Below are 247079 nucleotides of genomic sequence, written 5' to 3'. Positions count from 1 at the left end.
TGGTTAGATGGCCTCACCGACTCAATGGACATGAGTTTGAGTATACTCTGGGAGTTGGTGATGGACAGGGAGGCCTGGTGTGCTGCAGTCCATGGGGTCAAAAAGAGTTCGACACGAATGAGCGACTGAATTGAGGATTAACAGATACACACAACTACATATAAAACAGGTAAACAAGGATCTACAGTATAGCACAGGGAACTACACTATCTTGTAATAACCTAGAAAGGAAAACAACCTGAAAAAGAATATGTATGTATGTATAACTGAATCACTTTTCTATTCACTTGAAACACAACACTGTAAATTAACTATATTCAAATTTTATTTAAAAAAAAAAGCTAGAAAATTTTCCTCCCAGACTGACAAGTGCATTTTCCCTCTGAGACTTGTCTAGATGCACTGACAAAGGGCATCACCATTGTGATGCAGCACTCAGACGTCTGCATCTGAAACAGAACAGGGCCCTGTGGTCCTTGCCCCGGCATCCTCAGCCTGCCAAGTTTTCTGTGGAAAAACTTCAGCCAAAGAATAATTTAATCAGAGAAGTAAGGAAAAGCAGAAGCAAAGAAAAGCAAACAGGACAAAACAGTAACAGCTTAAGTCATTAAGCAAAATCAAAGGCCCTGTAGTTCCTTGTCATGGGTCAGTGACAATATTGCGAGCCATTCGGATAAGCTGTCTTGGAGAGACTAAAACTCCCACCAGGTGGAAGAAGTTAACTCCATGATGACCAACCAGACACTAGCCATGACACAGCTGTTACAATTCTGAGACCTGGCCTTGAGAAAATGTGAACAAACCGACTCTGAACCTGAAGATTAACTGTACTTAAAACAATCAAGATGACCCCAGTCAGAGGACCGTCATGATGGATTTCAAGATGACTGTCAGAGCTGACTGTGCTGTTTCTCCATGTAGGTGCCTCCATCCACCTAATGGAGGGGGTGGTGGGGAAGGTCCTGTCGTCTTTCCACAAAACTTGCGTCTTTATCGGCTTTGAGCAGTGAGCAGGTGGACCCCGCTTTGGGTAATACATCTTTCCTCCACCTATAAAGGAAACCTCCACGGCTTCATTTCAATTTCATTACTATGATCCTGAAAGTATATTTACTGTCAGCATGATGCATAGAAATCCTGTTTTTCCACCATAACCTGTTATTTATTATTGATACTAAGGCCTTGGTAAAGGGAGCATACTCAGCAAAATGCCTAGGACTATCAGCATGTGAACTCGGATTTTCTATTATCAAAATGTTTGAAACAAACAGACAGCCTTAAGACCTCCAAAAACTGCCACACAAGCATTCTTTAAAGCACCGGGGAAGGAGTTAAATTCTCTGCAACGCGAAGCAGAAAACGTAGATGCAAACAAGTCAAACCCACCCTCGGGTCTTGAAAACCAATTGGTTGCTTAGGGAGGTGAATTTCTGGTCTCCCAAAGAACACGTCATTGAAACCCACCGACCCACAGCAAATCTTTCAAACCCACAGCTTCGAATAACCGCGGAACAGCGCACCCCGCACGGCCCCTCCACGACGAACGGCGCGCCTCCACGACGAACGGCGCGCCTCCACGACGAACGGCGCGCCTCCACGACGAACGGCGCGCCTCCACGACGAACGGCGCGCCTCCACGACGAACGGCGCGCCCCCACCGGCCGAGCAGGTCCCTCCGCGCACCGCCGGCCAGCTTGGATTCAGGACGGCAAACTAACCAACTCCTTAAGTCCCTCCCCACAAGAAGCCCCGCTCGGAGGCCGGGGCCCCTCAGGCCTCTCAAGCCAGAGCCGGAGCGGGGGCAGCTGCACTTACAAACCACCCGCCACTGCCGCCGCCGCTCCGCCCGCAGACCCAAAGGCTCCTGGAAAGTGTAGTTCCTTCGGCCCCTCTGCGCTTGCGCGAGCGCGCCGTCGGACACACGCAAACTACAACTCCCAGAGAAGGCCGGAAGACACCCGTTAGTGGGCGCTCGCGGCCAGGCACCTTCCGCCCAGGCCTGGGCTCGGGGCCGGAGTTCAGTTCAGTTCAATTCAGTCGCTCAGTCATCTCCGACTCTTTGCGACCCCATGAATCACAGCATGATGATTCCTGTGGGGGCCGGAGTAGTGGGCGGCTAAGCAGCGGGGAGATGGTTGCCGCAGAACACTTCCGGGCCCGATCGACCTTCTCCCTTGGCCTTTGAAAGCTTCGCTGGCGCTCTCACGAGAAGTGAGTCTCCTCGTCCCCGGAAACATGAGGCTGCGGCTGTTCTGATTGGTGGAGGAAGACTTTTTGCCAGTATTTCTTTGGTTTTTGTTGTCTTTGCCAGGCGGGACCGAGTAAAGGAAGTAAGGGCGGTCGGCCACACTATTTCATGGCAAAGACAACCTTGTGATGAATTCACTGCTTGTCTTTATGGCTTGTCTTTGCTGCCTAATGCGTAATTGGCCGTGTGCGCAGTGTTGAAACTATGTATTTTGAACACTGGCGTGCAAAGCTCGAAAACTGTTTTCTTAATTGCCATCGCAGAGTGCTGCGTAGAAGCGGACTCAACAATGCAAGGTACCATTGCGTACACAACTTTGGTTTTGTGCCTGTTTATAAATATTTTTAAAAATCAAACGAAGTGTCATTTGTAACAACCGGTATAAGAAAACAAACTAGCGCCTACTGCTGGCCCTGCACGACAGGATAGGGCAGTAATGGAGAGACAGTAACAACTGCATGGGGCAAGGAATGATAACTTTATTCCAAAAGCCAGAAAACAGAGAAAATGGTATACTTGGGCCCCTAAAGAACCATGTTGGCAGAGTTAGACTTCCGACTTCTTTTGCAGTAAAAGCCTCCAGAGGCAGGGCAAGGCGGTAAAGTCACCTACTCCTGGTTCTTCTCAGCGTCTGTCCTTCCAATGAATTAACGTATCTCCTTTCCTGCAGTGATTCAGGGGTGGGCCTAGTCAGGATGTTTCTAGTCAAGGAGCTTGACATCGGGGGAAATATATATTTGGTACGAGTTCTACAAAAACAAAGGTACTTTAGCTAAACAAAGGTATTTTAGCTTAATACCAATTACCTGGAAGACAGTGTTCCCAGAGATGAGTCATTATGTATAATTTAAGCTGGTAGGCAGAGGAACCAGCGATCAAATTGCCAAAATCTGTTGGATCATAGAAAAATCAAGAGAGTTCCAGAAAAACATCTACTTCTGCTTTATTGACTACACCAAAGCCTTTGACTGTATGGATCACAGCAAACTGGAAAAATCTTCAAGAGATGGTAATACCAGACTGACCACCTTACCTGCCTGCTGAGAAACTGCTATGCAGGTCAAGAAGCAATAGTTAGAACAGGACATGGAACAATGGACTGGTTCCAAGTTGGGAAGGGAGTACATCAAGGCTGTATGCAGAGTACATCATGCAGAATACTGGGCTGGATGAAGCACAAGCTGGAATCAAGATTGCCGGTAGAAATATCAATAACCTCAGATGTGCAGATGCAAAGATCTGCAGATAATAACCTTACGGCAGAAAGCAAAGAGGAACTGAAGAACCTCTTGATGAAAGTGAAAGAGTGAAGAAACTCGTTTGAAACTCAGCATTCAAAAAACTAAGATCAGAGCATCCAGCCCCATCACTTCATGGCAAATAGATGAGGAAACAATGGAAACTGACAGACTTTATTTTCTTGGGCTCCAAAATCACTGCAGATGGTGACTGCAGCCATGAAATTAAAAGACGCTTGCTCCTTGGAAGACAAACGGACCAACGTAGACAGCAAATTAAAAAGCAGAGATATTTCTTTACCAACAAAGGACCATCTAGTCAGAACTATGGTTTTTGCCAGTAGTCATGTATGGATGTGAGAATTGGGCCATAAAGAAGGCTGAGCACCAAAGAATTGATGCTTTTGAACTGTGGTGGGAGAAGACTCTTGAGAGTCCCTTGGATTGCAAGGAGAGTCAACCAGTCCATCCTAAAGGAAGTCAGTCCTGAATATTCACTGGAAGGACTGATGCTGAAGCTGAAACTCCAGTACTTTGGCCAACTGATGTGAATAACTGACTCATTGGAAAAGACCCTGATGCTGAGAATGATAAAAGGTAGGAGGAGAAGGGTATGACAGAGGATGAGATGGTTGGATGGCTTCACTGACTTGATGGACATGAATTTGAGCAAGAGTTGGTTAGCAAGGAGTTGGTGATGGACAGGGAAGCCTGGCATGCTGCAGTCCTTGGGGTTGCTCAGAGTCAGACACAACTGAGCGACTGAACTTTCTGAAGCTGGTAGGCAACATCTTCTTAGTGATTAATTTGTATAGACTATGAAAAGGTTCTTTCCTATTACACTACCACTGAGTTAAAGATAATTTTAAAAAAACAGGGACTTCCCTGGTGATCCAATGGCTAAGACTCCATGCCATCTGTAGGGAGCCCAGATTGATCCCTGGTCAGGGAACTAGATCTCACATGCCACAACTAAAAGAATCCACATACTGCAACCAAGACCTGGTGCAGCTAAATAAATAAATACATATATTTGTTAAAAGATTACTTTAAAGACACTTCATAAAAATTGGACTTCCCAAAAGTGTTTTGCTAGCTACTTCAAAAATAGTCCTTCTTCCTGAAATCATGGTTTTCATTTTTTTTTCTTTTTTTAATTATGGATGAAGAAGTCAAAGCCCAAGACTTCCAAAGTCACACAGCTAGATACCACATAAGGAACCAAATGCTCATCCTCATTTATTATAGTCCTTTGGCTTGAAAGCTTGCCCAAAAGTCTTATTTTTTTTAAGTGTGTATCTTTTTAAAATAGTCACAATATTTCCTACTCTTTTTGCCTATATTTTATTCCTCTATTTTTATTCTAATTCAGTCTAAGTATCACATTGGTTATTGGTTGAATAAATTAGTCTTTCACTACATTCAAGTCTTAACTGACTTTCCAGTCAGTCCAGTTCAGTCGCTCCGTTGTGTCCAACTGCTTGTGACCTCATGAACTGCAGCACGCCAGGCCTCCCTGTCAATCACCATCTCCCGGAGTTCACTCAGACTCAAGTCCATGGAGTCGGTGATGCCATCCAGCCATCTCATCCTCTGTCGTCCCCTTTTCATCCTGCCCCCAATCCCTCCCAGCATCAGAGTCTTTTCCAGTGAGTCAACTCTTCGCATGAGGTGGCCAAAGTAGTAGAGTTTCAGCTTTAGCATCATTCCTTCCAAAGAACACCCAGGACTGATCTCCTTTAGAATGGACTGGTTGGATCTCCTTGCAGTCCAAGGGACTCTCAAGAGTCTTCTCCAACACCACAGTTCAAAAGCATCAATTCTTTGGCGCTCAGCTTTCTTCACAGTCCAACTCTCACATCCATACATGACTACTGGAAAAACCATAGCCTTGACTAGACGGACCTTTGTTGGCAAAGTAAATCAATGTTATGTAAATGCTCACCTGTAGCCCAGGTGCCCACTAAGCTTAAAGGTTCTTAAAATCCATTACAAGGTGGAAGAGGGAGAGGGGAGGAACTGCCAGATACAATGAAAAATATTGCATCAAGTCTTGCTGTAGAGAAAAGTCAGACTAAGTGCTAACCCACAAGGGATTTTAGCCACAAATTATCCATTCTGATACAATCTTTTATGTCATCACTGGAGGCAGGAGGGCACTGTAATATAATGGCTAATGGCCCATGCTTTGGAGTCAGGCAGCCTGGGATTAGAGGAGTTCTGTTCTCAGAAACTGTTCTCATCTGCAAAATGGGGATGATAATAACACACTTGGCCCTCCCAACTGTGGTTCCACGTCTGTGGATTCAACTCAACAGAGATTGGAAAAACAGCAGGGAAAAAAAAAATTATATGAATTTTAAAGAGCAAAACTTGAATTTGTTGTGCACCCACAATTATTTACTACATGGACAGAAGAGCCTGGTGGGCTACAGTCCATGAGGTCACAGAGTCAGACAACTGAGCAACTAACAGTAGGCCTGAACACTATAATTATTTACATAGCATTTACATGTACTAGGTATTATAAGTAATATAGAGGTGATTTCAAGTATAGGGAGGATCTAAGTAGGTTACATGCAAACACTATATATTTTATATGAGGGACTTGAGCATTCAGGGATTCTGGTATCCATGGGGGTCTTGGAACCAGTCCCTCATGCAAACCAGGACACAACTATGTCTGCTTCATAAAATTATCAACAATGTTAGATCAAAAGAATATGTCTAGGGAGTTCCCTAGTGGTCCAATGGTTGGTTAAGAATTCGCCTTCTAATGTAGGGGATGTGGGCTCAATCCCTGTCAGGAAACTAAGATCTCACATAAGCCCTTAGGGCCTTAACTAGAGAGAAGCCTGTGTGCCAAGGAAGAGCCCTGCATGCCACAGCTATGACTTGACACAGCTGTACATAAGTAGTAAAAAAATACATATATTTTTATATATGTAAAAGTATGACACTTACCATGTGGTAAAAATTTAGGAAATTTTTTCACTTTTTAAAAACCACCATACTGAAGTATGACTGGCATACAAAAAGCTATATATAATACATATAACTTGATGAGTCTAGAGAAGTCCTCACCCAAGAAGCCATCATCACATCTATACCATAAACAAATCCATCAAGGCACTTTCAATTTTATGACTTCCAACTGTTGACGAACTCAGTTTGTCTGCCAAAGTCCAGCTCGATAGGTCATGTCAGATGGTTCTGCAAGATATAAAAATAATATGTAATTCTCAAGTCATTTGGTAAGAATACTATTTTAAGAATACTATTTTAATTGGGCATGAAAAATCTTTGGAGAGTTGAGGAATTTTCTTTGCTAGCTATGATAGGAGTGACCGCTCTGTCCAGAAAGGACAGAATTTCAGGTCTGGCTACGGGAGGCTCCCCATGCTGATGCTGTCCAGGCTAGAACAGGTGACCCCAGCAAGGGATAGAGGGACCTGAGAGATGCGAGTACCCAGCCTCTAAGCAAAGGCAAGAAAAGCCACAGCCCACTTTACCCATGGGAAGTAGAGTTCTTCTCTAAGGTCCTAAGGCTCAGATTTCCAGAATGTTACCTCAGCAAGAAAATTTCTAACTACGTTGGATGCAGAAAGATATCTTTAAAAAAAAAAAAATCTTGTCATTTTAATATGGATAGAACTAGTGCTGGTGGGTTGGGCTTGCAGCAAAAGGTCATGGAAACCTGTGAGTCTAAACAATGAAGGGATTATCACATGCACTATATTCTAGAATGTCCGAGCAATAATGTGGAGTAGATAATAAAGAGAATTCTAGCCTGAATCTGCTGGGATCACAGCAGAGCAATACAATGATAGTTAATTAAGACTTTACTGTAATTATTGTCTGATGGTTCTTGACTCATTCTATGGGTTTTTATGCTTCAGATCAACTTGCAGCATTCTATGCATTTTAAATGTTTTATTACACATTTTTAAAGCAGCACATTTACCCTTCAGAAATAAGATTACTGATTCCAGGGAGGGGAGATCAAGATGGCAGAGTAGGAGGACACAAAGTTTGCCTACACTTACAAACATGTCAAAAATACATCTACATGTGGAGCAATCCTCACTGAAGACAAATTGGAGACAGACAGCCTTGTAAAACCAAGCCTGTAAGAAAGATCCACACAGAATCAAGTAGGAAGGGAAGAGAAGTAATTGACTCAGGACCTGCACCCTGGAAGGGGACACAGAAGAGGAGAGAGATGACACAGGCCTGAAGACCCTTCCTGGGGAGGGGTCGGTTTTAGCCACTATTGGGCATCCTAGTCCTGGTGTCTGACACTGGGAAGACATACCCCCTTAGGTGGTGTGAAAACCAGTGGAACTAATAGGAAGGCTGTAAGAACCCTAGACTCCACTCGTGAGGGACATGCACAAGCCTGCTTACCCCAGAAACAAGGGGAAGCAGACCGACGCTGCCTGGGTTCTGGCTGGTTTCCTGGGACCGCCCCAGCACACAGCCCAGCACACACCCACAGCTCCATGTTAGGTAAAAGTGCAGCACCTGAGGCGACTGCAAGACTGTGAGGCACAGAACAGGCTGAGACCCCTAAACGGGGTAGGGGAGGCATCGGTGCACTTGCTGAGGAGCGCATCAGAGGCAGCACAGCTCTGACTGGTGCTGCAGCCCATGCCAGCCACCTGCTCTAATCCCACCTGCTCCAGCCCTGCGCTCTTGAGAGCAAAAGAAGGGTCGGTCCTCTGCAGGATCCTTGCAAGGGTGGGCAGACCACCCAAGTTAAGCCTCCTCGGATCAGTTCCTACCCTCACCCTATTTAAAGAACCAGGTCGCCCCAGCTCCTGGAGCAGGGGCACCTGATGTTTGTTTTCATGTCCTCTTACTGCAGCACAAGTCTGACCTCATCAATTTCTATCGATAAGGAGTCCAAGGGGATTTCCCTGGTCATACAGTGGATAGAAATCCACTTGCCAATGCAGGGGACACCGGTTCCCTCCCTGGTCTAGGAAGATCCCACATGCCTTGTAGCAACTAAGCTACAACCAGAGAAACCACCACAATGAGGAGCCTGTGCACCACAACAAAGAGTAGCCCCCCTCACTGCAACTACAGAAAAACCCACGCAGTAGCGAAGACCCAGTGCGGCCAAAGATAAAAATAATATAAACAAACATTTTAAAGAGAGTCCAAGGACCCCGGTCTATAACATTTATACATCTACTTTTTTGTTGTAAACCTTTGACTATCTTCTAGGATCTGGTAAGGTAGTTTCTGACAGGTTTTGTCAAGTTTTAAAAGATGTTTCAAAAATAAATTTAAGAAACTGTTTTGGGACTTCTCTGGTAGTCCAGTGATTAAGACTCCGAGGTTCCACTACAAGGGTATAAGTGTTTGATCCCTGGTCAGGGAACTAAGCCCCCAAATGTTGCCCTACACAGTCCCCCAAAATTGTTTTGGGATAGGGATGGACCATGTACCATTTTTGCTGATGTCAGCTAAATTGATTCTCACACAATCTTGTAAGGTAGGGGCCCCCAACCTCTGGGATCTAATGCCTGATGATCTGAGGTGGAGATGATGTAATGATAATAGAAATAAAGTGAACAATAAATGTAATGCACTTGAATCATCCCACCCCTTCTGCAGAAAAACTATCTCCCATGAAACTGGTCCCTGGTGCCAAAAATGTTGGGGATCACTGCTGTAAGGTAGCTTGTCCATAATCCCCTGGGAATTAAGTAGTAAAGTCAGGATTCAAATCCATATTCTTTCTACATCTTTTTTATTGCCATTTTATTTACTATTTTCAGAATTTTATTATTTCCCATTAGGTCTGTCTAGTCAAAGCTATGGTTTTTCCAGTAGTCACGTATGGATGTGAGAGTTGGACTATAAAGAAAGCTGAGTGCCAAAGAATTGATGCTTTTGAACTGCGGTGTTAGAGAAGACTCTTGAGAATCCCCTGGACTGCAAGGACATCCAACCAGTCCATCCTAAAGGAAATCAGTTCTGAATATTCACTGGAAGAACTGATACTGAAAATGAAACTTCAATACTTTGGCCACCTGATGTGGAGATCTGACTCATTGGAAAAGACCCTGATTCTGGGAAAGATTGAAGGCAGAAGTGGACGACAGAGGATAGGATGGTTGGATGGTATCACCGACGCCAAGGACATGAGTTTGGGTAAACTCCGAGAGTTGGTGATGGACAGGGAAGCCTGGCGTGCTACAGTCCATGGGGTCGCAGAGTCGGACAAAACTGTGTGACTGAACTGATCGCCCCTCTATCAGTGAGTGGCCAGCCCCTCCTCTCTGGAATGGCAGATTGTTGTTGTCCTTGTTGAGTCCTTAAGTCCTGTCTGACTCTGCGCGACACCCCCGCCCCACCCCTTCCCCTTGGATTGCAGCCCTTCAGGCTCCTCTGTCCATGGGATTCTCCAGGCAAGAATAACCGGAGTGGGCTGCCATGCCCTCCTCCTCCAGGGGTTCTTCCCGACCCAGGGATCGAACCCGTGTCTCCACAATTGGTAGTCCGATTCTTTACCGGCTGAGCTACCAAGGAAAACACATATTTCTAATTACTCAGTAACACTACCAAGAACTACAAACTCTCAGAATCCTGCACTAAAATTAGCGTCATGTTTCCCCAATCTCAAATCCTCTCGAAATTGTTCTTTTCCCGCTCCGGAAAACTGCCCTCCTTCCTCAAGCAGTACCACCACCGCTTTCCCCAAACTACGAAGTTTGGAGGTCTCCTCACAGCCCAAATCCCGCCTGAAACATGAATCCGAGTCCTGACGCTGGAAGAGCGCACGCAGTCCTGTCGCCGTCCGCGGCGCTATCCAGGTCCGCCGTGCGCGCCGCGGCCAGTCCAGGGCGGCGCCGGAACCCGTCCAGGGCGGCGCCGGAACCCCAGAACCCGCGGCGGGGGCGCGCCCGGAACCCGGAAGGGCCTGGACCCGGGAGTCCCAAGTCCTGAAGGCCTGGGAGTCAGAAGCCGAGAACTCGGGGGCGCCAGCGCCCGAGTGGGCCGGAGCCTCAGGCAGGTGCGTGGGCGCGGCTGCGGGCAGTCAGCTGAAGGTCCGGGGGTGAGGCCGGCAGGGGACCGCGCCGACCGTCCGGGGAGGGCCGGTCCCCTCGCCGCGGCGGCTGCCGCCGCCGGCCAAGAAACACCCCCGCTGCCGGGTGCCTCGGCGTGTCCCCAGCTCGCAAAAGTGAGCCGATGGAGATAGAACTTAGTTTTTCCTTGGGTGGTTTTTTTTTTTTGGATAGTTTTTTCTTGTTTCCAATGTGCTAAACAGGCTTTCTCCTGAAAGTTAGGTTCCAGAGAAAGAAACTTGCCTAATACTGCATTTTGGTGACTAATCAGGGAATGTAGCCCGACCTGGCGAGTGAAGGGAGCCCCGGACGGAAACACGGAAGGTACCTGTGAGTCCAAAGTGGAAAGCCCGGAAATGAGTAGCTGACGCCTCGGGAAAGCGCACGGACGTGGGTGCAAAGTCTCAGCTCCTTAGAACAGGCGGCTGCGTGTCCTTTGCCATTGCAGGGGTTTTAACAGTCCCTTTAGAGATGGGCGGAATTAATGACATTTGAGCCCAGAAATGCAGGTAGTGTCAGAAGGGTTTTGGGTTTTGTTTTGTTTTTTTTAATACTCCTAGGCTTAAATTCCGGCTTCCCCGGTGGCTCAGATTGGAAAGAATCCGCCTGCAATGCAGGAGACCCAGATTCAATCCCTGGGTCAGGAAGATTCCTCTGGAGGAGGGCATGGCAACCCACTCCAGTATTCTTGCCTGGAGAATCCCCATGGACAGAGGAGCCTGGCGGGCTACAGTCCATGAGGCCACAAAACGTATGACAGGACTGAGCAACTAAGCACAGCACACAGCAGGCTTTCATTCAGGCTTGGAAGAGTTTATAGTTAGCAATTGTTTGCTGAATGCCTGCTGCTGCTAAGTCGCTTCAGTCGTGTCCTACTCTGTGAGACCCCATAGACGGCAGCCCATCAGGCTCCCCCGTCCCTGGGATTCTCCAGGCAAGAACACTGGAGTGGGCTGCCGTTTCCTTCTCCAATGCCTGAAAGTGAAAAGTGAAAGTGAAGTCGTTTAGTCTTGTCGGACTCTTAGCAACCCCATGGACTGCAGCCTACCAGGCTCTTCCATCCATGGGATTTTCCAGGCAAGAATACCGGAGTGGGTTGCCATTGCCTTCTCCTGTTGAATGCCTACTGTGTGCCAAAAGATGTCTAGATTCCAAGGATATAAAGATGACCAAGGACCAGCTGTTCACATAGGCTTGCCATCCTGGAGACACTGATAGAGTGCAGGCCTTCCCATAATTACAGAGAGATGTGTGATTAAAGCCCATGTTGTGGGCTCTTGAAGTGAAGGGAAAGTATTAGTCCCTCAGTCCTGTCCAACTCTGTGATACCATGGGCTGTAGCCTGCCATGCTCCTCTGTCCATGAAATTCTCCAGGCAAGAATACTGGAGACTGTTACTGTTTCCTTCTTCAGGGGATCTTCCCTACCCAGGGTTTGAACCCAGGTCTCCTGCATTGCAGGCAGGTTGTTTACTATCAGAGCCATCAGGGAAGCCAGGGGAGGAAATGCCAGCTGTAAAGATGCCAGATTGGGTGGCAGTGAGCCTCTTGCTCCCAGATGCATCCATAGTTTCTAGATAGAGACAGGATTTGTGAGGGGAGTGCTGGAGTTTCTTCAGACCTGAAGCTGAACTGGGCCTGATGGGTAGAAGACACCCAGAGCTCACATACAACAGAGCAGTCTCCAATGAAGATGTGAGATTGAGTTCATGTAGAGAAAGTTTGAGAAGAAGAAGATCTTGATGGGTGGTGTATGTCTGTCAGGAAACTGCTTACAGGAGAAGAGGCAGGTGTTTGAGGGAGACTCCAGACAGAACCTGCAGGAAGACAGGAGTCAAGGCCAGACTTGAAGTTTCACAAAACTTAGTGTTAGTCTCTCTCCTGCCCATGCAGCCTCTGCTGTACCAGAGGAGGCTCACTGCCACCCAATCTGGCATCTTTACAGCTGGCATTTCCTCCCCTGGCTTCCCTGCTGGCTCTGACAGTAAACAATCTGCCTGCATTGCAGGAAACCCGAGTTCAAACCCTGGGTAGGGAAGATCCCCTGAAGAAGGAAATGGCAACAGTCTCCAGTATTCTTGCCTGGAGAATTCCATGGACAGAGATTTATTAATATGTTTAAAATCTGTATATTCTGGTTTCACAGTGTGAATGTACTTAATGCTACTGAGCTGTATGCTTAAAAATGGTTATTGTTGTTCAGTCATTCAGTCGGACACAACTCTTTCCAGCCCCATGAACTGCTTCCCCGTCCTTCTCCGTCTCCCAGAGTTTGCTCAAACTCACATTCATTGAGTTGGTGATGGCATCCAACGATCTCATCCTCTGTCGTTCCTTTCTCCTCCTGTCTTCAGTCTTCCCCAGCATTAAGGGTCTTTTCCAATGAGTCTGCTCTTTGCATCGGGTGGTCAAAGTATTGGAGCGTCAGCTTCAGCACCAGTCCTTCCAATGAATATTCAGGGTTGATTTCCTTTAAAAATGATTAAAATGGTAAATTTTAGGTTAGGTATACGTTGTGCTAGTTATGTCCAACTCTTTTGCAACCCCATGGACTGTAGCCCGCCAGGCTCCTCTGTCTGTGGAATTTTCCAGGCAAGAATACTGGAATGGATTGCCATTTCCTTCTCCAGGGGATCTTCCTGACCCAGGAATCAAACCTGCGTCTCCTGCATTGCAGGTGGATTCTTTACTGCTGAGCCACCAGGAAAGCCCATGTATACTTTACCACACAGGAAAAAAAATGTATAATGAACAATTTTAGATAACCAAATACCTGATGACAGGGTAGGAGTTAAATAACAGAAAGCTTATGCACCACTACAAATTCTTTCAAAGAACATTTAGTGCCATAGGAAAATTCTCATGAAAAGTTAGAGAAACTGTCCATAAACTTAAATAAACAATATGAATAAATAACTTTATGTAAGAATACTGTACAAAATAGTAATGATATGGGGAAAATAATACCAAAAAGAAATATCGCAGTATCAACAGTTGGGGTTGTTTCTGGATGGAGGGATCACAGGTGCTTTTTCTTTAATACATGTGTACTATATACACTTGTGCAGAGTTGGTGGTATAGTGGTGAGTGTAGCTGCCTTCCAAGCAGTTAACCCAGGTTCGATTCCCGGCCAACACAGTGTTCTCAGTGTTGGAGACTGAGAGCAAGGTGGATGAACCTGAATAGCATAGTCTCATATCTTTCACAGTGTCTATCAGCATTCTTGTTTGTACGTAGTGCTAATTATGAATCCATCTGCATGTGAAAGACAGTCAACACCTGTGAAGTTATGGACTTAGTAAACATTAATGCCGCTGAAAGGCAGAGTTAAATCCAGGCACTTCTGTTTAACCAGATCTTAGACCATGTAAGAAACAAGAAATGTGAAGCCTTAGTTTGTTGATTGTTGGGCAGACACCACTAGGTCCTGGGTGTGATACACCAGTGTGAGTGGCGGCAGTGGGAGGGTCCCGGGGAGAGGAACAGTTGTGTGGAGGCCCTTAGGGTTTGCCAACCTGAAGAAAAGCCACCTTGGCCAGGATGAGGCTGCGAGGAGGCCATGCTTTGAACTCTGACAGGAAAATTGAATTTCATTTGAAGCATAATTTTCAAAATAAGAAAATGGTTGTTCATGCTTCAGTGTGGCGAAGGAATGAGAGGCACACGGGAGCAGAGGTTGGCAGGAAAAGGAAACAGGTTCCACTGCTGGGGGTGGGGGGAGGTTGTGGGGGGTGAGGGTTGCTATAGGGGTGGGAGGGAGCCTGGCTCCAGGGATGGGGGGAACAGGAACAGTTGCCTATGGCAGGTGCCCATGGCAAGTGGGGCCTTGACCTAGGACTGCACCCCAGTGGGGGCTGGCCAGGAGGAGATTGGACATGTCAGGGGCCCACGCTGAGACCCAGTAGACCTGTGCTAAACTGGGGGTCGTTGGCACACAGGTGCATTCTGGGTCTCCCATGGACACTACGGCCCAGCAGAGGGCCTAGGGTGGGACTCCAGCCAGGGAAACCCAGCGATCAAGGACAGGTGCAGCGGGGGAGGCCATCCTGAGAGGTCACTTGCTCACTGACCATCTTCAACCCAGTGGGACCCGCAGACTTCTGGAAAGTACCAGCTCACTGTGGACAAGCTCTCAGAGAGACTCCAGTTTCAAAGCCTGACAAATAGCTACTGTCTATTAAACCCAGTATCTCACCATTCATTAGTTTATTATTAAATACACATAAAAGTTCTTTCAGTTAAAAATATGTTTATTTTTCTTAGAAGTAATTCTTTTTTTCTATGTCATATCTAAAAATAACTATTTTTATTACTAATGGTTCAAATTTTTTTCCCCACAATGGTTTTACAGAAACTTGTGTAACTAATGAGTCTCTTTAAGTTTAGAGAAGAATTATATGTAAAAATTCATGGCTTCACTGTCACATAATCAGTTTTTAATTTAGAAATAAATGCTTCTATGGTCTTAAAATGGGCTTCCCTCATAGCTCAGTTGGTAAAGAATCAGCCTGCAATGCAAGAGACCCCGGTTCAATTCCTGGGTCGGGAATATCCACTGGAGAAGGGATAGGCTACCCACTCAAGTATTTTGAGGTTTCCCTTGTGACTCAGCTGGTAAAGAATCCGCCTGCAATGCAGGAGACCTGGGTTCGATCCCTGGGTTGGGAAGATCCCCTGGAGAAGGGAAAGGCTACCCACTCCAGTATTCTGGCCTGGAGAATTCCATGGATTATACAGTCCATGGGGTCACAAAAAGTTGGACACAACTGGGCGACTTTCACTTTCATTGTCTTAAAACACACCCATTTATAACTGAAATATGCTACATTTTCATTAAGATGAGTATCATGAGTCTATGCAAAAGGATCTTGGGGTGTTACAGTATTAGCCACAAAAATTAGAAACCAACATACAATTTACAAATTTGGATAATGTTCAGATTTTGTGATTATAACATGATTGCAATATCTTTTCTAAAAAAATAACGTCCAACTGCCCCACGGTTTTCCTGTAGAACAATTCTAAATTCACTGTCGACTGTATTCACTGGAAAGAGAATCCTTAAGGACTCTGACTTGAAACTTTTTTTCCTACAGGATGACTGTGGGAATCTTCGCAAACTGTACCTTCTGTTTGAAAGTCAAGCACTTAACTCGTCAACAGAAAAGAAAACTACAAACTGATATTAAGGAAAATGGTGGAAATTTTTCCTTTTTATTAAATGCTCAGGTATTTTTAAATTTTATGACAACTTTATGATAAACATTGTGCGTTACCTGAGGGTAAGTCATGGTTAGAAGGGCAAGCAGAGGAAATCGGCAGCAGGAGAAAGCCAGAAAAGGCAAGAGAAAGTGCGCAGTTGTTTCCAGTTTTCACTGTTGTGGACAGTGGTGTGCTGGATGTTTTCCTGTCCCATCCTCATACGTTTCTTTAGTTATTTCCTTAAGAGTAAAATGAGCAGCTCAAAGGCGTTCATTATTTATTTTAATTTGTTTATAATTTTATCAATTTATTTTTGAATAAATATGAAGTATCTACACACTGTAGAATATCTAAAAAGTAAAATAATAATAAGTTAACTTATTTCCCACCATGGTTCCCGATTCTGGAGCTGCTCTCTGCATAGACAGCACACACGAGGACACATGAGTGCACATGAGCACACAGCTCTGTTTCAGCCCAGACACAGAAAACACACATTCTACACTTACTTTTCCACTTCACAATTTTGAGAGATCATTCCTCACTGTCATGTATCAAACTACTTCCTTTGTTATAGTACCTGGTGTGCACATTTCAGATGTTTATATATATTGAAAAATAATGTCCAAAAAGATTGCAAAGATTCTAAAATTAGAGACCATGTTGGCATTCTCTACCCAGAAAATGGACTGAGAATAGGCAAGAATTATTCATCCATCCACAGAGATGGTGAGATAGGTAAAGTCATGTGATTCTGCCTAACTGGTGGCAAATTGGGACATTTCATTTCTGACATTCACAGGCAAAATATTAAATGCCAGAGAAGCACCCAGTACCTCCTGGCTGGAACAGAACGTGCATCGTAGAACAAGCAGGTTCCCTGTGGGCTGTGGTCCAGGAACTGGCAGGTGGAGTCGGCTCCCCCAGTGACCCAGAGGGAAGCGCAGCCTAGGGGCAGGCCCTGCATTTCAGGCCTGGGGTCTAACAACTGGACTTCAAGTTTTACTTTTTATGATGAGGTAGTTAGTTGGTTAATCAATTATGGTACACCCATATCCATACTCTGTTGATTTTTTAAAACTTTTATGTAACTAGAGATTGTCATTCATAAGAGTTTTATAAATCTAAGAAATATTAGTACCAGTGGGGTGAAAAACAGGTACAAATAATTTATTTAATTTTTGTTTTTACTAATGCATAATTACTTGTTTTTTCTCAGTGCACACATGTAATCTTAGACAATGCTGATGTTCTGAGCCAGTATCAGCTGAAGTCTATTCAGAAGAACCATATTCTTATTGCAAACCCAGATTTTGTATGGGAATCTATCAAAGAAAGGAGACTGCTGGATACAAAGATTTATGGTCCCAGTGAGTCACTGGACATCACACCAACTTCCAAAGAAGAATGGAGCAGCTCTAGTAAGTATTTCATGTCAACTGCCTAATATATTGGGCTTCCTTGGGGCTTCCCAGCTGTCGATAGTGGTAAAGAACCCACCTGGCAATGCAAGAGATGTGGGTTTGATCCCTGGGTCAGGAAGAGCCCGTGGAGAAGGAAATGGCAACCCATTCCAGTATTCTTGCCTGGAAAATCCTATGGTCAGAGAAGCCTGGTGGGCTGTAGTCCACGGGGTCGCAAAGAGTCATACACAACTTAGCGATTGAGCATACACACTTACTGTATTAGAGTTTCTACAGTAAACATTTTGGTTTATCAAAGATATTATTGACAAAAGATTATCCAAATACTATGAAACTAAGCAGGCTTCTTGTAATCCCAGAAAAGGGTCAGCAAACTAGTGAAGGGCAAAAGACTACTTTAGCAATAGAAATAGATTTCTCAATATTCTGTCTGGTACACTCAGATTCAAAATGACTACAAAAACACTGGTAATCTCAGAAAGCTTGATGTGTAATTTTTTAATCTGTTCAAAATTTTATTGTCATACAAAGGCTACATTAGTAAATACAACAAATACTATGAGGCAATTTTACATTTATTAAACTATTGTTCAAAGCATAAATTTACACATTGTATATACACTGAACATATCTGCTGAAGTCAGCACTGGTCTTCCACTGACATTTGATACGTCTTAGTGAAAGATGTTGACTTTACAAGATTTTTTAATGTGATTCCTTAATATGAAAACTTGTACTATTTGTATGTAAATTGTTTAATGGGGAATCCAGTGAGTAGGCTTCCATCACCACGACATCCTCCATTTTGTTGCATATTTAATTTTAAATGCATATAAGGTAGGGCAAAGTGTCAAGTTTAAATCTGAACACATTACCTAAATCTCCCAATTACCCACAGAGAATTATAGATGAAAGCTGGTTTGATCTGGTCCCAAACATCTAATACTAATGGTTTTTGTTTGCAAGAGAATTAACAGAATAAAATTGTTCACATTGTTCCACACTGGAATGTAGACTAGACAAACTTCACCTGCTACTTCAGATCTTTCTAAAGAAAGTGCTGACGCCTGTTGAAGTGGAGAAGTTGTCTTGGAGGCTTGGCTGAGTGGGTGAAGGCACAGAGAAGAGCTTTAATCATTGTGTCCAAAGTGATTGCAGCATCCTCCCCTCTTGCCAGTCACTGAATGACATCCTGTGATAAACGGCTGGCTCTGAAAAAGTGTTCAAAGCAGATAATTTGTGGAAAGAGTCTGCTTCCATGCTATCAGAGAAAAGCCAGCCTCCTATATTCAAGAAGAGAGTTTTCCACAGTTTGATCAAGCTCATCACAGGATGGACCTCATGGGCTGCTTGTAAATTTCATCCTTGTATTTCTTGTGAATCTTTGGGATGGTATTGAAGTCCTTAGACAGTTTACTTGCAAAAGAACCATAAACCCCATCATTCAGATAATACACAAAGTCTGGCTCATCACTTCTGGTATTTTATATTCCAAAGAAAAATGTATCACTTTCAATAGCTTTCTTTTCAATGATGTTAATAGCAAATGTAAAGGCAGAAGACACCTAGTATCTTCTAGGTCCTGAAGTTGTCTTAACGCTAGATCCTTCTGGAAATTGGAACATCCAGCACCGGGCTGGCAACATACAAACCTCTTTCAGCTGAAGTTTAGTTCCTGTGACCGTCCCCCCTTCCCCTGTCCACAACGTATAGCGTGTTCATTGTGAGGCTGAGTTCTGCAGCCACGACACACACTGGGCATCTGATAGAGCGTGGGTGTTTACTTGAGAGTCTTTGCAGGCCCTTGAAATATGAAATTTGACCTCAGTAATTTAGACACCAAGTTCCTTAGCACATTCAAAAAAAACACCTATTGTTCTTCAGGGTAGTGCCACCCTCAGTGTTACCTTCTGCTGCAGTAGGTAGTGAGACCTCAGAGAAGGGGAGATGCGGCAGGGCTGATCCACGCCCACAGCAGCATACATCAGGCCTGCAGACTGGAGCTGCGTGGACGGTGCCAGCGCCCCCAGACCCAGGACAGGAGAACCAAGTGAGCCTCACAAAGTAGTCTAAATTACAAGTCTTTTAGGTCTCCTGCATTGGCAGGCAGGTTCTTCACCACTAGTGCCACCTGGGAAGCCCATAGCTAATTTAAAGTGAAAGTGAAAGTCACTCAGTCCTATCTGACTCTTTGCAACCCCATGGACTGTATAGTCCATGGAATTCTCTAGGCCAGAATACTGGAGTGGGTAGCTGTTCCCTTCTCCAGGGGATCTTCCCAAGCTAGGGATCAAACCCAGGTCTCCCACATTGCAGTCGGATTCTTTACCAACTGAGCCATAAGGGAAGCCCGTAGCTAATTTAAGGACACCTAAGAAAACATAACAGCATGGCAAGATTTATTGTTAACTAACTGTAATATATATTTGAGTATTAAACATGCTTTGTTTGTTTTAATTCTAGGAATGGAAATGAATGATTCTTCACTCCTGGACAGTTCCACAGAAAGGGAGAACACTGTTGAACTCACTAAGTAATCTACTTCTGATCTTTAAGACTTGACATAGTTTGTGAAATGTTTTGTAAACCTCAATATTAAAATGCTATTAGTACATCAGTATTTTTATAGTATTTTAATTTATCTTGCTTATCTATTAAGTTTTTAGTTATTCACTTACCATAGTGATAATTATTTTTATCTTATCAGTATTATATGAGACTAGATGTAATTGTTAGATTGATTTTAAAAAAGAAAAACCACTGGAGATGAGATTTGGGCAGTCTGCTCTTTCTTTTACCTTGCTGAACAGCATTCAGAGTAAAGACCATTCATTAGTCTCTACCTGATACTTTAAAAGACCCTGATACTGGGAAAGATTGAAGGCAGGAGGAGAAGGGGACAACAGAGGATGAGATGTTTGGATGGCATCACCAACTCAATGGACATGAGTTTGAGCAGGCTCTAGGATTTGGTGATGGAAAGGGAAGCCTGCTGTGCTGCAGTCTATGGGGTCACAAAGAGTCAAACATGACTGAGCAGCTGAACTGAACTGATATTTTAAATAAATAAATAGAGATAGAAATAACACAACCTTACCCAAATGACGTATATGAGTATAAAGTTCTATATGGCCTCTTAAAGTGTACATACCCTCAGCTGCAGTGTCATTTAAACATCACAGTTGATCCCACTTTATTGTTAATCTTCATGTTACAAGAGAGAACAAATATCAAAAATAAAAATACAGATTATGAGAAATCTGATACCCTTAATTACTTTGTCAATTAGCTAATTTATTTTAAAGAGGACTTGAGTGTAGTCTGGAGAGGTATGGGTCCCTCTGGAGTGACCGGCTTCCAAGGGCCAGAGCCAAGGGTGAACACAGGTTCCCCCACCCCCATCTCTGTGACACATGTCACCCCGCCCTCTGCTGCAGACTCACAGCACTCAGAGCTCTAGAATTGTGTACAGAAGGGATCAATCCATTCTCTCCACAGGACCTTGTTGCCATCTTTAGAATATCTAAGGAGGTGTTAAGAACTTATAATATATTTTGTATGGCATTAGGAGAGCTATAAGAAAAATTTTATGAAAAGTCTATTTAAAGCTTCATTTTAATGTTAAAATTGTATTATATAAATTTCAGGTTTTATGCAGAGGATGTTGAAATTCCTCATTTTCCTCAAGATTTTGAAGTTGCAAAATATAACATCTTGGAAAAAGTAAGAGTCTAATTTCTAGTTGAGGGAACAAAGCTGTTTGAAGTCTTCTGATTATTTTTCCTGTTTGATAATTTTCCCATTTTTGAAAAATTATGCATTTCCTGAATAAATACTCCTTAATATATGAGTTGATTTTTAATAGTAAAAAACTTCACATTTAAAATGTTTGACTTTAGTGTTTTTATTATAAAAGAAATGCATGCTTATAATAAAATATAATAAAAATATAAATAGCACAAAAACTTACATTAAAAAATGTACATTAAAAAATGAAGATACTCCTCTCTGTTAACAGTTTCTTGTATTTTAAAAGAGTAGATTTCACACCAAGTATTTACACTATGTTGAATTTCCATTATTTTTCATTAAAAAGAAAAACAAAAATCTTTTCCTCTCACATCGTATAAATGCAAAGTAACAGTAGCATTTAAAATGATGCTCCATTTGTATTTTTAAGATATTTTAATAAAATGTAACTTGAAAATAACATTTCCTCTGTGATTAAGAAAATGTGAAAAGTGGGATGGTTTAAACATATACATGTATATTTATAACAAAAATCCCAGAAGGAAATATAGAAAAATAATAATGATTACATATCTGTAGTAGGACTCCAGATGATTTTTATTTTCTATTTACTTTCTAAATTATATCTGCAAATGATATAATTTATATCAGGTTTATAATCAACATTTTTAAATGGCATGTGTAGCTTGTTATTTAGTGAATGCAGCTTATGAAAGAGCAACGTGTTTTCCAGGTTGTGACAGAGGGAGGTAAGGAGACCGCTGTGGTGGAGCTGCATTGCCTCCAGGGCCCTGGGGAACGTGGCTTTCTGATATGCACACACTTCCTCCTGGCCACCGGCACCCAGGTAAGGGCTTTGTGGTGACACCTACGTTTTTATTGTCCACCTTGTTGATAGCGAATTTTGTAAAAACTGATCAGTTGAACCAGCCAATCCGTTAGCGTCTCTCTTTTTAGCTAGTAGCATTTTGAAAAGTGGAGAGGTGCTCTTTGGGGATATGGAGGTGAGGAGCCAGGAGAACATTCCCTGGGGTGCGGGTTCCTGCTCCTGCTCCGAGTTACTTACAGAAACGTTCCTAATGTGTGTACCTTGGCACTGGATCCCTTCACTCACTTCATTAAACACCTACTCTGTACCAGGGAGGTGCCTAGAGGCCACTCCTAGTGTGAGGTGAAAAGACAACACACCCACTCTTGGAAATTGGGAGGGACAGCAAATCATGGTCCCACCCCCGCCGTGACTCAGCTGCTACTGAAATGTGTGTGAAGTGCCTGGGCTCAGGGACAGCAAGCGGGGCTGCCCGTGCCCATGACCTTCTCGAGGTCAATGTCAGATCAAGGGCAGGGTTCTGACCTAAGACAGGTAGGGAAAAAAACAACCCAGAGCCTACACCTGAAGTTCCAAGTAAAGCCTGCAGCCCTGTCAGAGTCTTCTGTGAGACACTGACCAGGGACTCACAGGCTCCCCTTGGAGTGACCACACAGTGGTTCTCTCGGGCTCAGGATGCTCCCGCTTCACCCATTCCCCACAGTGGGGGTCAGCTGTCGTCTAGGAAGGAGACATCTCAGGTCCCAGACTGCTGGTGATGCCCCCAGGTTCCTGATGCCCGGCAGGGAGACAGTTACACAGTCTTGGGCCCAGGGCTCAGGCTGGCCATCTGTCGGTGTACACTGATGACCTCCAGTCCTGGTATGGGACTCCATTACCCAAGTAGTTCTGCCAAATATTACAGCTGGTATCCCACACCTGTCACGATTCCATGAGGACATAAAAGATTAACCCAAGGTCAAGTGTGTCCAAGAAGGAGAAAGACTTTGTTAACCTACCCAAAAATGTAGACTGTGTTTTGTGGAGAATTTAGGTATGTGGGTGAAAAGTAAGTAAAAATCAAGTTGAAAACCAGGTAGAATGTGTCAGAGCTGCTTCTGCTTTCCCAGCCTCCCTCCCCCAGCCTGGCCCTTCTGCTCCTGGGTGAGTCTGTTCCCTCAGCAGGCATAACCTTCCCTGATGAGACAGACAGCTTCTCTGGCCCTTGTCCTTTGTTAATCCATTGTGGCAGAAATCTTCCAAAATTAGGTTAAATTTTACCTTTTTTTATTTTTTATTTTTGTAAAAATTTATTTTATTGGATCTTGGCCCTTGTTCATTTTTGTTTTTAATTTGCCCTGCTTGAATGGAGTGACATGGACATGGTATGTGTCCTGCGGCCAGTGGGGCAGGGTTATTGGCCGCATGTGATCCAGCCCTCATGCACAGCTTGCAGGGTCTCCACAGCCCCACTGGGCAAGCCCTCCATGTTCACTGAGGTTGGGATGGGGCAGGATTTGGGGAGGACAGACACCCCATCAGGACAGCGGGAGTGACCACGGTGTTTGCCTCTGCCTTTGTCTGTGTGACCTGCCAGCACCTCTCCCTTTCTCCTTGGCTAGGCCAGTCCTTTCATTTAGGCTGTGCCTGTCTGTAACAATGCCTCATCTCTGAGGTATTTTTCTTTCCTTGCCTCGCCCGGTTTTTCTCATTTCTGGAAGGCTAGAAGAAGCCAGACTTCAAAGCAGGGTAGGATGGTGTGTAAGGTCAGATTCTGGGCTCTGAATACATGTCCTGAGGCTCTTTCGTGAGTCCAGTGGGAAAGCCTTCTTTCCCACTTGACTTGCCTCTCAGACTTTCCCCCCAACTTGCAGGTTTTAGTCTGTTTTGTCAAGAATTGAAAATGTTAAGTAATTCCTTGAAATACTAGTTTCTCAGCTCCGTTACAGCAGGAAACTGGCAGCAGCGCCATATCTGTGACCCTATTCCCCCACCCCCACCGCGGCACCCGGCTGGTGTTCAGCAAAGGTCGATGTGCTAATAGGCTTCCGTGAGCTCATGTCCTGACACTGCTACATGCTGTAACTTACAGACCAGGAAGCAGTCCTCTGTGAAGAAAACTTCTGCAGACGCAAGTGAATACTATGAGAATTATATTGAGGAACTGAAGAAACAAGGCTTTCTACTGAGAGAACATTTTACACCCGAAGCAACCCAGTTAGCATCTGAAAAACTGCAAGCAGTAAGCTTGATTTCTACATATTCTTCTGTATTACTGATTAAATAGATTAAACAGAAATGTTTTCTTCATGACAAATGAAAAGCTGGCAAGAGACGAGAATAGGAGTTAAAGGAAGAGGGGCCCACAGAGAGGCTCAAAGTCGAGTGGGGAGTGAGTCCCAGGACGAGTCACAGACCTTCCAGCTTCCCAGAGATTTCACTGGGAGCCAGGCCGGGAGCCAGGCCAGGTCCTCAAACCCTTAATGCCACTTGATCTTTAATGCCACAGCAGGCCTAAAGAATTGCAGGGTGCAGAAAAAGGCAGGAGGGACAACAGCATGAGGGTAAAAGAGAAGAGGGTCAAGAGAGGAGGACAAGGAGCAGGGACAAGTTGGGAGAGGCCCAGCGTTAACAGTCACCCTCTCCTGGGATGACATGGGCTGTTTCCTCTCACACCTCTGTTCATCTCAGGTTTAAAAGGGCACACTCATGAACTCTTTGTGGGTGTTTCTCTGTGGTTGCAGTTGCTCTTGGAGGAGGTAATAAACTCAAATGCCCTGAGCCCCGAGGTGAGCGGCTTGGTGGAGATGCTCTGGACAGAAGCCCTCGGCCGCCTGGAGGACACGCTGCTGAGACCTGTGGGCATGATAAGCCTGAATGACGTGAGTGCCGTGTCCTGGAAGCAGGTTCTGCCAGGCAAGCCTGCCTTCTGCTTGTGGCGTAGAGGCCTGTGCCTCGTCTGAACCAGACTCCCGCTGTGCTGCTGCTCTTCTTCTCGCACTGGAGAGAGGGGCGCAAGGGGCGCTGCTGGGAAATGGGCTTCCGAGGAAGAGTCCCATCTGCAGCGTCAGCCTTGGGAGCAGCGCAGGGCAGGCCTGGGACATGGGCACTGTGGGTCCTCAGGGAGAGGTACAGACCACTCACTTCAGAGTGACCGTCTTGAGCCTTCGACCATGTGGGGAAGGGCAGGTGCACCTGCAGCCATCAGGAGGCTCTTCTTGATTGTGTACAATTGAGGAGCAGGTGAAAAAGGTGTTCCCAGGGGTAGAGCGTGTGTGGCTGCACTAGCACATTGAAATAACTCATGGAGAAAGTAATGGGATCAAGTCCAAAGGCGCTTGTGTGATGAAAAAGGTGTTCTGGTGGGCTTCATGCCTGAGTGTGATCCAGACGTCTTCTTAAATGTCTTGTGTGGAAGGAAGTCCCCTAGTGAGAGCTCCTCTCTGTGGACGCGGACATGGATGCAGACACGCTGACACTGAAGACTCTGGTTCCCTCCTCTAGTTAAGCCCGTCCCACTTTGGAAATGAGATGCATTTTCAAGAGCATCAAGCTTGCTTTGTACGTGTCCGGTCGAAAGCTAATAGTCATGATGTATCTAAGAACCATTTTAGGTATTTTTATACAAGTTACTTTACTTTTTCTAGATTATCAAGTTAAATTTTAATAATCATGTGTCATCTTCTATTTAAAGGTGAGCAAGGCAGAGGGAATTCTCCTCCTGGTAAAGGAAGCAATGAGAAATGGAGAAACACAGGAGCAACTGCAAACGTTGCTGACCGAGTTCTACAGATTAATCCCTCACAGAGCTGCTGTGGCCGAGAAGGTCAGCCTGAGCCTGCTGGCTAAGAAGGAGGACCTGTGCCAGGTAAGCCTCTGCACCTTGGAGTTTAGTTTACACTTTGTGGGGACAGGGGAGAGGGATCTTTCACATCTGACTGAGATAACACTGGATCACAAAATTTGGCTCTCGAGACTCCTCAAAAACAAACAGTTGAGCCATTTGGGGGTAATTGAGGTCCTTACGGAAGTTACCTGAATCACACTCCCAAAAGAGCCTGTGTTGGAAGAGTGGTGCAGAAGCAAGTGTTTAGAATTGTTAAGCTGGGGACTTTCCTGACGGTCCAGTGGTTAAGCATCCACCTTCCAGTGCAGGGGATGTGGGTTCAGTGCTTGGCCTTGGAACTAAGATCCTACCTGGTCCTAGGCAATTAAGCCTGCACGCCATATCTAGAGAAGCCTGCAAGGAAGACCCAGCACAGTACCCCCCGACACACACACACATACACTCAAACACACACAAAAAGAATTTTCAAAATTGCTATGTTGTGAAATGACTTTCCAGATCAGGAGATAAGTAGGATTATTTCCTAGAAGAAACAGAAAGCTGCTCCTGACTTGAACAGTGAGGAAGCTTGTCACCCTGTAGGACGAGAAGTGCAGCTGTGGGGTGGCCACAGGTCCAGTTCACTCAAGGCTGCGACCTCACTGGAGCCTGGCCTCTTCCCACCTCTGTGCTTCCTGCAGGAATGGCTCCCCCGCCCCTGCCAACTCCCCTTCCCATCAGCTCACAGCATCCCTCCTAGATGGTTTCTTCTTATGTCTCTTGGAGGATGCCCCCAGTACCCTCTTATTTTTCTTTTTTTTATTATTTTTAAATTAAGTATAGTTCATTTATAATATAGTGTTTCAGGTGTACAGCAAAGTGGCTAGGTTTTATATATACACATAGCTATATATATATATATATATTTTTTACACATATATATACACACATGTACTTTTTCAGATTCTTTTCCATGATAGGTACTGTAAGATGTTGAATATAGCTCCATATGCTACAGTAAATCCTTGATTTTTTATTTCTTTTATATGTAAGGGTATGTATCTGTTAATCCCAGACTCCTAACTTATCCCTTCACTTTTGTAACTATAAGTTTATTTTCTATGTTTGTGAGTCTGTTTATGTTCCATAAATAAGTTCATTTGGCTTCCCTGGTGGCTCAGACAGTAAAGAATCTACCTGAATGCAGAAGACGTGGATTTGATCCCTGGGTTGGGAAGATCGCCTGGAAAAGGGAATGGCTACTCACTCCACTGTTCTTGCCTGGAGAGATTTCATGGACAGAGGAGCCTGGCATGTCACAGGCATGGACAGAGGAGTCTATGGAGTCACAAAGCGTTGGACATGACTTAGCAACTGAACAACAACAATATTGATTCCACATACAAGTGACATCATAGATATTTGTCTTTGTCTGACTTACTTCACTTAGTGTGATAATCTCTAGTTGCATCCGTGTTGCTGCAAATGGCATTATTTTAGGCATTATTTTATTCTTCTTTATGACTGAGTACCCCACTCCAGTACTCTTGCCTGGAAAATCCCATGGATGGAGAAGCCTGGTAGGCTGAAGTCCATGTGGTCGCTGAGGGTCGGATACGACTGAGCGACTTCACTTTGACTTTTCACTTTCCTGCATTGGAGAAGGAAATGGCAACCCACTCCAGTGTTCTTGCCTGGAGAATCCCAGGGACGGGGGAGCCTGGTGGGCTGCCGTCTATGGGGTTGCACAGAGTCGGACACGACTGAAGCGACTTAGCAGCAGCAGCAGTATTCCATTGTATATATGTACTACATCTTTATCCATTCATCTGTCAATGGGCATGGGTTGCTGCCAGGTCTTGGCTATTTCTTTAGCCAGAAGCAAGTCATGTGTGCATGGCTAAGCCAGCTTTTGCTGAGGAGAACAGAATTACTGAGACTGCTCAGAAGTGGGGGAAGGAACTGTCCTTTCACAGAGAACAGCAGGAAGGCAGACAGGGCTCACCCTGTCCCGGGTGAGGCAGCACCCTGTGACTCTGGATTGCCGCATCTGAGCATGAAGGATTCGGGACAAAATCAAAGATCCATGACCTCTAGACTTCAGAGGAGTTTGTAGATGTTAAATTTTGCATGTTTGGGGGAAATTACAGCTTCCCACAGATTCCCAGGTGGTGCTAGTGGTAAAGGACATGATTGACGCGACTTAGCATGCATGCACGCACAGATTCCCAGAGGAGTCTATAATCCAAAATATATGAGGAACCAACAAATGAGATGAGCTAGTGAATGAGATGACGAAGGACCTCTATGTTTAAAGTTCCATGATTTCCTCAACACTGAGTGTAACTTCAGTTCCTGGTTTGCTACTGAGAGGGTGTGTGTGCTGCCCACCCAAATACTGTTAACCTGGATTCTGTATTTTCAGTAGGTCACACATCCTCATGATTCAGAAGTCAAAATTATATTTAAAAGGTGTACTCTGTTGCACCCTGTCCTCACCACCCCTATTCCAGCTCCTCTTCCCCAACACATAACCATGCTTGTTAGTTTCCTGTTTGTCTGCACCATTTCTTTATGCAAATAAATGTGAAAATGAACAAACATACTTAGTCCTTCCCCCTTTTTCTATGTAAAAAGTCATATACCCTCTTCACTGTCCTACACCTGTTTTCTTTACCCAACATAATGTACTCTGAGTGTGGAGACCATCCTCATTCTGGTCCACAGTGGGACATGCCCCTGGGTGGGCATCCTCCACCCATCCCTGCCACGGGAAGCAAACGCTCTGTGTGTCTGGTGTCTTGTTCTTGTGCAGGGGCATCTCTGAGAGGCAGTCCCCAAGGGAGAAGTGCAGCTCTAAAGAATAAACACGTCAGTAACTGGGCTGATTTTGTCCGGTTCCCTGAGGGTTTCTCTGTGCTGGCCTCTCACGGCTGGTGAATGACAGTTTCCGTTTCCTGTCATCTTATGAGCTGTGTCTTTGTCAAACTTCACCATGTATATGGACTAGAAACGGCTTCGGTGTAGTGAGTCTGAGCACCTTTCCAGATGTTTTAGGGATGTTTGTGTTTCTTCTTCTGTGGACTGTCTGTTCGTGTCCTTTGCCTCTCTCTCTTGGGTCTTGATGTTTTTATTCATGGTTTTTAGGACCTTTGTTAAGTTAAGAAGCTTAATCTGTGTTGTGAATTGCGAATATTTGGCGGTTTTTGCAGTTTATTTGGGTTTCTTTCTTTGCTCATACTGAGTTTGTTGGTGGTGAAAAAAGCTGATTCAACCTTTTTGAGAAATGCAGTAGAAATGACTGTAATCATTTCTACTTACAGCTAATAAGAGACATGGTTAATGTCTGTGAAACTAATTTGGCCAAACCCAACCCACCGTCTCTTGCCAAATACCGAGCTTTGAGATGCAAAATTGAGCATGTTGAACCGAAGACTGAAGAATTTTTGAGAGTAAGAGAAGAGGTGCTGCAGAATAATCACAGGTAGGATTACAGGAGATAGGTGAGGGTCTGCTCTTTAGCCTGCTTCAGATTCTGGTAGAGCAGATCTTCACACACCTAGATAATTAATCCTCACTGCAGGGTCATCACGGTGTGATGACAGATGCTTACTTCTGTGTCTATAATAGGGCTCAGAGCTGTGTTCTGTGCTTAAATACTCCCCACTGTTGCAGTCCATTCCAAGTTCACCTACTGTTGCACAGAATTAAATTCTAAAAATTGAGATGAGAGAGTACTGGAGTTCGTTCACAAATGCAGTGTTTGAGTGCTAAAGGGTATTGCACGGGAAAATCCACTCAAATTAAGATTTTAAGGTGAAGAAACGTGTTTTGGATCTCTCTCTGAACCTGGCTGGACTGCTAAGCAGCACAGAAGGTCAGCTGTTTATTACCTTCTTGACCTTGTCTCGTCAGGGTGTCAGCTTGGCAAGGCTGAGACGGGTTTTCTTATTTCTGTTGCTGGTAGAGTACTTAGCACATAGTATGTTTGTTGAATGATTGCAGAGTATGTTGGTTGAATGAATGCATGAATGAAGGAACATATTCAATTCGTATATTCTGTATATTATATGTTTGATAAAATATGGGGTATTTTGCATGATGTTTTATAACCTACTTATAACACATCTTACTGTAAGTTTTGTTTCACATCCTTACTTATTTTTAAGAGAGTATTTTTTAATGGCTGCGTAGTATTTCCAAGAAATGTTGCATTGTGATTCATTGAATCAGTTCTCTAATAATGGACATTTGGGCAGTTTGGGGTTTTCTGCTGCTAACAATTTTTTATTGTGCTTTCAATTATGTAATCTCAAGGTTTTCTTCTAATTCTACAGTAAGAGTCCAGTGGACATCTTGCAGATATTTAGAGTTGGCAGAGTGAGTGAAACCGCAGAGTTCCAGGGCCACCTTGGCAATGTCAGGCACTTGCTGCATGGGTCTCCTGTGCAGAGCTTCATGGGAATCCTGTCCCGGTAAGAGCACACCATCTCTATTTTCCAGACTTTTCAGCTCACAGTTAGACTTTTTTTCTGTAGTACGTGGATCTATTCCATTAAAGTCAGCCAGCTTATTGAATTGCAGAGAAAATGGAACACTTTATAGTTAAGTATGTAATTTAAGTCATATGTTATTTACTATATATTTTAAAGTGCAGTGCATGGAAACAAATTGCTTTTTGAAGAAAGGGGATTCTCTATGTCCTGACTCTTCTCTGTGTATCTAACTCAAAGACAGTCTAGAAATTAGAACTCCCAGATGCCATGAATTATGTATTCAAAACGTAGCTCTAATTTCTGTTAGCTTTGAATAACACTTAATATTGGAGTTGAAACTGAAGTCACAAGGAGCAAGGGAAAGCATGGTTAAATCTAGATCTTTGTTAAATCCCCTACCAAAGACTTATAAACATGCAGGCTCCCCCTGGAAAAAGCTTTAACTGCTTCAGAAGAACCCAAAGACAAGCTGATGAGAAAGATACAAGTTTTCCTTGAATTGACCTATGCATTTTGTGCTATCACAATAAGAATACTAACACTTGACTTCCCTGGTGTCTCAGTGGTAAAGAACCTGCCTGCTAGTGCAGGAGATACGGGTTCAGTCCCTGATCTGAGAGGATTCCAGATGGTGCGGAGCCACTAAGCCCATGCACCACAGCTATTGAGCCTGTGCTCTAGAGCCCAGAAGCTGCAGCTACTGAAACCTGTCCGCGCCAAAGCCCATGCTCCGCAACAAGAGAAGCCACTGCAGTAAGAAAGCTGTGCACCACAACTAGAGAGTAGCCCATGCTCGCTGCAACTAGAGAAAGCCCATAAGCAGCAACGAAGACCCAGCACAGCCATAAATAAATAATAAACCTACTAACAAGATTTTAAGAAAAGAAAAGCTGATTCTATAGCCTATATATTTTTTTAATTTTAATTTACCAGGGTAATTCTGAAAAAGAAGGATAACCAGAGAGGATTAACCAGTCAGATGTTAAAAACATAAAGCTTTAGTGGGTAAAACTGTGAGGTGAGAAATGGATGAGGCAGCAAAATAAAAATCCACAAATAAATGCAAAAACATAGGGGCTTTAATATATGATAAAATTAGCTTTTATCTCTATGGGAAACATTTATTTTCTTCAGTACCATATATGGATATAAATGGTTAACTGTCTGGAAAAAAAATATAAAGTTGGATCTTTACTTCATTCCTCACACAAACTCCAAGTGGAGTGAAGATTTGAAAATTTAAAATAAAATGAAGCAGTAAAAACAATCTTTGAGTAAGAAAGATTATTTTAAGTACATCCCCAAAGCCATTTTACAAAATTAATTCTATTTCATAACACAGAACATTAACTTCAGATGTAATAAAAGACAGGAGGCTCTGTTCTCCCACCTTCCCGAAATAATCTGGTTTGTTTGATTGCAGAGAGTTCTAGAAAGCAGGAATGGGAGTACAGTCAGCCTTGGCCTCATGGCTGTTCTGCTGAGCCCTTCATGGGCCCAGCCTGAGGGTGGGCAATGGCTAGCTGGCCAGCCAGTCCAGATGGTGATGAAAAACAGTGTTGGCTGTCCATTTCAATGGCACCTGGAATTCCTACTCTGAGGTTACTTTGAAATACATTTTCCTTTTCACTTCATGCTAATTATTTATTTATTGACTTTCAGTTGGTATATTTTTTCCAGGTTTGTTGAGTTATGATTGACAAATAAAAATTGTATATCTTTAGGTTGTACAACATGATTTCTTAAAGTTGTACAATGTGATGGTTTAATATACGTATTTATTATGAAAAGATCTCCGCAATCAGGTTAATTAGTATATCTGTCATCTCACAGCCTTACCTTTTCTTTTTCTTGTGGTGAGTACAGAAGATCTAATACTATGTTAGCAGACTTCCGGTGTACAGTATCATCACAAACAGTTACCACTATGGGCATTGCATCCCCAGAGTGTTTTTGTCTTGTAACTGGAAGTTCGTGATTTTTTACTAGCACCACCCCCTGTAGCTTCCCCCACCCGTAGCCCCTGGAAACCACAACTCTACTCTCTAGGTTTATGAGTTCGACTTTTTCAGATTCCACATACTAGTGAAGTCTTGTAGTGTTTGTCTGTGTCTGGTTTGTTTCACAGAAGTCGTTAAATAGCTCCTTTCTTGGCCAGAATTGTGAGGCTATAATGAAAGATTCCTTTTTTCTAGTAAATCACTATAATGTTCTTTTCCAGTGGGTTGCTTTTACCCAAAGTAGTTGAAGATCGTGGCATGAAGAGAACAGACATTGGAAATCTTGGGAGTGGGATATATTTCAGCGATTCACTCAGGTCAGTACCATATCTTTTTAATCACATCATACACACCCGTCACCAAGGAGACGTGACCAATACTTGCTACAAGTTTCTACCAAGTTTTCACCTGTCTTTGCTTGGTGAGGATTTCTCACCAAGAACAGATAATTAAAGCAGTCAGTTTTCTCAGTATATTATAGAAGCCTGTCTTGTGCTGGATATTTGGGAAAATTATATTTGAAATCATCTTAGTGATTGTACTATCCTAAGAGCTTTTACCTGTATTTACTCACTCAGTCTCACAGCAAACCTCTGCGGTCAGGCCTGGTGACTCCCACCCCGATCACAGATGAGAACACTGTGGGACAGAGGGGGTGACTTGCCGAAAGCCACACAGAACATTGTCTTCTCCAGAGCCGGTGGTCCTGATTTCTCTAGCACATGACCTCGCTCACAGACAGGGCCTGGAATAATATCTGATAATATCTAATAATATCTTCATTTCAGCTACAGCGTATTGAACTTACTAAGCACCAGGTTTAGTGCTTCAAGTACGTTGTTTGATAACCTCACAGTGGTACTGGGAATCATTTTATGAAGATGAAACACATTCATGGAGTTTAAGTAACTTGCATTCAGGTCACAAAACTAAGAAAATGACAGGTTCAGGCCCAGGACAGAGGATGACTATCCAGGAATTTAAGGAGTCCCCCCAAATCAATGAGAGGAGGAATACCCAGTAAGCAAAGGGCAAAAGATATGAAAAGGAAACATGTATGGACACACTTGAAGAAATTAGTGATCAAGAACATGCAAATCAAAAAAGAATGAGACCATTTCACACTGTTATATCGAAAGACATGTCAACACCTTTAGGTGTTGGTGAGTCTCCCCTCCTGGAAAAGGGTCCCGTCATCTCATGGAGCTGAAGAGCAGCTGTGATGATGTGACTCGGTGGTTAGGGGGCAGTGCACCCCATCCTGGCTGCATGTGGAATCACCCGCAAGCTTTCAGACAGTGCTGGTGCAGAGTTCACTCAGATCAGCTCAGTCAGGGACTCAGGGGCCGAGATTGGGCTCCCAGTAGTTTCTCTGCTCCGTGTATGACTTTAACACACAATCTGGGCTGAGAATCACCACCCTAATAAATACTGATATACGTAGACAAGTGGGGATTGGACAGTGGGGTGGGTGTTGTGCTGGTGTGGTCCGACGTTTCCATGTGTGTATGTGCGCGGGTGGGTTAACCAGGTGCCCTCCAGCTGCGTGTGTCAAATGGATGAGCCTTAGGACCAGACCACAGAGTGACTCTGTCCACATAACATTATTACCGAGGGGCATGTGCCTGTGTGCTGACACCGAGAAAGAAAGACAAGATAATAATGCTCTTTTTCCTGAGCTGGCGGCAGCTACGATAGCTGTCTTATTATTCTTGAGACTTAACATTTATAGAATAAATGCTTTCCTATGTACAAAGTATTTCCAAGTAAGCACTTTTATATGTTAAAATATTTTTCAAAAGGCAAACTCCAGTCAGTTGAATTTAACCAAATTGAAGTCCTCAGTGGATATGCACAGTAGGGTTTTAGTGAGGAAGTGCAAACAGACCAGACTGCGGTAGGTTGAGAGCTGGTTCGCAGACAAGCCAGAGAGACAGTTGCTGATGGTGAGGGGCGAGAAGGGAGGTGGGGGCCGAGGGGAAGGGGAATAGATAAGCAGGAGGAAGGTGGGGTAGTCGGGGTCCTGTGTTTATAAATATAGGGCACCCATTAGCACAAACAGAAGTGCAAGTTTTAGAGGTGTGTCCTCAACAGTGCCCCCCAAGGCACCCAGCCTGAACTCTTGACACAAAAGTTATTTTATTAAAGCTGTTGGTTGGTTCCTAAGAAAGTTAAATGAAATTGCTTGTTTGGGCATCACTTGACATTTTGTTTTTCCACTTGGATCCAGAAGGCTTCATGAGGGTGCAGCATTGTTTGTCCCTTGACCAGTTCTTACATGGCATTTCATGTTCTTTCTGAACTTCAGTGCTAGGAATTAATCCACTTTTTCTTCTTATCAGGTGGGCTTCTTCCTTCTCTTTCCTCAGTCTGTACATTTTAGTAGCTGATAAAGAGCTGCCTAGCACAGCAGAGGAGCAATAAATGTGTGTTTTACGTAAAAATTTTAAATAAATAAGTAAATAGAGTTCTAAATGGAATCTTCAGAGATACTTCAATAACAGTAAAATTTGGAATAATCTACTAGCAAAGTCGTTTGGATTCTGGTTTTCCTGCATGTATAAAATAGTGTTGCCATGTAACTGTAAAGTAAAACACATAATGTGCTTACTTCCTGTGACGTGCAGTACAAGCATCAAGTACTCGCACCCTGGACAGACAGATGGCACCCGACTCCTGGTCGTCTGTGATGTCGCCCTCGGCAGGTGCATGGACCTGCACAAGCGAGACTTCTCCCTGACAGAGGCACCGCCTGAGTACAACAGCGTCCACGGGGTGCGGGGAACGGATATGGTCAGCTCGGACTTTGAGGTATTTCTATCGAGGCAGACAGACAGGCTCCTGTTTTTATCAAATATGTTTAAGTTCAAATAATTACTGTATAGCTACTGTCTGAATTCAACAGTTTCTAAATTAACAAACATGAAATTCTGCTTTTATGAAAACATTTGCCAATAAAGTTTTTTTCCCTTTATTATTAAACTTCTGTTTTCTCTAGGATGACGAATTTGTTGTATACAATACCAATCAGGTTAAAATGAAATATATTGTTAAATTTTCTGTACCTGGAGATGAAATAAAGGACTTTAACCCTGGTGATAATATGGAACTAGAGGAAGACAGGCCTGAGTTTTCAAATTTTTCAGCAGTTGAAGGTAAGATGGCTTTTTTGACTGCTTTTCTCTGTGATGTTTATAGAACTTAAACATTGTATTTTCAGTGAAATTTGTATTCATGTTTGGTAACTATATCTCTGATTTCTTACATAAATACTTAATTTCCTTGTTTATTTTATAAAAACAAAACCCGGGGTGATTGAGAGATTGGGTGATATCAGAGCCCCCTGTTACTTCATTAACGCACTGAGGCTGAGCTACCGCCCCGCTGAACCAAGTCTAGGTGTCGTAGTGCAGAAGACACAGCCTTAGAGTTCAGAAGCTTGCCAGTTACCAGGCTATGCAATCTCAGACAAACCTGATAATTCTGGGCTCAGCTTCTCCCCTGTGGGAATGACATCAACACCTGCATTACGGTGAAGGGGCTGCAAAGTCGCCATGTGCAGCTTGTGTGTCAGCAGAAGATGACTGCTTCTCGGAAAATTGTAAATTCAAACTAGTATAATATTAATTGATAGCATTTAAAAACACATCAGCATTTTAAACTGTGATCAAATTATTTTTTATCAGAAATATATGGCTTCATGTCGTCCTGTTTTCCTCTGGGAGTCATTAAGTGTGTATCTCATGAGAGTGTATCTGCCTCTCTAGCCCAGTCCGGCACCGTCCCCACGTGACTCGTGAGGACAGGGGCTTCCTGGGACTGAAGTCTGAGAGACCTCCTGTCACTGCAGCTCTATGGCACAGTGACAACGCTGACTGAGCAGGGGGTGCAGAAACCCAGATTCATACTTGAGATACACTTAATAGGTGTTCTGAAGACCTGTGTGTACTTGTATATGTTTAAACTCTGAATTTGCAAGATGACGCCGCATAGTTGGTAGACTTTGAAAAGACAGCATGCCCGTTGGGAATGCTTCCCTCACCCCATCTCATGTGGGTTAACTTTTCAGAAATGGTGACTGAAAATCATAAAATGCTATTTGTCCACTTACCCTAAAATGTAAGGTTTGAAGGGAAGGGGAAGGAATAAAGGTCAAAGTGACAGAAACACACAGTGGAGGGAAGGCTTTCAAAGCTGATATGAATGTTTCTGACTTGCAGATCACCAGCTTCCAGGCAGCATGCCTTTCCCCGACATCAAGGCCGGCCTCCAGGATGGCTCTGGGAATTCAGTTCCTTTGGAGGATGTTCATATCAAAGGGAAAATAATAGACTTTGTAGCCCAGGTATGTTCTTCGTGGTTTTGTGATGCTTAAACTAAATGAATGTAAATCATACACAAGAATGGATTACAGTTGCGTGAACTAAACATGTACATTTCTAAAATTTGTTTGTTCATTGAGCACCCAGTGTGTGCCCCGGGGCCATCCTAAACTCTAGGTGAACTGCAAGGAGCAGCCTAAGGAAAGCTTGCCTGGTAGAGCAGAACCAGGCAGTGAACTCGGGAAATAAATCAAATATGTAACATGGGCCTGCTGGAGAGAAAACCAGGACAGATAGGAGGGGATGGATTGGTGAACACGGTGGCCAATAAGTCCTCCTGAGAAGGGACATCTGAGGTGCCTATTCCAGGTGGTAGAAGGGCATGTGCAAAGGCCCTGAGGCAGGAGTGCACCTAACATGGGGTGCAGCGAGGATCAGGGTGAAGAGGGGGTGGGGGGAGCACTGAGGAGCAGTGGGGGCACCAAGGAGCAGGGTGGAAGGGATACTGAGGATCAGCATGGAGGGTGGAGGCCCCTGAGGAACAGTGTGAGGGGGCCGTGGTTGGAAGTGCGTGAGGAGGTGGCAGGCACTCCTGTCAGGCACAGACAGACACGCGGTGTGAGCGGGAAGCCTTTGGAAGACATTTGCAGTGACCTGTCAGAGCTGTGTTCTCACGGGATTACTCCAGCCCCCACCCTCCTCCCCAAGTTGAGGACAGTCAGGATGACCAGCTAGGAGACACAGGTCTGTCCAGGAGCACACCGTGCAGGGATGTAGGCTGGAGCAAGACCTGCAGGGGGAGGAAGACGGGCTGGTGGGAGAGACTGGCTGTGGTCCTTCAGAGGGAAGTGGGGCTGGTCTTTAGTGAGCACCTGCCTGGGAAAGGCGGGGGTGGGGCGGGGAAGAGCCTACCTGCCACCCCTGAGGCTGACACCACGTGGGTGTGTCTGACCTCCACCCCCGCCCGTGCTGACCCACCCCCACAGCCCTGAAGCCGCTGGGGGCACCGTGTCCAGCTATGGGAAGGACCCAGGTGTGGACTCCTGGCAGGGCACTACAGGCGCTCCTCTCTTTGGGGCTGTGTAGTAGCTGTGAGCCCATGACTGCCGCTTCCTGTGACTCAGGCTTCACCTGCATGTCAGTTCTTCCCAGACTCCACAGGGTGAGTGCTTGTACTGTTGTTTGAATGAGGAGGCACTGAACAATATGATAAAGACCAGTCTGAACTCATCATTCCGACTGGGATGGATTGAGTTGTGGGGGAACTGGTGTTGACTGCAGCAGAGCCCTGGGGTTTGAGAGTCCAGTTTGGAGTTCATGCTTATCCTTCTCCAGCCTGGTCAATGTGGTGGTTTCCTCAGGTGTAGATGAGATGGTAACGCTGGGCTGCCCGTCGGTAGTGGCTATTCTCCGATGGTTTCCTTGGATGTAGATGAGACGGTAACACTGGGCTGCCCATCGGTGGTGGCCATTCCATGGTGGTTTCCTTGGGTGCAGATGAGACAGTAATGCTGGGCTGCCTGTCAGTGGTGGCTGTTCTGCATAGTGAACGTGAGGGTCCCGGTGCACACAAGTGTTGCAGGAGCGGCCTGTGTCCTCCATGTGTCACTGTGGATTAGACACTGTTTGATAAGGCTTTTCCGTGGAGAAGTTTGCCCCACACATAACTCGTGGTGCAGCCGTGAACCTTCCTCTCATTTCTGGATAGCTGGCCTGTAGTTTGACTTGAGTGTCCACACAGGCCGGCAGCAGGGAACTTGGCTGTACATAGTCCACTCTGGACTTCTCGGAGTAAGCTTAATGTTTTCAGTTTAACAACTAAACTGAACTCAAACACTAGTTGCATTTGAAGGAGGAAGATTAAGATGTCAAAAATGTGTACAGTATATTAGTTTCTGTTGTAAGTCCTAGTAAAAATCCTCCATCATCTTTACCTAAAGTTTCTTTCCTTTTGGTGCCTGTGCATCATCAAAGGCAGTGACTTGGATAGGGTCCTGACCTCTGGGGCCTCACATGCCCAGCAGTTTCCATTAATAGCTGTTCCTGCAAATATCATTCATGCAGTTTCATCAAATATACGGGTTTTTCTTCTTCAGGTCGTTGTTTTTCAAACATACACAAACCAAAGTAATGTGCCCATTGAGGCAAAATACGTTTTTCCCTTGGACGACAAGGCAGCTGTGTGTGGTTTCGAGGCATTCATCAATGGGAAGCACGTGGTGGGAGAGGTAAGGGAGAACCCCAACTGTTCTGTGGGATGGGCCATCCTGAGTCCCTAAGTTTTGGGCTGAGTAGCAGCCTGGTCGTAAAACAGGATGTTCCTGGAAGAGTCAGGCCCTTGTATAGCCAGCCTCCACTTAGCCATCTGGCGTCCCTCCCTGGTTAGCTAGCCCCTATTCCTGCCTGTCCAGATTCCTTGTCCAGACACTTCAACAAACAGTGGTTTCAGTATCAAAAGTTTGAGAGACACATTGGAAAATTGGTGAAGCCCTTTATGTATTTTTGCAAAAATACTGATCCTTTGTACCCTGCTATAAAAGCCAGCTGAATGAAGAAAAATATGTCCAGAAGAAGTATAAGTTGATTAATTGTTTGTTCTAAGAGTCCACAGTTGCAATAGTAACTCACATTTTATCAAATTTAAGACAAACTTAATTTTTTATTAATTCAGAGTAAAGCTCCAAACTTTCTTTTCACTATCAACTCTCAAATATTTTGGTGCCAGCTTTTAAAGAGCATCCTCTTCAATTGGCCTTTTCTGATTCAAATTCTTGTTAGATAAGTACATTTTTATGATCGCTGTATGTAAGTTTTCATTCATCTTGGATGCTTAGCTTTCTGTTTTTACCTGGGTTTTAATAAATGTTGATGAAGTTTTCCTTATTAAAGTCTGAAGTCACTGTTCATATCATGACTGGTACAACATTGTCTTTTTCAGGTTAAAGAGAAGGAAGCAGCCCAGCGAGAGTACCAAGTGGCGATCAGTCAAGGCCACGGCGCCTACTTGATGGATCAGGACACACCCGTAAGACTTGATGTTCATCCAAGTCAGTGGAAATTGATTTAGAATATGAAATTCTAATTTTCACTAGAAATTTAGCATATGAAATTCTAAATTTCACTAGAAAGTGGAATCATTTTTACTGGTTTAGGCCCTGGAGTTTCATGTAGTTGGGAAGAGAGGTTGGGCTAGTGAGACCCATGTGCTTGTTTAGATAAAAGAGGAAATGGCCAGGGTTGCCAGTGGATCCTAAGAGCCATTTCTGTCCTTGGTAACTGCGTTCCCCAGACATGACAACAGAAAGAAACCATGTGGGCACATAATTTCCATCTTCCCATAGAAGGGTAAGATACTTACATTTCCCCCAGAACTAAGCTCACTTAGCAGTTTATCCAGTTTTCACCAGTCGTGTCTCAGGGAGGCGCATCTGCAGGGCCTGGACTGGGTCCATGGTTAGGGTTAGGTCTTCACAGGGTCAGAAGTGGAGATCTGGGAGGAGGAGCCACAGGGCCACATGCACGCGCTTCTTACCTTAACTGTAAGATGTTTTAAGTACACCTTAGGCAGGTGCTGGGCCGCGTGCAGCCTCTCCAGTGTAGACATGTCAGTCATTTGTAAAAACAGGCCATGTGCTTCAGACACACCTCTGAGGAGGACTCATCGCCAGAATACTGTCAAAATGTGATGTTTGGAGCAGGCAGTTATTAAAATTACAATAGATTTAAGGGATAAATCTGCAGAATGGGGATTAACAAGAAGAGGTGATTGTTCCACAAGGAGCTCGCTGCCCCTGTGCTCAAGTGCTGGGTCCCCTGGGGTCCCTAGAGGGGCGTGGTGGCATTACACAGGCCCCTAGTGCTGTTTATCCAGAGAAGGCAATGGCACCCCACTCCAGCACTCTTGCCTGGAAAATCCGATAGACGGAGGAGCCTGGTAGGCTGCAATCCATGGGGTCGCTAAGAGTCGGGCACAACTGAGCGACTTCACTTTCGCTTTTCACTTTCATGCATTGGAGAAGGAAATGGCAACCCACTCTGGTGTTCTTGCCTGGAGAATCCCAGAGACAGGAGCCTGGTGGGCTGCCATCTGTGGGGTCGCACGGAGTCAGGCACGACTGAAGCGACTTAGCAGCAGCAGCAGCAGTGCTATTTATCCAAGTGGAGGCCCAGCTTGGAATCCCAGTGTTTAAGCAGTAAAGTAACAAGAGAGGTTAGATTAAAAGTTAATGGAAAAACAAAGAGAAAATTTGAGTGCCAAAAGCAAGGCTGGAGACAGTGCCTCTGTGAAGAAGGCCTGCAGGAGTTAGACCTCTGTGTCAGGAGTCCCAGGTGCCCTAACCATGGGTCCCCTCTTCCTCTGAGGGATTCAGCTGAAATTCAGTTCACTTGGCTGCCTAGCAGCTCGGCATTCCTTCGGGTTTGGGACAAGTTACGAATTTGTAGGGGACCCGGATGACACCACATGGGTGACAGCTGGCACCCATCCAGACCCTGTATCAGCAGTGCCACCATACACCTCCGGTGGTGCCTCTCCAGGAAGCCCTGGCCTCCATACCCTTCCCTTGAGGCTGAGCGCTGCTGCCATGTGATAATCCTGTCTTCGTTGTTTATTCCCACTTTGATGTCAAAGGTAACAACAATTGACTCCTCAAATCCACATTAATCATGATATCATACACCCCTAACCTAAGCACACTGAGTTTTCACAGCAGCACTGTTGAGTGAAACAGAGCACGGGCTTGGCCATGTCAGGAGGCACCCAACGTGGGTTCAGTGGAAATGATCCAGCCTCTTTCTGACCTCATTAAGCATGCAGTTTTTCCTTACACAGTGATTGGCAATACTCACTAAAAGAAAGCAAAGCAATTATTCTGAAAAGTAAGATGATGTATTTTCTAGAAAAGAGTTAAATGAGGGCCAAGCTTGGCATGACAGGCTCCAGCTCTATAGCCAGCAGGAGCCTGCTGGTATACTGTGTCCACAGAGAGGCCTTGGGGTTGGGGAGGTAGTCTCCAGGGAGGGGCGGGCAGGCGTCCTGGGCAGAGCCGTGTGGCCACAGAGAGGCCATAGGGTTGCGGGTGGGGTGGTCTCCACTGGAGCAGAGGCCACTGGGTGCAGCCCCTCTGATCCCAGACCACTGGGGAAGGGCTCTGGGTTCTTCTGCACAACCAGTGCTGATCTGGAGGCCACGTCCCCTTCTCACAGGCAAGTTGTGACCAGACCATTCATGTAACAGGAGGGGCTCACCCACAGGATGGAGATGCTTCTGTGACACAGGCTAAGTCATATACTTCCATTTCAGGACATCTTCACCGTCAGCGTCGGGAACTTACCCCCGAAGGCCAAAGTCCTGATCAAAATCACCTACATCACGGAGCTGAGCATCCAGGGTGCCTGTGCGGTCTTCTTCCTGCCAGCCACCGTGGCACCCTGGCAGCAGGACAGGGCTCTGAAGGAGAACCTTCAGGTCCGTTTGGCGACAGCAGCTTTCTTGTGATTTATGCAGAGGGAAGAAACAGCATCTAAATAACCTAACCTTTGAGCCATAGAGTCAATTGTAGTGACATTTAGGGATTTAGACACAATTGTAGTGACCTTTAGGGATTTAGACACATGTAACTTCTGCTTTACTGACTATGCTAAAGCCTTTGACTTTGTGGATCACAATAAACTGGAAAATTCTGAAAGAGATGGGAATAACAGACCACTTGACCTGCCTCTTGAGGAACCTATATGCAGGTCAGGAAGCAACAGTTAGAACTGGACATGGAACAACAGACTGGTTCCAGATAGGAAAAGGAGTCCGTCAAGGCTATATATTGTCACCCTGCTTATTTAAGTTACATGCAGAGTACATCATGAGAAACGCTGGGCTGGCAGAAGCACAGGCTGGAATCAAGATTGCCGGGAGGAATATCAATAACCTCAGATATGCAGGTGACACCACCCTTATGGCAGAAAGTGAAGAGGAAAAAGCCTCTTGATGAAAGTGGAAGAGGAGAGTGGAAAAGTTGGCTTAAAGCTTAACATTCAGAAAACGAAGATCATGGCATCTGGTCCCATCACTTCATGGCAGATAGCTGGGGAAACAATGGAAACAGTGTCAGACTTTTTTGGGGGGTGCTCCAAAATCACTGCAGATGGTGATTGCAGCCATGAAATTAAAAGACATTTACTCCTTGGAAGGAAAGTTGTGACCAACCTAGACAGCATATTGAAAAGTAGAGATATTACTTTGCCAACAAAGGTCCGTATAGTCAAGGCTATGATTTTTCCTGTGGCCATGTATGGATGTGAGAGTTGGACTGTGAAGAAAGCTGAGCACCGAAGAATTGATGCGTTTGAACTGTGGTGTTGGAGAAGACTCTTCAGAGTCCCTTGGACTACAAGGAGATCCAACCAGTCCATCCTAAAGGAGATCAGTCCTGGGTATTCGTTGGAAGGACTGATGCTGAGGCTGAAACTCCAATACTTTGGCCACCTCATGCAAAGAGTTGACTCATTGGAAAAGACCCTGCTGTTGGGAGGGATTGAGGGCAGGAGGAGAAGGGGACGACAGAGGATGAGATGGCTGGATGGCATCACCGACTCGATGCACATGAGTTCGGGTGAACTCTGGGAGATGGTGATAGACAGGGAGGCCTGGCATGCTGCGAATCATGAGGTCACAAAGAGTCGGACACAACTGAGCAACTGAACTGAACTGAACGTCTGTGAGATGAAGAGAATAAACACAGATATGCTCAATGACATCCTGTTTTTATTCTGTTCAGTCTCTTTAAATTTTATGTTGGTACTGGGTACTCATTATGAAGAATTTTGATAAGCATAAAGAACGCCAATAAGCCAAAGAGGAAACTTTAAACCATCCTTAATTCCATCGCCAGAGACGCCACCAAAGCTGCTGTTGCTGCTTTCCATACAGTGTGCAGACCCCCTGCTTTCTGTGCATCTGTATAAATTGTGTACTTCTGTGTGTGTGTGTGGATTCTTGCGGTGAAACTGAGCAGATACTTAGTTGTGCGTATGTATTTTTCTTTTCACAGGATACAGTGGAGAAGATTTGTATAAAGGAAATAGGAACAAAGCAAAGGTTAGTACCCAAAATACAAAACCTGTTAGTTATACAGTGAACATTCATTTTATAGCTGAAGTTATCAATTAAAATTACACAGAAGAGCTGCATATAATTGGTCAGTAATTGGGATGTTGGACTGAGCCACCTCTCTGTTCACTTCGGTAGCTTTTCTCTGAGCATGTCTATCGAGATGCCGCACATGATTGAATTCATCTTCAGTGATACACACGACCTGAGAAAAAAGGTTAGTAGATCTTTGCTTTTACTTCTTAAGAACTCGTATTTTAACATGAGTTTTCCAAAGCAATACATGCATGTGGTTTTAAGTTAAATTACACCAAATTACATCAGCTTATAATCAGGAGCAGCAGCTGGTCCTGCCCCACCCATCCCCATACCACCGTCCAGGGACAGAGACCAACTTTACATGGTTTAGCTCTTTTCTGGTGGCTTCCAAAGATTTAATTAAATTTTTTACTGCTTGTTCTTGTTTCAGAAGAACAAACATCTGTTCCAGAAGTTATCTTTTTTTTTTCCCACGTGTGCTTCTGTTTATTTATGTTATGGCTATTACGTGTGTGCACATGTTAAGTCTCTTCAGTCGTGTCCAACTCTTGACCACCCTATAGACTGTAGCCCACCAGACTTTGTCTGTCCATGAGATTCTCCAGGCAAGAGTACTGGAGTGGGTTACCGTGCCCTCTTCCAGGGGATCTTTCTGACCCAGGGATCGTGACCCTGCATCTCTTATGTCTCCAGTATTGACAGGTGGGTTCTTTACCACTAGTACCACCTGGGAAGCTCTTCTGGCCATTATATTGAATATAAATTTTTACATATTTTTCACTCGACTTTGTATTGTAAATATTTTTGCAAGTATTCAAATTACTCTGAGATACAGCTTTTTATAAGCGACTATCCATTGTGACTATATAAGAATCTATTTATCATTCACGTCTCGTTAAGTTTTTAGGTTCTTATTTTGTGATTGTTGATTTTAAAAAAGCTCTCCAATGTCTATCTGCTTGTCTTCTCTGGTCTCCATTCCTTCTTGCTGGAGGATCTTTCTCTGTCTAGTCTTTTCTTAAGGCTGCCAGAGGTATCTTTTCTCTTTCTGTTATGGCAGATGAAGATGTAACCCACTTGCCCTCCTCTGACCTCAGTGCGCATGTTTCTAACCCACTTATTCCAAGAGTTATAGTATGGTTTTGGTTAAATCAATTTGCTGCTATTATTTAGTCACTAAGTCCTGTCCAACTCTTTGCAACCTTGTAGACTGTAGCGCTCCAGGCTCCTCTGTCCATGGGATTCTCCCGGCAAGAATCTGGAGTGGGTTGTCCTTTTCTCCTCCAGGGGATCTTCCTGACCCAGGGATCAAACCCATGTCTCCTGCTTGGCAGGCAGATTCTTTACAGCTGTGCCATCTGGGAAACCTGGTTACATCAATAGTAAATGTTTAAGTTATTTTGAGGACATAAATGATAATTACACTGAGCCAAGAAATGTATTATGATGGCTTTTTTTCTTTTTACTTCTTCATATAATATTTCTTGGGTGAAAAGAAAATTGCCGTTTTCTTCATCTTCTAGTACTGTTTCTTCTCATTTGTTCTAACCTGTCATGTAAAGCCCCTCTGGGGCTGTTTTCGCTGTCTCAGTGAGTCAGCGACTCCTCTTCCCTGACCCTGCCCACTCCCCTGGGGCTGCTGTCCACGAGGCTTTTCCTCTTTAGTTCCCAACACCTGACAGAGCACAGTCTCCCTTATAACCCAAACATCTGAAAACATTCTCTTCTGTGTGCTCCCTTCCCACTGGGTAGGTGATCCCACTCAGACCCTTGAAAAAATTGTCATCCTGCCAATGAGAGATTAAACCCTTCTGAGAGATTAAACCTTTTTATCCTCTGTTCTTGATAGGCAGTTGTTTTGTTTTTGACCCTTGAAAGAATTTCGTGTCTTCTGTTTATCCCTGATGTTCTGAAAGTTCATCAGAACCTGACATTCATTCAGCATATGTGTAATTCCTGGCCTTTAGTTCTGGGGAATCTTCTTATATTTTAATGCACAAGTGTCCGTCACCCTTTCACCTCTCAGTGACTCTTAGTCAGACATCCCTGAATTGAGCCCCTTGTTTTCTTACGTTTTCTCTCCTGTTGTCCGTTTCCTTGTCCTTTCATCCTGCTTTCTGGGTGATGTTCTCAATTGTAAGTTCCAACCATTTTATTGAAATTTTAATTCTCTCTCTCTTTTTTTTTTTTTTTTTTTGCTAGAGCTCTTTTCTGTTCTGTAAGTATTCTCTTTTTTTATGGCTTTTTGCTCAGTTGGCCTCCATTGCCGGGGTCCAGCCCTGGTGGATCCAAGGAATTCGAAGCGGGGATAGAGTCGGAGTCTGGGAAAGGACTATTTAATTAGGAATATAAAGAGAGATTAGGAAAGAATAGTGTAGTGGGAAATTTAGTGGAGAAAAGATGCTGAATAACTTGGTTTACGGGGAAAACTAATAAAACCTCAGGACAAGAGGTTTGCACCATCTACGTTAGGCCACCGGCACCTGTTTGAATAGCAGAGGGTGGCCCGCCTTAGGCTCCCTCTCTCATGGGTCTTAGAAGCCAGGGCAAGTAAGTAGACGTGGTAAGCCTCCCCACTCCAGATGGGAATTCATCCTGAAAAGGAGAGGGAGAGAGAGAGAGAGATTTGACATGGGGGGAGCCAGATTTCCAAAAAACCAGTTCGAGAAGCTGGTCTGAGAAACTGGTCCATCCTTTATTGTCTGGAAAAAAGCCTTTTATACTTTTGATTGTACATAGAGATCAATGGATAATACAAAATTATGCAGCATTAGCAGCCTTGACTCTTATCGAGACCAGGCTTTTCTCTCTGCATACCTAGCTGTATACACAAGTCTTAGGTGATTGACATCATCTTCTAGCCAGAAGGCCAATTAGCATTTTACGGCCCTTTTCTGATAAGGGTCTGTCAACCAGAAAGCTTAATAGTGTTGTTCTTCCCAAAGTCTGCTGCCACTCTCAGAAAGCACTAAATAAAGTTACATTCTTACATAGCAAGGACACAACAATTTATAACAAGAAAGTGGAGTACAGTGATTTATAACAAAGAGAAAGTTAATTAACTCAAAAGTCTAGTGTTGCTAACATCAAAACTACTATATTCCTATTTCTGCATCCCGATTACATTGATTAATATCCTCCCAGGTGCCTAAAAGATAAAGGATATGGAGGCCTGGCGGCAAACATTAACTCAACCAATGAATCCCTTCACCAAACTAATTCTTAGCTCTAAAAAGGCTCTATATCTTTAAGATATTTTAAGCTTCGTGTGTCTCATGGTTGGGGGGCTGTAAACAAATACAAGCTGTAAAAGTCTCCAGCTATCAGGCAAGTTAGGGAGCCAACAGAGGGATTTAAGCTGAGACATTCCTTTCATAGGCAGGAGACCAGTTGGAGCTCTAAGTTAACTTTTTCCAGAGAAAGGTGGTGGTGTGTGGAAAGCATAGTACAATAAGGCAGGCAGACTCTGGTTTTTGGCGGGTAGATGCTCAGGCAGAGGACCCCTTGAGACCTGACTCGCCTTGCCTGTCAGGTCTCTCTGCATGACCTTGTCATGGGATCTCCCGTGCTGGCTCCCAGCACTCCATTTTCATGTTAAAGGCTTTTCCTCCAGCATATGGGTGGCCTCTCTCTATGTTTGTCCTCAGAAGTCAGTTAGATACTGTGTGATAAGTGGGGTGAGTGGGCCCCAGGGCTCGAGGCTGGTGGCAGCTGGTCCACTGGTATGGGGGTGAGTCTCTTGTGTGTTTTTACCCTTGGGCAGTTGTGCCCAAGGTTGTTCACAGTATAACTGGGGACGCCAGCCTTCACTTCACTGCCCTCTGTGTCTGTGCTTCATTATACTTAGGACTCCTGAGTCTGGACTCTACTTGGTTAAATTTCTCAAAGTAATAAATCTTCAGTTTCCATTAATGAGAACAGGTGCCAGCTGCTTGCTACCAAGGGCAGAGAGGGGACCTGGGCTATCAGCTCAGGGCATGATCCGCTCTCCGGTGCCTCCGAGGGGTCCTTCCCAGGGAGCTGCAGGCCCTGAGCCCACAGCTCAAGGCCACACTGCCATGGGGCTCGGGCAGTGGCTTCCTCTCCTCTGGCTGAATCACTTCACACAGCTCTGTCAGTTCTCCATCTTCTTATTGAAATTTGCTGGCATCTTCTCTGCTTTTTCCTTTGTTCCCATTCTCAATATCTTTATGCCCTTTTTATTGTAGAGAGTTTGGTGATCTTGCTAGGGAATAGAGTTGTCTGTGTGCTCAGTCATGTCTGACTCTTTGTGACCCCATGGACTGTAGCTTGTTAGGCTCTTCTGTCCATGGGATTCTCCAGGCAAGAATACTGAAGTGGGCTGCCATTCCCTTCTCCAGGGGATCTTCCTGACCCAGAGATTGAAGCTGTGTCACTTGCATCTCCTGCATTAGCAGGAAACTTCTTTACCACTTCACCTGGGAAGCAAGGGAATAAAGTTAAACACATGTAAATAATACATCCTTAACAAGAACCCCTCGGCATCAGAGAGCTTTTGCTGTGTAACAAACAATCCCAACATTTTGTGGATTAAAACAATAAGTATTTGTTGTTTCTCAAGCTTTCCTCCTGTTGCTGGGGACAGGATGGGCTGGGACAGGTGGCTGGTGGCCTGATGTCAGCTAGGGTGCTGGCCCTCATCTCTCACCTGGCATAGGTTAGCTCAGAGCTCAGCACAACAGAGAAGGGCAGCCTGTTCCCCAAACACAGCACAAGCCCCTGCCTGTATTCCATCTGCCAGTGTCCCCTTGGCCACAGCACATTCAAGGGCAGAAAAATAGGCACGACCTCCTGAGAGGAGGAGCTGGAGAGTTTTACTATAGAGGGCAGGCCCAGAAATCTACCATACCACCTTTGTCACTTAAAGCCTCCCCTCTGTATTTTCAGAAGGTATTTTATACTTACAAAAATACTATTTTACAATAAAGGCATAATTCTAAAATTCCCATTGGGTTTTCTGTTTTACTATTCTGTGTGCTATCTTCTGCATCCAGATAATGGGATACACAGACCAGTCATCTTTGGGTCCAGGGTCTGAGACTGTCTCCAGGGGGCTGAGTTTGCTTGTGTGTATCCACAGTAGATGGAGAAGGAAATGGCAATCCACTCCAGTATTCTTGCCTGGAAAATTCCACGGATAGAGAAGCCTGGCAGGCTACAGTCCATGGGGTTGCCAAGAGTCGACCATAACTGAGCGACTGAGCACATGTATCTTAGAACCAAGAAGATAAAAACATGATCTGGCAAATGGATAGGAAAGCTGTGGTACATTAAGCTCAGCCATTAAGAAGAATACATTTGAATCAGTTCTAATGAGGTGGATGAAACTGGAGCCTATTATACAGAATGAAGTAAGCCAGAAAGAAAAACACCAATACAGTATACTAACGCATATATATGAAATTTAGAAAGATGGTAACGATAACCCTGTATGCAAGACAGCAAAAAAGACACAGATGTATAGAACAGTCTTTTGGACTCTATGGGAGAGGGTGAGGGTGGGATGATTTGGGAGAATGGCATTGAAACATGTATAATATCATGTGAAATGAATCACCAGTCCAGGTTCGATGCAGGATACAGGACGCTCTGGGCTGGTCCACTGCGATGACCCAGAGGGATGATATGGGAAGGGAGGTGGGACTGGGGTTCAGGTTGGGGAACACATGTACACTTGTGGCGGATTCATGTTGATGTATGACAAAACCAGTACAATATTGTAAAGTAATTAGCCTCCAATTAAAATAAATTTATATTAAAAAATAATAGATAAATTTTATTCTTGTTAAAAAAAAACGTGATATTGGTCACACTTGTAAAACCTACAGTTCACAATTTGGGGAGCTGTTGACACATGTTGATTTTTAATAGAGTTATGTAAATCATGCATGGATTTGCTACTTGATAGTATGATGTAATTCACTTATTTACGTAGTTCTCACGCTTGTTTATTTTGCAGAGAACAGACTGCAAAGCTGTGATTAGTACTGTGGAAGGCAGCTCCTTAGACAGCAATGGATTTTCTCTCCTCATCGGTTTGGTTGATGTGTATCTCCCAAGAATGTGGGTTGAAAAGCATCCAGAAAAAGAAAGCGAGGTATACTCCTTCTTACTTAGAAGTAGGAGATACTGTTGAAAAATTATTTTAGGATAGATCATTTAAATTTGGAAATGACTGATAGTCTTGAAAAGCTAGCATTACAAAAAAGAGCTCTCACCACCCCAAGATTTTACAATTAAAAATATTCGTGATAGAGGAGATTCCCTGGCAGTCTAGTGTTTCCACAGCAGAGGTCTCAGGTTCAATCCTTGGTTGGGATCCCCGCATGTGAGAGGCACAACCAAAAAATACTTATGATATCAAGAATGAAAAATTTTTGTGGTTTCAAGCAAAGCCCCCATGTGGCATATTTCCCATAAAAATGGTCATTTTTCTTTTGTTGTTGTTTAGTAGCTAAGTTGGGTCTGACTCTTTTGTGACCCTATGGACAGTAGCCCATCAGGTTCCTCCATCCATGGGATTTTCCAGGCAAGAGTACTAGAGCTGGCTGCCATTTTCTTCCTCAGGGGATCTTCCCAAACTAGGGATCGAACCTGAGTCTCTTGTGTCTCCTGCTTTAGCAGGCAGATTCCTTACCACTGCACCACCTGGGAAGCAATTTTTACCTTAATAGTGTTCATTGCTCAGTTGTGTCTGACTCTTTACGACCCCTTGGACTGTAGCCAGCCAGGGTCCTCTGTCCATGAGATTCTCCAGGCAAGAATACTGGAGTGGGTTGCCATTCCCTTCTCTAGGGAATCTTCCTGACCCAGGGATCAAACTCAGGTCTCTGGATAAAGGCAGATTCTTCACTGTCTGAGTCACCGGGGAAGCCCTAATTTTTTTTCTTTTACCTTCAGTTCAGTTCAGTTCAGTTCAGTCACTCAGTCGTGTCTGACTCTTTGCGACCCATCACCAACTCCTGGAGTTCATTCAGACTCACATCCATCGAGTCAGTGATGCCATCCAGCCATCTCATCTTCTGTCGTCCCCTTCTCCTCCTGCCCCCAATCCCTCCCAGCATCAGAGTCTTTTCAGTGAGTCAAATCTTCGCATGAGGTGGACAAAGTACTGGAATTTCAGCTTTTTTACCTTAATCCCTACCAAAAAGAAAATGTGCCTTCATATATTACATTGGTTAGTCTGTATACTTTTTACAGCTTTTAAAACATTGATACTGTAAAAAGATAGAAAAGTTTTTATGGCTGTTAGACCGTATTATGTGGCTGTTATAAATAATCTCTTCTAATTAAAAATTGAGAGCAACATCAGCAAGATGGTCAAATAAGACATCCTTTGCACATACCCCAAACAAATGGGCAATAGGTTCATGAAAAAATGTTTAGCATCACTAATCATCGAGGAAATGCAAATGAAGACCACAAAGAGGTATCACTTCACTCCTATTAGAATGACTGTTTTCAAAAAGACAAATATTGACAAGGAAGTGGAAGAAAGGCAACACTCGGACATTATTTATGGGGATGTAATCCAGTGTAGCTGCTATGGGGAACAGTGTGAAGGATCCTCAAAAAATAGAACTACTAGGACTTCCCTGATGGTCCAGTGGTTAAGAATCTACCTGCCAGTGCAGGAGACACAGGTTTGATTCCTGGTCTGGGAAGTTCCCACATGCTGCAGAGCAGCTAAACTCATGCTCCACAAATACTGAACCTGTGCTCTAGAGCTCGGGAGCCGCAACTCCTGATGCCCAAATGCCCTGGAGCCCATGCTCCCATCTCTGCAATGAGAAGCCCGAGCACCACAACTAGAGGGTAGAGCCTGCTCACCGCAGCTAGAGAAAGATCCAGCACAGCCAAAAATAAATAGTAAATAAAATAAACATTAAAAAATAGAACTACTATATAACCCTGCAATCCCACATCGTGGTATATTTCAAAGGAAATGAAATTACTGTCTCAAATACTAACACCCCAGTGTTCATTGCTGCATTATTTATAATAAGACATAGAAACAACCTAAGTGTCCTTTGATGGATGAATGAATAAAGAAAATTAAATATATACACATATGTGTAACATATGCAACAGATATGTAATATATGTTACCTACAAATACAGAAGAATATTACTCAACCATAAAAATAAGGAAATCTTGCCATTTGCAACAACACAGATAGACCTTGAGAGTATCATGCTAAGTGAAACAAGTCAGAAAAATACAAATACTGTATAATCTCATTTACATGTGGTGTCTAGAAAAAGCTGGGCTCACAGAAACAGGGGGTAGAATGGTAGTTGTTACCAGGACTTAAGGGTTGGGGAGTAGAAATAAGGTGGTGTTGGTATGAGGATACTAATGTCTAGGTATAAAACAAATAATTTCTGGGGATCAAATATGTAGGATGATGACTGTAGTTAAGCATACTGTGTTGTGTATTTGAAGGTTGCTAAGAGGCTAAATCTTAGATGTTCTTGCTGCTAAGTCATTTCAGTCGTGTCCAGCTCTGTGCGACCCCATAGACGGCAGCCCACCAGGCTCCCCCGTCCCTGGGATTCTCCAGGCAAGAACACTGGAGTGGGTTGCCATTTCCTTCTCCAATGCATGAAAGTGAAAAGTGAAAGTGAAGTCGCTCAGTCGTGTCCGACTCTTAGCAACCCCATGGACTGCAGCCCACCAGGCTCCTCCGTCCATGGGATTTTCCAGGCAAGAGTACTGGAGTGGGTTGCCATTGCCTTCTCCGAGATGTTCTTGCTAGCTAACCTTGTTGTGGTAGTCATTCCACAGTACTGTGTGCTAGATGATTGCACTGTAAATCTTGACCTTACACAATGCTTTATGTAAATCGTGTCCAGTAAATCTGGAGGAAAGTTTTAATGGAAACTAATAGTAGTTCTATTTTGAGTGTTGGTTGGTTATAAGATAAAAGGTCAGTGTGTGCATTTCAGTCATCACACACCACGGTGGCAGAGAGTGGGACATATTCATTATTCATTCATCCTGAAGGCACTTTTGATATCACAGCAATGTTCATATATTAATTCTGTATTAGTTCTGAACCTCTCGGGTTTATGAGGTTCACGTTGGGAACCCCAGCTCTGACATTCTGCTTTTTATTTGATCTCCTATAGGCCATCTCATTTTTGAATAAATCTTATTCTTTTTGTTTTTATAGTATTATTTTGCCTGATGAGAAAGTTTTCAGATTTTACATGTAAATCTTTTCCAAGAGAAATTACACATTTATGCCAAATGTTGCAAATCCTAGGTACATGTGTATCTTGTTTGTACCTTAGAGGGCTATTATGTGAGATACTGCTGCTGCTAAGTCACTTCAGTCGTGTCTGACTCTGTGCGAGTCCATAGACGTCAGCCCACCAGGCTCCCCCACCCCTGGGATTCTCCAGGCAAGAACACTGGAGTGGGTTGCCATTTCCTTCTCCAATGCATGCAAGTGAAAAGGGAAAGTGAAGTCGCTCAGTCGTGTCCGACTCATAGTGACCCCATGGGCTGCAGCCTACCAGAGCCCTCCGTCCATGGGATTTTCCAGGCAAGAGTACTGGAGTAGGGTGCCATTGCCCCCACTAGGTGTGTACAAACTCAAGGGTCTTTGAAGTGCCACAGCTGAGTGTGGTTCAGGTTTGCTGAACCCTGTAAGTAGCGAGAATTAGTACCTTCTCATTCATCTTGCCTGTGATGTGGGTTGTTGTACACTGGCTGTGCTCCTGATGAAGAGCACACTCCCATGTACATTAGTGTGGGGTGTATCTCCCTTCTGGAGGATTAGAGGATTTCTTTTCTTTTTTTTTTTTTTTTTTGCCAGCCTTTCCCACTGACAAGTGGCACATTGCCATGAGGGTCTGAGAAGTAGTGAGAAGCCATGGGCCTGAGCCCACAGAGCCTCATAGTTTAGGTTGGTGACTCTCAGTGCTTTGTAACTGTCCCAACTATGAGTCCATCGTTTAGAAAAGCTGTGGCGTGGGTTTTAGAGTGAAGTTCTGGGTCTCTCGGTGCATGTAAATAACCAGATGAACTCAAGTGATAAGAAGCACCAGCCTAGCTCCTGTTTTTCTCCCTTTAGGCCTGCATGCTTGTGTTTCAACCAAATCTTGGTATTACCGTCCCTGACAAAGCTGAGAGGAGTGAAGTGATTATTTGTCTTGATTGCTCCAATTCCATGGAGGGCGAGACATTCCTGCAAGCAAAGCAGATTGCCTTGCACGCACTGTCCTGTGTGGGAAAGGAGCAGAAGGTGAACATCATCAAGTTTGGCACAGGTGAGTGCTCCACCCTGCGCCTCCTCCAAAGCGTCAGGATGTCGGTGGAAAGGGGTGACTGTGACCTCTGTGTGGAGTGAGAGGCAGCACAGCGAGGTTCAAGAGCAAGAACTCTAGAGCCAGGTCCCCAGCTTGAATCCCAGCTCTGCACCTGAGCCCTGGATGTGGCCTTGGGCAGCTTACTGGAACTTGGTTCTCTCATCTGTGCTGCTGCTGCTGCTAAGTCACTTCAGTCGTGTCCGACTCTGTGCGACCCCATAGACGGCGGCCCACCAGGCTCCCCCGTCCCTGGGATTCTCCAGGCAAGAACACTGGAGTGGGTTGCCATTTCCTTCTCCAAAGCAGGAAAGTGAAAAGTGAAAGTGAAGTCGCTCAGTCGTATCCGACTCTTAGCGACCCCATGGACTGCAGCCTACCAGGCTCCTCCATCCATAGGATTTTCCAGGCAAGAGTACTGGAGTGGGGTGCCATTGCCTTCTCCTTCTCTCATCTGTAATAGGAGAGAAATAGTCCCTCCTCATAGTGCTGTTGTGAGGGTTGAGCTCATGTATTTAAAGGACTTTAAACAATGCCTATCATATAGAAAACACCAGATGAGTGTTACTATTGTTATTGTTACCAGTTGAACTGAGTGTGAGACCCTTGGTCTGATGAGTTCAGGGGTCCAAGTATCAGGACAGAACCTCTGAAATCAGCACGGTGGTAGAGGAGCTATTAGGAACAGTCTCAGGAGGCACCAGATGAGCCCCACTGAAGAAAGGACTGTCCCCTTCAGGTGGAGTCCAGGGGCCTCTCAGCCCCTCAGAAGGAGCAGCATGGGGTGTGGGGACAGCCACACCCTGCTGATTCTTATTTACTGTGCTGTTTGGCAGAAGAGGCAGCCCCTTCACGAAGGAGGAAGGAGCCGGGGTCTGCTGCTGCTGGTGGGGAGAGGTCAGATGAACAGGGACATGCCGAGGGCCAGAGGGTGGCGTGGCCTGCTGCCTGGGCTGTCCCCATGTCCTGTGTCTTCCTCTGCACGTAGTTGGCTAAGGAGCAGACTCCTCATGCACAGCCTGACCCAGGTCGTTTTTGCTCAGTAAAGTGCGTCATTTGAATGCAGTGGAATTTTTTAAAGGAATGCTGTGGTGAATTTTTTTTATGTATTAAAATTACCAACCATTATTATTGTTTGTTAGTGGTCAAAAAGTGAATATTTAATGGCAACATCTTACACCAGTCTTATCACACAGGTTACAAGGAATTATTTTCATATCCTAAGTGCATCACGAACAATAATACGCCTACAGAGTTCATCATGGTGAGTACCAGTAACTGCCTTTGTCCTCTGTCTTCTCTCCATCAGGCTTCAGTGGTTCTGCCGGGTCTTTCTCCCCAAGAAGCCCTAGTCCTTCCATTTCTGTACGTGGATGGGCTCTTTTAGTTCATTTAAAAAGTGATATGAACTCATTAAGAAAATGGAAAATTAAAAAAGAAAGAAAAAATCGTTCACAGTCCCACCATCTGAATACAATCAGCATTAACAGCTTTGAATGTTTTGCTCTGTCCCCTTTCTTTCTTTCTTTTTTTAAATTGAGCAAACTAGGAATGACCAATTGTGTCCTCAGTCCAGACTAGCTGGCAATCCCAGGGGTGTTTTGATGAAATAGTTCTTTGAAAACCATAAAGAAACAAACGCCAACTAATAATATTATAGGTACTGTGTGACATGAAATAAACTAAAAGGATAGTTGTTCCACAAATGAATCATTAGGAAAGAACTTCCTTTCGGTGACAATAACCCTCACTAAGGGGTGTGCTTCAGTAAGTGATTACAGTTGGTGGTGAAGACACCCCAAAAGAAGTAAATGATTTTGCTTAATTTCCTTCAGTCTGCCACACCTACCATGGGAAACACAGATTTCTGGAAGACACTTCGATACTTAAGTTTGCTGTACCCTTCCCACGTGTTACGGAACATCCTCCTCATATCCGACGGGCACCTCCAGAATGAGAGCCTGACCTTGCAGCTCGTAAGAAGAAGCGTGCCACACACCAGGCTGTTCTCCTGTGGGGTCAGGTGAGCACAGGCGGGCTGGTCCCACAGGGAAAGTCAGCAGGTGGGAGCTGCTTGGTGCAGAGGGGCCGGCTCTGGGCTCTTGGCCCTGGCCACTGCCTGGGTCTCAGAGCCTGAGCAGCCGCAGGTTAGCCGTGACTCTGGGGGGAGGGGGACCTTCACCCTCTGCTGTGAGGTGGAGATGACAGTGGGTCTAATAGGCTTACTCTGAAAATCTTGTGAACTTGTATACATGGAAACAGCCAGCAAGCTCCACTTCAGTGTTGGAGACTGTTACTTGAATAATTGAGCCTAACCTGACAGGCCGGGCACACCCAGGCCTGATTGTGACCCCACCCCACCCCACCCGTGGCTGCTTTGTCCCTCCCCTGAACCTCTCTGACTGCTGCCATTTTCTCACTGGCATTTGCTCACCCTGCTGTGTACAGGAATCTTTCTCTACAGAAGCTAAAACCCATAACTGTTGGGGTTCACTCTCTCCCCATTTATAGTTAATGTTTTTGCATTATATTGAGGATTATGGTGCAAAAATAAGACAGCGGAGAGCGGGAGCCATGCTGGCATTTGCACACAGCATGCCTGACCCTGCCCCCCTGCCCTCCCCCGCTGTGAGGTCACTGTCCTGGCCAGTGGGCATCGGCCACCCTGGGCAGGACGTCCCGCTGCATAGGCAGGGGTGAGGAGAGATGTCCAGGGCTCTCCTACCCATAGTCATAGAGCAAAGGGAGCAGATCGTGAGTAGGGAGGGAGGTGACCCTGAGCTTGGACACAGTTTGTCCAGTTTTTAATGTTTTTCTATGGGTTTCTTCTTCATTTTATATATACGCATTCGTGTTCACATGCTAACCACATTTCGTGAGTCTTCAGGAGCAGAGACTGTTTATCCCGCCTGTTTAACAAGTGGTCCTCTCAGGCCCACACGGCAACCTCATTCACCCATAAAAGCGTAAATACACATAGACTCTGGCTTAAGGATTTTCTAATCAGTGTTGTAATCAAATCAGTTAGTTTTGATCACTGAAGACATACCCACGTTATCAATAGGCTGATGTATATTTCCAAAATATTTCTCAAACTCTTTTTCGATATTTTCTAAATATTTTCGATATTTTCGATAATTTCGAAAATTATCGATCACTTGTCTAATATTTCAGGAGGAACTTCTCTAACAAAGTACTCTTGATTAGTTGTAGAATAATTGAGAGAAATGTAACAAAACATTGTCAATTAAGTACCAAAGATTTCATTTGCCGGAATGAGAGTTACTTCCTAGTTCTTTGTCATCTAAATGTGGACCAGACCGTAAGACGCAGGCTTGGTTAACTCTTCTGTCAGCCTTGACTTTAGAATCAGCTGAGGGCAGCTTTGACATTCATTGAGAGTGGGTCCCAGTCACCATCCCTGTCACAAACACTCCGCAGGTTTCTCAGAACCATCTCCTCCCTCCTCCAGTGAATCAGAAGCCAGAAATTTATGCTTTTTTCTCTTGTGAAAGAGACATGAGTCTTCTGATATGTGGGAACTTGGGTTACCCAGACCTGCAGATGTTTCCTACTTTCTGGCCTAAGTTTTATATCTGCCTTCAGCTGCAAAACATAATGTGTCTTCCACTGAGTCCTAAGCTGTGTCAGTATTCACTACGTGTACTTCAACTTGTTTCTAAAATTCCGTTAAAACGTGAAATGTTATCAGTTCTACAGCAAATCGTCATGTCTTACGGACTCTGTCCCACTATGGTGCTGGAGTATTTGAATATTTTAACTCAAAATCCAAACATAGCTGGAAAAAACAGGTATGTGTCTCAAACATCTTATTTCAGTCTTATGTCTAAATGTGGAAATCTTATCTTCTTAGAAATCAAGTGACAGTAACTTCTGTGTTTTCATCAATGGAAAAGGGAGCTAGAAAAAGGCAAAAAGGTACCCAAAGCGTATGCAACCCACCCTTAGTTACCCCTAGCCTTCCCCCCGACCCTTAGTTACTGCTAGCTTGCACAGGAAACACTCCACTGGGGCGTTCTTCTAGCTAACTTTTTTTTTTTTTTCCAATATATGTATTATTGCATGGACGCAAGCCTTAACCCTGGTTCTGACAACATGAATTCCTCTTCCCATCTCTAACCACTGATTACTATAAACCTCGGCATACTGTTTATTTTAGCCACAAGGAGCCTGTCCATTTATTCCATCTTGTCATCTGGATGAGCTTCAGATTCAAAACACACACTAACCAGAGCTCTGTGGTTTGATTTCTGCTTTATATAATGTCATGGATTGGTTTTTTAAAGTGAAATATTACACATTTTTTTTGCTCGGATTAATTTTTTATTGTGGCAAAATATACATAAACTTTACCATTTTCAGGTGTACAATTCAGGGTTATTAAGTGAACTCACAGTATTGTGTAGCCATCACCATGATCTAGGTCCAGAACATTCCCATCATCCCAAACAGGAAGTCTGTCCCTAATTCTTTTCTTTTTTTGGCTGTGGCATGTAGCAATCTTAGTTCCCTGACCAGGGATCAAATCTGCGCCTCTGCAGTGGCAGCACAGAGCTCAACCACTGGGGACCCAGGGAAACTCCTCTACCCCCAGTTAAACAATGACTCCTCGCCCCTGCTCCCCCAACGCCTCGCACCCACCCTCTTCTGTCTCTGTGAATTTAGCTCCTCTAGGAACCTCATATCAGTGGAATCCAGCAACGTTTGTCTTTTTGTTCCTGGCTTATTTCATTTGGCATAGTGTTTTTGAGGTCCATTCATGTTGTAGTATATGTCAGAATTTTCTACCTTTTTAAGGCTGAGAAATATTCCATTATATATATACACCACATTTTGTGTATCCATTTATTGTCACTAGACTCTGGGGTTGTTTCTGCCTTTTGACTGTGAATCATACTGACGTGATGATTGGTGTACAGGCCTGTGTTGGAGGCCCTAATTTCAATACCGAGAAGTGGGATTGCTGAGTCATGTCGTAACTGCACTTAGTGTTTTAAGAGCTGCCATACTGTTGTTCACTGGCATTTTACATTCCCACTAGCAGTGTGCCAAGGTTCCAGTTTCTTCCACATCTGCATCAACACTTATTTTCACACTTTTTTATTTTATATAGCCCTCCCAATGGATGTGAATTTGTATCTAATTAAGGTTTCAATTTGCATTTCCCTTAGTAACAACATCTTTTCATGTGCTGATTGGCCATTAGCATATCTTCTTTGGAGAAATGTCTATTCAAGTCCTTTGTAGGGTTAATTTTTATAACTGGAATCTACTACACGACAAAGTTGTTTATTGGTAATTAATTAATAGAATAATTTTAAGATGGTTTGTGAATTTAAATTGTGTGCTAGTGCTATTATTAAAAATTCGACTTAGAATCCTTTTGGAAATGTACTCTGTAGCAGGAAGGAGGTAAAAAAAAACAAAGAGCTACAATTCCCAAAGGACAGAATGTAAAGTCATTTTTAAGTGTTAGGTAACTATTTCTGAATGTAACACTGAAAGAGAAATAACTCCTCTTGATAAATAGATAGAAGCCCAGATGGATAGGCTGAGTTCTCCCAGTTGCCACTCGGTCTCCGTCAAATGGCAGCAGCTGAGCACAGACGCGCCGGCACCCCTGCAGGCCCCCGCCCAAGTGCAGTCCCTGTTTCACAGTGAGCGACTCCTTGTCTACGGGCTCACTCCTCACTGTACACAGGTGAGGAGCACGCAGGCGTTTTATTGTGGGAACAGCAATGTGTTTTGCTGATAATTTTCTTTTTCTTTTTTCTTCCCTTTGCTTTACCCCCAAGTCATAATATGCTGCACAGTTTTTCCTGGGATCACAGCGGTTGGTTAACCAAGGGCACTGGAGAGCCTCTTAATTCCCATTAAAATCACTGAAAGAATCACTGTTGAACTAATCAGGACCTTATGAAGTAGAAAAACTACAAGGAATTTTTTTTCCCATTTCAGGCAACTCTACATGCGCTAATTCAAGAGAGAGAGTATTCTACAGTGGTGTCAACTACTGAACTTCAGAAGACAACTGGAACGGTGAGATTGTAAAGTTAAAATACTTCTGTTATTTTCATATTTAATGCACCACATCCTTCCTGCATTGTTTTCTGTGTTGACATCTTAGAACCTGATGTGATGTGGCGGGTTGTCATCTCCACAAGCAAGGACACTGACCATCAGTTTCTAAGGCAGCAGCTCTTCATCCGGGGTCTTGAGTCCAGGAGTATCCACAGGGCCATCAGTGGGCGTAAATAAATGCAGTTAAACCTGGTGTTTTGTGAATGAAACCTTTAAAGGTGGTTCTCAAAGATGTGCATGTCTCCCTACAAGTTGTGTACCTGCAGTGCCTGGTCCTTGCCACTTATTTTAGAATACTGAGTATAACTGTACTGGATGACGAGTAAAACATTGTATATTGAGGATGTGTTTTTTGTTTTTTCTATTTTTGGACTAAAAGCAAATGAATTTGTAGTATTTGCATAAGTACCAAATCTGCTATAGTTAGATCTGGAAAATTCCTAACCTGTCTATGCTATATGCCTGGAGAATTCCATGGACAGAGGAGGCAAGTAAGCTACAGTCCATGGGGTTGAAAAGAGTCAGACACAACTGAGGCAGTAACTACTACTACTATTCATAGGAGTATTTATATAACCAGACAACCATTCCTTATTTATATCTATATAACCACATTGCTGTGGCTCAGTGTTAAAGAATCCACCTGCCAATGCAGGGGTGCAGGTTTGATCCCTGGGTCAGGAAGATCCCCTGGAGAAGGAAATGGCAACCCACTCCAGTATTCTTGCCTGGGAAATCCCATGGACAGAGGAGCCCAGCAGGCTACAATCCACGAGGTCACAAAAGAGTTGGACATGACTTAGTGACTAAACAACAACAACAAAAATAAAGCAAAGCTTTCATTTTGGCATTGAATGAAAACACTTAAAAACTTATTACTTGCCAATGACTTATGTATAGAATTTCAGGGCATCTTTGTATTGTTTGAAAAACTGAATCTCAGTGGGATTTTACCTGGGAGCAGGTCATTTTCCATAAAGTCACAATTTTTATAGTTGTCCTTCCACTGTGAATCGTGGCCTTACCAGTAAAAAAATGGCAGGAGTTGGAATTGTCACTGATGGGAGATGTTGCCTTCTGAGTCCTGTTGTTTCAGCCATTTGAAGAAAGGGCAGTGCCCTGGCCCTGACTTCCTGGTGCTCTGTCTGTGGCCCCTTCAGAGTGGAGATCACAGTCAGGCCTCACAGCCCTGGGCTGGCTCTTCCAGTAGAGCAGTTCACATGTGTATAGAAAATGCCAACTATAGGGACAGAATGGAGACAAATGGGTGCCAGGATTGGAAGTGACTGCACAGGGACACGACACAAGGTTTTAATGGGAAGAAATCCCTTCCTCTGTGTTTCAGTGGTGCTCACACACCGTCTGTATGCATGTATACTCAGTCACTTTAGTCATGTCTGAATCTTTGTGACCCCATGGACTGTAACCCACCAGGCTCCTCTGTCCATGGGATTCTCCAGGTAAAAATACTGGAGTGGGTTGCCATGCCCTCCTCCCAGGGATCTTCCCGACCCAGGGATCAAACCCTGGTCTTCTGCATTGCAGGCAGATTCTTTACAGCTGAGCCACCAGGGAAGCCCCCACATACAGTCTGTGGAAGTGAAAGTCGCTCAGTCATGTCCGACTCTTTGCAGCCCCATGGACTATACATACAGTCCGTGGAATTCTCCAGGCCAGAATGCTGGAGTGGTAGCCTTTCCCTTCTCCAGGGGATCTTCCCAACCCAGGGGTCAAACCCAGGTCTCCCGCATGGCAGGCGGATTCTTTACGAGCTGAACCACTAGGCAAGCCCACATACCATCTATGTTAGTTAAAACTCATCAACCTGCACACCTAAAGGGGGTGAATTTCATTGTATGTAAACACATCTCAATTATTTAAATGATTTCCTATGTATGACATGGATTAGAATCTTTTTTCCTTTGGTGCCTGAACAGATGATTCACAAGCTGGCAGCGCGAGCTCTGATCAGAGATTACGAAGATGGCATTCTCCACGAAAATGAAGTGAATCACGAGGTTTGCTTTTTCACGTGAAAGCCATCGTCTGTTTTTCTTGGCCTTTCTTGAGTTGCTTTATCCGTGGAAATGTGAGTGAGGATCAGCAGGTGGAAAGGGACCCCTGTAATCATTGCCGTGTTTTCCATGCCGGGGTGCAGGGTGCCCCATAGTTACTTGGTTTAGTTTTTAGTTAGCTCATTGAATGAATTATTGACAGAACAAAGGAGACTCAGATGCCTCCCTCAGTGCCTGTAAAGACACCACCTAGGTGCTTGTGTGTTGTAGGGTGAGTGTCTCCATTTGTGATGAAGAGGCCAGGTCTGGGGGGCTGAGCCGCCTGTGTAGCTCAGCAGAGCCAAGCCCACCTTGCCCCCCAATCACTGAGCCACTGAGCCCCTGGCAGGGGACTCCCTCTGCTACCCCATACCCAGATGACTGCTGTCAAATGATGGCTGGAGCATTAGCGCTCAGCACACTCCTCCCAGGCAGTTGGTTCCCTCAGAAGTCAGCACCCTCCTTCCCACCCTCAGGTCAGCAGCCTTGGTCCTGCTTTGCTCAGGGTCCTTTTCCATCTGAGGGCAGCTGACCAGCCGCATCGGCAGACCAGCCTGGACCAGTCCCTCCACCTCCCGACACCCCTGGGCTCCTCATCTTTACAGTGAGAGACAGGCTCAGTGTGACAGGTCTTGGCAGCTCAGCAGCCTTGACCTTGAGGGCTCCTTATAAACACACCACAAACCACAAGAAGCTCATGAATATGAATTGCTGTTTCTGTACTTTAGCCTCTCGTTGAGCCCATTTTTTGCAGGAAATGGCAGGTTAGCCACTTGAGATACTTAGGCAGAGCCATCGACTCAATGTTGCAATTATAAAATTATCTACTTATTGAAAGACACCTTTTGTATTATGTAGTACTCATTTAATTGGTCGTATATAGCTGAATAGTGAAAAATAGGACATGATTTCATTTGTTATTCATTATTATTCTGTCTTATTATTCATTTTTCTTAGATGAAGAAGCAAACCTTAAAATCTCTGATTATTAAACTCAGTAAAGAAAACTCTCTCATAACACAATTTACAAGCTTTGTGGCTGTGGAGAAAAGGGTATGTATTGTTAATTCATGGTCATTTTATCTATATTTGCATGCTAAGAAGATGACTCTTGCTCTGTGAAGGGGACCCTCACCCCAACCTGACCATCTTCTCCCCCAGGACACAGGATCCAGTCCGACCCCCAAACATATTCCAAACTAAACATTCATGAGGCTTTAGAATTTGTAATAATAATTTAATGTGATAATGTCTGTTTTCTCTTTACCTGATTGTGATTCAATATAGGATGGTAATGAGTCACCTTCTCCTGATATTCCAAATACTTTGGAACTTATTGCCAAAGAAGACATAGATTTTCTGCCATACATGAGTTGGGAGGGGGAACAACCAGATGCCAGCAGAATGCAAGTGAGTGTTGATTACAAATCAATTGATACAATTGTGTGTGATTACAAATCAACTGATACAATTGATCAATTGTGTGTTCATGCTTTTATGATGGTAAGGGGAACCCTTCGCTAAAATAGCACCCTTTTGATCTGTATACACAGATGCCGATATCTCCCTGATGATGGGAATTTTTGCACATTTTTAAAAATGCTGTTACGTGACTGAGAAAGGTTCCATTTACAAATGTAGCTATAAAATGCAGGAGAGGAACAATTGTGGTTACAGACAAACTGTGGTTCAGGAAGCCAAAGACCTTCCCTCTAAGAGTGACAGGCAGTTCATCCTGAAAGTAGTGATAAAAGCCTATCTAATTATCTAACTTCACCACTAGTATTTATTAAAGTTTGTAGTGCTTTATGCTGTGGCCTTTGTGACCACATAGAAGAAGCTGAGAAGCACAACTTAAATAAAAACTGGAAGATGTTCGTCACTAGTTGTGTCCAACTCTTTGCAACCCCATGGACTCCCACCAAGCTCCTCTATCCTTGGAATTCTCCAGGCAGGAATACTGTAGGTTGCCATTCCCTTCTCCAGAGAAATAAAACCTGGAAGACATATACAAAAGCAAAGGAACAAAACAGTGGTAGTAAGACTCTGGAGTATCCAAGTTAGAGAAGTAAAACTGCCAAAATTTAAGAATTTAAAATCCAAGGGAAAAAATTTATGTGCTTCCAAGGTGGCCCTAGTGCTAAAGAACCTGCCTGCCAACACAGGAGACATAAGAGACACCAGTTTGATCCCTGGGTCAGGAAGATCCCCTGGAGGAGGGCATGGCAACTCACTCCAGTATTCTTGCCTGAAGAATCCCATGGACAGAGGTGCCTACAATTGGCGGGCTACAATCCATGGGGTTGCAAAGAGTCTGACACAACTTGGCAACTAAAGAACAAAGTGTAAAGGATCTTGGCTAGCTAAAACAACTTTGAAAAGAAAGAAGAGGTTGGAGGCCTTACACCATCTGATATCGAGGCTTACTGTAAAGCCACAGTAAGTAGGAAAGTGTGGTATTAACATAAAATGGACATCTAGACCATTGGAACAGCGTGGAGAATCTAGAAATACATCCAGATATATAGGGCCAATTGTCTACAGAGGCCCAAGGCTATTATTCAATGGGGGAAAACGATCTTTTAAAAAAATGATTTTGAAAAGATTGTATAGTCATGTACCAAAAAACAAAGCAAAACCCCTCTACCCTAAGCTCACTTCATATAAAAAGATTGACTGGATTATTGGCTTGAATGTAATAGCTGAAACCTGAATATCTGGGAAGAAAACAAGAGAAGACCTTAATGAACTAGGGTTGTACAAAGCTTTCCTAAATTTAAAGGACAAACTACAAAATAAATTGGTGAACTGGACTTTATTAATATCAAAAACTTTTATTCTTCAGAAGACACTGTTAAGAAAATGAAAGGGCAGACCACAGACTGGGAGAAAATGTTTGCAAAACATATCTGACAAATATGTTTATCTAAAATATATAAAAAAATCTTACAATCCAATAATAAGAAAACAATCCAGTAAAAAAAAAAATAAGCTGATCATTTTAGAAAACTCTCAGTTTCTTAAAGAGTTAACTATATACCTATCATTTGACCCACCCAAATGAAATGAAAGTACGTGTTTACACAGAGACTTGTGCATGAGTATTCATTGCGGCTTTACTTGTAGCAGCCAGAAGTTGGACACAACCATCAGGAGATAAATGAATAAACAAATTGTGGTACAAGAGTAACTACTCAGCAGTAAAGAGGAGAAATAGTGTTAGTCTCTCAGCTGTGTCTGACTCTTTGCATCCCAATAGACTGTAGCCTGCCAGGCTCCTTTGTCCATGGGGTTCTCCAGGCAAGAATACTGGAATGGATTGCCATTCCCTTCTCCAAAGGATCTTCCCGACCCAGGGATTGAACCCAGATCTTCTGCATTGCAGGCAGATTCTTTACCATCTGAGCTACAGGGAAGTCCTGTAGTTCAAAAAAAAGGTTAAAAAGGAGAATTAACTATTGATATATATAACAACATGGATAAATGTCAGGGCAGTTATACTGAGTAAAAGTCAAACAAAGAATATAAGCTGTAAGCTTCCATTGACACAAAATATGTGCAACCCAATCTGAAGTTACAGAAAGCAAGGAGGAGGAGTGAGATGGGTCACAAAAGGGCACGCTAAAGGAGTGTGTGCTGAATATGTCATTCCCCTCGTGACAGTGGTCTCAGGGATATATATTTACGCCAGAACTCATGACTCTAAGATGCAGTTGTTTATATCAATTATACCCAAATAAATCTATTTTGAATATCTAATTAGCTCTAACCAAATTGCCTCTTTGCGTGTCCAACTCTGTGGCCCCATAGACTGTAGCCCATCAGGTTCCTCTGTCCATGGAATTTCCCAGGCAAGAATACTGGAGTTGGTTGCCATTTCCTACTCCAGGGGATCTACCCAACCCAGAGATCAAACCTGCCTGTCTTGCATCTCCTGCATTGGTAGGCAGATTCTTTATCTCTAGAGCCACCTGAAAGCCCAGATTGCCACTACATAGGTTATATCACTTCACTCTCCCATCAGAAGCACTTGAGAGGCTGTTACTCTGTTCTCTCTTTAACCAGGTATAGTATTCAAATTTTTTATCTTTACAGATCTGATAGGTTAAAAGCATATTAGTGATATTTTAATTTTCATTTCTTTATGAGTGAAAAGGAACATGTTTTCATATTCCTAAGAGCCCACGTATTCATCTTTTCTAGGTATCATCCATTAATGTCTTTTACCTTTTTAAATCGTGAGATTAGTCATTTTCTTATTTATCTTAGGAAAATCATATTTTTTAGGGAAATTAGGCCTTTATGATACAGGTTGCAAAAATTTGTTTCTCAGTTTGCCATTTGTATTTTGATGTTGCTTATCATCATTTTGTCATGCAGGTATTTCAATGAAGTCAAGCATTTTCATCTTTGGGTTTCTTTGTTTTGTATTGCTTTGTCTTTTGTCATGCTTAGAAATCTTTCCTTCAGATATTATGCTTTATAAAAGTTTCCCATGATTTCTTTCTTTAAATAGTTGTATGGCTTCATGTTTACATTGAAATTTGCGTCCAATCAGAATCTTTCCTGGTATAAGATGGGACATATGGGAACAAATTTATTCCTTTCCAGATGACTTCCAACTTTCCCCAGCACCATTTATTAAATAAGTCTTCTTTTCCTCGAATTGATTTGAGGAATCTTTGTTGTCTTTATCATCTCCTAACTCCCCACATGTGTTAGGATCTGTTGTTGGACCCTGTATTCTGTTTCCTAGATCAGTCTATTATAATTGTAATTTTATAAAAGTCTTTAATGTCTGATGGGTCTGGTCCATCACTTGCTCTTTTTTCACTTTACTCATCTAATTAAGAAAAATTTAACCAGATATGCATTTGTAAGTATTATTTTGAAATGTATGTCTTGTCCTGTGTCCTGCAGTATTTATTATATGTGCTGAGCTGTGCTTAGTCGCTCAGTCATGTCTGACTCTGTGGGGCCCCATGGACTGTAGCTTACAAGGCTCCTCTCTCCATGGGGATTCTCCAGGCAAGAATACTGGAGTGGGTTGTCATGCCCTCCTCCAGGGCATCTTCCCAACCCAGGGATTTAACCCAGGTCTCCCACATTACAGGCAGATTGTTTACCCTCTGAGTCACAAGGGAAGCCCAAGAAGACTGGAGTGGGTAGCCTATCCCTTCTCCAGGGAAGCTTCCCAACCCAGGAATCTAACTTGGGTCTCCTGCATCACAGGAAGATTCTTTACAAGCAGAGCTACCAGGGAAGCCCCATTAATTATTTAAATATACACATTTGTCTGAACTGGAAAGGGACTACTCCTTTAAAAAAAAAAATGCATTTACATTGGTAAAACTAAAAGCTGATTATTTCCAAGATATCTCAAGAACTAATAATTTGTATAAAATTTGATTTTATTTACATGCATGTTTTTAAGGAATACTCTTTAAAATTTATTCAGATAATAGTAGTGACAGAGCATCCCTTATTCTCTTTTTTTTATACGTTTTCATATTCTAGTGTGAAAGACATTAATTTACTTAAAGCTTTGGAGATTTTTTTTTCAGTTTTCTCATTTTCTTAATATTGCTATAAAGCAATATAAAAGACTGGAATAATTTCATTCTATCAATTTATTTTAGGGCTGCTAAGTTGCTTTAGTTGTGACCAACTCTCTGTGACCCCATGGACTATAGCCCACCAGGCTCCTCTGTCCATGGGATTCTCCAGGCAAGAATACTAGAGTGGGTTGCCATGCCCTCCTCCAGTGGATCTTCCCAACCCAGGGATTGAACCCGCATCTTTTATGTCTCTTGCATTGTCTGGTGGGTTCTTTACTACCAGTGCCACCTGGAAAGCCCATTTTAGGACTAATTTGACACTATAATATTGCTTATTGTCAAGTCTTTGGCAAGTCGCTTTTATGGTCCTCAGTTTCCTCTTGTGGAAAATAAGGGGTGTTTAAAATTCTGTGATTCTAAGAACAGAGAGAGATTAAGATATTTGGTGTATTTATCGCTGATATTGTCTCCAGCTCTCCAACTTCGTGTCTATAAATGAGGGCGCTATACGTAAGTGACCCTGAGTGTCTGGTCTTCTCAGTGCCCTGGGACAGACAGTTTCATCAGTGCTGAGAGGTCAGCTCTAGGAAGCCTGGCTTCTTGATCATCATCCACTTGACCTGTGCTTTCCTTATATTGTCACTTCTCTTTCTGGCAGACACTTTCAGCATCCTCTGAATGGAACCAAGAACCCAAACGTAAATGTAAACGTAAACGGACTAAAAAGAAGCATTCATCACTTAACATGAAACTTTCTGAAGATTTTGAAGCCTTTAGCTTAGATGCCCCAGAAGAATCTGAAGCAGTCAGTTTTGTCTTCATGGATGCAGAGGAGCTCTGGGATTTGGGTCCGATGAAGTCATCTAAACAAACAGAAGTTAAACCACAATTCACAGAAGCCATCTCACAGAAAATGGCCGTTTCCAACATTCCTACTGCCCCTAGTTTCTTAACTGCACCCCTCTATGTTGGCTCTGCTTTCCACCATCATCCCAGCTCAGCACTGTTTGGTTCTCCAGCTGGTCCCAAACACTTCGGTTCCCCTAAGAAGTACCTGGAGATGGGCAGTGGTGCCGACATTTCCCTGGACATGGCGTCTTTTCCCAGGCTGCATCTCCAGGACTCATCTTTGCAACTTGCTGCTGCTCCCAGGGCCTCCTTTAGCTCCAGGTCACAGCTGCCCAAAACTGATCAAGGGGGTGCCACAGGCTTCAGTGCCCTCACTGCCCTTCAGCTGGACCCTCTCCCGCGGCCGCATCTTTTTTCCTGTCCTTCTGCAGGTCTTCTCCCTTGTCCACTTGTGAAGTCTGTCCTTTCTTCCCATGCCTCTCCTCCCTCCCTACCCAGGGGTGTTGTTCCCCCTCCTCCCCCTCTGCCTCGGGGGGTTGGTGTTCCCCCTCCTTCCCCACTTCCCCCTCTAACTGGGGGAATTGTTCCCCCTCCTCCCCTTCTACCTGGGGGGGATGGTGTTCCTCCTCCTCCCCCTCTTCCCCCTCTAACTGGGGGAATTGTTCCCCCTCCTCCCCTTCTATTTCAGGGGGTTGGCATTCCTCCTCCCCCTCCTCCCCCTCTACCTGGGTTGAGTGGTGTTCCTCCTCCTCCCCCTCTTCCCCCTCTAACTGGGGGAATTGTTCCCCCCCCTCCCCTTCTATTTCAGGGGGTTGGCATTCCTCCTCCCCCTCCTCCCCCTCTACCTGGGTGGAGTGGTGTTCCTCCTTCTCCCCCTCTTCCCCCTCTATCTGGGGGAGTTGTTCCCCCTCCTCCCCCTCTATCTCAGGGGGTTGGTATTCCTCCTCCCTCTCCTCCCCCTCTTTCCTCTCCTCTTCCTTCTCACCATATCCCATCTCCTAGGAGTGCCAATTATAAGGTGCCAGTGGCTCCATCTGGCCCTGCTGAGGATGCCCAGCTGGACATTCCTCTGTTAGCTGGGTATGATGAACCTTTGTCATTAGACTCCTTCCAATATGGTTGTTCATTTTTTGAATGTTCTTCTGAAATGGAAAGTGATAAAACAGGAGGACTTCTGGCAAGTAGGATTTTTAAAAAGCTGGCAGAATATGACCTGAGAAGTGGCTTTACTGCAAGCACTCAGGCACAAAATGATGAGGATGGCCTAGCTGGCAAAGCAAGCTGGAGGAATTATGTGCCTTCGACTGAACTCTTCAGGCTTCAGACCAAGGTACTAGTCTTATCTCTCCATATATCTGTGCTTCATTAGCTTCAAAGTTCAGGATGGTGCTACACAAAGTAGCTCCTCACCAGACTGCTGCTGGTCCACACTGACATGAGGAGCTAGTGCCAGAACGCAGCTTCCTTCACTGAGAAGCCAGCTGAACAAACAGTGTGCTTGAGAAAAGCTGGTGCTTACCTACCTATTTTTAACTGTTAGGTCAGAATATCATGGAAGGGAGTGTTAACATTCCTCAGTTGAAGGTTAGCATCCCTCAGTGGGTCCTGGGGTAAGACATTAATCTCCTAGGTTCTAAAACTGCTGAACTGCAGTTCACACCAATTTCACATTGCAAAGTAAAGCACAAGTGTTGTAAGTACACTCTAAGTATTAAAAGTTCTCAGGAATATGACTCAACATGTGAGCTTATATTAGAGGTTAGCATTCCATTTGTGAAGCTAAATCACACTCTGTAAATTTAGTTCCTGCAGTGGTACTAAGACCCAATCTTATGTCTGTAATTAACTTGTTTTGATGAAATATGCTCAGTCGCTCTGCCATGTCTAATTCTTTGCAACCCCATCCACGGTAGCCTACCAGGCCCCTCCATCTGTGGAATTTTCCAGGCAAGAGTATAGTAAAGTAGAAAAGTAACTTGGTTTAGTGTCAGTTCAAGTCCCAACGCTTCCACTCTGTGATCCAGGGCAAGTCAGTCTTTCAGTCATCCATGAAATGGGAGTAATAAAAGTATCCAGCTCGCAGAGAGGTAGACCAGCTGCCAGCAGCCCCCACCTGGAGAAATGCATGTGAAAGCAGCATAGCACACAACGCTCTCTGAGCCAGAGTGTTGGGGTTTAGGTCGTGCTGCGACTGCTTGTCAGCTGTGTCACTTTGGACAACTTGCTTAAGTTTTCGTACCTCAGTGTCCTCATCTGCACAGTGGGTTCAGTGACAGTACTTCACAGGAAGCAGCTCACAAGAAAACAGCACTCCGTACTAGGTGAGGGCCAGCTGGCACATTCTGTCACTCCTGTTAGTTTTCAAATTGTTGCCATAGATCCTATCACCCATGTGCTTGCCTGCACCCCACCTTCCCCTCCACGCCCTGTGTTAGTTCGCCTTGGACCTGGAGGCTGTCTGCTTCTCAGTTAGGATCCCAGGATCAGGCTTGCAACACTTCTGTAAGCATGTGATGAAGATCCATCTTAGCTGGAGTGGACAGGGTATGTGAGCACAAGGAAGGTAGCTTCAAAGAGTATGTTCAACATAATTTTATCTTTAGTGGAAAAGAGTCATTTTCATATTTCATCATAAGGACACATTTTAATGTTGAACAAAAGGAACCATGTTATTTAAAAGTTTGAGAAACATTGTTTCAAAGAATTACTAGAAGAAAAAAATGTATAATACTATTTTTAAAAACCTCCATACTTGAACCCCTCTACTGCTTTATTACAAATGCCACCAAATATAATACTTGCTGTTCATAGTATTTATGAGATTCCCAATAATACTGTGTTTGCACATGAAAAAACTTTGATTTTACAGTAAAGATGTCTTAATTCCCTGAATTGAAAACATATTATTGATCACATCACTCATGTAATGAAATTGTAATAATGTGGCTGAAATTTTGTTTTCTTAATTTCATAGGATGGATGCTGGAAACTTACACAAGAACTGGGATTTATATTAAAACTTAATACAAATATTTTAAACAGCTTTCTTGAACAAAAAGGCATTCGATCTCTAGGTATGTCACTATTTTTCCATTTATAAATGTCATGCTCTTAAATGTTACACATTTTTGTAAACCAGTGTTCTAATATATTTGTTACATGTGAAAGGGATTACATTTGTCAATCATCAAAGGATGGGACTAGTTTCTAGTCATCTTTACCATTAAGTAGGGTACTACCTGTGCAGATCTATTAGCATGAGTAGCAGTGACTGCTGTAAAAAGATCCAAGTAGCCTAAACACAAAGATCACTTTCACGCACACCTCATAGTCAGGTGTTGGTCCACAGGAAGGTCCCACTCCACACAGCAGTTTGGACACGTAGACTCCTTCTATACTGCAACTCGACCGTCACCAACATGTGTCTTTACAGTTACTCCTGGTGAAAAGAAAAGAAGAAGAAAAGATTACTCTGGCATCATCCACCTGGTAGACCAGAGGGAGAGAGAGGAAATGTGGCAAGGATGAGCCTCTGAGCCCCACCCAGATATTAACACAGGGAGTTGGGAAATGTACTGTTTGAATTGCACTAGACCAAAAATAACGATGAAAACTTGCACCAGCAGAGTGTTCTAGTTTCTGGAGTGAAAGAAGAGCTGACTAACTCCTGCCAATAACATTTATTAACCCTAGATAAAATATTTTAAAACCACTCTCTGAAGGCCTGGAATATAATCAGAAGCAGGCAGAAACTAGCAGGGACACAAACCTTGAAAGAAGAGAAATTAGGTGAGCTCCACTTTTATCCAGCTTTTCACCTGAAGGCGCTTCTCAGTTGACGAGGCACATGGAGGTTAGAACTGAAACAGAAAGTGTTCATGCGATGATGGCACAGGGGTCAGCATTTGAGGCTGAAAGCACCTCGAAATTAAAGGTGAGAATACTTAATGGAGGGGACCGCAGAGCAGGGAGCTCTGAAAGCTGCATTGAAAGCTCCCTCAACTTTGGTTTGGGGATTGTGTGTGTGGTTTTTGTTGTGTTGATTTATTTGCTTGTTTTTAGAGAAACAAACTGCTATATCTGCTAGTGGAAGAAAATACTTTGTTTTGCTCTGAAGATTCTGCAATTGTTCAGGCGTATCATAATTCATAGATTGCCTAGAATAATGCTAATTAAATGCCAGTAAACTTTGTTTATTCTTTTTGTATGGCATGTACAAATTTCGGAGGGTGATAGTGTCAGTGGTCCCTCTTCTTACCTTATGTAAAACATTCTCATCAATATTGGCATCATCTGTGTAATACTCCCAGTAGATTTTCTCAAAGTCTGTTCACTTAAAATTGCATGGAATGACATAATAAACAAAAAAATTTGACGTATCCACACACATCTCCCTCAGATCCTTGGCTGTCCCCTAACCTATACATACACCACTGTGCCTTCAAGGAATCCAGATAAAAGCAACAATCCAGAAGCTAGAGGGCTGAGCAGAGATTTCACCTGTCACCAAGTGTTAGGAAGACAGAATTTGGTGTTCAGATTACAACAAATTAGACTTGATAAATGTCTCAGGCTTTCCATTGAAACCCTAGAAGAGCCATAAAGACTGTATCTCATGATCAAGGACTGTCCGACAGGATAAGGGGGAAAAAACTGAACAGTCCCACCCTAACAAGGCCTAAAGCAAAGCCTTCAGAGGATCCACCAGAACAAATGTAAAACCATGAAAGTCCTAGAAGGACACAAGGAAAACTGAAAAATTCAAAGATATGTGGAGATTATGCAACATGTTACAGAAGAAAATGTGAGTCAAAAGAGAAATCAAAAAATACCTTAAAAAATAAAAAAACACCTTAAGACAAATGAAAATAGAAATTGTGGTGGTGGTTATAGTTGTTTAGTTGCTAAGTCATGTCCCACTCTTGCAACGCCACGGACTGTAACCTGCCAGGCTCCTCTGTCACCTGGTGGCTCAGAGGTAAAGAATCCGCCTGCAATGCAGGATGTGCAGGTTTGGTCCCTAGGTAAGGAAGATACCCTGGAGAAGAGAATGGCACCCACTCCAGTATCTTTGCCTGGGAAATCCCATGGAAAAGAAAAGAGAAAATGGAAATACAACATAGCAAGATTTATGGGATACAGGAAAAGCAGTTCTAAGAAAGAAGTTCATAGAGATAAATGCCTAAATTAAAAAATAAGATGCTTAATAAGCAATCCAGCTTTTCTACAGCCATTGAGAAGCTAATGTGATCTTTATTCCTCGATTTGTTGAACACATTGATCAGTGTGTGGATACTGAACTGTGATGTTAACTCTTCTCCACATGTTTTACTAGAATTCACCTGTGAAGCTGTCTGGTCCTGGACTTTTGTTTGTTGGGAGGATTTTCGTGTGTTCCCCCCACCCCCCCCCCCACCCAGTTCAGTCTCATTGCTGATAACTGATCTGTTGATATTTTCTACTTTTCTTCCTGATTCAGTCTTGTTGTTCAGTGGCTCAGTTGTGTCTGACTCTTTGTGACCCCATGGACTGCAGCACACCAGGCTAACCTGTCCTTCACCACCTCGTGGAGCTTGCTGAAACTCATGTCCTTTAAGTTGGTAATGCCATACAACCACCTCATCCTCTATCATCCCCTTCTCCCCCTGCCTTCAATCTTTCCCAGCATAAGGGTCTTTTCTAATGAGTTGCCTCTTCCCACCAGATGGCCGAAGTATTGTAGCTTCAGCTTCAGCATCAGTCCTTCCAGTGAATATTCAGGATTGATTTCCTTTAGGATTGACTGGTTTGATCTCCTTGAAGTCCCAGGGATTCATGAGTCTTCTCCAACACCACAATTCAAAAGCATCAGTTCTTCGGCACTCAGCCTTCTTCATGGTCCAACTCTCACATCCATACATGACAACTGGAAAAACCATAGCTTTGACTAGACAGACCTTTGTTGGCAAAGTAATGTCTCTGCTTTTTAATACACTGTATAGGTTTGTCATAGCTTTTCTTCCAATGAGCATGCATCTTTTAATTTCATGGCTGCAATTAACATCTGCAATGATTTTGGATCCCAAGTAAATAAACTGTTTCCACTGTTTCCCCATATATTTGCCATGAAGTGATGGGACCGGATGCCATGATCTTAGTTTTTTGAATGTTGAGTTTTAAGCCAGCTTTTTAACTCTTCTTTCACCTTCATAAAGAGGCTCTGTAGTTCTTCTTTGCTTTCTGCCATAAGGGTGGTGTCATCTGCATATCTGAGGTTATTGATATTTCTCCCAGCAATCTTGATTCCAGCTTGTGCTTCATCCAGCCTGGCATTTCACATGATGTACTCTGCATAGAAGTTAAATAAGCAGGGTGACAATATATGGCCTTAACATGCTCCCTTCCGAATTTTGAACTGGTCCATTGTTCCATGTCTGGTTCTAACTGTTGTTTCTTGACCTGCATACAGATTTCTCAGGAGGCAGGTAAGGTGGTCTGATATTCCCATCTCTTTAAGAATTTTCCACACTTTATTGTGATTCACACCATCAAGGGCTTTAGCATATTCAGCAAAGCAGAAGTAAATGTTTTTCTGGAATTCTCTTGCTTTTTGTATGATCCAGTAGATGTTGGCAATTTGATCTCTGGTTCCTCTGCTTTTTCTAAATCCAACTTGGACACCTGGAAGTTCTCAGTTCATGTGCTGTTGGAGCCTCACTTAGAGAATTTTGAGCATTACTTTGCTAGTGTGTGAAATGAGTGCAATTGTGCAATAGTTTGAACATTCTTTTGCATTGCCTTTCTTTGGGATTGGAATGAAAACTGACCTTTTTGAGTCCTGTGGCCACTGCTGAGTTTTCCATATTTGCTGGCATATTGAATATAGCACTTGGGAGATCCAGTCTTGGGAGATCATATATTGCTAGGAATTTTTGCATTTCCTCTGTGCTGTGCTTTTAGAAAATAAAAATGGGTCAATCTCTGGGCTCAGTAGATATAAGCATTCATTTTCAATGTGGGTATTTTTCATAATAGAGTAAAATATCTTGATTTGGATAAGGACACTGGTTACCTGTATGTACTGTTAAAATCATCAATCAGTCAGTTGTCAATCAGTCGTGTCCAACTTGTTGCTACCCCATGGTTTGCAACCTTCCAGGCTTCTCTGTCCATGGGGATTCTCTAGGCAAGAATACTGGAGTGTGTTGCTGTGCTTCCTCCAGGGAATCTTCACAACCTAGGGATAGAACCCAGGTCCTCCCGCATTTCAGGCATTTCCTCTAGGTTGTCCATTTTCTTGGCATATAGTTGTTCGTAGTCATTGACGATCACTTTCAAAAGCAGTGTTCGTCACAGGAATGTCAGTCCCCAGGTCAGAGTGTTTACTTTTGAAAAGCTGAGGGAAGGTTGGAGTGTAAGTGGATGGATTGGAGGATGTATACAAGGGGGGCTTCAACTTAAAATATTTCTTTCTTTTAAAGAAAAGAGAAAAATTCAAAATGTGGAAAACTGTTAAGAGTAGATAAGCTCTGAGGTAATGGGGATATTCATCATATTGTTCTTTCTACTTTTCTGTAGGCTTCAAATATTTTTTTAAAAAACCATTAAGTGACTATGTTGTGGCGATGCAAACAGTGCTACGTATCGGACATTTTGGAAACAGTTAACTGACCTGGGAAACTACACATGTACATAGACATGTATGTAATTCAAGTTGTTTCTTTCTCTTGTTACTCTAATGATGATGAAGATTGTAGGAGGGGAAAAATAACTCTCTCTCTACCCTTCTGGTTCTTGGCTGAGACTCCCCTGTAATTAAAGGTTAACAAGAGAGAAACAACTTGAATTATGTACATGCATATGTATGTGCATGTATGAGAGCCAGAGAAACATGAGACTCAAAAGGCAGCCAAGTAGCTGACCAAGGGAGAGGGACAGGGGCTGCAGGGCTCCCTGGAGGGTGGGGAATGGGCAGTTTACGGGCAGGTGAGGGGACAGAATATGTGGTAGACAGATATTTGCACTGCCTGGCGGTCAGTCTCTCGATGGAAGACTGGCAACAGCTCTCTTCCTGTTACAGACCCTCTCCTAATTTATTTTAGACTGTTGTGGGTGGGGAATGTAGTAAAAAGCTTTTCCTGAGTCTCCTAAGTGTTGATTGCCTTTAGCAGATTCTGGGGTGGCTTATTTTGAACCCAAAAAGATGTGGAAAGTTTGGTTTCACAAAGTTTGGGATTGGAAAAGTAACAATATTTAAAATCAAAATATTTGTATAAAGTCATCTCAAATACATAGGTTGCATTTAGGAAATAAAAATGGGTCAATCTCTGGGCTCAGTAGATATAAGCATTCATCTTCAATGTTGGTATTTTTCATAATAGAGTAAAATATCTTGATTTGGATAAGGACACTGGTTACCTGTATGTAATGTTAAAATCATCAAAGAGAGCAATTTATTGATCTTGAAAAGCAAAAAAGGTTTTAATCTCTCACTTCAGGAAGCAGGCAGACTCCAGTCTCGAGCCCAGAGAAGGCACAGTAAGGGAGGGGGCTGCTAGCTTTTATAGGAGGGGGCAGCAGGAGACAGGAAGTGCCTCTGATTGACTGGTGCATATCCGACTTCTCAGAAAGACCCAGGAACAAAAAAAATAAGCAGAGAGCCTGGGAGCTGATTTAAGAGTTGCAGGTTTGGCTGCCTGAGTGTGTAGTGCTTCTGGTCAAACAGAGCATTTACAGGTACATGAAAATTATCTAAATTTTGTTTTACTGACAGGGCCCCCAAGGCACGAGCAGTGCTAGAAAGTCTATTCCAAGACTACTGATCACTAGGAATAATTTGATATTAATACAGTGGTCTAATCAGTGTATCAGTTGTTCATCTGTTGTATGCTTAGGTTTATTCCTCTGAGGTATTTGCAGCAGGAGCCTAGAAACTAAATTTCTTTCAGTGAACTTCGCACATCTCTGGATATTTGGAAAGTTAGTGTGCAGGGGGGACTCTGGATGGAATTAAGTTTCCTAGCAACCATCAGGATATTATGATAGACACTTGTTCCAGTTGCCCTCCTTTTTTATTTAAATAGCTGGCTAGTTAAGGACCTTGGTAAGTATTACAGAGTTTTATGATGTGCTCATGTGTTCTGGTTTAATAGTAATAATGTAATTCTTCAACGGAACTGTTATAAACAAGTACCGTTTGGGATGCAGTGTCTCTTAACAGACATAAACAAATGCTTCACTTCCAGGTGTAAGAGGAAGAGAGCGCCTTCTAGACCTGATCGCTACATTTCTAGTGCTGCAGTTCCTTCGCACCAAGTTGGAACAGGAGGGAATAATCGTCAAATCACTGATGAGACTGGACGATGCTTCCATTCCCAGGTGACTTTAACTCATTTATATTTTCAGTCATTTCTTTTTATTATATTTGTTTATCTATTTGCCCTCAGCCTGTTTGTTTCATCTTGTTTGTTTTCATCATGAGCAAAAGAAGCTGTAGCAAGTGTATGTGTGTCGGCCAGGTTTTTATTGTACTGTTTTGTGGATCCAGTGTAATAATTACGGAGAGTAATTCCTAAATTAACAATGATGCCCCTTCTCCCCACAGAATTATCTTAATCATGAAAAGAAATTGTTTAGGCTATGGGGAAATACATTCCTATTAGGTACCCTAGTCAGCAACCAAACTCTTTCAGTGGATTTCTTGTAATAAGCAAGACATGGGTAGAGAGCAGGCCAGGAAGCAACTTTAGGTGCTCATAAATAGCACCCCAAGTCCTAAAACATTATGAATATGGCTAAAGGAAAATTTGTCTTTATATATATTTTTATTCCAGAAAATAGTGGAATATTTTTTACTGATTTTTTTTTATTTTGTAAGTTTTTGTGTATAATAAACCTCTGCATTTTGAAATCATCTTTGAATTTATCTTTAAAAATTAACAAATTTTTTCACATCCGCGAGTCTTTTATTGGTCATTTATATGCCAGGTAGCAGCATCAGCAAAAACAAACAAAACAAGTGTTTCCACCTAAAAGAACATCCTGTCTCCTCATTTGCCTTTTCATGTAGTGCTTCTCTCCCAACTCTAGATCCACTTAGATAAAAACAGCTTTACTGGTAACAGATCTTAAGGGGAAAAATATTCATCAGGAGGCAAGAAAGCTATTGATAAACACCTCCCAAATACAAAAATACTAGTCAGCAGTTACTACACCAACTACCAGTTTCACATACAGTCTCCCTTTAAGGCTAAGATGATCCTATTTTACAAGGGGTAGAGGCAACAAGTTCCAAGAGAATTCAGCCTTCTTTGAAACTAGCCCACATGCTCTACAGCAGACTCTATAAGCACAGCTTTTATGGCCACTGAGACCAGGGTTCAGATCCAGTGGGAAGGGGAACTGGAGAGTAACAATTTTTTTAACCACTTTTACATTGAATAAAAGTGGATCATAATTTATGCTGAGCAATTACAAATCAGCTATGTTTTTATGAAGTAATTGGAAATAACTATTTTACAACTATTTCCTATTTGAAAACATTTTTTCAAGGCTGTAGTTCACAAGTGTATGTATGGAGGGCAGGAATGTGGAAGATGAAGATGGATTATTTAGTTAAAAAAAAGGCTCAACCATTTCTTAACTACCTTGTAAAAAGCTGCAGCGAAGTATAAGCACAGAGATAACTGTTCAAGGGAGCCTCTCACCGGAGCTCTTCCACTGTGTGCAGGTCGGACAGTGTTTGCACAGAAAATGGCTCAGAGAGTTACTGTGCTGCTGGCTCCTGGTTCAGTGGTCCTCTCACTACAGCACATGGCTTGTATGTGCTTTTGGAAAATCTAACATTTCCTGGGCCTGGGACAAGAATACAAATAGAGACTTACATGCTATATGTCTTAAGTATTTTAAAATTGCAGATTTAACTTGCAGTTAAATACATTTAAAGCTCTACCCCAACAAATACAACTTTGTAACCACCTAGAAGACCAGGTTCAGATCTAGAATTCTGGGACCTCCCTAAGTTTTATGCTTAAATGTGGCAGCGTGTGACAAGGATGCGACAAGTTCTGGGGCCCCAGCCCTTGGCTGATGCCTGGTACCACAGAGGCCTTGGCGGCAGGTATGAACACTCTGCTTGCTCATCAAAGCTGCATCTGTACCCATGCATATGATACAGTGTTGTGTATATACACACATGCACACACACACACACACACACACACACACACACACTTTTTTCAAAAAAGGCAAGATAAGGGGAAAACTAACAAAACTAATAAAATATTTTCTTTGACGGAGAAGGAGGAGACAGAATGGAAGTTAGGTTTCTCATGTACTTTGTTTTATGAGACTTTGAAACTGTGTAAATCTTTTACCTAATAAAGTCCAGGTATCAGAGAACAGAGGTTGAACATGTTAAATTATACCATGGGAATGTAGTCAGCAGTGTCTGGAATATGAGGAAATAAATGGCAAGAGAAAAAAGAGAGGAGACGTGAAACCTATAAATTAAAGGACATTTAAAAAAAAAAATAGAAGGATGTTTGAAAGGAGGCAAACATAGCCCTCATTTGGATCCTGATTTGAACGAGACCCATTGTACTTTTTTCTTTTAAAAAAAGACAGGGAAATTTAAACATTACCTGAATATTTTGTGATATTAAAGAATATTCATAACTATTTTTAAGTTTCACATTTAAGACAAAGTTCTCATCTCTTAGAGATAATATGCTGCTGCTGCTGCTAAGTCATTTCAGTCATGTCCAACTCTGTGTGACCCCATAGACAGCAGCCCACCAGGCTCCCCCATCCCTGGGATTCTCCAGGCAAGAACACTGGAGTGGGTTGCCATTTCCTTCTCCAGTGCATGAAAGTGAAAAGTGAAAGTGAAGTCGCTAAGTCACGTCCGACTCTTAGCGACCCATGGACTGCAGCCCACCAGGCTCCTCCATCCATGGGATTTTCCAGGCAAGAGTACTGGAGTGGGGTGCCATTGCCTTCTCCGAGAGATAATTTAGATGAAACTAAAATAAATGAGTAAATCTATTTGTACCTTCTCACAGTTCAGTTCAGTTCAGTTCAGTCGCTCAGTCGTGTCCCACTCTTTGCGACCCCATGAATCACAGTAGCCAGGCCTCCCTGTCTATCACCATCTCCCGGAGTTCACTCAAACTCACGTCCATCGAGTCAGTGATGCCATCCAGCCATCTCATCCTCTGTCGTCCCCTTCTCCTCCTGCCCCCAATCCCTCCCAGCATCAAAGTCTTTTCCAGTGAGTCAACTCTTCTCATGAGGTGGCCAAAGTACTGGAGTTTCAGCTTTAGCATCATTCCTTCCAAAGAACACCCAGGGCTGATCTCCTTCAGAATGGACTGGTTGGATCTCCTTGCAGTCCAAGGGACTCTCAAGAGTTTTCTCCAACACCACAGTTCAAAAGCATCAATTCTTCGGTGCTCAGCTTTCTTCACAGTCCAACTCTCACATCCATACATGACCACTGGAAAAACCATAGCCTTGACTAGACCCACCTTTGTTGGCAAAGTAATGTCTCTGCTTTTCAATATGCTATCTAGGTTGGTCATAACTTTTCTTCCAAGGAGTAAGTGTCTTTTAATATCATGGCTGCAGTCACCATCTGCAGTGATTTTGGAGCCCAAAAAATAAAGTCAGACACTGTTTCCACTGTTTCCCCATCTGTTTCCCATGAAGTGATGGGACCAGATGCCATGATCTTCGTTTTCTGAATGTTCAGCTGTAAGCCGACTTTTTCACTCTCCTCTTCCACTTTCATCAAGAGGCTTTCTAGTTCTTCACTTTCTGCCATAAGGGTGGTGTCATCTGGATATCTGAGGTTATTGATATTCCTCCTGGCAATCTTGATTCCAGTTTGTGCTTCTTCCAGTCCAGCGTTTCTCATGATGTACTCTGCATAGAAGTTAAATAATCGGTGACAATAGACAGCCTTGACGTACTCCTTTTCCTATTTGGAACCAGTCTGTTGTTCCATGTCCAGTTCAAGGACCGATTAAATTCTCCACTTCTGGAAAATTCCCTGCTGGTCCAGTGGCTAGGACTCCACACTGTCACTGCCAACACCCCAGGTTCAATCCCTGTTCTTAGAACTAAGATCCCGCAAGCCATGCAGCTCAGCCATAAATAAATTAATAAATTCTTTACTCCCAACAGCATCAGACACGAAAGAGGTACTCAGAAAATAATTAACTGAGCATTTAACTATATGAAATATATAACTTAATTTTAAAAAGCAACATGTTTTAAATGAATATCTGGACAAATACTTTGAAGAACTAGTGGAAGGGACTGTTTGATTTATAGGCACAACCAGTGAGCCACCTCCTCTTTTTAAATGTTTTCCAATTATGATATCCGCTGGAATAAGTATTAATAACTTTGAGTCTCCTTTTGAATTGTAGTGGCACAAACTATTAAGTCAAGATTTTGAAAAACGGTGAAGTATATTCCATCACATATCATAACACCCATGCCGTTACCCTATCACTGTTATTGTGTGGGCAAAATGATTTGTTGGCACTTTATAACAATATTTTAAGTAATTTTTGTTTCCTATTTATGCATATTTAAAGCTTTTATATATTTTCGGCTTCATGATGTACATAACATTAATGCAGTAGCATGTTGCTTGGAGATATATGAACAAAATTTTCATGTTAGTAGAACCATCAAAATTTACAGGCCATCTGGATTCATGAGAATATTTAAAATCATCTTGCTGCTTTCAGTAGTTAGTAACTGTCGGTAAACTAATAATTATTGGGTCTTTTTAGCCATGTTGGGTATGCCAGCTATTTAGTATGTTCATGTCATCATATTCAGCTAACATTTATTGATTGCCAACTTTGTGCCAGAGACTGTTAAATTTTAAATTCATGCTTTTTGTTAATCCCCACAGCAAACCCATAGGATCTTGTATCACTGTCATAACTGAAGAAACAGACTTCCAGTGATAAATGAAAGCTGTAACAATATCACACAACTAGGGAATTCCCTGGTGGTCCAGTGGTTAGGACTCTGCAGGTTCACCACTGAGGGCCAGGATTCAATCCCTAGTCAGGCAACTAAAATCCCACAAGACAGGTGGCCAACAACAACAAAAAACCAATATCACAACCAGTGCTGTGTGATCAGAGGCAGGATTTGAACCCAGCTCTTAACTACCACACTTCTCTGATGGCCTTTTCCCAGTTCATGGTGGGGGGGCAGGGGCGGGGAAGATGGAGAAAATTCTCCAGGTTTTCAGTTTCCCCCATATTCTTTGGTATATGTCACCACTTGTTTGCTAGCAAGTTCTAGCAGACAACAAAACAATGAGGAAGTAGCTAACTAATACTAATGAGCGATCCCATGGTTTTTCTGAGTCTTTAGTTTGAATAATTGACACCATTTTCTGGACACAAACTTGAAGTTTTTATGTTATGCACATTTTACAAGTAAGTTGTTCCTCATTTGTGTGCTAAAATTAAATATATACCAGTATCTTGGGTGACTCTCAGGTACTTTACAAGTAAATAATGGAGTTGAGAATTCCTGGGACAATAAAAAGGAGAGAGAAATGAAAGCCTTTGTAAAATAGCATCAAGCTTGTCCTTGAAGGATAGAAAGGAGATGACAACAAGCAAACATGTAAAGGGCCGGAGAAGCTGTAGTTGTCCTGGAGCGAGAAGAACATGTGTCACAATGCGGGGAAGCTGGGCAGTGAGGGGGCTACTCTGTTTCCAAGTAATTGAATAAGTTAAATGCACCATGTCAGATAGGTGGAAGAACTTTCACAAAATGTCAAAGAAAAAAAAAAGAGAGAACTGCTTTTATTATCTTAATTTTTGACAGATTTTGTCTGATATAATGTGCTAGATTTGGTACCACATGACATTTCATATGTAATTATATTCTGAAATTGATGGAAAGATGTGTTTAATCTAGGAATATTCCCTGGGATTGTGAGAAAATAAAGAAAGCCAGTGAGTGGCTCAGAAGAACTGAAGGGCAGTACCCATCCATCTGCCAGCGGCTGGAGCTGGGTAAAGACTGGGACTCCGCCACCAAGCAGCTGCTGGGGATCCTGCCCAGAGATGCCCGCTCCCCTCCTCACAGGCTCCTTAAGCACAGCCAAGGCTGACGCTCATGCACTTGTCTTTTAACATGCACTCATGCCTCATGTATATGATAATCAGATATAATAGATGCCTATAATGAAGTCTAATTATGATTTTATTCAGTATAGCAATCACTTTAAAATAAATGGAAAAAGGCTATTGTTTCAGTGAACTAACAAGCAACTATACAATAAAAATTTCAAGGAATTCCCTGGTGATCCAGTGGTTAGGACTCTGAGCTTTTAACACTGTGATTCTGGGTTTGATCCCTGGTCAGGGAACAAAGATCCCACAAGCCAAGCAGTACAACCAAAAAAAACTTTTAGATAAAAATTCTAATATTACAGACTTTTTTTTAAACCAGAGGTTGGGGGAGGGTGGAGATTGGATAAAGGTGATCAGAAGGTACAAACTTCCAGTTACACGATAAATAAGTACTAGGATGTAATATGCAGCATGAAAATATAAAACACTGCTATATAGTACATGTGAAAGTTGTTCAGAGACTAAATCCTGAGTTCTCATCACAAGGAAACATGATTTTCTTCTTCTTTTACTCTATATCTGTGTGAGGTGGTGGATATTCACTATACTTACTGTGATCATCATTTCATGATGTTTGAGGATCAGATCATGGTGCTGCCATCTTAATCTTATAGTGTGCTAGATGTCAATTATATCTCAATAAAACTGGGAGAAAAAATTAAATCACTACCCTCTTTGACCTGTAAACTCCACTGGTAGGAATTGTACTTCTAGAAATTCATCTTACAGAAACATGGACACATTGACACACGCAGGTATCATATGTGCATATATACATAGTGCCATCATCCAGCATATGCAATAGAGCTCATCTTAAAAGCTATACAAATAGGTGTTTACGAGATAGAAATCTATGATGTCATATTCCAAACCTCTGAGGAATAGAAACTTTATTTCTATCTTACACACTTTGAATTTTAAAAGTTGAAATTAAAAAAATTAAAAAATTTTACAAGGAACGTATATACTTAGTTTTTATTTCAAAAATACATAAAAGCAGAGTAGTGTAATGACCCCCATCAAGACTTAAAGTATTTTGTCAATTGTTTTACATGTAGAACAGTCTTCTCTCCCCTCTTGCTGTCTTACCGAATGTCCCACATTCCGGATATGTCTGACTGTGTCCATTTCTCTTTCCCCATATTTCCTGTAAACTGGGAATTAAATCTGTAGTCCCGAGGAGATTAAGGATCAATGTTTTTGTCAACGTGAACCATGAAGTCTGGTTTATCTGCTTTAATAATGTTAACATTGATTAGCAGTTTTCCAATATGAAGTTGTTTCCCTACAACCAGCATATATCTGTGGAGAGATACTTCAACATCCAGTTCCTTATCAGTCTTTCAGCTAATGATGCTGTTGTCTGAATCATTTTAAGAAATATTGTGATTCTCTATTTTATTTTCTTCTTCTCATTAGCTAAATTATGAAATAAGCTGTCCCCCATCAACTAATGTTGCTTTATAATATTTTTAATTATAATTTAAATATTTTATTTTATTTAAAATATTTAATATTGTAAATATCTCAAATTATTAGAATTGCTGTCCTTCTTTAGAGGCTGAGAGTCCCTGGAGGGCAGGCTGTGATGTATTTATCTTTATGTTCCTAACACCTAGGATGCTCTTAGCGAGCCAGCACAAAGATCTGCTGCATCAGAGTCGTACTCTGTTAATTTAAAAGTTAATTTTGTAAATTAAGTTGTCAACTAAAAACTGTCACTTGCCATCTGCCTCTACAAGGATGAGGTCATTAGCCACTGCAGTCTGACCTACAACACCCCCTGAAAGGAACTTGGGGTCAGGATCAGGAATGAGACTCTGTGCTTTGGGAAAAACTTGCAGGACTGGCTTTCAGATAGATATTTTCTGGAGATTTTATGAGCCCAATTCTCACACCTCCTCATACCTAGAAAAGCACTAAAGTCATTAACAAGGACACCTGCTCCTAGCGACTAGCAGCGGCCCTCTGCCAAAGCAGGTGCTTGAGTGTGAGTACCCCCTTCACTGAAGTCACACCTGTGCTGAGCCCCCACCTCTTAGGAGCACTTCCTCCAGTGCTGGGGAGAGCCTATCTTCTGCACAGAGTTCTCATTTTACCCCAAATAAGACTTTGCTCACAATTCTCACCTTGTGCATTTATATCAATCAACAAAATTCAAAGTTAAAGAAAAAGCTCCTCTGCGACAAAGTCTCTATTTGCTAATTTGCAATTCAAAGAGAAAAATATTTCACCTAACTACTGTGGGAGCAAAGAAGAACTAAAGAGCCTCTTAATGGAAGTGAAAGAGGAGAGTGAAAAAGTTGGCTTAAAGCTCAACATTCATAAAACGAAGATGGCATCTGGTCCCATCAGTTCAGTTCAGTTCAGTCGCTCAGTCGTGTCCCACTCTTTGCGACCCCATGAATCGCAGCACACCAAGCCTCCCTGTCCATCACCAATCCCCGGAGTTCACTCAGACTCATGTCCATCGAGTCCATGATGCCATCCAGCCATCTCATCCTCTCTCATCCCCTTTTCCTTCTGCCCCCAATCCCTCCCAGCATCAGAGTCTTTTCCAGTGAGTCAACTCTTCTCATGAGGTGGCCAAAGTACTGGAGTTTCAGCTTTAGCATCATTCCTTCCAAAGAACACCCAGGGCTGATCTCCTTCAGAATGGACTGGTTGGATCTCCTTGCAGTCCAAGGGACTCTCAAGAGTTTTCTCCAACACCACAGTTCAAAAGCATCAATTCTTCGGTGCTCAGCTTTCTTCACAGTCCAACTCTCACATCCATACATGACCACTGGAAAAACCATAGCCTTGACTAGACCCACCTTTGTTGGCAAAGTAATGTCTCTGCTTTTCAATATGCTTTCTAGGTTGGTCATAGCTTTTCTTCCAAGGAGTAAGTGTCTTTTAATTTCATGGCTGCAGTCACCATCTGCAGTGATTTTGGAGCCCCAAAAATAAAGTCTGACATTGTTTCCATTGTTTCCCCATCTATTACCCATGAAGTGATGGGACCAGATGCCATGATCTTTGTTTTCTGAATGTTGAGCTTTAAGCCGACTTTTTCACTCTCCTCTTTCACTTTCATCAAGAAGCTTTTTAGTTCCTCTTCACTTTCTGCCATAAGGGTGGTGTCATCTGCATATCTGAGGTTATTGATTTCTCCCAGCGATCTTGATTCCAGCTTGTGCTTCTTCCAGCCCAGTGTTTCTCATGATGTACTCTGCATAGAAGTTAAATAAGCAGGGTGACATCACTACATGGCAAATAGATGGGGAAACAGTAGAAACAGTGACAGACTATTTTTCTGGGCTCCAAAATCACTGCAGATGGTGACTGCAGCCATGAAATAAAAAGATGCTTACTCCTTGGAAGAAGTTATGACCAACCTAGACAGCATATTAAAAAAGCAGAGTTACTACTTTGCCAACAAAGGTCTGTCTAGTCACAGCTATGGTTTTTCCAGTCGTCTGAGAGTTGGACTATGAAGAAAGCTGAGCACCGAAGAATTGATGCTTTTGAACTGTGGTGTTGGAGAAGACTCTTGAGAGTCCCTTGGACTGCAAGGAGATCCAACCAGTCAATCCTAAAGGGAAATGAGTCCTGAATATTCATTGGAAGGACTGATGTTGAAGCTGAAACTCCAATACTTCGGCCACCTGATGCGAAGAACTGACTCATTGGAAAAGACCCTTATGCTGGAAAAGATTAAAGGCAGGAGAAGGGGACGACAGAGGATGAGATGGTAGGATGGCATCAACGACTCGATGGACATGAGTTTGCTTAAGCTCCGGGAGCTGGTGATGAACAGGGAGGCCTGGTGTGCTGCAGTACATGGGGTCAGGAAGAGTCGGACACCACTGAGCGATTGAACTGAACTGTGGGCGAGAATTCATTTGGGGGGGCACTTTTTGTCAATCACTTATAACCTGGGCAAATTACTTTTTATCACGCTGATTTTCCGGGGGGGGGGGGGGGGGGCGGGCCGTGCGGAGAATCCCAACTAGAACTTGGAAAATAAACGTTTTCCTTATCTTTAAACAGCACTCCCCTAAACCGTAACAGCACTATGAGTTGCGTTTGATTGGATCCTAGGCGTTTATCCTAGCTACATCACCCAGATAAGAATCCCGGTATCTGGACAGCATTCGGCCAGGGAAGAGGTTTCGCCGGGTATCTCTCTGGCCCGCCTGCTCCACTCCCTTCCTGCTTCCCGCAAGCCCCGCCTGCCCGCTCCCCGCCCCGCTCCCCACCTCACTGCCCAAAGCCCCGCCCCGCCGACGCTACCCCGAGACTCTCGCCGCGGCCTTATGTCGCGGCTCTTCCTTCCGCCCAAGGCACTTCTCCCCCCTCGGCCCGCCCACCTGCTTCCTGTGGGCGGTGCGGGGCTGAGGCGCGCCCGCGTTGACGTGTTTGTTGTGCGCGAGCGTCGCACCTCTGTCCCGAGCACGCCATTGGCGCTTTCCAGTTAACTGCGTCCGACTGTCCGGGGTTCGGGGCCGAGAGAGGGGCGCGCTTAGCGGCCCCTCTCCTGGCAGCTTGGAGAGCTCCGTTATGGCGGAGGCGAAGGGGGAGGCGGAAGGAGCGAGCGTGGCTACAGTTCCTGGTTCGGGTGCCGACGGCAATGGTCAGTCGCCTGCAGTCGAAGGAGAGGGAGTTGGGGCGAGGGGCAAAGAGAAGGACGTGGCCGCGAAAGGAAAGGAGGCCGGCGGGGACAGCGAGGAGGACGGCGAGAATGTGTTCGAGGTGGAGAAGATCCTGGACATGAAGACTGAAGGGGTAGGTGCGGGCCCGGGGTGATGCTGCCCGCGCAAAGGGGGCTCCGGAGGCAGTGTGGCGGAGATCCAGCCGCGGGGGCGCTGAGACCGGGGCTCCCTCCTAGGCCGCCGTCCTCGGCGCGAGGGCGGCGTCTCGGCTCCGAGAACCGAGTGTCCTCGCCGCGCTCTGCCCCGCGCTTCCCCATCCCTCGTGGGGAAGCCTGCTCAGTGTTTTGTTTGACCCTGGTACCCCCAGAGTGAGGTGCTTCCTCCGTTTGTGCCCTTACGAAACTGTGTAGACCGCTGTTTTACATTTCAAGACTTCGTTCTTTACATGTTGGTCTCTTGCTAGATTGTGAACTCCCTTAGTACAGAGACTGTTCTCTTTATTAACTTGTTAACGCTGGCACTTGAGTCCGGTGCCTAGCATGCAGTAATTGCTTAATGTGTATCAGGTTGTTAAGTGAGTGAACCAGTTGTGGCCTGGCGGAAGGTGAGTGGGTGTAAGGATGGGCAATGGGAAGATAATATATTTTAGTAAATAGGTGTAGGGTGACCAAAGGCCCTACACGATGGTCCTCTGTGTGTTGTGTTTTCAGTTCAGTTTCTCAGTCGTATCCGACTTTGCAACCCCATGGACTGCAGCACGCTAGGCTTCCCTGTCCTTTTTGTTCCCTATGTTTTTTTAATTGTCTCTCATTTCCCATTGGTCGTATGCTACTTTTTTTTTTTTTGCGCATTCATTCCGTAGAGTTTTGTTTTCAGTTACTGCCTGGTAGGTGCCGTGTTAGGTCCTGAGGATATAGAGATGAATTGTAGCATACACAGTTGCTGACATAAAAGATTCTCTTGTCCAGTGGGGGATAAATAACTAAAAATCCAATGTCGACAATATTATTGTTAGTTGAAGTTAGGGACATTCTTACGCATTTAATTTTCCCAATTACGTTTTAAGTACCTTGAGGTGAGAGGTGCAGCAATCTTACACTTTTGTATCCCCTGCATTTAACATAGTGCCAGGCAGGTGGGAGATATTCAGAAAATAGTTAAGACGGTAATGTCTTCACAATTAAGGTGATTCACTTCTTGATACAATATTTTATTTTGTTAGCTTCGAAGGATTGTAGGAACTGCACCTAAAGCCCCATCTTTAAAATCTTTTTCCTTTAAGTGGAATCTCACTATATTTGTTTGGTGTGCATCTGCTTTTTTTGCTCAGTAACATCTTTGTGAGATTTAATCCCTGCTGTTGGAGCTATAGTTTTGTGTTTTTTTTTGGTTGCTGCTTAGTACAGTTGACCTCAAACAACTTGGGCCCTAGGGATGCTTGGCCCTGCACAGTTGAAAAGCCAGTGTAACTTTTGACTCCCTCAAAACCTAACTACTAAAGGCTTTTTTTTACCAGAAAGGGAAGCCTTACCATAGTGTAAACAGTTTAACAAATATTTTGTATGTTATGCGTATTATATACTGTGTTCTAATGAAGGACTTCTTCATGGCTCAGCTGGTAAAGAATCCGCCTGCAACGTGGGAGACCTGGGTTGGATCCCTGGGTTGGGAGGATTCTTAATAAAAAAGTAAACTAAAGAAAAGAAAATATTAATAAAATTGTAAGGAGAAGAAAATATATTAATGGTATTGCCTACCCTATTTACAGTGTTTGTTTACAAGATGAATTACCTGTCAGAGCCTACATCAATATTGTCTTAAATAAAACATTTTGGTGTTGTATGTATTACTAGTAATACTGACATCAACAATGAAAAGATAATGTGAAAAAGTTGAATGATTCAGTGTATTATGGTAGCCTAGTGTAATCAATCAGAGAAGGCAGTGGCACTCCACTGGAGTACTCTTGCCTAGAGAATACCATGGTGGGAGGAGCCTGGTGGGCTGCAGTCCAGGGGGTTGCAAAGAGTCGGACAGGACTGAGCGACTTCACTTTCACTTTTCACTTTCATGCATTGGAGAGGAAAATGGCAACCCACTCCAGTATTCTTGCCTGGAGAATCCCAGGGAAGGCGGAGCCTGGCGGGCTGCTGTCTGTGGGGTCGCACAGAGTCGGCCACAACTGAAGCAACTTAGCAGCAGCAGTGTAATCGATACAATTGCTTCACAGTAGCCTAGATTGGGCTTCCCTGGTGGCTTAGTGATAAAAAATCTGCCTGCAGTGCAGGAGGCGCAGGAGCTGCAGGTTAGATTCTTGGGTTGGGAAGATCCGCTGGCGGAAGGCATGGCAACCCATTCCAGTATTCTTGCCTGGAGAATGCCGTGGACAATCCATGGGGGTCACAAAGAGTCAAACATGACTGAAGTGACTTAGCACAGCACAGCAGTCTAACCTAGACACTAAAGAACAAATCATTAGAAAATTTTTATGGCATACAGTATTACAGTCATATTTATAATATAGTATCAGAAACACTGTTACATTTTTAAAGACACCGCTTACCTTGAATAATAACCTAATATTCAATTTCTCCAATTAGAAAAGAATGATAATATAATTCTTTGAAAGCAAAGTTATAACACATTAAGAAAACTTAACACATTAATTTTCCATTAACTGTCACTCATCTTATGCTTTTGTAGTAATAGACCAACATCTGCATATTCTTCATGCATTCTTTGCATACTTTTTCTTAATTATTTCAATATTTCTAGACTATATGGTTCATCTGCAGCTTTTTTCAAATTGTTGAAAATCTCTAAAATTTTTTCCAATATATTTATTGAAAAAAATCTGCATATAAGTGGATCCCACAGTTCAAACCCATGTTGTTAAAGGGTCAACTGTATTCAGTTGTATGAATATATTACAGTTTTATCTTTTCTACTACTTCTGTTGGGCACCTGGGTTGTTTTCAGTTTTGAATAATGCTTCTGTGAACTTAACTGATGGAGAAGGAAATGGCAACCCACTCCAGTATTCTTGCCTGGATAATTCCATGGACAAAGGAGCTTGGTGGGCTACAGTCCATGGGGTCACAAAGAGTCAGACACGAGTGAGTGACTAACAGGCAGGAACTTTACTGAACGTGTCTCCTGGTGTATTGTGCACAAATGTTTCTCTTGGTTGTCTTGCTATATACCTAGGAGTGGGAGGTATACACTAGGAGGACAAGATGCATGTCTTCAGCTTTAAGAAACTGTTTTCAAAAGTAGTTGTACCAATTTACACTACTGCTGCTGGCTTAGGAGAATTCCTTTCGTTTCTCATCCTGTCAACACTTGATAATCCGTCTATATTTTCAGCCAGTAGTGGTGATGTATTTGTTGGTATTTCCTACTTGTAATTTATATTTTTCTGGATTTTACATTAGAAATCAGCGTTGAAATCATTGAGCGTCTTTTCATATATTTAGTCATCATCTGGTTATCGTTTATGAACTGCCCTTTCAGATCTCTACTGAGTTGTCTTTATTGATTTCTTGTATTCTGGATTCAAACCCTTTGTGACTGGTGTCATGTAAATCTCTTTTCCTGCTATGTCTTTTTGGTAAATAGAATATGATTAATGTAGTATAAGTTATTTTGTCTTGATGTTGAGTGCTTTTAATGTCTGGTTTGAGAAATCTTTCCTTACTCTAAATATTCTTTTTTTTTCTTTTCTGAAAGCTGTGTTGTTTTGTCTTTCTGACTTATGTTTGCACTTTACTTGTAATTGATTTTGTGTATAGTGTAATGTAGGAGTCAGGTTTCATTGAGCAAATCTTTCTTTTCATTCTTTAACATTGTAAATTTTAGAATCAACTTGTCAATTTCCTTGCACACAAAAACTTTGAGTTTTTATTGAGACTTGCATTGAATTTGTGGATAAATTTAGGATTAATTTAATTTTTTCAATAATATTTAATAACTCTCTTTAAAAAATAACTTATTTGGCTGCACCTGGTCTTAGTTGTGATGTGTGGGATGTTTGTTGTTGTTAGTTTCTGCAGATGTGATCTCTTTAGTTGCAGCCTGTGAATTCTTAGTTGCAGCATGCAAATTATTATCTGACCAGGGATGGAACCCAGGCCCCCTGCATTGGGAGCAAGGAGTCTTAGCCACTGGACCACCAGAGAAATCCTGTTTTATAACTTTTTTATAACTTTATGTTGAAGTTTTAGTAAATTGACTTTTAGGTGTTATTGATTTTCCAGTGCAGTGGTAAATGATTCTTTGAAAAGTTTCCTTGTCTTACTGTTTGTTGCTTATGCAATTAATTTTTGTATATTTACTTTTTGTTGAAGAGATTCCCTTTATTTCTGGTTGCTAAATACTTTTATTGTGAATGAATGTTGAATTTTATTAAATCGTTTTTGCTGCATCTATTCCTTATTTGTTGGTCTTTTTCTAACATCTTGAGATGGATGCACAGTTTTTAAAAAAATATTTATTTTTAATTGATTGGTGATTGCTTTACAGTATTGGTTTGATTTGTCATACATCAACATGAATTAACCATAGGTGTACAAATGTCTCCTCCCTCCCATTCCACCTCTCTAGGTTATTACCGAGCCCCAGTGTGAGTTCCGAGTCATATAGCAAACTCCCATTGGCTGTCTGTTTACATACGTTGGTGCATATGCATTCATGCTACTCTCTCCATTCATCTCACCCACCCTTGTCCATAAGTCTGTTCTCTATGTCTGTGTCTGCACTGCTGCTCTGCAAACAGATTTGTCAGTATCTTCCTTCTAGATTCCATATATATGCATTAATATAAGGTACTTGTTTTTCTCTTTCTGACTTACTCCACTCTGTATATTAGGCTCTAGGTTCGTCCACCTCGTTAGAACTGACTCAAAAGAGTTCCTTTTCATGGCTGATGTGATTGTATATACGTACCACAGCTTCTTTATCAGTTCATCTGTTGATGGACATCTAGGTTACTTCCACGTCTTGGCTATTGTAAATAGTGCTGCGGTGAACATTGGGGTACTTGTGTCCTTTTCAGTTTTGGTTTCTTCAGGGTCTATGCCCAGCAGCAGGACTGTTGTGTTGTATGATAGTGTTATTCCTAGTTTTTAAAGGACTTTCCATCCTGTCTTCCACAGTGGCTGTATCAGTTTACGTTCCCTCTAGCAGCGTGGTGGTTCCCTGTTCTTCATGCCCTCTCCAGCACTTGTTACTTGTGGATTTTTTGATTATGGCCATTCTGTCTGGCATGAGGTGATTGTAGTTTTGCTTTGCATTTCTCTAATAATGAGCGATTTTGAGCATCTCTTCTTGTGTTTATTAGCCATGTATATCTCTTCTTTGGAGAAATGTCTGTTTAGGTCTTTTGTGCTTTTTGATTGGGTTGTTTGTTTTTCTGGTATTGAGTTGTATGAGCTGCCTGTATATTTTGGAAATTAACTCTGTCAGTTGTTTCATTTGCTATTATTTTCTCCCATTCTGAGGGTTGTCTTTTCACCTTATTTACAGTTTCCTTTGCATAGCTCACTGTTTTTAGCCTTTCTTTTTTCAAATAACATACCTTTATGTTATGTTAAATTACGTTCTCATCTTACTTTAGTTGCAGTTCATAAATTATGTTTGTTTTCATTCAGATAACATTATTTTCCAGTTTCCATAAATTGTGTATAAATATATTGCTTACTTTCCAAACATTTGATTATTATTAAATGTTTCACGTGCTTTAAAAGAATTTTTTACTTTCACTGACGTAAGTTCTTATGTTGTTTACATTGAATATTTGCCTGATTAAGTGTGTTGAAAGTGTTCAACTCAGTCACTCAGTGGTGTCCAACTCTGTGACCCCATGGACTGCAACCTGCCAGACTCCTCTGTCCATGGGATTCTCCAGGCAAAAATACTGGAATGGGTCGCCATTCCCTTCTCCAGGCGATCTTCCCTACCCGGGGATTGAACTCAGGTCTCCTGCATTGCAGGCTAATTGTTTATCATTTGATCCACCAGGGCCCAGTTGGGTTACTTGAAACCTATAATACATCTGCCAGCAAGCAAATCAACCATTAGTTAAGAACTTGAAACTAGAAGAATGGGGAAGTAATTTGAGAATAATTTGAATGCAGGAGGCCATTCTCTGTTTCATTCAGTTTCAGTTCAGTCGCTTGGTTGTGTCCAACTCTCCAACCCCATGGACTGCAGCACACCAGGGTACTCTGTCCATCACCAGCTCCCCGAGTCTACTCAAACTCATGTCCATTGAGTTGGTGATGCCATCCAACCATCTCATCCTCTCTCATCCCTTTCTCCTCCTGCCTTCAATCTTTCCTAGCATCAGGGTCTTTTCAGATGAGTCAGTTCATACTTCATATTCCTGATATTATTGATTAGTTTAACTGTCATTTTTTGTGATGTGTTTAAAGCAGTACTAAAAGATACCAGATATTTTTACTTCTTTTATTACTTATTTTTTGCCTCACCATTTTAGAATATATTAGCTATTTTTGCTTCTTTTATTTATTTATTGCCTTGAAACAAGGCATCCTGAGCAGGGATTGATCCCACAACCCCACATGAGAAGTGCAGTCTTAACCATTGAACCTCCAGGGAAGTTCCTGCTTTTATTATTAATACACTTGAAGTCCACTAAAGTGCCTAATTACAGTTGTGCTTTTTTAAAAAAATTTCATGTTCATAATACACTCAGACTCACTGGACTTGAGATTATTTTTTAAAACTAATTATCTAGTATCTAGAATCTTAAGAAGATAGGAGGACCATCTGCTTCCTTATAGTTTGGCTAATGGGTTAAGCTCAGCTACCAAGAAAATAGAGATTATGGAAGTTTTGAAGATGTTTATAGATCCCAGGGCTGTTATGAAAGTTTTTAGTATACAGCAAAGTTTTGGGCAATATTTGGGTTGACATTACTCCTATTAAAAAAAAAAAGTATAATTCAGTGATTTCATTTCTTTTGTATACTGCTGTACACATAAGTGACCCTCAGTAAACATTTATTGAATGAATGAATGAAGCAAAACTGCTGAAATAAAGGCTGTTATTTGTCAGTCAAGTCTGGAGCTAAAGTTGAGTACTCCTTATACTCAGAAATGATTATTAATATTCCTCATTGTCATTGACTAGATCAAACTTAATTGATAACTAATATTAAATTTATATCTATGTTCATTATTGAAATAAAACTTTACTAGTTTCTTTTCCCCCCATAAATCAGAAAAGCTGCAAGAATTGTTTAGTATCTCCCACATGCCTTCACTCAGATCCCCCAGTTGTTAATGTTGGCTTTATTTTTTTCCTCTATATACATTTTTTTCCTGCTTTTGAAAGTAAATGGTGTGTTGGTTTTTTTTTAAGCCCCCTTGAGTAATAAATTTAGCATTATTTTTATGCACACAAAAATCAGGTGGCCCCAAAGCAAGGATCATTTGTTTCCATGCCCTATTGTTGGTACATTAAGGTGTTTTTCCACTCTGCTGTAACAGTGTAACTTCTCATGTGATACTCCTACCAAGACCAAGCATACTGCTCCTTGAAGGCAGTACAGCACACTGTTTTTTTCCTTTGCCTCCATTGGTACAGAGGAGTTCAGCATTGTGCAACCATGCTGTCTCACCTCGGTGTATCTCCTTTTAACTACACCTTCATAGAACTGTCACAATGTTGTATACTAATAGTTTTCTTTTTCCACACTTTTGCTAAAAAGAATGTGCATACATTTTCACTTGGTATAATCACTCCCACCCACCCCCCATAGCTGCATAACTGAACCATTAAACTGACTTGTTTTTTTTGGCCACCTTGCAGGATCTTAGTTTCCTGACCAGGGATTGAGCCTGCTCACCCTGTAGTGGAACCATAGAGTCTTAACCACTGGACTACCAGGAAGTTCCTACATAGGCTTTTAATTATTATTTTAAAATTACAAAGATTTTCAGGATTATTGTTGGAAGTTAAGAGGCTATACACTTTTCCCATCATCTCTCACTTTCTCACCCTGTTAAAGGCTGATACTGAGTCTTCTACAGGTAGCAGAGTGTCTGGAAAGCAGTGTGGGCATGGCTGGGGACTGACCTGGGAGGGCACTCAGCTTGGAAAGTTTGTGGCCTTGGTGGTTGTGTGAATAAACCCAGACAGTGTTAAAAGCAGAGCTAGAATGGTGCTCTGCAGATCGTGCGGGAACTATTGAATTGAGGGCGTTCTTGCTTCTCAGTGAAGTTGGGCATTAAGGAGAAAAAAAAAATCAGAAATCTAGAGAAGCAAGAATTTGGAATATATATGACAAAGACTTAATAGGGACTTCTCTGGTAGTCTGGTGGTTAGGATTCGGTGCCTACTGTGGCCCAGGTTTGATCCTTGGTTGGGGAGCTAAGATCCTGCAAGATGCATGCCATGACCAAAAACAAAGGTTTTAAAAAGAGAAATTCTTATAAATGAGCAAGAAAAATGGACAAAAGACGCAACAAGGAACTTGAAAATGTTTTTGTTGTAGTTTATGTATATGGGCTTCCCTGGTGGCTCAGATGATAAAGAATCTGCCTGCAATGAAGGAGACTTGAGTTTGATCCCTGAGTCAGGAAGATCCCCTGGAGAAGGGAATGGCAGCCCACTCCGGTATTCTTGTATGGGAAATCTCATGAATAAAGGAGCCTGGTGGACTACAGTCCATGGGGTCACAAAAAGTTGGACATAACTGAGTGATTAACACATACATACGCATTCTATATGTGTATCTTGAATTTTCCACTATAACCACTTTTCAGTGTACAGTTCAGGGGTAATTAAGTACATCCACATTGATGTGCAGCAGCACCTCTGTACAGCTCCGGAACTTTTCCATCTTCCCAAAGTGAAACTCTGTCCCCAGTAAACACTGATTCCCTGTTCTCTCTCTCTCAGCCCGTCTCCTTTCTGTCCCAGTCAGTTTCCATGTTGTAGGTGCTTCATATGAATGGAATCATAAATATTTTCCTCCTGTGCCTGGCTTATTTCACCTAGCATGTTTGTAAGGTTCATCCATGTCAGCATGTGTCAGAATTTCCTCCCCTTTTAAGGCTGAATACCACATTTTGATTATACATTCATCTATTGATTGACTGATTGGGTTGTTATAATGCTGCCCTGAAATGTGTTTTCAAATATGTCTCTGTTTTCAGTTCTTTGGGATATATACCTCATAGTGGAATTGCTGGATTATGAGGTAATTTTGTTTAACATGTTGAGGAATTGCTGAACTGTTTTCCATAGCAATTGTATCATTTTACATACCCACCATCAGTGTGAGAAGGTTCTCATTTCTCTATGTCGTCACCAACCCTTGTTATGTTCTGTGGTTTTGTTTGTTTGACCTAGTAGGTGTGAGGTAATATCTCGGGTTTTTTACATTTATTTTGGTCATGCTAGGTCTTCACTGCTGCACAAGCTTTTCTCTAGTGGTGGTGAGGGGGGCTGCTTCAGGTGTATTGCGGTAGCTTATCTTGTGTAGCTCCCCAGCTCTAGAGCACAGGCTCATAGTGGTGGTGCATGGGGTTAGTTTCTCCTTGGTATGTGGGATCTTCCTGGATCAGGGATCAAACCTGTGTCTCCTGCATTGGCAGACGGATTCTTCACCACTGAAGGGAAGCACAGTTGCCTATTTTTTAATCTAGTTGGTTTTTTTTGCTGTGTAGTTGTATCAGTTCTCTTTTTTTTTTTTTTTTTTGGCCATATGGCATGCAGGATCTTACTTCCCTGATCAGGGATCGAACCCACAGCCCTTCATTGGAAGCCTAGCATGTTAACCACTGGAAGTTCTCAGTTCTTTATATGTTTTGACTATTGACTCTTTATCAGATATCCGACTTGCAAGTATCTTCCCATTCAGGCGGTTGCCTTTTCATTTTGTTGATGACTTGCTTTGCTGTGTAGAAGCTTTCTCGTTTGATGTAGTGTGACTTTTTTGCTTCTGTTATTTTTGCCTTTGGTGTGATACTTTTTTTAAAATATTTATTTATTTACTTATTAGGCCGTGCCAGGTCTTCATTGCAGCACCTGGGGTCTTTAGTTGGAACAAGTGGTATATAGTTCCCTGACCAGAGATTGAACCCGGGCCCCCTGCATTGGAAGTGCTGAGACTTCACCACTGGACCACCAGGGATACTTTTTTTTTTTTAAAGGCCACTTGCGTCAGGAGAAGAACTCCCCCCACACACACACATTTTATTCTAGTTGTTATTTAAATTTTTATTTTTTTAATTTAAAAATTACTTATTAAGTGAAAAGTACCATATATAAAATAGATTGAAGATGAACTCTCCTTCCACTCTCCTCCCTAGAAATTTACAATCACTGGCTTCTGTCTTAGAACATTTTAAGAGATGCTTTTAGGCCAGTTCATGTTAGGAGGGGACGAAAGTTAAAATGTGACTGATGTCTTACTATTCCACTGTGGTAAGCAGTTGCCCTCAGAGGAGAAACTGTAGCTGGACTTGGATTGGGTGGAATTTCATTATGTGTTTTAAGGAATTCACAAGTGATCTCAGGAGATGATTTTTTTTTTAGATGAACATTCTTTATCATGATTTTAATCTCCATTGTAAGTTGGTTCATTTATTCTCAGCAACTGTATGGCTTTGGAACTATAATCAAATCTAATATCCTTTATTTGCCTGTTTTTAATTTATGTTACAGGGTAAGGTCCTTTATAAGGTTCGATGGAAAGGATACACAGCAGATGATGATACCTGGGAGCCTGAGATTCACCTTGAGGACTGTAAGGAAGTTCTTCTTGAATTTAGGAAGAAAATTGCAGATAACAAAGCTAAATCAGTGAAGAAAGATATCCAGGTATTCTATTTTATCTCATAGTGGTTTTTTTTAATATAATAAATTTACTATAAATATAATGGAATACAAAATGTACAGTATGGAATTTACAAGGAAAAATGAAATATACAGCATTTCTATTGGAAGCTCTGTATAGCCAGTTGATTCTCATAGAATGCTTTCATTGATTTTTGCCAAACTGTTCTTTTTGCAGCCAGCCTGTGATTGCAGGGGACAAACAGCTATAGTTTGGACATGTTGATTAAGTTACAAGTAAGAAGAAAGTGGGGAGAAAAGAGACATGTTGAAATTTTACTTGTTTGTCCGTGATGTGAACATTGTGTTTTCGTATACCTGAGGAATTCCTTGTGTGCTATTCACATTACTACTGCAGATACAACACATACTTTTATATTTAATCAGCTTTCAGTTCAGTTCAGTTGCTCACTCACATCCGACTCTTTGCAACCTCATGAACTGCAGCACGCCAGGCCTCCCTGTCCATCACTAACTCCCAGAGTTTACTCAGACTCATGTCCATTGAGTCAGTGATGCCATCCAACCATCTCATCCTCTGTCGTCCCCTTCTCTCACCATCGATCTTTCCCAGCATCAAGGTCTTTTCAAATGAGTCAGCTCTTTGCATCAGGTGGCCAAAGTATTGGAATTTCAGCTTCAACATCAGTCCTTCCAATGAACATTCAGGACTAATTTCCTTTAGGATGAACTGGTTGGATCTCCTTGCAGTCCAAGGGACTCTCAAGAGTCTTCTGCAACACCATAGTTCAAAAGCATCAATTCTTCGGCACTCAGCTTTCTTTATAGTCCCAACTTTCACATACATACATGACTACTGGAAAAGCCGTATCTTTGACTAGATGAACCTTTGTTGGCAAAGTAATGTCTCTGCTTTTTAATACGTTGTCTAGGTTGGTCATAACTTTTCTTCCAAGGAGTAAGTGTCTTTTTATTTCATGGCTGCAGGCACCATCTGCAGTGATTTTGGAACCCCCAAAAATAAAGTCTGCCACTGTTTCCCCATCTATTTGCCATGAAGTGATGGGACCGGATGCCATGATCTTCGTTTTCTGAACGTCAAGCTTTAAGCCAACTTTTTCGCTCTCCTCTTTCACTTTCATCAAGAGGCTCTTTAGTTCTTCACTTTCTGCCATAAGGGTGGTGTCATCTGCATATCTGAGGTTATTGATATTTCTCCTGGCAATCTTGATTCCAGCTTGTGCTTCATCCAGCCCAGCGTTTCTCATGATGTACTCTGCATAGAAGTTAAATAAGCAGGGTGACAATATACAGCCTTGATGTACTCCTTTCCCAATTTGGAACCAGTCTGTTCTTCCATGTCCAGCTCTAACTGTTGCTTCCTGACCTGCCTACAGATTTCTCAAGAGGCAGGTCAGGTGGTCTGGTATTCCCATCTCTTTAAGAATTTGCACAGTTTACTGTGATCCACACAGTCAAAGGCTTTGGCATAGTCAATAAAGCAGAAATAGATGTTTTTCTGGAACTCTCTTGCTTTCTCGATTATCCAGCAGACGTTGGCAATTTGATCTCTGGTTCCTCTGCCTTTTCTAAAACCAGCTTGAACATCTGGAAGTTCACAGTTCACGTATTGCTGAAGCCTGGCTTGGAGAATTTTGAGCATTACTTTGTTAGCATGTGAGATGAGTGCAATTGTGTGGTAGTTTGAGCATTCTTTGGCATTGTCTTTCTTAGGAATTGGAATGAAAACTGACCTTTTCCAGTCCTGTGGTCACTGCTGAGTTTTCCAAATTTGCTGGCATATTGAGTGAAGTACTTTCACAGCATTGTCTTTTAGGATTCGAAAGAGCTCACCTGGAATTCCATCACCTCCACTAGTCTTGTTCATAATGATGCTTTCTAAGGCCCACTTGACTTCACATTCCAGGATGTCTGGCTCTAGATGAGTGATCACACACCATTGTGATTATCTGGGTCATGAAGATCTTTTTTGTACAGTTCTTCTGTGTATTCTTGCTACCTCCTCTTACTACCTTCTGCTTTTGTTAGATCCATACCATTTCTGTCCTTTATCGAGCCCATCTTTGCATGAAATATTCCCTTGGTATCTCTAATTTTCGTGAAGAGATCGCTAGTCTTTCCCATTCTATTGTTTTCCTTTGCACTGAACACTGAAGAGGCATTCCTATCTCTACTTGCTATTCTTTGGAACTCTGAATTCAAATGGGTATATCTTTCCTTTTCTCCTTTGCTTTTTGCTTCTCTTCTTTTCACAGCTATTTGGTGTGAAATAGTGATTAGTAAAACTAATCAGCTTTAGTAACATTTCTAAGTCTGACTTTTCTGCTAATTAAAACAATTCTTAGATCACTTTATAAAACTATAGTTTTTAATCTGTAACTTAAAAGCTATACCTTTAATCTATTTCAGATTATTCACAAGTCTGATTACATCCACTTCAGTTTTTAGCCACTTTATTGTTTTTTAGGAGCTCTTGTTGATGCTAAGGAAGGATAATGGATTCAAAGGAACTCAGATGAGTTATTAAACTTCCTTCAGAAGCAGTTTGGAAAAAGACTTGATGGTGGTTGAAAGTGGGATAATGTTAAAATTAATGCACAAATTTGGCTCAAGGGTTTCCTTCTAGGGGTTTATCTGTTGTTTTATCTTTGATTCTTGTATTCCACACGTTATTGAATTGGCTTTATTTATGAATCTTCTGAGAATTTCCTGTTTTACTCTAAGTTTCATTTATAGCTTTTATTTATAAATCAACCCCACTCTTGTGCAATTTTTCTTTTTGCTTTTAGTTTTCTTTTTTATTAAAAATAATTTTCATTTTTTATACTGAAAGATGTTCTTGAATTTAGAACTATTAATATACAGTGAAAATCACTCGCAACAAAATTTCTTATTGAAGTTTTTATTTTAAGGACTGAATATTGATCCCTTCTTTCCCTACAGTTTGAATTTTATTACATTTTTACTTAGTATCTTTTAAATGACAAAAGCCATATTAGGACTTGACTGTGTGTAATGGTTTTTGATAATAATTATAGTGATAGAGGCACCTCTGCCTGGCTAGTGCTTGTACTCTGTATATACCAGATACCCGGCCAGCACTTTTATGGATTAGACTGAGAAAACTGAGGCAGGCTCAATGAGCTAAGTAACTAGGCTCAGTTCACCAGTTAGTACTGATAGAGTCAGGCACTATGGTAGGCTTTCTTTTGGTTTAGGCTGTAGTTTGAAATTGATTTAGAAGAGTGGAATTAACAGTTTTTAAAATGTATGCTGTAGTGGCAGGGTCTTTAATAAATAGTTTTTAAGTTACTAAGGAAATTCTTCAGTACTTTTAAAATTTTTATAAAGGAAATCCTTTATGAGTTCAGATTAGAGCCTTTTTTCCTTCAGTGTTTTGCTATAGTCATATTCACTTTTCTAGAATGGGTGCCTACTCCCTCCTCCCCTATTTCTTTCACTAAAAATGCTTATAGACACAAATGCACCCATTGTACTAGGTGACTGGTTCATATTGCTTTCAAAATTTAGACATTTTGATTGAGTTTTCTTAAATTTATCTTTAACTTTACTCCCTGATTAGTGAGATAAGTTTGCTAAAACTTTTCTCAGAAAGTCTTGACTCATAGAACACTGGCTTTGTTGTCCCATCACATCACCAGGGCTCTGCTTCAGTCCAGCTTGCACAGGAGTCTGGATGAGAACGACTCCTGATAGACTGCTGGGTTTGAGGCTTCTTAAGCTTAAAAATCCTTGTCCTAATTTTAGGGAGATACTTTTCCACTAGAAAGTGTCTTTTTCTAAGTTGTCCTTACTATTTTATAAATAACTTAAAATTCCAGGCACTAATAACATTTTGAATCTTTTAAGACTGAAACCTCTGGTCTTTTTTTTTTTTTTTATATTGGGGTATAGCCGATTAACAACATTGTGATTGTTTCAGGTGCATAGCAGAGCAACTCAGCCATGCATATACATGTATCCATTCTCCCCCAAACTCCCCTCCTATCCAGGCTGCCATATTAACATTGAGCAGAGGTCCGTCCCCTGGGGTATACAGTAGGACCTTGTTGGTTACCCATTTTAAATATAACAGTATGTGAAAATGAACGTGTTAGTCACTCAGTTGTGTCTGACTCTTTGCAACCTCATGGACTTGTAGCCCCTCCAGGCTCCTCTGTCCATGGGATTCTCCAAGCAACAGTACTGGAGTGGGTAGCCATTCCCATCTCCAGGGGATCTTCTGGACCCAGGGATCAAACACAGGTCCCAGATTATGGGCAGATTCTTTACCGTCTGAGCCACTAGGGAAGCCCATATTTATACAGTATTCCAGTATTTATATTGCTGTGACTTTTAACCTAATTATTGAATGGTGTTGGTAGACAAGCCTATGGCAAAAATGAGTAGTTACTCAGTAACCTTTTCCCACTTTAGCAAAATAGTTTTGCTGTTCATAAGTTCTTGTGATTCTTTCACTCTAAGTGTAGAAGTAGGGAGTAGGAGAAAAAGGCTTCATTCACCTCGTCATCACTGTTCATGCAAGAGAGACATGTGCCGCTTGTAAAATACAATATTTGCCTGTCACCAAAATCTTTGTCTTATGGAAAAGTGCTACCAATTCTGGGAGCCCTGCTTGTTCAGGACTTAGTCAGCATCACAGAAATAGAAATGGTTTCTACCAAAAAGTGATTGTAGATTCTATTCACCAGAAAATATACATCATGTAGAAATGGTATTTGTTCATTAGAAAATTTTTTTTTAGCATTTGGATACCTTTACCTTTTTGCTGACCATCGGGTAGTTCGAAATTTTTTTAAAAAGCGATGAAGTGCTATTTAACATTGATTTGTGTGATACAGTCTAGACCTTCATTTTTAGTCAACTAAAAATCCACAGCTAGGCACTGGCTGGTTTCCTTGAGAGCTCTGATGATGGATGTTACATGGCAAAGAATGACCTCTGCTGGACCATCACAGCAACATTTTACTGCCTTTACCTTCCTGGTTTTCTTTTTTAGGGATAGCATGTTTTGTTTTGTTTTGTTTTTTAGTAAATATCAAGTGTCTTATATGGGCCAGACTCTTAAATGGTCGTAGTTTTATGAGAATAGATCATATCTATCTTTTGTTCTTGAGGAGCCTTACAAGTTGTCCATGTGTGATCTTACTTTTAAGAATAGTTCCATATCCTTGTCTTCTGCCTTTCTTTTAAAATAATTTTTATTAGTACATATTCTAGCAAGCAAACAGCTGTGTTTTTTAATAATTAACCTGTGTCCCTACTCCTCAGCTAAGAGATAGTTTTGCCTTTATTTTAAAATTTTTGAGGATAGTTGTTTTTTTTAGCTTCTTGAAATACTGGCTATAAAGTAATATATGTACTCTTTTAAGATAAAATGAATGAGAATTTGCACACTCAAATAAGCTTTATTTTTAAAAGTGTAGATTTTGTGAAGTAAACATTTATTCCAGTAGTGCCATGAACCAAAATGTTTTTAAACTTACTGTTTTGGAGTTGTCTTCATAAGAATGTGAATGTCGTGCAAGAAAATAATTTCTAATGATGCCTCCTTTTTGTGTGCAAAAAAAAATGCATGATGATGGTTCTTACAGTGCAAAAGTGCACTTCCAAAAGTTATTTGAGCAGTGGTTGCACAGCTGAAGAGTTCATGCTTCCCAGAGGTGATTAGGTAGAGGGAGTGACCCTGAGGGGGGTGTATACTGTGCGGTGATTTTGTCATCACACCTTGTCCACCGGGTGTTGACCTAGTGGAGGAGGGTGACTGACCCTAACCTGCTTGAGTCAGCCCCAGCTTATGCCTGTTGACTTACTGTAATCATGACCAGGGCCCCCCTTCATTTTCAGATTTGCCCTAGTTTGTATAATAAATAATATGCTTGCTGTGTGTATGAAACTATTCAAGTAAGTAAAAAGACAGATTACTAGTGTACTGAAAGTGCTCAGGTTTGTGATACGTGTGGTTTTAATTTTATTCACATTTTAATTATTTTAAAAGTTAACACTAGTTCCTTTCTAGCATCTAATACCTGTGTATCAGTTGGTAACTAATTTTTATATCCTGACTTCACTGAATCTGGCCAGTTATTCCAGGGCTGGATCACCCCAGTGCAGCTAACCCTGCAATTCATTTGAAATCAGTGGAGAAGGCAATGGCACCCCACTCCAGTACTCTTGCCTGGAAAATCCCATGGACAGAGGAGCCTGGTGGGCTGCAGTCCATGGGGTCATTGAGGGTCGGACACGACTGAGCGACTTCACTTTCACTTTTCACTTTCATGCATTGGAGAAGGAAATGGCAGCCCACTCCAGTGTTCTTGCCTGGAGAATCCCAGGGACGGGGGAGCCTGGTGGGCTGCCGTCTATGGGGTCACATAGAGTCGGACACAACTGAAGTGACCTAGCAGTAGCAGTAGCAGATAATTTCACACTGTGAAGTTACACTTTTTTCTTAATACTTTCTAATATCTAATAATCTATTCAGTTTCTCCCAGTTGTCCCAAACAAAGCATGTCTTTGTTGACTTGATTGAATTGGGATTTGAAAAAGGTCTGGATGTTACATATCCTTGATAATCTCTGCATCTGTCTTAATCTATAACAGCTTCTTCCTGTAACCTTCCCCCGTTTTTCCCCATCATGTCTATTTGATGAAGAGACCAGATTATTTTTGTGTAGAGTTTCCTGTATTCTAGGTTTTGAGCACATGGTGTCTTTTAACATGTTCCTCTGTCTCTCCATGTTTTTCTAATGGAGAAGCAGGATTGCACGGGAATTAATTGGCTTTTTTACTGATATTTTGCACAGATGGTCGTGAGCCTTGCTGTAACATGTCAGAATGCCCATCTTGTGTAGTTGACTCCTCTCCCGTGAGGTTAACAGAATCTCTGAGATGAGGAGTTTCAGTCTGATCCACATGACAAGTCCTCACATTTCATGTGTAGGTTTTAGGAGCCACAAGTGGTCATTGCCTGGAATCATTATTTCATTACAGCTTGTGATTTTGTAATTCTGACATTCCTTTGCCTTTACTGCTTACATTACTGGGAAGATGATTCTGAGACGCTATGGTCCTGACTGACTCTGGAAGGGGAGGTGGGAGGAGCTGGGTTGAGGTGGTGAGGCTGCAGAATTGATGCACGTAGGTCAGTGGCTGAGGGAAGAGCGGACTCAAGAGACAACATGAATTACTGGATTGGGAACCTAGATACATCATGGTATTATTTAGGGAACAGCTCCAGTTTTGAACACATGAGATTTTAGTTACTTGCTTGTCCAAGTGAAGATGGCCCGTCTCCCATTGGAAACATGGGTCTGGTCTGTGTTGAAGAGGAAGATTTTGGCTAGAAATGTAGATTGGGGAGTTGGTGGTGTGTGGGGGATACTTTTTCTTATCAACTCTGTCTCAACTGATAATCTGACTATAAGATTGACTGTATTTTGGAAAAAAAAATTCAGTTTTAGAATTCATTTAAAATCTTTTTGAAGCAGTTAGTCAGCTTTGTCTAGCAAGCTTTGTCTGTTCTTTCTCTTCACCCCCCCACCACCACCCTGCTTTCTCCCTTTTTTTTTGCTTTTTTTCAAAGAAAACTTCATTAAATGCTTTGGAAAGACTGACTAAAAATGAGTCACTTAAAAAAATCACAGTTGATTAAGAGACATTACATAATGAGGAAGGTTTCAATTCTCCGAGAAGACATAACAGTTCTTAATGTGCCCCCTTTATCAATGCAGAAAGTTTAAGTAAAAACAGTGTATTCTGTTTGGAAATGAGGCGTCACCACTGTTTCAAGAAGATGGAAGTCAGTTGTCAGCTCTTCAGGATTGAGGGAAATTTGAGATGGTCTCCCACAGGCAAGTAGTTCTGTAGACAAGTGTCCTACAGAACTTGCTTAAAGCAGAGGGGTAGCTTTCCAGTGAGCCTTGATTGAGTTGCAGGCTTTGCCTTTGGTTTCTGAGTGTGTGTGTGTTCGACGCAGCAGAGACCCTCTTCTGTGTCAGGACACGTGACACAGCAGCAGCATCGCGGCAGCAGTGCTCCTGTCATAGGTGCGGCCGGTGTCTGGCCACACTGTGGGTTTCCTGGGGGGTCTGTCACCAAGCTTTGTCCTGCCTCGGTTTCCTCTTGTCTAACACCCCCCAGAGCCCCCCTCCTTTTCAGAATCCAGGCCAGTAGTTTTATAGAAGTTTCTTCATATTGGAATTAGATGGATGCTAATTAATGTTAAATCACAAATAGTATTTTTAAAATTGAAATTAGATGATTTGTAGATTAAGCATAGACATTTGGGCACGTGTATTCTGTTGGTAAGGTACACGACATTGATAGATGAGTCCTGTGTCAGTTATCTCATTGCTGGTGTTAAATTATAATTATATGATAAAGTGAGGTCTATCATTTTTTCTTCCCTTTTAAAGGTACCTTTTCCCCTGTAAAATAGTAAGTAACCTAATAAGTAACCTTTCAGACTGTGAGAATCACTTCTTCAACAACCTCTCACTCATGATTTTAAGATAATTTTGAATAATTTTGCTTTAATTGGTTATTACTGTGGTGGTTCCAAATAACAACTTTTCTGTTTTTCTCAGCTATTTAGTTTGTGTCCTGTAAAGAGCAGCTCCTCCCTCCCCCTTAAATTTTTTAAGTAGCGGTACACACTCTTGGAGTCTTGTTACCTGATTGCTGCTGTTAAAGCAGGCCCACCCCTGGGCTGCGGGAGGCCCTCTGAGTCAGTGAGCTGCGTCCTCCTGTGGTTTCCCTGTCTGTCTGGGTGCGTCTTGGCTCCCTGGACAAAGTGTCCCCATGTACCCTCCTGCTCCAGCCCTGGCACCAACCTTTATTCAGGGAATCTTGATTCTTTTTAGGGCAGAATAGAATTTAGAAAGCAAGATGCCATTATTGCTACTGGGATATCATTATTTCTAGGCCCTTTAGACAGAGATAAAGGGGAAAATACATGTTAGTTTTAAGTCAAGTTCATACTGATGTCTAATTTCAGTCCATCGCCACTGTGTCTTCCTGTCGTTCTTAGTGTCTGTAGTTCTGTCTCCCTTTTCTTCCATGAGAACTCTGGTGTTCATCAATATTATATGTAGTCATTTACTGAGCCCTGCAATAATTAGAAATTAGTTTCAGATTTACTATGCCCATTCTACTGTGAAATTCCAAGTTTATTTACAGTTGTTTTTGTTCCTACAGTGTATTCAGTTCTGGTGTTGATTGTTCAGAAGTTACTTGGATTAATCTTTCTTTTCTTTTTTGTGGTTATCAATTTGATAATAGGTTATTTGATGTTGATTAGTACCTATTTTCTCGCATCCTTCCCTTTCCCTCCACACCCACTTTGAAATACGGATCTCTAATGACAAATCTGAGTTTCTTTCTCATATGAATCACTTGGTCTTTTTACCTGATGCCTCAAATTTTTTTATTTTCACTGTTTTATATAAACCAAAATTCAACTGAGTAAATTTGAAGCTCTAATTGGCTTTATCCAGTTCATAAGTCAGACAGCATCTAACAAACAGAAGGATGCTCCCAGGAGCTCATGAAAGGAAAGGTTGTAATTGGCAGATGGAGACGATTCAGTTCAGTCGCTCAGTCCTCTCTGACTCTTTGCAACCCCATGGACTGCAGCACACCAGGCTTCCCTGTCCATCACCAACTCCCGGAGCTTGCGGAAACTCCTGTCCATTGAGTCAATGATGCCATCCAACCATCTCATCCTCTTTCGTTCCCTTCCCTTGCCTTCAGTCTTTCCCAACACCAGGGTCTTTTCCAGTGAGTGAGTTCTTCGCATCAGGTGACCGAGGTATTGAAGCTTCAGTTTCAGCCTCAGTCCTTCCAATGAATATAAAGTTTGATTTCCTTTAAGATTGACGGTTTGATTTTGCAGTCCAAGGGACTCTCAAGAATCTTCTCCAGCACCACAGTTCAAATGCATCAGTTCTTTGGCACTCAGCTTTCTTTATGGTCCAACTCTCAAATCCATACATGACTACTGGGAAAACCATAGCTTTGACTAGATGGACCTTTGTTGGCAAAGTAATGTCTCTGCTTTTTCATATCCTGTCTAGGTTTGTCACAGCTTTTCTTCCAAAGAACAAGCGTCTTTTAATTTCATGACTTCAGTCACCATCTGCAGTGATTTTGGAGCCCAAGAAAATAAAGACTGTGAGACTGTTACAGACCAGATCACCTTCCCTCACGGAGAGGCTGGGGGTCCTATTAGGGCAAGTAGTACCCTTCAGTAGTGCTGATCAGGAAACTCTAGACTGCTGGTTTATAATTCTGAGTGTGGTTAGATATTTGTCTTGGTGGGCTTAGGATCATCGACTGCATTTGGGGCCTGTTGTTTCTTTCTAACAGTAGGTGTGTCTCTCTTCCATCCTGTTGTTCTTTTTAGGTTAATTACTCTGTTCCTTTGTCTGCTTTCTCTTATAACAATTTAATAAAATGCTCTAATCAATTTATATTGCTTATATTTATATGAATTACTTTTTTGAAATTTTAGGAGGCAAAGGAGAACAAGATAGTATTTTTTAGCTTCATGACTGCTGAGCAAACTTTATTTATTTTATGAAGAATTAGACAGTATAGCCTCAGACTTTATGAGGGGACTTTTGGGGCTCTAGTTTCACCCTTTCACCACCACCATTGTTGTTGATTAGTCACTAAGTCATGTTTGACTCTTTTGCGACCCTATAGGCTGTAGCCTGCCACCACCATCACTTATATCTGAATCTTGTTTTCTTTCACCTTCTTTGTTTGGAATCTGATCTCAGCAGTTTCTCACGGTGGGGCCTTTTCCAGTACACCTGGCAGGGAGCGTCGGCTGGTTACTCTAGAGAACGGTCAACCTGGGCCATCCCTTCACGGTCTAGTGCCCAGAGCTCCTGCCCTTTCAGCAGCTCCCCTCCCGGTGACCCTGCTAGACTTTTGAGTGATTTCTTCCATTCTACTCGCTACCTTTGCTTGCTCTTGTGTGGATATTTGTACCACAGGGGTCTTACTGCTATTACTAGTTTGTTCCTAAAGTGAAAATTAAAGTGAAAGTCACTCAGTCATGGACTGTACAGTTCATGGAATTCTCCAGGCCAGAATACTGGAGTGGGTAGCCTTTCCCTTCTCCAGGGGATCTTCCCAACCCAGGGATCGAACCCAGGTCTCCCACGTTGCAGGAGGATTCTTTACCACCTGCAGTGTTTGTTCCTACCAGCTTATATTCTGGGATTCATTGAAACACTTGGACACTTAATTTTGTTGTAGATGTTGTCTGTGGCGGGGGGCGGGGGTTGTTTTGCTGTCCTGGTGAAACTGTGTACCTCAGGTTGGGACTTAAACCCACTGTCTTTTAAATCCCTGATCATACCTGGGACTTAATGAAGCTCAAGTACTTGTCACAGAAAGAATTCAGTGAGAGACAAAGTGATAGGTAAGAAGTGAGTTCACTTAGAAACAGTCTGCAGAGTGAGGGCCATCTCAGAAGGCAAGCGATGATATTGTCAGTTTTTATAGGCGAGTAAGTTTTTATAGACTGATAAGTGGGAGGAGTATTCCAGCTGTTTTAGGGAAGGGGTGGGGATTTCCAGAAATTGGGCTACTTGTTGACCTTTTATGCTCGACCTTGGAATTGTCAACACTTCCCGGGTGGCTCAGGTTCAATCTCTGGGTGAGGAAGATCTCCTGGAGAAGGAAATGGCTACCCACTCCAGTATTCTTCCCTGGAAAATTCCATGGACGGAGGAGGAGCCTGGCGGACTACAGTCCATGGGATCGTAAAGAGTCAGACATGACAGACCCACTAACACTTTCATTTTCTTGGAACTGTCATGGTGCCTCTGGGTGTGTCACTTAGTGTGCTGATGTGTTACAGTGAGAGTACACTGAGGCTCAAGGTCTAGTGGAAGTCTTCTTCATCATCTTGGACCTGGTTGTTCATTGCTCAGTCACTTAACTCATGTCCAACTCTTTCAGCCCCATGAACTGTAGCACACCAGGCTTCCCTGTCCTTCACTATCTCCCAGAGTTTGCTCAAACTCATGTCATTGAGTCAGTGATGCCATCTAACCGTTATCTCACCCTCTGCTGCTCCCTTCTCTTGCCCTCAGTCTTTCCCAGCATTTGTGTCTTTTCCAATTAGTCAGCTCTTTGCATCAGATGGCCAAAGTATTGAAGCTTCAGCATCAGTCCTTCCAATGGATATTCAGGGTTGATTTCCTTTAGGATTGACTGGTTTGATCTCCTTGCTGTGCAAGGGACTCTCAAGAGTCTTCTCCAGCACCAAAATTCAAAAGTATCAATTTTTGAGCTCTCAGCCTTCTTTATGATCCAACTCTCACATTTGTACATGACTGCTGGAAAAACCATAGGTTTGAGTATATAGAACTTTGTCAGCAAAGTGATGTGTCTGCTTTTTAATACACTGTCTAGGTTTGTCAGACCTGGTTAGTTCTAACCATTTATTTCCTGTCCTTGGGCCATGTCATTCTTTTAAAGACTGTGCTTTACCCCTCTCCCTCCTATTTCACTAGTTGTTTTCTTATGAAGTGCTCTTCAGTTCAGTTCCGTCGCTCAGTCGTGTGCGACTCTTTGCAACCCCATGAATCGCAGCACGCCAGGCCTCCCTGTCCATCATCAACTCCCGGAGTTCACTCAGACTCACGTCCATGGAGTCCGTGATGCCATCCAGCCATCTCATCCTCTGTCGTCCCCTTCTCCTCCTGCCCCCAATCCCTCCCAGCATCAGAGTCTTTTCCAATGAGTCAACTCTTCACATGAGGTGGCCAAAGTACTGGAGCTTCAGCTTCAGCATCATTCCTTCCAAAGAAATCCCAGGGTTGATCTCCTTCAGAAAGGACTGGTTGGATCTCGTTGCAGTCCAAGGGACTCTCAAGAGTCTTCTCCAACACCACAGTTCAAAAGCATCAATTCTTCGGCGCTCAGCCTTCTTCACAGTCCAACTCTCACATCCATACATGACCACAGGAAAAACCATAGCCTTGACTAGAGGGACCTTAGTCGGCAAAGTAATGTCTCTGCTTTTGAATATACTATCTAGGTTGGTCATAACTTTCCTTCCAAGGAGTAAGCGTCTTTTAATTTCATGGCTGCAGTCACCACCTGCAGTGATTTTGGAGCCCCAAAAAATAAAGTCTGACACTGTTTCTACTGTTTCCCCATCTATTTGCCATGAAGTGATGGGACCGGATGCCATGATCTTCGTTTTCTGAATGTTGAGCTTTAAGCCAACTTTTTCACTCTCCTCTTTCACTTTCATCAAGAGGCTTTTTAGCTCCTCTTCACTTTCTGCCATAAGGGTGGTGTCATCTGTATATCTGAGGTTATTGATATTTCTCCTGGCAATCTTGATTCCAGCTTGTATTTCTTCCAGTCCAGCGTTTCTCATGATGTACTCTGCATAGAAGTTAAATAAGCAGGGTGACAATATACAGCCTTGACATACTCCTTTTCCTATTTGGAACCAGTCTGTTGTTCCATGTCCAGTTCTAACTGTTGCTTCCTGACCTGCATACAGGTTTCTCAAGAGGCAGGTTAGGTGGTCTGGTAGTCCCATCTCTTTCAGAATTTTCCACAGTTTCTTGTGATCCACACAGTCAAAGGCTTTGGCATAGTCAATAAAGCAGAAATAGATATTTTTCTGGAACTCTCTTGCTTTCTCCATGATCCAGCGGATGTTGGCAATTTGATCTCTGGTTCCTCTGCCTTTTCTAAAACCAGCTTGAACATCAGGGAGTTCACGGTTCACGTATTGCTGAAGCCTGGCTTGGAGAATTTTGAGCATTACTTTACTAGCATGTGAGACGAGTGCAATTGTGCGGTAGTTTGAGCATTCTTTGGCATTGCCTTTCTTTGGAATTGGAATGAAAACTGACCTTTTCCAGTCCTGTGGCCACTGCTGAGTTTTCCAAACTTGCTGGCATATTGAGTGCAGCACTTTCACAGCATCATCTTTCAGGATTTGAAACAGCTCAACTGGAATTCCATCACCTCCACTAGCTTTGTTCGTAGTGATGCTTTCTAAGGCCCACGTGACTTCACATTCCAAGATGTCTGGCTCTAGATTAGTGATCACACCATCATGATTATCTTTAGGAAGAGTCAAAAAGTTTTGCCAGTGCCACCACATTTCCACTGCCTTATTAAACTTGGTGGTGGTCTTTGCTGAAGCACCACGGGGAAAACTTAAAAACACACCTATCTTTATTCTCCCTCTTTTCCTTCCCCAAGTCATTTAGAAGAGAATGTGGGGAAATAGGACCTGAAAATGCTTTGCATAGGGGTTTTATATCTAGACAGATACTTAATTCTTAAAGGGTTATTTTGACACCAAATAAATAAATCTTTACAAATTACTTATTGGTGTTTTGGAAATTTTGAAGTCGAAATTATACATAAACCCCCATACGTATGACTGTTAGGACCTACAGCAACACTGATAATTTCTGTCCCTCTGTGTTGATCTGTTTCCTTAAGTTGATGCTTATTGTCACCTCCAAGATCTCTTTCTTAAGTTAGCAATGTAAGTAAGTTATACAACCTCAGTTACATCAACAATTTTAAGAAGTTGAGAAACTGGAGGAAAAAAAATTCCTACCAGATTTCATTAGTACAGGTATTCAAAACCTTTTAAATTACTGTGTTCTTAATGAGTTTTAAAATCTTTTTTATGCTTTATAGAGACTGTCCTTAAATAATGACATATTTGAGGCAAACTCTGATAGTGATCAACAGAGTGAGACTAAAGAAGACACTTCTCCAAAGAAGAAAAAGAAAAAAGTAAGGCATAAGGAAGAGAAAAGCCCCGACGACCTGAAAAAGAAGAAAGCAAAGACTGGGAAACTGAAAGACAAGCCCAAACCAGACCTGGAGAGCTCCTCTGAAAGTTTGGGTTTTGATTTAAGGACAAAGAAAAGAATTTTGGAAGCCAAAGAAGAATTAAAGGAATCCAAAAAGCCCAAAAAAGACGATATAAAAGAAACTAAGGAGTTAAAGAAAGTTAAAAAGGGTGAAATAAGAGATTTAAAGACTAAAATAAGAGACGATTCAAAAGAAATTAGAAAAACAAAAAAAGAGAAATGTGTTGAATCTCAGGTGGACTCTGACCTGGGTGTACTTAGTGATTCTCCCCTTCAGGAAGAGGACTGTGAAGATTTCCAGGTTAACAACAGAGAGGAGAAGCAGAAGTTTAGAGGTGCTAAAGATAAAGCTGAGCAAGAAGCCAGTCTAGATCCTGCTTCTGATATACAGCAGGATGGCAGTGTAAGTGCTGATGAGGACGAGGTCAAAGCAAGGAGGAAAAAAAAGAAACCGAGAAGGACAGAGGAGCTTAAAGAGAGCAAAAAGCTAGAAAATAAGAACGTCTCCTTAGAGAAGAAAACTACACAGAAAAAGCAAAGGAATCAAGACAAAGGCCAAAGCAGCGCAGAGTTGGATAAGTCAGTGCCTGCCTCTGCCCTGACACCGCCGAGGATGTCCAGGCCCACAGACTCCCCGGGGGAGGTGAGTACACAGGTCCTGGTGGAGGGTGGTTGGATCCCATGAAGGTTTGCATCTGACAGAATACAGGGACATTCCACTCAGGCCGGTGCTCTAAGTAAAGACTTGGAGACAGTGGAGCACAGCCCATCCTCGTTTCCTTTCACTTAGCAGATAGTGCGCTTTTTATGAGACTGAAGGTTTGTGGCAACCCTGTATCTGAGCCGTTCTTCGTGCGGCATCTGCTCACTTCCTGTCTCCGTGCCACATTTTGGTAATTCTTGCAATATTTTAAACTTTTGTTTTGCTTTTTGGCCACCCTGTGTGGAACTTTCCTGACCAGGGATGGAACCCATGCCCCTGGAGTCTCAACCACTGGGAAGTCCTAAACTTTTTCATTATTACTGTACTTCCTACAGTGTTTGTGATCAGTGATCTTTGATTTTGTTTTTGCAAAAAGCTGAAGGGTCAGGCAACAGCCAGCATTTTTTAGCAATACGGTTTTTTTTTAAATTAAGTTAGGTATGGCTATTTTAGACATAATGCTATTGCACACTTAATTCGGTAGTGTAAATATAACTTTTATATGCACTGGGAGACAGAAAAATTATAACTCGTTTTATTGCAATGTTTGCTTTATTTCATAGATTTGAAGCCGACCCTGTAGTATCTCTGATGTGTGCCTATAAGAGAAGTTCTTCTACCATTAGGGAGTTAATACTTTATCGGGAGATTTTCTTCTCCCTCCTAGATTCTAGGTTGCCTGGCTGCTCTAGAATTGAACTGACATTAAACAGATTAACATGGGGGAAATGAAAAGTTTACTAACACATACACATGAAAGAGACCTAGGAAAACTGAGTAACTCTCCAAAATGGATGAAACCCTCCCCTCAAACACCACCCTCAGCCAAAGACAAAAGAGGATGCTGAGGATGGGGAACCAGTCCTGGGAGGAGAAGCACTGTAAACAAGGGCGAGGTTACCGCACTGACTGGTGAGTCCTCGCCTGCCACTTGACAACTCCTAGACGCCCTAGCCAGAGATTTCCCTCAGAGTTGCAAATGTCTCTCAAAAGGGTGGCTCAGACTTAACTTTCAGAGTTTTTTCCTTCCCTGCTGTTACTTATCAGTAACCAGCTTAAAATAGTTAAAATGCCAAAGAGACTGTTCCCCTACTAGTCTGTCTGTGCTGTGCTTAGTCGCTCAGTCATGTCCTATTCTATGTGACCCCATGGGTTGTATATAGCCTGGTAATTCTCCTCTGTCCATGGAGATTCTCCAGGTAAGAATACTGGAGTGGGTTGCCATACCCTCTTCCAGGGGATCTTCCCAACCCAGGGATCAAACCCAGGTCTCCTGCATTGCAGGCAGGCAGGTTCTGCCCTGGTCTTCCCGCTAGTCTGACTGGTGGGAAGCAATTACAAATGCTGACGATCCCGCTTTGGAAAGCACCTCAACTTTTGTCTTAGTCTAATCTAGACTTTCTTTTGGACTGACTGCAGCTGGAAAATTGGGGGCTAATTTGTGAAGAAGTCAGGGTTTTTAGAGGAATTCAGATACAATGTAGCATTGTGAAGTAAAGCTTAGAGCTTTGTCAGTTTATTAGCTTTTCACATCCTACTTGTATTTTCCCCATGTTGTTTTGAGAATATACCACTTCTGGAACTTCCCTGGTGTGTGTGTTCATTGCTCAGTTGTGTCTGACTCTTTGAGACCCATGGACTATAGCCTGCCAGGCTCCACTGTCCATGGACTTCTCCAGGCAAGATTACTGGAGTGGGTTGCCATTTCCTTCTCCAGGGAGTCTTCCCGAACCCTGGTCTCCTGCATTGCAAGCTGATTCTTTACCGTCTGAACCACAGTGGACTCTCCTGGTGGTCCAGTGGCTAAGATGTCCGTCTTCCACTGCAGGGGGTGCGGGTTGGAAACTAAGATCCCACATGAGTGCAGTGAGGCCACTGTACCGACCCCAGCTTGTAACGAAGGAAAGGTCAGCCTTAATGGGAGAGGCCCCAGTGCAATGAGAATGGGTGTGGCTCCTGCTTGAAAACCCCACCTCTCCAGAGGGTTTCAGCATAGCATTTTTAAAGGCCCCGGGCGGAGGGAGGGAGGCGGGGAGGGAGGGAGGGGGTAGCAGGACCTGTGATCAGTTGTGCACAACTCTGGTTCATTGATGGTGAGATTAAGCAGTGGTGTCACAGGGTTAATATTGATCCTTAGACTCCATTAGGCCTGGGAGGGCCATGTCTTAATGGTCATCAAGCAGTTAACACCTTCCCTTTGGTGGGGGATTTCACATCTGTAAAACTATACAGGAAGTGTGCACCAGACACTGTTACCCAGGTTCTCCAGAGTGGTTAGCTGCAGCAGAGGATATGGGGTGTGCGGTAGGGGGGTCTGCCCTGGGAAGGCCCCATGGGGGTCCTGTTCTATTACTAAACTAATGCTATACTAGCCTGTCTAGTCATGAGGGAAAAAGTTAAGAAAATATAATAGTTGGGGACTGTTAAATATCCACTGAAATATTATGAGGTCAGCATAGCAAAAATAGAAACATTTACAAAATGTTACGGTGAAGAAAACCATACATACATAGGAACACAGTCAAGTAAAAATATCTTATGCAGTGTAAATAAAGAAAAATAAATTTTAAACATAAAGTTATCTGTAAAATTACAGAGATCCAAGGGACAATGTGGAGAATTAAAAACAGTTATGTTTGGTTAGTAGGATTGTAGATGAAGTTTTTTGGAATTTTATTATTAGTAATAAAAAATTCTTCAAGGAAACTTGGTGTTGGGTTTTGAATGTGATATTTTGTGAATTGTCGAGGTTGGGGGTAAACTTGACCAAGGACGCAGTTGACATGAGCAAAGACGTCGTCGTCAGGGGTCCTGTGCACAGTTCACAGAAGGGAGTCCTAATGCCAGAAACCTGTTTCCCAGTTTTCAGAATCAGTATCAGCTCTGTCTGTGTTTGGGGTCTTACATGCATCTTTTTCAGGAGAGAGAGACCAAAAAATACGAACCCAAAGAAAAATACCAGAAAAGGCAAGACTTGGACAAGGAAGAAAAAGGCCGAAAAGAGCCCAAGGCATTAAAGAGTGAGTGAATAGTGACATTTGTCGTTTATGTTGGTCTTTCAGACAAAGAGTCTAGTTTATTGTGAAGACAGACTCTTTTCTAACCTGCAATGTCATTGAGTAGAAAATTTGTTTACTGGGGACTTGAGAACATTATGCTACTGTTGTTTACCAGTAATCTTCATTTATTACATAATGTCTGTTGTTAGTATAACTAACTCCTCCCCCATCTAACCACATTGTTCTTTTTCCTGTTGGATATGAGATGAAATATGTTATCTTCATTTTTTTTTAACTTTAATTTTTTGATTGAAATATAGTCAATTTACAGTTTTAGATTCTGGTGGGAATCTTTAAAGAGACAGGAAATTAGTTTTGACAGAAAAGTAAATAAGTATCTCTTATAGTAGATGCTGAGATAAACTTCTGTTTAATCAATTTATTGTGCTTAGCACTGTGTCATTTGTATAAATACAATTAATATACATTTTGACCACATCAAGATATAACTCAATTAAGAATTTATAGTACGTTAGTATTAGAACAAGTACTTTATAAAACATTCACCATTACAATAGTACTTGGAAAACAAGTTCTTTGAACAAGAAAAGGTTCAATTTGTGTTGGTTAGCACTGCATTCATATAATGCTTGCTTTTCCTCTGGTCACACCATGTTGTGCATTAACCAGGATATCTCTACTCGAAGCAACTCGAAGCAGTGATTTCTAAGAGATGGATGATTTCTTGAGAGTGTTCTCTCACAAACTATGTACCTGAGGTAATACTAAAAGTGAGTTTTGGCTCTAAGCCTCAGTTCAGACTTGGCAGGAAGTGGCAGGGTTGATGGAATCTGGGAAGGAACAGCTTTGATGGCTTGTGTGCAGGTGAGTGATGTAGAGACTGTGCCTCTTCATAGTGATACTGCAACTCTAAGCCTCTCTTCAGAGAGTGACTGGAGATTCAAAATGTTGTGAGATTAGAAGTAGTTAGGAACTTTTTCTTCCTCTGAGTATCTGTCAGTTTCAGGTACATTTTTACTGTGAATGTTCAGTCTGTTCCTTAAGTTCAGAAGGCCACACCTGGAGTCCGATTTTCAGTATCCCTGCTGCTAAAACCCACCTGCTTCCACCCCAAGTCCAAAAGGTGCTATGGCTGGGACTCTGCCGGCCTCATTGTGTCTGCAGTTTTCCAGTTTTCAGAGTCTGTTGACCATAACCTTGCAGCTTATATGTACCTGTGTTTCTGTCTGATCCTTGGCACCCAGCCTCCAGGACAGAAATAAAATTGCATTTGGGGGTATACTTTGGGAGTGTGTCAGAATTGGCAAACATGAGTCTTTACATTGCACTATGCTATATTACAATGGATTCAGCATCCTCTTCATACAGTAGTTTGGGAAAATACCAGAATTCAGTTGCCTTCAGATTTAAATGTGGAAAAAAGGACTTACCTGTGGAAAAAGGAAAGAATGGTTAATGCTTTTATTTCTGAACATTCAATGAGATGTTCCACTTGCCATTCTCTATTTTTGTTACTAGATTGGTGTTCTATGCAAATAATCAGGATATTCAGAGTTTAAATATGTCTGGGACAAGCAGCCTCAGTGCTGCCACTGTGGTATTACGTTCTGCATATGTCGTTTTGTTGTGTCATACACTTGGTGAGGTTTCTTCAAGGGACGTAGAAAACAAAATTGGTAAATTGCTCAGGTTCCTTTCACTGTGGTTTGGAAATGATACATCTTTATAGAATGAGAGCTTTATTTGGACTAGCTTTCTTACTGAAAAAAGAAAAGGTTCCATTTGTGTTGGTTAGCACTGCATTCATATAATCCTTGCTTTTCCTCTGGTCACACCATGTTGTGCATTAACCAGGATACCTCTACTCGAAGCAAACTATAGTTTATTACAGGTGTTTAAAACTGTTTAAGCCTATGCAGTTCTTACAGAGGAAGATAAATGAGAGATGTCACCTAAAAGTACTATTGAAAAGGTATTCCTATTTAACATAAAAGAATTCAGAATTTAAACAAAACACCTATCTGCTATATACCTAAAATTTATAGTTGTTCACTCTGTTCTGTTCTACCCCTTTTGGGGGTTATTATTACAGATCTGCTGCTTTGCCAGTCTTCTCTCTGCTTTGTCTTTAAAGCGAGTGGATTGTCACAGGCATCAGGTGCAGCGTTGCTGGGCCACAGTCAGTGTGCTGACACCCTTTCATCTCCCAGTCTCCGCCAAAAGTCATTTTTGTACTAGGTCACTTCCGGGCCTGGTGGAGGCGGTGTCTCGGCAGAAGGGTGGTTGGTGACATGACTAGGATTATTCTGAGGCACATGGGCTGTGGTGGCCTTTGTCAAAACTGCGAGTAGTTCAGACTGCCAGAAGAAGAGCCATTCACTTTGGCTGTCCTTTCTAAGTACGGAGCAGCCAACACAAAGATGAATGGAAAGGCTTCATGGTTATGATAGTCAACCTGATCAGGCTTTCTAACCAAGGCAGATATTAGTAAGAATTAAGAAACTATCTGGGTGTTTTTTTTAAAAACACTCAGATTTTCTTTTGATTACAAAGAAATTAGTGACTCATAATCAATTTTATTTTTTTCCAGTAGCATTTAAGGAAATCAGAAATGCATTTGATTTGTTTAAATTAACTCCAGAAGAAAAAAATGATTTTCCTGAGAATAATCGGAAAAGAGATGAAATACCGCCAGACTGTAAAGTCACAGAAGACCACAAAGCCAAGGAAAACAAGCCGTTACTTAAAGAAAGAAGAAATACAAGAGATGAGACTGACACGTGGGCATATATAGCTGCAGAAGGTGACCAAGAAGTTCTGGACAGTGCAAGCCGAGCAGAGGAGAGTCCTGGTAAGGGTGTGTGACTGTGCAGTTTTCTCAGGGCTGTGTGCAGAGCTCTCTCCTCACCTTCCTCTCCTCTCCGCAGTTGTTAAGGTCTCAGGATGGAGTAGAAAACTGTTCGAATCTATTTTCTGATTCCCTCTAGAATAGCTCAGCACATTTACAATTACAGAGATTTCTGGTTTGCTACCTTATCTCCTCTTGGCAAGTTGTCTGTGTATCTTACTAGATTTCTTTCAGAAAACTGTCAGAATACAGACTTATTTGTATTCTTCCCTTTCAACTTTGTAGTAAAAACACTAAATGAGGTTATATTGTGAGTCTGTTCTGAAATACTGAAATTAGCTGAGGAGGCGAGGGCTGTGTATAGAATACGTAGTGGTGGAGAAGAGGAATAAAAGTATATTTATTTATTTATAACTAGGGCAGGGGTTTAGAGATTTATCTGATAAAACTTTGTATAATTTATAAATCTTGTAAAACAGTTGAAGTTTTGAAATATTTGGGGATATATAACAAGCTAGATGTTAGGTGACCTCTTATTGCAAACACCTAGGTTCTGGGATCCTTGATAACACGATTGTCCAGCTGGTTGGAAACTGGGTTAGTTTCTTCAGCCAGCATCCGGAGGGGACTGGGCTGCCCAGGTGTCAGACAGCAGCACTGCTGTTGAGACACTGGGCAACAAAGGATAGTCCAGGAGGTATTGGTCCAGCCAGCTGGGGAGCTCTGGATAGAACCTGAGACCGACCTAGTTCACAGAGGGCAGGGAGACCCGGGAAAGAGGCAGCCACCCTGGATGGGGAGGCAGGTTTTACAAGCAGGGAGCTTCTGATTGGCCTGGCCTGTGTGCCACAGGATAAGTATCCCTCACCACCCCCAGCACCTTAATAGTGTGGGGAGCCCCGAGTCCAGCCCACATGCGCCTCAGTGCTGCTCCTCCTGTGGAAACGGTGAGCAGAACATACAGCCCGGGGACAGGGAGGATGTGGTGGCCGCTGGGACCTTCTCCCGCAGTAGAGCACTGGTGATGCCAGAAGCTGGTTCATTGGAAGACTGATAGAGTAGACCAGCCTCCGGTAGTGCTAAGGAAAAAAAAGAATGAAAACTTAAAAAGTACTTCCGGGGGAAAAGAGAGTCCATTATAGGTGGCATCCAGATTAAAGCAATTAAAATTCTATTGGCATTTTCTTGCAATAAACTAGAAAATTGAATGAAATGGGAAATTCCTAGAAAGATAATAGTTTAACAAAACTGACCCAAATACAAAAATTGGATATTATTACTATTAAAAAATGTGAAATAGTCATTTAAAGTAGTCTTTCAAATTTAATACTAGGCACAGATGGTTTCATATGCAAGAGTTTATCAAACTTACAAAGAAGTCTTCCTGAAAGCAGTTGGGCTCTGGGCCCCACCATCACTTCAGTCCCCAGACCAGACAGAACTATCCCAAGAAGGGGAAGGACGGCCAGGGTTCAGCACTCAAAAGCTCAGGTGTGGAAACCCAGCAAAGCAGGAGCAGGTGGAATCCAGCCACTTGTAAGGCTTCAGTTCAGTTCAGTCGCTCAGTCGTGTCTGACTCCATGGGACCCCATGAACCGCAGCACGCCAGGCCTCCCTGTGCATCACCAGCTCCCAGAGTTTATTCAAACTCATGTCCATCAAGTCAGTGATGCCATCCAACCATCTCATCCACTGTCATCCCCTTCTCCTCCCACCCTCAATCTTTCCCAGCATCAGGGTCTTTTCAGATGAGTTAGCTCTTCGCATCAGGTGGCCAAAGTATTGGAGTTTCAGCATCAGTCCTTCCAGTGAACGCCCAGGACTGATCTCCTTCAGGATGGACTGGTTGGATCTCCTTGAAGTCCAAAGTTCAAAACTCGCAGCACCATAGTTCAAAAGCATCAATTCTTTGGCGCTCAGCTCTCTATAGTCCAACTCTCACGTCCATACATGACTAATGGAAAAACCATAGCTTTGATTAGACAGACCTTTGGGAAAGTAATGTCTCTGCTTTTTAGTGTGCTATCTAAGGGTTAGCGTCAGGGTTCTGTGGTCAGTAAGGGCTGTATTCACAGAGGCTCATTCACATCGTAACATTCTTTTAGTATATGTCTAATTTTTTATTTTAAAATAGAGAAAAAGTTAAAACTGCTAGATGTTGGGTTCAGTGCTTGGTAGGAATGAACACAATGAACTTAGGATTTTAGGCCAGTTGGCTTCATCGTGATCCCACTGAGTATCATGGCTCTGTGTAACTGGAGGCACTGTCTCAGTATCTGTGAACCCTCAGCTGTCCTGAGTCCCAGTCTCCCTGGGGGAGTTGTGGGGAGAAGCAGCTGAGGACTCAACACATGTCAGTGCACACATGGCTTTCCTTATTTGTAGCATGGCTCCCTCACAGATTTTTGTGTGTGGATTGAATGTATTGATTCATGAATTTAACACTCCTTTCTGAATGTCCACTACTGTTGTTACTCAGAAAGTGAGGTACAGCAAGTATATGCGACTTACGCAGTCATACATGGACAAGGCTGTGCTCTTTCTGTGTTGTTGCTGCTGCTAAGTCGCTTCAGTCGTGTCCGACTCTGTGCGACCCCATAGATGGCAGCCCACCAGGCTTCCCCATCCCTGGGATTCTCCAGGCAAGAACACTGGAGTGGGTTGCCATTTCCTTCTCCGATGTATGAAAGTGAAGCCGCTCAGTTGTGTCCAACTCTTAGTGACCCCATGGACTGCAGCCTACCAGGCTCCTCCATCCATGGGATTGGTTCTGTGTTGGGATGTCCTTAAATCCTTTTTAACTTTTTTTTTTCTCGAAGTATAGTTGATACACAGTGTTGTTAAAGTGTACAGCAAAGTGATTCAGTTACATATATAAACATATATTCTTCTTCAAATTGTTTTCCATTATAAGTTATTACATGATACTGAATATAGCTCCTTGTGCTATACATTAGGTCTTTGTTTATCTACGTTATATATAGGAGTTTGTATCTTTTAATCCCAAACTGCTAATTTAGTTCCCTCCCCTTTCCCCTTTGGTAACCATTAGTTTGTTTTCTGTGAGTCTGTTTCTGTTTTGTCAGTAAATTCATTTGCATCTTTTTTTTTTTTTTAAGATTCCATATAATATTTGTCTTTTTGTGTCTGACTTACTTCACTTAGTATGGTCATCTCCAGGTCCATCCATGTTGCTGCAGACGGCATGATTTCACTCTTTTATGGCTGACTAGTATTCTATTTGGAGAAGGCAGTGGCACCCCACTCCAGTACTCTTCCCTGGAAAATCCCATGGACAGGGGAGCCTGGTGGGCTGCAGTCCATGGGGTCGCTAAGAGTCGGACACAACTGAGCAACTTCACTTCCACGCATTGGAGAAGGAAATGGCAACCCACTCCAGTGTTCTTGCCTGGAGAATCCCAGGGACCGGGGGAGCCTGGTGGGCTGCCGTCTATGGGGTCACAGAGAGTCAGACATGACTGAAGCGACTTAGCAGCAGCAGCAGTATTCCATTGGGTATCTATATGTATATACACACACATGTGTACACACATGCCACATTTTCTTTATACATTCATCTATCGATGGACATTTTGGATATTTAAGTTGCTTCCATGTCTTGACTGTCGCCAACAGTGCTGCTATGAACATAGAGGTCCATGCATCTTTTTAAATTAGTTTTCATCTTTTCTAGATATATGCCCAGGAGTAGGATTGCTAGGTCATATAGTAGTAGTTTTTAGATTTTTGAGGAACCTCCATATTGTTCTGCATAGTGGCTCTGTCAGCTTACATTCCCACAGTTTGTAGAAGGGTTTCCTTTTCTCCATGCCTTCTCCAGCATTTATTGTTTGTAGATTTTTTTTTAATGATGGCCATTCTAACCAATGGGAGGTACTGGCTATAGCTTTGATTTGCTTTTCTCTAATAATTAGCAATGTTGAGCATCTTTTCCTCTTCCTGTTAGTCATCTGTTTAAATCCTTTAACTCTTAGCATCAAACATTTGTGACTTTCACTGTTTAAAATAGTACAGCCATTTTGAGTTCTTCCCAGATGTGTTCTATTCCACTGCCAGTAGGGAATAAAGATTTTCATCCCTAGTGTTGATGAGTCCATGGGTCGGACTTAGGGTGGAAACTAGCACTTGCATCACTTGTAGTGGGGGTATCTCAGGGCCCTGAGTGCTGTGGGCTTTGGTGCGAGTACTTGCAGGGGGTGAAGCTTGAGCCAAGTCTGACAGGATCACAGGCAATGACTTATTTATATTTAGAGTGACTTTACTTACATGAAGACTGGAAGCAGTGTACATTCATCCCTTGTGTAAGGTTGACCCTCTGTCTCTGGCCCTTCTGGCTGGGGAGGGCCGACCAGCTGTCCAAGAAGAATGGCCAAAGGAACAAATCACAGGGCTTCCTCTTACTGAAGCCCTGTGATTTCTCGCTTTCTTTCAGCTACTAAAATTCATGTTACTATTTTACAGTTAATAAGATACCTATTAGTCTTTATGCCTCTTCATGTATGATATCTAAAAGTGGACAATTCATATTACTACCCAAAGAAAGTCAGAAATTTAATGAGAGACTCAGATAATGACATAAAGTGTAACATTTGGGTTAGGACACCATATGCTTAAATAAAATGGCATTGTATTTTTTATAGTCTGTAAAAGTATATCTAAATAAGGCTCTTCTGTGTCCCAGATGGCAGACAGCAGGTTCTGAGTCTGGGCATGGATCTGCAGCTGGAGTGGATGAGACTGGAGGACTTCCAGAAGCATCTTGATGGAGAAGATGAGAATGTTACTACAGCGGATGTGATTCCAAGCAGTGAGTAGTTTGGGAATTATAGGGATCTTCTTAATGAATCTAGTTATTGAAAACCTAATTTATCTTTTCTTTCATTTTAGATTTATTGAGGGATGCTGTGAAAAATGGGGATTATGTTACTGTGAAGGTTGCACTTAACTCAAGTGAAGAATATAACCTGGACCAAGAGGTGAAGTATCTTTGAAAAATCTGATGAAAGGAAGATGGAAAATAGCTCTTTTAAAATAACTCAGGTTTATTCTTCAACTATAAAAGTAATACATGTTCACTTTATAAGAGTCAAACATTGTAGAAATGTATAATAGAATTACAGTTCTTGTAATTCCAGCCCTGTATAATGACCTTTAGTTACCATGATATGCCTGGTTTTGTCTATGGTTTAACCTCTGCATTTTGAGGGGAAAGTGACTTCTTATTTTGTCACCATTTGTTTTTTATTGATAGTTGCCTATTTACAGCAACTGCCCCTCTTTCTATTGTTTTGGGGTTTTTTTTTTCCTGACCATGCCCTTGGCTTGCCAGATCTTAGTTCCTGGACCAGGGATTGAACTTGTGCCCTCTGCAGCAGAAACAGTGTTAACCACTGGAACTCCAGGGAAGTTCCCAATCTTTTATTATTGTTGCTGAGTTTTTTCACACTGATTTATAAGGATACTTTAATAGAAGCATATTAACCCTTTCCGTTTTACATTTTTGAGTCTTACTGCTTGGGGAGATTTTTATTTTTAGGTAGTTAACATCATTTGATCTTTTCTTTTACGGCTTTTGGTTGTCTAATCTTGCTTAGAAAATATTTTTATATATTCTTTTTTACTTTTCTTGCTTTAATTGTGGACTTTTTAGGTTTAATCCCTTAGGATTACATTAAAATAGATTAATTTGGCTTAGAATTGACATTTTAACATTTTGAATCTTTTTTGAGGAATATATCTACTGTACATTCATTCAGCTCATCGTTTCTTCTCTTAAACCAAATTCTTTGGGTTTTTTCTTCATGTAGTTATTGTGCATTTATTTTAAATGCACTCATACAAATCATCTTATTATGTTCATTGGGCTCTTTCTCTCCCACACTTTTGCTACCACATGGGTAACAAAACCAACGCAGGATTCAAGCGGGATGACACTGGTGATGCTCGCGGCTGCAGGAGGGCAGGACGACCTGCTGAGGCTGCTTCTCAGGAAGGGGGCGAAGGTGAATGGTCGGCAGAAGAACGGGACTACGGCGCTCATCCACGCCGCTGAGAAGGTAGGCCACGCAGCATGCTGTGCTTTCTTAGTCTTGGAGACAGAATCTGTGTCTGCGGAGCAGTGTGCCGGTCACACAGTCACGTAACTTAGTTCAGTTCATCTATGACTTGTCATAAATCAGTGTTTTTATTGACAGTCATACTTTGAAATTTCTAAATATCGTCTGTCTAGTTGAAGGTGATTTGTATTGAAAAAGAACTTCTGATTAATGTATTAATATTGATTTAATTCTTAGATTTTTAAAAAATCTTTTCCAATCTAAAGTATTCCTTTGGTTAATAATTTAATTAAAATGTTCCCATGTTATCTTATTAAAGGACTGAGATGAAGAGGTTCTTTATGTTGAAACCAGTAGTTAAACTTGAGGTTGAAGTTGCTGGGAGACGGTGTGCAGCTATGCAGGGTGCCAGCGGGAGGGGCCACTCCGTGCAGCTCCCGACCCTCCTGGGACCTTGGAGGGCAGGGGCAGGAGGGAGGAGCAGAAGCAGTGGTCTGTGGTATTCACCAACCTGCATGAGATAGAATCTGAGTACTTTTGCTAATGGCTAGAAATCTGAAAACATCTTTAAATATCTTACTTGTAAAGAATTTGAGGGGATTAAAACCTTTTTTTTTTTTTTTTTTTAACAGAACTTTTTAACTACTGTGGCTATTCTCTTGGAAGCAGGAGCTTTTGTAAACGTCCAGCAGAACAATGGTGAGACGGCACTAATGAAGGTAAATGCCTCCCTGGGAGCACGTTCTCCACAGGACCTCCCACTGCCACTGAACTGGGTCTGGTGATCAACGGGGACAAGACAGTCTGTGGACTTGAAGGGGTTGCAGCTGAGTGACAGAACAGACCCAGAAAGACGAAGTTACTGGGTGTGACGAGAGGAAGCACAGGGAGCTGTGGGCTCTGTACGCTGGTGGCCAAGGTTTGTGGATTCAAGCTGAGCCCTGGAGGGAAGCTGGCAGCTGGCTCCGCTGCATGCTAAAGATCTAGGTCGGCTGGGCTAAACCGTGTCAGTGGAAGGGGACAGGGTGTGCCCTGCAGAGACCTGGGCATGGAGCAGATGGACGGGGATTCCTTACTTCACATTGGTGACTTCATCTCCTTGGCCTCAGGTTTCCTCACCTGTGTGTGGATTGTGGAAGCTTGGAGAAGCTCCCCACCCCCCACCCACAGCTCCAGGTTTTTGGGCCTGAGGTGCTGTCCACCCAGCAGGTCGTGACCCTGTTGTGGAGGCTGTGGCTCCTGCCTCCTCCGTGAAGGGAGAGCTCACCAGGGGGTGGTGGCTGCAGTTCCTCTTCTAACCTTCTTTCCTGAGTCAGGCAGATGGTCAGACCCCTCATTCACCATGGTCCGGACCCTGAGGCTGTGCTGGACTCTGCCATTCTTCCACACTTGGGGGTTAAAACTTGTTCGCTGCTGGTGTTTCTGGTTCATTTTTGGTTCATAGAAAAGTTTATTTTGTTCAGGTACCCTCTTGAATTTTAGTTATCCTTTATGTGTTCCTATTGAAGTATGTTTAGCGCATAGGTGGCAGCTGAAAGCATGAATTTAAAACTTATTGAGAAATCACCAGGCACATTCTAAACAACAGATATTTAAACAGGAGCATAAAGGGTGTGTGTGGAGTGGGGGGGATGCACAAAACCGTCTACTTCTGTGCCAAGGAAGTAGGAGTTCATTCAGATAGCAGCTGGGAGCCTTCAAAAAGTTTAACCTTGAGAAAGACTTCATCAGAATAGAGGCTGGGCTTTGATGCTGCTGTGAAATATCCCCCATTACAGTGGGTGGCATGGATTGGTTTGCAGACTTGTGGTAGGATTTTTATACATACTGTAAATGCTCAGGTGTTTAACATGTGAATCTTAAGCTCAGGAGAGAGGCAGGCTAAACTCAAATCGGGAGGGAAATGGCAGAGAAGCAGAAGGGAGGGACAGTCACAGGAGGACCACAGGACTTCTATTTCCAAGCCAGTTTCCAACCCCGGGGATCCTTCTCCATGGAGAACTCTCAGCTCAGAGAGGAACTGACACTGATCACAGCTGAGTAATTTTTACTCCTTTACTCCTGACACAGGCTTGTAAAAGAGGAAACTCGGACATCGTCCGGCTGGTCATTGAATGTGGAGCTGACTGCAATATTCTGTCAAAGCACCAGAACAGTGCGCTGCATTTTGCAAAGCAGTGCAACAACGTGCTGGTGTACGACCTGCTGAAGAGCCACTTAGAGACGTAAGTGTGGGAGGAGTGTGCCCTGGATGTAATGGACAGTGTGTTATGTAAGCTCAGAAAAAGAAGTACAAGTCACGATGGGTTTCTGGTCTAAGAAGATGAATTTTAAAAGTGGTGTACAAAGTCTGCAAGTTATTGAGGACTTAGAAACCTTAAAACTTAACGCCGTTCTATCTAGGAGTATCATCATAAAATCTTAATTACACTCTTCACTTGGCTTCCAGAGATTTTCTTAAAACTATTTAAACTTCATTGTTTCTAAGAGAGAAAATTTTTGAGAGCAGTTTTTAGGTTCTGAGCAAAGTTGAACAGAAAGTAGCGATTTCCCACATGCATTGTCCTACTCTGGCAGTGAGGCTGTTACAGTCAATGGACCCCCCAGTGATGGGGACCCACCATCATGGCTAACCCACACATCCTCCTGACTTAGAGCCCCCCGAGGTTCCCCTTGGTGTCACAAATCCTGTTTTTGGGTGAATGTGATGACATGTACCCACCATCGCCCTGTCACACACTTAACTCACCACCCTAAACATCCTCTGTGCTCCTCCACCTGTTAACTTGCCCAAACCCTGGAGACCATTGATGTTTTTACTGCTAGTTGGGACTCATACAGTATTTGCCCTTTTCCAGGTTTGCATCTTTGTGACAAGCATTCATGTTGTCTTCCCGTCTCTACGCAGCCTGATAAACTTGTTTTTTAGTGCTGAATGGTTATTACATTGTCTGGAAATTATCACAGTTTAGTTATTCAAGTTCCTGCCTTTTCAAATGAATTAAAAATCATTAGATGTTATTGGAAGTCCATATAAGTAATTCAGTAGCTTTTTATTACTTTGCTTGCTTACATGTAACAGGAGCTTCAGGAGCAGTACTATTGTAGGTGAGGTGCTTTCTGTCAGGTAGCAGAGCCCCTCTCCTCCTCGCCCACCAAGGATAAGATAGGACTTGGATCTTCACGCCTGAAAGATGGTTATTCTCGTTCCAGATACAGGCAAATTTCAGACAAGAGACCAAAAAAAAGGCCTAAGGGGGTGTTTTGGCAACCTGGGCTGCCATCCCTGAGAGCTTCAGCAGCCAGGTATTGGTTATAGGTGGCCACCAAGTAGAGAGACTAGCCTGCCTGCTTTGCCCACGGCTGAGGGTCCAGGCATGCTGGGCTTTGTTTCACATCTGTGAGTAAATGGTTTTGGGGATTTTATGCTCCTTAAAGCAGAGCATCTTTTGGAAGGTGGCAGGGGCGGTTTGGGTCAGGTTAGTTATACTTTACCTGCAGGACAGTCTCAAAATACTTTCTGAATTAGCACCAATCATTTTATTTGACTGCTTTCTACACCAAGTACTATAACAAGACTTTGTGTGACAATTCTTGGCTTTATTTTCTAGCAGAATTCTTATTTCTGATTCTCCTTGATCATTCATGCACTCATTTGACGAGTTTGTGTTCAGCTCCAACTGTGTGCCTGGCACCGCAGAAGACTCGGGGGTTGGGGGAATAAGAGGACATCTAAGACAGACAGATGTGTACTGTGTCCCGTAGGAGTGCTCAGAACAAACAGCAAGGGACAGGAGTTTTTCAAGATGGTGCTGGGGAGGCTTCACTAGTCCGATTGTTTTGCACCTCAGGATTCTTTCTTACATGAACAGCTTTTCCTCTGCCTTTTTATTAGACTTTCAAGAGTAGCTGAAGAAACTATCAAGGATTACTTTGAAGCACGTCTTGCACTACTGGAACCAGTCTTCCCAATAGCATGCCATCGCCTCTGTGAGGGGCCAGATTTCTCGATGGATTTCAATTACAGACCCCCACAGACTATACCAGAAGGTAAGCCTTCTTTTTCTCCCACTTTGAAATGTGACATTATAAACATTAATAACCTTTTCTTTGAAGAAAACCTTAACAAACTCCATCATGTATACTAATTACATAAAATAGGTATGAACAAGATGCAGCCGATACCATTGTAGATGACCCTGAGGAGTCCACACAGCAGTCTTTACATTTGTTTTAGAAGTTTAATAATACTTTTTATTAAAATTTACTGAAATCTAGCTTTCAACACGGTAAGCCCAGAACCAATATTTTCTTGAATTTTATTATCACTGAGTCTTGCCCTTTTAAAGAGATCAAGAATAAAGAAAATGTGTTGCCCCATTGTAAAGCTGAGTAGTAAGAGATGAGAATTTCAGTCCTGCCTCCTATGAGTTTATGCTTAACAGCTACTTGGCAGGTGAGACCATGGCCGCCTCTAGGACACGGGTGCCGAATATATGGAATGGAGACAGCACTCTCTTGGCCTGAAAGGTGGGAATTGGGTTGGGTTCTGGCTTTTGTTTTGTTTGTTCTTGTTCAGTTGCTCAGTCGTGTCCCAACTCTGCAACCCCATGGACTGCAGCATGCCACACTCTGTCCTCCTCTATCTCCCAGAGTTTGCTCAAACTCAAGTCCATGGAGTCAGTGATGCCATCTCATCCTCTGCTGCCCCCTTCTCCTCCTGCCCTCAGTCTTTCCCAGCATCGGGGTTCTTTTCCAGTAAGTCTGCTCTTCACATCTGGTGGCCAAACAATTTGAGCTTCAGCATCAGTCCTTCCAATACATACTCAGGGTTGATTTCCTTTAAGATCAACTGGTTTGAAATGTTTTGTTTAAATATTTGTTAATGGAAACTTAAGCTACAGCTCTACCAATCAAAGCCAGTCATTCCTAACATCTTAGTTATTAGTCAGCTGTGGATTTGACTGTCCAAGTGGACCATGTGCATTGCTGGGCATCCACCCCAGTGCTCTGGTGCAGCTGGACAGCCCTGGGTTACACATGGCTTTTTCTGTACATGCACAATGTCTACAACCACTAACAACGTTTTTTAACTCATCTGAAATCTTACCAAGATACCCAGCTATTCTGACTCTTGAGACTTGGCATATGGTCTCCTCAGTCTGTTCTCAAAGCCCCACCCAGACCAGGACTTTCAGCCAACACCTTTAAAAGTACTCAAGTTTGACAGACATTGACCTTGGTATCTTGAGGGGTGTGTAGCTCTTAAAACTGAAGGAAAACAATTTATATTGATAACCATGAAACAAATGCCAGCAAATTGATTAGAGCCCCTTGGTCATACCCTTTGTTTGGATCAAGTATGTGTCTGTCAGACTAGAGTTAAGGACCACTCTGCCCTGGATCCCAGTCACTCAGGTTGGCAGGAACATAAACATGACCTTCATGAACACGTTTTCTAATAGGATTCCCCTGTGGATGGCCTGTGCACTTAGGCTCTCATGATTCCCTCAAGCTCTGCAAGGTGCTGTCTTCGGATGGAAATCAAAATCTGTATTTACATCTCCTCGATTCAGGCTCTGGCGTCCTGCTGTTTATCTTCCATGCAAACTTTCTGGGTAAAGAGGTCATTGCTCGCCTCTGTGGACCATGTAGTGTACAAGCTGTTGTTTTAAATGATAAATTTCAACTTCCTGTTTTTCTGGTAAGTCTCTCATTACTGATTAATACATTCTTCTAATCAAAACCAGAGATGACCTATAAATTCTTCTATTAATTGCAGTTTTTGGAAATGGCAGTAACCCAGTAATCATTGTTTTAAAATTCTCGTGGTCTAGAAACTAATTTTAAATATGCCTTTAAATGCATTATAATTACAAATGTTCACTTAAAATTCAAAAAGTAAGAAAAGCATGCTGTCAAAAGTTTCAAAAAACTTGTATTTTCGTTATCTTAGTATAATTGCTTGTATTTTAGTTATCTTAGTATAATTTTTGATTTTTATATAGTGACCATTTTACTATAATTTTTTTAAATTAAAAATGCCCTTGAAGATGTTCCTGGTGGCTCAGACAGTAAAGCTGCCCACAATGCAGGAGACCTGGGTTCAAACCCTGGGTCAGGAAGATCCCCTAGAGAAGGAAATGGCAACCCACTCCAGTACTCTTGCCTCGAAAATTCCATGGATGGAGGAGCCTGGTGGGCTACAGTCCATGGGGTCGCAAAGAGTCGGACACGACTGAGCGACTTCATTTTCACTTGCCATATACAAATGTCTGTCCTTAGGCTGAATTAAAATTAACTGGTTATGAAGATTTTTAATACTCATGCTGTATATATATGACTGGATACATATTAATGAAGGATTTATCTCTATATTGCTTTTCCAGATGAAGGTATCTAAGTCAAGGGAAAAGTAATCACAGCATGTTGCCTTATGAGGAAATGCCAACAAAATGTGTATTTTCTTCTGTGTCATTAGAGTCTAAAGATGTCTGGAGTCTGGCTATTTCTAGATAGAGATGGCTGTCTACAAAAATGCTCATCTTCGTTTGCTCTCTTCCCCAGGACAGTCATTTTGTTTACTCGTTCAGCCCTGTGGCAGGCCTCAATAAAATGTTCATAAGACTGACGGAAGCACCTTCTGCTAAGGTGAGAATCCTTTCTTGCATCTAGTGTCACTGCTCAAGTGTTTCTTCAAGTTTTCAGGATTGTTGTGTTCCTGCCTGGATCTGAGATGGGCTTTAACCCTCTGATGTCCATGGTATACATCTGTATGTTGTGTACTTTGATATTTAATTTCCACGTGTATGATCACTAGCTAGACTGAATAAGGGAGTAACCTAAAAAGTCAAGTACTTGGATCTTTCATTAAAATAATGATAATTTAGCCACTACACTGATAACCAACCAATTTGAGAATCCTGCCAAAGAGACAAGGTTTTTTTTCCTCTCTTCTAACTAAGGGAAACTAGAAATATATGCTGTTTTCGTTTTTTTTTTCCTTTCAACAGGTTAAATTGCTAATAGGTGCATACAGAGTACAGCTACAGTGACCAGCAAGAACTGGAAGAGTTACTCTTAAGACCTGTTTCTAAATACTCTTCGCAGCAATTTGGAATTCTGGCACAGCTAACATTTCCAAACTTAAAGTTTCTTCTGTAAGCCTCTTGCATTGAAGGCCAGTCATCTGTTACAGTCTGTTGAGATGGGACACAGTGGGTCTAACATAAAACACAGATGTAAGTATTTGTGCAAGTGTTCTGAATCTCAGTGTTGTGTCCAGACTATGTTTTTCCACAATGTGGAATGGTACATATGAGGATTATTTAAAAAAATTTTTTTAAAAATTTTAAGTTGAAAATTTTTTTACTAGCCCTAGTGAATTTTTATGTTAAAAAGCCCCAGCAGGAATGTTACATTAAGTTACCCAGGCACTAAGATAAGGTGTGACTTTGCAGCCCTCAAAGTAGGACAAATCTAAAGAAAACTCGAGGAAGGTTTGACCTTTCCAAAAAGCTGCTGACATCGATCCTGAGTAAGTGACAGCTTTATATATGTGCAGTTATCCTTTATTGTTTGCAAAGAAAATAAACCATAATCTGAGGTATAGCAGAAAAAAACAAACTGGGACATTACATGAGGCATAAAAGGTGATACTACATGTGAACTGTAACCTTGTTCTTGGACCCAAGTCATCAGATGGTCTGTGCTCTGAATGCTGGGAAGACCAGCCACACTGAGCCTCCTGTCAAGTGATTTCCCACAGGTCTAAGGCTTCCATTCTTTCAAGAAATATTTGGCAAACTAATAAAGCAAGATGTCTGGATTATAGGAATGTATAAAATCTTTTAAGTTTGATTGGTTATATACTGAGTTAAATTTTAATGAAAAATTTTCAGAAATGTCTGGGTTCCAGAACCCCGTCAGATACCAAGGATGCTCAAGTCCTTTATATGAAATCATATGTTGTATCTGCATTTAACCCCTTTGAGTCCCACCTTTTACTTTTAATCCTCTCTGGACTAACAGTTTCTAAAACAAAGTAAATGCTAGGTGTTAATGTTAATTCTATGTAGAGTGTTCCTGGTGTGCTTTGGGGGAACTTTTTTCTGCCCTAGACGCAGGCAGAACCTGTGGATACTTAGAGCAAACCACATACACTGTCTAGATATTTCAGGGTTAAACTGACTTTTCCTACAGTGTCCTCAATAAAACACAACGTCTGTCTATTTTCTATCTCAAGTCTCAGGACTTCAACAAAAAGGTGATGTGAAATGTCTGGTTTAGCAATAGCAATACCTGCGTTAGACTTTTCAACTGTATTGTATCCTGTACTCCTCTGCATCTAACTTCACAGCTGCGAGATCTGTCAGCAGCAGTGCACTTGGTCCAGGATTGTAAGAGAAGTGAGTTTTTAAAGAACATTCCCGTTATCATAAGAGCACACCTTTATAAGAGCACTGGGAATATAACCACTTGTAGAGCCATGCAGGTTAATATAGTTTTCATCTAAACTCACTTCTGTCTATAGCAGGTGAACCTAAGCAGATGTGCCCTTGGGTGGGGAAATTCTGACCCTTGTGGCTTCAGGATGATGAGGTCTTGAACCTCTCAACTGCCAACTGACAAGGCAGCTAATCAGATCAGATCCTTCAGGTAATACTTCCATATGTGTGTATAATGATTGCTCTGAAAAACCCAATTCTCAAGCAGTACCCTATCAAAGGTTTGCAGATTTGCTGCTACTGCTGTGAGTAGAAACCAAAGCCATCTCAAGCCCCATAACTACAACTGGGCTTAGGGCTACAGGAGATCTCAACTACAAATGGGATTGCATTGCTCATTATCCAGACTCACTGAAGAGCCATTAGTACACATTTTTCTACTTCAGTTTTCTCTTAACTCTAAAAACCGTGACTCCTCAGCAATTACTACTTTCCAGTGTATATACTGAGGTAAGGACATAATGCAAACTTGCGTCCATTTTAACCTACCAGAGACCTGGTCAACTCTCATGAATGTGGCTGCAACAGAAAGCACATTATATATCCTTGTTTACGGTACCAGCACCAAAGAGAAGCATCTAATATACCTACCAATAAATGCTGAAGTATGGCTGGATGGGGAGTTACTACCTTTGCTAGACATTCTCATCTTAAATTTGTAGAATTTCTTCAGTGGAATGTCAGGAAGTTTTAATTTGAAGCTCAAGGTGTTACTTTTAAAATTCTACTTGGAACTGTTACACTTCCAGAGTTAAGTCATATGAGAATTTGCTAGTTTATTTAGTAGTAAGACTTTAGCATACAGAAAGTTGACAGACTTTAGAGTGTTTTATGATTAATGCCTTATAGTATCTTTGCAACCATAGGATATAGATATGAGAATAACAAAAAGTGATCTATAAAATAAGAATTCAGAAAAATTTGAGACTTGCCCGGCAGTCCAGTGGTTAAGACTCCATGCTTCCAATGCAGGGGGTGAAGGTTCAATCCCCGATCAGGGAATTAAGATCCCACATGGCCAAATATATAAAGTCTTAAGAGAATTTAGAAAATTTTCATGAATGTAGTAAAATCTGTTTCACAGCATAAAACAGTACAAACCCTTTTAAGTCATTCTGAAAAACATTGCTAGGTAAGCTCAGGACAATGAGGGCGTCTACACCACTTCCCTCTGCCGATCTGCAAGCAATGAAGCTCTTTTCCAGGCTTGACTTCTCCCAACTGGTACAAAAGAGCTTTACTTGTGGGCTGGATAATGGTAATAACAACGTATAAGTAGTTCCTTTATCTTGGGGACTAACCCAAAATTGTAGGTTACTTGGGGTGTTTTTTTTTTTTTCCTTAACCTACAACACTTTCTAGTTCCAGGGGCTGGGTCTGTGGTAGTCAGTCAGTGTGCCAGGGAAAGGTATACAATTGAGGAAAACAAACCTGGATAAAGTATCATGACTGCTCATCTATCCACAGGTTGTTTATAACGGAGTGGTAATAAATTGAAAAATAAAACAAGATTCTTCTGGCTCATTTCTCCTTTGTCATTAATTTCTCCCATAGAATGATTTCACCTGGGGGGGGAAGTAAATTCATTGTTAGAAAATAGGAAGTAATAGCATTTATTTTTCTAAACAACAAACAAGGTTTCTGTTACAAATAATTTGCTAGGATAGAATTCAACACCTGAAGTCATATATTTGATTTATAAAACTTTCTATAACTAGTATTTCATTGTGAACTCGTATACAGAGATTAAGAGTACCTTAAGAGTTTGGAAAACCCGGTCCCTAGCACCACCTTGTTAAGAAATGAAAATTCTTGGGCCTTTAAGTCACACAGTGGGGCCCAGCAGTCTGTTGTAAGATTTCTGACAGGGAAAAATAAGACACCACTTCTTCCTTCTTCTAGAATTAAATACACATCTTCCATTTTATTTAACTGTCAAAGTTACTGTTTTCCTTGAATGAATTTCTTTTCACTGACCAGAAAATAAAGTCTGGAATGAAAAGCAGTAGATTGGCCATATAAAACCATATCTTCAGCATCACAGCATGGTTGGCCTGTGTAAATAGGGGTTTTTTTCTTCTGCATATTTTTTCACTTAAGGAAGGAACCTATGTACCAAAACACTTTGGGGGTTTTGTTGGCATTAAATTTTCAGAGTATAAAGTAATTCTCTGTAAACCTATTTTCAAAGAGCAATTATAAATTATAATTGATTAATCAGTAAAAAGAGTTTTTTAAAGTAAAACAATGAATTTTTAAAGGGTAGGGCAGGCAGGGTAGAGCTCGTAGGTCTAGAGTTAAGAATCAGTGCCTTCACTACCATGCCCTGGTCAGGGACCTGAAATCCCAATAAGCCATGTGGTGTGTCCAAAGTTTAAAAAATAAATTGTTGGATCCCACCGCACACCACCACCACCCCCTCTACCCCCAGCAAGGTCCTGTTCAGTAGACAATGTGTAGAGCTGGGAATTGGCATTTTCAGGAAGTTTCCAGGTGATAGTGATTTTGACTTGGAGCTTTGAGAACAACAACCCAATGTAATTCCAGGGCTAGATAGCAGCCTGATAAACAGCTGTCGTATTGTGTGTCCATGAGACCTCAGATGCTTTGAAAAGGTGACACTTCCCAAAAGTCAGTGCTTTTCACTCACTGTGTATGCAGATCCCCTGGGACCCTATTAAGCCAGTGGTCTGATGTCATCGGTCTCCTCTCACAAGCGGTACTCAGGAAAGGCTGAGGTTCCTGTTCCCCAAGACCACTGTAACAAGAACAGATTAAAATCACCAGATTGGGGTGCGGGTGAGGGAAGAAATATCCTTAATACTTTTGGGATCTATTAGGATGACAATATACCATTCATGACGGATGTCAATAATGATCATATACTGTGAATGACTCTAAAGAACTTTATAATTTTTTAAAATATTAGAAAATCTGTTTCTAAAATACTCTTAAAAAGGTGGAAAGCACCAAGGGAAAAAATGGGAGTTCATGTCCCAGGTTGAATCTGATTTTACGATGTTGAGTCATTTTTAAGATTATACGCTTTCCTAAGGGACACAAGACTAAAATTTTAGGCTGAGAATCACTAGGAAACAGGAGGGACTTTTTTCCTGCGTAAATAGGACCTGTTCATTGCATTTCTATTCCCTGTCCAGTCTTGCCTAAAGACAAATCAGTATATTACCACCAGTGGGGGAAATTGGAGCTAAAAATAACCTCAAATCTTCCACAAAAGGGCAGCAACCCTCCGAGTCGCATAGAAAGACAGAGAAGCGCGGGTTTCAACTTGCCCATAACCTGTTCTAATGCTAACACGTGGATCAGGTCATTCAGCAAGTCCTAGCATGGGGAATGATGAAAGGAGTGGCGACTGCAGGTGAGGGCTGACCTGAAAGGAAACTGGCAAGTTTTCCTCAGCTCTCAACTTTGGGCTCACACAGGAAGCCAAATTTCAAGTAGCTTCATCCATGTTTCCTTTTCTCCTAGGATTACAATAAAATCAGATTTAGCCGTTTAAAAACAAGTTTAAATGATAAATTAAAAATCGTGTATGTTATCTCATTTGACAGTAAGTTCCACCAAGACGCCGTTTAAATCTCTACCTCATCTGATTATGTCCATTCAGTCAAGATTGTACTTTCTTTCCTGACAGAAAATCAACTGACTTAAAATTCTGCTCAATTTTGTGTTTCGGCAGCAGAGAAAACACTTAAATCCTAGATGGTAGTGTCCTGTTTTCATTTTCCATAGATAGGTCCTCTTGTCTGGACTGCTGGTTCCTCATCACAGCCCCGTGACACTTATAATACAAAATCCTACATAGGATCCCGATTCCTATTCTATCTACAAAATGTTATTCGGCTTGATCCAAGGCAGGGCACATAAAACCTGCTGTGCTCCATCAGATGACTTCTTACCTACCAAGACAGCATGCACTCCAGGTTTTCTGGTGGGGTACAGGTTTATGTTTATTGTTACCTCATCCGTATGAAATGTCTTAATAGCATCCCTGAAATACTAGTGCCATAGTACACAATTATAATTGAGAAGTAAATAACTAGTTTTAGGCTCACTACTAGTAGTGACCCAAATATACCAGAAGTAACTATCCTCAACTGGTACTTTTCAAACCCGTTTAGGTCTCAGATTACCTGAAAATTAAATGAAGTATCACCCTCCCTGCCAAAAGCATGCAAAAATTATGTGAAACTGCTGCATGTGAAACAGACTCACAGCCAACAGGCTCCATAGTCCCAGTTTAAAAACCTTAAATACTTTTTCAAGCAAAGCATGCCATAAATCAACAAAAATTATGTTTTACATTATTTCCATCTGCAACTAGCATTCTACATTAGTTTTACATTATCTTTGGTAAAACCAAGGATGAGAAGAAAAATGGAAATAAAATGGACACCCGGATTACTTCTTACAGACACAATGACACCCGGACTACTAAAGATTTTAATTATCTTCAGTGAACCCACAAATTTTGCAAAGCACTAACTACACTGAAAACTAAAAGGTACTCTCCAGAATTTAGAAACTGCTAGTTGCCAGTCTTAAAAAGGGTGGTTTACCTCAATCCTTTAATTCAATATTTAAAAACAATCACTAGAGTTTTGTGTAAAGAAGTAGTCTCTGAGATTCCTTGGTGGTACAGTGGTTAAGAATCCACTGCCAATGCAAAGGACACAGGTTCGATTCCTGGTCTCGAAGTCCCACATGCCGTGAGGCAACTAAGCCTGCATGCCACAACTACTGAAGCCCACCCACCTTAGAGCTGGTACTCTGCAACTAGAGAAGCCACGGCAACCAGAGAATAGCCCCCACTCCACAACTAGAGAAAGCCTACACACCATCGAAGAGCCAGCACAGACAAAAAACTAAAATAATGATGTAGTCTCATACCAAATGTGGCCAGATTTACTCTGCACTGGATTGTAACCAGTAAGACACTTACAGATATCCTGCTACCCACATCCATTCAGTGATGCTCATAATTTGGAGTTAAGAATCTGAGGAGATACAGAAGTTTGATATACTTTTAATATTTTCTGGTCCTGAGGAATATTCAAAATGTGAAAACCAAAAATTGCATTTAAATAATTTTTTTGGCAGTGCCACAAGGCTTGTGGGAAATTAGTTTCCCAACCAAACAACAAACCCAGGACCGTCAGTGAAAGTGCCAATTCCTAATCACTGGACTGTGAAAAAATTCCCTAAAAAAAGGTCTTTAACTAAAATCTGAAGCTGTAACTATACCAAAACTAGGTGACAAATGTGGTCTGTTTTTAATTTTAGGATGAAAAGCTCAATCAGAACTTTGTAAGGTCTTCACAGTGGATAGGAATCTGCCTGCAAATGCAAGGCACACAGGTTTGATCCCTGGTATGGGAATATTCCATATGCCACAGAGCACCTAAGCTCTCGTACCACAAATCCTGAGCCCACGTGCTTCAAGAGAGAAGCCACCATGATAAGTCTGAGTACTGCAACGAAGACTAGCCCCCACTCACCAGCACAAAGCACTCATAAATATTTTTAAAGTCACTGGCAGAGTAACTTAAAAACAAACAAAAAAAAAGCTGTGTGAGAATTAATGTTTGATTTTACATTCCATGCCAGTACATCTGAAATGGCTGGTAACAGTGAAAACAAAAAAGACTCCAACCACACCGTAAGATTTTTTCACACAGTCAGAAATGTGAATAGCCAATACCACATGCACTTTTCTGATAACTTTTCTCAAAGAAACAAACATTAAAAATACAGAAGGCATATTCTTAACAGTCAACTATGTACCAATGAGACGGAGTACTCACATTCTCATTTTCCGCTAAGTATACAAGTCAATTATTATTACATAGTCTATTATATAAATTATATAAATAATAGTACATTGCAAGAAGTAACTATGGAAGATAAATACTACATAATTCAACAAGTAAGGAGGTTGAGGAATACTCTACAAAGCTCTTCCAATTACAACACATGAATTGTAAAAACTGAAGAAATAGGATTTAAATCATGGCTCATGGTGAAAAATAATACCTTGCCAGAAATCACCCCCAAAGGTAATGTTCTCCTCTGGAGCAGACTCCTGTGGTATTGAACCATAAAGGAATCACATTCTTTATTAGCAAGCTCACAAATGCCTTCTGAGAAATTCTGAAGTTTGTAGTTATGGAGAAGGGGACATCCTCCTGACTGTCACCCTCTGTGATCTTATGCAGAACCAAACATGATCCTCTGCCTTGATGGCAAAGACACCACAATAATGGCTGCTAAAACAATAAACCAAAGGCCACTACCACCGGCAATTTACAACAGGCAAAATATGTACTGTACTCTTTACTGAAATAATCTCATTCTGTTACCTAATACATTCTCTATAAGCAACAAAGAATATGTCTTCAAAGATTATAGAGAAATAGTTCGTGATTAAGAGAACAGTATACCGAAAATTCAGATGTCATTATTTTCCAAGAAAACATAAAAGCAGTAAATCTGTAAAAACACAACAATACATATTTACAAGTTCTTCCTGCTTTTTGATGTAATACAATTTCAACTGATGAACACATGATACAAGAAAATACACCTTCAATTGACTGAATTTATTAGAAGGTAGACATTTTCTCAACATGACTCTATTTTTCATGACTTCTGGATTGAAAATTTGCAATAAAATTTAAAAAATCTAAGGCTTTGACTTTCTATCAGGCTCGTGGATCTTCCACCCATGTTATCATGCCAAAAGATATCACAAGTTCAACTAATAAGTTTCATCCTTCAGCTGGTATTATACAAAAATATGTAATAAAAACATTCAATTTGGATTCCCAACATCATCTGGCTTTTCAGAATTCTAAAAGCTATCTGTACTTAAAAAAAATATATATATATATATATATATATAATCTCATAGGTTATATACACAGATCAGTGAGTTTTATACCAGCTAGTAATGAAACTTACACAACCTAGTTATAAACAGCAATTAAGAGTATGGTAAAAGAAAGGCAAATGTGCTTCACTAAAAAGGTACCTTAATGGCCAAAACTATCTGAAAAGATAATCACCATGAGAAGTTACTAGGGAAACATAATGCACCTGCTTCTCAACAGTGAAAACCGACAGGACTGATGCTGGCATGGATACAGAGCTGCAGGCATCATCACTGCTCTCAGGCTACAAGGCCAAGCAACTCTGGAAAACTGCTTGGCTGTTTCAAATGCAACACTCAGCAACTTCACCCTTAGGTGTCTTCCCCATGAAAAATGAGTGTGTAACTAATTTGCAGAAGAACATTCTGAATGTATCTGCCATATGTGCAAAAGCAATTGTCATAAGAGAAAAAAAGATCTTGGAATTGAAAAACACCACTGAAAATTGTCAAACTTAATTATGTTCCCAAATTCCTACAAAGGCATTTCAAGTTAAAAAACAAACAAACAAAAAAAACCCGAAACAGAGAAAGCAAAACTCTTCAAAACAAAAAGAAAAAAAGAAAAAAATCCAGGGACTTCACTGATGGTCCTGTGGTTAAGAATCTGCCAGCCAATGCAGAGCACACCGGTTCAACCCCTGGTGTGGGAAAACCCACATGCCTCAAGGCAGCTAAGCCCCTGTACCACACGCCTGAGCTCACAAGCTAAAACTACTGTAGCCTACGCACGCCGAGCCTGTGCTCCACAAGAGAAGCCCATGCACTCCAACTGGAGGACAGCCCCTGCTCTTTGGAACTAAGACAAACACATGCATAGCATGTGAAGACTCAGCACAGCATAAAAATAATTTTTTAAAGGGAAAAAGCCCAGCAGCATTATCGGGTTGTGATAGTATTTCTCAAGTGCCCTCCCCAAAAAAGCCAAAGAAAACCAGCCTCTGTGGTTGTATACTCAGGTTAAGTTTTAAAAGCAAGTTCAGCTACAGCAACGATAAACTGTGTTTTACTCAAGATGACATTACTTGTTCAGCCTCCACTGTTTACTTTAAAAATTCAATATTCCAAATACATTACTGTCACACAGAATCCCACAGTAGTTACTTCACAAATTAACCATGTTCACAGATAATGAAAAGGAAATAGAATGAACAGTCAAGTTTTTTCAACATATACTTCAAACCACTTAAACACAGCATCTAACTTACACTGAAGATACCATGTAAATGAACAAACTAGGAAAAGCATTTCTTGCAGAACCCACTACGCATTCATATGCAATGAATAATATCACAATGCTGTACTTAGGAGACATCGTTCTTTAGTTGCTCAGTTGTGTCCGACTCTCTTGCAACCCCAAAATATCAAACAAGTTTAATGTGCACTGTTGAGAGTTGATCATCTATTTAAATCTACTTAAATCCAAGGTGGAAATAGGTGCTGAGCAACCTCAGCGAGGTGGCCAGAGGGTCACCATCTCAGAGACGCTCTTTCACTCTGGGTGCCAGCTACCAGGCCTCTCTCACAGAAACTGTTTCTGAGTTAGTGTGTCCCAAACAGTATTTCCCTGAAAATTCAGCAGGCGAAAAAAACGTCTGTTGGGGTTCTCCATAATAGCTTACAGAAAAAAATCTAAATGAACTTTTTGGCCAACTCAATACACTGAGGTGGTTAAATGTCTTAATGCTCTGTTCATAAGCACTGCACAAGATTCCAACCATTTCTTCTGAAGAAAAAAAAAGGGGGGGGGGACTGAAAAGTCAAAAAATGGGAAGAGTTTTTTTAAAAAATCCTGTCACATTTTTTAAAAGTGCAAAATTGTATTGATTATTGGGGAGTTTGAGAAATTCACACTCTGCAAACTAGATGACTAGAAAACATAAAAACATGGCATAAAAAAACCATAAAATCATCCATCATAGATCTCACTTCTCAAACTTTTTATGTCTCCACAACATCTGAACCTGCAACATGCTCACCTCAGCAAATGCTAGGAGGGCTGCTTGATGTCCCACCACTTGGCCAAGGACCCCACAACCCTTCACAAAGCACCACAGGAACTACAGAAATGTGTGGGCACCTCGGCACTCCCTTGAGTACCTTATTAAATTATATATGCTATCGTATTTCCCATTTTTGGTCACCATGAGGGCTTACAAAGACATATTTTAAAAATCTCACTGTGACTTCCAGGAACTCCAGTGAGAGCCTGGAAAGCTGCCTGCTAACTGATTTCACAAAGCGAGGTGGGCAGGGCAGCAAGAACCCCTTTAGAGCCTCAACTCAAACAGTGTCCCTCAATAAACTGCTCCAGAACCACTTTACTCCAAACAGCACTCAACTGAAACTGTTCACATACTAATGCATGAACACTGCTACTGCGGTTAAACAAAAAAAAAGGCGGCAGGCTTTTAAACAGATCCCCCCTTTCCCACCCCAGAAAAAAGTATGGAACGAAAGGCACAAGATATAGGGTTACGTTCCTGCTAGGACAAAAAAAAAAGTTGAAACAAGTCTGGAGTTTTGAACATTCTAAATTTGTGTGTGTGGGATCATCTAGCTACATCCAAGTGATTGAAAAATAGGAAATTTAAATGGCTTCAAGGATGAAAATCGGACTCCACTGTCTCTGTCATTTCCTGGCTAAACTTCATTGAGGCCCACAGATGAGCTCCCCTCAAGAGTAGACAAGACACCTTTCATGACCATCAAAGCTGAGCCCACTGCATCCGAGTCATTGAAAGCCTGTGTGAACCAAGCCCAGCTCCCCTTCCCTTCTCTTTACTGGTCACTGGTCTGCCTGCTGCTTGCATCCTGGGCTCTCCTTCAGTCAAGTCCTTCATGAGCTGCTACAAGCCTTTCAGGTCAGTTCATTTCAGTTGCTTAGATATGTCCAACTCTTTGCGACCCCATGGACTGCAGCATGCCAGGCTTATCTGTCCATCACCAACTCCTGGAGCTTACTCAAACTCATGTCCATCGAGTCAGTGATGCCATCCAACCATCTCATCCCCTGTTGTCCCCTTCTCCTCGCCTTCAATCTTTCCCAGCATCAAAGTCTATTCCAGTGAGTCAGTTCTTTGCATCAGGTGGCCAAAGTATTGGAGTTTCAGTTTCAGCATCAGTCCTTCCAATGAATATTCAGGACTGATCTCCTTTAGGATGGACTGGTTAGATTCCCTTGCAGTCCGAGAGACTCTCAAGAGTATTCTTCATTCAACACCACAGTTCAAAAGCATCAACTCTTCAGCACTCAGCTTTCTTTATAGTTCAACTCTCACATCCATACATGAGTACTGGAAAAACCATAGTTTTGACTAGATGGACCTTTGTTAGCAAAGTAATGTCTTTTCTGAACCACAAACCAGGTCACATCACTGCCCGGCCCAGCCCAAGCCTTTTCTCTGCCTTCTCATTTCATCAAGTAAGAGTCTCATGGCCTCCATACACGTGGCTCTAGACTTGTGTTCTCAATAGGCCAGAACTGCTCCCAAGAGGGAGAAAATTAGTTGGTCAGCAAAAATTGTAAATTTTATGTATAAAGCACAAATACAATATACAAACAGCTATCTGTGGTGCTAAAATTTCACTGAATGGGACGGTTGAGGGCTTCAGTCAGATAAAAATGGGAGGAAAGAGAGGTTAAGAACCCTCGGTTCACTCAGTTCCAGCCACAGTCCCTTCCCTGCTGTAAATGGTACCCCTCAGCTTGAACAGGATTCACCTTCAACCTCTAACCTCCCAAGCCTTCTTCTCCTCCTGTCATTCATATCAGCTCAAGAGCTGCCACCCCTCCTCAGGAAAACCTCCAGGCTGTCCTGGCTAAGTGGACAACCCGCCCCCTTCCACCGCCCCCAGTGATGTGGATCCCAGCTGCAGCCCCAGCACCAGCAAGGCCATACCACATGTTCAAGAACACTGCTCACCTGCAATAATAACCACCACACATGAGGGAACAGAACACCATGGAGAGAACACTCACCATGACAGTGGATACTGGGAAAGTGACCTGTGACCAAGGACATTCCAATGTTTCAGAGAGCAAACTACTCAGTCCTTGGGTACATGTAATTAATACTACCTTAAGAGACAGAAAATTCTTAATTAACAAAGTCATTTCACTTTGCTATACAGTGTTCAACATGTTATAATTCATTGGATAACAAACTATAATCCTTTGGGAATTAACACAAGTGTTTCTAAACATTTTATTAATTTTATGTAAAACTTAAAATATAGCTTAGGGACTCCACCCTTTTTGATTTATAAATGAAGTGTATCTCCCCCTCCAGTATTTCCAAGTAATATCAGATTTTAAATTGAAAGTGAAATTTTAATATCAACAGCAAAGAGGGGGAGGATTCTTCTAGAATAAAGAATTCCCAGTTCTTCCTACTCTTGCTATTTAAGAGGTGAACTTCAAGTCAAGCATACCACTGTTAATACACTGACCCATTAGCTCTCCCTAGTTCAATCATATAATTTCTCTTCCTAGACTTTTACCATCACCTGCAAAGATGCCATTATTTCCTATCAACATTTGACATTTACTGAGTTTATGCCCTCAGCTAACGACTGCTGGGGGTAATGTTAAGTTGCCACTGTCCACAATAAGGAAGGCAGTATCTGAAAAACAATCTTAAAAACACACATACCTGGGCTTTCCTGATGGCTCAGTGGTAAACAATCTGCCTGCCAATGCAGGAAACATGGGTTCATTCCCTGATCTCGGAAGATACCACATGCCACGAAGCAACTAAGTCCCTGTGCCACAACTACTGAGCCTATGTTCTCTACTGAAGCCCACGCCGTAGAGCCCACTCTTCAACAAGAAAAGCCACCACAATGAGGAGCCCAAGCACCACAACTAGAGAAAAAAGTCCATGTAGCAACAAAGACCCAGCACAATCAAAAGAAAAAAAAAAGACGACCCCAAAACCACACATGCCCAATGGCCTAGCAGAAATTTTATCCTACAGACATACTCACAGTCTCTATTCTGTGTACCCAACAACATGCTACAGAGCATATAATGGGGGGAAAAAAAAATCAATGAAACACTGTCCCCAAAAGATCTGGTACACACACCTATGACCTACCAATAAGTATAAGAGTGAGGGATCATTTAGAACACTGAAAATAGAATATTGTGAGATTAATAGAAGTGTGTAGTGTGCTTGCATATGTATTGTGTTTAGAATGTAAACAAACATGTATGTGAATGCACAAAACCTTCCAGATGGATGCACAAGAAATTGTAACCAAGGCTGCTCCTGGACAGAGAAGCTGGGTGATGTGTAGACAGTAGCAAGAAAGTTTCACTGTGCACCAATCTGTATCTCCATGTTTGTGTATTAGATGCATATTATTCAAAAACCTCAAAATACACTGAATTAGTTTATGCATCAATAGTATTTGAAGGCCTCTTGATTTTTATGAGATGTTAATGCTTTCTAATACACAATGGTGTGACAAAGAAGAATTTCCAGGTCTCCAAGGACTTGAATGCTGCTACAGTACACAGCCTGCACTAAACAGGGCTTATTCCACCTTTGGTTTCCACACTGTCTAATGCTGGCCATTAACCAAGTATGAATTAAGTAAGTTATTTAAGTGTGCATTTCTAATGAATACAACGGCAGTACCCTATGGAGCCTTAAAGGTTTAGCTGTATTCCAGTATAAGACTCAGTTCACCGAAGCCTTCAAGTTCAACCTAAACATCCACAGAGATGTGTGAAGGGTGTATCAGCCCCTAAACTATATACATGTGCACTGGTCAACTATCTGCTTCACACTTTATCAATTGGTGCTCACTGTTGATGACTGTCAGAATTCTCAAGCCAAGATAATTTCCTAAGCTGAATGATTTTCCATACTCAGCACCCTTTCTAGATGTCACAAGAACTTGAAGAGCTCCATCCTGACCTCACTGCTCTGTTCCTGTAAGTTGGTGGCACCAAAATGGTATACCAGATTTGGGGTTCAAAACCAGTCAATCTTGCCTTTCTTCCACATAACCTCCCCAACATTCAATTATCCACCACGTTCTGATCATTCTGTAATTCACTGATATATCTTGATTTGATTCCTACTTTTACTCTCCAATCCTTTTCCTGATCCCAACAGGCTGTCTGGCCTGCAAGTCTGAGTTTAACCAAATTTGTCCTTCCACAATCCAGGTAACTGTTATGAGATACAAATCTCAGGAGTTACTCTCTTGCCACTATGCTCCTTGTGGATATCATGGAGTAAGAGCTGACTAGTTTTCCAGTCTCACTTTGGCTAACTTCTCACTTCATACACTTTTGTTCAAATCGAGTCCTCTTTGATACCACCTGCTCCCAAAACAAGATGCAGCTCACCTTGGAGACAATACTGGGACATCTCTACCTCCCCAAACTTTGGACACACTCATGAAGTAACTCTCCCCTTATGTTCTGAAGGGTCCTCTAACCCTCCTGCCCTGAACAAAAACATTCCCTTCTCATTCATAGTATGTATATCCTTCCCAACTAGTTTATCTTATTTCCATTTATCTTCTCCAAACTCCCTGTAACAATTCTGAACAGGTTTCACATGTACTGTACCAAATCACCAAGTGTCCCCAGCACTGCCACTGAACTGTGCGCATAGCAGGTGATTATTTCACATGAGCAAACACTCTAATAAGCCCAGCACAAGGTACACTCTTCTGATAACAAGACTCCAAGTCCTATTGTGTATTCACACATGCTCTCTTGAATTCTCCCTTCTTCTGCTTCCCAATTCATGCAGATATGACCAACCTCAACCCTGCTGGTATGCACCAGCCATCCCTGCACTGCACTTTACTTCCTGTGCTGTACTCGAACCACAACAGTTGAAGTTTCTCAAAAATATGAACACCTTGTGTCCACCCAACACCGGCTCCTTGGCCTTAAATAAAGCAAACCCTTTTCGTATGGAGCTAGTAGACTTTCTTCAGAACCAATGATTCAGAATCACCAGCCACTTCTAGTGAATACCTAGGCTTTATCCACATATAACAATAACGTGATCCTTTACAATTCATTTGTGGACCCTATACGGTTTTTTAAAAATCATTTATTAAAAAATGTAGCAGCAGCATATATCCAAGTATGACAGCAATAAAATGTCTACATTAAATTAGCATTTTTAATACCTACATCATGATGTGATAAAATTCGTTTAAAGAAAAAAAAGCAAAATGCACTGTGGCACTAGCACCCATGCTGTGTACGTGCACTCACACACTGTCCAAAAGAAAAGAACTAGTAAAGGACAAACTGGAAGAGAACTGTAGTTAACGGTCACGATGAACTGTCCAGGGTTCACTTAATGCTTAATCTTGCTGAGCACATGCCAAGAGGAACACATGGATCCAGCAGAGCCCTGGAGCACCAAGGGGCTGCTGCGGCTGTTCCGACAGCTCGGGTGGGAGCAGAGGGAGTCCCGTAAAGACGGTGATGAGGAGCAAGGGAAACTGAGGAAATGTTCAAGATAAAGGGCACTGGGAAAATTTTATGAAAAACTGAAATAGTTCAAACACCTAATTAACTGGTCTTAAAAAACAATTGTCTTTCTACACTAATAAGTATAAAGGCAAGAAATTGAACCATAATTCAACAAAATGTATTAAAACATATTTGTATTTCAAATACTACATATTCACTATATATATTAAAAAAAAGTTAAACATCTAACTCAACTTGATAATATTTATTTGACCTTCATTAGAAGTTAGGACAATATACACACAACTGTAACATGCTGATTTTTCAGTGCCACCTGAAATGGCACTATACTGTAAACTAAAAAAAATTTTTGATCCTCTCCAACTGCATTTATCTCCCAACTTTTCAGCAGCTCTGACGTTAGGAGCAAAGAAATCTCAAAACAGAAAACTGCTGTTTGCAGGTTCCCAGATGGTGGCACCACACCCACTCTTCATACTCTGCCCACGTTAATCTGTCTTCACCATAAAGCACCTAGTCAGAAGACTTACAGAAGCCAAAATGCAGGAATGAAGTATTATCACTATACAGTTAAGTTTACTATATAATCTATAAACATTTCAAAACACCATCTCAAAGGCGACCCAGAAAAGCAAACAATGACTATTAAGTAATTTTAAAAATCCCCAGAATCCATCCAATTGAACAGTAATAAATGTTAACCAAAAGACCACAATTAACGGAAGCAAACAAGTGAAAACAGGGTGCAGTGAAAGGGAGCCAGCAGCCTTAATCAGGGCATAACCCTTGAATAGGAATTAACAACACAAAAGACCGAAGAGAAAAGTTTCTTCAAATTACATATTACATGCTTTTTCTCCTCCCAATATTTGTACAAACTAATATCTCAATCTCTTTTTTGATACAATACCCAATTTACCAAACAAAACCTGAGAGGAACAACTATTGCCTTCAAAACAGAGCATTACTGAACTATTTCTCCTGGAAACCATAACCACGGAGCCACCTGACAGTTCAGTCACTAGAGGAATTACCACCATCACCATCCGTGTCCGCTGGAACACACATGACGATCATGCTCCCTGACAAGCTGTTCTGGCCCACTTGTTCCCTTCTCTCCAGGCCATACCAATGCCAGGAAAACAAGAACAGAACCTTCAAAAACCAGCAGCCTTTGGTTTACACTCAATTAGAGAACACCAGACTCTCCTGGAGAGGACTCTGGCAACCTGCTGCCCTTTCTCATGAATGCCTGGTGCTCCTCTGGTACCAATCTCCACTGTGCGGAACTCAGCCACTCACAAAACTGCAGTGAGAGCCTTTTTAAGTTAGAACTGGTACCAGCAACCTCGCCTCCCCAGGCTCCCCTGTCCATCCCAAACTACTCCCTTTACATTCTCCCTTCTTTCCTAGCTCCTCACTCTCTTTTTAGACATGTTTCTATAGACGTATGTAAGGGCACATAGTCTCCCAAATTCTATTACACATGCGGCTTTGCCCAATGTTCTGCCTGCTCTTCTCGCTCTAACTGCCCACTGTGATGACAGCTAAGAACTTGCCAGTTCTCACGTTTCCCTCACCATTCACCAGACTCCAAGCTCACAGCCGGCAGAGACCAAGTCTGTTTTCTTCATTATTTACACACAGGCTAAGACAAAAGCTGCTTAAAAACTGTCTACTGAATGAATAAGCAACCTGGGAGTCTCATCCGCACAGATAAGCTGCAAACTCTCAAGTCTATGCCATTTCCTCTTGGATATCTCCTCAGACCAGTTCAAGAAATAGAAGTACCAACTGTGCCATGATACTGGGAACACTGATAAAAGGTAAGTAAAAGGCAGGGACAACAAGCACCACACACTGACGAGCTGACAGGAATGAGAAGTGGTCTAGTTCTGTGGGGAAAGGGTCCTCCTCAGAGACCCATGGAAACAGGAGCCATCTCAGGGCTCAGTGAGCAAGGGCAGAAAGATGGCGGGACAGAAACACAAGAGCAGGTCAAATAATGCCCATGGCCGACAAGACAGCAGGGGCTCTGTTCAGACAGAACTATTGCAGCTGGCAGAGGGTAGAAGCCTTTTAGAAGGAAGCACAGGACATTATATGGAGAATAACTGCAAGAGGGACAGTAAAAGCAGGACCAGCTTGAAGTGTACTAAGTCACCTTCAGTGATAAATGACAAGGCCTTTCTAGGTCATTGTTCACCAGATAGAGAAGCTTTATACAGTCTTTAAAACCCCAACGAACCACTGTAGGAAGTCAAATCCAAAATATTACAAAACCCAGTGGACAGCCATTCTCTCCCTCAATCAGCTACACCCCATGCCCAGTCCTGAGCACTTACCTTCCGTGTCTCAGCGAACGGTATCACCACTGGCCCAGCACTCAGACCAGATACCACAAGGTCACCAGCACCCTAACCTCCTGCTCCCACCAGATCACTGCAGTCTGCCCTGGGCATGCGCAGGGGGCTGGTTCCAGAACCCCCTCAAAACACCAAAATTCTCTATAATATGGCAAAGCATCTGAATATAAACCATGTTCATCCTCCTATATGGTAAGTATCTTTACATCACTTACAATACCAAATATAATGTAAACAGTCTGTAAATAGTTGCCTATGACAAATTCAAGTTTCAATTTTTGGGACTTTCTGGAATTCCCTACCCCTCCCACCCCCACACTTTTCAGTCAGCTGTTAGTTTAACATGTGGATACAGAATCCAGGGATACAAGGGCCAACTGTGGTCTCAAACCGTACTCTATGTGTAAAATATTTGGCTGGAATCTGAACAACCTTCATAATACTAAAGATCCTGTCAAGGAGCATGTGTAGCTGGGGAGGGGGGGTTAGGGAATCAATAGTCTATGTGGTCACCTGGCTTTCCATTTATGACCTAGCCACTCCTGTCCTGACCCCCGCCTCATCTCAAACTCAAAATTTAACAATCTTCACTTCTCCACCCTGACTCCTGGCCCTGGACAGCTCGTTGTTAACTGCTCACTGCCCCAGAGTCCTCTCTCCAACTCCCACCTAAAAATCTACCCTGGGCAAATACTTACTCACCTTTAAGTCCTGCTCAAAAATGATCATCTTAATGAAGTCTTCCCAACATGACTGGATATTCGCTTCTGGGTTTCCAGAGCACTTCCTAATCATTTCATTACTACCAACTGGCCTAACAGTTTGCTTAATCCCAAGAGGCAGGTGCCATATTTTGTTCATTTTTGTATTCTCATTACTGAATACGGAGTCTGTCTTACAGTTGGTGTCATTCATCCACTAAACATTTAGTAAGGACTTGCTAGGAACTGAAAATATATCACTAATTGACAGATAAGGTCCTTAACTTTCTCAGAATTGACATCCTAGATTAAATGGAGTAAATAAATGAAGAAAATTTCACAAAGTTTTAGGAGAAATCTTACATGACAAAGCGTCTTCAGGAGTTAACAGTAAATATTTTATAAAGAAAGTGTCAGGTAGATAATATACAAAAGTAAACGGTGTAAAACGTGTGTCACTACCTCCTGAGAACTGGGAGTTCAGCAGCGCTGGCCACTCCTGCACAAACACCAACTCATCATACAGGAACACTGTCCCACCCTGACACCTCACGGTGAGCATACACTCAGCAAACCCTCAACCTGAAGTTATTCTTTTTACAAGATAAAAATAAACAGATTCATAACTACAGGCCATGTAACAGGATGCGAGGATTACAATCATGTAAGGAAAATAACAGAATTTGACAGTTACTATCCTAGACCAGCATTTCCCAGAAGAAAAATAATGCAAACAACAAAAGAAATTCTCAATTTCGTAAAAGTCAACATTGAAGGGGGGGGGGGGAAGCAGCAAATGAAATTAACTTCACAGTATACTTTATTTAACCGAATATATCCAAAATATTACCAACAAGTAGTCATATGAAAAGTTGAGATAGTTTATTCTTTCTTCATACCAAGTCTCTGCAATTTTGTGTCTATTTTACACATCTACTTCAAATGGCAAATTTTCTTCAATACTTATATATTAGGTTTCATTAAACTTAAGATGCAAAAGTAAATTCACATACCCAAATTATCCCAAATATGCTTACACTGCATTGATAACCGAATTTAAGTTAATTATAATGCAATTAAAACCCAGTCCCAGCCTCACCAGTCCTGTTCCAAAGACTCAACAGCAACCTGTGGCCGCCACATGGGACAGTGCAGCTACCACAGCGGACTGACTATACCACTTACTCGACCTCAACTCTGTTTTATCGGAACAGACTACACTTAAGAGGGTTCTGTCCCTTTATCTCCGGAGATGGTCATTTTCCAGTCTCCTTGTCTAATAAAGCAGCTATCATTTTCTCTAGTCATCTCAACTATCTGTCACTGAGTGTCTTCAGATCTAGAATGCAAATGCCAGAGCGCTGAGGGCAGGACTGCCTTTGGCACAGCTGTCTCTGCAGTACCCAGGCTGCAGAACACTACTGCCAATATCCAACTGCTGAAACCAGTCTTGTTTACATGTTGCTAAATTATTTAGTATGTGTATTATATGGATATGACCTAAGGAAAAAAGAAAAAGAATGACTAGATATGTTGTGTCAGGCAGTGTTCTTCTATATTGTTCAACTAATTACAAGATAATTCAAATTATCAGATCTGTATTTTTAACCCAGAGAAATCATCCAGTCATTGTCTAAAAGATCATAATGTGAATAACTTGGCTTACCTATCTCTAACACTTGAAGCACAAACACTAGGGTATATATTAAATTTAGTCTTCCTGAAATATAAACACATTACATTGCAAAGCAGAAATTAAGAATCTGAATAGGTATTTCTATATTGTACTTCACAGCCCCCAAATTTGGAACATGTCATTTTCCAAGAACTTCTGATCTTCCTCCTACATATAATTTACAAGATTTAATGGCTCAAGATAAAGGCCCATTAAGCATAATATACAGCTAACAAGCAAAAAAACAAGGTATCTTAAATTTTCCTAATAAATCATTATACATAAATCTAAATAGCAGCAACACATCATAAAACTTTGATGGCTTCCTGGAAAGATAATGGTGGGGGGCTGTAAGAAGCAAAGGCAAAGTCTGAATCCAAAAACTACAGCAACATAAAAATTATATACAAACCCAAGACAGTTTCCTTCTTCAAAATTTATCGTTTTTCTGCATTCATATGCCTAAAAATAGTTAAGCATTGACTTTTGTGGATGTCCAAGGACTTCCCTGGTGGCTCAGATGGTAAAGCTTCTGCCTACAGTGTGGGAGACCTGGGTTCAATTCCTGGGTCAGGAAGATTTCCTGTAGAAGGAAATGGCAACCCACTCCAGTATTCTTGCCTGGTGAGCTACAGTCCATGGGGTCATAAAGACTCAAGACAGGACTGAGTGACTTCACTTTCACTTTCAAGGACTGCCAGCCACAGGACTTCAAATCAATTCTTGGCTGAGGAAAACTAGCAATAAACATTTAAACAGGAAAAACAAATGTATCTAGAAATCTATCCATATGAATTTGCTTTAAAGGATGGATGAAACAAAGCCTTCCTCTCATTGACCTGCATGAGAATTTCTGTTTGAAAAACAGTTAACAAGCCACCCTAGGATAGAAGTTGACCCTCTTAAGTCCTGGACTCTGAAGGAGCAAGGAATCTGACTCCTTAATGGGGTCTGTGGATATGAGGACTTCTTAGACCACAGTTAACACTCCTTCCTGGAGCCACACCTATTTCTGGTTCATTAAAAAAAAAAAGCTTGGTCAAGGTGGATTTCTGGTGTCAGGGTTACTAGTCTGGTGGGAAGCAGGACAGAGAGGCACCCAGGAGACAGCTGGATTACAAGGAGAAACAAGTCTCCACACTTTTGGCTTTGCACAGATATTCTTAACTAACATATACCACAATGTTCTAGAAACTATATTCCAAGATATTTAGAAGGCTGCAAACCAGGCAATTATTTCTTTGCACTAACATAGACACAATTGTTTGGAAGAAACTATTGTCAATACATTAACTATGTGCTCTCATTATGAACCAGTCTGATTATTTCAACATACTATATAATTTTAAATAGACTTTTAAATCACATATGTATGTAGATACATATATATAAGGTCTCACAAAACAGGTTATAACTCTACCTAAAATTACTTAACAATTCTCATTTACTAAACTGCCAGATGGGTATTACTAAAGTGCATAATAAAAACTGAAACTGCAAAGCAAAAGAAATTTCATTTAGTAAATATATACATGGTCTTAGAAAAAATAATTTATCAAAACTTTATCCTCAATCTGGAAAAGCAAAAGATGAGCTCACTTACAAAAGCCATTATTTCATCAAAATAGTATCATTCTATTCATATTCACCAGGATGGGAAGTAAAGATCAGCAGTTTTCCAGCACCTTCACGGGTCATCTGGCACAAGCACATTCAAATACACTGACACAAAAACAAATTATTACACTGTTTCAACCTCATACTGGTAAGAATAGCTGAGAATCAGTTAAGTGAAAAAACTTTACATTTCAAAGTGTGTATTTCTCTATATGCCCTCTTCACTTGAACTAACTAAATTTATGAACTCACACACAAGAAAATCCTACTGCAAAAAGAGCATTATGTTTAGGACTCAGTCCAAGTCATCGCCTGATAACAATAACAGACTTTTTGCAGTTCTTGCCAGCTGGCAGAACCTGGGAAAGCTTGAGAGTGTTTTGGTTTCTCTTAACAACTGGAAAAGGGTTCTACTCAACATACAATGTACCAGGACAATCCTCTCTGCCACCACCACCAAAAACAACCAACCAAAAGAGTTACTGTGCCTGTTCAGAGGAACACTTTAGAACAGAGGTTTTAAAGTGGGGTCCCCAGACCCAACATGTGGGTATCACCTGGGAACTTGTTACAAATGCCTGCTGTTTAGCCCCACCTGAGACCTGCTGAATCAGAAACTGGAGTAGAGCCCAGAAGTCTGTTTTACTGAACCTCCAGGTGATTCCGGTGCACACTTAGCCTGAAAGCCATCAATTCAGAGAGACATCCAGGACTACTGTAATTTATAGCAGGGGTTTTTTTCCCCCCACTGTTGTATCTCAGCTCTGGAGAAGGGTCCAAAATACAAGAGGACCTCTCAATACATAACTGGTACAACAAATAAACAAATATAGTGAATTCTCAATAACAGAGCTCCCATAAACATTTTTTCTTGTCATAAAATGATATATTCATATTAGATAGCACAACATTTATTTCTCAAAATCCAGTCTGCTCAGTTTGCTAAACTGTTGGCTCCATAGTTATTCTGTTTAAAATATTCTACCCACAGGCATAAAAAAAGAATGAACATTATAGATTAAATAACCACTGAAGAAGTTATTATTGTTTGTAACACTAAAAAGGTCAGAAATTATTAAAAGAGAATCACTATGTGAAGTTAACATCTTTTTAGTACATAAAGAGAAAAAAAGGTCACACTTGTAAATCTAAGCAATGTATCCTATTTGATACAAATTTACATTATCTAAATTAAAATATACCTTGACGAGAAATTAACTAAAATCATCCTGGCAAAATGTACAATGAAATAAGATGGTTTCTCTATTCTTACGTATTAGATAATATGAATAATTTGCAGAAAATAATTTTTTAAACAAGCATACAAAAATAAAAATGTACATAACTTGCACAGAACATGGCAAGGATAAACATACACAAAGCTTCATTCACAGAAGCCTGGTTCACTGACACTTCGCATAAAAGACATCAGAACTCAAAGACTGTTTCTTAAAGAACCACTCACAAATATGACATGAAACGTTATAGCTTTTTATATTATTTCATATATATATATTCTACCTTAAACTGAGATGTATAACACATAATACAAATGAACTTGATCCTGAAGTGACAATTTCAGAGCTAGAAACAAATTCCAGGTATAAATATCAATTCCAAAACCTTCAACAACATGCCATGTAAGACATATATGGTGCACTTACATTATTACGGAATCAATCAACACAGGGCCCTTGTATTTAATGAGTAAATTAAAACCATTTTTTTTATACTTTTAAAAATAAAGAATATAGAAAGAAAAATTCATATATTCAAACTATATACACTTCATTCTACCTAATCCGAACAATTCAAGTCAATTTTTACACAGAAGTGAACTGCCTGAAACTTGACATTTTACTTAGAAGCAATACCATCTCTCTTGAAATTCACTGCTTTAATTCGGGATGACAAACTGTAATTTTAATGAAGATTTTTTAATGAACAGTCAAAATCTGAACAAAGGAGTCAATAGTTACAAGAATGGTTTAAGCTATAATAGAATATACTTGAAAAAGAATTTTTAAAAATATGAATTACAAACTCCAGCTACATTACTCTAAGAAATGTGATATTCTTCATCTAGAAAATGAAAGTTTATCATATTGAAAGTATCACAAAACAAAAAAGTACACACTGCTAATTCCACCAGGTGAATAAAATATACCCTAATAATAGGTTTCAACCAAAAGGAATCCTTAAAGATATTTATAATCTAAACACAATTTTATAGAAAAAGACAAAAGGTCAAACAATATTCCCAAGGTAACACAGCACTTGGACCTTTAAATACTCAGTCATGTAAGATTCAAACTTCAATCAGTAATAATGTTATTCAGTAATCAAGACCCTTTGAAACAAAGACCCTTTCAAGATATTTCTTCCTATACTCAGAAGATACTGCTATTGATTTAAAAAAAGAATATACAATATATAATCCTGATTTAAAGATCAGAAAACTTTTTTAAAAATCAGATTCTATAAAAATAGTGAAATTCTTCACCATTTCCCACAGTGACATTCTATAAACTACTTAACCACATTCAAGCAGGAAACTGTATCTGTATACTTCATTACACACAATGGAGAAAACCAGTATCTTATACTACTACAGTTTCCCGTTTTTAAAAATTTAGTAATGAAGGGTAGTGGAAAGGAAACAATGCTCTTGAAAAATATAAAACTACTGTCAATTTATTTAACCATTATTTGTTTACAATGAAATAACCCACGTTGGGCTATATATACCACTTAAGAGATGGCCTGGCTACTTACTCTGAAGTAGCCCCTCACCTGACCCCAGGAGTTCCTGTGGAGGAGCATCTAACCAACTAGGAAGTAAAAGACAGGCAATATTTACAATGGTGAAATCTAGGAGTCAGGAATGTGCCTTATTCTTGAAAGCAAGTCTGACTTTAAAATCAGTTATGCTCTCAATTTTCAGGAATATAGTTAAACATATTACTACATATTATAACAAAACTCTTGACATACCAAAAACCCCACATTTAAGTATCATACTACTCCCTAGTAAAGTATCTTTTTCATTTCTGACTAGCACCATCTGACACTAAATATCAAAAATTTTTAGGGTTTAAACATTTATCATTCTTCCACAAACCATCTCAGTTCAATCACACATTTAATGTTCTTCCTCTCATTCATAATCTAATTTGTAATTATAAACCCACCCCCAAATCATTGTGACTATTAACCATTCATTGTGACATTTAGCAATTATTATAGAGTTTACACGTAACACCAACTTTCTGAAACTTGTATGTTCGACAAGTACATTTCTGAATAAAATGTGATAGCATAATTTCAGTGTACTCGAGAAACAAAATTCAATTCAGATATTGTCATTGTTGATCATCTCTGATTCTATTAAATGGCGATTCTAGGTAAAACAAATATTTTTCCATGTTACTGATATTGTAGGATTCAAAACAAATATTTAATATCTTCCAATGAATGCTCAGCACTGATTTTAAGCATAAAAATCCAAAACCTCAAAATAATAAATTGAGCTTTATGAAATACAAGTGAACCACTAGCTTTTTAAAAACAGAATCTGTCAAGAAGAAAATGAATACATTCATTCTCAAAATAAAAACAGAGAAATTAACAAAATACATCGCTAAAATAAAGCAATTAGAAAATGGATATTCATTTTATTTTGTGCATGTTAATAACAGCATACGAAACCTAAATCATGCAGACTTTAAATGCAGTGTTTCAAATCATTACACAAAAGGAAACATAATATTGTGATGTTATACTACTAATATTGTTTCATATTATCTTTTTAAGAAAAGAATTATGGGAGTATGGATGACAAAATCACACTTATTTAGAAAAGCTAATACTATTCTTTATTTTTACATCTACAAGCTTTAAGCAAATGGCATTCAAATGTCTTCCTTGGCATTCTTTTCCACAAGAAAAAATAATGACTGAGCCACAAAGTTGTTTAACTGGACAAAAACACTAAAAACTTGAGTAATTAGGAGTTCACAGATGCTCCACTTGACTCACTCAGAAGCTGACTGTTCCCAGGGTAAACTTGGTAAGAACTGGAACAAGGACTTTCTCGATGAAGGGAAAAAGCTGTGTAGAGCTCTGTTCTTGGAGCCAGAATGAGCCGGACATTAGAATGTTCAGATTAGGGCATCTCTTTGTGCAATGCTTTCAAATGTTCTTGAATGAATCGTACGGAATTTCACAGCCTTGGCCAAAGCTAGCTTGGTATTAACATAAAGGACAAAGTTTCTCCCAATCTTAATTCAGTTTTGAAGCAAAATACAATACTAAAAATTACCTAAAGATTTTACGAATAAAAATACAGATGACGGGAAATGTATATTCAGGTGCAGCAGATATCACTTAAAAATTATAGCTGATGTTAAAACTCCCCACACTGCAATTAATGTCACAAACATAACAAATTACACCCCTTGCCAACTCACATTCACAGAAAATGTGATGAGAATAGTCTATTATTTTACCATCTCCTTATCGTGTTTTCAAAGGCTGCCAAAAACAATAGAATGCTGCCAATTTTGGAAAATAATTCCATCCATATTGTTTCTAAAAAAATAGAACATAAAATAGCACATAAGAAAAATGTGATACAAAAGCATGCATCTCAAGCCTGCCTTAAGGACACCTTCCAGCAAAAACAGAAACCATGCCTGGGTAATATTTACATACTGCTCACTTTTTTAAAGCATTCTTCAGAAAAATGCTAAAAGCATGGTACAGTAACACACTGAAATGTTATGTGAGAAGTAACTGTGCTACAACCAATGCCTGACGCCTTAGATTTGTGGCTTAAATACATGATTCCTCAAATGTAATTTTAAATTAAACATGGCTAACATACAAAATTTTAAATATAATGAGAACTCTGTTTTGGAATAAAAATCCTAATGTGATGTTTCTCCATTCTATTGAAAATCAATCTTTAAAACATAATTGATAAGAAAGAGATCTAATCTGATTGCCGTAACACTCACTACATGAACCATATTTCTAGGAGACAAAGCACACCTCGCCTGTCTGAATGCAGAGAGACCCCTGAACATTCATAGCCCTGCAGAGTCAGGCTACCTTGAACATTTCTGGAAACAAACATGCTCAAGAAATGCCCAATTTCTTTTAAATACCACAGCAAATTCCCAACTAACATCCTAGCTAACGCTATTTATTGTCTGATTTTAAAAATGTGAAGAGTAAGATCTAGATATTGACACCAAATAAATAACAGCCAATAAGATTAAAAATAGATATTTTATAAGCAAAAGATTTGCCTTCAAACATTTTTTTTTCAAGATTCAAAAGATTTATTTGGAAAACTCAGCACAAGACAAAGATATCCTTAATATTCCTCCTCAGAATATTTGAATATTCAGAATCTGTATGAAATGTAGACAGCAACTCTGATTTCACAGGACATCAATGGTGCATACAGGTGTAATCCCCACACCCGCCCTCCCCCGCTTTCTACTCTGTCTGCCCCTTACTGACATCAGATTTCACTAAGCTCCTATCTTCAGGGCAACTTGCACAAACGAAAATCATTGTCATTTGTAAATGGCTGGGGTTAGTTAAAGCAATCCAAGTATTACCGTTACAGCAAAGTTTAATAAAACTGTTAAGAGAATACCACTAATAACAGTTTAAAATTATCCAAGATGATTTCTTTATTGAGATTAACTACACAGAATTCACAGTACTGTGGCATACTTATATTTAGCTAAAGTCACAAACACATTTGAACATTCACAATGATGAGTATCATCATTACCATTCTAATCTACAAAGCTTATGAATAAAGAAAAATACAAAAACTTCAAGTATTTAAAAAAAAATTTTAAGTCTAAATACAATAACAATAAAACTTTTCTTCTAGGTAACAGGTAAAAGTTATTTTTCTCCTCTAAACAGTCATGAACGAAAGACTGTTTAGTATCTACGACGCTTGTTAGGGCCTTCAAAGTTGGCCCCTTGGCTCCCTCTACCAAAACCACCAGGACCACCACTAACAGGACCTACGCCACTCATCGGTGCTTGAGGGGTTTCAGAACCTGTTCTACTACCCATAGGTGATCCCATCTGAGACGGTGGTCCTTGCGGAAATCTATCATTGTGCTAGAATACCACATAACAAATGTGAAGTCCATTTGGAACACGCCAAATATAAGTGACAAGAAAAATTGGCACAATCCCAAGTGGTGGTGTCATGAAGTTCAGCAGAAAGTCCAGCAGAATCAGGATCACACATAGAAGGAAGAAAGGAGCAATTTAATTAGTTACTATGTTTTAAAAATAAAAAATAAAAGAAGCATCTGAATGAAGAGTTACATTTTGCTAATGCTATGCCCCAATTTCATGAAAAAAGAACTGATTTTATGAAGTGAATGCCATCTTAAACTTAGTTATTATTTTACTGTTCTGATCTCTCTTTTTATTTTTATTTATTTTTGCTTGGCCATGCCATATGTGGCTTGTGGGACCTTAGTTCCCTGACCAGGGAAAGAACCCAGGATCACAGCAGTGAAACCACACAGTCCTAAACACAGACTGCCAGGGAACGCCCTCTCTTTCATTAAAGTTTATACTGCACGTAACAGTTCAGTTAGTAAACGTACTGTGTTTCAAAAATCAGAGACAAAACTGGGGAGCAGCATCACATTGTTTGAAAAAGTACTGGGTTGGCCAAAAAAGTTCATTCAGGTTTTTCTGTGCCATCTTATGGAAAAACTCCAACCAACTTTTTGGCCAACACAGTAAATATTATAAAAATTTAAACAGTAATGCATGTAACATAGAAAGTATATATAAACACAGTTATAATTTCAGTATGAAAACTTTGAAGGAAGGTGCTTTTCTGTAAAGACTATTATTACTGGGAAAACAGTTTTTAGAAGTCAAAAGGCAGAATTAAACACAAATTATGTATTCTGAAAAACTTCACAGTAATAACTACATATCATAATCACAAGGGTTGACCAGAACTCCCTATAAGCAGTAGTAAAATACCACTGTGAAAAAGACTAAGGGGTATATTTAAATAAATGTTACCATTTCTGTGTGAGGTAGGGAAAAGCAGACCAGTTCCTTTTACTAAGTCTCTGTTGATTACATGCTACACAAAACTTTAACCAAAGTATTTTTACAAGTTTTTACTAGCTCTCAGACACTTTACTATGAAATAACCCTCCACTGAAGGACACAGGTACACTGATCAGTATATAACACCTGATCTGATCACAATCAGTATTATGTTACTGCCTTGTTATCTGTGTAGATACTCATTTAAAAAACCTGTTAGCATATCCAGTTTGTCCAAATTCTTAAAGGACTATATTTAAAGTAAATAAAATTTAAAATAGAATACTGCATCCACTGGTTCTAAGACCCACATTCACTGCTTGCATCTCTGAGATCAGGAGGGTAAACTTTAGAGCTGATGGCAGGTCTGAGTCTTAACAGCAACACCTTCTCTTTCTCAGCAGTAATGGTATCTTCTACTCCAGAACTGAGCTTCCTTTTCCAAATACACAGTCAACTAATTTCCCCTTTCTTAATGTTACTCAGGACAACCATTAACAAAAACCAAATAAGAAAATGTTTTACCAATATAAAGTCTCATTTAAATAGTGACAGACTTTAAGGGAAAAGAAAAATGGTATGAGTTTTGTCACTGATACTTAAAATATGAAGTACAACTGAAAAACATTTTTATAATATGTAACCCAGACAAAGATATCTTCACACTCTCAAACCAAGATATGAAATTGCCTAAATTTAGAAATAAATGTAACTGAAATTACTAAATCTATTTAGTGAGAATGCAATATTAACATGTTTAAAATATACTTTAAAACTTTAATGTAAATTTTACAGTTAAATTATCTGAAATTACTCATTTTTTTTTTAAAAAAGACAGAAAACTGTGTTTTCATACATATTGGGGCTTCATACCTCACCAAAGGTAAGGAATTCAGTGGAAAAGAACACAATCACAAAATACTAGAATGTACACTGAATGCTGGTAAGAGGTGTATACAAATGAAAATCACTGCAAAATGACTGTAATTAACATACACATCTGCTATACACTCATATACAAAAGCATGCCGTGGATCATAATCCTAACTCTTGAGATAATAAAAAACTGCCTCTCATAAATCAACATCTAAGTTCATAATATTACCTTTTCTTCATCGGACATTGATCTTTACTGACAAAACAAATGATGCCAAATTATATTAAGTGTGAAGTTACCTTTGGGGCAGAAGTAAATACTACTGATATAATCACAATAATGTGCATGATACATTACCACTGCTCCATTATCTGGCATCATTGGAGTTCCCATATTTGCAGCTCCTTCTGGCCCCATGGCAGGACCAGGACCCATTGGCGGGCCAGGAATAGTTCCTCTGTTGTTCATATTCATACCCATCATTGCAGGAGGACCTTGGTTACCAGCAGGTGCTGGGCTAAACGCATCTACGCAAAACAATCTATACTTAGAGCTGTCCTATCTTAGTTGAGTAAACATATAAAATTTAACAATACTTAGGCAATCTATATAACAAGATTATCAAAATCATTTTACTTCCTTAAGAATGGGACACTCAATTATTGACTCTGATAAAGCACTACATTTGCTAAACAAAAGTACATATAACAAATGAGAAAACTATCAATTATTTTATGTCTGAGACTATCCAAGCTTGAAAAGTTTTCTTTAAAACATCAGTATTATTTGCTGCAGTCTGCTTTTTAACCTAATTATTACTCCCTTATGAGTGAAGAAATTATGACAACTCTCTACCAGTTTAAATCAACTGCAAAGGATTAGCACTTACAAAACCACTTAATTTTCTTAGTCATGACTAAAAATACTAGCATGTAAACTATATTAAATTGTGATGGGAGAAACCACAACCTCATATATAGATATGTGTGTATATATGTATATATAGTGTAGGTATGTGTGTGTGTACATTGTATGTATATATATGTGTGTGTGTATATATATATATATAAAAAGTTGACTGTAAAAAAATTGACTTTTACATAGTTACTGAACATCTCCCAAAATTACAGGAGGTACTATATTAACTAGAAATATGCAATAGAAACAAACTAAAAAATTGAAATGATTCATCATGACAAAACTTTTTTCTAAAAGCAAATGCAGATAAAATACAGAACCAAATGCAGATAAAATACAGAACCAAATACAGATAAAATACTGATGCAGCTATTTAAATTTTTTTTGAAATACTGAATAAAGAAATTCTGGAAATGAGAACAATCAGATACCGCAAATCTTTTTTTCATCAAGACATCCATCCACCTGCCTCATGTTAACTACATGTAATACATTTATAATGGATACATTTTTAGGTATCCTCTTGTAACTTTTTAAACTTTTAAACTAGTTATACTTGTTTATCATTAAAAATTCATGACAAAGACTGAATTTTCTTCTAGTATTAGCTAATTTCATGACATTCAGAACTCCATTTCTCAAAAACACATTATAATAGGAGTGGGAAGTTATCATTCAAATTCTCAGTTCAGTATCCAATGAAGCTCAACTTTGCACAAGGCCGAGTACAGGAGCAGCTGAGGGAGGAAGTCTGACTTCCTGTCATTCCTGGCAACATACTCTGTGGCTCCTTCGGAACCCAATCCCCAGACCACAGCCACTTCCTGGAAAGGAAGTAGTTCCTTAATCCCCCAAAATTCTCAGGAGTAAATCTACACTTAACTATCCAACAATGTTTCTATTCCCTTAGGATAGCAACAAATAAAATTTTTACTTGACTTCTACAAACTTCTCCCACAAGCAAAATGATTAAGGGCAGAAGCATGATCCAGGAGGAATCCTACCTCAACTTTCCCCAAAAAGAACAGATCAAGGATTAGGGTTGTTTTTGTTTTTTTCCTTCTTCTTTTAATTAAACATAATTATCACACCTAACTTCTAAGATACAATTTAACTATACAAGTATGGGTATAATAAAAGAAAAATATTTTCAAGTATCAACAAGTGAACTACTCCTATTTTTAGTAATTATGTTCTTCTACCAGATGGCTGTAATTAAAACTAAATGTAAAGATCTAATAAGGAATTTTAGAATTATCTGGTCCCCTGAAAAGCAATTTTATAAATTGTGTTCCACGTGAAGTATACCAAAAAAACCTTTGTCACATTTCATCTGTGTAACTTGAGAGAATATGACAATTTACCAACTGAACAGTGACATTCAACTGCATGATAAGGACTTAAAAGTCATAACTCTCACTTTGAGGATAAACTCTCACTTTGAATAAAATATAAAGAGGAGAAAATTAAATGCAGTGGATGTTAGGGGAGCTAACTAAGTGTTCAAACATGGTTCTTTAGGGAATAAAATCCCATCAAAACTTTTAAATCTCTTAAATTCCTAACTAAATAAGAAATCTAAAGGTATATTCTCCCATTTCTTCTAATAAAGTTGCTCATCAAGTCAGACTGTTTTCATGGTCCCTAAAACATCAGAAATATTTCAAGTTTGGTTCTGATGTTAATGGACAATCTAACAATTATAATGGCATTTCAAACTACCTGTAAAAATGCCATTTCAAACAACCTCACACTGAAAATCCTTAAATCTACCTGGATTATATACCAGCCCACAATTCGCACTCTGAAAATGATATAAACACTCAACTACCTGTACATCTCTATACCCTCAACTGTACTACCTGATTTAAAACTTCTCATGTACTCTTGGTTCTGATTTTTTTCATGTACCACTGTACTACAATTGTACTACACAATTAAGTTCTTTGAGTTAAGGGCCATGTTTTGTGCTTCCTTTGCATCTCAGAGACGGTCAATAACCACTTTTTTGCAGATAAGAAAAGTGACACAAGTAAACAGCAGTGGTCTTAAATGATTTAGATTAGCTAACTGGCAAATGGCAATAAACTGGCACGGTGGGAAGTGGTCAGTCATGGAAAATGCTCGACCTACATAGATGCTTTCAGGTTTCTTATTCCACACATCGTGCATACGTTCTAAGCGCAATGTGGATCTCCTCACTGGGAGTGCACTTGATGCACTGGAGTGTTAAGGTGATGTAATCCTTGCAACAATATGTACATTTGACTTATGTAGATTTAACCTCAGCTTCTGTGAAACTCTTATATAAAACTTATTTATCTCAACCTCAAAGGTATGACAGTTAAAATTTAATAAAACTTATGAAAACATCCCACTTATGTTTCTCTTAGCTTATTCACTTGGTATTGCTCCCCTGACCACCTGCGTAAACAAGCAATCAATATTAAAGTGCTACTATGAACATTTTCTTAAAAACTTCACATCAATTCTAAAGATATACATGAGCTTAAATATGTAAGACATATCTCATTTACTTGACAAGTCACACATGTCTCCAAACAGTGCATTTCTGTGTACGATACTGAGGGCTAGGGCAAAATAAGTTAAACATTCAGTAAAATGAATAAAAATAGCTTCAAAGTTATGCAAAATGTTATGTTAAAATAGAAATATATAAAGTACTCTCAAAAAGTTTAAAGACACTATAACTCAGAAGCTAGCAAAATTCCAACACCAAAAAGCCAACTGCAGGGCATGAAGTTTGATTTTTAAAAGTACAACAACATAGCTATATTATACCATGTGATGACTACAAGTTTCAGGTTGTTAATCAAAACCTGTTTACAGGTTTCTTTCGTTGCATCTATTAAAACATAATACATCTTTTAGCCTTTGAATAAAAAAATAAAACTGTTCTTCCTAGCATGTATTTTAAATACACTGATTTTTTTCTCAGTTTAATAAATGTAGGAAATTTCACCACTTACAAATGCTGGTTCCAAATTTTTGTTACTGACATACCAAAAACAGCATGTATAGTTCCCTGAAAAATGACAAGTAAGTGACAGAAGCCTGTGCTTCAAATCCCTACCTCCCATGTTTATTGCTCCACGGGGACCCATATCACCCATTCTCATTTCCTGTTCTCTCTGTAAGTAAACATAGTTGTCACAGTCAACCTATCGATCTTAGGACTTAACATTTCCCATCTAAAATTAAAAAGAAAAAGATAAATTGGGACATAATGTTCCATTAAAATTTTAAATTTCCAACATCATATACTTAATAAGAACACTGAAAAGAAACTTCACTCTCACAGCCTTAATTAAACATATTACAAATGCTTAGGGCATCCAATTTATACTTCTATATATTACCAGGGAGTAATACATAAAATCTATTACATGACATTTTTAGTATTATTCTTCCAAGAGATTATAGACACACACCTAGATTCTAGAAGAAGAAAAATCTAGTAATAATAACGAAGACCACCAATTATTTCTCCCATGTAGGTCTCAAAGTCTTAAAACAGAAATGACCATTACCGCTTTCACATTCAAATATATTCAAACACACAACACAGCTGTGGGGCACTAAGCCAAAAATAAGGTTATAGACAATTTTCATTTTTGCAATATAATTCACCTTTGCATTTTTCTTCAAGTCCTCTGGTATTATTTCACCAGGTCTTTCAGATATATCATAAAGCCTCCACTACATACAAGCAACTATTGAAAGCTCAACATAATATTGCTTCCTTTATCTGAATAAGAATTTTTTTAGAAACTGAAATAAAGTGTTATCACACAGTCATCAAGTTCCGAAACAAAATGCTCTTGAGGTTACCTATGACATAAAAGGCCACACAAATGTACAAAACATTTTTAGTTTCAGTACAAAAACTATTTCTTAAAAGCTCATTTACCAACAGTTACACAGAACTAACTTCAGTGAAATCTCTAGGTGAAATTACCCAACACATTATAATTGAAGTTTATACTATTATTTAATGATTTTTTCCAATACCAGACAAGTGTTACAAGTAGCAATCATAAAAAAATTCCAAGTGATGTCTAAATCTAAAGAAAGCATAATTTTTCTACTTTCAAAAGCAGTTTTATTACAATGGGTTGGTTTTAAAATACTAGTGAAAAGTACCTATAAAGCTAGAAATGAAGGAAATAAAAAGCCTATAAATGGAGAAAAACCACTAAGCAGCAAGTCAACTGCCCATCTAACCTAATGGAGGTGCCTCTAAAGCTAACCCATTAGGAAGCTACAACACAAGAAAAGCACCACTTACATAACAGTTCCATGAAGAAATGTTTCTCATTGCCCAGAAAATCTGAATACCAAAGCTTTCTCAAAGTTAACGTTTAACTTTCCAAAAAATAAATGTTTCATCATAAAACATTTGACTATTAACAGGTAGTAATTATAGGGAAAATATTATTCTATAATCATACTTCACACTATTATCAATAAATTAAGCCAAGCTCTCATTTCCTCAGCAGTAGAGCTTACTGATAACGTGTGGACTCTTTCAGCAAACCCAAAATCTTTAATGTTACTATTTACAGTAGATACTTCTCACAAAGAGCTGGCTGAGCTCCAGTACCAGAGTAAAATACATGGATTTTATGGTCCCAACATGTTGGAGGGAACAAAGGTTTACCTTGTTTTTACTTTTGATTTGCCTTAACTATGAAAGTTAAGTTAGGCAATAGCTAATCACTGACAGACAGTAATTATTAGTCTCACTGTTTGAGACTTCAATTTTCAAATCACCCTATATATATTCCAACACCCATACTCAATGCCTGCAGTTCATGGTGGGGCAACAGAGAATCTTTTTTATTGTTTAAACCTCTTTACGATTTCAGCATTACCTGTCACCTTCTGAAATAATACTGTTTAGCTTTATCATTCATAAAGTAGTTTTTAAAGAAACATATTGTATTAGTCTATTTCCTTCATTAACAGAGTTTTGAGGAAAGCGTATTAACATACTGAAGAGATCTATGGTTTTAAGTCAACTATTCAACAGTGGCCGAAACAGTCCCTTTTTGATGCTCTGTTATAAACTATTTCCAGTTTTAAAATATCTTTAAATGAGACAATCAGAATGTCATAACACTCTAAGGTAGCAGATCACTGGATTACAGTAACAACTCATGCTATGTCTTACACCATTTTTCACACAGCTATAATCACAAGATTAAGAAGAGATAATATAGATGACAGATGAATTTTTAACTAATTTAGAAAAAGCAAAATTTTTAGCTCCCTAGTCGTATTTTAAGGTTATTAACTTTCTATAAATCCACTACTACATACTTCCAGCAAAATGCAAGAGGCAGAGCTAATATTTAAGGGTAGTGTTATCAGAAGAAATTAAGACAGTCCTTCTCATAACTTGATATACTGAATATCAATAAGGAAAAATCACTTGAAGTTCACTGTAACTATGTACCTACCCAAACAATACATAAGGCCCCCACTGCTCCTGCAAATCCTTCTAATATATTTTAAATTGGAACTGATACAATATGTGATATTTTCATAATACAAATTTTAATGACACTATTACTTAACCAAAATTTTTGTGGTTTAACAGGCAACAATTTATATGTAAACAAAATCTCAAAAGACTGCAGCGCTACATAAAAGGAGAAAGCTAAGATGTCAGTTTTAATTAATTCAACAAATCCTCACAGCAACCCTATGAAGTAAGGTCGAATGTTATCCTATTTTAAAGATGATAAACCTAAGGCTCAGCATTGTTCAATAACTTATGCAGGTTCATACGTGTAGCAAAGTGATTGAGCTGACCTATAACAATCTGCCCAAATAGAGTTCATGGAATTATCTTCTTCACAAGGCACCTTCATTCTTCAAGAATCTCACTAAAGACTAACAAAAGGCAATGGTTTTTAATATGTTTTTACCATATTAAGAAGGTGTTCCTTTCAATTATAAGAATTATGCATATGTATTTTTGAAAACTGGTTAGTGAAACATGCTTAAATACACAGTTGACCAAAAACAAAAGAAAAGTACAACTGATCCCAGAGCCACACTGTATCAGAGCAACAATTCATCAACACAAAGTTCTCAAGATGTGGTTCATGGAGTGAAAAGATCTCCCAAGATGCACCCAAGATGTGCACTACCTCAAAGCTACTTCATCAGAACACAGTTCTAACATTGTTCTATCTGGGCTTTCCACTGAGACACTCTAGGGCATGGTGCAAGAGCAATGGTGGGCAAAAATCCTTGTTTTAAGAGCACAAAGCAAGGCATCTGCACTCAATTTTTACTAGCAATCACTGTACTCTTCACATTACAATTGCAGTTAAATAACTTCAGTCACAGCTGTCTGGGCCAGAGCACCTGGAAAAGACTAAAGATTAGACTGCAAGAAAAGAAAATATAGAAGCCACATTTCAAACACCTGTATTTTATTTTCATTCATTGTGGCTGAGTCAAGGCATATGGGATGTTAGTTCCCCAATGCAAGCGTGGAGTCTTAATCCCTGGACCACGAGGAATGTCCTTGAAGACCTGCTGTACAACATGGGTCTGAAACAGCTATCAGTTTGTTTCACAAAACATCTCTGAATTGTGTGCAGTTACTTGGTTGAGTAGGTCAAGAACCCTTTCACGAGACAGGTGAAAGGGAAAAAACCCAGTCACAGATTTTCTCTAGCAACAAATGAGATGTGGTGATCAGGGCAAAAGAAGCCTATCAAATGGATGACATCAGTCAAAAGACAATTCTGACCGGGCTTCAGAGATGCAGCACATCAGTTTTTGAAAAAAGAGGTGTCGAATTTATGTGGAAGGAAAAGCAGACTATGGCGAATATATGGATGAAAGAAATGTGAGATGACAAGCAACAACAATTACAGCTGATGTTAAATTTCTAGGTGACCAGACAAAAGACAAGGCATAGAATGCATGATTCTTCTCTGGCCATAGTGTGGTACAGTCTTATTTCCAAATCATGACAAACAGTATTTACATTTGTATAAGGACAAGAATTAAGATACTTTTTTACATTAAAAAATAGTAATTTCAACTATGAACACCTGGATGAAATAGTAAAAAGGATTACTTTTATGAACTTTCAATCTTTAGGTACATGTCTTTAATTATTTTATGCAACAAAATAGATGTCTACATTAAGCACTTCTACTGCATTCTGAAATAGGGTGGGTATTTCAAGAAAACCACTGCTGTGACTGGGCTGCAGCTGAGTAAGACACATTTTCTTGGAGCAAGATTATTACTTGAGACAGCATTTCACAGACAACCAGATTACTGACCTGTGTAATTTCTTATGAGTGGATGGTATTAAGAAATGTGACTTGCTTTAATTTTGTATAACAAAACACATTAACATTTAGATAGTTGGTAAAACTCGAGGGATCACTATTTTTCTGTTTGGTACATTACAAATTCATGCATAGGAAAACAATCCACTCAAAGATAAGGTAGACCAATGGATTCTAATGCAAAAGAGTACTTTTAAGAAACTACTGCTTGTGAAGTTTCACTGCAGTATCAAACAACAATATTTCAATTATCTGAAAAGGTTAAAATATATATACTTGTCTCCATTTACTTATCCATGTGAAACCAGGTTTTCTTCACGCTCTTTGATCAAAAGAGCAGTCTGCAATAGGTGGAATGCAAAAGCAAATATGGGAAGCCAGCCATTTTCTTATAAAGCCCAAAATTAAAGAAATTTCACAAAGGAGTAAAACAATACCACTCTTCCACTACACAAAGTCAAGTACTAGAGAAATTTGCAAAAACTGTAAAATAAGGCCCCTCTTTCCACTACATTTTTTTTTAATGTCTCTTTAAATTGTTAATATGGCATTGATATAATGTAATTAAAACCTTTTTGGGGTCCTCAATAATTTTTAATAGCTTTTAAAAAAGGTTTGAAACCAGAAAGCTTAAGGACCACTGCTTTTAAGTTCCTGTCAACATTTAATCACGAAAACGTAAAGTAGCAGAAAATTTGACCTAATGTAAATTAACTAAACCAATATACCTTCATGTAGAACTTGACATTATTTTATGGAGAATATTGACTTTTTTCCTTAATACTTAACGTGCTAAAATGTGTATATGAATGTCTAGGGTTTAGCAAACAGTAAACTAAACAAAAACTGACTTTACATAATTATCAGCTGGAACAACATTCTGCAAGCAATGATATGGTGTGTTCACCGAACACAACGATCAATCTATGTCCTCGTCTGAGTGAATACAGTTCCAACAGCTACAATCCTCCTCCTTTAATCCATGAAGTCCTTTCTTGGGTATGTCTCTAAAAAAACATCTAAGGATCACGATGTGCCGTCTCAGTTCCGTGTCTTAACAAAGAAAATGCTAAAAATCCTGAAATAAAACTTTCAATCTAAAAGAAATATAATTCTAGAGAAATGTATAAGTTCTGGCAAGTAACAATATTCAACCTATTATTATATATTCCTAGAGTTTCTCCTAAAAATAAATTCTTGTAGCACATGGAAATGTATCTTTTCACTAGAGAAGTTTACATAACAAGAATAACTAGACTGTTAGAGTCAAACTTTCGTTAGAGAAGACAAACTGTTAGCATCTAGAAATATTAGGGAATAAACATTTTTATAAACAAGAAAGTAACAAAAATCAATTACATAAAATATTTTTTTAAATAGGTATAAAGAAAAATAAAATCAGAAAAAAAGGTAGGCCACTTTGCCAAAAAATTCTCCACTCATTTAAAATGTGTTATTAAAAGGTGTGTATTAAGAAAGTAATCTAATAAACTAAAATGGGAAATAAGAAATGTACCTATTAATAGAACTCAAATAACAGCATGCAAACCTTCCAACATAACCAACAGAGAAAGGCAAGGAAGACTTAACACTCTATATTCAAGTAATAAAAAACAGTATTTTCCAAGACATTTATATCATTCACTGCTATATGGGGAGGGGGGAAAATATTTTAATTAACATAAGACAACTATTAAAATATAAACTATATAGTATGTTTTCCATTCAATTTGAATGCATGCATTCCAAAGTATCTACACCCATGAGTAAGGAGGAAACGTTCCTCAGTTTATGATTGCCAGAGTGAACCATTAATTCACACTTCATTAGGGAACCACAAAGTAAGAAACAGTTATCAGAACACATCTATTAGAATGCCCAAAATCCTAAACAGTGACAACAGGAAATGCAGGTGAGATTGTGGAGAAACAAGAATTCTCATTCTTTGCTGGTGGAAATGCAAAACAGTATGTCCACTTTAGAAGACAATTTTAACAGGTTTTTGTTTTTTTTATACAAAACTAAGCCTCCTCTTACCATACGATCCAGCAATCACACTCCTTATTATTTATCCAAAAGTATCAAAAACTTATGCCCACACAAAAACCTGCATACAAATACTTTTAACAGTATTATTCATAATTGCCAAACAAGATGTCCTTCATTTGGTGACTGGATAAACTGTGGTACATCTGGGTAACGGATTATTATTCAGTGTTAAAAAGAAATGAGCTATCAAGCCATGAAAAAACAGAGGAGGAACCTACTTAAATGTGTATTCCTAAAAAGCCAAAATGAAAAAATTCTTGATTCCAACTATGTGACATTCTGAAAAAGGCAAAAATATGGACACAGGAAGGGAATCAGTGGTTGCCAGGAATTATGGGGAGGGAAAAATACTAGGTGGAGCACAGAGGATGTTTAAGGGAATGAAATTAATTACTCTGTGTAGGTATGTGTCATCATACATTTGTCAAAACCCGAGAATGTGCAGCAACAAATATCAACTATGAACTTTTGGTGATGAGGATATGTTAGTGAAGGTTCACTTGCTGTGACAAGTACACCCCGTGTGCTGCAAGGATCTGATGTGAGGGAATCTGACAGTGAGGAATCTGTAGACATGTGGGGTGAAGGGAACATATTTTTTATCTAAAAAATAAAAGTTTACTTTTTTAAAACTTTAAAGTGTTTCTCTTTGAATAAATTTTATCTTAACTTACATCAAGTTTTAGTCATGAACTTGTTAAATACTGAATCAGAAACAGAAGGAACCCCAAATACAAGTAGGTAATTTTATTCTTAGCTTACTGTATTCATGAACCCAAATATATGTGCCTCTTAAACTACATTCACTCAACAGTGCATTTCTAAAGCCTGGTTCAGGTAACTTAGTAGACATAACGTTTGGAAGTCACTGTCCAATTCAACTGACCAAGTAGCAAACTTAATTGCCACTTGTTAATACACAGGATGACTCTCTAATTGAAAATGAAGTAAACGTAACTGCATATAATCTAGCTATACTCATCAAGAGACAGAAGGGAATAAATATTTTAAACAAATTAATTTTTAAATAAATTTTTATTGAGCTGAGAATTTTATTTCTAATCTATATACCTATGGGACATTTTCAAGATCACTCTTTTCAACTGTCATGGAAAATTCTATTTGAAAAGCTGCTTCAAGGAACTGATATTAATTAGGGGTATATAATTATTCCTCAAATTTAATTATTTTACCTCAAACGCTTAAAGAAATCAGCAATCTGGATATCAACTACAACACAGACATAATACTTTTAATTGTATCTTACCAATGTACATATAATACCAGGGATTGGTTTGCATTTCTTTACCTATAACTTCTTACCCAGTACACTTCCATATCAAAATCAAAACAATTATCATGACTGGCCAGATCAAGGGATGAAAGACGAAACAGAAGAGCAAATATCAGCTGCAAGAGAAGCAATTTCAAGTCGGTCTCACCAACAGAAGAAAGCTAATAATAAAGCATAAGTATTTCAATGTATGAAGAATTATGTATTTAACAGATGAGAATATCTTTTTCTACTTGTGATACTAGACATAAAACAAGTTATCTTAGTAGTCTACCAAAAGATTAAAATGTTGACAAACTAGTTTCTAAGTAGTTAACTCAAAGCAAGAAACTCAACATACAGTAATATTTAAAAGTACTTAAATGATACCTAAACACAATTCAAGAAGTTACTTAAAATTTACATTTATAAGAGAAACTACTATACAATCATTTAATTTTGTTTAAAAGCAAGATTTAGGGAAAGTAATAGCACACCAAATTAAGATGTTACATCTTTAGAATCACTACTTGTAGAATCACTATACAAATTTATAACCAAAAAAGACAGGATATGTAATGTGGTTGCACAATGTAGTGGAGGGTATCACAAGACAATGAGGCAAACTTACCCATATATGTTCAAGAACTTGGAATTCTAAACAGAAGTGCATTTCATCAGCAAAGCATGCTTACAAACTCAAGCTTCCTGCTCCCTACCACTCAGTTCAGTTCAGTCGCTCAGTCATGCTCAGTCATGTCCTGACTCTGCGACCCCATGAATCGCAGCACGCCAGGCCTCCCTGTCCATCACCAACTCGCGGAGTTTACCCAAACTCATGTGCATCGAGTTGGTGATGCCATCCAACCATCTCATCCTCTGTCGTCCCTTTCTCCTCCTGCCCCAATCCCTCCCAGCATCAGGGTCTTTTCCAACGAGTCAACTCTTCGCATGAGGTGGCCAAAGTATTGGAGTTTCAGCTTCAGCATCAGTCCTTCCAAAGAACACCCAGGACTGATCTCCTTTAGGATGGACTGGTTGGAGATCTCTACCACTAGTAGTTAGTAATTACACAGGGATACTGACATTCACGTTTATCTCGTTTCATCTGGTAAAAAATTCTGACATTTCAGGTGATACTATAAAGCTTCAATACGAAGTATGGAATATACAAAATACTGATTGGCCTTAAAAAAATTTTTTTTACATAGTTACCTCATAGGATAACTCCTGTAAGAGGTTCTAAATATTTTAACAAGTCACAAAGGAGAAGTAACAAGTTTTTATGCCTTCATAAAATGTTTTGTTATGATTTCAAGCTACTTAATAATTGAACAAAATTCCTATTATTTACACTGCACATAGTGGACATTTCAAAATCCGTGTTCACTCCAGTTCACTTACAAGTGAGCTCTTTTCTCCAGCCTCTCTTTAAAAGGTAAACATTAGCTAAAGTGCTTACCATTCTGAACCAAATAAGATAAGAACAACTTATCATTTCAAATATACCTACAACACAGCGGAATAGTAAATCAATCACATTAGCTTTTAAAATACACCCAATATAGCCCCTCAACAGTGCAGAGACTATACACTCGCTCAAGAAGCCAATTTTCTCTAAACTTTCAGAACATTTTTTAGCTGTGTCTCTTAACCTACTCCACATAGCTCCTCTGTATCTAAAATACTCTAAAATCCTCAAAGATGTGACCCGAGGCTTGATTTCTTTCTGTATCCTCTACAAAGCTCAGGACTATTATAAACACAGGAAAACCAGTGAACAAAATTTCCTTACTAAAGGAAATCTTCAGTCTTCCTCTAAGTCTAACAATCTTGAAGGGATATTCAAGTGGAATGCGCCTACTAAAAAGTTGTATGTGTGAAAACTAAGCACAAAAAATGGTTATTTTACTCTTCACTATGTTATATCATTATGAACACTACAAAAATACATCAATAGCTACGTCTCAATGCCACCTATGTTTCAAAACTACTGATGATGAACATCTGAGACTTTAGTATTCAATAAAAATACTGAGGTTTGGTGGCTCATAAAGAACACTCAAAACCATGTGATTGAGCTGTTTGCTGTAGTCTGAAAGACAACTATTTAACCCTCCCAGTTTACATTTAAGTAAATATAATATAACAAATACAAAATGTCTGACCGCGAAAAACTCAGAGAGGTCAACTATTGAACAAAAATGTCAGAAAATAATTAGAAGGCAATATAAGTACTAAAAATCATATTAAAAATGATCCAAGATCACAGCTGGGGTGAGTAGTCAAAGATTATATATGTGCTGAGCACACACATTCTCCATGAGGGAAAAAGGGATATGGAAGTTGCTGTAGAAAATAAGCCTCTTTGTGACTATAATGGAAGGTAAGGTCAAAGAAGTCATCTAATATGACACAGAGATAATTAAGTCTAACAAACTGTTCTCTGACGAAGTGTGTAAAGAATCAAACCACTTTCATCTGGATTCATTCAAAAGACTTTGAAATATGAATGATAAAACAGAGGGGGTAAAATGCTGTTCATAATCATAACAAGGGAACAAGGGTGACCACAAACACAACCTGATTTGCCCAAGATAGCTTACTGTATACCTGATGTTTAAAAAAAAAAAAAAGAAAATTTTACCTAGTACTCATGTTCACTTGTTCTAGTTTGGATGAAAACTTTAAAGTTTTCCCTACAAATAATTAGATATTATTAAAATAAATAAATAAATCCTTTTGAGACGTGATCAAAGATTTAACAGCTGTTAAAATGGTGTTATAATCTTCAACCCAAATTACACAAATCATCAAAATTCTAAAGATCATCTAGGGTCTATGTTAGTTAACATTATAAAAATGTTATCTTTGCTTTTATTTGATTATAAAATCTATGTACCATCCTCAGATATTCAGAAAAATTCTTGGCTCACTGTAATAAATCAATTAAATTATTTTAGTAAATAAATGAAACCATATTAACAACAAAAAATGGTCACAACTAGTACATCCTATGAAAGACCACTGCAACAAACCTCCTATTACCCATTTGAATTTTCACCATCAGGTACAAACCATCAGAAGTGGGCTTCCATTATACCAGCAATTGGCAATGACCTTCCCACACCTAAATCTGACACCAAACCCTACACCAAATAACTCTTCAGTTATTTCCATAGGATGATGAAAAGTGTCATCCTACGAAATGTGTCAGATACTTAACCCTGCCAAAATAATGCAGTTTTCTACTGCAATACAACCAAATCACTTGTTAGAACTAAATAATTTACTGAAAAAAAGAGAAATAATAGCCATGAGAAAACCACCAAATTTTGGCAGCTTCTCTCAAAAACTCAAAAGCCATTTAAGAAAATGTATTGGATCTACTCATTACCAAGTGACAAGTGGGATCAGTTGGCTCTGCCAGCACCTATTAATGAAACTTTATTACTGGCTAGAGTTTCTGTTGAGTTTTATACAGGGAAAATAGGGGATTGTTGGGGGGGGGGGGGGGGCGCGGTTATAATTAAATAAAGGGATAATGATAAAGAGAAACAATACCCACACAAGAAGCAGGAAGGGACTGGAATAAAATTAAACAAAGGCCAAATGTGGCAATCCAGGTCAAAGGATTTGCCTCAACTGACTGAAAAAAAGAGACTTGATCACTCCAAGACATCAGCAAAGTGGCTGTGACGCTGTATCAGCTCTTCCCATAACTTCTGCTCTGACTTATAACCATGACTACCAATGAACACTCAGGACACTAATCTGGATTCTTCAGAACCAAGAATCAAGGTTCTAGGATATGAGGCATTCTGCTCAATAGGCCTTCTAAAAACACTGAAAAAAAAAAAAAAAACAGCAAATTAATAAAATTACATCTTAAATCACAAATTATGAGTTTGTTTAACATGGGGCATTTTTTATAGATTCCCTCCCCTAACTGAAAGGTTGTTGCTGAGTGGTGGAAGATGTTGGGATTCTCAGCCTCCAGAGAAGAGGAGGGGCCAGTGACGAGGTTGATCGCTCAGAGAGTTTGTGTGATAAGGTTTTATTAAAGTATAAAAAAGATAGAGACAGCTTCTGACATAGACATCAGAAGCGGGCAGAAAGAGGGCCCCCCTACTAGTCTTTAGCCGGATGTTATACAGCTACTAGCAGGCTGTTAATTAGAGAAAGGAAATGTCTCAGAACTCAGAGACTGGCATCAGGCCCCTCACCCAAAACATGCATTTTGGGATGACATTGGCACAAGGCGAGTTGTCCTGGGCCACAAAACTACTGACATGAATCTTGAAGAAGGGCAGGTTTCCAAGCAAATACTAGTCTCATGAACATAGCTTAAGAGAACATTTGCATGAGTAAAACATACTGGTTTGTCAAGTCAGTTCTGAGTCTTAGGCAAAACCAACTTGAAGACAGAGTCTAGCTTAAGAAAAACATTTCCGTTAAGAAAAATGCATTGGTTAGCTCAAGGTTAAAGAAAAGTTAAGTTCAGGTGGAACCAGGTGTCGTCATGGCAACACAGAATTTTAAAAAAAACCTCTTTTTAAATCTGTATAGAGAAAGGAAAAAAATCTAACACTTGTAGTTTCTTTCTGCTGCTTGAGAGAGAGAGAAAAAATGTCTGACACTTGCAGGCTATTTCCTCCATTTGGAGACCCCTGGCCTTCCTGCCTGTTACCCTCTCACAACTCTCTAACTGGCCAGAGATCACAGGTCAGCAAACTTTTTTGGGAAAGGACTGGGTAGTATTTCAGGCTCTGCTGACCATAGTCTTGACACAACATCAGAGTTATGTCACCACTAGTCAATGCTGCCATTCTGGGGCAAAGCAGCCATAAGCAAAACATAAACATGCCTGCATTCCCATAAACAGGCAGCGCTCAGATTTGGCCTGACTTACCCTAGTCTGCAGACCCCCAGTCGAATGAAATATTTTAAAAACAAAAAATTAATGTATCATTTGAGACAATACTCCCTTCCATATAAAGGATGAAAGTCCAACAAAAAGTTGCCACGCCAAAACCCTACATAATTCACACAGAAGGCTGTGCCATTTGTACTGTTAACTAGGTGAGCCCTATCTCCCATGCAGAATGAACCTAATGTTCTCACTTCACCCAAAGTCCCCAGATTCCATAAAAAATTCAACTAGTATCACTATATTCATCTCAACATATGTCTCATTTCAACATCTGGCCAGTGGTTTCTGACCTTCACTAATGAAAATAAGTAACCCAAAGAGCTTTTTAAAATGCTGATCCCATACAACCCAGTCCCACTGGACTGTATCTCAGCCACTTTTCTAAGTTCCACAGAAATGCTGCAAAGGTTGAAAATTACTGGATTTTCAACCAGTATGTTACCAATGGATAATCCATCAGAATCTATTAAAATCACAAAATGAATCAGTGAGTAGGATGGAGACCTGAGCACCCACCTGTTTTAAAAGCTCCCTGATTCCTTATTATACATGATCAGAACTACTAACAAGAAGAGGCCTCTCTCTCTTAGCTGGGCTGCATCCCCTCACTGCTTGTGGCCTTGCTGTCCAATCCCAAGAGCTACAATGGACACCTCTGACTAAGGAACGAGGGTGAAATTACTGCCTTGGCATGTAATAAACATTCAGGTTTTTATGCATGTGTTCAATTCTCCAGGGCTATTCTCACCTACTCAAAAAGGAATAAAAATTACACATATATATATGTATATATATATACACGAAACAGATATGAAGGGCTATTCTTTTCTTTACTAAAACCCAAACATTGGTATTTGACCATGCCAGCCAAAGAAACTACTTAAATTTTAAAACAAAGTAGCATCCAATCTCGGAGAAGGCAATGGCAACCCACTCCAGTACTCTTGCCTGGAAAATCCCATGGGCGGAGGAGCCTGGTAGGCTGCAGTCCATGGGGTCGCTAAGAGTAGGCACGACTGAACAGCTTCACTTTCACTTCTATGCATTGGAGAAGGAAATGGCAACCCATTCCAGTGTTCTTGCCTGGAGAATCCCAGGGACGGGGGAGCCTGGTGGGCTGCCGTCTATGGGGTCGCACAGAGTCAGACACGACTGAAGCGACACAGCAGCAGCAGCAGCAGCAGCAGTATCCAATCTAAGCACTGATCCAATTCTCCAGGTCAAAGTATTTTATAACTACATGATACCACTACTAAAGCCAGAAAGATATTTACATGTTTTGTGACATCATCATTTTTCCAAGAAAGTTTACTCCAGCAAACTGCATTTTTAAAATATTCTAATTAAAATTTCCTCTTTACTCCAATCCAAGCTGTATCCACAAATAAAGACTAGTACATACATAGCAGTCCTTAAATTTTAAACTACTGAATCTACAAGCAGTAAAACAACCTAATATTAAAAAAAAAAAAGACAATCATAAAGACAGATTCACAAAGTCTTACTGTTAACTGAATAACTTCTGTGTTCAAAGCTGTAAAATTGTGATAACTAGAAAATTTCAACCTAGAAATTGGTCTGTCTAGAAAATGGTCCCATTATATTGCAGTAAAAACAAACCTAAACAAAATTAAGGAACAGCATAAAAATATATACAGGAGTCAAAAAAATATTATACTGCAGGACTGAAAAATCACATGTTTAATTTATAATTACAAATTTATTATCAAAAAGCATGACTTCCTCTAAGGAGAAATAAGGTATGAAATTAAAATGACAGCTTCTAATTGATGAAGAGTTGGCATATTCTTGAAACTCTTAAAAATATATTCCTATGTATGTTATAATATTATGATCAATTTGAAAGCTAACAAAGAAAAACGTGATCAAATATAATAGGTCTTTTGATACATTTAAAAATATATACTATTCAAGACAAAATAAGTGTTTTTTTAATACTCCAAAGCAGCTACTATTTGTTGTGTTGGAATATTCCTAATAGGTATATTAGAAAGAAGTGAGAGGTGGCATCTTAAACCAAGTAAACCTACATGACTTTTATTACTCAGGCAAGCTGAACACTTACCATGTGATTCCTCCCTTTACACTGAACAGGGAAATAAGAGAAGCACATAAGAGGGCCTAATTTCAAAGCTTTTAAAAACAAAAACAAACATTAAAATTGTTCAACAAATTTTTCCAGAGACAGTTTTGAAAATAAATGAAGAATAACTGATGCAACAATGGCCTCGATCTTTTTCTATTAACACAAACCACTTAAGACCAGTAAAGAGCTTCTGTTAATATTTCTTTAGTGCCTGATTAGTTTATACTGACAAGCATTATGAAGCTAGGAACCAAATAAAACTGAGACCAAAATGATGAAAAATTTGTCTATTCATAGTTTCTTATCTCAGAAAAACCTGAAAATAGAACGAAGACTATATTTTCCTCTACATATTAAATATCATTGCTACATACTATTTTAAATGATTCCTTTCCAAAAAATTAAGAACATACTAACTTTGCGGCCTAACATGACTATTAATTAAAAAGAAAAAAATCACCAACTCCAGCCCACTGTTCAGTAAACTTTTTCTGTAAAGAGTCAAAGAGTAAGTCTTTTAAGTTTTAATGGTCACAAGTACTGTTTAGTAGTCTTTTTTTTTCTTATCTATCAACACTTTAAAAATGTAAACACCATTCTCAGCTCTGTGGTAGGGTGGTATAAAAATGGGTGGAGGTTCCAGGCTTCCTTTGCAGACCTTTACTCCACCCAAATTAATCTTATGATGCTTCAAATATGTAAAACATTCTTTTGGTAACTATTTAAAACTCTATGTTAAAATATTTAATCATCTAACTTTTCTGACAGCATAATCTTGTGAAACAATAAATGAGCTACTTCTGAAATTCCACTAAACCTGCCATACTTTTAAATATCTAATTTATTTATTCTAAAAGTTTCCTGGCTATTACATCTTACCCACCATTAAAATAAATTTGAAACATTTCAATGTTTTAAGTATTTGCAGGATTTCAATTTTAAACTGTAGCAAGATTTCTAAATAGTTTTTGCATTAGAAGTCAAAACTATCTGTCCTTCATTAATTATGCCTACCACTTGGACATATTAAAAAATATTGACGTACATTTTTAAAAACTGTGAAATTTCAAAGAATCAGAGTTTGTAATCAAGCTTTCGATGTAGCCAACTTAAGTTTAACAGAACATAGTAATCATTTCTTTCTGGTCCCTAAATGACTTAAATCATTAGACACAGCTACATATTTGCTCCAAGGACATAAAGTTTACACCAGAAAAATATTAAGAAAGCTAATCCCACCAGCTTAACTATAGACAAGCACTTTAGAAAGTGATATACTGAGGTACACAGAAGAACTAGGAAGAATTTCCTAGTTATCAATGGAATGAAATAAAATTTCTCTAAGAAATGTATCACATGTACTTTTCTATATTTTAAGATTAAAACACTATACTACTTTTCAAAATATACGCATTGGGGAAAATTTTTAAATTCCACATTGTTTTACCACTGTAAAATATTCTCACATTGATAAATCCAACAAATTTATATTAAAATTTAACAGTGAAAAAGAAGACCACAATTTTAAAATGTCACTATGTAAGTATTATGTACCCAAGAGGAAAAGAGAATTGCAATAAAGCTAGAAATTACTAAAAAAAAAAAAAAAAACAAAAACCAATGCTCAAAAAATTTACTCAACTAATTTGGTAATGGGATTTAAAAATCTATTAACTTTTAGTGTGATTATAAATAACAAAAAATTTTCTAACTGAATTTAAATGAAAATGTAATTTTCATTCAAAGGATATTTACTTGATGGAAGGCAAAATAAAAAGTTCTTGATTACTATTCTACTTAGGATTTACTTTGCTGTATTCATTTTAATTTAAAAAGCTTTAAAATTTTTCAGGGACCGAGACAGTCAGGAAAAAAAAGGCACCGGTGATTTCAATTAATACGTTTAGCCTCAGAAACTTACTTAAGAATCATGGCTTTAAAACAGGTATTTTTTAGAGTCAGTTGTTAAGCTGTCATTCATCTAAGGTGAACAACGAGACTCTGTTATCATTTAGAACCTGTGGGTTATAACACATTTGAAGTATCCTTTTTTACCCTACCATTTTGACTCCCTAAAACAAAAACCTAAGTCAGATAAAGTCTCTAAAACTAACTTCCAGTTTGTAAGAAACTCGGGCATAAAGAAACTTGTTGAACATCACTGCCAGGATATAACCAACAAAATCCAGGATGTGAAATATTCTTTATGAGGGGCTGTTTCTTTAAAAATAAAAACAGTAAGAAAACAATGAAAAACAAAAAAAGAAAACCTACAGACTAAAAAATAATGGATTCATCAACCTATTTGAAGAAACCAAATTATTTTTTTAAAAGATTGAAGACTTGGACAAATTGGGGCTTTTACTACTTAATATTAAGTAACTGACAACTTGTAAGGTATGCGAAAGAATTTTTTTTAAGAATCCTTATCTTTTATAGGTCCACAGTCATATAAAATTACATGAAGTCAAGGTTTTCATACAAAAAATTTCAGGATTACTTAAAGATGAAAAAGATCAGCCAAAGTACTAATAACTGTTATGGCTGACTAATAAACATATACTACTCTACTTTTCTATATGTCTAAAATCTTCCAAACTAAAGAACTGACATCAATTAATGGTGAATATCAGTCAAGTGGCGATGACGGGATTTATCAAGATTCCTAGTTTAGCAGCAATTAAAAAAAGATAAAGTGAAATGAAGCAAAATTTAATATCCATTTCATAAAGCATGATTTTCTTCAGAAACTAATTTTGGTTTACTACCTGTAAGAGGTTAAGAGACTTGTTAGTTTATCATAAACATGATGATTCAGAAAGATTAAAAAATACAGTACTATATAAGGCAGTATCTAAAGAATTCTAAGTATACATCATCCACCTGACAATATAAAATCACTTTAGTTAACTAGTACTTTACTTACATTTTCCATATAGTTTGGCTTAAAGCCCTCCTGCTGTCGCCTCAGCTCCTCCTGTTCTCTGTGTCGGATCATTTCCTCTTCACGACGACGGTGCTCTTCCTCATGCCTGAGAGATTTGTAAATAAAACCTCAGAGTGTAACATATAAGCCATAACCAGATATCTTATTTCAGGTAAAATAAAATCATTTATGTGTATCATGTATTTATACATTATGCCAGTCTCTGATAATGAGTGACTTAATCAAATTTATCTTCCTTCTATTTTGTTATAGCCTCTAATAAATCAAACAAACCAATGAAATCGTAATTATCTAGGGTAAATTTTAAAAGAAGTAAAATAACGGCATCCTAGTTATATGCTTACAGTCAAAAAAATCCAGCCTCCAAAAGCTCAAAGTGAAACTTAAAGTGGAGTCGCTCAGTCGTGTCCGACTCTGCAACCCATGGACTGTAGCCCACCAAGCTCCTCCCTCCATGGGATTCTCCAGGCAAGAATACTGGAGTGGGTTGCCATTTCCTTCTCCAAAAGCTCAAACCAGTACTCTATTAAGGAACAAAGAAAAAGCCTGGAATTCACCAATGGCAAAGCAGTTAGTACCAACCACTGCAAATTACCACACTGCGGAGACAAAAATCCTACTATGTACAGAAGGAAGCCTTCACAAGCCCCCTCTCCCTCACTGCATCAACCCACTGAGGAAATCTCCTGGGAGCAGGTATCTATGTACCACCTATTTTTGTAAATTTTGGAACAATCATTTACTCACTGTGGCTACCTCTGGGTTAGAGCACTGTTAAATAGTTGAGACAGAGACCATATGACCTGGAAAGCCTAAAATATTTAAGAAGGAGCCCTTTCCCAGAAAAAGTTTGCCAACCTCTGCCCCAAAGGTATATTCAAGCACGGAACAACAAAATACAATATGTATGTGAAGGATTACTATTAAATAATAATTAGTTGTAATATGATCAAGAGGGAAACCCACAAAATATCAATATTATTGAAAATATCTCAAAATATTGAAATATATATTGAAAATATAATAATATTTAAGATATCATGCTATTGCACACTTAAAAGACTACAGTATAATATAAAGGTGACTCTTTATTGAGGTATTCTCTTGATTGTGGTAGCCTGGAACCAAATCCATACTAACTCTTTGGTATGCCTGTATTACTGCAGTATTCATTCCTTGGTAATTTTCTCTCAGGTTCCTTTCCCATTTGTTATTTGGATTCTACTTCTAACAACTAAGGAAGAGCTGTCCATTCTCCTCCATTTATTTACTTATTTGTTAAATTACTTTTATCAGCACAGACTCATGGGTATTTGACCTCAGTAAATATCATTTGACAAATGTAAAACCTATCATTTCTTATTTTGTTGTTGAAATTGTTCCAACTTTGGCCTTTAGGAGCGTCTTCAGTTTAGCTCCTGTGTTCTTTCAACAGGCCTGAGCTTAGTTCAAGGACTTCCCTTCACTCTGGCACAACATCAGTCAACTTAGACTTTTTAATACTGGAATCAGCCACTTTTCCATTAAGCCCTGGTTCCTTTTATTGGAGAATGGTATTCAGAAACAAAAATTTGGGCATTATTCCCAAGGCATCACTGCTTCTGGGTAGACAGAGCTAGGAAATATATATACATATGAACCCACATATATACACACATCTGTATTTTTGTATCTGTCTAGACAAAACGGCACTCAGTTCACACTGATACTGATCCCCACTGAACATGACAGAATTCATTTTAGCCTTTCTGCCTTCTTTCTTTCTCCAACAATGAGAAAGCTCAGGTCATATTTACCTAATTTATTCATTTAAGAAAGTATATACATTATTTTCAATAAAGTCTTGATCAAAAAGGGAAAAAAGTAGTTTCAGAATTGCAAACCTGTATCTTCTATATATTTTTTCATTATGGTTTGTCACAGGATACTGAATATAGTTCCCTGCACTATTCAGTAGGACCCTATTGTTTGTTTATTCTATACATGATAGTTTGCATCCCACACTGCTTACTTTTAATTACTTATTATTTCAGCATAAGTATAGGGCACTAATTTTAAAAGCCTAGCTGTAAAGGATAAATGTAAAAGGAGAAAGCTAGATTCAGAAAGGTTTATTTTAGAAGAGAGGAGGTTTCCTTTTATTTGGACAAGTAGAGACTTAAACACAATTACATAAAACAGTAAAAAGCAGTAAGAAAGAAACTGAGGACGTCCCTAGTGGTAAAGAATCCGCTTGCCAACGCAGGGGACACGGGTTCAATCCCTGGTTCGGAATGATTCCACATGCCACAGAGCAACTGAGCCCACGTGCCACAACTACTGAGCCCACACCCTAGAGCCTGTGCCCCACAACAAGAAAAGGCACAACAACGAGAAAAACGTGCACCGCAACTAGAAACTAGCCTCTTCTCTCTGCAACTTGAGAAAGCCCAAAGGCAGCAACAAAGACCCCAGTGCAGCAATCAATCAATCAATCAATAAAAATTGTTTAAAAAAAAAGAAAGACATTGAAAACGGCCCCTCGGGAAAGGAGTTAATTGGGGAGTTTCTTTTACAACAGTCGTTTCCTAACTTTAGAATGCCTGAGTCACCTGGAGGGTTTATCACAACACAGGTGAGTCAGCTTATGACTCAACAGTACTGAGGCTAAGATGCTGATGCTGCCTGCCAAGTACTATAAATTGAGAGTAAGTAGGTTAGAGTAAAATCAGAGTAGTCCTAATACAGAAACACACATACATTGATATCATCAGGTACAAAGTTGGAAAAAATATACTATACGAACTACTATCTACCTCCAGACCCTGAGGACACGTCAAACTCATTAACAGTTTTTCACTTTCTTTTATTTCCCATGATCACCTTACTTCCCATCACAGCACTTAGTACTTTAACAGCACTTTCAAAACAAAATTTTTAGTTTGCTTTAATCTATCATAGCCGTGCTTACAATTCCTAATTAAGACTGTTGAAACATGTTAACAGTAATATTTATCTTATATTTTACAATTAAATCTTGCAGATGCAAGAAAAATTGTTACTTTTTCTTTCCACATCTGGATCAACTACTCCCTTAAACTTCCTTCCTTAACCTAAAAGATTTTAAGTTGCCTGTCACAGTTGTCTATCATGTACTGAGATCTCTGATGCTCATATCATTTTTACCGTGGATTCCACCGCCAGATATCTTTTTTAAATAAATTAGCAGAAGAACAAAAATGCATAATGGCATTCAGACCAGTCTTAAACACATGGAAAAATCAAAACTAAGAATGCAAAATATATGCATCTACAGAAAAATAGTTCAGTAAATCACACTCCATTTTTACAGTAAATTATATGAAATAATGCCTAAGCCGTCTAAGTTCACAGTGTCTGTGAAGTGTCCACAACTGGCTAGAATCATATTAATAGAATAATGAATTCTGGGAGATTGTTAGCAATCCCATAACTGTAGTAAAAAATGGACAATTCTGTTATTAATATTAAATACAACTTGTCAATAACAGACACTGGAGTTTTACTAATAACATATGCAATAAAAGCTACATATATTCACATATATGTTATAATGATGTTCTTTACCTCAGCTGTATTTGCTTTCGTTTTTGTAGCTCTTGGTTTCTGAGTTCTTCCAAACGTCTGAGTTCCTCTTGACGCCTCATTAAATCTACAAAATATTGACTACAGATTAATATTTTTAGCTTCTTCTTCTGTATTTTTACATCTATAAGCATACAGTTTCTCCACGACTGGCAATATATGTAGTAACTTATTTATACTCATGCACCTAGCTTCTCTTTTTAAAGTCTTATCGCATCATTCTACAATAAAAGATTATAAGCTGTGTAATGAACCAGATATCATTTCTGGGCCTATTTCTTCAGGTATATGAAGAAAATAAAATCTACCCTTCTGCTAAAAAATTAAAATAGGTAGTAACTGCTTTAACACAGGGTCTGGAACATACTAAAAATAGAATGAACAATAGCTACATTTTCATTTATACAGTTTTGAGCAAATTACAATTTTTTTCAGCAGCAAGCTTGAAGCCCAAAATGATGCCTTGGGAAACATCAGCAGAGGGCACATTTAGCATCAGACCAGAAACAGTAGGAAAAATGGGATAGGACACAGCATAAAACCCCAAAACATCCCTCTCAACACTATCAGCACGTTTCCTCCTGCATCAAATCAGCATCACATGAAGAAAAGAGGGGACAGTTCCTGAAAGGGGAAAAAGGGCTGAACACTGATGTGAACAAGCCCACTTTAAACAGGACGAGCATTCCCACTGTCACCAACCCATGTCACATATCAAGAACAAGGCTTTCAGAGTGAAGCAACACAATGAAAGATGCCCATTTGAGAAGCAGTGGATAAACTCCCCAAGTGTTAAAATATCTTTGTACTATCCTACCAAATTATACATGCATGCATGCGCTAATAAATATATTTTAAAATATATATAAGTACTCCAGATAACATAATTATTGGCTTTCTTTTTTCTATAACCATGTTATCTCAAATTTCTAAAATGAACATAAATTATCTTAAACATTTCTTAATAAAATACTATATTCAGAATTCTTATAATACTAACGGTTCAAGTTAAAATCCCACAGGCAAATAACTCTAACATCTTAACTATAACAACATAGGCATCATAATTATAAAGGTAGTATTATCCTCCCTGAAGGTTAAAAAAGATTGAATTATGAATTAATTATGTACACAAAAAAAGATCCAGACAGATTATAAGGCTCTAGTCATCGAGGCATGATATGGTTACTTTGGAATACTGTCAGTATTCCAAAGCTCCTTCCAAAATGCCACATCCCAGACCTGGATGTTCAGTCTCAACTGAGAAACTAAAAAAACAAAAATTTAAAAAAAAAATTGGGGGACTCTGCTCAAAGAAAGTCTGCTTTGGTATATGCACCAGGAACCAGGTGATTCAGATAACATGCTAGTTGAAAAAAACATTTAGCTATCTAAAAAACATGACAACAATGATCTTCAAACATTTTTACCATTAACTGTCAACCTTACTAGCTCATTAGAACTTCTCAAGTGCTTTTTAACCACAGATTAATTAAATCAAAATCTCCTGGGATGTGAACCAGCTATGAGTTTTTTCTTTTTTGAAGCTCCCTAGATGACTTCATTGTCCAACCAACATTGAGAGCCCATAACTGTCATATAATTTCTATAGCTGGTTAGACTGGTAAAGACTAAAAATATACAGTCTATTTATATTCCTAAGGGGAAATGCTTCAATAAGACAAAACATGGGAAATATCTTACTACCATTAACTAACAAAGTCAATACAGTGTATCCTGTAACAATTTTATTACTGGTTTTCTAGGTTTGCTGCTCTTAAAACAGCAACATATATAGCAATAAATGTAAAAATATGTACTATATTTTCTTCTATGAAAAGGAGTAAGAAAAGAGCATGAATATTTCCTGAAAACTGGATCTCCTTTTAAGCTGGGCCTGTTAAGAAAGCTGCTTTGCCCTCTCAGATCATGCTTCCTCATCACAACAGGGTACAAAAATTAGCTCAAAGGATCTGACAATCAAATTATCTGATAAGCAGACTATCTAATACAAAGCAGGAGCACGATCAACTTAAAACAACATTTTGTATCTTCCAATTAATTCCTTTTAAGTTGCTAATACCCAAAGTTTCTGAAATTTCACAAAAAGTTATATATATTTGTATACTGCCATGATAATGTACTTCTGGAGGAAAGTATTACCCAAAAAATATGTAATCTGAGGTGTTTTTTATCCTTTAATTCAGTAAATAACACAGCAATTTTTCTTAAAAAAAAAATAATAATAATAATAATCCAGGAGGATTCCCTGGTTGTCCAGTGGTAAAGAATCCGCCTGCCAATGCAGTGGACACAGCTGTTCAACCCCACTCCAAGAAGATACCACATGCCATGGAGCAACTAAGCGCTTGCACCACAACTTCTCAGCCTAGAACCCACTAGCCACAACTAATGAGCGCCTGTGAGCCACAACTACTAAAGCCTGTGTGCCCTGGAGCCCATGATATGCAACTAGAGAAGCCAACACAATGAGAAGCCCACACACCACAACAAAGAGCAGCCCCTGCTCACCGACACTAGAGAAAGCCTACATGCAGCAAGACCCAACACAACCAAAAGGAAGTATTTTTGTAAAAGATTATAAATATAAATAAAATAATGAATATTAAAAATAACAGGCAAGAAGAGTTACTGACTGGAGGAGGGAGAGAAGATGGGAGATGGTAGAGGTGAGGAGTCATCAGCAATAGGAAACAGGGCAAGCTGCAATTTCACTCACGCTTGATGCTGATGGAACACACATCTTTGGAAGCTTGCAACTTAAAGATTCCTATTGAGAGGACTTACTGTATATCTTTAAACATACTAGTATATTGTATGAATGAGTTAAATTTTATTAGAAAAAGAGTGACTTTACAGAAACATTAGGTTTAGGGTACCAAAGAAACCAAAAATATCTGACTAGTTTCTGTTGTTTGCTGAGCTGGATTTTAACTTACTTGGCACCAGCAGTTATTCAGTGACTTGACTGAAACTGCTTCAAAAACATGTACTAATTGTGTTAGTCCCTCAGTCATGTCCAACCCTTTGCGACCCCATGGAATGGGGTCCATGGAATTCTCCAGACCAGAATACTGGAGTGAGTTGCAATTTCCTTCTCCAAAACATGTAATGAACAGGCTAAAAAAAGCTAACATGGATTTTATACTAAAGAAAATGAGAATCTACCATATAAAGATTTACAGATGAATGCTGAGCAAATGGCTGATTCATGTCAATGTATGGCAAAAACCACTACAATATTGTAAAGTAATTAGCCTCCAATTAAAATAAATACATAAATAAAAGAAAATACTGGCTCTAGTACAAATAATAGTTTAGAGGAAGCCAAGATTAGATGACATAAAGTCCAATAAGAAAGCCTCTGCCAACTTCCCTGGTGGTCTAGTAGTTGAGACTCTGTGCTCTCAACGCGGGGTGCACAGGTTCAATCCCTGGTCAGGGAACTAAGATCCGAAATGCTGTACAGAAAAAAAAGACTAGCTGAGTCAGTAAAATTGATAAAGAATGAAAACAATTTACATATATAAAAAAGAAAGAAGGTTGCCATAGAAACCAGGCAGCTATCTGTAGCACCTTCATCTCTGACGGGCAGCCAAGAGAAGGCAGATAAAGGTTCTGCTGTTATTGTTGCAGTTATTAAGTTGTGTCCAGCTCTTTTGTGATCCCATGGACTATAGCCCACCAGGCTCCTCTGTCCATGGGATTTCCCAGGCAAGCATACTGGTGTAGGTTGCCATTTCCTCCTCCAGGGGAGATAAAGGTTTAATGAAATATTAAATTTAAAAAAAAAAAAAGGCAAAAAATTTAAAAGCAAAATAGAAAGCAATTAGACGCTTTAAAGAAACGCAAAATTCTGGCAATTCCCTGGTGGTTCAGTGGTTAGGACTGCACACTTCTATTCCACGAGCACAGGGTTCAATCCCTGGTCAGGAAGCTAAGATCCTGCGAACTGCACAGCACAGCCAAAAAAAAAAATCTCAAGGAAAAAAAAATAAAAAGTTTTATGGAAAATGGAAAAGTGATAGGAAGAATCAGAAAAAATTACATGGAGAATTAACAGAAAAGAACAAAGAGGAAAGAGAATATAAGCAGGCATAATAAGAAACCTAGAAACAAGGTTGGGAAAAAGTAAGTTTCTGATGTATACTTAAGCAGCTTGTCACATTAAGTATCTGACCAGTGAATATTAATAAATGTATGTTATGCGTAACACCTGTTATGAGTGCTCTTCAAAATTCAGTTAACAACAAAAAATCACACACAAAAAAATTCAGTTAGCTCTGTCTCAAGTGTTTAAAGTGTTCTTGCCAAATACTAAGAATTTAGTCTTCCTAAATTTCCATATCCACCAGCAAACCTGAATCTTTTTCATCTCCGCCAAGGAACATCCATATATAATCTTTTGACACGTAGTAAGAATCTTAAATAGTCAGCTTTTTTAATAATTTTTCATAAGGAAGTTCTCTCAGAAAAGCAAAAATTTTGTTTCTAGTATTTTGAGTTTGAACTGTCTTGAAACTCTTAACTAAAAAAAAAAAAAGAAAGAAACTCTTAACTAGCTACTTCAATAGTAACAGTTATCAATGAGAAACGTACCTTGCCGCATGAGCATCAGCTGGTGCTCATGCCGGGCGGCTTCCATCTCCGCCTCCAGTTTCTCTTTGGCTTCTCGGATGTTTCTGTCAACCTGCTCACGTTGCTGCTTCTCCATTTCATCCAGAGCCTTCCATCGAGATGCATACTCAAATTCAAATGTCCCAGGCTGAGCAAAACGTGGTGGTTGTTCTCTTTCCCTAAGTTTACATGAAAAGACATACAGAAACATGTTTAAAAACTAAAACAACACATAAGAACTACAAGCATTACCATTAACTAAGCTCGTATAGTGTTCATGGCACTGTCTGACAAGTAACCTCCAAGAAATACTTCACCGCAATGTTGTCAAGCACTTTAACAAGCCTAAGTTTAAGAAACTGCCCAAAGATGCCCAACTAATTAATAAGCAATAGAACCAGGATTCAAACCAAGACAACCAGATACTACAACCTGCACTCCCCAAATTACCACCTGCAATAAGGCCTTTCTGGTTTTCAATCAACAATTTTATATAAGGCAGTAATGTCCCCTAAGTTAATGGTCTGAAGTCAGATTTTTCTAAAAGTAATAACTTTTAGGGACAGTGATAAAGCAGAAACAGTTTGTTGAGTGTTATATGCCAGGTTAATTGGCTACACCAAATAATACAGGCCTAATTTACTTCAATTTGTTTTATACTTGTTTGCCTTGCTAGACAGTAAACTCAATGAGCACATGAAATTCCTGTAAACCACTATACCTAAGTACCTAGCACATACCTAGCACATTGTACACATTTAGTATTTATTTCTTAAATGAATGAATATATGACGGGGGAAAAAATCTTTTAAATGAAGACCTATGAATGTACCCAACATTCAAAGAATTTCAATTATTCAAAAGTACTTTTATAAGAACACAATTCTCACCCACCAATAAAACTACTGATGCTTTGTAACCATAAATTTTAACTTTTATTTGGGGATGGGGAGGGGAAGATGGTGGATGGGACAAAGTTGGGAGATAAAGGAGGAGGTTGTCACAGAGGGAAAACGTAGTGACAAGAAACAGCTTCAAAGATATTCAGGGGGTAGATAAAATCAAAGTTAACCATGATCAAGGGATTCTAGGCCTAAAAACAGACTTGGATCTTTTTTCTTTTTAAAGCATTGACTGGAAAAGGGAAAGGAATAGAGATCCACCACCCACTAATTTTTCTGAAAGAACTGTTTATTAGCAGTTCCTAAGTCAGGTGTTGACTACAGTAATAAATATAAAAACTTCATTTTCTCCCAAAAGAAACACTATTGAAACAATATGGATTTGGGGCACCAGAGCTGAATTTGAATCTTGACTCTTAAGTTTCATGAATATTCCCTTCAGAGCATAACTCTTTAGCAGTAAAGTTTAAAATATTATGAGATCATGTAATGTTTGCTGGAATAATTCAGTTATTATATAAACAAGTTTGGTTTGGGTTTTTTTCAATAAAACAAGTACAATCTATAAATTCCACTTCTTGTAACACCCTTACAATTCCAGTTCTCTAATTCCTGAATGCAAAAGGATGCTCTACTTAAAATCTGTAATAAGCTATAACCAGAAGTCAAATGAACAGGAAATTAAATGTAAGCCATTTGAGAAACAGCATTTAAGAGAAATTTACATGGTTGAGTTACAACTGATTACTACCAATCCCTTGCTTCTAGGACGCATTCTGCTGGATGTCCCTCCCACTTCAGGGACTGCTCCCACTCAGTCTCTGTTGATTCCTTTTGACCTTTCCAACTTCTGTCAAATGAGCATTCAGGAGTTTGACATTCTTTTCCATCACATTGGTAACTTGAGCCCAAACAGCACATCTGAATTCCAGACACAAATCCAACTACCTTGACAACAGATCCCAAAACAAGGTTCCTGATCCTCCTCCCCCAAATCTACTCCTCCAGGTTCTCCGTGTCAGTCACTAGCAAGTCCCTACTTCCCAGTTATTTGGGCCAAAAACCTCATCATCACTCTTTTAACTCTCTTTCTCCCACATCTCCATATCCATCAGCAAAATCCAATCTATTTTCAAACCACATTCAGAATCTGACCACTTCTGGTCATCACCACTGTAACCACTTCCTGTCAGCAGGATCCTAAACTTACCTCCCCAATCCCACCAATGGCTCTTTATAATCTAAACAGAGCAGCTACAAAGCTGCTTTAAATTTAAAATTAAATCACTATCCTGCTTCTTCCTTTCACATGAATCACAGAAGCCAAAGCTAGTTCAATAGCCCACAAGCCCCACAGTCTGCACTCCTCCCACTACGTCCTAACTCCCCTGATCGCCACAAGGTTCCCCATACTCACCCTGGTCCAGTTCACCTGGCCTCCTCACTGCACCTGCACCATGTCAGTCCTCCCCCAAAGCCTGCAGAGCCGTACCCCTCAGCTGACTGAGATCCCTATCCCATCCGGTGCCCTCCCCCACCAGCCCCTTCCCCCCACCCCCGCTTTCAAGTTGTGAATCAAATACTACCCTCACAAAAGCTTCCTTAACCACCTGTATAAAAAGAGGCATATTCTTCTGCTCCCCTACACCCACTTTTCCCTGTCTTTCTGCCACCTTTATTTTATTGTTTACCCCCTGCTTCCCAAGGGCTTCCGTGATAGCTCAGTTGGTGAAGAATCTGCCTGCAATGCCAGAGACCTTGGCTCAATTCCTGGGTCGGGAAGATCTGCTGGAGAAGGGATAGGCTACCCATTCCTCCACACAGCAAGAATTTCTGGTTTATTCTGTTCATTGATACATCTCCAACACCAGTTAAAAATAAGCACCCAGGGACTTCCCTGGCGGTCCAGTATTTAAGAATCTGTCCTGCAATGCAGGGGACGTGGGTTCAATCCCTGGTCGGGAAACTAAGATCCCAAATGTCGTGGAGTTACTAAAGCCCTCAAGTCACAACTATAGAGTCTGTGTGCCACAACAAAAGCCAAATCAATCAATAAAAAAGCACCCACATTTGTCATTTCAATCAACTACAAGGGGAAAACCAGTCTACACTAAAATATCAAAGAGTGCTATTAAAACATGTGTAAAATGTTATTTTGAACACAAACTATCAAATCTTAAAATCATAACCATTTTTTGGTCAGGATGAAGAGAGATACTTTTATGCATACACCAATGAGTATAAATCGGTGTAATATTTTGGGAGAACCATCTACGAGAATTAATCACCATTAAATATGCATACTCTTTGACCTTAGCATCATACCTCACTTTAGTGGTTTTAAATGGTATTTCTCACTACTTAGTATATTTATTAAAACATTAATCTTTGGTTCAGTATTTATTGTGTAGCCCTGCCACTAGAAATGTAAGCACCATGAGGGCAAAAACAGTTCTAAGTTGCACTGGCAGCATCTAGGACAGTGCCTGGCACAAAGGCGTTCCAATATTTAGATTCATGCATGCAAATATTACAGTGTTTTTTGTTTTTCAGTCACACCACACAGCATGTGAGATCTTAGTTCTCTAACAGGGATCAAACCAGTGCCCCTTGCTTTGGAAGCACAGAGTCTTAACTAATGGGATCACCAGGGAAGTTCACTACAGTCTTACTATAATAAACAACTGAGTAGTTAAGAACAACACAATGTATTCACACAGTCAGCTTACATAAAAATATCTGAACCACACTGAATGAAAAGTACTTGTTAAAAGGTTATTTTTCTTTTTCATCTTTAAGAATTCTTTGAAGAAGGAAATGGCAACCCACTCCAGTATTCCTGCCTGGAAAAATCCCACAAACAGAGGAGCCTGAAAGTCTGTAGTTCATGGGGTTGCAAAGAGTAGAACACGACTGACAGAGCATGCATACAAACACACAACTTTGAAGAATAATTCTTACCCTTTCCCAAGTTATTTAACTAGAACCATCTTTCTACTCTTGCCAAAGTCTCCTCTTAATTCATAATACACCTGTAGCATAGTCAATACAGAAACTTTTGTATCTAAAATTCACTGTTTCTCTGGCATAGGTACTACAGACAGTATACTCTTATGGAACCCAACCATGCCCCAGTTATAAAAGTTGAACTTTTTGAAGTCAAGTTAACCTTTTACCAAGATACACAAGAAAACCAGCATTCCATGTAGACCAGCCCACTCTACTGACCAGATTGTTACTGGCTAACAATTGTTACTAGCTAACAAGACTAAGTAGAACACCTTATAATCCAACAATATTCAATAACAAATGTAAAGTAATAAATACCCTTGAAAGCACATTCTAAATTTATCAGAATTTATCTTATTAAGATCTTACTTATGATACTGCTGAGTTTTCTGCATTAGTTTCTCTGGCAAACCATCTTCATCATCAAACTGTTCCATGGGCTCCACAATGACCGGACGAGGGGTCCTGGATAGGTAAAAAGCATTAATAAGAATTAAAACAGTATCTAGAACTAAAATCTTCCTAAAAATCTTTTATAATAATTCCAAAATACAAACTTGGAAAATTTATCTGAGAAAAAAGTCTCAGAAAGTATCACATATACACATAAAATCAGTCAATAAACACTGGCGCACCAACACAGGTGAACATCTAAGTCAAAGATGAGTGCTTATTTTTAGAGCATGGAGTCTATTGGAGACCACAGAAAAAAACATCAATATAGACCTGCCTGACCACTGCAGTTAACTTCTACAAAGAGCAACGCAGAGGAGCAAGTATCCAACTCGCCTGTGTGTCTCATCCACACACATACCCGGACCCCCATCCCCTCCATGGCCTCAAACTCCCAACTTCACCCAGCTCCTAACCTTCCACTGCCCAACTAGTCTCAAAAGGAAAAGTCTTTCTAAAACCTAAAATATATCAGCCTAAAAGATGTCAGTCAAGCAAAAGGGAAGGGGGTGTAGAAGTGAAGTGAAGTCGCTCAGTAGTGTCTGACTCTTTGCGACCCCATGGACTTTAGCCCACGAGGCTCCTCCATCCATGGGATTCTCCAGGCAAGAGTCCTGGAGTGGGTTGCCATTTCCTTCTCCAGGGGATCTTCCTGACCCCGGGATCGAACCCAGGTCTCCCACATTATAGGCAGACGCTTTACCATCTGAGCCACCAGAGAAGTCCAAGGGGGTGTAGAGGGACAGCCAAAAGCAACACAATCAAGGAAGAAATGGGGTGTGGGGACAAGAGTAGATGATGAAAGAGTTGACCTGGAAACCCTCCTTCTGATTGTTTTCCTAAGGAAGGGAAGGCTCACTGAGGAAAGACAAGAGAAATAAGTGGAGGAGATGACATATTAATATTAAACTTTCCTTGCTATCAGTCTCTCAGCATGAAAGCAAGTCTGAAAAATGAACAGAGATGCTTTAAAGAGAAAAAAAATCATGGCTAACTTCTGAGGTGTTAACAGAGGAGCTAGAGAGGTGAAGGAGCTTTCAGGGTTCAAAATATTTCCCTTTATAGATAAAGACCCAGAGATTAACAGAGACTAAATCCTTCTCTATATGGAAAGTAAAGCTATAAAATGGTCACATAAAAAGTTATTCCTGAGCTAGTGAGACATTTGAGAGAAAAAAAGAATTACAAGCATGTGTGGAATACCTTAGAGTAAATAAAAACAATGCAATTAGAAACCTCAGGTAAAGTGAGTGGAAACCCAAAAGAAAAAGAACTTACAGGCCTCATTCTCCAGTCTGAGACCTCATGTCCAATACGTAAAAACAGAAATGTAATAAAGAATGAGTAAATAGACCCTCAGAGAGTTCACACGACTCAATGAAGTTTGAGAAAGCAGCTGAGAACTCCTGAACCCACCCAGCCCACAGGAGGATGTGGTACTTCTAAGAGGACCCAAAAGGGCCCAAGGAGAAAAGGAAGACACATCATATGAACCACTTACCCCCTGAAAGCTGAGGCAGGACCACAAGCATTCAAAGAGTAATAGAGCCAGGTAAGAACTACACCTGAGTAACTGTAATTGTACACCTGAGTTAAGTGTTATAATTATACAATTCCAACTTCAGGGACTTCCCTGGAGGTCCAGTGGTTAAGACTCTGTGCTCCCAACACACTGGGGGAAGGGTTCAACCCCTGGTTAGGGAACTAAGATCCCAGATACTCCAAGGCTTGGCCAAGAAAAAAAATTCAATTTCAACATAAATGTGGCCACTAGATACTTTTCTACAAGTTCTCTGGCAGAGAACTTGACAAACACATACAAATGTTATATATTTACATCTTGCTTCCACTATTCCATTTCTCAAGAGATATATGAGTAAGTGAGTAAGGATCACCCACAACCATTCATCATATTAAGACCATGCATGTTGCACACAAGGGACATCTTTAAGGGACTGTGTCTTGTTTTATTGGGATACGTGCTAAAATGTGAACATTTATGGCTTCATTGTATGCACCACTCTTGTGTCCAACCCACCTTGTTTACTTAAGTTTTAAACTTAACATAAGGACTCAAAGGTCTCACTACTGAGCACCTAGGTTCAATCTCTGATCAGGGAACCAAGATTCCACACCCCACAAGACTTGGGCGATGTGGCATAATAAAGAAAGAAGGAAAATCTAACTTAAATTTTGTCTACAGGACTTTCCTGGTGGCTCAGTAAGTAAAGAATCTGCCTGCCAATGCAGGAGACACAGGTTCAAGCCCTGATCCAGGAAGATCCTACAGGCCCTGGAGCAACTGAGCCAATGCACCACAACTACTGAGCCTGTTCTAGAGCCAGGGAGCTGCAACTACTGAAGCCCAAAGTGCATCACCACTAGAGAAAAGGCCATGCAGCAACAAAGACCCAGCAGAGCCAAATAAGTAATTTTTAAAAATTTTGTTTATACATGTAATTACTTAATTTACTCCTTCTAAAAACATAGGTAAATATTATATAGGAAAAAAGACTGACAACCATGTGTTAAATCTGGAATTGTTGATACCTTTTCCTTCTCACGTTGCCCCTAAACTAATCATTGACTGTAAAACTGATAAATGTTCAAGTGTGAAAAATTTTAAATATTGTAATTTTTATGTAACCAAGTAAGACCCAGGACTTCTCTGGTGGTCCAGTGGCTAATATTCAGCATTCACAATGCAGGGTCCCGGGGTTCAATCCCTGTTCAGGAAACTAAATCCCACATGCCACAACTAAGACCTGGTGCAGCCAAATAAATAAATAGATAACTTTTTTTTTTAAGTATAAAATACATTGATAGGCAACGGAAAAAATTTTAATATTCAATTAGGATTAAATTCTGACACTCAATATTAAATAATAATATTGGGTAAGCGTTGTTTCCTCAGTGTGACAATTACACTGCAGCTCTGCAAGAGAATATTCAAAGGATATACATGCCAAGTACTGTAATTCAGTACTGTACTCTGCAGCCAACTCAACTGAATTGGCAAATAAAAAAGAAAAAAAAAATATGTATGTATTTCCCATAGTGAAAAAGCTATGGCAAAATGCTAACAATCAGTGAAGATATAGGTAACATTTACACTAACATTAAAGGATTCTTTAAAGGGAAAATATCTTTCTCTAAATTGAAATTAAAAGACACATCTTCCTGTTTCTAAGGAAACAACTCCCACAGCATTGTTAGGGTATAATTCGGAAAATAGTAAGAACAGACCACCACATCTTCATTTAAGTTAACCTGCAATGATCTTTAAAACAACAACAAAAAAGTGAAAGAAAAATTCGAAAAGTGAGCACTTTTCATTATCATTATGCCTCCTCAATTTATGTGAGTTCTAAGCATCAGCACTTCTGCTGCTCTAGATATGATTCTAAAGTTTAAAGATGTGGGCATACCATTATAATCATAAATTTTTAATTTTCCCTTTTTATCATTTTTCTGCCTTGTTAGTAATTTCAAAACAGCATAGATATATAACTCATACATACTTTTTCAACTATGTGTTAATTATTATACATACTGTATACAAAGCTGTTTATCTAAAGCCATGTATAGTATACAACATTTTATGGCAATTTAAAGATATTTTCAAGAGAAATCTTGATTATAAAAGATGTCTCCATTTAGAAACAAAATCCCTGTAATATCACATTTATAAATCACTTGTATTAACTAAGATATCTGAGATTCAGTTAGTCAATAAATCTGATCACCTAACAGGTTCCAAGACTAGTTGGAGCTAGGGATCCAAGGATAAACAAAACAATCCCTGCAAGTCTTCTAAAAATTGCCCCCACCCCTAAATGAGAAAATAAAAGGATCATTTTAGAGCCAAGAAAAAACCACACTGTCAGAAGGAATAAGAGAGGAGCCACTTTAGATAAGGCAGTCAGGAAAACCCTCTCTATAAATCAACACTTCAGCTGAGACCAAGTATTCAAACAGCAGGGAGGACATCTGGAGCTCCATGAGAAGCTTTAACAACAAAAGACCTAAGCAAGGAAAATCTACAGAAAGTAGAAACCACTCCACTTTAAGAAGCAAGGAATTTGGCATCAGACTGAACTCCACCATTTATTAGCTGTGAAATCTTAACAAATTACTTAACATCTCTGAGTCAATTTTATTATCTGAAAAATGGGACAAATAATAACCAGTTCTCCAGAAATCCAAGAGATCGTGATTATGAAATAAGACAGATAAAATGTTCAACACCTTGCCCATTCCCTCTAAGTGTTGTGTGTTAAGTGTTAGTCACTCAGTAATGTCCGACTCTTTGTGATCCCAGGGACTGTAGCCAGCCAGGCTCCTCTGCCCATGGAATTCTCCAGGCAAGAATACTGAACCAGGAGAAGGAAATGGCAACCCACTCGTTTTCTTGCCTGGAAAATCCCATGGACAGAGAAGCCTGGTGAGCTACAGTCCATAGGGTCGCAAAGAGCCGGACATGACTGACAGACTTCACTTTCACTTAAAATCATTGCAGACAGTGACTGCAGCCATGAAATCTAAAAATTTTTTTAAAAAATAAAAATAATAAAAAGAAGAATACTGAAGCGGATCACCATTTCCTTCTCCAGGGGATTTTCCCAATCCAGGGATTGAATCCTCTTGCATTGCAGGTGGATTCTTTACCATCTGAGCCACCAACCAGGGAAGCCCTCAAAACTGTATATAAATTATTTTTTATATAAAACATTTAATTGATTGGTCTTTGGGGGGAATCTGATGCATCACCAATGTATTACAACTGGACCACTAATCTTGTAGCTTCATCAACATTAACTGGTACATTTTCATGACACTGCTGAGAAAACAACTGTTTCTGCAGCAGCTCAAAGCAAAGGCCTTTTGAGAAGTCTGTATGTTCCTTTTGTTTATCTACAAAAGCTTTATTCACTGTTAACTTTTTCAGCATTCACAATGTTTATATTCTTAAAGATTAGTAGTAACAGGTTTTACTTTATTTTTAACCTTAAAGCTTTTTTAGCTAGTTATATGGAATACATTCCTGGACTTCTGCTCTTTTAGTTTGTTCTTGGCCATCATCAGACCTCCAAGATCCCTGTGCAGCTGCTCAAGTTCCAGGTGATGCCATCTGCATGTCATTTATGAATTATTCTAAAAGCTACCTGTTAAGAAATACTTTGGCCACCTGATGTGAATGGCTGACTCACTGGAAAAGACCCTGATGCTAGGAAAGACTGAAAGCAAAAGAAGAGGGCGGCAGAGGATGAGATGGTTGTATGGCATCACCAACTCAATGGACATTAATCTGAGCAAACTCTAGGAATTAGTGAAGGACAAGGAAGCCTGGCATGCTGCAGTCCACAGAGTCACAAAGAGTCTGACACGACTTAAGTGACTGAACAAGAAGAAATAGTTAAATATTTATCAGTTACCAACTATGACTTTAACAAACAGCAATTAATCAAAGCTTACAGCAGAAAACATATACTAACTACATGCTTTGCCTACTGCTTTAGGACTTGCTTTCCTTTACTCTTTCTATTGCAAACTTACTAAGAATCCAGGAAATATCAGAATACAAGTGTCAGGATTATAGTGTTAAACAAGACAAAGTCCCTACCTCAGGGGAGCTTACATTCTAGGTAGAGAATGCAACCTTAAGTGCTATGAAGAAAAGTTAAGTTGGAGAGTAAAGCATTAGGCTATTTTAACGTAAAACAGTCAGCTTCCCTTAGGAGATAACATCTTACCAAAATGTGAATGAAATGTGAGAGCAAGATCTGTGATGACGGGGAAAGAGAGCATCTCTCTAAAGCAAAGGGAATGGGAACAAGACCAAAATCTCTTAGAGAACAAGCTGGCAGAGCTGTAAAATGTCTGCTCTGCAAGAGCTTCAGCACAAATGCTTAACTGTCAAAAACAAACTGAAAAATGCTTCACAAGTCACCAAACTAAGCTCCTTGGAGATAGAAAACAATTTTTCTACACTGTCTTTGTATCCAATTCCCCAAACCCTAAGTATTTGAATGATTCCAATCAATAGCTTAAGTGCCAGAGCTAAAAGAAATCCATTCAATAATCAACTTAGGAACTTTTACAAATTCAGTCTGAAGACTAAGAATGCACATTGAGAACTTTCTTGTGGGCAAACTGAAAAGAAAGCCATGTTAATATGGCAACAGGTTTAATGACCACTATAATTACTTTAAAATATTTTTAAGTAAATGGACAAACACATTACATTCATGGATTGGAAAAGTGCTGATACTGTGAAGATGTTAATGTTCCCCAGAATGATCTGTAGATTCAAAACAATTTCAACCAAAAGCCCAGCAGAACTTTTTAAATTGACAAGCTGATTTTAAAATCAGTAAGGATATACAAAGAAATGATAATAACCAGAACAATTAAAAAAAAAAAGTATAAAGTTGGATGCTACTATCTGACTTCAAAGTCTAGGATAAGGTAATTAAGAAGTACAGTAACAGCATAATAGATATACCAATCAACGAAACAGGAAAGAGAGCAGATTTTTTTCCAGTTATTTGATAAAGGTAAAAGGTAACAAAGGGAAAATCATAACCTTCTCAATTAATGGTGCCAGAATATTAAAGCAATGAACTGCTATCTCACATCATACTCAAAACGTATCACAGGTTTAAACAAAAAGCTATAAAATTTCTCAAGAAAATATGAGAAAGCTTTGCTACCTTAGGAAAGGCAAAGATTTCATACACAAAAATTCCAAGGAACAAACCAAGAAAGAAAATAAATTGATAAACTGGACTTCACAAAATAGAACAACTTCTGGTTTGAAAAACACGATTAAAAAAAATTAAAAGGACTTCCTGGTGCTCCAGTGGCTAAGACTCTGCGCTCCCAATGCAGGGGACCTGGGTTCGATCCCTGGACACTCCGACATGCCGCAACTAAAAATCTTGCCATATGGCAACTAAATATTCTACATGCCCCAGTTAAGATGGAAGATTCTGTTTGCCGCAACCAAGACCAGGTGCAGCCAAATAAATCCATTAAATAAATTATCTTTTTTAAAAAATTAAAAAGCAAGCCACAGACTGGGATGAAATAGTGTTAATACAGGCCTAGACCCAGAATTGTCAAAAAAACATTAAGACAAACCAGCCAATTAAAAAACAGGCAAGGAACTTCTCTGGTGGTCCAGTGGATATGACTCTGTACTCCCAATGCATGGGGGCCGGGGTTTGACCCCTGGTCAGGGAACTAGATCCCACATGCCACAACTAAGCTGCGGTGAAGCCAAATAAATTTTGTTTTTAAGGCAAAAATATCAACAGACATTTCACAAAAAGACACATATCCAAAAAGCACATGAAAAGATACTTATCATCAGTTGTTAAGAAAACAATATTTAAACCACAAAGAGACACCACTACACTCACTAAAATATCTAAAAATTTCAAGTGTTGCTGAGGGGCATGATCTTTAGAACTCTCTTATTCATTGCTAGCGGGAATGTAAAATGATACACATATCTAGAAAACAGTTTGGGATTTCCTCATAAAGTTGAACATACATTTACTCCTAAGTATTACCTAAGCTACATGAAAGTATACTGTTCACAAGAAGTTTTATACACAAATGTTCGTAATAGCTTTATTCACAAAGGCCAGTAGTCGGAAGCCACTTGAACATCCACCCAAAGGTCACCACAGTTGTAACGTGGCCATAAAAAGGAACAAAATACTAATATAGTGATATGGATGAAATCTCATAAACATTATGCTAAGCAAAAGAAATCACACACAAAAGAATATATACTATTAATACATAACTTCATTTACATGAAATATAAGAAAAAAACAAAACTATAGTAACAGAAAGATCAAGAGCAGTCTAGGCAGGGATAAGAGGAGTAACTGCAAAAGGACACATAAGAATTTTTGTTGGATGCTGAAAATGTTATCTTGATTGTGGTGGAGGGTAAATGACTACATACATTTTTTAAAACTTCACTGCGCTATACATGCAAAACTGGATGCATTTTAACATACGTAAATTATATTTCAAAACTGATTAAAACCTCATTCATTAAATGTAACGTTTTGCTTTGCACCTAATACATATTCAATAGGCTGAATAAAAATGGTAACACAAAACATTCCTGAGATTCCGTATGGATTAATACACTGAAGTTTGAGTAAAGTATTGATTCTTGACTCCTGGAGGTACACAAATAATACCCTTATTTGTATTCACTGAATACTTACTCAACACCTATTTAACCACATGCCAAGACAACATACAGGGAAGGAACTACATAGAAAAGAGGCAGAACAGAAAGAAGCCTATGTGTAGCTCTATAGAAGAAAGACGTTTAAACTTACGTTGTTAGCAAAAACGCCCCATCACCACATCTTTCCAGAGCCTTTCGTGCAGGAGGTTTTGCTGCAAATTCCACAAAACCTTTTCCCGTGGCTCTACCACGATCATCCACCACAACAACAGCTTTCTCTACTGGACCAAACTGGGAAAATGCTTGCTCTAGTAGCTCATTGGAAACCACTGGAGAAAGGTTCTTAACAGTTAGGGCTGCTCCATGTGTAGCAAAACGAATTCGGAGAGGTCTGCTCTTCAAAATGGTGCCATCCAGCTCTGCTTTTGCAATTTCAGCCAGTGTTCTGGACTCCTTTTTAGGAAGAAAAAGATCACTTTTTAAAAAATTACAGTTAACAAAAAAATTTTTAATAGTGGCTTGTTTCTGAAGAGGGCTGGGCAGTTTTACAAAATGGCTGACAGGGCCACTTTGTTTCTGTGTCTTTCAGTTATGGTATCACACGTATTTTATTAATTTTTTTAAGATAAGTAGTTTTAAACATTTTAATAGAAAGTTCCAACCCCAACATTCTGTTAAAAATCATCACTTAAAGATGATCTGTTTATAAACAGACTGCTATTGTTTAGTCACTAAGTCAAATCCAACTCTTTTATGACCATGGAGTGTAGATTACCAGCTATTAAATATGCAACCAGTATCTTTTATAAGTCTCCTAAATGTATTAAACGAAATACAGAAATACTTTTTAAGACCAAGTATCAATTACTAGAAACTATTATTGAAAATAGTTTCTCTATACACTTTATGTTTGTTATTTGTATCTTAATAATGTGTACCACCTCTCCAATGCCAGACAAATCCCTTTTCATTTCCATTTATTTTACATTATGTTAAAAAAAAAAAGCAACTGCCATCAGGTGTTATTAATTACTTCTTCTAAAACATTTTCATGGTCTACACATTTCTCCCACTACACTAAGAAAAGAAAATACCCATTCATGGGCTATAAGAAGTCTCTCCATTAAACAGAAAAGCATGTACACATATCCTTATTATTATCAACTAGAGAATATGTTCATTGCCGAACTACAAGGTAAGAGAATTTCCTTCTTGAAGAACTCAAAAGTTTCTACAAAACACAGGCAGGCAGGCACCTAATACAGCAAACTTGTAAACTTACTACAGGTATGTTCTTTTTCAGTTGTGAGAACTTCCAGCACAAAACTGAAAGAGGCTTAATATGCATTTTGTGAGAAAAGTACAAATTGTACTTTCTTATGAAAAAGTCTTAAGATCACAACAGCTTTTTATTCAATCTCTGAAATGTTCACAACAGCTTTAAACTACTTCACTTATGCAAAAATCTACCTACAGAATTAATTTTACAAAAACAAATGAACCTAACCTCTTTAAATATTCAAAATGGCCATTTTATTACTCTTTAACTCTGTAATAGCAATAGTACCAGCAAACATTTCACAAACACCTAACAAGGGTTACGTCCTTTGCAACCAAGATGTCAGTAATTCAACAACTCTTGAGAGCTAACTTTTAGGAACGGAGTCTTGGATTAGAACTGCTGTCACACATATAACTAGGAATGAGAAGAAACATGAGCAAATTTCATGGGGTGATGGTAGTATCTTGATCTAAAATCACAAGATTATACACTAAGAATCTGTGCATCTCATTATATGTAGGTTTCAAATACCTTAAAAAACAAAATTGGACTCTAGTTAATGATAAGCATGCTGAGTCATGGACTGATGGATGGAGTGAGACAGAGATGAACAGATACGTGAAAAAATTACAGCAAAATTTAATTGTAGACTCTCGGTATTGAATGTATGAATATTGAGTGTATCAATGTTCATTTCTAAACTCTGAAATTAGTCATAATAGTATGTTTGTGGGCAGGGCAGGAGAGAGCCTGGTGAGGACTCTATAAAGTGTTTCTAGAGAGCATCTTCTGTCCAGATTCAGTCAGATATAGTGACAAAGTGTGACATGTCATTTTTCAAGATGAACAAATTTTCATTTTTATGTTAAATCAAGTACTTTTTTATTGTTGGAAACAAAAACAATTTTTAATACTTTCTAGGAAAAATAATAAAATGTTTATGCTATCAAGAATTTCATGCCATAGTGCATCTTCAAAGTTTATACTTTTGGTTTTAAATGGTTGTACATCAGAGTTTCCCTACCTCAGCATATTATGGACAAGATAATTCTTACTGTGGGGGCTGTCCTGTGCACTGTTGGATGTTTATGCCAGTAGAATCACCCCTCCACCACCACTGTTTAACAACCAAAAATGTCTCCAGACATTGCCACATGTCCTCTGTGAAGTAAAACCACTCCATTTGAGTACTGCTCTATATGTGTACTGAAGTAGCTATCAAGACAATTAAAATTATGTACTTGAAACGAACCAAGGATTTCCTTACTTCATAGCTCAGAAGTGACAATAACTTTTACTAAGTGGTTATTACATGCCAGTCATCTATTCCTCCCCCATATATTAATACACATACACAGGTCTTTGCCTTATCCTTCATCAGCCTCACCAACAATCTCATGAAGTGGGTTTTGCTACTATCCTCATTTCACATAGGAAAACAGGCTTATAAAGGTTCAAGTAACTTGTCCAAATCACACACAAATCTGATTTGAACCTATACAAAATCCACAATCCATCAATACAGCCTTCCAGCTCTATCTCTGAATCACACTCTTCATAAAACGTTGAAATTACAGGTTCTTAAAGGAATACAGAAAACAAAAAACTGAAGTTACTACCCCAAGAGAGACTGCTTGAACTTGGGTCTAACAACCTCCACTGGCTCCACTTGCCACTTTCCAACAGCCACTACACCAGCACTACACACTACAGCCATTGTGCTGGCTATAGTGTGTTGTTTAGTTGCTAAGCTGTGTCTGACTCTTGAGAGACCCCATGGACTGCAGCCCACTAGACTCTTCTGTCCATGGGATTTTTCAGAAAAGAATACTGAAGTGAGTTGCCATTCCCTTCTCAAGGAGATCTCCCCAACCCAGGGATGGTAACCGCCTCTCCTGCATTGCAGAATTCTTTACCACTAAGCCACCTGGGAAACCCCACACCATTACCAATATTCAGATCAGGTACTTATATTCAGATCAAGTATGCACTATGATTTTCCTAAACAGAAAAAAAATGTCTAATAGCTCACAAATATTTAAAGTTTTTAAATTCACCTGTTAAACACAGAGTTCAGATTAAACAGTAAAGTTATCCAGGAACTCAAATCTCAAACTAAATTGTAATTTCCAACTGAAAAATTTTTAACATTCTTACACAAATATTTAGGGTGATGGCTCTGAAGAAGCATATCTCAAAAGAGCAGACAATAGCAGCCCTTCTCACCTCCCCATTTCACAATCCTATAGAAAGCTTTTTTGAAGAAAAGTGAGGACCCGTGTTATCCAACAGCAGCAGCCACAAACCACATGTGGCTATTTAAACTGAGAACAAATAAAATTTAAAATTCAACTCCTCGGCCGCAATAACCACATTTCAAGTGCTGAACACTCACATAGTTATACTAGTGACACTTAATTAAGATCAGTTTTCTCCATATTAAGATTTTTGCCTTGTCCACTCACGGAGAGAAAACCTATTAAAGTACTTGAACCAAAGATTTACTTCATAACTCAGGATAATGATAACTTCTACTTAGTGGTTATTACAGGCCAGCCATTAATTCCTATTAAGGTTTAAATGAAACGGAAAAAAACGCGTGCTATTCTACTACCACAGGGCGTAAGGGAGACACAAAAAAAGCGGTAAGTCCTCGTGGGAAGTTCCCTCACGCGAGCCACGCGACAGCCGCCCGGCTTGGGGGGAGGGGGAGGAGTCCGAGGTGAGGGAGAGGTGACGGGGGGTCGAGGTGAGCCGGGGACAGCAGAGAGGCGAGGTGAGCGGAGGGAAAATGAGGGACTTCGCAGCGCCCGAGCCCCGGGAGGCCCGCGCCCCAGCCCGCCCCTCACCAGGCGGATGAAGCCGAAGCCTCGGTCGCGGTTGATGAAGACCTCGCTGGGCTCGCCATAGCGTTCGAACAACCGCTTGAAGTCGTCTTCGGTGATGTCCGTGGGCAGGTTCCCCACGAAGAGGCGGCAGCGCTGCGTGTACGTCTTCTCGCCCGGCTTGAGGAAGCTCTTGATGTCAATGGTGAAACCGCCCTCGTCAGCCGGCCGGTCTTCTCCGGCGGGCGCGGCGGGAACCGGCGGCTCCCCTGGCAGCGCGAGGGCCAGGGCCGCCGGGTCCCCCTCTCCGGCTGCCGACTCCAGAGCGCGAAGGCGCGCCGGGTTCTTCTCAATGCGCACTTGCTTCAGGTTTCCTCTCAGCATCATCTCAGCGCGTGCCTCCCGAGCCGGCCGAAAGCTCGAAATGCACGTCGGTGTCGACCCAGGGAACAGAGGTCGGGAAGAACTAGCTTCGAAACACCTCCAGCCAGCCGCCCGCACTCACGCCCAAGATGGCGCCGCTATTGCCGCGGTCGGAGAGAGAGACGCCACGCAAGCCCCGCCCCTCCGAGGGCGCGCTGAGGCCGATGCGCCTGCGCACTCCTGCGCCAACGTCGCCCTGGAGGCGTGCGCATGCGTACCCATGTGCGCGCCTCCCTGTTCCCAGCCTTCCCAGGGCTCGGAAAGATGCGGGTTCTCAGTTCAAGATAACAGTGGCCCTAGGTGTTGCAGCAGTGTGTGAAAACGCCATGATTCAGGGAAACATCCACATTCTCCTTGACATCCAGCTCTATTTTCAATGACAGCGGGGAAGTGAAGACTTGCAGATTTTATACATAGCATGAATAACGAGATATTTCCCAGTAACTGAAACAAGTGAAAATACATTTCCGCCCTTTTCAAGAGCAAGGTTATTATATTTCGTAATGAAAAATCCAGTTCTATATAATAGTTGTGATGTTGATTATTCACCTCAAAGAAGGACTCCCTGAACTATGGATCACACTCTAGGACAGGGTCATCAAACGTTTTCTGTAAAGGGCCAGATGGTAGATATTTTAAGATTTTCAAGCCATATACTATGTCGGCCAAACTACTCAATTCTGCGCGGTACCGCTCCCGGCAGGCACATTAAGTATTAAAAAGAAATCCATTCACGGTTACTTTACAAACCCTTCAGTTTCTCGTGAATTTAAATGCTTATTTTAGAATGGGCAGTGTTGCTGTGCTGTGCTTAGTCGCTCAGTCGTGTCCGACTCTGCGACCCCATGGACTGTGTAGCCCCGGTACCCCTCTGTCCGTGGGATTTTCCAGGCAAGAATACCGGAGTGGGTTGCCATGCCCTCCTCCGGGAATCTTCCCGACCGGGGAAGATCTCCCGGGTCTCCCTCATTGCAGGTAGGTTCTTTACCCATTGAGACACCTGGAAAGCCCAGAACAGCAATAACACTTAGTATAGGCCAAGATTTTGCATGAGACGTTTAAATTAAAAAATTGGAGAACGGGAATCCCTCTGCTATTTACCCAGCTGGAATGAAAACCTGTGTTCACACAAAGACCTGTATGAAAATCTCTATAGGGATTTTATTTGTAATCAACGAAAACTGGAAAGAACCCAAATGTCCAACTGGTGAATGGACTAACAGTGATACATTCATATAATAGAACATATTCAGCAATAAAAAGGAAAAAACTACTGATAAACGCAATAATGTGACTCAAAGGCTACACACTGAATATATGACATTCTGGAAAACTAGCTACAGTGGTTGCCAGAAGCTGGAAGGGGAAGTAAGGTTGACTAAGTAGAGATAGATAACTTTTCGGAAAGACAGAAGTAAATCTTAGCGATTGCCTGACAGTCCAGTCCTTGGTACTCTGCCCTTTCACTGCAGTGGCCCCAGGTTCAATCCGTAATCTGAAATAAGATCCTCCCCACGTCACTCATAGATGATACTGTCAAATTTGTTAATTTCACTGAAGAAAAAGACACAATCAGAAGAAAATTTGCCTCATTCTATCAGCACCAAATCAACCTACTTAATTCCATATGTAGCCATACGTGCTGCCTTATGTCCTACTAATAAAACGACTGGTCCAAAATCCCCTCTAAGGACAAACCACTGGATGGCATCTTTTAAGTGCTTTGCTTCTACAGTTACCTAATCCCCTTCCAAGGTGAATAGTTACTTGGTCTAATAGTTAATAGATCAGTTCTATTGAACTATTCAGTTCTACTGAACTCTTCCCACCAGCAAAAGAAACTGTTAATGAAACTAGAATCTTGAAAAAAAAAAAGGGGGGGGGGACTTATTCCAGAACCACGGGTTGTCCTTTAGTTACCATTTCTTGTTGGAGAAGACTCCAGAGTCCCTTGGACTGCCAGGAGATCCAACCAGTCCATCCTAAAGGAAATCAGTCCTGAATATTCATTGGAAGGACTGATGCTGAAGCTGAAACTCCAATACTTTGGCCACCTGATACGAAGAGCTGATTCATTTGAAAAGACCCTGATGATGGGAAAGATTGAGGGCAGGAGGAAAAGGGGACGACAGAGGATGAGATGGTTGGATGGCATCACTGGACTCAATGAACATGGGTTTGGGTGAACTCCAGGGAGGAGAATGGACAGGGAGGTCTGGCATGCTGTGGTTCATGGGGTCGAAGAGTCCGACAGGACTGAGTGACTGAACTGAACTGTAGTCAAGCAAGAAAGGAAACAAGCTGTGCTTGCTTTGTCTTGATTCACTCATCACCTGATTTCTCCTTCAGCCACACGAGCACATGTCTATCCCACATTCCATCCCACTGAAACCTCTCTTGTCACCATGGGCAACATCTCCCATTTTGACCAGAGACAGCTGTTCTGTCACAGATCTTGCAGTAGCATTTGACACTGTAGATCTGGGAGTTTCATCACGTGTCATATAGAAAAAATACCTTCTTTGCAGAGTTTTTGTGCATATTAAATGAATTAATTCAAGTACAGTCTGCGACTTCCCTTGTGGTCCAGTGGCTAAAACTCCACACTCCCAGTGAAGAGGGCCTGGGGTTTGATTCCTGGTCAGAGAACTAGATCCCACATGCTACAACTAAGATGTGGTACAGTTAAAGTATATAGTCTTAGGGAAATAGTCTGGCATCATAAATACAACTCTATTATTAATGATCACTTCCCTCCTACTTTCTTAAAACAGTGTTTTATCTTTTGCACTGTGATATTCCCTGATATTCTCACAGCCACTGGCCACTCTTCACTCCCTGTCTTTGCTGGGAATCTGCACTTGAGAATGTTGGAGAACCACAGGTCTGAGTTCTCTTCTGCCATACTTATTCCCTAGGTCAGACCATCCACACTGAGGTGCCTCAGAAGCATTGGAACAGGTTTTCTTAACTTCAACACTATTGATATTTTAGACCGATGATTATTTATGGTAAGGAAATGTGTGGCTGCATGGCTGGCTTCTACTTACAGGGGTGCTATTGTACTGGGCATTACTCTAATTGCTTTTTACTTATTAACTCATTAATCATCACAGCACAGTCTTTTAAGATATATATTATTATTATCACCTTAAAATTTTTACTTATTTTTGGTTATGCCGAGTCTTTGTTGCTGTGTGGGAGCTTTCTCTAGTTGTGGTGCTCGGGCTTAGTTGCTCCACAGCATGTGGTATCTTCCTGGACCAGGAATAGAACCCTAATCCCCTGCATTGACAGGCACTTAACCACTAGACTATCAGGGAAGTCCTCATCTTTTTTTAAGACTATTTTTTGGAGCAGTTTTCGGTTGGCTGCAAAATTAAGAGGAAGGAATACACTTTCCTATACACTTCTTGCCCTTACACCTGCACAGTCTCCTCTACTTATCAACATCCCCCACCAGATGAGACATTTGTTACAGTCCACGAGCTTACACTGACACGTCATCATCAACCAGAGTCATGACATTAGGGTCACTTTTTATGTTGTACATTCTGTGAGTCAAACAAATTATAATGACCTGTATCCAGCATCGTAACATCACACATAGTATTTTCACTACTCTAAATCTCTTCTGTTCTCCACTTATTGATCCCTCTCCCCATCCAACCCCTGTAACCCCTGATCTCTCTACTGTCTCCAGTTTTGCCCTTCCAGAACATCTCAATATTGAGTCTTCCTATTCATCAACATGGTATGTCTCTCCTTTTATTTATTTCTTTGATTTCATTTATCAGAGAGTGGTAGTTTTCCTCATATACATCTTATAGGTAATTTGTTAATTTTTATCTAAGTATTCATTTGTTTTGGGTGGTAATGGAAGTGGTATTGTGTTTGTAATTTTAAGTTTCACTTGTTCATTGCTGGTGTGTAAAAACATTACAGTCTATGAGGTCCCAGAGTCAGACACAACTTAGCAACTGAACAACTACAGCAACAACAACAAATTACTGACTTTTGTGTATTAACCTTGTATCCTTCAATCATCCATTTACTTTTTTTTTTTTTTGGCCATAGTATGTGGCTTGTGAGATCTTAGTTCCCTGACCAGGGATGGAACCTAGGCCACCCAGAAATGGAAGCACAAAGACCCTAACCAGGGAATTCCCCCATTTAAATACTTTTAATGTATATATGCCTTTAATTTAAAGTGGGTTTCTTATACACAACACAGAATTGAGTCTTGCTTTTTGACCCACCCTGACAATCTTTGTCTTCTAATTAGTGCATTTAGATCACTGATGTTCAAAGTGATTACTGATACAGCTTGATTACTGTCAACCATTTTTTTTGGAAAATTTATTTAACTGCATCAGGTTTTAGCTGAGGCACTAAAGATCTTTCCTGGCAGCGAGTGGTCTTACTCGCCCTACAGGATGTGGGATTTTAGCTCCCCAACCAGGGATTGAACCCTCGCCCCTTTGTTGCAAGGCAGGTTCCTAACCACTGGACCACTAGGGAGGCCCCTATCATATTTTTTATCATTTTCCACTTGTTGCTCTTATTCTTTGTTCCTATTTTTTAATGGTTTTTAATTGAAATAGTTAATGTACAATGTTATGTTCATTACTACTGTACAGTAATGTGACCCATTTATACACATATATAAATTCTTTTCCATATTCTTTTCCATTATGGTTTATCAAGTTCCTATTTTTGTATACCACTCTCTGCCTTTTGTGATTTTAATTAAGCATTTTATAGTTTCATTTTCTCTCATTCATAGCATATCAGTTGTATTCATTGTTCTGCTTTAAGTGGTTGCCCTAGATTTTGCCATATACATTTATTTACAACTAATCCTAAGACCACTTTCAAATTATACTGATTACTTCACTAGTAGTGTAATTTACAACAGTAAAATAATCCTTATTCCTCCCTCCCATCCCTTCTATCTCTGCAGTCATTCATTTCATTTATACATAAGCATAAATAAGTGGGTAGACATTCCCATGCTTACATTCCCAACGTAACCAGGACTGAGAGCTATGGGCCTCCCCAAAGCCTTTCTCGACAGGAGCTTGTGGATTCCACATAAGAGTATCTAAAGCATTGTCTGAAACTTTTCAATTATGAACACAGAGCAGGGTTTTACACTCAGATAATCAAACATGCAAACAAAAATAAGCCAGGAGATGAAGAGGAAGGTCAAACCAGTTAGAGATGATGCACACAGAACCTGGAGTCAGGACAGGGTCTGCTTCTCAGGGAAACAGGATTAGAAAGGCAAGTCTCTGAGGGATGGAAGGAAGGATCATGGATGAAGCTGACAGTGTGGATGGTCAGGCCTGATAGGCAGTGTCCTTGTACCAAGCCCTGAAGCTGGTGTGTCCTCTCGAAACCCCTATGTTCAAGTCCTGTCCCCTCAGGACCTCAGAATGCAACTGAGGATTTGAAGATGATATTTTAAAGAGGTGACTAAGTTTAAATGACGTCATTGGGGGGCCCCAATCTGATATGACTGGTAACTTTTTAAGAGTTTAGGGAATTCCCTGGTGGTCCAACAGTTAGGACTTGGGACTGTCAATGGGTCAGGGTTCAATCCCTGCTCAGGGAACTAAGGTGACAAGCTGTGTGGCATTGCCAAAATAAATAAATAAAATGGGTAAGAGAGGATGGCATGTAATTTTTCTTTCTTGTATTATTCTTGTTAGGTGGTGTTGTTTACTTGATATTTGTTAAATTTGTTACTTGTTATTTGTCTATGGTATTTCTGACCTTGTAGAACAAGCTGGGACAAGCCCTTTTCTTTCCATTCGCTAGCAGTGTTATGTTCAAGATCTTGTCCCTAAGAAAGAGAAGGAATCTGAGCCTATAGTTTCTTTGTGGGAAGGCTTGTAATTTCAGAGTCAATTTCTTCAATAGGGACAGGCTATTCAAATTTTCTATTTCTTATTGGGACAGATTTGGTAAATTTTTCTCAAGTGATTTCTCTATCCCATCAAACTTACCAAATTCTTGACCTAAGTTGATCATAATACCTCAAGCTTTTAGTGTCCATAGGATCTCCAGTGATCTTTCATATTAGTTATTTCTCCCTTTTTTGATCCCTTAATCAGTTTTAATAATGAAACTGAGTAGAACTCTGTGGGGTCTGCCTGGGTATAAGCCTCTCCCTGTTCCACACCTTTTGTCTGTAGAAGCAGCTTTGGTCTCTGAGACCTTCCCCAAGTTCCTCCTCAAGGGATGTAGGTAAAAAACTGAGCACACCCTTGAGTCATTTTACAGAAACCGGGGCCCCACAACATGAATCAGTTCAGTTCAGTCACTCAATCATGTCCAACTCTTTGCAACCCCAAAGACTGCAGTATGCCAGGCCTCTCTGTCCATCACCAACTCCCAGAGCTTGCCCAAACTCATGGAAACTGCTTAACCAAGTCAGAGCCCCCGGACACACTGGAGCCAGAATGACGGAAACCTGTTAAGACCCAACCAATCAGAACCATGTCCACACAATTAAGACCCTTACCTTAATTTTAGTCTTTAAAAACACTTGCCTTGAAGCCACCAGGGAATTTGGGCCCTTTGAGCCCCAGCTGCCAGGTTTACTTGCTGGCACCTTACAAATAAACATTACCTTCCTTCTCCACAAGCTGGGTCAGTGCATTGACTCTGGTCAGTGCCTCAGGTGGGCAGACCACAGTTTAGTTTGGCAAACTAGTGGTTTACAATTCTATTAATTTATAAGCATATGACTTATGAAAGTCTTTTTAACACATGCCTAACTGAGGTGTTAGTGCCATTTCCCAAGTTTCAGGTTTCTCTTGCTTTATCTGTAAGTATGAAATGGGTTAATTGCTCTTCACTTCAAATGTGACTTCCACAACAGAGACTCATAACCATCTAGCAATACAATCTCAGCTTCTAGGACTTCCCTGGCGGCCCAGTGGTTAAGATTCAGTATTTCCACAGCAGGGGGCATGGGTTCGATCTCTGGTTGAGGAATAAAAATCCCACCTGCAGCAGCCAAAAGCAAAACAGTTTTTTCAAAACCTTCTCTACTCTGGAACATTCAGTTCAGTTAAGTTCAGTCACTCAGTTGTGTCCGACTCTTTGCGACCCCATGAATCAAAGCACGCCAGGCCTCCCTGTCCATCACCAACTCCTAGAGTTCACTCAGACTCACGTCCATCGAGTCAGTGATGCCATCCAGCCATCTCATCCTCGGTCGTCCCCTTTTTCTCCTGCCCCCAATCCCTCCCAGCATCAGAGTCTTTTCCAGTGAGTCAACTCTTCACATGAGGTGGCCAAAGCACTGGAGTTTCAGCTTTAGCATCATTCCTGCCAAAAAAATCCCAGGGTTGATCTCCTTCAGAATGGACTGGTTGGATCTCCTTACAGTCCAAGGGACTCTCAAGTCTTCTCCAACACCACAGTTCAAAAGCATCAATTCTTCGGCACTCAGCCTTCTTCACAGTCCAACTCTCACATCCATATATGACCACAGGAAAAACCATAGCCTTGACTAGACGGACCTTAGTCGGCAAAGTAATGTCTCTGCTTTTGAATATACCATCTAGGTTGGTCATAACTTTTCTTCCAAGGAGTAAGCGTCTTCTAATTTCATGGCTGCATTCACCATCTGCAGTGATTTTGGAGCCCAAAAAAATAAAGTCTGACACTGTTTCCACTGTTTCCCCATCTATTTCCCATGAAGTGATAGGACCGGATGCCATGATCTTCGTTTTCTGAATGTTGAGCTTTAAGCCAACTTTTTCACTCTCCTCTTTCACTTTCATCAAGAGGCTTTTTAGCTCCTCTTCACTTTCTGCCATAAGGGTGGTGTCACCTGCATATTTGAGGTGATTGATATTTCTCCTCGCAATCTTGATTCCAGCTTGTGTTTCTTCCAGTCCAGCGTTTCTCATGATGTACTCTGCATATAAGTTAAATAAGCAGGGTGACAATATACAGCCTTGACATACTCCTTTTCCTATTTGGAACCAGTCTGTTGTTCCATGTCCAGTTCTAACTGTTGCTTCCTGACCTGCATACAGATTTCTCAGGAGGCAGGTCAGGTGGTCTGGTAGTCCCATCTCTTTCAGAATTTTCCACAGTTTCTTGTGATCCACACAGTCAAAGGCTTTGGCACAGTCAATAAAGCAGAAATAGATGTTTTTCTGGAACTCTCTTGCTTTTTCCATGATCCAGCGGATGTTGGCAATTTGATCTCTGGTTCCTCTGCCTTTTCTAAAACCAGCTTGAATATCAGGGAGTTCACGGTTCACATATTGCTGAAGCCTGGCTTGGAGAATTTTGAGTATTACTTTACTAGCATGTGAGATGAGTGCAATTGTGCGGCAGTTCGAGCATTCTTTGGCATTGGCTTTCTTTGGGATTGGAATGAAAACTGACCTTTGCCAGTCCTGTGGCCACTGCTGAGTTTTCCAAAAACTCTGGAACATTACACCACTGTTTTCCCAAACTATCTCACTTTCTCAAAAACTAAGACATAGGTACTTGCTCACATTTTTCTTTCAGCTCTAGTTAAATTCTCAGATCTCAATTTCATCCTAACGTGGTCACCCTTTACAGTTCAGTATTACAGAGGACTGCTCCACTTCTCAAATTTTGTACTTCACTTTGTCATTATCCACAACCTCTTTCCCTACTGTCGGCCACTGATAATTGTGGCTAACAACCTTATGCCAAGCAGCTGGAGTTTCAAACTGAAAGTGATGGGGAGCTTCCAAGCTTTGAAGCAGAAGTGATGCGACCTATAATGATACAGCATCACTCGTTCCACTGAACTTAGCTGTGCTCTTTACTCCAAAACTTAGCTGAGCTCTTTACTCATTCACTTCTATATCCTATGCAGTAAATTGTGACTTGTACCTATGAAGAGGCTATTAGCAACTCTTAATTGACTACAGTAGTAAGTAAAGGAGGGACGGGGGAATCACAGGAAGAAAATTGCTCAATGTAAGAGTCCTAAAGACAGCAATTTTGAAAATCTGAGGTTGATGAAAAAAATTCAGTTGTCCTCTATGAGATTAACAAAACCAATAAGTTGCCATTTCTTGAGGACTGTTATTCTGAACTGTCTTTCCTAATCTTTGATATTAAATTTGCAGTAGGGGATAATTTTTTTTCTAAGACTTGCATTTGTTTCCTTCCTTCCTAAGGTAAGCATATACTAATTTTACAATGTAAAAAATAAGAGCTAGATAAGGAAAAATAAATGATTCACCAGGTTAGAGAGATATACTTTTATCATCTTCAGAATTTACAGTTTTTCTTCAACATCTCACTATGAAAAATTCATACACACTAAAAAGTTGAAATTTACAGTGAACAAGGATAAATTCAGCACCCACATCTTTGGAATTTTTCACACCTAACTCATTACACATGCCTCACAGGTGTGCCTGCAGTGTGCTGAACATGGCCACTGGTTGATTTCATTAGTTTGGTCAGATTACACAAGCGTCTAATACAACCACATGACAAATCAGTAATTCAATTAACTGGTAAGTGTTCACAAAATAGTGGGCACACAAAGCATTTGCAGAGTAATTTCAGAAGCTGTTATGCTCTGGGTATCCTTGCAGGCCTCTGAAGAAACTGGATTTTGGAATTATTCCAAAGCCTCATTCAGACCCAAGTATGAAACACTGAAAACGACCCAGCTGTCAGGAAGCAAAACAGCTATAAACTAATGAGACTGATGTTCTGGGTTATTTCCCGAAGTTTTCTATGCTGGCCTCACCGAGAGTCTGCAAGTGCCCCATGTCGTCCTGCTCCAGCCACCATTCACATGCCATTTTGTTTCACAGGAAAAGCCTTGAGACAACGGTATGTTAAGGATGGAATATATGACAGAACCGCTATCAGAAACCAGAAACAAGGGAGAGTTAGTAAATACATGGTGAGGCAACATGACTGACTATGTGAAAAAACCGACACCCTTCTTTTAATTTTCATGAGTGTATTTTTCCTTTGGATGAAAACAAAAAAATTGCCACAACACATAAAAGGTTAACTTAATATATTTTTATTTTAATATTTATATCAACAATATATTTTATATTTGCACCAACATAAAAATAGGTATATTCTTTATGCTTAATAGTTTTCACATGACAATAAAAGCTAAAACATTTATAAATTAAATTAAAACAAAACCAATAAAACACAAATTAACCACCTTAATTCATTTAACATAACAAATGATGCTGCTTTGTTCAAATAATAACATTTTGCCCAAATGAAATAAACCATAAGTATTTGGTTTATTAGCAAAAAGCTGCAGTTTCAGATCCCATTCTATTTCTAAATAACAATACTTGTTCACGTATGTATCCTGTTCAACTGTTATTGATAAATTCAAGCCTTTTTCTCCCTCTTCCAAGATAATCAGAACAAAATATTAATTACATCGGTCAAAAGTCAGTCCTGAAATGCCCATTTTAAAAGATGTGAATTGAAAGACTGAAAAGATCAACAACTGCCTTCACTGGAATGGGCATTAATCATGAGAACTTGGAGCAAAAACCATCTTTACGAGTTAACTTGCTATGATACTTATTACTAATGAGCAGAGGAAACACTATCTGGGAGCCTCAGCACAAAGGACCGACTATCAGGCTACAGCTCTGAATAAGTATTCAACCTCTTCATGTCATGTCAGATCAGGTCTAAGGTGTACAACAGCTTCACACCATCCTTCCCCTCACTCTCCTGTAATCTGTGTTCTGAAGCTTCAACAATTTTACTTGTTTTCAAATCAGATTTTAATTTTGAATATTTAACGCTATTGTTGATGTGCATTTCACTCTCCTCATGTTTGCTAAGAATATGTGATAAATGCTGCCAATCTCTGCACCCATTCTCATTCTTCAGTTGATTTTTTCCCTCCCCAAAGAGTTTGCAATACAGACAAAAGACAGAATCTTTTGAGGTTGAATAAAGTAACCAGGATCTAGTGGTTTTCTCACCATTTGCAAGAATTCTTGTATAGTAAGTTTCTGAAAACTTCCTCCCTGTACTGTCTTTTGGGAAGTTAAAATTTCTTACTTGAGCTGGGTCATTTTCAACTAGAGTGTCCCTCTGTTTAATACTCAAAATTCGGGGCCATGTACCTGGATCTGCAGAAAGCACAGCTGGAATAACGGAGTCTTCTGATGGTTTCTCTCCCAGTTGCTCTTGAAGTTTATCAGCTATGTCTGACATGGAAGGAGGTAAATTCATGTTCTGTTGGACCACTGACGTGTCTAGGCTACATTCTGCTGAAACCTGTAGTTCTGAAGTCTTTTCCTTTTTTTCTGGTATTTCTTCTATTTTTTCTGGAAGTATGGTCAATGAGCCATATAATTCTCTTTCATTTTCTTCTCCAACAGCATTCCTTTTTCTGTTTTCTGATGCTAATACTTTTTTTAAGTTTGTTTCCATCATCTGAGGAAAAATAGATTATAGATTATAATTTTTCCTTATTTCCTTATTTTCCTTATTTTTTTTCATTATTAACAATGAAAAAAGTTCATGTATATACAAATGCCCAATAAGCATATGAAAAAGATGCTTATCATTAGTCATCAAAGAAATACAATTCAATACCACTACAAATCACTTCATACCCACCAGGATGCCTACAATAAAAGGAATGATAATAACAAGTCTTAGCAGAGATGTAGAAAAACCGGAACCTTCCTAAGGCACTGGTGGCAATGTAAAATGGAAAATAATGGCAATTCCTCAAATTAACAGTCACTCTATAAGACACCCTATGTCATCCTATGGTGACATATATGGTCACCATAGTGACCCTATACCATTTTCAAAGAGTGGCAATTCAAAAATGAAAATACATGTCCACATAAAGACTTGTACAAAATGATCACAGCAACATTATTCACAAGAGCCAAGAAAATAGAAATAACAATGTGATATTATCCATACAATGAAATATTATTTGGCAATAAGATTAGGTGTGGTAAAGATACATGCTATAACTTGGATGAACCTTGAAAACAGTGTATGTGAAATTCAGTCACAAGGTACCATATAGTATATGATTTCATCTAATAAAAATTAAAATTAGCTATTCTGGGGTCAATAAAATAAAAATGTACACACACACAAGTCAAAATAAGAAATGTATGCACTGTGATGGGCATCTGCTAGCTGTAGTATTTTAGTACAGGGTACTAAAATACCTGACCATGGTAAACAATGGAGCTCAGGAACCAAGAGCACTGCTCTGAGGCAGTCCTGCATGCAGAGGCAGCACCAAGGCATAGCTGGAGTGACATGATGTGGTGTGTGCCCTGGAAGACCGCCCTGACTGCACCCTGGTCTCCAGTGCTCAGGGAAACCAGGGAACAGAGACAGCCAGGAGGCTGTGGGGCCAACTGTGGCAAGCAGGGACGGTCGTCAGGTCTAGGACTACGGTGGTGGGCACAGGGCAGAGCCAGGAGTTGGTTAGGAAGTAGAATCCAGGTTAGTTGGGAAATGAGTAGCCCTGGGGGCTAAGACAGAGGAGTAAGGAATAACCCAAAGTTTCTGCTTGGACACCTGACTGGATGGAGGGTTATATACTGACTTGGTAAACAAAGAAGGAAAGCAGGCTTGGAGTGTCAGTTGTGGACAGAGTTCCAAATATTTGTGGAACATTCAAATGGAAATTAGACATACATACTGGTGTGAAACTGAACAAATATATATTCCAGATATATTCTGGAAGTCATCAAAATACATATTAGCTGAAACTATGGGACTGGTAAGACGATACCAAAAGAGCATATTTAAGAAGAGACAGAATGCCAAGGACTATTGCTAATGTTATTTTTTTACACAACCAAACTCAAGCCTTGGTCTTATTTCTGAGTGTCTTGGTAATGGATAGGTAGTCAAGTTGTCACAATTCCCCCCACATCTAAGACTCATCTTCCTGGGGATCATTAAATTGAATCCAATGTAGATCATCAGGAAACTCAAGGCTTAGGTATAATTAAATGTTGGCATCAGAGCCAACGTAGCATATACATATACATATTTTCTTGCAGGATCTTAGTTCCTCACATTACCTAAGGTATTATACATGAGGTATAATAACTTCAGTATCTTTAACACTATTTCAAAGGTTTTATTTAATTGAAAGTTAATAAACATTTAGTAAAGAGAACCAACTAGTTACATCTGACTAATTAAAAGAAATAATTCAATTAATTAAAATATCCCTTTTCCCAGAAGTTAAGTACTTTGAACATTTTTAGATGTTTCTTTTCCATGTTTATTTCCAAGTATCACAATAACATGTTTGTATCACCATTTACTGATTTTTTCCTCCCACTTTTAGGCGTCGCTATCGACTTCTCAATGAGGAGGATACAAGTTTAGTTCTCTCTGCCACTGTGCTTACCACACACAGTCACCCTCCAGCTGCCTTCTCATCCTTTTTCAACTTTGGCACCAATGATATATTGGCCAGGTCATTCTTTGCTGTGAGGGCCTGTCTGGCCCATTGCAGGTCTGTCTGCATCTTTAGCCCCCACTCACTGATGCCAAGCTCTTAGCTGCTGCATGTGGGATCTAGTTCCCTAACCAGGAATTGAACCTATGTTCCCTGCATTGGAAGGCAGAATCTTAACCACAGGATCACCAAGAAAGCCCTCCCACACAAAATTAACTTGAGATGGATCACAGATATAAAATCCAAACCTAAAAAGAAGACAAGATAGGTAAATATCTTCATAACCTTGGTAGGCAAAGACACCGTAAACAAGAGTTTTTAATCAGAAAAGCAAACAGTAAATTGGACTTTATCAAAATGTAAAACTTGGACTTGTCAAAAACATTGAGAAAAGACAAAAACACTGTCCAGTAGAAAAATCTTCCAAATACATTTATTTTACAAAAGAAATGTATCCTGAATATATAAAGAATTTCTAACAGAAAAGACAACCCAATTTAAAAAAGTGAACTAAAAAAAAAGTGAGCTAAGACTTGGACACTTTACAAAAGAAGATAATCGCGTAATAAAAAAAGGAACAGCAATTATCAGGAAATTAAAACCACAATGAGATAATCATTTCATATCTACTGGAATAGATTAAATCAAACACACAACATCAAATATTGTTGAGACTACAGAGTAATTGGAACTAGTGGGGATGCAAAACGGTACAGGAGAAAATTACTCCTTGTAATGTCTGCAAAACGTCAAGTCTTAACACAAACTTACTCAGATCAATCAATTTCAATACTCATTTGAGAGTAATATTCAATGAAAGACTGACAAAGGAACTAAATGAGATTCTAAGAAAAATCTGCTTAATGTAAGCTAACAGGCCAGTTACTACAAGCTTGATCATTTAAAACTCATTAAAAGAGAATTACCTGTTTATACTCATTAGCACAATTTTGGCAGCAAAATCGCATCTGTTGACCTTCAACGACCAGGACATTGTTCCCAGCTCCTTTGCCGGGCAGGTACTCGCCACACTGCTCACAGCAATTCATCACTAGACCATTGGCCAGCCTGTACTTGTTAAAGCACTGGTTACTGCACAGCTTGTGTGTTACATTGTTAACGCTGACTTCATGCCGAATCTAGAAGAAAAACCAATTTATTAAATAAATCAACCAGATTTTCATCATACCTAATATATCTATTTTTTTTCCAACAAATAATCTCCAGTAATTTCTCAGTAGAAGAAATATTCAGGTAAAAGACATTAAAAAGCACATTATACTACTCTTTCATTTTTATCTTTGATTTCTTGTAAAAAGGAAAAATAAGATTTATAGAAAAGCAATAAAATAAGAGACATTTAGTAACAGAAAATGAATTAGATAGGTTTTGATACGACTTGATTAAAAACAAATGGATAGGGAATTTGTAGGTATTATAAACTTCACTGCCCTAGAAAACAAGGGTTGGGGGGTGGCCAGTGGGCACCAGTATCACCCACTTTCAGGATAGTGTCTGTAAGGACATAAGTTCTTGCTCTGCTCAGCTCTGTGGTAGCTGAGATAAAATCCTGTCCAGAATTTGCATGGCTCCCTGGTAACCCAGACCAAACTCAGCCAAGTGAGCACTCCCTGGATGCCTGGGAAGACAGCAGTGCCACCTAGGAAATGTGGGATGACCTACATACTTCTACTTCACTTATTCTTTGTGTTCTTCTAGGAATGGTTGTTTCCTTCATGTCCTAAACCTACATTCTCATTTAGTGTGGCTAATAAGAACAAAATCCACCATGAAACCACTACTTTCTTTATGACTGCATTCAATTTCACGTAAGCAGATGTTTACTCCCCATTCTATAGGAAGGGGAAGTTTGTTAGGAGACAACTCTAACATATGCCTATTCTTCCCTTCAACTTCACTGAGGGAATTCAGGACACATCTATTAGGCAGATAGCAGAACATATAATAGTACCTAAAAGTTAAAATTATTCTCGTTAATCTAGATAGTAATTTAAATAAAAGTCCAGACCTCCGTTAGTTTATTACAGATTGTACATCTTGATTTGTTCAGAACTCTTTTTCGAAGATTCTGGCTGTCTTCATAGGGAGACAAACAAGATGTACTACAACATTTTGGGAAGGGTTCACTTGACTCCCCTTGAGGAACAACAGTAGCTTTTTTGGTAGGTGCATCTCTGAAACGCAAAAGACAGACAATTAAGAACATTTCTTTTTGGTCATGCTACCTGGCTTTCAGGATATCAGTTCCCGCAGCGCCCCGACCAGGGACTGAAGCCAGGCCACAGAAGTCGCCAGGGAACTCCCCAGAATACTGCATTTTAATAGAAGTCAAATATATGAATAACAACCGACATTTTTCATTTTCTCATGATTTAATCCTAGGAATCAACTATAATTTTTCGATCCAGAAAAATCTACATTTTGGTTTCACTGCTAAGAGTTCCTAAATAATATGGGAAGAGATTCAGAAATAAAAATATTTTGTTGAGACTCATGGTGGCTAAGACTATGTGCTCCCAATGCAGGGGGCCTGGGTTCGATTCCTGGTCAGGGAACTAGATCTCACATGCCACAGCTAAACATCTCTCATGCCAGAATGAAGACTGAAGATCCCAAGTACTGCAACTTAAGACCCAGCGCAGCCAAACAAATAAATAACCATAAATTAACTAGAGCAATTTTTGTCGTCACAGGTTATGACCTTCAGAACCTTGTCACAGGTTATGACTTCTAGAAGCATACAAAAAGGGGACAAGCAACCAGGTAGAAACAAGACAGAGGGTGGGGGAAATGGTGAGGCAAAGGCAGTGGAAAAGAGAGGGTCCGTTTATTTCTATACCTAAACTTCATCTCCCTGCCAAGAGTAAGTACAGTACAAATGACCCAGAGCTCTGATGTCCACTAAGATAACTCAAGTTCTGTAAAGCTGAAGAAACCTGTGCATCCAGTCTACCCATCGATCTCTGCAACTCTGTAAGGACATTCAGAACACACATTCATACTACCAGTGTCCAATCATGTGGAGGCATGTTGAAGGGTACAGCTTACTTTTTACATGTCACATTGCGTTTCTTTGGAGTACGCTTATGAGAGAAGGAAGAAAGGCAGGTGGTAGAACAGAAGAGGTGAGCTGATCCTTTTCGCTGATAAGCTGTCTGTCCCTTCTGTAAAGGTTTTTTGCAGTTTGCACAAGTGATTTTAGCTGCTTTAGTGGGTTGCTGTTGGGCAGAAGACTGGAAAATCTGTTTAGGAAGCGAGGCCACTGGTGATAAAGAATCCACCCCTGGCTGTTTCTGATTACGGGGAAAGGATGCTGACTGGGAGATCCAAGAATCTTAAAAATAAAACACACAAGAAAGTCACGAAACAGTTAAAAACTCACATCAGAAAAATACTTTTTCATTTTGCACAAGTTTAAGAGAGTATTAAGGCAGGCTTGTTTTACAACCCAGCAGAACAATCTGCTTCATATTCTAAGTGAATAAAGCTCTACTGTGCCAGCAACGGAAATGGTGGTCCTGGAATAGTACACTGAGTAGCCAGCATCTCTAAATAAGACCCTCTGCACTACAAATTTTGCAAGTAATTTAAACTGAGCCTTGGTTTTCTCAGCTACAAACTGCAATAACACCCAACCTATCAGTGTTATGAAATCTAAATGAGAGGGAATTCCCTAACGGCCCATTGGTTAGGACTTGATGCTTTAGGTGCCAAGGGCCTAGGTTCAATCCCTGGTTGGGCAACTAACATCCCACAAGCCACACAGCAGGAAAAAAATAAAACACCGAATGAGACAATGCATATACTAAAACATCAGTTTTGTACACAGTACATTTCCTAAGGCACTTTTTCTCTTCTAAGAAAGTATTAATACATTATAAAGAAATGTACAAATATAGACTAAAATCTAGTATGCTGCTGCTGCTGCTAAGTCGCTGCAGTCATGTCCAACTCTGTGCAACTCCATAGATGGCAGGCCACCAGGCTCTGTCGTCCCTGGGATTCTCCAGGCAAGAACAATGGAGTGGATTGCCATTTCCTTCTCCAATGCATGAAAGTGAAAAGTGAAAGTGAAGTCACCCAGTCGTGTCCGATTCTTCAGGACCCCATGGACTGTAGCATACCAGGCTCCTCTGTCCATGGGGTTTTCCAGGCAAGAGTACTGGAGTGGGATGCCATTTCCTTCTCCAAAAATCTAGTATATGATACCCATTTTGATAACAGCTTCCCCCTAACATTATGAAAAATTTAAAGCATATAGAGAACCTTAAAGAATTTTACTGTGAACACCCACGTCCACCATGTAGATGCTATACTATTTTATTGGTTTTATCACACCTTTCTATTTATTCATCCCTCTAAATAATCTATCTTGTTATGTAGTTCAAGTAACTTGTAGATATTAGTACACTTCCCTCCATAATACTTCAAAATGCATGTAATTTAGACATAGCATTTTAAAGCAACTCTGTCTACAGTTACCGTAGACTTATTTCCAGGCATCAGGGAGGTGGTATGGGCAGGAGACTCAGCTCTCCTACCTTTACACAGGCACTCTGCTGTTTGCCTCAAAATGGTACAGGTTATGTATGGGTTACAGTGCCTTAACATGCATACATTCATTTGGCAATCTTGTTTACACAGAGATTCCAAACTAGTAGGTCAAGTGAGGGGCCTGAGATCTGCATTTCTAATTCACTCCAGGGTAATGATCAAACTTTGAGAGAAAGCCCAAGAGTGAGATGAGAAAAATGGCCCAAGATACTGAATTATTTTGTAATCGCTCTTCAAAAACAGCTTTTGTCATTAGCAAAAGGCCTATGTCCCCTTTACTTATTACAGCTCCAAACAACTTTCAGAATACTAGCAATATTAAAAACTCTATCTTCACTTCTAAATTCCCATGTGCTGCTTCTAATTCTGTCCTTTTTGACATTTTATCGCAATAGGCAAAAACAAAACAGAACCAAAAAAGTAACCAAATTCTTTCACTCCACAGGAAGATATGCTGGCAAACATGAAGTATATTCCAATAAAGATTTTTAGATTTCTTTTTGGCTGTAAAACACATCTTATAGGATCTTATTTCCCTGACCAGGGATTGAACCTGGGCCCTCATTCAAAGTCCTAACTACTGGGCTGCCAGAGACTTCCCCTGATAAAAGTTTTTATTACCAAATGCCCGTAAGTTTATTGCTTCAACTGCCTACTTTTGAACTATTTCTTTAGAAAACAAAAATTACATGTTATCTATAAAATACAGGCTGTGTTCTGGGATCAACTTCTCCATAGATAATGTGGATAACAAAGCAGATTTAATAAAAGAAATAAATTCAAAGCACTGCAAGATTTCCCATTACCATCATTATGAAAGAAAAATTGGGCTTTTTATTTTTAGCCATGCCAGGTGGCTTGTGGGATTCTAGTTCCTTGACCAGGGACCAAACCCATACCCTCAGTGTGAAAGCATGGAGTCCCAACCATAGAACCGCAAGGGGATTCTTTGGGCTTGTGAATTTGTATACTCACCCACACTTAAAGGGGACATAGTTATACATAATTATGATTTTTTTTTTCACTTTAGCTTCGACACATTCATAAATAAAGCAAATGTTTTCTTTGTTCATACTGCAACCATTTAATTTATCCTAATTTCCAAGTTTATTTTAGTATTATTTATCTTTGTCTGCACTGGGATTCTGTTGTTGTGCATGGGCTTCTCATTGCAGTGACTTCTTTTGTTGCTGAGCAAGGCTCTAGGGCCCAAGGGCTTCAGCAGTTCTGGTCACTGGATCTACAACACAGGCTCAGGAGTCATGGCCCACGGGCAGCCCCGTGACATATGGGATCTTCCAAACCAGGGACTGAACTCATGTCCCCTGCCCTGGCAAGTGGATTCTTAACCACTGGACTGCCAGGGAAGTCCCTCAAAGTTTCTTCTTCCATCAAATTCCTATTTTATTTATTAGTGTCTCCAGGTTAAAGAAAAGAAGTCTCAATCACATTTTTCCATGCTTTGTTCCCAGAGTAAATTTTAAGAGAAGGGGCCCAGGAGATTAATGCAAACCCTTCCTTACACACAAGGAAAACAAAAACTTAGAAGGCAGAGGTGGTCTGTCCAAGACCAGTACATGCCAGACACATTTGAGTTTTAGGTATTCTTTCTTCCCACATCCAAACTCTACTTCCTAAAGAATAACATCTTAGTATTTCTTAAGTATTGGTCTGAGTGAAGTTACTTTAGTGTCTCAGTGGGGTTTTTTTGTTGTTAAAGAGCAACACATGAAGCTTGAATATCTTAAGTGCAGAGCTCAAAAAAGAATCCACCTGCCAATGCAAGTGCCACAGGAGATGCAGGTCCAATCCCTGGGTCAGGAAGATCCCTTAGAGAAGGGAATAGCAACCCACTCCAGTATTCTTGCCTAGAGAATCCACTGGACAGAGGAGCCTGCCAGGCTACAGTCCATGGGGTCAGAGTCAGCCATGACTGAGCATGGACACACCTATACTTTTATGACCATCACCCAGATAAACACACAGAAAGGTCCTCATGTCTTTTCAACTCAATCACTTCCCTTCTTTCCCACAAGCCATACCTGTCCTGACGTCAGAGTAGTTGTCTTATTTTGAACTTCACATATGTAATCATGTAATCTGTACCCTGAGTTTCACACACACTGAAGATAGCTGTTCATCTGTTCCCACTGTTGAGTATTCCATTATGTGGTTGATACTATTTATCATTCTATTTCTGATGGACATTTGGACTGCTTCCAATATTTTGGGCTGAGGGGATACAACAGTTTACTGGATAGGGGGACCTGATAAGCAATATCTTGATTGACACTTCACTGTGTATGACACAGAGTGGGCAAGACACAGGAGCGATCTTTGCTACTCAGGGGAGGAAGCTACAATGTACAGGGGGAGGACTGTCTTCCAATTTTTGACCACGATTTCTGTACATGTCTTATAATGGTTTCCTGGGTATTTATCCTGGGTATTTTTCCTGGGTATTTGTAAAGATTCTCTAATTCACAGGTTAATGTTTTTTCTCCATTTTAGAAAATCTTCAGTTACACCTCTTCTGCCTCATTTCTTTCTTCCTCTTCCTGGGATATTAATTACATGTCCTTTTCATCAAGTATCCTAAGTCTCTTACATTCTTTTCTGCATTTCCCCCTTTCTGGTTCTGACTCAGTCTGGATAATATTCTCATAAACATTCTAGTTCATTCACACTCTCTTGAGCTGTTCCTACAGGTAATCTACAGTTAAAATGTAGACTGATAATTCTATTATCACACCCCTTATGGACTCACTTCTAGTATGTTGTGTTGTTAGATGGCCTGCCTTCTCATATCCCTGACTACCATTTCTATATGAAAAACTGGGGAAAACACTGAGACTCTGGATTATGTTCACATTCCCAATCCACAGATCAATGGTTTTTCTTGTTGTTTGTTTTGAAACCAGTCCTTCCTTGCAGGCCCCATGAGTCTGCTAAAAGTCCCCCTTAACTCAATGGCCGTTTCTGGAATTGACCAAACTCGCATTACAGAAGAGCAACCCCAAGAAGATAGCATCATCTCAGATATGACAAACCTCATTTTTCCAGTGTATTTGTAGCTCTATAATGCTTCTGACATTTTATACATTTTGTCTCCCCACCCCCCCATTATTCTCTGTAGGAGGAACAGGAGTTACCTATCAATTGTTAGTTTAAAATCTATTATCATCAGAAGCAGAACTTCCTAGAATCAGTATCCAGGCCAGAAACGCTTATAATCCAACAAAGATACAACACAGATGCCAAGAACAATTTCCAAGTATTCTCTTGGAATAAAGATCTTTTTACATAAAGATACATGATGACCAAAGAACTTTCAGTGTAATACAGTATACACTAAAGGTTAATGAAAAAATTAAATAACACAAAGTCCATTCTAATGGACACAGTCCTATTTTTATAAGCTGTTAAACAAGTTTTATCTGTAATTTATAAAATTCATTACTTTTACCAAAGCTGACAGTAGGCAAAAACAAAATTTGGGGTTAACACTAAAATTAGCTTTCAAGATGCTATATTCCATTTTAACAAAGAAAAAAGCAGCAACAAGGCATTCCTTTTGAAAAGTGACTCCATCTTTCAGAAAACTTGACAGATCTTCATCATCACTCTTTACCTGACAACTTGGAAGACACTCTTTTAAGAATTCTGGACCAAGTGGTATTATTTAAAACGATATAGTCTGTAACTTCTGTCCCCCAAAGTAGAACTTCAGAGAACCCAGGAACACTGTAAATTCATTCAAACTTCATAGACAACAGAAAGGAATTGCCTCAGCATACACAAAATAGCTCAAATGTAGCTAAGAACTTCTTCATATATATGAATGAATACCAAGTGAATCCTTTAATGCTTGTTTTTGTTGTATTTTAAAATCATTGATATTTCATGTCATGAGAAAAATATCATAATATAACTGTAATATACAATTTTGAATTAAGGAGATAAAAGGATGACAAGAACGAAAATACATCTAAGTAATCTAAACAACTTTTGCTAGCCTCAATTATGTCCACTATTTGAGTGGAGTGACAGTATCACATCTAACCACAGTATGCTCCTTTATAGTTAAGTATCAAATTTATGCACTATGCCTTTAAATTGAAAAGCATGTTATTGATCCACTTCACCATTAAATATACAACTTCAATTTACTTCAAAAAGTGAAAAATGGGGATTTCCCTGTTAGTCCAGTGGTTAAGACTCCAAGCTCACGATGCAGGGGGCTTGGGTTCGATCCCTGGTCAGGGAACTAGATCCCACATACCACAACTAAAACGCAACACAGCCAAATAAATAAAGATTAAAAAAAAAAAGAAAGTGAAAACTGGGTCAAGGCTGAAGCATCAAAAATATACATGGCAAGGTTTCTGATTTTAACTTCACTTAAGAGCTTATATATACATAAGATTGAATTCATGCTTCCACAAATATACATCTAAAATTTAGGAAATAATTACAAAACAAGAAATAAGTGAAAGAAACAAATCAATTATATTAGAAATAAAATTTTTTAAATGAGTGAACAGATCCAAAAGAATGATTTTTCAATGAACATTATTTCAAGTCTTCAACATCTTCAACTGTTAAGCTTAACACATCATTCTTCACAGATATCACAAGTGCTTTATATTATTTCTCATGTTTCACTCAATAAATAAAAGATGTACATGGTAATAAAGATGACAAACATGAATGAACAAATTTATATTTTGCAAATCTATTTTTAAAAGTTCAATGATATATAAATTAGGGCTTTCTTGATAGCTCAGTTGGTAAAGAATCCGCCTGCAATGCAGGAGACCCTGGTTCAATTCCTGGGTCCAAAAGATCCCCTGGAGAAGACAGACTACTCACTCCAGTATTCTGGGGCTTCGCTTGTGGCTCAGCTGGTGAAGAATCCACCTGCAATGCAGGAGACCTGGATTCGATCCCTGGGTTGGGATGATCCCCTGGAGAAGGGAAAGGCTACCCACTTCAGTACTCTAGCCTGGAGAATTCCATGGACTGTATAGTCCACGGGATTGCAAAGAGTCAGACACAAATGAGCAACTTTCACTTCACTTCAAAGCATTCTTGGCTAAAAAATTCCATGGACAAAGAAGCCTGGTGGGCTACACAGTCCATGGGTTCGCAAAGAGTCAGACATGACTGAGCTACTAAGCAAGCGAGCATGATATATAAATTAAGGAAGTTATCACCTTTAAATGGTCAGTTTAGCAAACATTAAACAGTATTCCTACTCCTGAGGACAGTTTACAACATGGAAAAAAGCCCAAAATTTTTTTACGAGGGCCATTTTGCATTTACCATGAAAAGCTTTAAAAAACTGACATCTGACTTAGCCGTTTCACCTACAGAAACCTCTCACTAGAAAATAAGTGTGATAAACTTAAAGATTTGACATGTCAACCAATATACTACTGATGAAATTCAGTCAAATGCTTCCCCCCAGGTCAAGAACAAGACAAGGGAGTCCAGTGGTTAGGACTTGGTACTTTCACTGCTGAAAGTTGGGGTTCAATTCCTGGTTGGGGAACTAAGATCTCCCAAGCCCCACAATGCTGCCAAAAAAAAGCAGACAGCAAGACTTTATACTTTGATCACTCCTATTTAACATTACGTAAGAAATAAAAGAGGATGTGACAGGCTGAACTATTTTCGTAATAAAACAGATTATTTGTCTTTTTCGCTATGCTGGCATTTGCACTAATGGTGCAGAAGCAATGATGAGTAAAACTGCTCACAGTGGAACCCAACTGTACTAGAAAAGCTGTCCTCACTATCAGGCACATTTACTTCTGCTGTTCTTCTTCCAACACCGACAGGTCGACACGATTCTGATACTGAACATATGGAGTAAGCACCAGCCCTGCTTAAAAACACATCCACAAGACTGCCCTCCCTTCACATGCCACCTGGATGCCTGGCCAACTGGCTGCAAATCTGGGAGCTTCCTAAAGCCACCTCAGGTTTGATAATTTGCTAGAATGACTCAGAGAACTCAGGAAAGCTTTATACTTATCATCAATATTATTTAAAGGATACAAATCAGGACCTGCCAAATGAAGAGACATATAAGCTGAGGAGAGGGAGGATCCCAATGCAGAGCTTCTGCCCATTCTCTGTCAATCAGGTAGTGTCACCCACCGGGCACGGATGAACTCACCAACCAGGAGGCTACACTGATCTCAGTGTCGAGAGTTTGTACTGGGTTTCATCACCGTGTGGAGATGAATGATGGGATTATTTGCTGCAAGTGATCAGACCATCTCAGCCTCTTTCTCCTCCATGGAGGCTGTGCTGGCTCAAAGGCCCAAATACTTGAATCACATGCTTGGTCTTGCAACCTTCCCTTAGCCTTTTTTTTTTCCCCCTTAGCCTTAATCTTCATGAATTGGTTAATCTCAAGGATTCAGCCTCTCTCCCAAGAAACATGGACAAAGACCAGTGAAATTATTTACTATACAAAAGAAGTCCTTGTTGAAAAACTAAAACTTAGTATGAATTTTACTAAATTTCAGCCTCTGATTACATTTTAATACTCTGTATGATGAACAAGGAAGCTGTATGATGAACAGGGAAGCATCCAGAAGCCACTTCCTTTTCATAACAAAGTACAATGAGACACAGTGGAAAAGCACTTGCAAAACTTGCACTGCAGGCTGAACTAGCCTTGAAAGAATGAAAAACTGGTTACATTTTCTTAAATTAAGCTTTTCGTTTCAAAAAAATAACTATTTGTTGCCAATCAGAAAATTTGATGTTTTGAGTGAAAATCAGAATCTCTGAAAACTTGCATCTAACACTGCTAGCTTTTTAAGGCGTCAACATTTAGAAGATCTAGGTACAGTGAATCAACACTTACAAATAATGAAAGCACAATGTTACCAATTCATTCAAAGGTAAAATTCATCCGAGGATTAATGAATTTTAGTGTAATAATGTATGAAAAGTTCATTATACAGTTTCAGATTCCACACTGTAAGAATTTTTAAGAAACAACCACTTATCAAGTTTTGGAGACATGTCAAAAGGAAAAGAAAATATCCATAGTTAACTAAAAAGACTACTAAAATATAGCTCTATTCTACAATCATGTAAGCATGCGAGGCCAGATTTTCTCCTTATACTGCAAACAAAAGAAGACAACGCAACACATTCTATGTAGAAATCAATTGGAGGAGCTAAATATACTGTCTTCAACTAAGGCAGAATAACGTCACTTTTTTCACTAAATTTCTTTGAAAGTAGTTATCTTTCATTAAAAATGTCACATAATACATAATTATTAGGTACTTTCCAAATTTAAGTTTTAATTTCTAATATGATAACAGATAAAAACAGAAACAAAAAACTCTGGGTTCCTCAATCATTTCAAAAAGTGAAGCTGAGTTCAAAAGTTTGAGAACTGTCCTTTAGAAATAATAAACAATGCAAACAAAGACATTTAGTGTGTGGAGTTTCAACAGTAAAAAAATGACAAAACATAAATGCCTAAAGAGTAGAGGAATAAATACCTCAGACAACAGAATATTTTATAGACACTGAAAATTCTATTTTTAAAATAACGCAACATACTTAAAACTTACATTAAAAGTCAAAAGAACACAAAACTATATATAATATGCTCTAAATTCTATTTTTAAAACCACGGAGGCAAAAAGACTGATAGCAAACAAACTAAAATTTTAACAGCTGTCAGTCATTTCTACTTAGTGGGTTGGTAACAGATACTAGTTTCTTATTTCTAACTATGATATCTTTCAAATGTTCTGTAATGTTCTCATAATCAGAGAAAAAGATTAATTTTAAAAAATTTTAAAGAAAAAAATATACTAGCATTCCATTAAACAATAAGTGATTCGGTTCTTAGCCCTAGTTACTTTCTAGTTCTTTTCTAAAATTCGAAGTTGATAGATGGCCAAAAGCAAACACAAACAAAAACCAAAGAACAAACAAAAAAACAAAGGGCACATTAAGTCACGAAAACGCTGAAAAAAAGATTTGCTAAATTTTAAATAACTTTCATTATATTTTACCAGAACACGAATGGCCACAGAAGCGCATTTAAAATATAGATCTCTAATTTAAAGAAAGTTTTCCAAATTTAAAATGAAGAAACTAATAAAGTGCTAATTTAAAACAAAAATCAGAGACAAACAGTCCAAGAGTAAACACTTGAAACGTAAAAATTGAAAAATCAAGTTATGTAATTACAAATAAAACTTAATTCTTATGTAATATTACTTTAATCTTTTAGTTCACTACCCATCTTTTTATCCTAAGAATTTTACATTAAAGATGGTAAACAAACATGGAGGTAAGAATTATGGGAGTTTTCAGTTAAAACTTAAAATACAAAACACTTGGGTAAACTGCAGTTTTACTAAGTAAAAAAATTCTATCTTAATATGAAAGTTAACAAAAAATACTTCACATATAGAATAAATAAACTGGATATAGGTACTAAAAGCCAAAAGCTTACAAAGTTAGGGTGAAAGGGAAGTATTTAGTATCACTCACTGCTTACCAGGACTATGATGAGTTGTAAATCCTCCATTCTGAAATTCACCTCCTGCCACATTCATTCTACCAGGATTAAAAGGTCCTACTGCAGTCTTGGTCTGTGAAGTTAAAGACGGGGTGTATGTTTGCATATTAACACCAAAATTACTTGACTGAAGTCCTTTAGCGACATCTCCCAAGTTGGAATTCTATAGTGATGTTATATTTGTAATCATTAAGTTCATATCTCGCCCATCATTCAGAGCTTAAAACCTGCTTCTAAAGTTGTAACATTAGTAATATGAATTTCACAGTCGATTCTGTAGTGATAACACCATTACCCATTCCTGCATTTACCTTACTTCTTGAAAGACTGGAAGTGGAGAAATCCAAATCTTTGGTTCTGTTTTTAGTTCCAGGAAATTCCCATTCAATAAAACTGGAAGAAACTGTCTTTTCCCTTCCATTTGTTTCCATGTCCTCTTCATCATCAATAACAATTGTCTCACTTATATTTCCCTTCTGAGAAGCCAAATATCTTGAGGAAGGAAGAATTACAGAATAATGTCCTTGAAGCTTTTTATTTCTTGATGCAGGAAATACAAAATGTCTTTGATCAGCTATTACTGGAGCACAACTTGAAGGAGGTTGTATAGATTCAATAAACACAACATCATCATCATCACCATTATCACCTTCCACCAATGAGTTTCTAGATCTATTAGCTAACGGACTAACTGGGTCACCAAATGAGTCTCCTACATCCATGAGACTAGCTGCCATGGCTTTACTCCCTAATAAGACAGGAGTCTGTTCAGTCAAGTCTAATCTTCCTGCTGAACATTCACCCATGCCAAAGAACCTGTAACAGAGAGAAAAGAAAAAAAGTTCGAGTAAATTATGATTATTACATTTTATTGCAATTAAATAGCATAAGTGAAATTTTAAATTCTTTTCTGTGATTTTATCTATTAGTAAGTTCTTCACTGAAATAGAAAATACTACAAAATAATTCCATCAATTACCAATAACCCAGGGTCCAAATACAACTAGTATACCAGATATACCTTTATCTACTAAAATTATTATATTGTCCAAACCGTGTTTCCCTAGTGTGTTTTGTCACTGTTTTTCAAATTCTCTGCTTCCAACATAACTGTGTAATTAAATCATTCTGAAACTTTTTTGTCATTGTCCACAAATTGCCAGATACTATATTATAGGTTTATGTAAAATTCTAAAAAAACCCATGAGGTACATAGTTTAATTCATTTTATAGATCAGGAAACATATGGGTAAGCCCAAATAGCATTTCCACTCAGGGCTCTAATTTTAGGCCCCAAATTCTTAGCCTTGGTTTTATTTAACAAACACTTCTGTGTACCTATATGCACTAGAGAACAACAAAGGAAAGGATCCAGATCCAAATAATTGGAAGAATTTGGAGAAATGAAAGATCAATGAAGCAAAGCTCTCAAAGCAGATGAGACAAGAGGAGGATGAGGATAGGTACAGCACAGGTGGTAATGAAGCTAATCATGAACAAGAAATCACCTTTATCTCAAAAGCAAGAGGGAAAAGTTAAGTGTATGGCTGTCCCTCAGTACCCCCAGGGGGTTTGGTCCCAGGATATCCACAGAGGCTCAAGTTCTACAGTTGGCCCTCCGTATCCGAAGTTCCACATTCACAGATTCAACCAACCCTGGATCCTGCAATACTACAGTATTTACTGGAAAAAATCTATGTATTAAGTGGATCTGGGCAGTTCAAACCCACGTTGTTCAAGGGTTTGTCCAATTATAACTGGAGCGTATAAAAGTATGTAGAAACAATAGATGGAAAGCTGAGCTAAGTTTACAAACACTGGCTTCAATTTTCTTAGAAGTTCAAGACAGTGAAAGAGGTGGGATCTGTAAGGGTACTGAATAATTAGGAGAACTCATACAGCAGTCATCATTCAATTTTAAACATTTCATATTGAAATATGCTAAGTAACATTCTATTCTAAAATTTTCCCAACTAATTTTAAGTGATAGTACTTAGTCATATAATAGATAATGTTTATTCTTAATGGGTGCTATATCATTAAATATAGTAATTCAGTAAATGCTTAAATAAGTGAGGTAGGAACTACTCTTTGTCTCATTTTACTGATCAGGAAACTAAGTCTCAGAAGACAGTAAACAATCTGCCTGGCCTGCCCAAGTCTCCACTGCTGGAAAGGGTGCAATCAGGAGTCAAACCCAAGAAATCTGACTCTATAATCTATTTCATAGACACCACATCATATGCAATTATTGTATACAATTTCTTAAGTCCTTGTTTTATTAAGATGAAACAAAATTAACAATCATGTAACTCTACTTCAAAGATAAATAACAAATCTAAGGAACCAGTTGAAAGGGTTATAAAGCAAATACGAAAATTAGGATCATAGTTAACACATATCCAATAAGCTTATAATGTGATTGATTTTCAAAGGAAAGAGGCAATAACTCGCCTAAACTAAATCATGAAATTTAAGACCTGTTATTTACACACACACAAATTCTTGTTAGTTCTTTCTGTACTGAATAAATCTAAAACAGAAAAGAACAATTTCTGGGAAAGAGCAATAGCTAACTCCATGGTGCCCTCTGGTGGCTGTTAGGTTCTATCTTGATCTTCCCAAAGAAAATAATAGAAAGGGGATTCTTTGTGCTCAGCTAATTCCAGTCATCTATTTCTGAAAAAAAAAAGATTAAGTATTTACCTATTTTCAAATTTCAGATTGTAAAAAAGTTAAAACCTAACCCTAACCACTATTAAAAGTCACTTTTTATATATTTAACTATCATTTTCTTAATTCTGTAAACATAAGCCTACAAAAAAGTTTTAAATATTTCTATGATATTATCCAAAAAGAGAAAAAGTTAAAAGCTTAGCTAAGGCACTAAGCAAATTACCTCACTTAATTGAGTTTTACTTTTCTTAACTGTAAACTGTTGTTCATACTATAAATGGGGATTAAAAAAAGGACTCTGAGGTTTTTATTGTGATAACTGGACATACAAGTCCCTGGTCTCTGCCTGGACCATATTAAAGAGTGCAAAAATGACAAATCTCTCTCTACTGAGAAGGTATTCAGGCAAATACTTTGGCTTCACCCTAAGATTTCAACAAGTGTCTAATTAATCTTAAATATTTTTGTCTTCCTATGGTATCTTTTTTTAAAAAATCTTTATTGAATTTGTTACAATGCTGCTTCTGTTTCATGCTTTGGTTTTCTGGCCCAGAAGTATGCGGGATCTTAGCTCCCTAATCAGGAACTGAACCTTCACCCCCTACATTGGAAGGCGAAGTCCTAACCCCTGGACCACCAGGGAAGTTCCCTTCCTGTGGTATCTTATTCATCTACAACTATTTAATTTTCATCTTGATACAATGAAAATTAATATAAAATTAAAGGAAAATCCACACAGAGAAGTGTGGAATCTAATGGGAGTTCCCTGGTTGCTCAGTGGTTAGGATTGCAGGTTTTCACTGCTGTGGCCCAGGGCTCAACCCCTGGTCAGGGAGGTGAGCTCCCACAAGCCTCACAGTGCAGCCAAGAGAAAAAAAAAAATTGGGACTAGAATTTCAGCCTAACTAAAAAGTTAGGCTGAAACCCAAGCAAGACTCTTATATGCAAATTACCTCTAGGTTGTAGGTAATAACCTTGCAAGTTAAGAAGGTATTTAATTATCGATAAAGATGAGAGTTAACACTGAAACAAAGACACGAATTAGGGTCCTTTGCCCTATTGTGTTTACTTTTATTCTAGTTTTTATTTCCTAAAGATTGCTACAGTTATCTTTTCAAAAGATTACACTAAAATATATATAACATAAAATACTATTTTAATCATTTTTAAGTATGCAGTTCAGTGTTATAGTTTTTTAAATATGCCTTTTTAAAACTGCAAAAATGTCTGCTGCATTAAGTTATAATTCAGTATCATTAATTTCCTGACATCACCTTCAATTAAAAAAAGTTGAATAATTTACTAGCCAGTTAATATTCAATTATGTTTATGCACAATTTGGTAGAACTTACATATTAAAATGACTCAAAAAACAGTAGCTAACATAGAAATGGTGAGTTATTAATTTGACAAGATTAGCACATGATGATAAAGGTAAACAAACCTGCTCACAAGCCTTCAAATATTAAAATCACCAAGAAAGTATTTTCAAATATTTAATCACTGCTCCAAAGGTTCATTTCTGGCTACCTATAGGCACATCTATATTTTCAAGGCTCTATGAAACATAAAGGGTGCATGCTATAAAAATTTGCTGATCACTTAAATTCTAGAACACATTCTATGGCATCTCTGAACTTATACTGTAACAGATCTTTCGTAATATAAAAATATTTGTATATTTACATAAAAATAACATCAATTTCAAAGTTAGCTTCCTGTTAGTATATACTACAAGGATTCCCACTAAAAATCAAAAACTAAATAAAGGTGTATGATGATTCTCAAGGTTTTATTCACAAATGTAAAGAGATAGGAAAAGGAAGAATTAAATGAACAACCACAACAAACAGCAGAACTACTTAAGTACCGAATAGGCACTTAAGAGATGGTACACTGATCACACAAAACTAACTTCAATCCCTTCTAAAATCCCCATAAATGACAGTAAAGTTCCTACTCACAAGAAAAGGAAAAACTAAAGAAACAAAAGCAAAAACTTTGATAAGCAGGTGGATGAGTAGTTAACCAACTCTGCCTGAGACAGCCTACCTCTAAAACAGTGAAGGAAAAAACTGAGAAACTTCTGACATAAGCTGCGGAATCATCAAAAGGCTCAAAGCCTGTAACTCCTGATATCACTGGAATAGGGAGCAGACAGCTAAGACAAGGAGGATGTGAAATTCCAGGTCCCTTCCCTTTCTCCACGTTGATGATCACAGGTCTTCCCCCTTTCTGGCCCAAGTTCTAGACTTCTCTTCTTTGGAGAGGATAGAACAAACGATCTTTGTTTCAGGTATACCAGGCACTGGTGAATGCTTCAATATCATGTATTTGAAATGCTCCCTTTCCCGGCTGATTTCCAGACAGCTGGCATCCAGACTTCAATCTTCCAAGCAGCAGACTCTTCCCAGAAAACTTCTTTCTCAGAAACACTCCTTTCTGTGGAATTAGGAACCCCCCAAAATGAAAGACCTAAAGATAATGACTTCAGAGGTTCTCCATCAATTGGCCTAAGATTCATCCTACAGTGAAGCTCCAAGTTGAAACATTCCACTCATTTTTCTAATCTATTTTCTATTTCTCAATTCTTAACCACGAGTAGACCAACCAAGGATTATAAAATATCTGAAGAAATCCTCTAATAAGAAAAATAGTCCTGACATATATATACTATTGATACTGTGCATAAAATAGATACCTGAGAACCTACTGTACAGTTCAGGGAACTCTACTCAATGCTCTGCGGTGACCTAAATGTAAAGGAAATACAAAAAAAGAGGGGATATATGTATATATACAGGTATAGCTGATTCACTTTGCTGTACAGCAGAAACTAACACAATGCTGTAAATTTAACACAACTATACTCCAATAAAAATAATGTAAAAGAAAAAGTTGTTAAAAGAAAAAAAGGAGAAAGAAAAGTGCAGGAAAAAGAAAACAAAATCGAAATCCACACAACAATCAGAACTCTAGCCCAACACATGACAAGCAAAAGACCATAAAAAATTGCCAAAAATGGAAAACTCAGTAAAAGGACTGAAAGATAAAGCTGAGGAAATATCAGAAGACAAAAAACACAAGAACTGTAGCTACCGTTAACAATGTGTGTGTGTGTTTCACACAACTTACGGGCTAGGCACTTTACAATCTTCACAGCAATTGGGAACACAGACACAATTTACTCACGTATAAAATGTGGATAAAAAAGTGTATTTAACTGAATAAGATGTGCATTTATAAAGGTTCAGTTATTGACTCTTATTTAGTTTGCACTTGCCAAAGATATAAACCAGATATGAAATCTGGCTGGCACTAAACCTAGTCCTTCCCACACTGTGCTCACCTATGCTAGGAACCTGCTGTTGAGAAAAGTGGCTTTTCTAAGTGGTAATAACTGAGTCAGCGATTTGTTATCCTTCCAGTCTGTTAGTTTCCACTAGTTCCCTTTTCCTAATAAAGTCCCTCATAGCTCTAGAACCCTGTCCACATTCCTTCATCTCACACAACTACCACATAATCAGAAATATCATTTCAGGTATCCTATGAAAATCACCCAATCAAAACAATATTCATTCCTAAAAGCTGTCTAACTAATGAAGTGTGCCATGAAGCCTATCAGAGTAAGTGCACAGTCAAGTCTGGCAAGAAGCAACAACAGCAGAGGGAAGGCAGAAATATTACTATGAGAAACGGCGATATTCACAAGCTTCTTTTTGATGACTGGTGAAAAACTGACCAGCTGGAAGGACAAAATAGGCAGGATCTAAGACTGTACAGAATCCCAGATAATAAATGTAGAATCAGAGATTTTAAAAAAAAAATCATTTTGAGACACTTTACAAAATTACTGATTCAGGAAAGGATTGGTGTTAAAGCCATTAAAGCAACAGCTGACAGGGAACTGGGCATTTTATTGTACCAAAATGAACAGCACTTAGCTTACTTTTTAGTAACAAGAAAAAAAACACATCAACTTCATAATGGAGACTGTCACTACCAATTTAGTAATTCAGTGGTCAATCTTAGAATCGCAACTAGGGTAAGAACTAGATTTTCTCTTAAAAAAAAAGTTTCCTGATGTGATGCTTGCCTGAGTTTTATCAGGATACAGAAAACACAAATCTTCCTCAAATATAAGACAAACACACACACAAAGTATTGCGTCCATCAATCTTAGAATAACGATAAGATTCAATCAGTCTAGTTAATTCAACAGTATGGAAAAAAATTATTTCTAACCATTAGAATGCCAAAAAAAATGTTAAAAAGAAAGCATTAAAAATGGAACATCTTAGAACTCTAGGAGAATACCAGTGGTGTAAACATCAGCACGCACTCACCATGCTTTCCCAGGGACTTCCCTGGCTTGGCTCTGGGAACAAGGTCCACTCCAGAAACTAGCTCTCTGCCTTCAAGGTAAGAGAAAGGTAAGTTCCACAGAAGCACACTCTAGTACTGCGCTAACTGTATTCCACAAACACGCGGGGTAAACTTACTCACCGTGCACGCTTTCCTCCTTAATTACTATCACCGAACTATCACCAGACTTTCCTGTAGGTGATTCCTGGCCCTAGAACGAAGGATGAAAACGGACTTCGTTATAGCCAAGCTGGACGCAGCACCAACTCACCAGAGAGGAAGCAAAGGGACAAGTCAAGAAGCCTCAGCGCTCCTCCACAGACACCCCCGACCCCACGGCGGCCGAGGCGCCAGGTACACAAACACCGAGGCCCCGCCACCACCACACGCCCGCACAGTCCCTGCGAGCCAAAGGCGGGAGGCGGAGGGCGAGCGCGGCCTCGAGCCGGAGGAGACACCTATCCCCCGATTCGGCCCGCTTGCCGCCGCCGCTGTCCCTCAGGAACCCACTCGCCCGCAGCTCGCGTCGCCGCGGGGCGGAAACCCCCGTGTTGGCCCGGAGCCCGAGACCTGCCCGCTCCGCGTCCGCCATTAGAAACTCGCCCAAATAAGCCGTGAGAAGACGCCGCGCCGGGATCTGGGCGGCCGAGGAGGGGACCTGGTGCGGGGGGGCCGTGTCCTCACCCTCAAACTTGCGGACCCCGGGTCGCTGCCGGGAGAGTGCGAGTGCGGCCACGAGCGCCCAAGCAGGCGCACCCTCCCCCACCCCGCGACCCCCGAGGCCCGCCGGCGGCCGCCTCACTCCGCCCTCGCGGCCGCGCCCGCACTCACGCCCGCCAACGCGCCTGGGACATCAGCGGAGCCGCCGGCAGCCTGAAGCCCCGAAGCGGCAGCGGCGACGGCGGCAGCGCCGCGGGGCGCTCGTCCCGGGTCGGTGGGAGGCTTCGGAGGCCGCCCTCACTCATCTCCGCCTCCCGGCGCCTCCGCCTCCGGAGGCTGCGCCGCTCCCGGCCACCCCCACTGTCGGCGGCCCTGAGCTGGAGACACGGCGGGGACAAGCCTCACCCGGTTCTGGCTGCGGCTCCGCGGAACGGACCTCTCGGCCCCCGGCCCATCACCCACCTCTTCGGCAACAAGCGCAACTCCGCTCAGTCTAGTCCCAGCTTTAGCGTTAGTGAGGAGGCGGAGGCGGGGGCCGCGGCGACGCGGCCCGACCCGGCAGGTCCCTCCCCCTGCGCCCTCACTGGCGGCCGGGGAGGGCGGGCTGGGCGCCCAGCGTACGCCCATTGGCTGCGTCCGCCTTCCTTCAGGACCCCCCCCCCCCTTGAGGGGGTGGTCCGATGCCCCGTCCGTCAGCCGTAAGCCACACCCCCGCGCCTCCATTGCACTCCCCGCCTTTTCCGCAGGGATCCCCGACCGGCGTGTCGCCGTGTAGACAACAGAGTTTGTTGCTACCTGCAGTGGTCGAGAGCTGTCGGACGCCAGCGGCCCGAAGACCTGAGCCGAGCCACCTGCCCTCGCAGCGGCTGCTAGCGCCACGGCCTTGATATCCCCCTCGCCCTCCCTGTCCAGTGTCTGGGAGCCCCGTGAGACCTGGGCGGGCAGGGGCTTCAGCGACGCGGGCGGGAGCAGGGGTCTGGAAGGCCGGCGGCGGGGCCCCGCGCGCTCCGAGGGCTGGAAGCGCTTGCCTTCCCCTCAGCCCCGTGGGGAGGCGTCCCCTGCTCCCGTCATGGCTGCTGGAGGAGACGACGTCCTCCATCTTGGCGGGGCCGCGGGTGGAACTGGGGACAACTCCGACTGGGCCCAGGAAGCCGTGGCTGGGCCCCGCTGCGGAGACGGCGCCTGCTGCCGGCTCCGCACCTGGGCCTGGCCTCAACTGGAGAAAGCCCTCACGCACCAAGAAGACCCAATGCAACCATATAAATAAAATTTTAAAAAAGAAAATCACCAAGGACATAGTTGAACTCAACACCATCACTCAACTGGATATAATGACATCAAAAATCTTCTTCAATATATGGTAGAATATATATTCTCAAGCTCACAAGGATCATTCACCAGGACAGATCACATTCTAGGTTCTCAAACACACCTTAACAAATTTAAAAGGACAAATTCTACAGTGTCTGATTTTTGACCATGGTAGAATTAACCTAGAATCAAATAACAGATAGCTAGAAAATCTCAATAAATGAAGACTAAACAACACAGTTGAGCAAGCTCTGGGGAGTTGGTGATGGACAGAGAAGCCTGGCCTGCTGCAGTCCATGGGGTTGGGTCATAATAAATGTTGGGGACCAAACGACGGGCTCTAGGACCTAAGTCATGTTTACCAGAAAGAGGATATGCGCTCATCCTGCCTGGCCAATCATGTAACGCCAGCTACTCCTGTAACTGAGACAAAGAACTGCCTGTATATAAGCCGCCATACTCCTTTGTTCGGGGCTCTTGTCAGATTCCCTTGTGTGGTATGAGACTTGGGCCCTAGCGCGCTAGGAATAAACAAACTCCCTTCTCGCGTTTGCAATACTGTGGTGGACTTGCTCTCTCGGTTGGTTCGGAGATACGGACTCAGAGCATAACAATAAAGAG

The 247079-nt window shown here is 40.4% G+C and overlaps 4 protein-coding genes across 8 annotated transcripts; 2 read left to right on the top strand and 2 right to left on the bottom strand.

Moving 5' to 3' along the window:
- The first annotated feature begins 10426 nt into the window (after positions 1-10426).
- PARP4 (poly(ADP-ribose) polymerase family member 4) lies at positions 10427-84253 on the top strand. Its single transcript, XM_052649956.1, has 35 exons — positions 10427-10513; positions 15662-15794; positions 16987-17188; positions 19655-19724; positions 20839-20914; positions 21675-21788; positions 23842-23991; positions 24494-24631; positions 25444-25617; positions 28899-29059; positions 29913-30050; positions 32293-32388; positions 34699-34882; positions 35070-35226; positions 36292-36416; positions 38490-38621; positions 39332-39418; positions 41696-41860; positions 43440-43486; positions 43637-43715; positions 49518-49655; positions 53641-53836; positions 55069-55136; positions 55708-55895; positions 57585-57684; positions 59424-59594; positions 59852-59932; positions 61912-61992; positions 62986-63081; positions 63316-63438; positions 68245-69126; positions 69244-69765; positions 71410-71509; positions 77660-77792; positions 83373-84253. Exons 2-35 carry the CDS (start codon positions 15663-15665, stop codon positions 83566-83568), a joined length of 5502 nt encoding a protein of 1833 aa, XP_052505916.1. The 5' UTR covers positions 10427-10513; position 15662; the 3' UTR covers positions 83569-84253.
- A 3818-nt stretch (positions 84254-88071) lies between these two features.
- MPHOSPH8 (M-phase phosphoprotein 8) lies at positions 88072-134771 on the top strand. 3 transcript variants are annotated; one of them, XM_052650064.1, is made up of 15 exons: positions 88072-88360; positions 98923-99078; positions 113797-114618; positions 117599-117698; positions 120289-120549; positions 125249-125374; positions 125455-125543; positions 126483-126623; positions 127256-127342; positions 128694-128848; positions 130519-130673; positions 131277-131381; positions 132200-132327; positions 133191-133274; positions 133637-134771. In XM_052650064.1, exons 1-15 carry the CDS (start codon positions 88136-88138, stop codon positions 133676-133678), a joined length of 2676 nt encoding a protein of 891 aa, XP_052506024.1. In that variant the 5' UTR covers positions 88072-88135; the 3' UTR covers positions 133679-134771. The 3 variants fall into 3 exon arrangements, with proteins under 3 accessions (XP_052506024.1, XP_052506026.1, XP_052506025.1); XM_052650066.1 differs by lacking the exon at positions 131277-131381 and having other exon boundaries at positions 120292-120549; XM_052650065.1 differs by lacking the exon at positions 131277-131381.
- Positions 121568-210925, bottom strand: PSPC1 (paraspeckle component 1). Of its 2 annotated transcripts, XR_008200328.1 has the most exons (10): positions 210433-210925; positions 206453-206754; positions 198000-198095; positions 193702-193898; positions 189064-189148; positions 185458-185563; positions 138522-138615; positions 137781-137888; positions 136562-136695; positions 121568-121625 (listed from the first exon to the last, which is right to left on the bottom strand). XR_008200328.1 is itself a non-coding variant. In XM_052650068.1 (9 exons), the coding sequence occupies exons 1-9, from the start codon at positions 210793-210795 to the stop codon at positions 161883-161885; spliced, it is 1563 nt and encodes a 520-aa protein (XP_052506028.1). In that variant the 5' UTR covers positions 210796-210925; the 3' UTR covers positions 161429-161882. The 2 variants fall into 2 exon arrangements, 1 of the variants encoding a protein (XP_052506028.1); XM_052650068.1 differs by lacking the exons at positions 121568-121625; positions 136562-136695; positions 137781-137888; positions 138522-138615 and adding exons at positions 161429-162068; positions 164266-164435; positions 167921-167978.
- A 10146-nt stretch (positions 210926-221071) lies between these two features.
- On the bottom strand, positions 221072-245692 carry ZMYM5 (zinc finger MYM-type containing 5). 2 transcript variants are annotated; one of them, XM_052650241.1, is made up of 8 exons: positions 245553-245692; positions 244629-244698; positions 237758-238262; positions 237426-237519; positions 227372-227657; positions 226332-226497; positions 225229-225441; positions 221072-222285 (listed from the first exon to the last, which is right to left on the bottom strand). In XM_052650241.1, the coding sequence occupies exons 3-8, from the start codon at positions 238250-238252 to the stop codon at positions 221518-221520; spliced, it is 2022 nt and encodes a 673-aa protein (XP_052506201.1). In that variant the 5' UTR covers positions 238253-238262; positions 244629-244698; positions 245553-245692; the 3' UTR covers positions 221072-221517. The 2 variants fall into 2 exon arrangements, with proteins under 2 accessions (XP_052506201.1, XP_052506202.1); XM_052650242.1 differs by lacking the exon at positions 245553-245692 and adding an exon at positions 245319-245413.
- Positions 245693-247079: the final 1387 nt, after the last annotated feature.

Source organism: Budorcas taxicolor, chromosome 12 (genome assembly GCF_023091745.1).
Source record: "Budorcas taxicolor isolate Tak-1 chromosome 12, Takin1.1, whole genome shotgun sequence".
NCBI lineage: Eukaryota > Metazoa > Chordata > Mammalia > Artiodactyla > Bovidae > Budorcas > Budorcas taxicolor.
Note: the sequence above shows the minus strand (reverse complement) of the source record. Positions and strands in the feature narration are given on the sequence as shown.

Coding starts and splice junctions, on each gene's coding strand:
- ZMYM5 (XM_052650241.1), bottom strand. CDS start 238,252: ATGGGTGAATGTTCAGCAGGAAGATTAGACTTGACTGAACAGACTCCT. Junction 226,498..227,371: donor CGCAATGTGACATGTAAAAA/GTAAGCTGTACC, acceptor TTTGCGTTTCAG/AGATGCACCTACCAAAAAAG. Junction 225,442..226,331: donor TCTGTAATAAACTAACGGAG/GTCTGGACTTTT, acceptor TTTTTCTTCTAG/ATTCGGCATGAAGTCAGCGT.
- PSPC1 (XM_052650068.1), bottom strand. CDS start 210,795: ATGATGCTGAGAGGAAACCTGAAGCAAGTGCGCATTGAGAAGAACCCG. Junction 185,564..189,063: donor CGAAAGCAAATACAGCTGAG/GTAAAGAACATC, acceptor CAAATCTCTCAG/GCATGAGGAAGAGCACCGTC. Junction 162,069..164,265: donor TGCCAGATAATGGAGCAGTG/GTAATGTATCAT, acceptor GTGGTATTCTAG/CACAATGATAGATTTCCGCA.
- MPHOSPH8 (XM_052650064.1), top strand. CDS start 88,136: ATGGCGGAGGCGAAGGGGGAGGCGGAAGGAGCGAGCGTGGCTACAGTT. Junction 125,544..126,482: donor AATATAACCTGGACCAAGAG/GTGAAGTATCTT, acceptor AAACCAACGCAG/GATTCAAGCGGGATGACACT. Junction 132,328..133,190: donor TTCAACTTCCTGTTTTTCTG/GTAAGTCTCTCA, acceptor TCTCTTCCCCAG/GACAGTCATTTTGTTTACTC.
- PARP4 (XM_052649956.1), top strand. CDS start 15,663: ATGACTGTGGGAATCTTCGCAAACTGTACCTTCTGTTTGAAAGTCAAG. Junction 34,883..35,069: donor TGGTCAGCTCGGACTTTGAG/GTATTTCTATCG, acceptor TGTTTTCTCTAG/GATGACGAATTTGTTGTATA. Junction 38,622..39,331: donor GGAAGCACGTGGTGGGAGAG/GTAAGGGAGAAC, acceptor TGTCTTTTTCAG/GTTAAAGAGAAGGAAGCAGC.